This window comes from Erinaceus europaeus, chromosome 2 (genome assembly GCF_950295315.1).
Source record: "Erinaceus europaeus chromosome 2, mEriEur2.1, whole genome shotgun sequence".
Classification (NCBI taxonomy): domain Eukaryota; kingdom Metazoa; phylum Chordata; class Mammalia; order Eulipotyphla; family Erinaceidae; genus Erinaceus; species Erinaceus europaeus.
The window spans coordinates 150,782,843-151,071,200 of NC_080163.1; the positions used below are offsets into that span (position 1 = coordinate 150,782,843).

The window sequence follows — 288,358 nt, forward strand, 5'->3', positions numbered from 1 at the left end:
CGCACCGGCCATGGCCTGTTCGATAGCGATTGAGGAGGGCCCAATCATAACGTGCTAGGTCAAAGCCGGGTTGACGCTTGCAGGGGTCTGTGATGAGGTGTTTGTTCTTTACCTCAGCTGACTGCCAACTCTGTTTCCAAGAGACTGGAACAGAGAAGTTCAGTGTAGGCGTAGGGGACCAGATTGGGTGACGAGACGTCAAGCGTTGGACAGGGTGGGCGAAGATATCCGCGTATATTGGCAGGTCTGGTCGAGCGTAGACGTGGGAAATGAACTTAGATGATGCTGCATCCCGACGAATATCTGGTGGGGCGATGTTGCTAAGAACTGGCAGCCATGGAACCGGGGTGGAACGGATGGTTCCAGAAATTATCCTCATGGAGGAATATAATTTGTAATCGACCAAGTGGACATGGGGGCTACGGAACTATACTGGGGCACAGTATTCTGCAGTGGAATAGCATAATGCCAGAGATGATGATCGTAGTGTGGAAGCGCTCGCGCCCCATGAGGAGCTGGCCAGTCTTGCAATGATGTTATTCCTTGCGCCCACCTTTGCTGCAGTTTTTATGAGATGTTCGTGAAATGATAGAGTGCGATCGAGAGTAACGCCAAGATTGACTGGCTGGGCTTCATGCCGGATTCTCGTATTGCCAAGGTGCACATTAAGCTCTCGCGAGGCTGAGGCATGGTGTAGATGGAAAACAGATGATACCGTTTTTGCAGTGCTAGGGATTAGTCGCCATTTTTTACAGTAATCAGATATCAGAGACATGTCTTTCGTGAGTGTTTCCTCGAGTGTGTCGAACTTTGATGCCTGAGTTGCACGGCAGATGTCATCGGCGTAGATGAACTTCCTTGAAGAAGTTTCTGGGAGGTCATTGATGTAAATATTAAATAGTGTAGGAGCCAGAACAGAGCCCTGGGGGAGGCCACTTGAGACAAGTCTCCATCTGCTAGACTTGTCACCCAGATGCACCCAGAATCTTCTGTTTTGGAGAAGAAACGATATAGTGTTGGCCACCCATGGAGGCAGGCATCTTGAGATCTTGACTAGGAGACCACGGTGCCAGACTGTGTCATAGGCTGCTGTGAGATCAACAAAGACAGCACCCGTCTTTAAATTCTTCTGGAATTACAATTAACTGAGAGTGCACCACTGCCTGGCCTCTCCCTGTACACTTTTTTTCTCCCTCAGCAATTTTAAATGCCATTCAGGAAAATTGAGAACATTCACATGTTAGGTCGAGAGAGAGAGAGAGAGAAAGAGAAAAAGAGGAGCCCCTTTACATCTCATGGGGGGGCCACCTAGGCAAGAGAGTGAGAGAAAGAGAGAAGTCTCTCAGAGCTCTCTCACTGATATGTTGATGGGGTGTTCACCTAAGGCCGAGAGTCCAATGAAGAGAGAGAAAGGGAAAGCCCAAAAAAGGAAGCTTACACACAAATTGACCTAGGCAGAGAGAGCTTCCTGTACATTTTTTTAAGCGCTGCTTTTTCTGCTTAAAAGGTTCTTACGGGGAGTCGGGCAGCAGCCCAGCGGGTTAAGCGTATGTGGCGCAAAGAGCAAGGACCAGCCTAAGGACTCTGGTTCAAACCCCCGGCTACCCACCTGCAAAGGAGTCTTCACAGGCGGTGAAGCAAGTCTGCAGGTGTCTATCTTTCTCCCCCCTCTGTCTTCCTCTCCTCTCTCCATTTCTCTCTGTCCTTTCTAACAACAATGACATCAATAACAACGATAGGGCGGTAGGTAAAAATAAAAAAAAAAAAAATTAAAAAAAAAATAACAACGATAATAACTACAACAACAATGAAAAACAACAAGGGCAACAAAAGAGAAAATAAATTAAAAAATAAATATATAAAAAAGGTTCTTACATAAAATGTTAGCATAAGGGCAGTGGTTGTCAAACTTTAAAGCAAGTCAGAAGGTAAAGGCTCCAATTCTATAGGTCTGGGTTGTGTGTGTATGTGTGTTATTTTGGGGGGTATTAATGATTTATAGTAAACACAGTTGTTGATTCATGTGTAAAATTTTTCAAATTTCTGCAAAACACTCTCACCCCTAACTAGGTCATCCTACACCATCAGGCACCAGGATCTAAAAGCTGCCCCCTCCCCACTTTCTACAGTATTTTATTTATTTAATTTATTTTTGCCATTAGGGCTGGGGCTTGGGGCATGCACTATGAATCCACTGCTCCTGGAGGCTATTTTTTTCCTTTTGTTGCCCTTGTTTATCATTGTTATTTTTGTTGTTGTTATTGCTGTCTTTGTTGTTGGATAGGACAGAGGGAAATCGAGAGAGACGGGAAGACAGAGAGGGAGAGAAAGATATAGACACCTGCAGACCTGCTTCACTGCTGGTGCTCGAACCAGAATTCTTAAGCTGGTTCTTTCGCTTTGTGCTATGTGCGCTTAACCCGATGTGCTTGGGCCCCAATCTAAAGGATTTTACAAGAATGTGCAGGCTGAAGAATGCTTTGCCTCTGTGCTATCTTTTTGTGTATCTCTGTCTTTCTCCCATCCAAGTACTAGCCAGGCCCAACCCTGCTTAGCTTCTGAGATCAAAGGAGATTGGGCGTGTTCAGGGTGGTGTGGCTGTAGACTCTGTGTGTCTTTCTATCTGAAAAAAGTCAGCTTGGAGCAGTGAAAGCCCAGTGATGACAAAAAAAAAAAAAAAGTACAAAAATAGGGGCAGAAAAAGAAGTACAAAAATAGGGGGGAGACAGCAAAATTGCTATACAAATAGACTTCCATGCTTGAGGCTCCAAGGTCCCAGGTTCAATCCCCTGCACCACTATAAACAAGATCCAAGCAATACATTGGTAATAAATAAATAATAAGAAATCATGTATACTGTTTCAAATATCCTGAAAAATATTTTACTTTTATTTTAATTAGTGGATACAGAGAGGAAGATACAGAGACCAGGGCACTACTCAGCTCAACGATTCTAGGGTCCTCTTCCCCCTCCTTTATAACTTAATTTAATTTATGTATTTATTGGATAGAGACAGAGAGAAGGAGGAAGGAGGAGATAATGAGGGAGAGAGAAAGCTTTTACCACTTGTTCTTTTACATTGTTTTTATTTTTATTTTTTATTACCAGAGTGCTGCTAAACTCTGGCTTATGGTGGTGCAGGGGATTGAACCTGGGACTTTGGAGCCTCAGTCATGAGAGTCTGTTTGTATAACCATTATGCTATCTACCCCCGCCCAGCTTTTACCACTTGTAATAATGCTTCCCCTCTGCAGGTGGGGATTGGCGACTTGAAACCGTTCTTTTTTTTTTTCTTGCCTCCAGGGTTATCACTGGGGCTTGGTGCCTGCACTAGAAATCCACTGCTCCTGTGGCTATTTTTAAAAAAAATTTTTTTGATAGGATAGAGAGAAATTGAGAGAAGAGGGGAAGATAGAGAGGGGGAGAGAAAGATAGATACCTACAGACCTGCCTCACTGCTTGTGAAGCGACTCTCCCTGCAGGTGAGGGGGGGGAGGCTCGAACTCAGATCCTTGAGCCAGTCCTTGCACTTAGTACTATGGGTGCTTAAGCCAGTGCGCTGCTGGTGCGCTACTGCTCGCCCCCCGAAACTATTCTTGCACATAGTAAAATGTGTGCCACCACCTAGCCCCTCTGAGTCTTCTCATCTGTCTAGAAACTAGGAAATTTTCCCAACCTGTCCAAATTTATTTGCATCTACAAACATATGTCTAAACTAACCATGAACCAGAGGAGATCCTGGGTTTTTTTTTTTTTCTCCAGGGTTATTAGTGGGGCTCGGTGCCTGCACTATGAATCCACTGCTCCTGGAGGCTATTTTTTCCCCTTTTGTTACCCTTGTTTTTTTAAATCATTGTTGTTGTTATTATTATTGTTGTTATTGCAGTCGTCGTTGTTGTATAGGACAGAGAGAAATGGAGGAGGGGAAGACAGGGGGAGAGAAAAACAGACACCTGCAGACCTGCTTCACTTGTGAAGCGACCCCCCTGTAGGTAGGGATCCAGGGGCTCTAACTGGGATCCTTATGCTGGTCCTTGCGCTTCACCCCATGAGCGATTAACTCCCTGAGCTAATGCCCGACCCCCTGGGTCTTTTCTTCTCCTAACTTCCTTATTATTATTTATTTATTTATTTATTTATTCCCTTTTGTTGCCCTTGTTTTATTATTGTACTTACTATTATTGTCGTCGCTGTTGGATAGGACAGAGAGAAATGGAGAGAGAAGGGGAAGACAGAGAGGAGGACAGAAAGACACCTGCAGACTTGCTTCACCGCTTGTGAAGTGACTCCCCTGCAGGTGGGGAGCCGGGGACTTGAACCTGTATCCTGATGGCGGCCCTTGAGCTTCCGCCATGTGCGCTTACCTCCTGGCCCCCGCTATTCTATTTTTTAATATTCATTAGTGAGAGGATTAGAGAGAGAATCAAAATATCACTCTGGCACATGACATGCCAGGGATTGAACTCAAGACCTCATGCTTGACAGGCCAACACCATCTCCCATGTCACGTTCACTATTTTTTTTCTTGTTTTTTTTCTCTCTTTGCATATTTTCATTAACAAAACAAAACAAAACAAAACAGAGAGTCAAGCAGTAGTTCAACAACAGCAGCAATGGCAAAATAACAACAACAAGGGCAACAAAATGGGAAAAATGGCCTCTAGGAGCAATGGATTCATAGTGCAGGCACTTCTTCTTCTTTTAGCGTTTGCCCTTCTTCCGTAGCCAGTCAACAGCGTCAGATTGAAAGCTGTCAGGAGCTGCTTGTTGCTGGCTTTGAAAGTGACTGGGATCCATGTGGATTCAGTCGGCTAGGAAGGATCGTCAGTTTCCCCAATGAATGGGTACTCACGGGATGCACCACGAGAAGGTCGATCCAATGCATCCCAGTGCAGGCACTGAGCCCCAGCAATAACCCTGGAGGCAAAAAAAAAAAATAGTGATAAGCACAATCTTGGGCTTCTGAGCTACACATGTGTGGGACAAATGTCCTTATCAAGAAGAGATCCTGAGAATTCAAATGTAAAATCACCTGGAAAGTACCAAAAATGCAGTGCTATTTTCAGAATCCATCTCATTAATTTGTAACACTGTCAAATAATGCATAATAATTGTTTGGTTTGGAAACTCTCTGGCCACTAGAAGGATATTGAACTCAAAAATTGGATGCTTAAAGGTCACCTAGTTAAGGGTTTTTTCCAAGCCACAGTTTTATGAGTTCTGACATCAGAGAGCTTGGGTTCTAAATCGCTGCTCTGCCATTACATGGTAGGTGACCTTGGACAAGTGATAAGCATCTCCAAGACTTAGTTTTATTTAATTTAAGAAAGATTTATTCAGGAGAGAAGCTTCATGAGTGGTGAAGCAATTACTGCAGGTATTCTTCTGTATTTCTCCATATCTTCCCTCCTCCCCTCTCGATTTCTGTCTTACCAAATAAAGAAAAAAAAAAAAAAAAAAAGGTTGCCGAATCAATGGATTTATGTGCAGGCACTGAGTCCCAGGTATAACCCTAATGACAATCAAATCAAATCAAATATATATTCTTTTTTTTTTTTTTTTTTTTTTACCAGAGCACCACTCAGCTCTGGCTTATGGTAGTGCAGGGGATTGAACCTGAGACTTTGGAGCCTCAGACATGAGAGCCTTTGCTTAATCATTATGCTATCTCCCCAGCCCCATTTATTCATTTATTCATAGAGAGAACAAACTAGAGCATCACTCTGATATATATGGTGCTAGGGATGGAACCTGGGACCTCACCCATGCAAGTCCAGTAGTGTCTATCTGCTGTGCCACTTCCAGGGTACTAGATTAGTTTTAAAATATGTAAAAATGGGGTAAGTCAGCCTGGGAGGTGGCAGAATGGATAAGCATTAGATTCTTAAGCATGAGGTCCCAGGTTTGATCCCTGGAATCTGTGTTAAACTTGAGGTCCCAAGTCTGATATCTGGACTCTGTGACAGAGTGATGCTCTGGTTCTCACTCTTTCTGATTATTAAATAAATAAATATATATATATTTATTTACTTATTGGACGGAGACAGCCAGAAATTGAGAGGGAAGGGGGTGATAGAGATGGGAGAGAGACAGAGAGACACGTGCAACACTGCTTCACCACTTACAAAGCTCTCCCCCTATAGGTAGGGACTGGGGGCTCAAAGCCCAGTCCTTGTGCATTATGACATGTGCGCTCAACCAGGTTTGCCACCACCCAGCCCCTTAAATAAATAAATATATAGATATATTTACCAGAACACTGCTCAGTTCTGGCTTATGGTGGTGCTGGGGATTGAACCTCAGACCTCAGAGCCTCAAGCTTGAAAGGCTTTTGCATAACCTTTATGCTGTCTACCCAGCTGCTTAAATAAATATTTTTTAAAATGAGGTAGGTGCATTTGTTTAAGTGCACATTACTATGCACAAAGACCTGGATTTAGGCCCCCGTTCCCCATATGTAGGGGGGAAGTTTCATGGGTGGTGATGCAAATACTGTAGGTATGTGTTTTTCCTCTTCCCTACCTCCCCTACCCCCATCAATTTCTCTTTGTCCTATCAAATAAAGGAGAAAAAAGAAAAAAAAATTTTTTTGCAAGGAGTGGTGGATTCCTAGATCAGGCACCAAGCCCCAGCTACAATCCTGGTGGCAAACAAACAAACAACAATAACAAAAAATGGTAAATACGTCGGTTTCTATCTCACAGGGTCCTGAGGTGTGGATATGATAAAGCATGTTCATTTTCTTCTTCTTCTTCTTCTTCTTTTTTTTTGCCTTCAGGGTTATCGCTGGGACTTGGTGCCTGAACTACAGATCCACTGCTCCTGGAGGCTATTTTTCTCTTTTGTTGTCCTTGTTTATTTTTGTTATTATTGCTGTCTTTGTTGTTGGACAGGACAGAGATAGCGAGAGAGGAGGGGAAGACAGAGAGGGGGAGATAGAGACAGACACCTGCAGACCTGCTTTACCACCTGTGAAGCGACCCCCCTGGGCTGGAAACTTTTTCTAGTACTTGTGCTTTGCACCATGTGCACCACCACCCAGAACCCTTTTTTTTTTTCTTTTTGATAAAGATAGTGTTGGTATGCTTCTAAATTCTGCTTCTAAGACCCCTTCTGTTACATTGCTTGAGGCTGTGGTCTATTTACATAATCATTGTTTTCACTGGTTTAATCCCCATTGGTTCCACACTATTTTTCTTCTCCCCACCCCCTATCCTAAGTACTTCCTCTTCCTGACACTCCTGCCTCAGGAGACATAAAAGACAGGGCTTTCTAATGAAGAAAGATTAGATTAGATTAGATTAGATTGTTGAACTGCATCCCCACTCCTCAATAAAGATTGAACTGCGTCTGTCTCCTGCCCACGAAGCTAGACCGGCAAATGGCGCCCTGAACAGGGACTGGCAGATAGAAATTGAGAGGGAAGGGGCAGGGTGGTAGCAGAGCAGGTTAAGTACAGGTGACACAAATCACAAGGACTGGTGGAAGGATCCCGGTTCGAGCCCCTGGCTCCCCACCTGCAGGGGAGTCCCTTCACAGGTGGTGAAGCAGGCCTGCAGGTGTCTATCTTTCTCTCCCCCTCTCTGTCTTCCCTCCTCGCTCCGTTTCTCTCTGTCCTATCTAACAACAACAATAACAACTACAACAATAATAAAAAAGGGCAACAAAAGGGAATAAATAAATATTTAAAAAGAAATTGAGAGGGCAGGCGGGGGTAGATAGCATAATGGTTATGCAAAGAGACTCTCTCTCATGCTTGAGGCTCTGAAGTCCCAGCTTCAATCCCCGCACCACCAAAAGCCAGAGCTGTGCAGTGCTCTGGTATTTCTCTCTGTGTCTTTCTCTCTCTGTATAGCTCTCAAAAATAAAATAAAAAACAAATAAAATACTTAAAATAAATAAATCTTAAAAAAAAGAAATTGAGAGGGAAGGGGGAAATAGGTGATAGAAAAGGAAAGAAAAGGAGTGATACCTGCAGTACTACTGCTTCATGATTCATGAAGCATCCTCCCTGCAGGTGGGGATGGAGGCTTACTTATACTTGAGTCCTAGGACATGGTAATGTGTACACTCTACTGGGTATGCCAATGCTAAGGTGCTACTTTTTGAATGTTGCTTGATTTATAAAATACATAATGGGTGGGTTGGGCAGTAGGGCAGTGGGTTAAGCACACATAGCATGAAGTGCAAGTATGGGGCAAAGATCCCTGTTTGAACCCCTGGCTCCCCACCTGAAGGGGGGTCGCTTCACAAGAGGTGAAGCAGGTCTGCAGGTGTCTTTCTCTTCCCCTCTGTCTTCTCCTTTCTCAAGTCTCTTGGTCCTGTCCAACAGCAACAATAGCAATAACAACAAGAGCAACAAGGGCAACAAAAAAATGGCCTGTGAAGTGACTCCCCTGAAGGTGGGGACCCGGGGGGCTTGAACCAGGATCCTTATGCCAGTCCTTGCGCTTTGCGTGACATGTGCTACTGCCTGACTCCCTATTTATTCTATTTTTTAAAAAAATTATTATTATATTTGTTATTTATTTATTTATTGGATAGAGACAGCCATAAATTGAGAGGGAAGGGGGAGACAGATAGGGAGAAAGACACACAGGAGAAAGACACCTGCTACGCTGCCCACCACTTGGAAAGATTTCCCCTGTAGGTAGGGGCTGGGGGCTGGAACCCAGGTTCTTGCACATTGTACAATGTGTGTTCAACCAAGTGTGCCACCACCCAGCCCCTCTCACTCTCTTTCTGTCTCATTAAAGTAAAAAATAATAATAATTAAAAAATAACTAAAAGGGCAGGGGTAGACAGCATAGTGGTTATGCAAAGACATTCTCATGCCTGAGGCTCCAAAGTCCCAGGTTCAATGCCATCACCACCATAAGCCAGAGCTGAACAGTACTCTGGTTAAAAAAAAAAAAAAAGTAAAAAATTGAATAAAAATGAATTAAATAAAAAAAGAATTAAAAAAAAATTTATTTATTTATTCCCTTTTGTTGCCCTTGTTGGTTTATTATTGTTGTTGTTGTCATAATTGTTGGATAGGACAGAGAGAAATGGAGAGAGGAGGGGAAGACAGAGAGGGAGAGAGAAAGACACCTGCAGATCTGCTTCACCGCTTGTGAAGCGACTCCCCTACAGGTGGGGAGCCGGGGACTTGAACCGGGATCCTTATGCTAGTCCTTGAGCTTGGAGCCATGTGCGCTTAACACGCTGTGCTACCGCCTGACTCCCATAAAAAAAGAGTTTTAGGTGGTCTGGGAGGTGGCACAGTGGATAAAGCACTGGAATCTCAAGCATGAGGTCCTGAGTTCAATCCCTGGCACACATGTACCAGAGTAATGTCTGGTTCTTTCTCTCTTTCTCATTAACAAATAAATAAAACCTTAACAAAAAAGAATTTTAGGATTGTGGCCCAGGAGGTTTATCTAGAAGATAAAACACTGGACTGGGAAACTGAATTCAATCTCATCTCTGGCATTGCATATGTCAGAAAGATACTCTGGTATTCTCACTGACCTCTCTCCAGGGTTAATAAATGAATAATCTTTAAAAAATTGTGGGACCTGCAACTGGGAGGTTGTGCAGTGAATGAAGCATTGGGGTCCTGAGTTTGATCTCCCGATATGGCAGTTGTCTCTCATTCTCTCTTCTTCACTCACATTAATAATAATAATAATAACAACAACAACAACAACAATAATAATACCTCTTAAAAAAAAGCCAGGACCCTATGGTAAGTTCTTGGCTTCAGAGGATTCCATATTCTGCATTTGGTCATATAAGGAAATGAAAAAAATAGGAGCTGGGTGGTGGTGGTGCAGCATGTTAAGCACACCATGGCACGAAGGATTCCAGTTTGAGCCCCCCCAGCTCCCCACCTGCAAAGGGGTCGCTTCACAGGCGGTAAAGTAGGTATGCAGGCATCTATCTTTCTCTCCCCCCTCTGTCTTTCCCTCCTCTCTCTCTCTCTTTTAAAGATTTTATTTATTTATTAATGAGAAAGGAGAAGAGAGAAAGAATCAGACATCACTCTAGCACATGCGCTGCTGGGGATTAAATTCAGGACCTCATGCTTGAGAGTCCAAAGTTTTATCACTGAGCCACCTCCCAGACCACTCTTGCCCTCCTCTCTCCATTTCTCTCTGTCTTATCCAACAACAATGACAGCAATAACCACAACAATAATAACAACAATAACAACAAGGGCAACAAAAGAAAAAAACAACAGTCTCCAGGAGCAGTGGATTTGTAGTGCAGGCACTGAGTCCCAGCAATAGCCCTGGAGGCAAAAAAAAAAAAAAAAAAAAAAGAGAGAGAGGAAAGGAAAGGAAAAAATAGGTCCATTGAGGGGAAGAGACTTGCCCAAAGTTATACAGTAAGTTAGGAGCAGCACAACCTAATTTATACCTTAAGATTTATTTATTTATTTTCCAAGAACACTACTTAACTTTGGTTTATGGTGGTACAAGAGATTGAATTTGCGACCTTTGGTGCCTCAGGCATGAAAATATTTTTGCATAACTATTAAGCTGTTTCCTCAGTCCTAGACTTTGACTTTGTTCTTTCTCCCCTTCCTTGATTTTGACTTTCTACATTCCTCAGTGGATTGTAGAGCAAAGTGGTGCAGCAGTAGAGCAGCAAACTTGTAAACTGTGAGGTCCAAGTTCCATCCCCTATTCTGTATATGCCAGAATGATGCTCTGGTCTCTTTCTCTTATGAGATGAATAATAAAATAATACATACATATTATATTTATTTATTTTACCAGAGCCTCAGGCATGAGATTCATTTTGCATAACTATTATGCTTTCTCCCAGGCCTAAAATATATCTTTAAATGAACTGCCTTTAAAAAATTATTTACTGAAGTTGAAAAACAAGATCAGAAACGAAAACACAAGTAGAACCTGAAATGTAATTGGCATATCACACCAAAGTAAAAGACTCTGGGGTGGGTCGGTGGGTGGGTAGAACACAGGTCCATGAAGGATGATAAATGACATAGTGGGGGTTGTATTGTTAAATGGGAAGATGGGGAATGTTATGCATGTACAAATTTTGTATTTACTGCTGAATGTAAAACATTAATTCCCCAATAAAGAAATAAATTAAAAAAATTATTTATTGGGGGAGTCGGGCTATAGCACAGCGGGTTAAGCACAGGTGGTGCGAAGTGCGAGGACCGGCTTAAGGATCCTGGTTCTAGACCCCGGCTCCCCACCTGCAGGGGAGTCGCTTCACAGGTGGTGAAGCAGGTCCGTAGGTGTCTATCTTTCTCTCTGCCTCTCTGTCTTCCCTTCCTCTCTCCATTTCTCTCTGTCCTGTCCAACAACGACTTCAATAACAACAACAATAAAACAACAAAGGGCAACAAAAGGGAATAAATAAATAAAATAAAAAAATAAATTAAGAGACCGTGCCGTGCTTTCCACCTTGGCCAGGGGGCTTCTTCTCCCTCCACAACAGGACTGTGGAGTGAAGGGCACATGCCAGGGTTTTAATTAAAAAAAAATATATATTGGTTAAGCGCAGGTGGCGCGGAGCCCAAGGACCAGAGTAAGGGTCCCGGTTAGAGCCCCCGGCTCCCTCCCTGCAGGGGAGTCGCTTCACAGGCGGTGAAGCAGGTCTGCAGGTGTCTATCTTTCTCTCCTCCTCTCTGTCTTCCCCTCCTCTCTCCATTTCTGTCTGTCCTATCCAACAACCACGACATCAATAACAACAATAACTACAACAACAAAAAAAACCCAAGGGCAACAAAAGGGAATAAATACATTTTTTTAAAGATTTTATTTATTTATGAGAAAGAGGAGGAGAGAGACAGAGAAATAACCAGACATTACTCTGGTACATGTGCTGCCGGGATCGAACTCAGGACCTCATGTTTGAAAGCCCAATGCTTTATCCATGATGGCGCCACCTCCGGGACCGCTAAATATTTATATATATATTTATCAATTTATTATTATTATTATTATTATTATTTTTACCAGAGCATTACTTAGCTCTGGCTTATGGTGGTGTGGGAGATTGAACCTGGAACCTGGGAGTCTCAGGCATGAAAGTTTGTTTGTTGTCTCCCCCACTAAGAATTGCTTTTCTAAAGTGGGATCCTTGACCTGGCACAGTTATTTTAACATCATGACACTCAGTAAATGTTTACTCAAAAAGTTTGCCTCCCACCAAATAAAGGTAGGATCAGAGATATAGCTCACTTAGTAGGGTGTTTGTCATGCCATGTCCTTGGCCCCAGGTTCAAACCCCAGCACCACATGGATGGTGCTATATCACTGAAGTGACTGTCTCTTTATCTAAATGAAAAAGTGCCTTAGAGCATTGAAATTGCATATGCACAAGGGCTAGTATGCATACACAAAGCATTTTCAGGACATTATGCCAAATAAAGTAAATCAGTCACAAAAAAGGCAAATACTGCAGGATTCTACTTAAGGTATTTAGTCAGATTCAGACTTAAAAGGAATGGTGATAGACAAGGACTGGAAGGAGGAAATGAGCACTTTAGCTTATTGTGTAGACAGTTTCAGTTTTGCAAGATAAACGTTGTAGAGCTCTGTTGCACAATAGTACAGATAAGGAATGCTTAACAATGGTTAAGATAGTAAACTTTGTTATATGTTGTCTTCTCCTTCTCCTTCTCCTTCTTTTGCCTCAGGGGGTTATTGCTGGGGCTCAGTGTCCGCACTACGAATCCACTGCTCCTGGAGGCCATTTTTTCCCATTTTGTTGCCCTTGTTGTTGTTATTGATGTCGTCGTTGTTGAATAGGACAGAGAGAAATGGAGAGGAGGGGAAGGCAGAGGGCGAGAGAAAGATAGACACCTGCAGACCCGCTTTACCACTTGTGCAGCAAGGCCCCCCCCCCCCCCCCCCCCCCCGCAAGGTGGGGACCCGGGGTCTTGAACCGGGATCCTTATGCTGGTCATTGTGCTGTACGTGACCATGTGCGCTTAACCCGCTGCCCTACCGCCTGACTCCCTCTTTTCTTTCTTTTTTTTTTTTTTGACAGAGAAAGAGGGTGGAGAGAGACAGAGATAGAGAGGGAGGGAAAGAAGGGTGGACACACACATACACACAGAGAGAGAGGGAGAGAGAGAAGGAGAGAGAGAGGGAGAGAGAGAGGGAGAGAGAGGGAGAGAGAGAGAGAGAGATTGGCGGAAACAGATCATATCATGTAAGCTTCTAAGAATGAAGCGAGGGCTGGGCAGGAACCTGAGTCGTGCATATGGTGGAGCAGCGCACTATCCAAGTGAGCTATTTTATCAATCCACTTTGTTTTCTCTTCTCCTCTTCCCCACCCCCCCGCTTTTTTTAATTTTTTTAATTTTTTAACCAGAGCACTGCTCAGCTCTAGCTATGGTGGTGCGGGGGATTGAACCTGGGACTTTGGAGCCTCAAGCATGAGAGTTTCTTTGTATATCTACCCACTTTCTTATGTAATTTTACAACAATAAAAAAATTTTTTTAGGCACAAAGGTAGTATGAGAAAGATGGCTAGAAGACATAAGCTTGATATAGCGTAGAGGTGATGATTCCTCCTCCAAAAAAAAAGGCAGTCAACACTTCCTAGTTCACCAACCCTGCTTTGAGAACAGGTGTACACATTCTACAGTCAATGCTTTTACTCCAGAGAGCAAATGGCACGGGTGGCCTTTTTCTGAATTCCTTTACAGAACCTTAACGCCAAATAAATGAACCTTACTTTCTTATTTTTCTGAACGGTGTCCCCTCCTCCATAAGCAGAACTAGGAGAGCAAGTTTTCTTGATGAAAGTTAGGCAAGCTAGGGAACAAGTGAGAGCCTGGAAGACTACATTCTCCAGCATGCACAAGTTCTCTTTACGTGGTGGTGGCGGTGCTGGGGGAATCCGTGACGCATTACTTCTGCGACGGGAGCGGAAGACTACATTTCCCATGATGCAAAGCGACGTTCTCTAGTCACAGCCTGGCTTGCTTTCTGGGAGCTGGTGTTCCCCGCCAAAACGACACGAGGAAGGGAATGTTTGGGAAACCTCGCGGTCTCACCGCACTCAACGTGTACAAAAAGTAGAGCGGAAAAGGGCTGTTGCACTCTACTTCAAATAGTTGCCCTGGAAGGTGGTGTGGGTTTAGGGCCCCCCTCCCGTATTTATTGTTTCTCACAGCATTTGCCAGGCAGCGACTGATCGAAGACCTCGAGGGCAGGAGGGAAGTCAGTGCTGCCCCAACTCGAAGTTACTTGAGTCTTCCCATTGGCTCTCGTCGCGAGCGCAGGCGCGAGGGCGCCGACTCGGTCCCTTAGGACTGGTGAGCGGCAATTGGCCAAAGCCCGGGAAGTAGCATTCCGGATTGGTAGTTGCTAACAGGAGCCTGGTTTTTCCCTTGACTTCTCCAAGTCAGAGTGTGTGATTGGTTTAAATCCGCGGGCAATTCTCGACGATTGGGCGGGAACCACGGGCAGGACACGCTCATTGGCTAGTCCTGGGACCATCCCTCCTGAGGCGGGCAGCGAATGATGAAATGGGAACGGGGAGGGGAAAGGCCGCGACGTGAGCGCGCGACCTCCGGCGCCATTTTGTAGAGAAACAAGCGGAGTTAACCGAAGAGGGGGGTTGAGGAGAGCCGGAGTCGGGGACCCAGGACTTTTCCTGTGTCCAGCGCCGCCGGAGCCGCTTAAGGTGAGGTGGTCTGGGGTCAGGGCCGGGGCCCGGTAGGCGGTGTCAGCCTCGGGACGCGAGTGCCGGCGGCGGCGGTCGCGGAACGGACCCGCGGTGCTCCCGGGGGCCATGGGGAGCGTTTTACCCCGGCGCTGCGCGGAGCGCGGGGCTGTGGAGACGAGGAAGCGGCGCGGCGAGGCGGGAGAGCGCGGCCGGGCTCCCGGGGCCTCCCGGACTTTGCGGGTTCCGAAGGGAAGAGTCCGGAGGGAAGGGGAAGAGAGGAAGGGGGGCGCGGGGAAGACTCCACGAAGCGGGGGACAGAGCCCGTGTGAGCACCGGAGTGGCCCCGGGCCTGGGGCCTGGTTTCTCTGTGAGGCCGATGGTGGCGGCCATGGAGGCGGCCGGGCCTGGCGCGGCGCGGCGCGGGCTGCAGCCTCCTCCGCCCCCACGAGCTCCTCAACTGCCCGCTTCTCGCGGGGGCTCCGGCCCGGGCTGCAGGCGGCTGCGGGCCTCCCGCCGGCGGCCAGGGGCGGCAGTTGCGGGGGTTCTACTCGCTTCCCTGCGCCGTGGGGTGACCGGGCCCCCCTCCCCCCCGTAGCACGTTGTCACCCCGCGGCCGTGTCGGGACGTCCACGGCTGGGAGGGACGGCGGCGGCGGCGGCGGCGGGGAGCGCGCTTTCTCTCGACTTCTCGCCGTAGGTTTTATGCCGCCGGCGCCCAGCCTGACCCGGCCCGGCCCGGCCCGGCCCGGCCCGGGCCGCTCGCACTCTGGTCAGGTGGGGCTGACACCCACTCGGCCCGGTTGGTTCTGCCCACCCGGCCGGCACCCGGGGGAAGTGGCTCTCGGAGTGGCGGGACACTTGTAGGCCTGGGCTGCCGGGAAGACGTGGACTTCCAGGTCCTGGGGGAGGGGGCGGCGGCAGCGGCTGTTGCTGCTGCTGCTGCTGCTGCTTAAGGCCAAGAGGCTTGAGTCGTTGTGTTTCTCCTTTCCTCTCCCTCTCCCCCTTCTATCAGAGCACTGCTCAGCTCTGGCTTGTGGTGGTGCAGGGGCTTGAACCTGGGACTTTGGAAGCCTCGGGCATGAGAGTCTGTCTGCGTAGTTGTTGTTTCTTCAGCACATCTCCCCCCCCCGCTCCCCAGCAGTTAGTTGGTTTCATTCAGCCTAGTTCACGCAGAGAATTGTGCGTCGTCGTCGTGGTCATCGTCTCCCCGCCCCCCTTAGGAAGAGAAGGTTTTGAATGCTCGTCGAACGAAAGGCCGAAAGCAACAACAGAGAAACAGGAAAAAGAAAATAGAAAATGCTTGACATCTGTGGGTTTGGAGATCTGTTAAAAAAAAAGAAAAACTTTTAAGAAGTAAACTTGACTCCTTCTCCCCCTGCTCCCCCTGCTCCCCCTCCCCCCCCAGTTACTCATTCAAATGTTGGTTTGCTTAGAACTGTAAAGAAGTCTTGATGTTCCTCCCCAGAGCTGAGTAACAGTGCTTAACCTACCACTTTCTTCTCTTAAGTGTTGGGTGTCCATGACAGGATTTATTTTTAGCAGTTAGTAGTTGAGTTGGAGTCCACTGATCTTTCAAACGAAGTCTGGACGTTTGCCTTACGACGACCATTTAGGAATTGGGATGAAAACATGGCATGATGGCAGGTGAAACATTTTGGAAGTTTGTCAAAAACATTAAGAAAAAAAAAGTTTTTTTTTTTTTTTGTAGAGATATCTGGGTTTAAAATCTTAGTGACCTGTAGCTCAGGTTGACATTTCTGTACTTCAAAAGATTGGCAGCATAATATTTATTAATAAGACATGTGGTAACAGTTTAAATAACCCATGTTTTAGGGCCCTGCAAATTGTAACTTTGTCTAAGAAAATAAGGTGATGATACATAAAAGTTTTAGGTAACTTATTAAAGTTGTGCTATAATCGGAATTATAGCATGTTAATAAAACTCGTTTGGAGATGTTGGTCTCTTCAGGTGTGGAACTCAAGTCCTTCAGTTAAGTTCAGAACCAAAAGTGAAAAGATTTGCTCATTAATAACTGATAGCATTTTCTTCTTACCCGAGATTGTAACCTTAGAAATTTTTAAGTTAGGGTTTTGTGGAATATGGTAGAATAGAACCGAAATATTCTTGTTCCTAATTCACTGGAGACAGAAGACGAAATGCTTGCTTACTCTTCAAAAAAGACTAATCTCAAACTGTCTTTGCATGTTGCTTCTTCTGTATTTGCTTTTGGTTAAGTTCTAAACTGGCTGTGAAAAACTTATACTATCAGTAACAAATCTTTGTCATGGAAGATTTGTCTATAACTCTTAACTGAATACTCAGATAAATGTTAGTATATCGTAAAAACACTTTTATCTTTTAAAAAATATTTATTCCCTTTTGTTCCTTCGTTATTTTATTGTTGTAGTTATTATTGTTATTGATGTTGTCATTGTTGGATAGGACAGAAAGAAATGGAAAGACACCTGTAGACCTGCTTCACCATTTGTGAAGCGACAGCCTCCCCCCCCCCCCCCCAGGTGGGGGAGCCCGGGGGCTCAAACCAGGATCCTCACGCCCCTTCTTAGGCTTTGCGCCACCTCTGCTTAACCTGCTGCGCTACCGCCCGACTCACACAATGTAATTGTACTGCAATTTTGGAATCCTTTTTTTTTTTTTTTTTTCAAACCAGAGCATTACTCAGCTCTGACTGATGGTGGTACAGGGGATTGAACCTAGGACTTTGGAGCCTCAGGCATAAGAGTCTCTTTGTATAACCATTATGCTATCTATCATTATGTCCTGCAAAAACACTTTTGTAAAATGTTTATACTTTTTTTTTTTTTAACCTGAGTCTTTGGAGCCTCAGGCATGACCATTAAGCTATCTACCATTATGCTATCTATCCTCTTTGCATGACCATTATGCTATCTACCCCCCCAAATGTTTATACTTAATAATCTGTTATTTTGAAATGCTGTATTTTTAAAATATATTCATTCATAAAAGTAACTTTTAGGGAGTCGGGCGGTAGCACGGCGGGTTAAGCGCACGTGGCGCAAAGCGCAGGGAATCCCTGCGCTTAAGAATCCCGGTTCAAGCCCCCCACTCCCGACCTTCAGGGGAGTCACTTCACAAATGGTGAAGCAGGTCTGCAGGTGTCTATCTTTCTCTCCCCCCCTCTCTTTCCCTCCTCTCTCCATTTCTCTCCTATCCAACAACAATAACTACAACAACAAAACAAGGGCAACAAAAATGAATAAATATTTTTTTAAAAAGTAACTTTTAAATCATGAAATTAGCTGAAAGTTAAATGGATCTCAGACCAGTTTGAACTTTCTGCTAGGAAGTTTCAAAATAAGAGCACACTGAGTCTTAAAACTATTTTTGGGCTGGGAGGATAGTGTAATCATTATGCAAAATATTTCTTGCCTAAAACACTTAAGGTTTCAGGTTCAATCCCCAGCTCCACCTTAATCAGAGCTGTGCTGGCTTATATATATATATTTTGCCTCCAGGGTTATTGCTGGGAGCTCTGTGCCACAAATCACTGCTCCAGGAAGCTATTTTCCCCTCCTTTTTGTTGCCCTTGTTTTATTGTTGTGGTTATTGTTGTTATTATAGGATAGGACAGAGAGAAATGGAGAGAAAGACACACCTGCAGACCTGTTTTACCACTTGTGAATCCCCCCCCCCCCCCCGCAGGTGGGGAGGTGGGGAGCGGGGGGCTCAACCACCATCCTTATGCCTCCCTTGTGCTTCATGCCATGTGTGCTTAATCCACTGCACTACCGCCTGGCCCCATGTCTTATGGTTTTTAAAAAAAGTTTTAAGAATAGATTATTTTATTATCTTTATTTATTGGGTAGAGATAGCCAGAAATTGAGAGGGAAAGGGGTGATAGAGACACCTGCCATACTCCTTCACCACTTGCAAAACTTTCCCCCTGCATGTGGGGACCAGGGGCTGGAACCTGGGTCTTTGTGAACTGTAGCATATGCACTCAACCAGAGCTCCACCACCCTGACCTTTTTTTTTTTTTAATGGAAAAATTCTGCAGCTTCTGTTTTGTTTGCTCATAGCTTCCTCTTAGACTTTCTCCTTTTTCTTTTGTTGTTACTGATTGTTAACAATGCTTCAGGCTGATTATTTTCAGATGGAGAGACACTACAGCCCCCAAAGCTTCTTTCTGTGTAGTGGGGGCTGGTCTTGAACCTTAGTTATGCCTGTGACAAAGCAAGCACATTATCCAAGTGAGCTATCTTGGGCCATCAAAATAGCTCACTTGGATAGTGTACTGCTTTGTCTTGTGTGTGACCCAGGCTCAGCTCAGGTCCTTACTAGAGCATTACATTGAAGGGATATTTGGTGCTTTGTTATCTTTCACTCTCTACCTCTCTCTCTCTCTTTTTTTTTTTTTTTTTTTTTTTACCAGAGCACTGCTCAGTTCTGGTTTGTGATGGTGCTGGTGGTGGGGGATTGAACCTGGGACTTCAGAGCCTCAGGCATGACAGTCTGTTTGTTTGCATAACCATTACACTGTTTGCCGCCCCCCCCCCCATCTTTAGAGAGAAAAGTAAGTAAACCAAGTGAACTCTGCTCATAACTTTGAAGAAGCATGTTTATAGAGCCTAAAATTGAAGTCAGAGATTCAATTCTCAATAAAAACAACATAAGCTAGAACTGGGCAGTTTCTGGTAAGTAAATAAAACATGTATAAAGGCTTTCCAGGGTTCAAAAACCCCATAATACAGTAATAAAACATAAAAAATAAAAAATAATGTAGGGACTGAGTGGTGGTGCACCTGGTTACACATATGTTATAGTGCACAAGGACCCAGGTTAAGCCCCTGATCCCCATTTGCAGGGGAAAAGCTTCATGAGTGCTGAAGCAGTGCTTCAGGTGTCTCTGTTTCTTTCCTTTCCCTCTCTATTTTCCCCTTCCCTCTCGATTTCTGACTGTCTCTATCCAATAATAAATAACAATAATAATTTTTTTAAAAATACAGAGCTAGGTTCTTGGGAATATACTATTTCACTGAACCAATTTTTTGTTTAGATCAAAACAAGGGACAGATGACACAGCACATCTCCTTTGTGGTGCCAAGATTTGAACCTGGGTCAACGGTTCAGCAAAGCACATAACATCCTACCCATAGAGTTGTCTCTCTGACCCTATGATGCTGTGTTGTTGGAAAAGTCATGACACATGTTTCAGTGCACAAAAACCTAGGTTGGAGCCCTCAGTCCCTGCATGCAGGGGAAAGCTTTACAAGTGGTGAAGCAGGGCTGCAAGTGTCTCTGTCTCCTTCTCAATCTCCCTTCCTTTCTGAGTTTCTAGCTCTATCTAGCTAATAAAGATAATAAAAATTTAAAAAGATTTTTTAAATTATCTTAATTTATTGGATAGAGACAGTCAGAAATCGAGAGAAAAGGGAAGGGTAGAGAGTGAGAGACACCTGCAGCACTGTTTCACCACTTGTGAAGCTTTCCCCCTGCAGGTGGGGATTGGGGGCTCAAACCTGGGTTCTTTCACATTGTAACGTGTGCTCAACCAGGTGTGCCACCACCCGGCCCCAAAAATAAATTCTTTAAAAACAAAACAAAAATAAATAAAAATGAAAGAAAGAAAAACAGGAAAATATTGCATGACTTTTCTGACAACTCAGTCATTTAATTTTTTTCACTTACACATTCACAAGGATGTAGCATAAAAAACCATTGTACATATAGTAGTGTTGTTTGAGAAGTTAGTAATTAAAGGTGACCATTTAATGTGAAACTGTATGTTGAGCTTTGGAAGGATATACATTCCAGCCTTGGGATTATAGAGTTCCTCTCTCCCTCCCTCCCTCCTTCCCTCCCTCCCTCCCTCTTTCCCTTTCATGCTTGAGGTACCAAAGGACCCAGGTTCACTACCCAGCACCACCATAATCCAGACCTAAGCAGTGCTCTGGTAAAATTAGTAATTACATTTTTTAACAGTGATTTTAAACACCGGGCAGCTCTGGTTTATGTTGGTGCGGGGGATTGAACCCAGGTCTCTGGAGCCTCAGGCATGAGAGTCTCTTTGCATAACCGTTACGTTATCTACCCATGCCCAGTAATTAAATTTTAAAATTTATTTATTAGTGAAAGAAGCAAGATATCACTCTGGGATATGCATTGCTCTAGATTGAACCAAGAACCTCGATATCCATTGTGCGGCCTTCTGTGTCATTTGGAGTGTAGGTTTAGGCAATACATTTTTTTATTTTTATGCTGGAAAGGAAGGAAGTTCCTACAGAATTAAGTGAAATGTAAAACTGAGTTCCTTGTGATTTTTTACACTAAGTAGTAGAGTACATATTTTGAAGAAAAATCTGTTTTTTAAACATTTTTAAATATATTTTTTGATATTTATTTATTCCCCTTTGTTGCCCTTGTTTTTCTTTTAATATTTATTCCCTTTGGTTGCCCTTGTTATTTTATTGTTGTAGTTATTATTGATGTTGTTGTTGGATAGAACAGAGAGAAATGGAGAGAGGAAGGGAAGATGGGGAGAGAAAGACACCTGCAGACCTGCTTCACTCCTGTGAAGAGAAAGACACCTGCAGACCTGCTTCACTCCTGTGAAGCGACTCCCCCAGCAGGTGGAGAGCAGGGGGCTCAAACCAGGGATCCTTAAGCTGGTCCTTGCGCTTGGTGCCACGTGCGGGTAACCCGCTGTGCTACAACCTGACTCCCTGCCCTTGCTGTTTTATTATTGTTGTTGTTGTCGTCATTGTTGGATAGGACAGAGAAATGGAGAGGAGAGGGGGAGAGAAAGATAAACACCTGCAGACCTGCTTCACCGCTTGTGAAGCGACTCCCCTGCTGGTGGGCAGCTGGGGCCTCCAACCAGGAAGGATCCTTATGCCGGTCCTTGCGCTTTGTGCCACCCGTGCTTAACCCGCTGTACTACCGCCCAGATAGCACAGATAATTCTCTTTCAGATAATTTGTTTGAAAGTTTGTCATTTTGGATTTACAGCTTTGAAATGTAATGCTACTTTTAAAGTTCTCTTTCCATTGGTTTGAACATTTATTTATTATTATTTTTTACCAGAGCACTGCTCAGCTCTGGTTTATGGTGGTGTGGGGGATTGAACCTGGGATTTTGGATCCTCAGGCATGAGAGTCTCTGCATAACCATGCTATCTACCCTTGCCCCAGAAAATTTGTTCTTAATGGGAAAGAAAATTAAAGCATTACTCTGGTGCATGTCATGCAAAGGATTGACCATGAGAACTCATTGGAGGGCATCAAGACTTACCCACTGTAACTCTTACCTATATGGTCACCTCCCTGACCACAGCTATCTTTTAAATTTTATTTTTTATTTTATTTTTTTATTTTATTTTTTTATTTTATTTTTTTTCAGAGACCCACTTTATTCATTTCTGTACATATGGGGATATTGGCCCTAGCCCAGCCCACCTTAGCATGTATCACTCTGAAGAGAATAAAGCACCCTATGTACAAAGCCAAAAAGCTGCGCTGCCTGTGCCCCGAGAACCTGGGTCTGGCCCTTCTGTGCCCCTTTACCCCTCCGTGATATCTGAAAGGGACAAATGAGGGTTTGCCCACCATCAGCACAAAGGGTTAACTGCATGTCAGAGGGAGCTGTGCTTGTGGAGCTGACACTCCCACCCCCTGCATCTTTTTCTTTCCTCTTAGCTTTGGGAACCAACAACACAGGAAAGCAGTCAGCTCCAGGGTGGTCCCCTCCATGTCTCTGGTCTGGGGCTGCCGCTCAAAGAGGGGGCACAGGGCAGGGTGTCTGTTCATCCGCTTCTCTTGATCCATCTGGGCCCTATATCCAGCACCTACTGTCCATAACTACTTTTCTCCTTTTGACCTCCCACATTGTTTTAGACAGGGAGAGGGGAGTCTTTTAAATTTTATGTAGAACCAATGAAATAGCTCACCTGGATAGTGTGCTGCTTTGCCATGTGTGCAGCCTGGGTTTGCATTAAAGGAAGCTTTGATGATGTATTTTATATAGCTTGTGAAACAGATGAGGAGTGTGGGCTTAAACCCTGTGGTATTAACCACATTCTCATATTTGCTTTTAACTGGGTGAGCCACCTACCGGCCCTCAACCATTTGGAATTCCTATTGGAATGATTTGGTAGGTTATTTATTTGGGGTGTGTGTCTAGGAATGCTAAAAAATCTTTTCATCTAAATTAACAGTAACTGGCCAATGGGTAAAAAGCTGGACCCATTGAGGTCTTGAATTTGAACTCCAACATTACATGATTCAGAATGATAATCTGGTTCTTTCTCTCCCCCATCTGTAATAACATTTTTAAGGGAGTCGGGTAGCGGGGTTAAGTGCACATGGTGCTAAGCTCAAGGACTGGTAGAAGGATCCCGGTTTGAGCCCCCAGCTCCCCACCTATAGGGGAGTCGCTTCACAAGTGGTGAAGCAGGTCTGCAGGTGTCTATCTTTCTGTCCCCCTCTGTCTTCCCCTCCTCTCTCCGTTTCTTATTGTCCTATCTAACAACGATAACAACAACAACAATAACTACCACAACAATAAAACAAGGCAACAAAATGGAGGAAAAAGCAAAAAAACATTTTTTTTAAAGTCATAAATTTACTGGCGCAAAGCGCAAGGACCGGCATATGGACCTGGTTCGAGCCCCCAGCTCCTCCCCTGCAGGGGAGTCGCTTCACAGGCAGTAAAGCAGGTCTGCTGGTGTAAAAAAAAAAAAAAAAAAAACACCATAAATGGTAAATTTTCCTAGACACCCCCCCCAACAACTTGCTAAATCATACCTAATTGGGGGGGGAAAGGGCTCTGTGTTGGGTTTATTATGTAATATGTGATTACATTCTAACTGTAAAAGATTCTAGGGAGACGGGTAGTAAGTACAAATCTTGTAAATCATTGAATTCTAAATAGTCTTCCTCTGCTGAGTCCTTCAATTATCTTGGTTTGAAACATATAAATGCTGATCAATTTTCCCCACCTGTTGCTATTTATTACTGTTTTGTGCTATACAGTAATTACTGGTTGGGTCTTGGAAACTGCAAGTTTGCATGGAAGAATCTATCACAAAACCAGTTTTGACTACAGACTTAGTTGATATGAGAGTTAGCCTCCCCCCCCCCCTTTGGCCACTCCCCCAGCTATTGGGCATGAATTCAGGACCTTGCAAATGCACAATAATGCCAAAATTGGCTTCCCTGTGAGATATATATATATATATATATATATATATAAATTTTTTTTTCTCCCGCATTTAGAGAGGAGAGGAGAAGCACCATTACAAGCTTCCACCATTCATGAGTTTTCACTGGTGTCCACATTGCTGGTATTGGAACCCAGGGCCTCACTTATAGTAAAGTGCTTGGATTACTGGCTGAGCCATCTCAGCCACTGAAAGTTCAGTTTTTGTGGAATAGTTTTGATTACAGAAGAATCACCAGTCTTCTAAAAAACAGTCTTCACACCATTCTAATAGTAACACTAATTCATTTACTCATTATCATTTTCCAAATCACTTAATCACATTGAGGGTCTCCGGTGACTAGAACCTATCCTAGCAGCTTAAGGGCAGGAACTAACCTCTGACAGAATGCCATGTCATTCTCTTTAAGAAATTGATACTCCATTTGTCTTCAGTAAAAGCAGAAATCCTTTGTTACCTACAGGATCTAACCCTGCTCTATACTTTACCTCCTTACTGTATCCCCTTCACCCCATCTCCCAAACTTTGTAGTCTTCTGTCTTCTTCAGTTACATTTAGCCTTCTTGCTTCGTTTTGCTTTTCTCCCTCCCACCCACCTACATACCTACTTTTATTTTCTTCCCTTCCTTCTTCTTCCTCTTCTCCTCCCCTCCCCCCCATAACTATTATGCTGTTTTCCCCACCCCCCTTTTTAACAAAACACTGCTCAGCTCTGGTTTAAGCTCTGGGGATTGAACCTGGGACCTAGCAGTCTCAGGCAGAAAAGTTATTTGCGTAACTCTTACGCTGTCACCCCAGCTCTTTTCCTTTTCTTTAAGTATTTTATTATGACTAGAGAGAGAGACCGGCAGATAGACGGAGAACACTGCTCAGCTCTGGTTTATGGTAGTGCTAGGGATTGGACCTGGGACCTAAGAGCCTCAGGGTATGGAAGTCTTTTACATAACCATTATGACCCTCTTTTTAAAAATTTTTATTTATTCCTTTTTGTTGCCTTTGTTTTATTATTGATGTAATTATTATTGTTGTTATTGATGTCATTGTTGTTTGATAGGACAGAGAGAAATGGAGGGGAAAGAAAGACACCTGCAGACCTGCTTCACCTCTTGAGAAGCGACTCCCCTGCAGGTGGGGAGCCGGGGCCTCGAACCAGGATCATTATGCCCATCCTTGATCTTTACGCCACCCATGCTTAACCAGCTGCACTACCTTCTGACTCCCATCACCACTTCCATTTTATTTATAAATAAATAAATAAGTAAATAAATAGGGGTCGGGCAGTAGCACAGAGGGTTAAGGCACATGGCGTGAAGCTCAAGAACTGGAGTAAGGATCCTGTGGTAGCGCAGCAGATTACGCAAAGCATAAGGATCCTGGTTCAAGCCCCTGGCTCCCCACCTGCAGGGGAGTCGCTTCACAAGTGGTGAAGCAGTTCTGCAGGTGTCTACCTTTTTCTCCCCCTCTATGTCTTCTCCTCTCTCCATTTCTGTCCTGTCTAACAACGACAATAATAATTACAACAATAACGCAACAAGGGCAACAAAAGTAAATATTTTTTTTTATAAATATTTTTTTTAAAAAAGAAAAAAGTAAAAGAAAATCAAAGGTTAGTAAAATTGAATTTTAGGGATTGGGAAAAATTTTAGTGCCGCAAAACTGGTTGTTTGGGAGTGGAAGTAAGAAAGATGTGGAATAAACAGGTTTATCTCTGGGAATTGATGAAAAGGAATTTGAAAAGTAAATGATTAAATTAATTGGGGAACTGGAGATAGCACAATGTTTAAGTTCAGGATCCTGCATTCAACCCGTCTGATAGTGGTTGAAAAAGTAAATATAGGGAGTCGGGCAGTAGCGCAGCAGGTTAAGTGCAGGTGACGCAAAGCAGGGACCTGCTTAAGGATCCCGGTTTAAGCCCCCAGCCCCCCACCTGCAGTGGAGTCGATTCACAAGTGGTCTGTCTAGCAGGTGTCTGTCTTTCCCCCTCTCTGTCTTTCCCTCCTCTCTCCTATCCAACAACAATAACTACAACAATAAAACAAGGGCAACAAAAGGAAATAAGTATATATTTAAAAAAGTTTAAAAAGTATTTTTAAAAAAGTAGATATAGTGGTCTGGGAGGTGGTACAGTGAACGAAACGTTGAAATTTCTAGCGTGAGGTCCTAAGTTCAATCCCTGACAGCACATGTATTGGAGTAATGTCTCGTTTTCCCTCTTTTCTTCTATTTTTCAAAATAATATCTTTAAAAAATATAACCAAGCTAGTATAATTTAAGGGTGGAAAGATGTCAGAACTATTATGTAAAGACTTTTATGCCTGAGGCTCCAGGTCCAATCCTTGGAATTACTATAGACCAGAGCTGACAGTGCTCTGGTGTGGAGGGGGAAATCAGTGCATTGTGCATACTGAATGGGAGGAAAAGTCCATCAGTAAGCTCTGGAGGAGTCTGACCTCAGGCTTGAGCTAGATCCTGGCTTTTTATTACATGATGTTTCTTTTTTTTGGGTCCTTTATAGAGGAATTCTGCCTATTTCTTGGTGTCGTCTTCTCTTGAAAGCCATCAGTGATCTCTTAGTTATTACTTCCAGTAATACATAATTTATTTTCTATTATTTTCATTCATCTTTATTTTGGGCAGGGAGGAATTAGCTCTAGGACAAGACTGTTGTGTGTTGGACTGACTTTTTCAAGTGGACTGAAAGGGGAAAAAATTCATCACTGAAGCTTCCTTCATTGCATTACATGACAAAGCAGCAGGGAGCTATTTTGTGGACCTTCTTTGCCTTTTTTTTTTTTTTTAGAGTTAGCAGGTTTAAATACAGTGAAATATGTAAGATGGTTAAACAAATTACATTTAAACTATTGTCATATTTGTATGAATTACCCTGGAACTTTGGAGCCTCAGACAGGAGAGTCTCTTTGCATAACCACTATGCTGTCTATCTCCTGCCCAGTTGTTGAACTCTTTTTTGTACTGGTTATGTCACTGCCTGGCCTTTCTTGGCAGACTATTACTTTTTTAAAAAATATATTTTTTTAATGAAAAATACAGCAGGAGAGACCAGAGCACTGCTCAGCTGTGATTTAGGATGGTGCTGGGAATTGAATCTGGGACTTCAGAGTATCAGGTATGAAAAAGGCTTTTATATCACCACTATGCAACCCCTGTTTGATCTCTTAAAGTATCTGCTGATATAACCAGTATAAACTCTAGAGCAAGATATATGGGTGATACTTCCAAGATTGTTGGTTCTTTGTTGTTGGGAAGCCAAATTGCCTTTACATTTGGTCCAGCTAGGAGTTAAGGGGGGAGCAGGAGAAATGTCTTTGTAGAGAGGTTGCACTAAATTGTATAAATTTAAAAATATTTCTTAGAGCTGTTAGTGATGCCAGTGGTTTTTAGACCACAAAATGCATAAGAATTACGTGGTAGAGTTTAAAATGCCATGTCCTGGCTAAGAGGTAGCTCGGGAGAATTCAGGACTTGGATTCATGAAGGCTCAGGTTTATCCCTGTCAGAGCTGAATGGTGCTCTGGTCTCTCTGCTTCAAACAGTCATCTAAAATCAGTGTGGTCCTGAACCCCTTCTCTGAGAGTTTTGATTACTTTTGTGTATGGTGGTGCTTATTTTTTTAAAATTATATTTAATTACTAGAGAAGAGACAGCTAGAAATTGAGAGGGGAGGGGGAGATAGGGAGAGAGACAGATACCTGTAGCCCTGCTTCACTGCTCATGAAGCTTCTTCCCCCCTGCAGGTGGGTACCGGGGGCTCGAACCCAGGTCCTTGTGTACTGTCACATGTGTGCTCAACCAGGTGGGCCACTGCCTGGCCCCAGTGCTTAGTGTTTTTTTTTTTTTAATTATTATTTTTCAAATGTTTATTCCCTTTTTGTTGTCCTTGTTTTTTATTGTTGTAGTAGTATTATTGTCATCAATGTTGGATAGGAAAGAGAAATGGAGGAGGGAAAGACAGAGGGAGAGAGAGACACCTGCAGACCTGCTTCACCGCCTGTGAAGCGACTCCCGTGCAGGTGGGGAGTCGGGGGCTGGAACCGGGATCCTTAAGCCGGTCCTTGAGCTTTGTGCCACCTGTACTTAACCTGTTGTGCTATTGCCCTACTCCCTAGTGCTTAGTTTTTATATATTCTTTTATTCATTAGACCAGCACAGCATTCAACACTGACTTATGGTGATGCCAGGGATTGAGCATTGATGTCTGTTGGACAAACTGCTGTACTGTCTCCCCTATTTTAGTTTTAGATTTTATTGATTTTTAAAAATTATTTATTTTCCCCTTTGTTGCCCTTGTTTTCATTGTTGTTGTAGTTATTATTGCTGTTATTGATGTCATCGTTGTTAGATAGGACAGAGAGAAATGGAGAGAGGAGGGGAAGACAGAGAGGAGGAGAGAAAGACACCTGCAGACCTGCTTCACCGCCTGTGAAGCGACTCCCCTGCAGGTGGGGAGCCGGGGTTCGAACCGGGATCCTTATGCCGGTCCTTGTGATTTGCGCCACCTGCGCTTAACCCGCTGCGCTACAGCCTGACTCCCCGTGATGAGATTTTTAAAGATTACTTTCTTGGGACTCGTGCAGTAGCGCAGTCACAAAGCATAAGGACCGGCATAAGGATCCCCACCAGCAGGGGAGTCACTCCACAAGGGGTGAAGCAGGTCTGCAGGTGTCTATCTTTCTTTCCCCCATCTGTCTTCCCCTCCTCTCTCCATTTCTCTCTGTCCTATCTAACAATAACATCAGTAACAATAATAACTACAACAACAATAAAAAGACAACTAGGGCAACAAAAGGGAAAATAAAATTTAAAAAAAGATTACTCTCAAGTTACTTTATTTATTTATTTATTTAAAAAATATTTATTTTATTTATTCCCTTGTTGTTTTATTGTTGTAGTTATTATTGTTGTTGTCATTTTTGGATAGGACAGAGAGAAATGGAGAGAGGAGGGGAAGACAGAGAGGAGGAGAGAAAGATAGACACCTGCAGACCTGCTTCAGCGCCCATGAAGCGATCCTCCTGCAGGTGGGGAGCCGGGGTTCGAACCGGGATCCTTATGCCGGTCCTTGTGCTTTGCTCCACCTTCGCTTAACTTGCTGCGCTACAGCCCGACTCCCGTCAAGTTACTTTAAATGTACAATACTATATTACAAAGTGTAATCACTTACTATTTATACCTGGAAATGTGAGATTTGTTTTTCTTCTCTCCCTTTCTCTTCCTCACTTCCTTTCTTGCTACTGGGTTATTGCTGAGGCTTGGTACCTTGCACTGCACATTTCTGATGGCCATTTCTTCCCACTAGGGATAGACAGGAGAGATAACCTGCAGCATTATTTCACTGCTTGTGAAGGTGGGGACTGTGGCCCTAACCCCAGACCCTTGTATAGCCTAAAATGTGAGCTCTACCAAGATTGCCACCACACAACCCCTAAATTTAGATTTTTTTTTTTTTTTTAAACCAGAGCACTGTTCAGCTCTGGTTGATGGTAGGGAGGTGGTGGTGGAGGGGATTGAACCTAGGATTTTGGAGCCTCATGCATGGGTCTCTGCATAACCATTATGCCATCTACCCTCCTTTAAATTTGAATCTTTTTATTTCTTTTTTGGGGAATAATGTTTTACATTCGACAGTAAATACAAAAGTTTGTACATGCATACCATTTCTAGGTTTTCCATATAGCAATATAACTCCTACTAGGTCCTCGATCATCCTTTTTGGACCTGTATTCACACACCCCCCCCCCCCCCCCCCCCGTCTTTTACTTTGGTGTAATACACCAATTCCAGTTCAGGTTCTACTTGTGTTTTCTCTTCTGATCTTGTTTTTAAAATTTCTGCCTGAGAGTGAGATCATTCCATATTCATCCTTCTGTTTTTGACTTACTTTACTTAAAATGATTTTTTCAAGCTCCATCCAAGATGGGCTAAAAATGGTGAAGTCATCATTTTTTTATAGCTGAGTCGTATTCCACTTGCTCAGCCACTCATCTGTTGTTGGATACCTGGGTTGCTTTCAGGTTTTGGCTATTACAAATTGTGCTGCCAAGAACATATGTGTACACAGATCTTTTTGAATGGGTGTGTTGAGTTCCTTAGGATATATCCCCAGGAGAGGAATTGCAGGATCATAGGGCAGGTCCATTTCTAGCCTTCTGAGAGTTCTCCTCCAGACTATTCTCCACAGAGGCTGGACCAATTTACATTCACACCAGCAGTGCAAGAGGAAGGTTCCTTTGACCCTACAACCTCTCCAGCATTTGCTATTACCTTTTCTGATGTGTGACATTCTCTCACAGGAGTGGAGAGATACCTCATTGTTGTCTTTATTTGCATTTCTCTGACAGAGACTTGGAGCGTTTTTTCATGTGTTTCTCGGCCTTTTGGATCTCTTCTGTGGTGAATATTCTGTCCATGTCCTCCCCTCCATTTTTGGATGGGGTTATTTGTTGTCTTGTTGAGTTTGGCAAGCTCTTTATTTATTTTGGTTATTAGCCTCTTGTCTGATGTATGGCCTGTAAAAAGATCTTCCATTCTGTGAGGGGTCTCTTTGTTTGGGTGGTAGTTTCTTTTGCTATGCAGAAGCTTTTTATTTATTTATTTATTTTATTTTTATTTATTTTTTTATTTTTATTATTTTTAAAAAATTTTTTTTTTATTAAAGAAAGGATTAATTAACAAAACCATAGGGTAGGAGGGGTACAACTCCACACAATTCCCACCGCCCAATCTCCATATCCCACCCCCTCCCCCGATAGCTTTCCCATTCTCTATCCCTCTGGGAGCATGGACCCAGGGTCATTGAGGGTTGCAGAAGGTAGAAGGTCTGGCTTCTGTAATTGCTTCCTCGCTGAACATGGGCGTTGACTGGTCGGTCCATACTCCCAGTCTGCCTCTCTCTTTCCCTAGTAGGATGGGTCTCTGGGGAAGCTGAGCTCCAGGACACATTGGTGGTGTCTTCAATCCAGGGAAGTCTGGCCGGCATCCTGATGACACCTGGAACCTGGTGGCTGAAAAGAGAGTTAACATACAAAGCCAAACAAATTGTTGAGCAATCATGGACCCAAAGCTTGGAAAAGTGGAGAGGAAGTATTAGGGAGGTACTCACTGCAAACTCTAGTATACTTCTGCTTTCTTACTTTGGTGCCATACTCCAAACTCAGTCAATTTCTGCTTTGCGTTTCTACTTCTTTTTTTTTTTTTACATGCATAACATTCCCCAGATTCCCATTTAGCAATACCACCCCACTATTTCATTCATCATTTTTCATGGACCTGTATTCTCCCCACCCACCCACCCCAGAGTCTTTTACTTTGGTGTAATACTCCAATTCCATTTCAGGTTTGACTTGTGTTTTCTTTTCTAATCTTGTTTTTCAACTTCGGCCTGAGAGTGAGATCATCCCATATTCATCCTTCTGTTTCTGACTTATTTCACTCAACATGATTTTTTCAAGGTCCATCCAAGATTGGCTGAAAACGGTGAAGTCACCATTTTTTACAGCTGAGTAGTATTCCATTGTGTATATATACCACAACTTGCTCAGCCACTCATCTGTTGTTGGACACCTGGGTTGTTTCCAGGTTTTGGCTATTACAAATTGTGCTGCCAAGAACATATGTGTACACAGATCTTTTTGGATGGATGTGTTGGGTTCCTTAGGATATATCCCCAGGAGGGGAATTGCAGGGTCATAGGGTAGGTCCATTTCTAGCCTTCTGAGAGTTCTCCAGACTGTTCTCCACAGAGGTTGGACCAATTGACACTCCCACCAGCAGTGCAGGAGGGTTCCTTTGACCCCACAACCTCTCCAGCATTTGTTGTTGCTGCTACCTTTTCTGACGTATGACATTCTCACAGGAGTGAAGTGATATCTCATTGTTGTCTTTATTTGCATTTCTCTGACAATAAGAGACTTGGAGCATTTTTCATGTGTTTCTTGGCCTTTTGGATCTCTTCTGTGGTGAATATTCTCTCCATGTCCTCCCCCCATTTTTGGATGGGGTTATTTGTTGTCTTGTTGAGTTTGGCAAGCTCTTTATTTTGGTTATTAGCCTCTTGTCTGATGTATGGCCTGTAAAAAGATCTTCCATTCTGTGAGGGGTCTCTTTGTTTGGGTAGTAGTTTCTTTTGCTATGCAGAAGCTTTTTATTTATTTATTTATTTATTTATTTATTTATTTACTTATTTATTTATTTATTTATTTTTATTCCCCAGATTCCCATTTAACAATACAACCCCCACTATTTCATTCATCATTTTTCATGGACCTGTATTCTCCCCACCCACCCACCCCAGAGTCTTTTACTTTGGTGTAATACTCCAATTCCATTTCAGGTTCGACTTGTGTTTTCTTTTCTAATCTTGTTTTTCAACTTCGGCCTGAGAGTGAGATCATCCCATATTGCAGAAGCTTTTTAATTTGATGTAGTCCCATAGATTTATACTTGCCTTAGTTTTCTTTGTAATTGGATTTGTTTCATTGAGGATGTCTTTAAAATTTATGCGGAAAAGAGTTTTGCCAAGAGTTTTTTTCTAAGTATCTGATAGTTTCTAGTCTAACATCCAAGGTAGGGAGCCAGGGGCTCTAACGGATCCTTGCGCCGGTCCATGTGCTTCACATCATGTGCGCTTAATTTGCTGCGGTACTACCAGTGTGCACCCCCTTCCCATAATTACTTTTTTTTTTTAAATTCATTAGCGTTTTTATTTATTTTTTATACTTATTCCCTTTTGTTGCCCTTGTTGTTATTGATGCCGTTGTTGGATAAGTCAGAGAGAAATGGAGAGAGGAGGGGAAGACGGGAAGAGAAAGATAAGACACCTACAGACTGCTCCACTGCTTGTGAAGTAACTCCCCTGAAGGTGGGGATCTGGGGACTTGAACCGTGATCATTTTTTTTTTTTTGCCTCCAGGGTTATTGCTGGGGCTTAGTGCCTGCACCAAGAATCCACTGTTCCTGGAGGCTATTTCCCCCCCTTTTGTTGACCTTGTAGCTTTTTGTGGTTATCGTTGTGAACTGGGATCCTTACACAGGTCCTTGCGCTTTGCGCCACGTGCTCTTAACCCACTGCACTACTGCCCAACTCCCAAGTGTATAATTTAAAAAAAGATTTTATTTATTAATGAGAAGGAAAGAAAGAACCAGATATCATTCTGGTACATGTGCTACTGGGGATTGAACTCTGGATCTCATGTTGAGAGTCCAGTGCTTTATCCACTGCGCCACCTCCTGGACCACTTTTCCATTTTTTAATCCCACCCCCGTTTTGATAAAGAGGAAAAATTGAGAGGGAAGGGTTGATAGAGAGGTGAGGGAGACACCGGTAGCACTATTTCACCATTTGTAAAGCTTTCTCCCCTGCAGGTGGGGACTGGGAGCTTGAATCCAGCTTCTTGTGTACTGTTGTAATGTTTGCACTCAACCAGTGTGCCACCACCTGGCTCCATATTGCACCCCCATTGGATATTTGTTGTTGAGGTCATTGTAAACTTTTGGATGTTAACCCCTTATTGGACATGATTTGCAAATATTTTCTCCCATTTTTATGCTCTCTCTTTTTTTTGCTATGCTGAAATTTTTATGTTTGTATATTGATGTCGTTAGGAGAGAGAGGAGGGGGAGAGAAAGATAAGACACCTGCAGACCTGCTTCACCGCCTGTGAAGTGACTCCCCTGCAGGTGGGGAGCCCAGGGCTGACACTGGGATCCTTACGCTGGCCCTTGCACTTCATACTACATGCGCTTAACCTGCTGCGCTACTGCCTGACTCCTGATTTTATTTATTTATTAATGAGAAAGATAGGAGGACAGAGAGAGAACCAGGCACCACTCTGGTACATGTGCTACTTGGGATCAAACTCAGGACCTCATGCTTGAAAGTTCAACGCTTTATCTACTGCTCTACCTCCCGGACCACTTTTTATATTTTTCAAATGAACTTAAAACTTTTCTTTGTATGGGTAAATGGACATAGGGAGTTTGTATCCCCCCCATTCAGATATTTGAATATATATACCAGCCTTTTTAAAGTTTTCCCTTCCCTTATTTTTCATCACCATATATATGTATGTATGTATGTGTGTGTGTGTATAAAATTTATTTTTACTAGAGCACTACTCACCTTTGCTTTTTGGTAATGTGAGGTATTGAGTCTGGGATATCAGGTGTTGGGTATGAAAGTCTTTTTCCTTTTTTTTTTTTTTTTGGTGGTGGTGCTGGGGATTGAACCTGGGGCCATGGAGTTTGAGCATAAGAATCTTTTTGTAGTGGTCCAGGAGGTGGCGCAGGAATAAAGCATTGGACTCGAGTTGTTGTAGCATACGTAGGCCGCATACACACTAGGTCTGAGTTTGATCCCTAGCACTGTGTATGCCAGAGTGATACTAAGTTTCTCACCTGCAGGTGGGGACCAGGGGCTTGAACCCAGATCCTTGTGCATTTTAATATGTGTGTGATCTTATCAGTTGTGCCACCAGTTGGCACCTTGTTGTGCTATTATATTTTATTTTATTTATTGTGTACAGATAGAAGTTGAGAGGGAATGGGGAAATGAGCGAGAGACTACTGCAACCTGCTTAACCACTCAAGAAGGTTTTCCCCTGTAGGCGGAGACTCAGGGCTTGAACCTGAGTCATTATGTATTGTAACATGTATGCTGTATTAATGAGCTATTATCTGGCCCTAATAGTTTTTCTAATATTACACTCTTTCCGGAGTGTGTGAGTGAGTGAAAGAGAGGGAAGGGGAGGGAGGGGGGGAGAGACACTGACTCACTGCAATAGGGTTAGATCTTGGTATATTTTCAGAGTATCTAAGGAGCACTCCAGAAAGAGGATGAGAGAAAGTAGAGAGACACTGCAGTACTACTCCATTGCTTGTAAAGCTTCCTCTGCATGCTGCTTATCAAATGGTGACTAGGAGGTCTGAACCTGGGTCCTCATTCATGATAATTATTAGTTTTATTTCTGTGAGAGAGATACAGAGGGGAAGACAGACTAGAGCACTGCTCAGCTCTGGCTTATGGTGGTACTGGTGATTGAACCTGGGAACTCAGAACCTCAGGCACGAAAGTCTTTTATATAGCCATTGTGCTGTCTTCTCAGCTCAAAACTTATGTTCTCCTCCACCCCCTCCCACCCCGACTATTTTGCCTTAGCTTGTGGTTGGGATTACACTGGCAATCATCTTGTCCTTTTGTTTTATTTTTTTAAATTTAATTTAATTAATTAATTTATTTTTACCAGAACACTGATCAGCTCTGGTTTATGGTGGTGCAGGGGATTGAACCTGGGACTTCGAAGCCTCAGGCATGACAGTCTGTTTGCATAACCAATTATGCTGTCTACCCCTTCCCGATCTTGTCCTTTTGTATTGTCATGTTCTGGACACATATACTCCCTCCACCCCACCCCACCCCAGCCCCCTTTTAACACCAGGGTTTTCACTGGAACTTTACATCTACATAATTTCACCACTCCTTTTAGACTCTTCTTGCTCCCCCCCCCCTTTTCTTTGAGGGTTGGGGTGGGTAATGAAGCTTCACCTTTACATGTTATTCCTATATGGTGATTGTTGCTTGAACCCAGGTCCTCATTCATGTTAAAGCATGCACTCTACTGGCTTTCCCTTCCTAAGTTAACCTTTACAGCTTTAGAAATGACAAAATGAGTTTTAATTCTGGCATTTAAGCCAGCCATTCAGATACCTAGAGTATAACTTTAAAACGAAACACTCTGACTCAAAAACAACACCTTAAAAATAAGTGAGGGCAACAAAAATAAGATTTTTTTGAGAAAAAAAGATTTAAAAAAGTGGAGGGAGGGTTGGGTGGTGGTGCTCCTGGTTTAGTGTACACATCACCTTGATCCAAGCTCTTGAGCCCCACCTACAGTAGTATCAAATGAAGCAGGTCTGCAGGTGTCTTTCCTCCTTTCTAGTTCCCTCTCCTCTCTGTTTCTCTTTGTCCTATCAAATAACAGAAAAATTAATAATAAGGAAAAATGGCTGCTAGGTCTGATGGATTCCTAGTGCTAGTACCAAACTCCAATAAAAACCCTAGTGGCAATGAAATATACAAATAAATAAAGAGACCAGGTAATGATTTTCCTGGTGCAGACCTCACCATATACAAGGATACCAGTTCTAGCTCGCCATGTATGGGGGAAAAACTTCTGTGCTGTGAAGCAGTGCTGCAAGTGTTCTCTATCTCTTCTTATCTCCTCCTCCCTCCTCAGTTTCTTTCTGTCCTGTCAAGGAAGAGAGGGAGGGAGGGAGGAAAAAATGGTCACTAGGAACAGTGTATTCATTGTATAAGCACAGAGCCTCAGCAACAAGTCTGGTGGGTGGCAAAAAAGAAAAAAAAAATGAATAAACAAGATCTTATAAATACATTGTACGGGAGCCAGGTGGTGGCTCAACCGATTAAACACTATGTGAGTGTTTCTATCCAATAATAAATAAATAATTAAAAAAATAAATACATTGTACACGAAGTTCTTGCTGGTATTTTAAATACTAAGATTCAAAGATGAAGGTTAACAACAACAAGGGCAACAAAGGGGGGGGGGAGTGGCCTCCAGGAGCAGTGGATTCATGGTGCAGGCACTGAGCCCCAGCAATAACCCTGGAAGCAAAACAAAACAGACAAACAAAAAAACAAAGATGAAGGTTAGTTAACTCTTTTATCCATAGAAAATTGGTATTTAATATTCTGAATTTCTTTACACAGGTGCCATGTTTCAGAACAGTGTATTACCCCTGGTAAAGAAGAACTGAAGACATTGTACAGACACAAAATATAGGTTAATTACAAAGAAAGCATTAACCTGCCTCTGAGGTGACTAAAGGGGAATAATGGTGATTTTGCGCCGGGCTCGGCCGCCTGCTTCCGCCCCAACCAGCAATGAATCTTGACTCGCTCTCGCTGGCCTTGTCTCAAATCAGCTACCTGGTGGACAATTTAACCAAGAAAAACTACCGAGCCAGCCAGCAGGAAATACAGCATGTGAGTAAACTAGTAGAAAGCATGTACCATTTAAAGAATGATTGCTGTGGAAAGAAAGCCAGAAATGGCACTGGAGGAAGCTTCTGTGTTCTAGTGTCTTTCCCTCTTTGTTTCTTCTATCTGAAAATGTTAGCTTGAATTGGTGAAGTGCTTATGACATACAACCAGACAGACTGTGAATTGGAAGGTCTTCCATTACCAAACTTAACCACTGTTGACAGCTTCTGCTCTAAAACATCTTGCATTGTACTATAATAGCCATTCTAAATCGTGTGGCTAGTACTTTGTTGTTCTAAATTTTTGTCTGTCATGCAGTTTATGAAATGTTTAAATAATCAGATAGCATTGTCCTAGAAGTAGGAAGGTACTCCAAAAAGTTGTACAAAATGAGAGGGAGTTGGGAATTTATGATAGATAATCCCGTTTTTCTTTGGGAAATGAGTTAGGTTAGGTACAGTGTTCATGGGGTTTCTCACAAATGTCTTTGGGGGACTGTTGAATTTTAGGATCATGGGGTCTTACCTACCTGTCTAGAATATGCAAGCAATTTTTGATAGTGTTGTTGAAGATTAATCTGAGGAATCCATGTAATTAAACAAAAGAATCCTTATGCCATAACTAAGCAAAAGTATGTAACTATGATTTATAATGTTTTCATATTTGTTCATTAGTTAAATATAGCTACATAAACAATGAATACTCAGTGTTCTGCCGGCCTGGCCGGTGGTGCACCTTGCAGGGACCCGGGTTCAAGCCCCATGGCCTTATCTACAGAGTAGAAGCTTCACAAGTGGAGAAGCAGTGCTGTGGCTGTTTCTCTGAGTCTATCAAATAAATAATGAACTATTAACAGGAATAGAATCAGTGTTGTTAAAATATTCTCTGTGCGCCTCCCCCCCCCCCTTTCTACCAGGGTTATTGTTGGGGCTCAGTGACTGTACTACAAACCTACCATTCCTGGTGGCCATTTCTCCCCATTTCCCCCTTCCATTTTATTTGATAGGAAAATTGAGAGGGAGCGGGAAGAGAGTAAAACACCTTCAGCTCTGCTTCACCACTGCAGTTGTTTCCACCCATAGATGGAGACTGGGGGACTTGAACCTGGGTCCTTGCACCCAATTGGGTGTGCTACCACCCAACCCTCTCAGGCTTCATTTTTAGGGTAAAAATAATATGTAGAAAAAGTTCAGTTTGTGGCCAAGGAGGTGATGCAGTGAATAAAGTGTTGGACTCTGTAGCATAAGAGATTGTCCTAAGTACAATCCCCGGCATCATATGTGCCAGAGTGGTTCTGTGTTGCTTGAGTAATACCTTTCTCTCTCTCCCTCACCAGAATATCTGAGAGACAGAGACAGAGACAGAGAGAGAGAGAGAATTGTTGCCTTATAATTAAAAGAAAACTTTGCATTCTTACTGCATGTTATTTATACTGCTTGGTGTGGGTGTTGACCAAAGTATAGTTAAATGGGCTTGTTACCCTTCATGTTCTCCCTGTATGAAACATATAATTATAAAATATTGCTACCTCCATGCCTGTATTTTCAAGAATGCTTGTTCTCAAAATGAGCTAATAAAGTAATCTTAGAGATAGATGCCTCCCATAGGTATTTGTTTTAATCTCTTTAATCTTCTTTACAAACTCATATTTTTGCTCTTCTTAGATTGTGAATCGGCACGGTCCTGAGGCAGACAGGCATTTATTACGCTGCCTATTTTCGCATGTGGATTTCAGTGGCGATGGTAAAAGCAGTGGCAAAGATTTTCACCAGGTATTTGGGGCTTGGAGTTATTTACTTAGTTTAATTGCTCATTAATTTGCATATTGAGTATGATGTGTGTAGCAGCTGACATACAAATAAACACAATTGATGTTAACTGATTGGCTAAACAGTATTGGAATTTCCTTTTTTGTCCTTCAGTCTCTTGTATGACTACAGACCGTCATATCTACCTTTGTATCTGCTTGGTTCAGACTTAGAAAGTTGGTAATCAGACTTGAAGATAGCAGGAATGTGGAAAGTGCTGCTTGACAGAGAGAGAATCTCCTACACTAGATTTTCTTTGACTTAATTCTCAATCTGGTAATAGTTTTTCATACCTCTACATAAAATTTTGATTTTTTTTCTTTATTTTCCCTTTTGTTGTTGCCCTTGTTTTATTGTTGTTGTCATTGTTGGATAGGACAGAGAGAAATGGAGAGAGGAGGGGAAGACAGAGGGAGAGAAAGATAGACACCTGGAGACCTGCTTCACCACTTGTGAAGTGACTCCCCTGCAGGTGGGGAGCAGGGACTTGAACTGGGATCCTTATGCCAGTCTTTGTGCCACATGCGCTTAACCCGCTGCGCTACTGCCCGACTTCCCATTTTGATTTTAAATTATGTTATCTATATTCTGTTGAAATTTTACTTTAATGCTCTATGATAGTCTGTAGATTAAGTATTTAAAAATGGTATTTTTGAAGAATTGATTAAAAAATTATCTTTATTGGATAGAGACAGTCAGAATTTGAGAGGGTAGGGGAGATAGAGAGGGAGAGAGAAAGAGACACCTGCAGCCCTGCTTCACCACTTGCAAAGCTTTCCTTCTGCAGGTGGGGACCGGGGGTCTCAAACCCGGGTCCTTGTGCCCTCAACCAGGTGTGCCACCACCCGGTCCCTGAAGAGTTGATTCTTGATAACCTTAAAACAGTATACAATATTGGACTTCAATGTTTTGAATGTCGTTGTTTCTATTTGTGTGGGTTGATGACTGCTAGTGTTAATACAATTCATTTAAAATTGTTTTTATTTTTAAAGACTCAGTTTCTGATTCAGGAGTGTGCGTCACTGATTACGAAGCCAAATTTTATCTCGACGTTGTCCTATGCCATTGATAATCCATTGCACTATCAGAAGGTTGGTATGACTTTTTTCTTTAATCTTAATTTGTTTTCTTATTAGATTTTGTGTAAAGGCCTTAAAGTTCAGCATCAGAATAAATGTGATATCTTAATTTAAAAAACTCTTTAAGTGGTTTTTAATTTGTGATTCGAAAATAAAATCAAGGCAGTTTTAACTTGATAATATGTAGAACACCATGGTAAGACCAGATTCTTTTAAAAAATTTTTTAAAAATATTTATTTTCCCTTTTGTTCCCTTCTTGTTTTTTATTGTTATTGTTATTGATGCCATTGTTTTTAGATAGGACAGAGAAGTGGAGAGAGGAGAAAGATAGACACCTGCAGACCTGCTTCACTGCCTGTGAAGGGACACCCCTGCAGGTGGCTCAAACCAGGATCCTTACGCCGGTCCTTGGGCTCTGTGCCATGTGCACTTAACCTGCTGCGCTACCACCCGTCTCCCGTAAGACTAGATTCTCTGAAGGCTTGTCAGTCCATAGTTCTAGGATAGACTTCATTGTTTCAGCAACACTGCAGGACTGTGCCATTCTTAAGTGGCACCATAGATGGGTGAACATATGCTTTAAAAAGCTATTTTGGATATATATTTTAATATTTAAATTATCTTTATTGGATAGAGACAGCCAGAAAGAAAGAGGGTATGGGGAGACAGAAGGAGAGAGACAAAGCCCCCCCCCCCCCTGCAGGGGGGACGGGGTGCTTGAACCTGGGACCATGTGCACTATAAACATGTGCATTCAACCAGGTGCATTACCACCCGTCCCCCTTTTATAACTTTTTAAAAAACTTCTTTGTTTAATTTATTTTCCCCTTTGTTTCCCTTGTTTTTCATTGTTGTCGTTATTACTGTTGCTGTTATTGATGTCGTTGTTAGATAGGACAGAGAGCAGGGGAAGACGGAGAGAGAAAGACAAGACACCTGCAGACCTGCTTCACCGCTTGTGAAGCGACTCCCCTACAGGTGGGGAGCCGGGGGCTCGAGCCGGATCCTTATGGTGGTCTTTGCACCACGCATGCTTAACCCATTGCGCTACTGCCCGACTCCCCTTTTATAACTTTTTTATTAACACAAAATTTGGTTTGTTTCAGAGTTTGAAGCCTGCACCCCACTTATTTGCCCAGCTGAGTAAAGTTCTAAAATTAAGCAAAGTACAAGAGGTAAGTGATTATAGAGATAATGGAAGTAAGGAAACTAACAGGCAACTTTAGAGTTAGAATAATTGTTGGCTATTTGGCCAATCTATCTCTTATTTTTTCAGGTAATATTTGGCCTTGCCCTTTTGAACTCTTCCAGCTCAGATCTCAGAGGTTTTGGTAAGTTTCATTTTCTTTAAAGATTCTCATTTAGGAATATAGTGAGATTTTTAAAAAATCTATCCTTGTTTTTTTTTTTTTTATATAAAATCTCAAGATCTATAGTTTGTATTTAGAGAATAATATAACTTATGTACATTGTTTTGGTCTTTTGAATTTATAGGGAAAATGTAAACAGAAAGGGCCAGCAAAATTGCTCAGATGGCTAGTGTGCCATTTCGCCATGTTTTTTGATCAAAGTTCAAGCCCATCCCCCAATGTGCTTGAAGGAAGCTTTGGTGCTGTGATTTCTTTTACCAGTCCAGAGACCTGAATCCCTTGTGATCTCCCCACCCCCCAATTGCCTTCATAATGATATTGTGATGTATATAGTTCAATATTGTTGTGTAACAGGTGTTTGGAGCTGCTTTATCTTGCAAAAAATGAAAAACTATTCCAGCCTGTTTGTTCCCTTATTCTATACCTATGAACATTGAATATGACTGAATATTAGAGTGTAAATGGTGAGTTAATTGGTGACGTAGAATTATGATCATTATGTTTTTTGGTTTTAACCAGAGCGCTACTCATCTCTGTCTCATGGTGGTACTGGTGATTAGACCTGAAACCACACACCCTCAGGCTTGATGGCCTTTTGCATAAGGCTATGCATTCTTCCAGCTCTCCTTGATCACTATGTTTTAGTGGTATGTGACTTTTTGCCCACTTCAGTTTAAAAATAACTGTTGAACTTTATTTTACTTGACTTTTAGCTGCCCAGTTTATCAAACAGAAGCTTCCAGATCTTCTGCGTTCTTACATTGACGCAGACGTCAGTGGAAATCAAGAAGGTGGCTTCCAAGATATAGCAATAGAGGTCCTACACCTCCTCCTCTCCCATCTTCTCTTTGGGCAGAAGGGAGCCTTTGGAGTTGGACAGGAACAAATAGACGCTTTTCTTAAGACGCTGCGCAGAGGTAAAGCATTGTTTGTAGTACACAGAATAGTTTTCTTTTTGATAATCACACATGAAAAATAATAATAAATGTAGACAGTGATTTGCCTTAATGTTAAGTTGGTAATCTTTGAAGGGAGAGTATATTGAGAATATAAAATAGCTACGTGATTGTAAAGATGTAGAACAAACATTAACTGTGCCATTAATCTTCTTTCATGAATAGTCTTAGGCATATATATAAATCTATTTTTTAAATGCGTGAGCAGTTATTTTGACGTAAGCTTTTATATTTTAAAATTGATGTTAGAGCCATAACTTGGACTTACTGGATGGGGAAAGAACAATAACCTTTGAACATGAACTTTAGTAGCTTAATAATATTTAGGGAACTTTAGATAGGACAAAAGGATTTGTTTTTCCTAATCAGTGTAACAGCTGTGATCTTTTCCTTCAGATTTTCCCCAGGAACGCTGTCCCGTGGTGCTTGCACCACTTTTATACCCTGAAAAACGGGACATTCTAATGGACAGGATCCTGCCTGATTCTGGAGGGGTAGCCAAAACCATGATGGAGAGCTCTTTGGCTGATTTCATGCAAGAAGTAGGCTATGGCTTTTGTGCAAGGTTGGTAGTAGTGAGATTCTGAACTTGTGATTACTTTTTAAAGCAAACTTGTTACTATTGGTTGTTATTGCGGCCATTGTTGAATAGGACAGATAGAAATCAAGAGAGGAGGGTAAGACGGGGGTTGGGGGGGGGGGGATAGACACCTGCAGACCTGCCTCACCATCTGTGAAGCGACTCCCCTGCAGGTGGGGAGCCGGGGGCTCAAACCGGGATCCTTAGCCAGTCCTTGTGCTTTGCGCCACGTGCACTTAACCAACTGTGCTACCGCCCGACTCTCTAAAGCAAATTCTTTAATGTGTTATCTTTGCTTCAAGGATTTTGTTTCTAAGTTTATATATATTAGTTTTTGTTGTGAACCTTTAGCCTTATTCATGCCTGATAACTTTGTAGAATGACCTTATCTTAAGCAGGACCTTTGCATTGTAAATCCAGTGTTGCAACCACTGCATAATTCCCAGTCTTTTACTTACTAGTTTTAAATGGCAGCTGTAAACATCTTGGTGGCAAAATTACTCTTTTATTCACTATCAATTTTTCAAATACAGGAACCAGGTTGAATTTCAGTGTGGAGAGAGCAGTGAGGAATTGTTTATGGAATTGTCACTTTACACTTTATAAACCTGATTTTTTTTTTTTAAGTTTTCTTTATTGGGGAATTTATGTTTTACATTCAACGGTAAATACAGTAGTTTGTACATGCATAACATTTCTCAGTTTTCCATGTAACAATACAACCCCCACTAGGTCCTCTGTCATCCTTCTTGGACCTGTATTCCCCCCCTTCCCACCCCAGAGTCTTTCACTTTGGTGCAATTCGCTTCCTTTCTTTTTTAAAAAAATATTTTATTTTACTTTGCAAGGGCAGAGAGGGAAAGATGGAGAGGACATTTTCTGCACTTTTTATAAGATTAAAAAAAATAATTTTTATTATCTTTTTATATATTAGATAGAGACAGCCAGAAATTGAGAATGAAGGTGGTGATATAGAGGGAGAGGGATAGACACCTGCAGCGCTGCTTCACCACTTGTGAAGTTTTCCCCCTGGAAAACTTCACAAGTGGTGAAGTGGTGAAAACTTCCTGGTGGGGACCAGGGCCTTGAACCGGGGTCCTTGTGCACTGTAACATACATTCAACCAGGTGCACCACGACCTGGCACCTTGGATTGGTTTTTATTATTTTGTTGTTGTATACTAGTTTTCCTCTCCCTCTTCCTCTCCTCTCCTCTCCCCCCTCTCCTTCCCCTTCTTTTCCTTTCTTCCTTCTTTCCTTCCTTCCCTCCCTACCAGAGCACTGCTCAGCTCTGGTTTATAATGGTGTCTGGGATTGAAACTGAGACTTGGGGCCTTGGAAGCCTTAGGCATGACAGTGTCTTTGCGTAACCAATATGCTGTCTACTCCTTCCCTGTTCCAGTTCTTTATAGATAATTGATACCAGTTTTTGATGCATGTGTGATATGTAAATATCTTTTCATTTGCTGGGTTGCCTGGTTATCCTTGTGTAGTTTGCTTTTGATGTATAAGCTTTTCATTTTCATGTAATCCTATTTATTTACTCTTGTTTTCATTTCCCATGGCTAGGGAGTTGAGTCTTTAAATAAATCTTTGATGTGAAGATCCTGCACTATTTCACCAATGCTTTCATCTATTAACTTTTGAGTTTCTCTTCTATATTCAGGTCTTTGATCCATTTTGATTTAATTTTGTTGAGTGGTCTTATTTTTCTACATGTGACTGTCCAGTCTTCCCAGTACCATTTGTTGAAGAGACCTTCTTTACTCTATGTGGAATGTCCTTCTGTATGACCAATATGATATCTCCCCAGTCTGGTGACAGTATTATAATGAAGTAACGTTTCTGTTTTAGCATTGAAGAATGTCGCAATATTATCATGCAATTTGGCGTACGGGAGGTCACAGCTGCCCAGGTTGCAAGAGTTTTGGGAATGATGGCTCGAACTCATTCAGGACTAACAGACGGTATTCCATTACAGGTAAGTGTAGAAGTTTTTTTTGTTTTTTTTTTAAGTTAATTAATATCCTGCCCTGTTTTAAGAAATTACAGTATAATTTATTTATCTACCAGAGCTGATGGGTCTAATTCAAGTTTTTAACTTCTACAGAGTATCTCTGCTCCTGGCAGTGGAATTTGGAGTGATGGAAAAGATAAAAGCGATGGCGCACAGGCACACACGTGGAATGTGGAAGTCTTGATTGATGTCCTCAAAGAACTGGTGAATATGTAATCCTATTTTACATTCATAAGGTTAACATAATATTGCCCAAACAAAAATAAAGTTTAATGAATAAACTGCCAGCTAAGCAAGAACAGCATTTAAAAAATAATTTTCAGGAGTAGAGTGGTAGCACTCTTGGTTGAGCGCACATATTACAATGTGCAAGGACCTGGGTTCAAGCCCCCAGTCCCTACCTACAGGGTAGGTACACTTTGTGAATGATGAATCAAGTCTCTTCTACTCTATCTCCCCCTTCCCTCTTGATATATGGCTAACTCTCACAATAAGTAAAGATAATTAAAATATAATTTTCAGCTTAATTGGCTTAAAAAGTACTGAAGCGTGGTTTGAAATGGTTATTTACTGAAAAATACATCACCAAGTTCTAATTTTATTAATTTTTGAGTGATAATGCTGAGGTGACTGGGTTGCTGGTGTAAGTATGGCTTATTTTATTGAAGCAAATTTATTGTTATAAATGTAAGAGAAATTGACAGAAGGCATTTTGAGAAGTTTTCTGGAAGGTAGGCACAACAGTTATTTGTTAACCTTGTTTGTGATGGTTAGAGATAATAAAGTTAATATTTAACTTACTACTACTTCTTGAGTATCTGTCAGCTAAGTAATTGATCCCCAGATAAAGTACCAATCCTAGCATGTTGAAATGTTTAAGACAAGTGAACCAGAATGGAATGATAACATTTTGTTGGTGGGAATTTAGTGGAGTCTTAATGTAATATCTTCATTTTTATTCTTTGAAATTTTAAAAAAATTATCTTTATTAATTAGAGACAAGAAATCGAGAGGGTAGGGGATAATAGAAAAGAGAGAGAGAGAGAGAGAGACCTGCAACAATGCTTCACCACTTGCAAAGCTGTAGGTGGTGTCCATGGATTTGAACCTGGGTTCTTGTGCATTATATCATGTGCACTCAACCAGATGTACCGTCACCTGGCCCCCATTCTTAGTCTTAAAAATACCAAAATAATAGTATTAATAATCACATGTGCGGTGGTCCCGGGAGGTGGTGCAGTAGATAAAGCATTGGACTCTCAAGCTTGAGGTCTTGAGTTCAATCCCTGGCAGCACATTTACCAGAATGATGTCTGGTTCTTTCTCCTCCTATCTTTCTAATTAATAGATAATTAAAAAAATATTTATTCCCTTTTGCCCTTGTTTTACTGTTGTATTATTGATGTCATTGCTGTTGGATAGGACAGAGAAATGGAGAGAGGAGGGGAAGTCAGAGAGGGGGAGAGAAATAGACATGCAGACCTGCTTCATCGCTTGTGAAGATAAATAAAATATTTTTAAACAGCCATGTTTATAAAAAAAAAAATCACATGTTCACGGAGCAGTAGTAACACACAGGATAGGTCCTCAGTTCAATCCCAGGCATGCATATGCCAGAATGATGTTTTTTCCCTCCCCTCCCCCAGAATGATGTTCTGACCATCTTCTCACTCATTAGCTGTGGTTTATGGTTATGCTGGAGATTGAATTTGGGACCTTTGGTGCTGCAGGCATGGAAGTCTTTTTGCATAGCTATTTTGCTATCTATCCAGCCCAGTTAAAACATCTTTAAAAATAAACTTTACCTTTCTTTATTTCTAGGAACCACAGAAAGATTCAAATGCTTTCTTTAATTTATAATTAGATCTTCTTGTACTTTTGGATTTAATTTGCTTTTTGGACAATGAATCAAAATATGTATACATTTAATTTTTAAAATGCTTTTCTGTTTTAGAACCCAAGTTTGAATTTCAAGGAAGTAACTTATGAACTGGATCATCCTGGGTTTCAAATTCGTGACAGTAAAGGACTTCATAATGTGGTTTATGGTATTCAGAGAGGTCTGGGTATGGAAGTGTTCCCAGTAGACCTCATATATAGACCTTGGAAACATGCAGAAGGTCAGGTAAGTATCTGATTTTTTTTTTAACTTCTCTAGGGCTTCATTCCTAAATGACTTTCTTTAGGTAGATCAGGAAGATAGAGTAAGATACCAAAGCACTTAAGCTTCTTCCAATATGGTGGTGGCCTGGCTTGAATCTAGGTCAAGAATATGACAAAGCAGTATACAGGTGAGGTATACTGGCTCAGGACTGGTATTTGTTTTTTTTTTTGTTTATTTTGTTTTTCACATCAGATGGGTAATGTACTGACATCTTAACAAGGTTTGTGGTGGCACATGATTGTGAACCCTATCACCATGCTTATGAACCACAAAAGGATCCCATGATTGATATTTTATCAATAGATGTAGAAGGGGAATAGTGTTATTAATCCTCAGTGTGACATCTAGCCACTGTGCTTTTATTAAAGTAGAATTTGTTTTGCGAAGAAAAGCAGAAACCATCATTAAATTTAAAGGAAAATCGAAATCCAATACTAGCCAGATTCTGTTGCTTTGTGCAGTCAGACTGTTTTCCCATTACTTGAGTGATACTTGACTCTATGGCTATCTCATATATACACCTTTGATCTGTCTGGTTTTGTAAGAGTATGTAGTTAAGATTTTTTTTTATATTTATTTATTCCCTTTTGTTGCCTTTGTCGTTTTATTATTGTAGCTATTGTTGTTGTTGACGTGTTCGTTGTTGGATAGGACAGAGAGAAATGGAGAGAGGAAGGAGACTTGGAGAGAAAGATAGACACCTGCAGACATGCTTTACCACTTGTGAAGCGACTCCCCTGCAGGAGAGAAGCTGGGGGTGGGGCTGGAATCGCCACGTGTGCTTAACCCACTGTGCTGCCACCCGACTCCCACAGTTAAGATTTTTGAAGGAATGTATTATGTAATAACTTCTTTTCTCGTTTCAGCTCTCTTTCATTCAGCATTCCCTTATAAATCCAGAGATCTTTTGTTTTGCTGACTATCCCTGTCATACTGTTGCCACTGATATTCTGAAAGCACCACCAGAGGATGACAATCGAGAAATTGCCACATGGTAAATATTCTCATCTATTTTTTTCTTTAAAGGAATACTTCAGTATTTATTGATGTAAACTTAATAGTGAGCAGCTACATAGTGTGAGTCGGCAACCAACATGTGTTTAAATGACACAGCATTTTAATGAGTCTACTTAATTTTTTTTTCACAAAGATGTCAATGGATAGAAGTCTCTTTTCAGTTCCATTGTTGACACATAATAATAAATGTTTATTATTATTTATTCATTTATTGGAGACAGAAAAACAAATGGAAGGGGGAGATAGAGAGGGAGAAAGACCTGCAGTACTGCTTCACCTCTTGTGAAGCTTTCCTCCTACGGATGGCAGACTAGGGGCTTGAAGCCAGGTCCTTGCACACTGTAATAGGTGTGCTCAACCTAGTATACCCGGCCCTGACACAGCTTTCTTTCAACTTGTAAAGCCTGCCATTAAGCACTTTATGAAACGTAGTGAATGTTGGAGTTTTTTTTTATTTAATTTAATTTAATTTTATTTTTTTACATTTTGGGGGAGGGAATGAGCACCAAGGTGATCTTTGGGGCCCATCCTGCATCTCCACCACTGCAGATAGCTATCCTCCTCTCCTTTTTTTTTTTTTTTGAAGTATAGAGTGTACAAGACAGGAGCAACTCTGATGTACTAATCGACTGCTCATGAAGTTTTCCTTGTTAAAGGTGTTCCCTAGTGGGGTCCTGGAGTTTAAACCCAGGCCACCATACCTAGTATCATGGATACTTTACCTGGGTGAGCCACTACCTAGCTCCCTGTGTCTTTTTTGTTTGATTTTATTTTCTTTATTTTTTTAGTAATGATTTACAAGATCATAAGATTATAGGGCTCTAATTCCACACTACACCTACCCAACACCACAGTTCTTTCTGTGCTCTCCCCCCTGGTTCTCTTATCTACCTCCCACAGATATCCACCATAGTTGCACAAAATCTTAGATATAGTTGGGCATTTTTGAAAAACAAAATCATGTATTTTAATTCTTTATATTGCACATATGAGTGGTAAGATTTGTAAGATACCTTTGGCAAAAATACCAAATCAAACAACCTCAAAATAGTATAGATGGTAAGAAGGATGAGAAATCGCCAGCAGCATCATTAGCCAGAGCTGATCAGTGCTCTGATTTATCTCTCTGTATCTGCCTTATTTTTATTTATTTTATTTTTATTTATTTATTTTTTAAAGATTTTATTTACTTATTAATGAGAAAGGAAGAAAGAACCAGACATCACTTTGGTACATGTATTGCCAGGGATCAAACTCAGGACCTCATGCTTGAGAGTCCAGTGCTTTATCCACTGTGCCATCTCCTAGACTACCTCTCTTGTCTTTTCATTAAAAACAAAAAGGACATAAGGATTAAAAGTAGTAGAGAAAATGACATCCTTTAAAAAGACAGAACTTTGTAAATGTGTCATATGTGCAATACATAAAAGTATCACATAGTATATATAAATATATATATAAATACATAAAGTCCTTTTAAAACCATTTTTGTCTTACTATTCTTGATTGAACATCCTCTATTTCTTCCCTTTTCATACTTTAATGTTATTTCTATGACTTCTGTTTGAGTCTGCCTTACTGTATATCACCTTGTTGAATGTTAAATCTTCCTTTATCCATGGCACTTCACTCTTGCAAGGAAAGCGTGGTAATAGGAAACTCCTTTTGTCTTTATTTTCCCATATTACATAGGAACTTTTCTATTTCTTAAAATTTCCTGTCAGCTTAAACCCTAAATTCTTTTTCTGCTGAGTCTGTATCATTAAGTTCCTGGCCATCTTTATTTCCCAGTATTGAAGTTTTCCTAGTTTGATCCCTCCATTTTGATTTCTGTTGTTGGTCTACAGGTGGCACTAGATTCTGCTTTCGACATGAGTTTGGGCAGAGGGGAGGATATTTCAAGAAATAACTTATGGCACTTGATGTCCCTTTAACAGAGGCCTTGTTTAATGAATGGGTGAGGATCCCATATAAGCTTTTTCTTTTTCCCGACTGTTTCACAAAAGTGGGAAATCAGCTTGAAGTCAAAGCCCCTTTCAGGACTGCAGAGCAGTCTGACCTTGATTACCAGGGTCACCATGGCAGCAGGACCCCTTAGAGTTCGTTGATTTCTCTGCTACCACAGGGTATAATATTTAGCCCTACCAAAAGGTTCCCTGGGTTTTGGTCAGAGACACGTAAATTTCCTTCAGTGTGGCTTCTGTAGCTCTAAGCAGTCCTGAGTTGCATTTTCCCCCCACTCAGTGAGTGATTCTTCAAGAACGCTTTTAATGCAGTGCCTCATTTCTTCTTTAGTCCTCCCCCTCCCTTTTGCTATCACTGTCCATGTAAAATCACCAGCATTCATAGTGATGCTTCTTTACCATATCTCAGCTGTTTTCTCAAATTCTTTTGAGTTACTTTAATGTAATACTGAGCCAGCTATTTCGCCATAGCCCTGCCCTTGAAGTCTACCTCCCTGTGTTAGATCCCTTTTTAACATTATTATCTTTTTTGTTAATTTTATTTTAATGAGGGGAGGAAGTGGGGAGAATGAGGAAAGGAGGGAAGTGTACAGAGACCAGCTTTGGCTTAGGATGGTGCTGGGAATTGAACCTGAGATTTTTTTTTTAAATATTTATTTATTCCCTTTTGTTGCCCTTGTTTTATTGTTGTAGTTATTATTGTTGTTGTCATTGTTGGATAGGACAGAGAGAAATGGAGAAGAGGAGGGGAAGACAGAGAGGAGGAGAGAAAGATAGACACCTGCAGACCTGCTGAACCGCCTGTGAAGTGACTCCCCTGCAGGTGGGGAGCCGGGGTTTGAACCGGTATCCTTATGCCGGTCCTTGTGCTTTGCGCCACCTGCCCTTAACCCGCTGCGCTACAGCCCAACTCCCGAACCTGAGATTTTTTTTTAAAAGTATTTATTCCCTTTTGTTGCCCTAGCTGTTTTATTGTTGTAGTTGTTGTTATTGATGTTGTTGTTGGCTAGGACAGAGAGAAATCGAGATAGGAGGGGAAGATGGGGAGAGAAAGATAGACACCTGCAGACCTGCTTCACCGCTTGTGAAGCGACTCCCCTGCAGGTGGGGAGATGGGGGCTCGAACTGGGGTCCTTATGCCGGTCCTTGCGCTTTGCGCCACATGCTCTTAACCTGCTGCGCTACTGCCCAGCTCCCTAAATCTGAGACTTTAAAGCTTCAGACATTAAAGTCCTTTTGTATAACCACTATGCTGTGGTATGTGTGTGTGTGTGTACATACAATTTTTCTTTCTGCATATTTGCTTGCCCCCCCCTTTGTAAATAGTCCAAGATTGTCAGTTCATTGACTCTAATACCCCCCCATACTCCCTTTCTAGTTACTCCCTCTCTAGTCACCCAATTTATAATACTCATTTTTTCCAGTTGCATGTCAACTTTGAGCTGATAGTTGTCTATTTATTTTGTTCACTTACTATGAATAGCAGTTTTAGAGTAATTTAAGGCCCTTTTTAGTTATTAACACATTTGCTATAGAAGGTGGAGGTTTTTCCTTCAATGGTTTAGTTAACATCTGGTTTTTATAGACCACATAGGCTATCTTATTATAATACAATATAGGTAAAATTGTATTTCAATAAAACATTTTAAAAGACAGGCAGAACATGGATTGGAATTGCTGGCCCTTGTTCTCACAGATAGACACAGTTTTGTTCTGGACTCTTCCTGTGTGCTAGCATGCATTTTATCTCTCGGCTTGGTTACTTTCCACTCCCCACCGTCCCCTTCTGATTTTTATGGTAACATTCTTTAGGATCAATCCACTTTTACATTTAAAAACTGAAGGGCAGTTGTTAAATGCACACATTACAACATATAAGGACCCAAGTTCAAGCTCTAGTTTCTCACCTATTTGGTGACGCATACCCAGTTGAGTGCATATGTTGCCAGGCTCAAGGACCCAAGTTTGAGCCCATGACCCCCAACTATTGTGGGAAGCATCACAAGCTATGAAGCAGTGCTGCAATTCTCTTTGTCCTTTATATTTCCCTCCCCTCAGTTTCTCTGTCCTGTCAAATATGCGTGTGTTTGTGTGCACGCGCACGCGCGTATTTACTGCTTTTAAAAAAGCTGAATCTGAAAACATGCAGCTTATTTTTAAGATGAACCGTTTTAAATATTTTTTTGATAACAGGCATAAATTATTTGGAAGTGAGTTTTATATAATTAGATTTTCTTTGACAGTGCATCTTATTTCAATTCTTGATAGGAAGAGCTTGGATTTGATCGAATCTCTGCTGAGGCTCGCAGAGGTGGGGCAGTATGAGCAAGTCAAACAGCTCTTCAGCTTTCCTATCAAACACTGTCCAGACATGCTGGTATTGGCCTTGCTGCAAATCAACACCTCCTGGCACACCTTGCGCCACGAACTCATCTCCACTCTAATGCCAATTTTCCTTGGAAACCACCCCAACTCTGCTATTATTTTGCACTATGCGTGGCATGGCCAGGTAAGACTTAACTGTTTATTAACACTTGATATTCTTTGGACTCCTGAGGATGTTCAGCTATAACTTTTTTATATAATGACACTACTTTGATAAAACTTGTTTTCATATATATATATATATATATATATATATAAAATGTTTTTTTAAAACTGTATTTGATAGGACAATAAGAAATGGAAGGGGAGAGAGACACAGCACAGCTTTATCATTTTTGAAGCTTTCCCCCTGCAGGTGGGGACTGGGGCTCAAACCCATGTCCTTATGGAAGGTGATATGTACACTTAACCAATTGTGCCACTGTCTAGCCCCTGATAAAGCTTATTTTCTATTTTAGTAATCTATTATGGTAGTATCCTTTTGATAGCAGGAAAGAGTATAATTATAGAACCAAAAGGTGACTTTCCCCCCCCTTCTCTAACATTTCTAAAGACATTGAAATTTATTATAGCTTAAAAAGCAATTAACCTAATTTTTAAGCTTGGAGAAAAAAAGAACACACGTATACTTAAATTATAGCCACAGAGATTACTATTTCATAGGTTTAGTATGTGTTTTTAGTATGTTTTCGTGTATGTTATTAATGTTGAGTTACCAGATTGTAATCAGTGGTTAGTTCCATAGCACACCCACCACTTAGTTTTCACAAAGTCTCAGAAACTCTTGGCTTCTAGTTTGTTTTTCAAGTTTATGTGTATCAGTTCTGTAGATTCCACATAGGTGAGTGAAATTATCTGCTAGTTGTCTTTTTATCTCTTTGCTTATTTCACTAAGCGTAATCTCCAGTTTCATCCACTTTGTCCCAAAAGACAAGTCTTTTTTGATTACAGAGTAGTATTCTATTGAATATATATCCCACAAGTTCTTTAGCCAGCCATCTGCTTATGGGTGTTCAGACAGCAAGTAACTTAACATTAAATGGTAAGAACCCACAGGTTAATTGATTTTATTGTCTGCTTTATCCAAATTAGTATTTAAATTTTAATTTACTCTAAACTTTAAAGCTCTTAAGCTTTTACCGTTCTTTGTAGAATGTATTTGAAAGGCAGATACTTTTTTGTCCTCATAGCCTGTGCTGTTGTAGCACAAGTATTTTAAACCATCCTCACTTTAAAAAATTTAAAAAAAAAAATTTATTTATTCCCTTTTGTTGCCCTTGTTTTATTGTTCTAGTTATTATTGTTGTTGTTACTGGTGTTGTTGGATTTAAGCTTAGGGACAGACTTTATTTGGTAGGTGTGGCTTTTCAGCTAAGATTATCTGCATTCATTGCATGTGACTTGAATTTAAACGCTGCATTAATTTGCCTCCAGTTAAAAATTAACTGAGTAAGATCTTAGGAGAAATTACATAATGGTTATGCAGAGAAATTCTCATGCCTGACTCTCCAAAGTCTTAGATTCATTTCCCCACACAGAGCTGAGTGGTGTTGGGCGGGGGGGTGAAAACTCAGAAAAAAACTATCAATATCCCAATTAAAGAATTAAGGGGGAAAAAAGATAGATAAAAAAAGAAACTTAGTGGTGTATTTTAAAGGACTCTGGAGAAAGTAGGGCGAAGGTGTTCAGGTGATGGTGGAGGCAGGACCTAGGTGCTAGAGAATTGTTTGGAAAACTGAGAAATGTTGCATATAAATTAACCACTGTATTTTACTGTCTACTGTAAACCATTAATTTGCCCTAATACAGGAAAAAAATAAACTGAAAAAAGAAAGTATTTCTGTTTAACTATCTCTGTTTCCTTAGGGACAGTCTCCCTCAATCCGCCAACTTATCATGCATGCAATGGCAGAATGGTACATGCGAGGGGAGCAGTATGACCAGGCCAAATTGTCTCGAATACTTGATGTGGCCCAGGACTTGAAGGTAAGTTTGGAAGGATAGAGTAATATAAAACAGTGGCATTTCATATAACCCTGATGCCTCCTAATTTATATGTAACTAATTTATAGCTAGAATGAGATTTATAAATTTGCCTCAGGGTTTAGACAGAGGGTCCTTTTAGGTATTTTAAATGTTTTCTTGGCATTCAATTACATTTTGTTATTTCTGGTAAGTTTGCAAGTCTTTTTTTTTTTGTTTCAGATTTCTGTTAGAATTTTTGGAGCAGCTAGTTGGAATTTTAACTTTCATAAATCTCGTTATAACAAGATTTTTTATTTTTGTTAGTTTGACTCTGACTATTGTTGATATCGATACATTAGAATAAACCAGAGTTACTATTTAAGTGTATGGGTATAGTTTTTAATGTGTTGTGCTTCACTGTGTTTTACATTTGATTATTTGCAAAAGCTCAGGGCAGTTTTACCCCCCTCAATAAATACTTATGTCCGCCCTTGGAATTTGATCTATGCACTGCTAACACTGAATTTATGCTGTGACAGAAGTATTAATTTGTATGTTTTAGGATTTGTACGTAGTCAGAAACCAACGAGGACAGATAGAAAGTTACTTAATGTTTGACTTTTTCCTTAGGCTTTGTCAATGCTGCTAAATGGTACTCCATTTGCCTTTGTTATCGACCTTGCTGCGCTTGCTTCACGTCGTGAATACCTCAAACTTGACAAGTGGCTCACAGATAAAATTCGAGAGCATGGAGTAAGCAGAATGTGTCTTTTTTTTGCTGCTTTTAATTTTTAATTGCTAAAGTAGCTAATGAAAAATTTTAAAATGGCGATGAAGATTCTATAGTCTGAATTTGTAATTTTTAAAATTTTATTTATTTTCCCTTTTGTTGCCCATTGTTGTTGTTGTTATTGTTATTGATGTCATTGTTAGGACAGAGAGAAATGGAGAGAGGAGGGGAAGACAGAGAGGAGAAAGACAGACACTTGCAGACCTGCTTCACCACCTGTGAAGACTCCCCTGCAGGTGGGGAGCCAGGGACTTGAACCAGGATCCCCACGCTGGTCCTGGCGCCAAGTGCATTTAATCCGCTGTGCTACTGTCTGACTCCATTATTTGTAATTTTTATGAGAGAGAATCAGTTTCATTCCTGCCTGTGCAGTGTTAAAAGATTTAACCCAACACCTCATGATTGCAAGTCTTATGCTCTACTGCTATGCCACCTCCCAAATTTATAGTTTATTTTGGTTTTATAGTCTTTATTCTGGTAGTGGTTTTTCTTTTATATACCTAAAAATGATTTAAGTATAATTTAAAGTAGAGTAAGACATGTTCTTTTTCTTCTTCAGGAGCCTTTTATCCAGGCATGTATGACTTTTTTAAAGAGACGCTGCCCTTCTATTCTGGGTGGACTCGCTCCAGAGAAAGATCAGCCCAAAAGTGCTCAACTTCCTCCAGAAACTCTGGCTACAATGTTGGCCTGTTTGCAAGCTTGCGCAGGGTAAGATCAACATACTTCAAAATGACAAGTGATTGGAATTATATGGATAATGGTTGGTTTATGGAAGAGGGATTGATTTTGAAAGTGATAGTATCTTAATCCAGAGTACCACACTAATTAGATTTTAGATTCATTTGAGTCAGTTATTCATATGTGATCTGACAATTTCAAGCCTATTGTTTTTGTGTAGATATTCAGTGATTTCAGCTCCATTTTGAAACAACTACTAAATATAAAGTTGCCTATACCATATGGGTCTTTCTGGACTTTTCTTTCTGTTCAGCTGATCTATATGTCTTTTTCATTTGCCAGTAGCATAGTGTCTTGATTGCTGTAGCCTTTTTCTAAATGCCCCTTTCCACTAACTTTTGAAATTAGAATGTGAGAGTTCTAATAATTTAAACCCCTTGAATCATTTTTTAAAAACTAGTATTTATCAATGAGAGGGGTAGGGAGAGAGAGGGAGAGAGAACCAGACATCACTCTGGTACATGTGCTGCCGGGGATCAAACTCATGACCTCATGCTTGAGAGTCCAGGGCTTTATCCACTGTGCCAATCCCCGAGCCACAAATCCCTTGAATCTTTACAGAAATTTTAAGACCACTGTGTCAACTTATGCATAGAATTGCAAGTAAATTCACTGGCCTTTTGATAAGGAATTTGTTTAACTTTTAAGTTATTCTAGGGATACTGCCACATTACTGTCAGGCCATCCATATTTATTATTTATTTTGGTCTTTAATTTCTTTCAGTGGTTCTCTGTTCTTTTGTTTCCATTTTGTATGTTTTTTCCTCCTTCAGTCAGAGGACTGCTTAACTCTTTATGGTAGTGCTGGGGTTTGAAACTGGGGGCCCGGAGCTTCATGTAGAAAACAGATGCATAACCACTGTGCTCTCTTTCATTCCCCCAATGTATCGTTTCAGGTATTGGGTCTTCATATTTGTATGTTTCATTGCTCTGGGTGGGTGTGCCTGCCAATGTACCCTCATTTCAGATAAAAGCAGGGAAGATGAGAAAGGATATGTTGTATCACTGTTCCATAATTGATGAATGTTCCTCTAGTGCTATACGTCTCGTGATCAGCAGGGAAAGAGCTTGACTTGGCACAACAAACCTCTATTCTATATTCTATCCCCCTGCCTGTTGAATTTCTTTTATGACCATTACCATTTACATATTGGGTTGTCAGAAAAATCACAATGCATTTTTGTTAACAGATGGTGCTAGCTCATTTTTGGAAGTAGAGTCATTCGTGTCTGTTATTGCTATGTCATTTGACAGGTGGTAATTCTAGCTTCATTCAAAAATTGAACAAAATTGAGCGGTTTGGTTGAGTCATGGAGATTTTAAAAGTATGAGATGCAAGACCATACTCCATTTTTGCCATATTTTACTGTTGTACTTCGAAAAGGGAAGAATGCGTATCAAGCTTATGAAAAGTCATTGTATAGCATTGTTTATTGTTACAATGCTATACAAGAATATCAGTGCCAGTGATAGATAGTTCATGAAATCTCATACTGGTGATTTTGATCTCAACTGTGCTCCTCAGTTAGGGAAGCTCACCGAGGTTGATGGCAATAAAATAAAAGCATATTGAGTCATATGTACACATGATGAGAGATTGGAGAAACATTGAACATCCATCCTGTAAGCTTTTCTGATCATCTGAAGAAGCTGGAATACATAAGCTAGCTCTGTATTTACATTCTTAACAACACATACAAACATAAGGAAGGTGATCCTTTTTTGAAACAACCTGTGATGAGAAGTGGATTGCATGCAACATTGTAGTTTGCAAATGGTCTTGGCTCTGACATGTTAATTTGCCTCAAATGACATCAGAAGCAGTCATCATCAGGGGACGGTTATGCTCTCAGTATGGTAGGATATTAAAGGTGCTGTATTTTTTGAGCTCTTACCAAGGAGCCAAACAATCAATTCAGATGTGTACTGTTGGTAATTGGACAGTTTGAACGCATCTCTCATCCAGAAAGGTCTAAAACTCATTAGTCTTTGAGTTGTGTTCCATCATGATAATGCAAGATGACACGAGTTTGATACCTGTCAAACATTAATGGAGCTTGGATCGGATGTATTGTCACACCTGACCTTGCACTTTCAGACTTACACTTGTCTCACTCTTCAAAACTCCTCGTGTGGTATAATACTCAGTTCATCTGAAGCTATAAATCAGTGCTTTGTTCAATTTTTTGCTGATAAAGTTAGGTCCTTCTATGAAAGGAATTATGAAGCTCACTGCTGAAGACGGCAAAAGGTTGTTGAAGAAATTGGCCAATATTTCATGCATTGATCTTTGTTCTTTATATAAACAAATGACCTTTGAAAAACAAAAGAATAGGCCATGGCATTTTTGACAACTGAAATTTTTATTTTTTATTTATTCCTTTATTGCTCCCAGGGTTATTGCTGGGACTCCATGCTGACACTATGAATCTACTGCTCCTGGCAACCATTCCCCTCTTTCTTTCTTTCTTTCTCTCCTTTCCTTTCCCTTTCCCTTTCCCTTTCCCTTTCCCTTTCCCTTTCCCTTTCCCTTTCCCTTTCCCTTTCCCTTTCCCTTTCCTTTCCTTTTCACCAGAGCATTACTCAGCTCTGGCTTATGGTAGTGTGGGGGATATTGAGCCTAAGACTTTGAATTCTCAGGCAATAGTCTTTCTGCATAACCATTATGTTATCTACCCCCCTTCCCCTCCTTCCCTCCCGGGTTATCTATGGGGCTACTGTGAATCCACTTGTCCTGGAGACCACTCTCAATTTTATTTGACAGGACAGAGGGAAATAGAGAAGGAAAAGGGGAGCCTCCCCCCCTTTTATTTCTGCCTGCCTGCCTGTCTGTCTTATTTGATTGGACAGAGAAATTGAGTGGGGAGTGGTAGATTGAGAAGCTGACAGACACCTGCAGACCTGCTTCACCACTTGTGAAGCTCCCCCCTTGCAGGTAGGTAGCTGACAGCTGGAAACTAACACATGGTAACATGTGCACTCAACTGGGTGTGCCACCCCCCAACCTTAAGTCATATATATAATTCATTATTGTATAGAGACTGAGAAATTGAGATGGGGGAGATAGGGAAAGAGACAGACACCTGCAGACCTGCTTCACTACTTGTGAATCATTCCCCTGTAGGTGGGGACCAGGGCCTTGAACCTGAATCCTCGAGCACTGTAATAAGATAGCATAAAGGTTATGCAGAAGAGACTCCCTTGCCTGAGGCTCCAAAGTCCTAGATTTGGTCCCCTGCACCACTATAAACGAGCTGATCAGTGCTCTGGTATTAAAAGAAAGGACTTGATGATTGTGTGGCCTGGGAGGTGGTACAGTAGTTAAAGTGTTGGCCTAATCAAACATGGGGTCCTGAGTTCCACCATTGCCATTGCATGTTATCAGAGTGATGCTCTAGTTCTCTGATAAATAAAATATAAAAAAAAGAGGGGGGGGGAGGTTGTGTTACTGAGGGTTAGTATTGGGGTATAAGCAGCACTCATCCAAAGAAAGCTGAACATATAAAATGCAGGTGGGGACTAGGGGCTTGAACCTGAGTCCGCAAGCACTGCAATTAGTGAGATTAACCAGGTGAACCACCACCTGGTGTGCCCCCATCCAATATAACAAAAAGTTAAAGAGGGGGTTAATTTTTTCCTTTTATTTATTTTAATTTTTTATATTTATTCCCTTTTGTTGCCCTTATTTTATAGTTGTAGTTGTTATTGTTATTGATGTCATTGTTTGGTAGGGGAGAGAAAGATAGACACCTGCAGACTTACTTCACCTTGTGAAGTGACTCACCTGTAGGTGGTGAGCCAGGGGTGCAAACTGCTTTGTGCCACGTGCACTTAACATGCCTGACTCCCAATTTATTTATTTATTTTTTTAGGATAAAGAGTAGTCGAATGGGGTAGGTTAGAAATGGCCTCCTGTAGCATGCTTTACCACTTGTGAAGACTGCCCTTTGGCTGATGATTGAGGACTTGAAGCAGGGTCCTTGTACATGGTCCTTGTGCGCCCCCTCACTTCCCCTCCCCTCCCCTCCTTTTTCTTTTCTCTCTCTCTCTCTCTTGATTGTGTGCCCTCAACCCCACAACTGTCCTGTCATTTGTGAGTCTGGAGTCTAATGTTGAATAAATGTATGGAAAGCAGACAATCGTGTCTTACCTGTTGTATCCACTGAGGTATAAGAACATACTTTACATAATATCTCCTTCTGGTTTATCTTTTTTTAATCTTTTTTTGAAAAATTGTCTTTATTTATTGAGAAAGATTAGAAGAGAAAGAACCAGACATCACTCTGGTACATGTGCTGCCGGGGATTGAACTTGGGACCTCCTTGAGAGTCCACTGTACCATCTCCTGGACCACCCTTCTGGTTTATTTTTATATAGACAAAATGGAGAGGTAAACTAAGGGGGAAAGAGACACACCTACAACATTTTCAGTTTGTAAAGCTCCTGCAGCTGGGGGTTGGGGGCTTGAACCCAAGTCCTTGTGCACTGTAATTTGTGCACTCTACCAGTGCACCACTACCCATTTTACTTTCTTTAAATGTATCTTGCCTTATAGCCTAAAACAAAATCTCTGGGAGAATTTGCAGTATGTACATGGAAGATGTATATTTAGCTTTTGGATAGAATGTTCTATGTTATGATACTGTTTTATAGTATTATTGAAGTCTTGTATTTATCTTCTCTTTGGTTCTGTTATGTTTGTGAGATAAAATCGTATAATTGATAGCATTTTAAATTCTATGATATTGATGTATATTTACACAATGAATGTAATTATTGCTAACTACCTCCTTAAAAAATTTTTTTTTATTATCTTTATTTATTGGATAGAGACAGTCAGAAATCGAGAGGGTAAGGGGAGATTAGAGGGAGACAGAAAGAGAGACACTTGTAGCCTTATTCCACCACTTGCAAAACTTTCCCCCTGCAGGTGGGGATCAGGGGCTCGAACTTGGGTCTGTGCGCATTGTAATATGTGTGCTCAACCAGGTGTGCCACCACCTGGCCCCGTAACTACCGCCTTTTTTTGTGTCAGACAATTTAATATTTTTTGGTGACAAATTAAAATTTATAATTCAGTGTTGTTAATTTAATCCATTACTGAAGAGGGATTATAGAAGCACCAGATAGTATTTTTGAATTAGAATTTTTTTCTTTCATCTATTTTCCTTTTGGGTTGTTTATAGTTGTCAAGTCTTTCTTTTGGCCTGTTGACCTTTATATAATACCTTTTTTTACAGTGATATTTGTCAGACATTACTGTAGCTGTTAAAAGATTTTTTTTTTTTTTTTTAATGTTGCACTAGGACCCCACACTCTGGGTAGACTTTTAGACTTTTTCATTCTCTTTTAAATTTCAGATAGAGAGGAAGTCATACCACACTACTCCACATTTAGAGTTCTCCCGAGTGCCATTATGCACATTGGGGGGGGTCTCAAACCCAGGGCCTCACACATGGTAAGGTGCCTTATATACTGAGTGAGCTATCTTTGGTCCCCATACAGCTTTGTTTTCTTTTATTCGGTTTTCTTTAAGTTAATGGCTTTGTAATATGTATTTTTAGAATTCTTCATTTTCAAAATATGTATGTCTTGATCTAGAAATGTGTGGAATTTTTTTTTTTGATGACCCTCATCTGCTTTTTAGAGGGTGTATTAGGTATGATTACTAGGAGGTTGGTTTCATCCCTGCCACTTTACTACTTTTCTGTTTTGTTACTTGCTTTCCTCTATCAGCGACAGTTTCTGTTGATAGCATTTCCCCTGTGTGAATCCCTCCACATACCACCACTGCACACACAGACATCTTACAGTTTTGTTTTTTTGAAAACTAGAACATTTAAATAGTACCAAATGCAGTATTTCTTGAAGTCAGATTGGTCCTTATTATAGGGATATGCTTTCTACTGTGTCCTCATGCCACTGCTATGTGCATGCTCCCCCCCCCCCACCACCATTTGTGTGTGTGGAGAGGTGTATATGAACAGGTAATAAATGTTCAACTCTGACCTCTTGCATGCATTTCTTTTAGCCACTGAGATTTTACTGAGACACTGTTTATTAAGCTTCTTCACTTTATGTCTTGTGCCATGGTGCTGCCATGTAGTGCTGGCAGTACCAAAACTCAGGTCCTCACACTTGAGGTGATTAATTGGTTGTTTCTTAGGCTTTTTATGGAAATGGTATTAATGCCTGTGCTTTATGTATTAAATGCATAGACCTAGATTTTTGGGAGTTTTTTTTTTTTTTTTCCTTCTTCAGAGGACTCCCCACCACAAGGATGGCAGACTGACACGTTCAGTTTCCTTTTATTTTTTTCTGTAACTATATCACAAAAATTTGTGTTTGCATTTTAAATTACCTTTAATTTTTTTTTTTTAATTAATGGCTTAACTGCTTTTTTTTTTTTAATTATATAGGATAGAGAAATTGAGAGGAGGGGGAAGACAGAGAGGGAGAGAAACACCTGCAGACCTGCTTCATTGCTTGTGAAGCATCCCTCCTGCAGGTGAAGAGCCAGGGGCTCGAACTGGGAAACCTTGCACTTCCTACTATGTGTTCCACCATCTGGCCCCAGTTTAACTACTTTTGTATAAGGCAGATAAGTATACCACAACTTACGATCTTTTTTTTTGTGGCGCCTTTTATTTCATTTCCTTGATTTAATGCTTGAGAAAAGACAGTTGTGGGGCAGGTGGTGGCGCACCTGGATGAGCGCACATATTACAATGCTCAAGTACCTGGGTTTGCGCCCCTGGTCCCCACCTGCAGGGGGAAAGCATTGTGAGTGGTGAAGCAGGACTGTACGTGTCTCTCTCCCTCTCTATTACCTCCTTCCCTCTTGATTTCTGGCTGTCTATCCAATAAATAAATAAAGCTAAAGACAATGGAAAAAAAAAAAAAGACAGTTGGTCATTTACACTTGTAGTCTGTACTATTGTTCCTTCCCTCATGCTCATTGCATATGCTATCTATCCCCACTCACCCCATGTTTTGATAAGTATAAAACTTGTCTTTTGTTACAATGACTTAATATAAGTTCTTGGACATCACTGGTAGACATTTTCAGATAGGTAGGGACACACACACACACACACACACACTCACTGCTATGGGTCTGGACTCATTGCTTGGTACTTTTACTAACATAATTTGCTTTTTCAAATGTGAAACAATTCTTTTGAGTTTCTACTTTATGTTCATGATGCCTGTAGTAAGATTAATAAGTTTAAGAGGAAAGGGGAGTCGGGCGGTAGCACAGCGGGTTAAGTGCAGGTGGCGCAAAGCACAAGGACCTGCAGAAGGATCCCGGTTTGATCCCCCGGCTCCCCACCTGCAGGGGAGTCGCTTCACAGGCGGTAAAGCAGGTCTGCAGGTGTCTTTCTCTCCCCCCTCTGTCTTCCCCTCCTCTCTCCATTCTCTCTGTTCTATCCAACAACAATGACATCAATAACTACAACAATAAAAAAAATTAAAAAATAAAAAAATTTAGGAGGAAAGATCTAAGACAGTATCAGTTTCTTGTAGTTTGACTTCAAGGTTAGTTGATCAGGCAGTAAAATCAAAAATAGGAGGAGAAATTTATTGGGTTGTTGGGAAAGTTATTAAGTATTTTAATGTTTTCCTTTGCAAAATTTGTCATGACTTTTCTTTTGGGCAACCCAATATTAGTGCATTGTTGTGTCTACTTTGGGGCATAAATTCTGGCAAAGTGGTTGAGAATTTGAAGTTTCTTAGAATATTTTTGAATGCGTTGATTATGCCGTATGCAGAGATAAATAGTATGTTTTGGGTAGAAAACTCATGCTTAGAAAATCCTGATGTTTAAATGACAAATGCAGTCACTTGGGATATGGTGGAAATTTTGCCGTGTTTTAGCAAACAATTTGTTCAGATGGTCTGGGTAATAACAAATGGTATTATTCCACCTATTTTAGGAGTGTTTCTCAGGAGTTATCAGAAACCATTCTCACCATGGTAGCCAACTGTAGTAATGTTATGAACAAAGCGAGACAGCCACCACCTGGTGTCATGCCGAAAGGACGCCCTCCTAGTGCTAGCAGCTTAGATGCCATTTCTCCTGTGCAGGTGAGTGCCGCAATTGCTACATCTGCATTTGATCATAGACCTGAAGTAAAATAATTTGTTACATTTTTAGATAACTGCATGTCTAGAATCCAACTTTACTTTTTTAAGGAGATCCATAAATAGGCTCTGTAGTTGAAAATAAATTTTTCTCAGAAAATAGACTATGACTGAGAGGAAAGATACAAACCAACTTATGTAGGTAAATTTTAAGGATTTCTTTCTAAAATAGAGTGACTTAGTTTTGAGAAATTAGCACTGCCTTTGAACCTGATATGTCTTGTTTGTAGCTTCTCGGGCCAAGCAACAGTGCTAGAGCATAAGGACTTGTTATAACTGGGGCTCTTCAGCTCTCGACTAAACTGCTCTTTTAAAAACAAGGTACATTTTAGTTACTCCCTGACACAAACCATCCTCTATTCTGCAGGAGCAACATATTCTGTTATCAACCACATTGAATAACGATAGGTTGGGGTTTACAAGGAGAAGTATTTAGTGATTCCTCAATGGCCACCTTATGGGTGGGGGGGAACAACAACTTTCTTGGTTTTTTTTCTGTAGTTATGAATGGCTAAAGTAGTGCCATCAACTGAAATGAGTTGGAGATAGTGATTTGATTAAAAGAAAAATCTTTTGGTGAATAGCATAACTTGTTTGTTATAAAAGTCAAGAGTTGATCTCCAAGCCCCAGGATTCTCTTTATTTAATAGATATGTTGTTTGGATTGGAAGATTTCTGATGTCTGTAGTTTGGAAAGTTGGATAATTTACCTTCAGAGAATCTGTGTTTAAAGGCACTTAGGAGAAAGTATAACAATCTGATAACTCAGATGTTACTACTAAATGTTTAGTAGTATGGCTATAAGGCAATTCATTTTAAATGTTATTCTTACAGTTTCTTATCCCTCATTTTATATATTTTGATCTTTGTCAAGAGTTGACTTTTTAAATGTTCTACATGTGTGAAACAGTGAAAACAAAGTTTACAAACCAAAAACTTTTTACTCAAGTATCCTGATATTGGAGTTAAAGTATCACTATTGTATTGGGCTTTTGTAAGTGAATTATTAATACATAGAGATGTTGTTTAAGATTGCTTTGCCAGTTTTTGCCTTTGCTTGAAGTATATTTCATATATTTTTATATTCTCTTTCTTCAGATTGACCCTCTTGCTGGAATGGCATCTCTTAGTATAGGTGGTTCAGCTGCCCCTCACACCCAGAGTATGCAGGGTTTTCCTCCAAATTTGGGCTCTGCTTTCAGTACCCCACAATCACCAGCAAAAGCATTTCCACCTCTTTCAACCCCAAATCAGACAACTGCGTTCAGTGGTATCGGAGGACTTTCATCACAGCTTCCAGGTAAGAAAGGTGGGAACATATATTATTTTCTTAATTTCACTGTGTCTTAGTACATGGTAAGACTTTGGAATCACTGTAATAAGGAAGGCTGCCTAAATAAAATTTTCAGTCATTTCCTAAAGTTGGGAAGAGAGAAAATAATGTAATTATATTAATTTCTTTGCATTAATAAGATTTTGTATTATCTCATCATTATCATAAACAGTAATGTTGATGTCATAATAACTTATTGGAGAAGAACTCAACTGCATTAGGAGTTTTGTTAAGGTTGATAGAATAAATGTGAAAAATAGTCTTGAATCTATTTTACAATACTGTACTTATCTTGAAAAAAAATGATATGCCCTGAAAAGTTTGTCAATTTCATAAAAACACTTTGGCTTTTAATGTAATATTGAAGTGTAAAGGGTTGTATTTTTTTTGCCACCAGAGTTATCGCTGGAGCTCTATGCCTACATGATGAATCCAGCACTCCCACAGCCTTTCTCACTTTAATATTTTATTTATTTATTTATTGGGTACAGACAGAAATTAAGAGGGAGGGTGGGAAAAAGGGCGAAACATACCTGCAGCATTGCTTTACTACTCGAAAAGCTTTCCTCTTGCAGGTGAGGGCCAAGGGTTCTAACTTGGGCCTTTATGCATTGTAACATCTGTGCTCAACCAGCCACTTCCCCACCTGATCTCTTAGAAATAATTAGTGTTATATTGAGAGAGATAGATACAGAAACAAAGATACAGAGACAATTGACCAGAACACTGCTCAGCTCTTGTTTATGCTGGTATTGGGTGGAGGGTTGAATGTGGGACTTTGATGCCTTAGGCATGAAATTCTTTTTACATAGCCATATACTATCTCCCCAGCCTCCCAATAACCTTTCTTAATTTTTAAAAAATAAAGATAAGTGATAGGGAGATAGCAAGTAGGAAAGGCACCTGCAGCAGTGTTTCACTGCTTTTGAAGCCTCTGCTCTGCATCTGGGAGTTGAGGTCTTGTTACTCGGGTTCTTGCATTTGATAATGTGTGCTCTACTGCACCTGCCACTACTTGGCCCCCACAGTTTTTCTTTTGTACCTACATGCTTGTCCCAGGCTAAGCACTCATTTTGTTATGTTAAGTATATAAGTATAGAAAACGAAGAATGTAAATGCTTAATACTATGGGGTTATCAGAAAAGCTATGACATTTTATTTTTATAAATTTTTAAAAAGAATTTAATTAATTCATTTTATTTATTCATTCATGAGAGAGAGGAGGAGAGAAAGAACCAGATATCATTCTGGTACATGTGCTGCCAGGGACCAAATCAGTACCTCTTGGTTGAGAAAGAATCCAATGCTTATCCACTCCTGACCACTGACATTTTTCTATATAAAAATTGCATCATGATTTTCCCAATAACTCAATATATTTATTACTGCTGCTGTATGGTTCTAGCCTTGATTGTTTGCCAGAGTTTACTGAGACCTTCATAGCAATTGTAAGATTCTGTATTCTGGTCAAAAAATTAAGGAGACTTTAAGTAGTGAGAAAATAGTTTTTTTTTTTTTTTAACAATATTCTCACGCAAGAATAATAAGGTTATAATGTTTGCACCTTAATCAGAATGTTAATGAACTAATGATTCTAAAATTTTACGACATTTTGGCACAGTATATTTTCATATTTTCTTATTTAGATTATAGTATTAGATAGATACTGTAAGGAAATGATAAAGATCTTGACTTTCAAAATAAGAACTTTTATCTGAAATATGAATTAATGTCAAGGATATGAATAATGATAAAATTTCTGGCTGCCTGCCTTCTTTCTAGTAGGTGGTCTTGGCACAGGCAGCCTGACTGGTATAGGAACTGGGGCTCTTGGACTCCCTGCAGTGAATAATGATCCCTTTGTACAGAGGAAACTGGGCACCTCTGGACTGAACCAGCCTACATTCCAGCAGAGTAAGATGAAACCTTGTAAGTGGTAGTGTTGTCTGTGATTGTGAAGTGTGACTGATGTATATAAAATTTTATAAATTGTATGTCCCATTTATTGTCTCCAGAGTTGTATATAGAAAATAGTGACATATTAAAATGTTAGTGTTGATGTACCTCTCAATTTTCTGGGAATAAATTCATGAGTTTCCCGCGCCCCCCCCCCCCCACTTATCATCATTAATTTTATTATTAATTTGATAGAGCAGAAAGAAATTGAGGACCAGGGGAGATAAAGAGAGAAAGATAGGTACCTACAGATGTTCTTCATCACTTATGAAGCAGCCCTCCTGCAGGTTGGCCTGGAGGCTCGAACTCCCGTCCTTGAGTATGGTAACTTATGTCCTCAACCAGCTGTGCCACTGCCCTACCCTAAATCATGCGTTTTAATTACTGACATAAGTTGTTGTTTTTAAATTTACCAGAGCACTGCTCAGCTCTGGCTTATAGTGAATGATAATATGGGGGGAATTGAACCTGGGGTCTCAGAGCCTTAGGCCTGAGAGTCTGTTTGCATAACAATGCTATCTCTCCCACCCCTACTGACATGTTTTTAAAAGTGCTGATTTTAATAATAAGTGAAAGAGAGGACAATCCAGGGCATTACTCTGGCATATGTGATGCTCAGGATATTACTTGTAATCTCATGCACTCATGTCAAATGCTTAAACCCATGTACCACATCCCAGTTCACTGAAATAAAAATTTGAGGTATCGCTTCACCTCGATCTGGATTGCCAGTGACATTTAATGATACTTTGTGGGAAAAAACATCTTTATGGTTGTTACTCAAAAATAAGAATCATGATTAAAAAAAACTAAGCAGTTTTTCTTAATACTCATTATTAAAAAAAAATACTTAATTTTGAATGAGAGACAGAAAGACAGACACACACACCACTGCTCTACTCTCACGGTGGTACTGGGTTTGAATTTGGGACCTTGGAGCATCAGGCATTAATGGCTTTTGCATAACCATTATGCTCTCTCCCAGCCATCAATGGTTTAAATAAAGATATATAAATTTAGTGGGGAAAAAAATTTTTTTAAGCAAGTCAAGAATCACCAGGAGAGAAACTTTAGGTTTTGGTTTCTGCTTAGTAGTTTATACAGTAAATATATTTAGTTTTAGAGTTATAGCATTTCTTTGCATAAATAGCCTTACACAGAATACTACCATGTACTATATATAATGTACTTTAAAAACCCATTACTAGTTTCACTCCTTTAATAAATCTTCTCATAGTTCTAGAAATATAATTTATAAATACATTGGTGGTATTGTCTTGTCACTCTTCTTACTCTTGGGACAAAATATTCATTATACAAGATTGCAAGTATACCAACTGACTTGAAAATGTTAGTGTGAAAGATTTGTCTGAATGCTGTTTTTGTAGCATGCTTTCTGTTTATATCAGTGTTAATTCACGTGCATTATTAAGGTTTATATTTTAAATACAATTTTTATTGTAAAATAGTAGAAACTTGCTAATTTCAGTGAGGTTGTGTTAAGGGTAAGTGTGCTATAAATTTGAAACGAGATTTTTCATAATGTGATAAGGTGATGAAAATATTCAACTTGGACTATAAGACATTTTTTTTTTTTTCGTTTTTTTCCTTCGACCATTTGAGTATTAACACTTCACTACAAAGGTCTTCCCCTCCCTCTTGGGTCCCACCCACCCCCCATTTCCTCTTTCTTTAAAATTAAAGCTATTATTTGGTCTTTTTAATTCTTTGTTTAATGAGAATGTGGAAGAAAACCTAAAGTGCCCACTGGTTGCTTTTCTATTTCTGACAGCGGATTTATCTCAGGTGTGGCCAGAGGCAAACCAGCACTTTAGTAAAGAGATAGATGATGAAGCAAACAGCTATTTCCAGAGAATATATAATCACCCACCACATCCAACTATGTCTGTTGATGAGGTAAGTATCTAGAACAATCAGATCTATGATTTAGGAAAATATTATATAAATTCATTTATCAGAGTTTTTAGATAAGCAATTTAGCATGTTTGACATCTAAGCATCTTATATATCTCTGCATTTTCTGAGATCATAGCATTTTTTTCAAGCCCATTTTTTTTTTTTGGTGTGTGTGTGTGTTTCTTTACTGGGGGATTAATGGTTTACAGCCAACAGTAAAATACACTAGTTTGTACATGTGTAACATTTCTCAGTTTTCTATATAACAATTCAACCCTTACTAGGTTCTCTTCCATCATTATGTTCCAGGACCAGAAACGTTCCCACCCTACCCCAGAGACTTTTAGTTTGGCGTAATACACCAATCCAGTCCAAGTTCTGCTTTGTTTCTTGAATATTCTTTTTAATAGTTCTTAATTTAAAACATTGAGGGAGACTTAATAATAAATTACTTATGTCTTCCTGTTTTGTCTTTTTCCAGGTATTAGAAATGCTACAGAGATTTAAAGATTCTACCATAAAGAGGGAACGAGAAGTATTTAACTGTATGTTAAGGAATTTGTTTGAAGAATATCGTTTTTTCCCTCAGTACCCTGATAAAGAGTTACATATAACAGCCTGCCTTTTTGGGGGAATAATTGAAAAAGGGCTAGTCACATACATGGCACTAGGCCTGGCCCTGCGATATGTTCTTGAAGCCTTACGCAAGCCTTTTGGATCCAAAATGTATTACTTTGGGATTGCTGCACTAGATAGATTTAAAAATAGGTGAGTATAAGAATTGCCTTTTTACTCAGGTTCTCCTGTTTAATATATGGAGAAATAATGACAGTCACTTATAAGCTAATTTTTGCTTGTTGCCAATCATTATTAATTAATCTTAGTGACTCTGAAATAGAAGTAGTCACAATAATAAGTAAATTAGTATCAGTGTCTGGGTGGTGGAACGCCTAGAAGAGTGAACATCCCGCAAGATCCCTGGTTCAAATCCTAATCCCTACCTCTAGTAGGTAAACTAATGAGCAATGAAGCACTGCTACAGATTCTATTCTCTCCCCCCCCCCTCCATTTCCTCTCAATTTCTCTGTCAACTAAAGGAATTGGGGATGACCTGTAAGATGTTTCAATTCATAACGAAAGCACAGAGTCCCACTGATACACGGAGTGGCAATTAAAAACAAAACAATAATTAAGACATGGGTTTTGGCACATCTGGTGTGTATTCAAGGACACACATTCAAACCCCACCTCAAGGGTAAAGCTTAACAAGTGATGATACAGCATTGTAGGTTTCTCTTCTTGTCTTCCTCTTGTTTCCTCGTCAGTAAAAGTATTAAATAAAACAGTTAATTTTAGGTTTGTGTGTTATACACAGTGTACAAAATGCCACCATTTTAATGCATTTTTTTTGGGAGGGGGAGGCAAATTTGTCTAATCATGTATCACTGCTTGAAAGAGGGGGGCTGGGACATTAACCCATAAATCATTCAGCAGACTGCTTAATGGTACCAAATAGAGGGCCCAGGATTTGAGCCTAGGTCATCAAAGGGAAGCTTTATGAATGGTAGAAAGTTCTGTGATGCCATGTCTCTTTCCCAGACTTTTTTTTTTTTTTTTTTTTGCGGGGGTGGGGGGGAGGTCACTGGGAGCCATGTAATACTGCTAGCACTGAGGCCCAGCTATCAACCTGGTGATAATAAATATTTAATGAAAGCTTCTATCACTCCCCCCCCCCCCCCCCTTAAAGCAGAAAGAACAGTCCTCAGCTCTGGCTTTTGGTGGTGTTGAGATTTGAACCTGGGACTTCAGTTGCCTCAAGCAAGCATGAAAGTCTTTTATATAAACTGCCCAAGCCCTTCCATCACACCTCTTATTCCCTCTCTGTCTCCCTCCCTCCTCCTCTCCCCCCTCCCCTCCCCCCCACCTCCAAGGTTATTCCTGCACCATGAATCCACTCCTGGAGGCCTTTTCTTTTTCTTTTCCCCTTTTGTTGCCCTTGTGGTTATTATTGTTGTTGATGTCTGCCCAGGGAAGTCCAGTTGGCATCATGGTAGCATCTGGAACCTGGTGGCTGAAAAAAGAGTTAACATACAGAGCCAGACAAGTTGTTGTTTAATCATGAACCTAAAGGCTAGAATATTGCAGATGAAGATTTGGAGTCTCTGTTTTGAAGATACCTAATAGGCCTATTTTAGTTATATTCCAAAGGGCCCATGAATATACTAGTTTTTTCCTCAGCCTGACATCTGATATGTAGGTGGACCGACCTGCTAATAAGTATTTCTCCTCTCTGCTTTGGTCTTGGCTATTTTCTTCAAGTAAGGTATTTTGTAGCCCAGGTGGTCCTAGACACCCAGTGAACTGTTTCTACTTAGAAGCCTGAGTTTCTGAGTTAACATGTTTTGAAGTTGTGATCAGGTTTATTCTATCTCCCTCCCCAACCCTGTCTCTCATTTAAAAAAAAAACAAACCCATTTTTATTCTGTTTCATAGGTAGAATGGGGGAAAATGACCTGGACTAACATTTTGAAATACTGGGTTAATAGTGCTTCTTCTGTTCTTAGATGAAATGATGATATTAAAATGTTTTTGTTGACAGATTGAAGGACTATCCCCAGTATTGTCAGCATTTGGCTTCTATCAGTCACTTTATACAATTTCCACATCATTTACAGGAGGTGAGTATCCACTTTTTTAAAAAAAGGATTTACTTATTTACTTTCTCTTTTGCTGTCCTTGATGTTTTTTATTATTGTAGTTGTTGTTATTGATGTCATCATAGTTAAATAGGACAGAGAAAAATGGAAAGAGGAGGGGGAGAGAAAGACACCTGAAGACCTGCTTCACCGCCTGTGAAGGGACCCCCTGCAATTGGGGAGCAGGGGGCTCGACCAGGATCTTTAAGCCGGTCCTTGTGCTTCTCAACACATGCGCTTAACCCACTGCGCTACTGCCTGACTCCCAGAGTATCTACTTTTGATTTGCTGGTAGTGACATTAATATTTCGTATACAGTAACTCTCTTATTCTTATGTTGAATGATTGTTTTGCATTTTGTGCCTCTAAAGAAAATGCCCTTTTCTAAGCAGAGGCTCTGCTTGATTTTTGAGAACCAAGTTATGGGACACCCAGGGCATAGAATGCCCGTAAACCTGTGTTCAATCCCTTTGTTCCTGCTTTCAGAGGAGAAGCTTTACTACTGATGAAACAGTGCTGTAGGTGTCTCTGATTCTCCCTGTTTTCACCAGAGAAAGCCAAGATTTTGTTGAGATCTTTGCATCAGTGTTCTTCAGGGACACAGGTTTATAGTTAATGGTTTTTTGTAGAGTTCTGCTTTGGAGATCAGAGTGATAGAACATCAAACGTCTGTGTTTCAAACATTAGAACCTCTTCTGAATTCTTATAATTTAATCTACTATCTTCTACATCATTCTCTTAGGCTTGCTTATACAGCAGAGCAGTTTTTCTATGATGACCTGATGTCATGGAATGCTGGGGAGATAGATAGCCTAATGGTTATACAAAAAGGCTCTTAGGTCTAAGGCTGTAAGGTTTCAGTCAGCAGCTTCTGTAAATTATAAGTTGAGTACTGCACTGACTATCTTTAGAAAGAGAGCACTTATGTGAAAAGGCTTAAGAAGTATGCCAAAATTATAGTATTAAAAAAGGACCCAAGAAGTAGGTGTTTGTGGTGGGTTTCTTTTTTTCTTCTTTTTTTTTTTTTTAAGGGGTATATGGTGAGAGAAAAGGATACAGAGATTAAAGAATAGTCAAATAGTATTGCTTCACGACTTGCTGAGTTCCTCCCTTGCTGGGACCAGGTATTGAACCATGGTCCATAGGAATGTGAGCAGTCTACTAGGTGTACCTCTGTCTCACTCAAGAAGTAGTTTTTTCTTTTCCCTAAAGGAAGATTGGGGGCTGGGTTCATAGCATAATAGTTAAGAGACTCATCCCTGAGGCTCCAAAGACCCAGGTTCAATCCCCCATACCACCTACATTAAGCCAGAGCTGAGCAGGGCTCTAGTAAAAAAAATAAATAAAGGGAGTTGGGCGATAGTACAACGGGTTAAGCGCAGGTGGCGCAAAGCACAAAGACCAGCATAAGGATCCCAGTTTGAGCTCCTGGCTCCCCACTTGCAGGGGAGTTGCTTCACAAGCAGTGAAGCAGGTCTGCAGGTGTCTTTATCCTTCTCTTCCCCCTCTCTGTCTTCCCCTCCTCTCTCCATTTTTCTCTGTCCTATTCAACAACGATGACGTCAATAACAACAACTACAACAATTTTTTAAAAAGGGCAACAAAAGGGAATAAATAAAATATTAAAAAATAAATAAAATAAAATAAAACCAGAATGGAAAACCCATAGCTTACTAAAAAAATGTGATTGGAATTTAGAGCTGGGAATTGGGGGTTTTGGGGAGAATATAAGAGATAGGGGTCATGAAATGACTATACCTGGTCCCCAGTAACAAGATAGAAGGTGATTGATGTCATTGCTTATAGTAATTTGTCATGTTAAAAGAGTGTCATTTTTTTGTCATTTTATGTCTGTCTCTCTATCACTGGTCTTTGAAAGGAGAGGAGAGAAAGCAAAACTCCACTTTAATGTTCTTTACTCCCCAGTTAACATGACTATATACATGTGGCTTTTTTGTTTTGTTTTGCATTGTGTTTTTTAAGCTTTAAAATCTCAGTGGCCAATTACATGGACATCCATTTACTATGTAAATGTTAAGGTTTAAATTTTACATCAAATTTTTTTTTAATCTTTATTTATTGGATAGAGACAACCAGAAATCAACAGGGAAGGTTAGGAGATAGGGAGAGAGATTAAGATAGACAGCTGCAGCCCTGATTCATCTCGTGAAGATTTCCCCCTGCAGGTGGGCACCAGCGGCATGTGCATTGTAATATGTGTGCTTAGCCTTGTATACCACCACCTGGTCCCATGGTTTATATTTTTAAAATTTATTTCTAAAGTTGTATTTATTGATGAAAGAGAAATTCTGAAATCCAGAACATTACTCAAGAGATTGAACCTGGGACCTCACGCCTGAGAATCCAATAATGTATTCAATATGCCACATCCAGGCAGTGTAAAGAGATTTATTTTTTGGTGCCTTTTCAGAACTTACTTTGCCAGGTTAGTTCTCAGATACTTTTAAAATATACTGACACTTTGTCTTGTAAGAAGTCCATGTGAGTCACTTAAAATGTTCTATGTGTATATACATTTGCATATGTAGGTACATAAATAGAGTGGAATTGGGCAAAAGAGTTATTAGTAGAGACTGTCTGAAATGATTTCTACCCTCTCAGTAGTGGTGAAATTTATTCAGAATCTTCAGGTTCTGTTAAATACTCTGTTAATGTTTTCCTTTTCTTACCCTTATAGTATATCGAGTATGGACAACAATCTAGAGATCCTCCTGTGAAAATGCAGGGCTCTATCACAACCCCTGGAAGTATTGCACTGGCTCAGGCCCAGGCCCAGGCCCAGATTCCAGCAAAAGCTCCCCTTGCTGGTCAGGTTAGCACTATGGTAACCACTTCTACAACCACCACTGTTGCTAAAACGGTTACAGTCACCAGGCCAACTGGAGTCAGCTTTAAGAAAGATGTGCCAGTAAGTGCATCTGTGCATACATAACATACATATATACATACCTATGCAAGATTTGTTGTAAACTACTACTGAACATGTTTTTTTAATTATAAACACCTGCCTGCTTAAAGATATAAAGGCTACTTATTGTTTTTCTTATTGTATCTCCTGCATATCTCCCAAAGGAAGTCACTGTCAGTTCAGTTTATGTCCTTGGCAGCTCTTTGGTTAAACATGTTGTATTTTTACACTGAAGGCACCTGTATACATTATTTTCTGGGATTTATTAATTATTTCATTATATTTATTTTCTTTATTTCTGTAGCCCTCTATCAATACTACAAATATAGATACATTGCTTGTAGCCACGGATCAAACAGAGAGAATCGTAGAACCCCCAGAAAATATCCAAGAGAAAATTGCTTTTATCTTCAACAATCTCTCACAGTCAAATATGACACAAAAGGTGAGCATTTACTGGAATTGTCCTAGTTTCTCTCTAATGAATTTTTGATATTTTGCATCTTTAAAAAATAACTAATGGTAGAGATAATGGAAACAAAACATAGGAAATATGTCCATACCACTAGTGATTATTGTATTTTATAAATATGTTAAATAATACTTTTTAAAATATAGTAAATGGCACCTCAAAAAAAACATTGTAGCCTTGCATCATTTTTGAAAGTAATTCTTGTTGGTGGATATTTAGGAGAACGTAGTTGTTAGGTTTCACTAATGATCGCCTATCAAATGTCAGTTAACCTCTTTTTGTCAAAATCAAATGAAGAGTTAGTAAGGTGTGGAGGTGAGGGACCTGAAGCATTTTGAAGCTGATAGTGACCATGGATGCTTGAATGAACCAGTTTGAGAGATGAGTGTATAACTAACAAGGAATTAATAAGCACGTTATTCTTAGTTTCTATATGATAAACGAGAAAGAGTTGACTCCTTTCTTTAGTTATTTTTATTTAGATAAGGAGCCACATGAAATAGAATTATTTACAGAAACAAAATATCATTATTTGTATTGTAATTGTGTGCTTCTTGTGCCTGTTGGTTTGTTAGGTTGAAGAACTAAAGGAAACTGTGAAGGAAGAATTTATGCCTTGGGTTTCACAATACTTGGTTATGAAAAGAGTCAGTATTGAGCCAAATTTTCACAGCCTGTATTCAAACTTCCTCGATACACTGAAGAATCCTGAATTTAACAAGATGGTTCTAAATGAAACCTACAGAAACATTAAAGTAAGAGTTTAGCTATTATTAACTAGTTGTGGTTTACTGGATAGAAGCTTTTGAGGGCACTGCTGGTTTTCCACTTTTGGAATGTATTTACTATCTTTCTTGGGAAATTTACTGTAGAGTTTTATTTCTTGAAAAATTAGACATACTGTACTGTTTTCTTTTAATATAACCACTATGCTGTATTTGTTTTCATTATTCCATACAAAATTTTAAATTTTTACCAGCCATAACCATAAGGTATAATGCTTTGCATGGTTCTAGTCTTTGACTTTTTTATACATAATGTGTTGCCTGTCTATGAACTCAGTGCCTTAGTTACTTATACTTGGTGCTACTGAGTAATCTTCCCAGCCCAACTATCTATTCTTGCTGTTCTGAAAGGAGAGAAGGAAGAAGAAAGAGATGGACAGAGAAGCTCTGCACAACCATCCATGACACTTGTTCTGCGCTATTTTTAGTATTCCCATGTGGGGCATGAACTTATGACTTAAGTTCTAGCAGCTGATCTGTCTCCCAGTCCCTCTGGGCATCTTCCTTTCTAGGAATCTTAGTTAAGAGATAGTTTTTGCATAGCCATTATGCTCTCTCTCTCCTCTACACCCAGTTGTTTATAATTGTAAGCAATTTATTTTAAGGGCAAACTCCTAATGAAATTATATTTGTTCCATAAAATTCAAGTATTTCAGTCTTTTTTTTTAATATTCCTTTGTTGCCCCCTTTTTTTATTTTTTGTAGTTATTGTTGCTATTGATGTCATTGTTGTTGGATAGGAAAGAGAAATGGAGAGAGATGGGGAAGACAGAGGGGGAGAGAAAGATAAGACACCTGCAGACCAGCTTCACTGCTTGTGAAGCGACTCCCCTGCAGGTGAGAAGCTGGGGATCGAACCAGGATCCTTCCACTGGTCCTTGTGCTTTGTTCCACGTGCGCTTAACCTGCTGCGCTACCGCCCGATCTTTTAAGCTGTTACTCAGTCTTTGGAGGGAAAACTTCACAAGAAAACAATGTGTGAACCACATTATAACTAACCATTCTTTGTTGAGGAAATAATTTCTGACATTAGCCTAAGAACTCGCACTATATTTAAACTGTGGATGGGAATCTTTACCATTCTTAGTTACGCTGTAGTGCAAAATAATTTCTTGAGGTTTCTTGTGTTGCACAGCTGACTTTGCCAATCTGCTGTTGCTATATGAAGTTAAGGAACATATCCGTATTTAGCATTTATTAATATGTTAGAAATGATAGAATATGTGAAGGCTTCCACATACACTGGACATAATTCAAAGATACTTTTTTTCATTTATTCCCTTTTGTTGCCCTTGTGAAGCAACTCCCCTGCAGGTGAGGAGCCGGTGCTCAAACTGGGATCCATACACTGGTCCTTGCACTTTGTGCCACCTGTGCTTAACCTGACTCCCAATACTTGCTTTTATACAGAAATGCATGTAACCATTAATTAAAGGGTATCCATAATAGGTGAATATATATATGTACCCAAAACATCTTGTGATGTATCCAACACTCTTGAAGCACGAAGTAGACAATTAATAAAAATGAGTTATCTTTCAGAAAGCTTTTTTTAAGGAAGAAATGTATTTTTTTAATCTATTTACTGGATAGACAGCCAGAAGTCAGGAAGATAGGGAGGGAGGGAGGGAGGGAGAGAGAGACCTGCTTCACTCACAAAGCTTTCCTCTTGCATTTGGGGATACAGTCTCATACTCAGGTCCTAGAGTATTGTAACGTGTGTTTAACCAGGTGCACCACCACCTGGCCCCCAGAAAGTTATTTTAGTTATCTCAAATAATAATCTAGTTTATACTAATTAATGTAATATATATTGCTGGCTTAGCAACATATATATGCCTGTTTGTTGTTGATGATGTTAAAGACAGAGCACTGGCTTAAGCTTGTACTGGACCTTTTGCATAACCATTATGCTCTTTCCCCAGCCTACACCTATTGTTTAAAAGCATATACAAGCATAGCTATTATCTTCATTTGATTTGAATTAAGCTCTCAAAAGTAGATTTGAAGTTGGATCTATTAGACTTAAAAATTCTTGAATTTTAAAATAATACTTCTCTGTGGAGCCATACATTATTGTTTTCGATGTATGTGTAATGGTAATCAAACCCAGGGCCTCATACTTAAAGGACATGTTCTCTATTATTGAGAAACATCCTTTTTTTTTTAAAAAAAAAGAATTTATTTATTTATTCATGAGAAAGGAGAAGAGAAAGAACCAGCCATCACTCTGGTACATGTGCTGCCGGGGATCGAACTCAGGACCTCATGCTTGAGAGTTTAGTGCCGTAGCCACTGCGCCACCTCCCGGACCACAGAGAAACACCCTTAATCCACCCATCCATATCCAGGGATTTCTCAACACCTCCGCCCCTACCCCCCATGGGATTGACTCATTGTTTCCTACAGCCTTTTTGTCTCTTCCTATTCCCCACCACCACCACCCCAGTTATCATTGGGCCTGCACTACTAATCCACTGCTCCTGGAGGCCATTTTCCCCATTTTGTTGCCCTTGTTGTTCTAGCTGTTGCTGTTGGATAGAACAGAGAGAAATCAAAAGAGAGCGGAAGAGATGGGGAGAGACAGACACCTTCAGACCTGCTTCACCGCTTGTGAAGCCACTCCCCTCTGCAGATGTGGAGCCAGGGGCTTGAGCTGGGATCCTTAAGCTGGTCTTTGCGCTTTGCACGTGTACTTAACCCAGCCCCTCTTTTTGTCTTTTTATCATAAAGTTTCAGGGAGTCTGGCGGTGGTGTAAAGATCCCGGTTCAAGCCCCCGCTCCACGCCTGCAGGGGGATCACTTTACAAGAGGTGTAGCAAGTCTGCAGGTGTCCATCTTTCCCCGTCTTCTCCATCTCTCTCCATTTCTCTCTTTCCTAGCCAACAACGACAACATCATTAACAATAACTGTAACAATAAAAAAGCAAGGGCAACAAAAGGGAATAAATAACTTTAAAAAAAAATCTTATTTTCCTTTTTGTTGCCCATGTCTTTTTGTTGTTGTAGTGGTTGTTATTATTGTTAGTGATTTTGTTCGTTGTTGGATAGGACACAGAGAAATGGAGAGAGGAGGGGAAGACGGGGAGAGAAAGATAGACACCTGCAGACCTGCTTCACTGCCTGTGAAGCGACTCCCCTGCAGGTGGGGAGCAGGGACTCGAACTGGGATCCTTATGCTGGTTCTTGCACTTTGTGCCACATGCGCTTAACTAGCTGCACTACTGCCCAACTCCAAATAAATGTTTTTTTTTTTTTTTTTTAAAGAAAGTTTCAGAGAGAGGAGAGCCCCCATAGCACTGCTCTGCCACATGTGAAACTCCTTTGTATGCTGCTACTAGTTGTTAACCAACAATTTAAGCCCAGTCCTTTGTAGGTGGTGAGCTATCTCCTGACCCTCCTTAACAGACGTTTATCAGGTGTATTTTGTATTTTATTATTACTGCTGCTACTTATTTTCTGTTCATTGGGGCAAGAGTGGCACGCGCTTGCGTGTGTGTATAGAAAAACCAAAGCACTGTTTCCACAAGTGAAGCTAACCTTATGCATGGTGTCCAGGGAGCAAACCTGGGTTCTTGTGCATGATAAACTGTGAACTTTTACTAGGTGAGCTGTTTTCCAGTCCTATTTGAGGTTTTGTTACCTAATTATTTTATTTTGTTACTTATTTACTTTTAAATACTCATTTATTTATATAAGGGAGAGAATCAGAGTATACCTCTGGCACATAAGATGCTAGGAAACTCAGGTCCTCATATTTTGGATCCAACTGCTTATACACTGTGTCAATACCCATTGTGCTTACCTACTTAGTTTAACATAAATATTATAAGGGTTAAAATGTTCTTGCTAGTTAATGAGCCACTACAAAGTGATAATCATCTACACTAAGCATGTCTACTTTAGTGACATGTTTTTAATGTTTAAACATGTATTTGATTTTTCCCCACAAGAAAATGTTTTATACTATATTATTGCAGGTGCTCCTGACCTCTGATAAAGCAGCAGCCAATTTCTCAGATCGCTCTTTGCTGAAGAACTTGGGACATTGGCTAGGAATGATCACACTAGCTAAAAACAAACCCATCTTACATACTGTGAGTCCCAACTAATGATTTATGTCAAACTTGAGAATACTGATGCATCAATTTTGTTTGTCAGGAAATATCTCTTACATTTAATTAGGGTTATTTTAGTAGTAAGTAGGTATTGTAGTCTAATTGGAATCTAACTCTTAATTATACACTCCTAATCTCATGTCATGTTAAGAGGAACAAAAGTATGTTTAAGATTGCTACTTTTAAAACTACTAATGCCCTTCCTTTTAGTATTTTTATTATTGGATAGAGACAGAGCAAAGTTGGGGGGAGGGGGCGAATAGAGTGGGAGAGAGACTGAGAGATGAAGCTTTTCCCCCTGCAGCAGGTGGGGACCAGGGGCTTGAACTTGAGTTCTTATGCACTGTTAATGTGTGCACTTAATCAGGTGTGCTACTGCCTGGCCCCTCTGCTTTTTAAAATAGTAGTAGCCAAGGGTGGTCTTCCTTTCCTACCCCTTCCCCTTCCCTTTCCTTTTGTTCTTTTGATTAAATATTGATCAGCAAGACTATAGGAATGTGGGGTACAGTTCCACACAATTCCTATCACCGGAGTTCTGGGTGATAACTATTTCTAGGGTGAGTTTGACAGGAGCCCTGTTTCTTGATGCTATATAAAAATTTGAGTCCTATTTCTACCTTTTTATAATACTTCTCTCATTTCAGGACCTGGATGTAAAATCTTTGCTGCTAGAAGCTTATGTGAAAGGACAACAAGAGTTGCTTTATGTAGTGCCCTTTGTTGCCAAAGTCTTAGAGTCTAGCATTCGTAGTGTGGTGAGTAGATTTTAATATTTTGTTAGTGGTGATTTGTATTTCTTTAGTTTTTGCCCTTTTTTTTGAGGGGGGGGGGTGGCGTTTTTAAACACCAGAGCCCTGATTAGTTTTGGCTCATAGTGTTGCTGAGGATTGAACCTAAGATCCTTGGTGCCTCAGGGATTAAAGTCTTTTTGTCTAGCCATCCAGTTGTGTATCTTTAGTTCTTAAGAAATTGTAAGTAGCTCGGTCATTTTGTCTGAGGGGAATTTGAATGTTTAATTAAGAATTTTAAAACTCAAATTGTAGAACTGATTCTAGTAAGTAGATTGGGTTTTTGTGATTTTCTGACATGCTATAGATGGAAAGGTGAGTATTTTTTTTTTAAAGGCCATATAAATGAAAGTGCCTGTTTGTAATAATATAAATTCAGTAGTGGTATTCGGGACCAGCTTAATATAAAAAGTTTTTCTTTAGGTTTTTAGACCGCCTAACCCCTGGACAATGGCAATTATGAATGTATTAGCTGAGCTACACCAGGAACATGATTTAAAGGTAAATTTATTACTTCATATTATTTTACTGAGATTAATTTTTATTTATAAAACTATTTTAGGGGTTTTTTTTTTTTAATTAGTGGTTTCCAGGATTATAAGATTACATGGCTGTAGTTTTATCCTGTGTCAACAAAGTTCTCTATAGGGCTTTAAACCTACCCACCTACCCCCGCACACATTGTTCTTACAACATCCGAGAATTTGGTTCTTTTGGGGGAGCGGTGGGGTTGTGCAAGTTCATGTGTTTTGTCTGTATTCCACATACCATCCAGTTAGTTAGTTTTCTTTTTCCTCTCATTTCATAAAGCACGATCACCTTCAGTTCCGTTGATTTTTGTCGCAAAGGATACAATCTCATCTTTCTAAATTGCAGACTATGAAGTATATATCATATAATTTCTTTATTTTTAATGATTTTTAAAATTACCTTTATTGGATAGAGATAGCAGAAATAGAGTGAAAGGGGAGATAGAGACAGACACCTGCAGCGCTGCTTTAGCACTCGCCATGCTTTCCCTCTGCAGGTAGGGTGGTACCTGGGGCTTGAACCAAGGTCCTTGCACATTGTAACATGTGTGCTCAACCAGGTTGTTCTGTAACAACTTCTACTCTTTCAGTTTTTTTAAATAACACACACACACAAAATTGGATAGAAATTGAGGGTGAAGGTCGGAGATAGGGAGAGAGAGACACCTGCAGCTCTGCTCTCCCACTCACAAAGCTTCCCCCTGCAAGTGGGGACCGGGGGCTTGAACCGGAGTCCTGTGTACTATAATGTGAGCACATAACCAGTGTGTCACTGCCTGGCACCCCCCCCCCCCCCAATTTTTATTTATTTTATTTAAACTCCAGAGCACAGCTTAAGTATGACTTATGATGGTGAAGTGCTTTGATCCTGGGACCTTATAGCCTGTTATCTCCCCCACCTTGTCCCATAAATTCTTTTTTTTTTTTAAAGGACCTAAAAATATGCAACAGTTTACGAATTTGCATGTCATCCTTGCACAGGGGCCATGCTAATCTTCTCTGTATCGTTCCAATTTTAGTATATGCTGCTGAAGTGAGCACTCATTCTTACCTAGCTGCCCATCCATACACATTTTTGTTTTAGTTTCTAGGTTATTGTGAACGATGTTGATATGACTATAGTAGAATACATATTTTCCCTTCAAGTTACTACTTTTATGTCCTTTGGTTATACATCTAAGAATGGTGTTGCTGAATCTATTTTGACTTAAAGACTCTCCATACTATTTTCCATATTGGCTGCACCAGTTTGCATTCCCGCCAAGTGTGCCAGAGCTCTTTTTTCTCATGTCTTTTCCAAGACTGGCCTTTTTTTTTTTTTTTTGCCTTAGAGGTTTATTTGATCTTTATTGTTTATTTATGGAAAAGTATCACTGGCACATTTTGAACTGGTGAACCTCATGCTTTATCTACTGCACCATCTCCCAGCTGCCTCATATGTAATTCTTCCTTAATAGATGAGAAGTTAAAACAATTTTTTTTTGTTTTGTTATAACAATCTTCTTTATACAAATCCTGCATGCTCTACCAGATCTACCTAGTCTGTTCCTTTTCTATATCATTCTCTACCTTCACATCATTGCATTTTATAGGAAGAGGGTATAGTACTTGGGTGGTGGGTGGATGTTGAGTATTCTATAATAGTTGATAACAATACTGTATTACAAGTAAAGCTAAATTGATTTTGAAAATATAATTAAATATTGGATTTGTGCAGTTAAACTTGAAGTTCGAAATTGAAGTTCTCTGCAAGAACCTTGCACTAGACATCAATGAACTAAAACCAGGAAACCTCCTAAAGGATAAAGATCGCCTAAAGAACTTAGATGAACAACTTTCTGCTCCAAAGAAAGATGTCAAACAGCCAGAAGAACTCCCTCCCATCACAACTACATGTAAGTGTGATAATTGGTCTTCTACTTACCAGATTATTATTCTCATCTCTTCCCCCGCCGCCCCCTCCCATTTTATCATTTATGATAAAGAGGAGAGATAAAAATCACTGGCATATGTGAAGCTGGACATCAAGTTTGAGACTTAATTTATTATGGGCCTTGTAAATTCTTAAGAAAAAAAATCTGTGATGTCTAGGCATTGTTTCTCCTTATTCAGCTCCCTTTGGTATGATTACTACAGACTTATTAAATGTTACTAATCAGTTTTTTTTATTTTTGGGAGGGCAACCCTTTAAAATTGTTTGAGGCTTCAGAATTTCATTAGATGATGATCTCTCTTATTCCTTAAGGCTGGGGAGTGCAGATCAGCGACACTTGTCATGGGAGTGGTCTTCCCCCCCCCCCCCCACCAGGAATTTAAGATACTGAGATGGTGAAGGGGGGAGATAGAGCAGGAAACAAAAGAGAGATACCCGAAATACTGTTTACTATTAATGAAATTTTCTCCATATAGGTGGGTACTTGGGGCTTGAACGTGTGTATTCAACCTGGTGAACCACTGCAAAGCCCCTTTAAAATGTCCTCTATAAAATAAGACGTATTTTTCTATTTTATCAGAGCATTGCTCAGATTTGGCTAATGGTGTGGGGAATTGAACCCTGGGGTCTCTGAGCCTTGGCACAAAAGTCTTTCTGTCTACACTTGGCCCACCAGAGTCAGTTTTCACACCTAGATCAAGAGTATTGCCAGTGTAGGGACTTTAAGGGTTTTGAAACACTAGGACTTGTGGTTAGAATGAACCAGTTTTTTGTTCTTAGCTTTCAGTTCCTAAGAGTTCCCAGATGAATCCAGGGAATAGCCTTAGCATTCTTAATACAGAACTTTTCAGTAAGGTTTAGGTCTGCTAATGTGGCATGATCATAAGACCTCTGCTACCAACATAATCTTACATGATTTGTTCATATCTCTGTTAAAAGAAAAAGTTTTCCTCATTAATTTTGAGTGGGGAGGATGAGCTAGGATGTTTTCCTTAAGTGACATGACAGTAATAGTGTAATTAAAGAAGGGCTATTTTTTCCTTTTTTTTTTTTTTTTTGATTTTTTTTTATTGGGGAATTAATGTTTTACATTCAACAGTAAGTACAATAGTTTGTACATGCATAACATTCCCCAGTTTCCCATATAACATACAACCCCCACTAGGCCCTCTGAATCCTTCTTGGACCTGTATTCTCCCCACCCACCCACCCACCTCCACCCCAGAGTCTTTTACTTTGGTGCTATACACCAATTCCATTTCAGGTTCTACTTGTGTTTTCTTTTCTGATCTTGTTTTTCAACTTCGCCCTGAGAGTGAGATCATCCCATATTCATCCTTCTGTTTGTGACTTATTTCACTCAACATGATTTTTTCAAGGTCCATCCAAGATAGGCTGAAAACGATGAAGTCACCTTTTTTTTTTTTTTTTTAAATAGCTGAGTAGCATTCCATCGTGTGTATAGACCACAACTTGCTCAGCCACTCATCTGTTGTTGGACACCTGGGTTGCTTCTAGGTTTTGGCTATTACACATTGTGCTGCCAAGAACATATGTGTACACAGATCTTTTTGGATGGGTGTGTTGGGTTCCTTAGGATATATCCCCAGGAGAGGAATTGCAGGGTCATAGGGTAGGTCCATTTCTAGCCTTGTGAGAGTTCTCCAGACTGTTCTCCACAGAGGTTGGACCAATTGACATTCCCACCAGCAGTGTAGGAGGGTTCCTTTGACCCCACAACCTCTCCAGCATTTGTTGTTGCTGCTACCTTTTCTGACGTATGACATTCTCACAGGAGTGAAGTGATATCTCATTGTTGTCTTTATTTGCATTTCTGTGACAATCAGAGACTTAGAGCATTTTTTCATGCGTTTCTCTGTCTTTTGGATCTCTTCTTTGGTGAATATTCTGTCCAATTCCTCCCCCCATTTTTGGATGGGGTTATTTGTTGTCTTGTTGTTGAGTTTGGCAAGTTCTTTATATATGTTGGTTATTAACCTCTTGTCTGATGTATGGCATGTAAAGATCTCCCATTCTGTGAGGGGTTTCTTGGTTTGGGTAGTGGTTTCTTTTTCTGTACAGAAGCTTTTTAATTTGATGTAGTCCCATAGGTTTATACTTGCCTTAGTCTTCTTTGCAATTGGATTCATTTCATTGAAAATGTCTTTAAAATTTATGTGGAAAAGAGTTCTGCCAATATTTTCTTCTAAGTATCTGATAGTTTGTGGTCTAACATCCAAGTCCTTGATCCACTTGGAATTTACTTTTGTATTTGGTGAAATATAGTGGTTCAGTTTCATTCTTCTGCATGTTTCAACCCATTGTTTCCAACACCATTTGTTGAAGAGACTCTGCTTTCCCCATTTAATAGTCTGAGCCCCTTTGTCAAAGATTAGATGTCCATAGGTATGGGGGCGGGCTGTTCTTTTACTCTTAATTTTATAGTAGGATCAAGAAATGCGCTCTTGTATAAGCTTTTTATTTTATCTCTTTGCATTTAGCAACTTCTACAACACCAGCTACCAGTACCACCTGTACAGCCACAGTTCCACCACAGCCACAGTACAGCTACCATGACATCAATGTCTATTCCCTTGCAGGCCTGGCACCACATATTACTCTAAACCCAACAGTAAGTAAACAGTATCCTATTTCCCAGTTTTCAATAAGGTAATGTAGTTCCTTTCTTTCCCTATCTCCTTCCTGCTGTATCTCTAAATTGTAGTTCTTTGTGGCAGAGAGTCTTCTCCTCCTGCCCACATAAATCAGTGTAGTGGGGTGGTATATGTTCCACACCCTGGTCTTGAAAATCAGTAAATGCTAGCTTTTCAAGATCTTAAAGTAGAACTTAGTCCTTCAAGTGGAGCCTTGTGTTTAAGGGAGAGGCAGTCAGTCAGTAGTCGACCATATAATTTTTCATCAGTCTTCTTTTTTTAATTTATTTATGTATTTATTTATTTATACATATTTAGTTATTTTCCCTTTTTGTTGCCCTTTTCATTGTTCTTGTAGTTATTACTGTTGTTATTGATGTCGTTGTTTTTAGACAGGACAGAAAGAAATGGAGAGAGGAGGGGGAGAGAAAGATAGACACCTGCAGACCTCCTTCACCACCTGTGAAACGACTCCTACAGGTGGGGAGCCGGGGGCTCAAACCAGGTTTGGTCCTTGCTCTTTGCTCCATGTGCTCTTAACCTGCTGCACTACCCTGCGGCTCCCCAATCTTTCTTCTTACACTCTTTGCCTCTTGGTCCCTATGTTCCATATGATAATACACTATATTTAGTCTTTTTTAAAAAATATTTATTCATATTCCCTTTTGTTTCCCTTGTTTTTTATTGTTGTTATTGATGTCATCATTGTTAGATAGGAGAGAAATGAAGAGAGGAGGGGGAGACGGGGAGAGAGAGACCCCTGCAGACCTGCTTCACCGTTTGTGAAGCGAGTCCTCTGCAGGTGGGGAGCCAGGGCCTTGAACCAGGATCCTTATGCTAGTCCTTGCACTTTGTGCCACATGCATTTAACCTGCTGCGCTACCACCCAACTCCCCTATATTTATTTAATCTTTTTAAAAATATTTATTTATTCCCTTTGCCCTTGTTTTATTATTGTTGTCATTGATGTTTTTGTTGTTGGATGGGACAGAGAAATGCAGAGGGGAGAGAAAGACACCTGCAGACCTGCTTCACCACTTGTGAAGCAACCCCTGCAGGTGGGGAGCCGGGAGTTCAAACTGGGATCCTTATGCTGGTCTTTAAGACTGTATGTCAGTCATATGCTTGGTGTTTTTATGTTCCTTTTAAAAAATTGAGAATGTTTAATGTAGGAGTAATGTTAATATATTAAGCTTATACATTTTAAGTATTTGAAAGGGTTTTAAATAATCTGTGCGCCTCTCCCCCCACCCCCCCATACATTTGGCAGTTAGACTTTGGTATGGGAGAATCTTGGCATAGAAATTGATTTCCTGTGGTCCGGGAGGTGGTGCAGTGGATAAAGCATCGGACTCTCAAGCATGAGGTCCTGAGTTCAATCCCTGGCAGCACATGTACCAGAGTGATGTCTGGTTCTTTCTCTCTCTCCTCCTATCTTTCTCATTAATAAATCAATAAAATCTTAAAAAAAAAAAAAAAAAGAAATTGATTTCCTTTTACAGTTTCCCCAACAGCATTGAGTACTTTGATATGAATAATTTTAAGAATGTCCTATTATTAACTTAATTCTTACTTCAGTCATTTAGATGCTGTGGATATATAGTTTATACCACAGATAAGATTGGAAACTTCCAAGTGAAGCAGAAAACACTTCAATGCTTATAAAATGCATACTATTGTGAGGAATTGTTTGTAGCAATGTTGATTTTTTTTTTTCCCCCATCAGTGTTAATAGCTGAAGTTCATTGCTGATGGTTAGGTTCCCAGCAGCCTTATTTATGTTTTGATAGAGACAGAAAAATTATGCGTGGTAAGGGGTGATGGAGAGAGAGAGGAAAAAAAAAAAGTTGTGTACTTGATCTATTGCTGTGAGGCATCCTCCCTATAGGTAGGCATCAAAGACTTGAACCCAGACCCTTATACATGCTGATGTGTGCTCTTTAGTGGGTGAACCACCACTGGGCCATGCAACACTAGCTTTGTGAAGTCTTTTTTCTTTCTCTGAAAGTTTTTTTAAAAAAATTATTACTATTATTAACTAGAACACTACTCATTTCTGGCATGTGGTGGTGCTGGGGATTGAACCTTGGACTTCAGAGACTCAGGCATTAGAGTCTGCATAACCGTTATCCTGTCTACCCTCCGCCCTCTGAAAGTTTTTTTTTGCTGTTCCCAAAGCAACTGAAGAAACTTTTAAAAAGTACTTGAGTCATGATTTTTAACTTTGTGATATATAATTATTATTATTGCCACCAGGGTTATCGCTGGGGATCTGTTCTTGGTGGCTCACCCCTTATGCTTGATAGGACAGAGAAATTGAGAGGGGATGGGTGGGAAAGTGAGACACTGGAACACCTGCTTGACAGGTTGTGAAGCTGTGCCCTTCCCGCAGGTGAGGAGTGGGACTTGAACTCGGTCTTTGTGCATGGGAGTATTTGTGCTTAACCAGGTGTGCTTTATTTAATTAGATAGGACAGAGAAATTGAGAAGGAAAAGGGAGAAACACCTCTAGCACTGCTTCACTACTTATTAAGCTTTTCATCCTACAGGTGGGGGCTGGAGGCTTGAACCTGGGTTTGTGCTTCTGTTTCCTACACTTTTATTGGCTAATTTTAGGTGAAAAATTGGTAGTTAATAAGTTCAATTACTTGAAATAACTCCCAATTTCCTCTGTATGATTATTAATAAAAATTGAATTGTCGGGGTTGGCAGTAGCGTAGGTGGCACAAAGCGCAAGAACCCACGTAAGGATCCGGGTTGCAGTCCCCGGTCTCCACCTGCAGGGGAGTCGTTTCACAAACAATGAAAAAGGTCTGCAGGTGTCTATCTCTCTCTCTCTCTCTCCCCCTTTCTGTCTTCCCTTCCTCTCCATTTCTCTCTGTCCTATCTAACAACAACAACACTAAAAAAAAAAAAAAAAAAACACTAAAAAAACCAACACTATCACTAACAACAATAAAAAACAAGGGCAAAAACAAAAAGGGAAAATAAATATTTAAAAAAAATTGAATTGTCTTATTTGAATAAGCTGTTAACTTTATTTTCTTCCCACTAGATCCCCTTGTTTCAGGCTCATCCACAGTTGAAGCAATGTGTACGCCAAGCAATTGAGCGGGCTGTACAGGAGCTGGTCCATCCTGTGGTGGATAGATCAATTAAGATTGCCATGACTACTTGTGAGCAAATAGTCAGAAAGGATTTTGCCCTAGATTCTGAGGAATCTCGAATGAGAATAGCAGCTCATCATATGATGAGGAACTTGACAGCTGGAATGGCAATGATTACTTGCAGAGAACCTTTGCTCATGAGCATTTCTACCAACCTGAAAAACAGTTTTGCTTCAGCCCTTCGTGTAAGTTGATTATTTCTTTGATGGAATTCCAAACTTAGTATTGTTTATGTGCAGCTTGCTTTCTTCCTTCATTCCTTTTCTTTCTTCATTTCTCTCTTAAGATTTTATTTATTGATTGAAGGGAAACATAGGAGGAATAAGAGAAAAAACAAATTTTACTCTGGTACATGTACTGCTGGGGATTGAAGTCAGGACCTCATGCTTGAGAGTCTAATGCTTTATTCACTGTATCACCACCCAGAGCACTATCTGCAAGTCTCTTTGTTTGCCTTTATGTAGAGATAATTCTTTTTTTATTTAAGTGGATTCATTCCCCACCCCCTTAAAGTGGGCTATCTGGTTTACAGTATGGTTGTTGACACCTAGGTGCAACCCCCCTTTAGCCCTGGTCCTTTTCCACCACCATGTGCCAGAACTTCAGTGTCCCTCCATTCCATTCCCTCCATTCCATTACATGTACTCTGTCAGGAGTTCAGGTTCTAACATCAACCTAACGTGAAAGAGAAGACTCACATAAGACAGAAAGTGCTTTATGTGTCCCCCCACAGAGTATGTGGGACATGACTTTCACCCCATACTATGTCTCTACTGTGTAGACATTATGTGATCAATCAATCCTACATCCATCTAGGCCATCATGACCCTTTGCATAGTAAGGCATAGTTATCAGAACTTAAAGATAAGAGTTTCTATGGGAAGCTTATGACTGCACCTTGTTCCAGACCACAAAAACTAGGGTGGAGTTTACATTTCATACCCAATTCAGCCATGCTTAAATTCAGCATGCTTAAATTCATTCTCTGTAAAGTTTCTCTTTAAATAATAACTTCTAAGGTTCTTTTATTCCTTGTTGCCAATACCTTTTATATGTTAGACTTGAGTCTAACTAGCATCATGGACAGCACTGTTGGAGCTCCATAATAGTGTATCAGTGCTGTAGTATCACTCTTTTCCCTCTAATAGAGATAGTGAATAAATGGGCCAAGGAGTGAACTCATAGGTGGTATGCATGCACTAACATGTCTTAAGTGGCTTTTTATGTACATAAGCATAGACTCTTCAAATTGTACAGTTTTTAGGCTTTTTTTTTTTTTTTTTGGGTCTCAAATGTCATAAGTAATTCACTGCTTTAATATTTTACTGTTTTAATTATCACAATAACAAGGTGGAATGCAGTGACTACTATTTTTGTCTTGTAAATGAAGATAATTATTAGACTATTCTAAAGCCAAATAATGAGTTATAAGTTGAGACATTATTTTTAAAATTCATTTGAGCATTTTCTCTCAACCATAAATCCAGCTTTTCTTTTTAACTTCTGCTTTTTTGGTTTAACAGATCCGCTCTGGTTTATGGTGGTGCATGAACTTTGGCGTGTCAGGCATGGGTGCTTCTTCGAATAATCATTAGGTTAACTATCCCCACCTGCATTTTCTGTTATATTATTAATCTTTTTTCTTTTTGTCTGTATAGACTGCATCTCCTCAACAAAGAGAGATGATGGACCAGGCAGCTGCCCAGTTAGCCCAGGACAATTGTGAACTAGCTTGCTGTTTTATTCAGAAAACTGCAGTAGAAAAAGCAGGTCCTGAAATGGACAAGAGATTAGCAACTGTAAGTGTTTAGCACTTACCTCTTAAATAATTTTTCCCCCCTAAGTGAGAAAGTGCCTTATAACATGAACCTCAGTGACTGTTTTTATTTGCAGGAATTTGAGCTGAGAAAACATGCTAGGCAAGAAGGGCGAAGATACTGTGATCCTGTTGTGTTAACTTACCAAGCTGAACGGATGCCAGAGCAAATCAGGCTGAAAGTGAGAATTGGGGAATTTTGCACTTATTATTTTTCATTGTTTGTTTATTAGATTGTCAAAGTTATGATACATTTTTCCATGAAAAAAACCAAAAAAATATGTCATGGATTTTCAGCAACTCAGTATTGTAGATAGAGACAGAAAAACTTAGAGGGTAGGGAGATAAGGAGAGACACCTGTAGCACTGTTTTACCACTCTCAAAGCTTCACCACTGCAGGTACATTGCAGGGGCTTAAACCTGGGTCCTTTTGCATTCTAATGTGTGCATTCTACCAGGTGTGCTACACTCGGCCCATATATTCTTCTTAAATTCCTAACCAGGACTAGGACAGTGGACTTAAGATATTTCTGAGACAGCATTTTGTTTTGGTAGCATTCATGGAGAAAGCAGAGGCTTTCTTCTCCCCAACACTATTGTAAAGGAGTAAATGTACCTGTTGTAAAGGAGTTGATGTACCTGTTTTTTACTAATTATTATCTTTCTTTGTTGGATAGAGACAGCCAGAAATTGAGAGGGATAGAGATACCTGCAACACTGATTCAACACTCGCAAAGCTTTCCCTAGCAGGTGGGGGTGGGGAGCTTGAACCCAGGTCTTTGAGTTATTCTAACTTGTGCACTCAATCAGTTGTACCATCACCTGGACCCCTATGTGCCTATTTTTATATCTCCTAAATTAATGGGGCTTTTATTGCTGATTACTTTTACTGGTAATAAAAAGGTAGTGAGAAAGCTAATCATTTTTATCAGCTCCAATGTCAGAATTGCTACACTTGTCAGGCTGTGGCTTAGAAAAAGCCTGGAGTGCATTTCTGATTTGAAAAAAGTCAGTGTATAAATGCTGGTAACTGGCAGGAATCAGGGCAGTGATCATCCTTTGAAATGGATGTATTTGTGTACACACTTGCATTCTTAATCATGTTGCTATCATTCCTGTGAATTAACATCATTTTTGTGTTCCTTCTTTGGAAAAGGAACATTTTGCTTAATATCATGCAAACTTTCCAGTTTTTTATTTTTTTGTTTTGTTTAATTCCACTGTGATGAGGATCTTTTCAAAATAGATTTTCTTCTTTCAAGGTTGGTGGTGTGGACCCAAAGCAGCTGGCTGTTTATGAAGAGTTTGCACGCAATGTACCTGGCTTCTTGCCCACAAATGATTTAAGTCAACCCACAGGATTCTTAGCTCAACCTATGAAGGTGAAGACTTGCTTCAATCAAAATTATGTGTTTTATAGTTTAATTTGAATGCCTTTGTTGGCTCATGTGTCATTTATATATTTATATTTATTATTTATATATATATACATACACACACATATATACAGTTATTGTTTGTGTCTTTCCATCATGATATACAGGGGACTTTTTTAAAAAAGATTTTATTTAGTAGAAAGAACCAGACATCAATCGTACATGTGTTGCCAGGGATTAAACTCAAAACTTAATGCTTTAGAATCTAGTGCCTTAGCTACTGCACCACCTCCTGGACCACAACACAGGGGACTTTTAAAGTTAACTTGATTTGCCGGGCTAGCCTGGGGGTACCTCTTCTCAGGCGCAGGCATATACTCTCTGGGTTGGACAGAATGCGACCAGAGCCAGCCTGGGCTGCTATTCACTTAGCAATGGGAGAGAGATGACCCAGGAACAAAGCTGGTAGTGGCAAGGCGATTCAATTCTTTATTGGTCAGAGAGCCAAGGCTTTAAGAGTCGGACCCGGAAGTGACAAGTCAGAGACGGAAATGGCTTGATATGGTTTGGAAAGGGGCGATAAGTAAGAGTAGCAAGGGCCAGTGTGAGGCTGAGGGGAGGCCTGATATTCAGAGGAACGGGATTTGGCGTTGCAGGGATCCAAATCAGCTGCAAAGTCCATGTACTGCTGCAGTTGGTCCTCAAGAAGTCCAGCAGTGTAAAGGGAGTGTCCAAGAGTTCCACCAGCAAGTCTGATAGAAGTATCAGTCCAAGGGAGTCGGGAAGTAGCTCAGCGGGTTAAGTGCATGTGGTGCAAAGCACAAGGACCGACGTACGGATCCCGGTTTGAGCCCCCGGCTCCCCACCTGCAGGGGAGTCACTTCACAGGTGGTGAAGCAGGTCTGCAGTTGTCTATCTTTCTCTCCTCCTCCCTGTCTTCCCCATCTCCATTTTTCTCTGTCCTATCCAACAACAACAACAATAAAAAAAAGACAAGGGTAACAAAAGGGAAAATAAATAAAAATTAAAAAGAAGTGTCAGTCCAATGTCAACGACCAGGGGAAGAAACACCGTACATCTTATCTTGGTGGGGGAGGACAGCCTCTGGAATTTTACTTCTCTGTAGAGAGTGAACTGAAACCACCAAAAGGTGACAGGTGAAGCAGAAGCAGGAAGGGCAGACAGTGATGGGCAAGAGAAGAGCAGTAGCAAAGTTTTTTCCTTGGACTTTGTGTATCAGGTTCTTCAGATTGTGCCAGGTTACATCATGGGTTTTGGGGGATGTTGTAGTTGTGCCATCTTGTGGGCTATGTCAGAGGGCTGGGGTCCAAGTGGGTTTCCAGGTTTTCTGTGAAAGAAACTCATGCAAATCCTCTTCCCATGGTTAGCAGGGGGTCTGGTTCTTTTCCAAAGGCCATCTAGGGGGTCCTTCTTTCTAGAGCCTTGAGGGTTGCAAGGGAGGGCAACGTCTGCCAATGGAGAATGATTGGGAGCTTGTTGGGCTCACGATGAGAGAGAGAGAGAGAGAGAGATGACCCAGGAATCAAGCTTGTGGTGGCGAGGCAATTCAAATCTTTATTCATCCGAGTGCCCCAGAGTTGGGTGGTAGCACACCTGGTTAAGCCAGACCACAATGGCTGGTGTCAGCCTCCTGGTCTGCCCGTGCACCTCTCTAGATCATGCAGAACATGGAAGAAAAAAGTTGGAAATGGAAATGGTTTGACAATACCATACATGGTTAGGAAAGTAGCGGAGAAAGGTGGAAAAAGGTAGAGGCTTCCTTAGCAACTGTTGCTAGGGGTTTAAGTGGTAGTCTTAGTAATACCCTGCAGGGAATTAGGAAGGAGACCTTTAGTCATTTGTAAGCCAAAGCAGAAGATATGTAGATAATAAAAGGGCTGGCCAAAGGGTTGGCCTTAGCCAACTGAATACTCGGGGGAGGGGGTGTATCCCCTTTTTTTTCTTCATTTAATTGGGCCTTAAGTGTTTGGTGGGCCCTCTCAACAGTAGTTTGTCCTTGGGGTTTGTAAGGGATGTCTGTGGTATGGGTGATGTTTTAAAGGGAACAAAAGTCTTTAAATTGTTGGCTGATGAAGGCAGGCCTATAGTGGCAAAACAAGATATACCAGTTAAGTGTAGAAAAATATGTGAATGTTGTGTTTAAACAATTTAAGTGCAATATTAGAACTTAGTTTACTGGTGGGGTCTTACTAATTTGTTTAATTACTTGTTTATACCAAACTTCAAACACACACATAAACATGTAGTCTTTAACACACAAGAGTAGAAAAACTTTTGTTATGAAGACATATTTCAAACACAAATTTAGATCTGTACTATGTTAGTTGAGCCATTTTTACTCACATTTTTCAAAACTAAACATTTCACAAAATCAAAAGAGGACTGTTTCTGAACATCTCCAGAAAGCTCTGCCCCGTCCGGTGTTTCCATATAAGGTCAGTTAAGTTTCAGAGTACCATGAACAAAATGGGTCGTACAAAAAATTCAGTCATTCAAATCACTCACAAAACACAACTGGCCTATCATAGCATGGAGCAGGGGTTTACAGCTATAGAAGTTTTACTGGAATAGTAGCAGACTGTTTGCCTAACCTAATACTTTCAAGGGATGATGGGTGACGCAGAGGGGGCAGACAGCAAGCTTAAGATATTCAAAGAGAATGAGGGGGGAGAGAGAAGCTGTAGGGAGGTTTTGTTTTGGGGTTCTTTTCCACGATGAATGTCCCACAAAGCACTAAGCACTCTTGTCTGGGATTCCTTTTGGACACCGGGCTGAGGGCTGCCCCACTTCTGTTGAAGTGGCAGCCAGGTACCATTTCTATGAAATGTAGCGCAACAATCTTTGCTCCAATGAAAGCTTTTCTGGCATCTAGGACAAAGCGTTCAGGGCTTCTGGATTCCAGCCGGGGGCGGAAGTTACACCTAGGATTGGGGCACTCACTCCGCCAGTGGCCAGAATCTCTGCTCTTTAAGCAGTCCCCTTTTCGCTTCTCTAAAGTGGCAGCAAAGCTTGTGCCATGGCTAAAGCTTAGTGGGTTTTAGAACTTATCTCTTGGGTTACCACAATCCATCGGTCAGGGTGCTCCTCTTTAAGACTGAGACACACCTGACGAAAATCAGGAAGCATCCCGTCCCAGATTATAGAGTGCAGGAGAAGGAAATGGGCATCAAGATCAGAAATCTTTCTCTCCAATGCTGATTGGACCCTGGTGATGAATTTAGTTAGGGATTTGTCAGGTTCTTGGCGAAGGGAGAGAATGGGGGCAGAGGCCACTCCTGCTCCCATGCTTGTAATGCACAGAGGCGTTCCTGATCAAAATAGCTGGGGGGGGAACCCCCTCCCCGCTAAGCCTGCTGGAGACCTGTCTCTCTGACCCACTTCAAAAGGGCCTCAAAATCCCAGCTAGCTTGGTTCTGGTTGTACCTGTAGGATTGCTGCAGGCATTCATCTCTGAAAAAGGCTTCCCTTTGAAGGAAGAGTGGGTCTGGGACAGTAGAGCGAGCGACGTCCCTCCAGTCTTTGGGGAGTGTTAAGGTTCTGGAGAAGGTTTTGTAAAATAGATCTGGTCCACGGTGCATGGATTTCATCCTCTTTAACTGCTTGGCAAAGTTCCTTAAGATCTGTGGAGGCATAGGGATACTACACGTGAGGTCTCTATTTGGGGGTAACGTTTATTGGGAATGTGTGGACTTGCTTCACAGGAACTTTTTCTGAAAAAGCTCCATCATGAAGCTGACAAGGGGGAGGAGCCTGAGATGTGTCTGCCAAAACAGGAGCTGTTTGGGGAAGTGCAGAGGGCATAGGTTGGGTCAGGATCTGGGCAGGTCTGGAGACAGGCTCAGGAGGTTTTGCTTTCTCTGGAAGGTGTGTATGATGCTGGGCAAACAGAGTGACTTGCTCTTTAAATCTTCAATCGCAGCCTCAAGGTGGTTAGACTGGGGCCATTTTCCAAGTTAGAGTCGCCACTTTCTGCGGGAGACACAGGTAGGGGAGCAGGGGAAAGTCTTAGAGGGGAACTTCCTTGGTCTTTTTGGGAGGGGTCCCTGCGTATCTCCTGAGAGCTGTAATCATGGTCAAGTGGAACCAAGGTGTGACCCAGAGCAAAATGTTCCAGAGACAGGGAACCTGTCTAGTGAGAAGGAGTAGAGGATTTGGGGATCCTCTTGATAAGAGAAGGTTGCCCATGACAGAGGTGTCTCAGAAAAATTAGAGGGAGAAGAAACCACAGTGCCTTCATAAAGAAGAGGCTGTGGAGAGCCAGTCGGCCGTGAACTTACCTGGGGCTGGGGCATGTTCGTACATCTGCCGCTTGTGGGGAGGGGGGGTGCCTCTTCAGCGAGTATTCTCTAGGTTGGAGAGAATGTTACCAGAGCCAGCCTGGGCTGCTATTCACTCAGCAACAGGAGAGAGATGACCCAGGAACAAAACTGGTGGTGGTGTGGCGATTCAGTTCTTTATTATTTTTTTATTATTTTTTAAAAATTTATTTCTTTATTGGGGAATTAATGTTTTACGTTCAACAGTAAATACAATAGTTTGTACATGCATAACATTCCCCAGATTCCCATTTAACAGTACAACCCCCACTATGTCATTCATCATCTTTCATGGACCTGTATTCTCCCCACCCACCCGAGTCTTTTATTTTGGTGCAATACGCCAATTCCATTTCAGGTTCTACTTGTGTTTTCTTTTCTAATCTTGTTTTTCAACTTCAGCCTTAGAGTGAGATCATCCCATATTCATCCTTCTGTTTTCTGACTTATTTCACTCAACATGATTTTTTCAAGGTCCATCCAAGATCAGCTGAAAACGGTGAAGTCCCATTGTGTATATATACCACAACTTGCTCAGCCACTCACCTGTTGTTGGACACCTGGGTTGCTTCTAGGTTTTGGCTATTACAAATTGTGCTGCCAAGAACATATGTGTACACAGATCTTTTTGGATGGATGTGTTGGGTTCCTTAGGATATATCCCCAGGAGGGGAATTGCAGGGTCATAGGGTAGGTCCATTTCTAGCCTTGTGAGAGTTCTCCAGACTGTTCTCCACAGAGGTTGGACCAATTGACATTCCCACCAGCAGTGCAGGAGGGTTCCTTTGACCCCACACCCTCTCCAGCATTTGCTGCTGTTACCTTTTCTGATGTATGACATTCTCACAGGAGTGAAGTGATATCTCATTGTTGTCTTGATTTGCATTTCTCTGACAATAAGAGACTTGGAGCATTTATTCATGCGTTTCTCTGTCTTTTGGATCTCTTCTGTGGTGAATATTCTGTCCAAGTCCTTCCCCCATTTTTGGATGGGGTTATTTTTTGTCTTGTTGAGTCTGGCAAACTCTTTATATATGTTGGTTATTAAACTCTTATCTGATGTATGGCATGTAAAGATCTTCTCCCATTCTGTGAGGGGTCTCTTGGTTTGGGTAGTAGTTTCTTTTGCTGTGAAGAAGCTTTTTAATTTGATGTAGTCCCATAGATTTATACTTGCCTTGGTCTTCTTTGTAATTGGATTCGTTTCATTGAAAATGTCTTTAAAATGTATGCGGAAAAGAGTTCTGCCAATATTTTCCTCTAAGTACCTGATAGTTTGTGGTCTAACATCCAAGTCCTTGATCCACTTGGAATTTACTTTTGTATTTGGTGAAATATAGTGGTTCAGTTTCATTCTTCTGCATGTTTCAACCCATTGTTTCCAACACCATTTGTTGAAGAGACTTTGCTTTCCCCATGTAATAGTCTGAGCCCCTTTGTCAAAGATTAGATGTCCATAGGTGTGGGGCCTCATTTCTGGGCTCTCAGTTCTATTCCACTGGTCAGTGTGTCTATTCATGTTCCAGTACCAAGCAGTTTTGATGACAATGGCCCTATAATACAGTTTTAGATCTGGGAGTGTGATGCCTTCGGTTCTGTTCTTTTTTCTCAAGATTGTTTTGGCAGTTCTAGGTCTTTTCTGGTTCCAGATAAACATTTGTAGCATTTTTTCTATTCTCCTAAAAAATGTGTTTGGGATCTTGATGGGGATAGCATTAAATTTCTGGATGGCTCTGGGTAATATATTCATTTTGATGATGTTAATTCTTCCAACCCATGAACATGGAATATCTTTCCACTTCTTTCTGTCTTTTTCAATTTCTTTGAGTAGTGACTCATAATTTTCAGTATACAAGTCTTTCACTTCTTTGGCTAGGTTTACTCCTAGATATTTTATTGTTTTTGTTGCTATAGTAAAAGGAACTGATTTCTGGATTTCAATTTCTTCTAACTTAGTGTTTGCATAGAGGAATGCCACTGACTTTTGAATGTTAATTTTATAGCCTGACACATTACTGTATTGCCTGATGATTTCCAAAAGCTTCTTGCTGGATTCCTTAGGTTTTTCCATGTATACTATCATGTCATCTGCAAATAAGGACAGTTTGACTTCTTTTCTTCCAATCTGTATGCCTTTAATTCCATGCTCCTGCCTGATTGCTATGGCAAGAACTTCCAACACTATGTTAAATAGTAATGGTGATAGTGGGCAGCCCTGTCTAGTACCTGATCTGAGGGGAAATGCTTCCAGTTTTTCACCATTGAGTATGATGTTGGCTGTAGGTTTGCTATATATAGACTCCACTATCTTCAGGAATTTTCCATCTATTCCCATTTTTTGTAGTGTTTTGATCATAAAGGGATATTGTATTTTGTCAAAGGCTTTCTCTGCATCTATTGATATGACCATGTGGTTTTTGGTCTTGCTTTTGTTGATGTGGTGGATCACATTGATTGATTCATTTATATTAAACCAACTTTGCATGCCTGGGATGAACCCCACTTGGTCATGATGAACAATCTTTTTGATATACTGCTGTATCCGGTTGGCTAGAATTTTGTTCAATATTTTCGCATCTATGTTCATCAGAGATACTGGTCTGTAGTTTTCTTTTTTGGTTGTGTCCCTGTCTGCTTTTGGTATCAGGGTGATGTTGGCTTCATAGAAGCTGGCAGAGATTGTTCCAGTGTCTTCAATCTTCTGGAAGACTTAAAAATAGAGGTATTAGTTCTTCTTTGAAGGTTTTGTAGAATTCATTTGTAAAACCATCTGGTCCAGGACTTTTATTTTTGGGAAGATTTTTGATAACGGTTTCAATTTCATTAGCTGTGATGGGCCTGTTCATGTTATCCACTTCCTCTTTACTTAGTTTTGGAAGTTGGTAGGTATCTAGGAAATCATCCATTTCTTCCAGGTTCTCTAGCTTGGTGGCATATAGTTGTTCATAGAAGCCTCACATGATATGTTGAATTTCTGCGGTGTCTGTTGTGATATCTCCTCTTTCATTTACTATCTGATTTATTTGGGTCTTCTCTCCTTTTTGTTTTGTGAGTCTGCCTAAAGGTTTGTCGATTCTGTTTACTCTTTCGAAGAACCAACATTTACTTTCATTGATCTTTTGTATGGTTTTCCTATTCTCAATGTTATTTATTTCTGCCCTAACTTTAGTGATTTCTGTCCTTCTGGTTGCTATAGGGTTCCTTTGTTGTTCTTCTTCTAGGTCTTTAAGATGTGCAATCAGGCTGTTTATTTGTGCTTTTTCTTGTTTCCTAATGTGTGCTTGTATAGCTATGAACTTCCCTCTTAGGACTGATTTAGCTGTGTCCCAAATATTTTGATAGCTTGTATCTTCATTTTCATTGAACTCTCAGAACATTTCGATTTCTTCCTTGATTTCCTCTTTGACCCAGAAGTTGTTAAGAAGTGTACTGTTGAGCTTCCACATTTTGGGACTGTTACTAATCTTTTGTTGATTGTTAAGTGTTAATTTAATTCCACTGTGGTCTGAGAAGATGCTTGGGATGATTTCAGTGCTCTTGAATTGGCTGATGCTGTCTTTGTGGCCTAACATATGGTCTATCCTTGAGAATGACCCATGTGGATTTGAGTAGAATGTGTATTCCAGTTTCTTGGGATGAATGACTCTGAAAATGTCCAATAGTTCTAGTTTATCTATCTCTTCATTTAGCTCCCTTATGTCTTTATTGATTTTCTGCCTGGATGATCTGTCAAGTTGAGAGAGTGGGGTGTTGAAGTCCCCTACTATGATTGTGTTACTGTTAATATATTGCTGTAGCTCTTTCAGTAGAAGTTTGATGTATTTAGATGGCTTCTCATTGGTTGCTTAGATGTTAATAATTAGTCCTCTTGATTGACTGATCCTCTGAGCATTAAGTAGTGTCCATTCCTATCTTTTTTAATCTTATCTATTTTAAAGTCTATCATGTCAGATATGAGAATAGCTGTTCCTGCCCTTTTTTTGTGGGCCATTGGCTTGTATGATAGTTTTCCATCCTTTCACTTTAAGTCTGTGTTTGTCTTGTTGAGTTAGGTGAGTTTCCTGTAGACAACATATTGTTGGGCTGTGTTTTCTGATCCATCTTCCTACTCTGTCTTTTAATAGGTGAATTCAGGCCATTGACATTTATTGATATCAAAGATTGAAGATATTTTAATGCCATTCTTGTAGAGTTTTAGAGTGTTTTGATATATGTCCTATTTGTGGTGGTCTGGTTGTTTATAGGAGACCTTTCAGAACTTCTTTCAGGACAGGCTTGGTGATGGTTGCTTCCTTCAACTGTTGCTTGTCTGAGAAGGTTTTGATGCTTCCATCTAGTCTGAATGACAGTCTAGCAGGATATAGTATTCTTGGCTGAAAGCCTTTCTCATTGAGCACTTGATAGATATCTTGCCATTCTCTTCTGGCCTGTAGTGTTTGTATGGAGAATTCTGCTGCTAATCTTATGGGTTTTCCTTTGTAGGTGACTCTTTGTTTTTCTCTTGCAGCCTTGAGGATCCTTTCTTTATCCTTATTTTTTTCCATTCTAAGTATGACATGTGTTGGTGTCTTTAGGTCTGGGTTAATTCTGTTTGGGACCCTCTGGGCTTCTTGAATCTTTATGTCTTTGATGTTGTTTAGACAAGAGAAATTTTCAGCTATTATGGCCTGGAGAACGCTTTCTTCCTCCTCCTCTTTCTTCCTCTGGTATGCCAATAATGCGTATATTGTTTCTTTTGAAGTCATCCCATAGGACTCTGTTGTTGTTTTCAGCATCTCTTAACCTCTTTTTGAGATCTCTTACTTCTTTTTTAGTTGTCTCTAATTCATCCTCAACCTTGCTATTTCTGTCTTCAGCCTCATAGATTCTATTGTCTCTGCCCTCTACTGCTTTCTGGAGGTCATCTATTTTGTTTCCCTGTTCTGATACTGTTTTAGCTTGTTCAGCTAGTTGCATTCTTCGCTCAGCGATTTCAGCTTTCAGCTCTCTAATAACCATGAGATAATTAGAATGTTCTTCTATATTCTCATTTGTTGTTCCTGCATTTCTGGCTACAATTTTTTCAAATTCTTTACTCACTCCTGTTATTATTTCCTTAGTTAATGTTTGGATGTTGAGCTCGTTATTTTGTGCTTCACCCTCTGGAGGACTTTTAGCTGGACTCTTGTCCTGGTTCAATTCTCCAATATATTTTTTTAATATTTTATTTTATTTATTTATTCCCTTTTGTTGCCCTTGTTTTATTGTTGTATTTATTATTGTTGTTGTTGTCATTGTTGGATAGGACAGAGACAAATGGAGAGAGGAGGGGAAGACATAGAGGGGGAGAGAAAGATAAACACCTGCAGACCTGTTTCACCGCCTGTGAAGCGACTCCCCTGCAGGTGGGGAGCCGGGGTTCGAACCGGGATCCTTATGCCGGTTCTTGTGCTTTGCGCCACCTGCGCCTAACCTGCTGCGCTACAACCCGACTCCCGAGTTTCCAATATTTTTTCTTGCTGTTTTAACCATTTTATATATTATGTTATGAGTTCCCTTTATCAGTACTTTTCAAATTATTGATCACTATTGCCTGGATTGACTTGTGTCTAAGTAAGTTAATTAAAGGGTCTACAGTGGTGGAAGTTAACAGTTGTTTCAATCCCTGAATTGGAGCTCAGTGGTTTAAAAGCTTCTTTTTTTTTCTTCCCTGTAGGCTATGGGAGCCTGAGGGCTTTTAAACTATCAATAGGCTTCAGCTTAATCACTGACTCCTGACCAAGAGATAAAGCAGGGTGTGGCAGAGATAATCCAATGGTTATGCAAAGAGACTTTTACAGCCCCTCAGCTATGCCACCGAGGTATAGGTCTTCTCCTGAGTTTCCTGGTTAGATCTCTGTCCCCTGATGTCCCTCCCTGCCACTGCTCCAGATTCTGAGGGTAGTAGCAATGGAGACTCAGAGTTGCACTTGGTGAGTCTCTGGGGAGTCTTCTCCTCCCTTAAGCTTCTTCTCCTCCCTTGTTGGTGGAGCAGACTGGAGGTGGTGTCTCAACTGATAAACTGCTGAACTGTTAGCAGTTACTTAATCTCTCCCTAGGCTCCTCTGTACTCTCTGTCACCAGCCTCGCGTGTCTGTACTTATGGGTGATTTACTGGGTTCCTGTGGTCATTCTAGTCCTGTCTTGTTTTGGTCCCGGGTGGTCTCCTTTGGTATTCCTAGTTGGTCTGGGAGAGGAGAGGAGAGGATAGAAAGTGATCTGCTGCTTGTAGATCTGCCTCTGGAAGTCCCTGATTCAGTTCTTTATTGGTCAGAGAGCCAAGGCTTTTAAGAGTTGGACCAGAAATGGCTTGACATGGTTTGAAAAAGGGCTGGGAAAGGTAGGAACTTCCTTAACAACTGTTGAGAGGGTTTTAACTCATAGTATTAATAATACCTTGCAGGCAGTGAGGATCTTGAGGGTAAAAAGAAGATAGATCAAAGGAATGGAATGGGTGGGGATCTTTCAGGCAAAACATTTTTTATGTAGATAGGCCATAGTATCAGGAATGCAGGGTGCTTTGTGAGGCAGGGAGTCTGATAAGATGGCAGACCCTGGGGGGTGGGGTTGTCCCTCTTCACTCGACCTCTGATTAGAGAGAGAGACTGACAGGATGTATGTCCCCTCAAGTCAAGCCCTGCCAAGCTCAACCACATCCTCACAGTTTCTCCACACTGGTTAACTTTTATCTATCTATTTTTTAGAAGATATATATATATATATATATATATATATATATATATATATATATATATATATATATATATATATTCATAGATAGACACATAGATAGTTGGTTAGAGACATCAAAGAGGAAAGGGAAAGAGATGAGAGACACCTGCAGCCCAGCTTCATTACATGCAAAGCTTTTCCCTGCAGGTGGGGACCAGGGGCTTGAACCTAGTTCCTTGTACACTATAATATGAACACTTGACCAGGGGTACCACAACCTGGACCCCTTTTATTATTTTTTTTTATATTTATTTTCCCTTTTGTTGCCCTTGTTATTTTTTATTGTTGTTATAGATGTTGCCCTTGTTAGATAGGACGAGAGAAATGGAAAGAGGAGGGGAAGACGGGGAGAGAAAGACACCTGCAGACCTGCTTTTCACCACCTGGGAAGCCACCCCTTTGCAGGTGGGGAGCCCGGGGCTGGAACCCGGGTCCTTGCGCTTAATTATCACCTGGGATACCTCCTCAGCTCTACTGCTTGCAGCAGTCTTCCTTCTTCTCTCCTTTCCTTTCCCTTTTTTCCTCCCTTCCTTCCTTTCTTGTTCTCCTCTAGATAGTAGGTGAAAGAGACAGAAGGAAAGATACTGCAGCACTGGCTTCACTGCTGGAGCTTTCCCCCTGCAGAAACTATATAGTGACCTGGCTTGAGCCCCAGTCCTTGTGCATGGCATCATGTGTGCAGTATTAGTTGGTTCACCTGCTAACCCCCTGAAGTACTTTTTATTCTGTGTTTACTGTGTTTTTATTTTATTAGATTTAGAGTGTTTGAGTGTTATATTATCTATGACTTTTGCAGGCTGTAGAGATTTTTCTAGCCTGCTACATGTGGTACTGTTTTTTGCCTATTTTATTATTTGTCACACACTCTGATTACTTGTTTATGCTGGTTTCTGCCATCGATTTCTGGTATCAAGTGATATAATCCTCCCAACCTGATACATGTATCCTACCATTCCAGCAAATGACCTGGATAAGTTCATGGTTGCTAATAGAAGAGCCCTTCCATGTACTGATGGGGTGGGGTGGAGGTGGGGGGACCAACTAAATTAGAACGTGGAGGAGATAGCATAATGGTTATGCAAAGGTCTCATCCCTGAGGCTCCAAAGGTCTAGCTTACATCCTCAGCGCCACTATACACCAAAGCTGAGTATTGTTGTCTCCCTCCCTCCGTAAATATCGATAGACTTTTCAGTTGTTACACTTGGAATCAAAGACCTTAACCAGCCTTCCTCCCTCTTTTTAATCTGTTCAACAGCAAGCTTGGGCAACAGATGATGTTGCTCAGATTTATGATAAGTGTATAACAGAGCTGGAACAGCACTTACATGCCATCCCACCGGCTTTGGCCATGAACCCTCAAGCACAGGCTCTTAGAAGTCTTCTGGAGGTTGTGGTATTATCTCGAAACTCTAGGGATGCCATAGCTGCTCTTGGATTGCTCCAGAAGGTTAGTTTTTAAACTGTTACTTTAATACAAAATGGTCATCTTTTGACCCCTACTGTGGTTTGCATATTTAAGCCATTCTTAAATCTTAATTAATATTAAAGCAAGTTCTGTAATAAGTAGGTTATTTTCTATAGAATAGGTGACAGTCTTAGCAAACTTATGATAAATAGTAGACTATGAAATTTAACAGACAACCCTTTTTGTTTTGAGGGACAGGCTAATCCAAATACTTGTGTTAAGGTTGGTGAGGAATATTGAATTTTGATTAAAGTATAAGTGGCTTTTCATAAACTTACGGAATGAACGTAAACCAGGTAGAACTTGGAATGTATATGTACTTTCATTTATTACCTATTCTGGATAGAGATGGACAGAAGGGAGAGAAACAGACACACTTGCAGCACTGCTTCACTGCTTATATAGCTCCCCCCTGAAGTTGGGGACCAGGAGCTTGAGCCAGCATCCTTGCACATTCTGGCATGTGCATTCAACCAGGTGTGCCAACACCTGGGCTAGAATGTATGTGTGTTAACTGAGTCACTAGAGGGTCTTTATGAATGGAGAGATTGCATTTTTAAATGCAATTTGTAGTTGCCTTAAGGCTTGATTTCTGTCTTTGATTATTGGACTACATACTATATTTTCCATGGTTCTAAGACAATTTTTTCTTTTTTCTTTAAACATAGGCTGTAGAGGGCTTACTAGATGCCACAAGTGGTGCTGATGCTGACCTACTACTACGCTACAGAGAATGCCACCTTTTAGTTTTAAAAGCTCTTCAAGATGGTCGAGCATATGGGTCTCCATGGTGTAATAAACAGATCACAAGGTCAGTGGCCATTTTAGAAAATATTTATTGGGTTGTTTTCTGACATGTTTTTTACTTACAGAGATTTCTTTTTCTTTTTAAAGATTTTATTCATTTATCAATGAGAAAGATAGGAGGAGAGAGAAAGAACCAGACATCACTCTGGCACATGTGCTGCCGGGGATTGAACTCAGATCCTCATGCTTGAGAGAGAGTCCAAAGCTTTATCACTGCACCACCTCCCGGACCATCTCTATAACACTGTTATAGAGATTTCTATAACAGTGTTAAGATGTTTGGAACTTCCAGTTTTCAGTAGTGAGAAGAGTGGTAGAGCTTCTTATTTTCCATTAAGTGCTTATGGACACTGATATCAAATAGCTTGTTTTTGGGACAGAGTGGAGATGTTTTATTTTTTAAGATTTCATTCCAGTGTTCATTATATAAATATTTTAATGTCTTCAGCAGAATGTTTTGCTTCATAAGCTTTTAGAGAAAAAGCCTTAATACTGTACTCTTCTACTTTATTACTAGTATTTTGAAACTTGGGTGTTTGTTTGGAGTTGGTTTTTAAGGTACCCAGGATTTAGAAAAAATGACTATTGAGTGAAGTGAACTCCTTATTTGTCCTGTTATATTCTTAGTGTATGGTTAAATATGTGGATAAAGAACTAACTGACTCCTTCTAGGTGCCTAATTGAATGCCGGGATGAATATAAATATAATGTGGAGGCTGTGGACTTGCTGATTCGAAATCATTTGGTTAATATGCAGCAATATGATCTTCACCTTGCTCAGGTATACTAGACATTTACTTAAATAGGAATGACAAGTCTAGTAGATAGGAAGAAAGTGTAGTGTCTTTCTTACATTGTTAATTTTTTTTTTTCCCCCCTTGGCAGTCAATGGAGAATGGTTTAAATTACATGGCTGTGGCATTTGCTATGCAATTAGTAAAAATTTTGCTGGTGGATGAAAGGACTGTTACCCATGTTACTGAGGCAGATCTGTTCCATACCATTGAAACTCTAATGAGGATTAATGCTCACTCCAGAGGCAATGCTCCAGAAGGGTGAGGATCAAATACTTTGGGAATGCTTTGAACAGTTAAAGAATGAGAGTAAGGCGCACCTGGTTGAGCACATAACCATGTGCAATAACTTGAGTTTAAGCCCCTTGTCACCAATTATGGGAAGGTGGGGTTGGGGTCGGGGGGTAGCTTCACCTTACAGTGAAGCGGTGCTGCTGTTGTTATTTTGATTTTTGTTTTTAATTAAAAAAGGAATACAGACTTCTTAACATACATTACCTGTTGTAGCTACTTAACCCTCCGGCATATGGAACGCTTTAGTGAGACTAACTAAAATTGTTACCTAAAAAATTAAAACTTTAAACTGCTGGGTTCACAGACACTTAAAATTCTTTTTGATTGGAGGCAAGTTGGTTTGTCTCCTCGCACCCCCCAATAAGCCTGTTTCATGTATAAAATGGGAGTAATATCTCAAAAGAATTGAGAGTTAAGACAGTCATCATAAAACACGACATAGCGCAAAGCGCAAGGACCAATGTAAAGATCCCAGTTTGAGCCCCTGGCTCCCCACCTGCAGGGCATTCGCTTGGCAGTGAAGCAGGTCTGCGGGTGTCTTATCTTTCCCCCTCTGTCATCCCCATCTCTCTCTCCTATCAGACAACGTCGACATCGATAACAACAATACTAACTACAATAAAAAAACAAGGGCAACAAAAGGGAATAAATATTAAAAAATGACACAGGTGTGCAGTTGTGCGTTTTTTTTTTTTTTTTAAATATGGACATAAGCTCCATTTCAGTGGCACCAGTTTTTTGTTGAGCAATGAGTTGAGATTAGTCACTTGCATACTTTTTCCTTATAAGTAAGGGAAAAAAAGGTTTACTTTGTATGGAACTATAAATATTTCTATTTAAATAAACTGTCTATGAAAGCATACCCTTGAATAAGAATGATTTTTACTTTGGGTTTATTGTACTAGATTGCCCCAGCTGATGGAAGTAGTGCGATCCAACTATGAAGCAATGATTGATCGTGCTCATGGCGGTCCTAACTTTATGATGCATTCTGGGATCTCTCAAGCCTCAGAGTATGATGATCCCCCAGGCCTGAGGGAGAAGGCAGAGTATCTTCTGAGGGAATGGGTGAATCTCTACCATTCAGCAGCAGCTGGCCGTGACAGTACCAAAGCTTTCTCTGCGTTTGTTGGACAGGTAGAGCTTTTGGAAAGAAAGGTGCTTTTTATTCAACATAAGTAGGGTGTGATGCCTCCAATATTAAACTCAGTATTATGTACCTCTGGTCAGACAGTTACCTCCATACTCATGTAAACCAAAATCATCATGGTTGTTCATTACTCTGCTAAGTTATAGTAAAGTTAACATAGCCTAACCCCTTTTAATATCCTATTTCAATTGTCAAAGCTATGAAGTACAACAGATCAGATAATGAATAATGAAATTGACACATAATTCTGTATATAGTAATTTCATTAGCAGATAATTATCAAAGAAATTATAGGCTAATAAACAGAATATTTTTAGCACATCTTAAAAATAATAAAAGTGATTTTATAGTGGTTATGCAGAAGACTAATTCAGAGCTTAATAATACTGTATATAAAATTTTCAAAAATCTAAATATATACCTGAAACTAACAAATATTCTTTTGGGAAATAGATTCTATTTCTTTAATTTGATCTAAATTGAACTTTGAGTTAAATACAGTGTTAGGAAACAACTGAACTATAGCTAAAAGTTAGATTGGGTGGGAATATTTGTGACCAAGTTGAACAGAAAAATAAATGTGGGAAGAGAGCCATATTATTTAACATTTTACACTGATTATCACTGGTTTCTTCAGCCATTGTGACAGTAATGTCGAAGTAGTTCATGTTTCTTAGTCATATTATTTGTTGAGCCAGAGAGTAGTTTCTCCAGACTGTTAGAGAAATGTTTGTTCAGTGAAAAAAATCTGCATATTTCTGCAAGTTGACCATTATATTTTTTAAGACTTAGACCATAAATTAGGTGTGCTATCAAACTGCTGTTAAGTCAATGACAATTGAATGTGGAAGAGCTAATTTGAATTTTAAGTATACAAAAAAATTTACTTTTCAAGATAAATATTACTTAGTCATGCTAAGTAATTCCTCTCCTATAAAATAAATTATTGAAAAGCTGTTACAGTATGCTTATATAGTTTCTGATTTGGATCAAAGAATTTTAAATTGATTGGTTTTTGTGATTTTTGATATTTCATGCGTATGGATGTGGCACCTGCATTAGCTCTTCCTGTTGGCTTACTTTCTATCCTTTTTTCTTTTTGAAAACGATAATATATTAAACTTTTTTTCTCATCTTGTAGACTCTTACACATTTACATGTTTTGTGTTTGCTTCTTGCACTCCCCCCCGCCCCCAATTTATCAAAGTAAAAAGTCTCTGCTTGCCTCCTCCCCCCCCCCCCCCCCCCCACGGGCAGTTATAATCAGAAGTGGTTTACTGCTTCTTAGGGGGAGTTACGTTATTTTTAAGAACCCCGGTTTTTCATTCTGGACTTGGTTTATTTCTTTATTTATGTATTGATCTCCTCTTTCCTCTTCAGGCTTAAGAGCTTGTTATACTGTCCCCTTCTACACTAACCAAATGACTTTTCTCTTTCACTTCCAGATAATATATCATAAAACTTTATCTGTTCTTATAAACTTAACCATTCCACTTTAATTTAGTTTACAGTAAAATTATGAATAACTGAATATGATTTGTTCTAATTTCATTTATACCTGCTTATTATAGAAATTATAATTAGTGTAAATATTTGAAGTTTCAGAAACTAGTTTGCTAAATTGGTTCAAAGAAATCTTAAATTATATGATAAAGTATGTGTCTAACAACTGTCAAGAAAATGTACACTAGGTAAAATGTCTTAATTTGACATGATAGATTTATTAAGAGTTGCATATTTAATTTTCAAAACCATTTGTCTATAGACTACTGTTCAAATCTGCCAAGTTATTACCTCTCCATCTTTTCTGTTCTACAAAGTAGAAATTAAAATGTTACCATTGGAATAAATGTTTCTAAAACATAAGGACTGAAAGTTTATTCATGTGTTTTATCTTATTGTGGGTTTTCTTCCCTCATGGTAGATGCACCAACAAGGAATCCTGAAAACTGATGACCTCATAACAAGGTTCTTTCGTCTGTGTACTGAAATGTGTGTTGAAATCAGTTACCGTGCTCAGGCAGAACAGCAACACAACCCTGCTGCCAATCCTACCATGATCCGAGCCAAGTGCTATCACAATCTGGATGCCTTTGTCCGACTTATTGCACTGCTAGTGAAGCACTCAGGAGAAGCTACCAACACTGTCACCAAAATTAATCTGCTAAACAAGGTCTGAAACCTTTTTTTTTTTTTTTTTTTTTTGCTTTCGTCAACCTCTTTATAACATTTTCTTTATTGTCCTAAGATTAAATTCATAGGTAATTGGTAAGCATTAACCATTGGATTTTAAATGAGTATGGATTAACTGAAACAATGTCCGCAGTTTCATTTAGTGTGCTAATCTTTGTTAATGGCCAGACTAGAACATATTTGAGTAATAAGAGATTTGCCCCTTAAACAAAATCACTATGGTTGTGATGGCCAGAGTTTTCTGCTGACAGCACATAGATTGGCTGCTTGAAGCCAGTGACTGAGATTTCAATTACCTTTGTTTTTAGAAAAGAGACAAAAGTACAATATTCTTTTTTATTAATACAATAGAATCACTGGGCACTAGTGCAAAAAAAAAAAAAAGTAAAAATGAGGCTGGAGGGTAGGTTTGGGTTATTACAAATGATAATTTCCCTCACTAATTAGTGTGCAAACTAAGTTGAAAGTGCTTTTGTATGACACATTTCTGCAGCCCAACAGCTTCCCTGGTCCCCATCTATGCCATTCTGATTTATACAGATTTAGAAAAACTAGGCATTATCATACATAATATGCAGTCTGCTTTAAGAATATTGAAACTCGGGTTAAGCGCAGGTGGTGCAAAGCACAAGGACCGGCATAAGGATCCCGGTTCGAACCCCAGCTCCCCACCTGCAGGTGAAGCAGGTCTGCAGGTGTCTATCTTTCTCTCTGTCTTCCCCTCCTCTCTCCATTTCTCTGTCCTATCCAACAACGACGACAATAACAATAATAACTACAACAATAAAACAACAAGGGCAACAAAAGGGAATAAATAAAATAAAATATTAAAAAAAAAGAATATTGAAACTCAAAGAACACAGCAAAGTGCCACTCAAATCAAATCAATGTATGACCTCTTTGGTTGCCAGCATATAGCTTTGTGTTCATAGTGTGTGTGTGCGTGTGTGTGTGTGTGTGTGTGTGTGTGTGTGTGTGTGTATGTATTAAACCTCACCTCTCCAGAGCTCTACCCCACTAGGGAAAGATAGAGAGAGGCTGGGGGTATGCATTGACCTGCCAATGCCCATGTCTAGTATAGAAGCAATTACAGAAGCCAGACCTCCTACCGTCTGTACCCCAAAACAATTTTTTAAAAAAATTTTTTTATTTTATTTATTTATTCCCTTTTGTTGCCCTTGTTGTTTTATTGTTGTAGTTATTATTGTTGTTGTCGTTGTTGGATAGGACAGAGAGAAATGGAGAGAGGGAGGGGAAGACAGAGAGGAGGAGAAAGATAGACACCTGCAGACCTGCTTCACCGCCTGTGAAGCGACTCCCCTGCAGGTGGGGAGCCGGGGTTCGAACCGGGATCCTTATTGCCGGTCCTTGTGCTTTGCACCACCTGCGCTTAGCCCGCTGCACTACAGCCTGACTCCTCCCAAAACAATTTTAATTCATACTCCCAGTGAAGAAGTAATAGGAGGAAGAGGCTAAAAGGAGTCTGAACTCCAACTCCATCAGGACTTGGAGAGGGAGAGGAGGAAAAAAGGAATATTTGAATGTAGGAATAAGGCTACATGTGGCTTGTAGGGGAAGAGAGGACTGGACCTGAAAGAAAAAAGGGGGCTAGTTATGTACAAATGTAGATAGTAGAGATAATAGTTAACCCTTGCCTGCAACCTTGGGAGAACTGCTGTGGCTTGCAATGGAAGGATTGTGGGGATTCAGAACTCTGGTAGTGGAAATGGTATGTAATTATAAACCTGTTGACACATAATTTTTTATTATTTTTATTTATTTATTGGGTAGAGACGGTCAAAGATTGAGATGGTAGGAGAGATGGGTCTTTGTATACTGGAACATGTGTGCTCAGCCAGGTGCGCTACTGCATCAGCCCCATGACATGTACTTTTGTAAATCCATATTCAATCACCGATAAAATTTTTTAAAATTATTTATTAATGAGAAAGATAGAAAAAGAACCAGGCATCACTGTGGTACATATTCAGGCAGGTATTGAACTTGAGACTTCATGCTTTCTGCACTACACTATGTCCCACTCCACAATATTCAAGCAGTATTTATTTTTTCTTTTAATGGGGCTCTTTAAAGTGTATAAGTAAGTGAATTCTTACCTTCTTGACTTAGAAGCTCTGGTGCGTGTGTTCTATAGGTCCTTGGCATAGTAGTAGGAGTCCTTCTGCAGGATCATGATGTTCGGCAAAGTGAATTTCAGCAACTTCCATATCATCGAATATTTATAATGTTGCTTTTGGAACTCAATGCACCTGAGCATGTATTGGAAACTATTAATTTCCAGACACTTACAGCTTTCTGGTAAGTATTATTTAATTTAATAGATTTTCTGTCAAGGATTACTGTTTCAGCGTAAAATTTGAGAAGTAGATGTGAGATCCACTGATTTGCAACTTAGCTTCCATGGCACCTACTTAAATTTCTGGATTGTTTTCTGAGTTGATCTGTGCTTTTGACTAAGTTTTCTTTTTTTAGCAATACATTCCACATCTTGAGGCCTACCAAAGCACCTGGCTTTGTATATGCTTGGCTGGAACTGATCTCCCACCGGATATTTATTGCAAGAATGCTGGCACATACGCCACAACAGAAGGTGTGGCTGCAGTTTATCTCCTACAGATGAAGACTGTAACTACCTGGGGCTTATTTACATTGCATATAGATTTCTTTTAGAAGAATTTCTGCGCTTAAATGGGATTTCTATTTAATGTTGAATTCATTCATGGAGAGATGCATAACCAAGTATTCAAATATTTCTGCTTGAAAAACCACTACTTAGTGACTAGGACATTGCTTCTCCAAATCTGTTTGGAACTATTTAAAAAGTTGTAACCCTGGAATATCCTGTGCATGAAATCAACCAGTTTTATAGGACCTTCCTTGAAATTAAATGCTGTTGCACTTATGGCTGAGGACAAGTGGCATTTACTGTGTTTGAGAGCAGTTAGAAAGTACAGTTTTGGGAGTCGGGTGGTAGCGCAGCCGGTTAAGCGCACTTGGCGCAAACCGCAAGGACCCGAGTAAGGATCCCAGTTTGAGCACCCCAGCTTCCCACTTGCAGGAAAATTGCTTCACGGGCAGTAAAGCAGGTCTGCAGGTGTCTTATCTTTCTGTCCCCGTCTGTCTTCCCCTCTCCATTTCTCTCTGTCCTGTCTAACAATAATGACAACAACAATAATAACTATAACAAGGGCAACAAAAGGGAATGAATAAATATTTTTTAAAATTTAAAAAGGTTTTTAGGTTAATTTGGAATAAACACAGTTAACTATGTTTAGAAAGGAAATAGATAATCCTTAAGTGGAATAGGTGGTTTTTTTGTTTGTTTGTTTTTTGTTTTGATGGAGACAGAAATTGAGAGGAGAGGGCGAACAGGAAAGAGACTGTCAGCACGTTTTGACCATTTGTGAAGCTTTCTCCTTGTGTATGGCACATGGACTTGGTTTTATTTGGTGAAGATGTGTATTCCAGGATGAGAAAATGCTCTATATTGTATAAAATTACCCAAGAATGAAGTTAATATTTTTAGGGGATGATGAGTAGGCAAAATTAGACTGAAAAGAATTTATTTTATCTTAATATTTTATTGGAATGAGAGAAATACAGAAAGGAAAGCCACAGCATTGCTCAGTTCTGATTTATAGTGGTGCTGGGGACTGAACTTGGGACCTTTGGGGCCTCAGACATGAAAGTCAGTTTGCATAACCATTATGCTGTCCCCCTACCCAAGGATTTATTTTATATATCAAATGAGATCGTATTACAGGAGTTGGGTGTGAGGAGATGGCTGCGATCCTGGAATTAATTAAAAGATGGAAGTAAACATCTTTAATTGTCAGTTTTTTAGTTGTCAAAGATATTTTTCTTTCTTTTTGTACTCTCTGACATTTCCTGAAGTTTTCTCTTTAAATTTTGCTACAGGCAAATTCCCAAGTCCTAAAATTTCTGGAGCCTATTCAAAATATAATTTCCCACTCATCATCACTGTACTTTCTCCATTTTTAGTGCTTATCAGTCTTAAGGAGAAGTACTTCTGTCAGTACTCTTTAGTATATTTAATATGAAGAAAAGAGTATAATTTCTCCATATTGCGGCTCCTTGAGCCGTTTTTTTGGTGGCAAGACAGCAGCTGACTGACTATATGTGTAACTCATGTATTTTTTCCCCCCCCAGGGATGGCCAATGTATGCACAGCTACTGATTGATTTATTCAAATATTTAGCACCTTTCCTTAGAAATGTGGAACTCACTAAACCTATGCAAATTCTCTATAAGGTAATAATTCATTTGGATATATAAATTAAAATGCTGTTAAAATGAGATTAAAAAGCACATTTCACTGGAACTACAAAGTTGTACCCCCCCCCCCCCGCCCCCTGCATACCAAGCTGTTAAAAATCTAACAAGGTACTTGTATATTGACAAGGTACTTGCATAGGGATGAAAGTCCAGTGCTTACCTATTAAGCTACCTCCCCACTTGCATAAAAGATTTAAATTTTGTTAAATTGTCTTTCATATCCAGGAGCTGTTAGAGCTGATATAGTCCTTTTTCATTCTTAATATTGCTAATTGTGTTTTCTCTATTGGTTTTGGTAGTGTCTGTCAAGTTTATTACTCTTTCAAAGAGTTCATTTCTAGTTTTGATTTCCCTTTCCCTTTGTCATTTTTTAATCCTATTGATTTTTGCTCTTTTTCTTAGATTTTTTTTTTTTTTACCCCCTTAGGTTTTCATCTGCTATTTTTCTCACCTCTTGACTGCTTAATTTATGTCATTGACTTGTGTTGTTTTTGCCTAGCTTCCTTCTCCTAGCATAAGCATTTAAGGCAATATATACATTTTTTTTTTTAAACACCAGAACACCGTTCAGCTCTGGCTTATGGTGGGGGGGGTTGAACCTGTGACTTAAAAGCCTCAGGCGTGAGAGTCAGTTTGCATAACCATTATGCTATCTACCCTCTGCCCAAGGCTATAAACTCTTGACACAGATTTTCATGATTTCCAGATTAAAATACATTTAGAAATTATGAAGTTAGTTTGTAAGTTTGTTAATGGATACTTTTTTTCTATTAAGTTTATATTAAAAATGTTTCATTACAATTTCTTAGTGTGAAAATAGCCCATGATTTTCTTCTTTTTTAAATAACTAGGGCACTTTAAGAGTGTTGCTGGTTCTTTTGCATGATTTCCCTGAGTTCCTTTGTGATTACCATTATGGATTCTGTGATGTGATCCCACCTAATTGTATCCAGCTAAGAAATCTGATCTTGAGTGCCTTTCCAAGAAACATGAGGCTGCCAGATCCTTTCACTCCTAATCTGAAGGTAAAGTACCAAATAGTCCAAGGAAAGGCCCAATCTTAATATTGTTAGCCCTTTCGTTGGTTAAATGGGCTGTCTAGACTTATTTCCTGCCCCATACACACAGACTATTCAAATTGTTAGCTAGGGACACATTACTATGCAATTAAACCTTGTAGAGTATATGCTGCTGCTGCTGCTGCTGCTGCTGCTGCTGCTGCTGCTACTGAATATTGGGCCACAGAATTTATATGATTGGTATTTTCAGTTGATTTTGATAAGTACGGGTGTATAGAATCTTATCCTAAATGTTGAACCATATGACAGAATCACAACATTCAAAGACCTTTGTATAATGCTCATATTTCAGTTTGGTTATGTTTGTTCTTGTGCTTAAATTGTCTTAAGGAATACCTTAAGTACGTATCATTGTGGTATGACTTTCATTTATTAGATGACTCTGGGGTTCCTATACTCCTGCACTACATTTTCATTCAGATTGAGAGGCAGAGACAGGATGACACACCACAGCACCATATAAAGCTGCTGCCTGTGATTCCCATGGTGTAGCACTCCCAGATAATGCCAGGACACTAACCTGAGCTGTTAGCACGGCAAGGCAGACAGCTCACCCAGTGTGCCTTTTTTTAAAATTTCTGTTTATTACTGTTTTTTAAAATTTTAATTTTTTAAAATATTTCTTTATTCCCTTTTGTTGCCCTTGTTGTCTTATTGTTGTAGTTATTATTGAAGTCATTGTTGTTGGATAGGACAGAGAGAAATGGAAAGAGATGGGGAAGACGGGGAGAAAAAGACACCTGCAGATCTGCTTCACTGCCTGTGAAGCAACTCCCTGCAGGTGGGGAGCAAGGGGCTCAAACCAGGATCCTTATGCCAGTCCTTGTGCTTTGTGCCACCTGCACTTAACCTGCTGTGCTGTCGCCCGACTCCCTGTTTATTATTTTTATTACTGTGATAGAGAAAGGAAAATAGAGAGGGACCTGCAGGTGAGGACCAGGGACTAGAATCTGGACCCTTGTTCATAGTGACTTGTGCACTTTACTGGTTGCACCACCATACAGCCCAGTGAGCTATTCTATCCCTCTAGTCCCTAGACTTATTGTTACTTTAGTATATTATATTTTTTCAAACTTTATGTATTAATAATAGATATTAATTAATGTAATATTTTGTAATTCTGCTAAGGGCTTTGCATTTTATTTCTCTTAGAAGAGTGCTCCTGGAGAGATCTCATTCTGAACTTACTTTGAAATCCAAATGCTTGGGCAGATCCTGGTACATAACTAGACTGCTCAACAAAGGATACACTTACCTGCCTTGTTTTAGAAAGATAGTACATTTATAGAGTGAGCTTTCAGTTTCTATATGGGACTCCTTTAATAGTAACAAAATGTGAGGTTTTTTTTTTTTTAATGAAAACAATAGTACTAGCTTCTAGCACAGATAAAGCTATCTGGCAACTCGTAAATGCTTCTGGTTGAAACACATTTATCCATTACAGGTGGATATGCTGAGTGAAATCAACATTGCACCCCGGATTCTCACCAACTTTACTGGAGTGATGCCACCTCAGTTCAAAAAGGATTTGGACTCATATCTTAAAACTCGATCACCAGTCACTTTTCTTTCTGATCTACGCAGCAACCTACAGGTTAATTAAGTAACTTAAACACCCATTTCTTTCTTACTTTCTGCAGTCCTGTGTGTGGCCTATTTGGGAATTAGTCTTGTTAATCTGATGTAAACTTTTAGTATTTTGCTTTTTAGTGGTTAGAGACTAGGTTCATTGTATATTTTACTTTCTTTCAATGACACAGAGCTTGGGGCTGGGTGGTAATGTACCTGTGAATGCATATTACCCTGAGGACCTGGGTTTGATTCCCTTACTCCCCACCTGCAGGGGAAAGCTTTACAAGTAGTGCAAGCAGGTCTGCAGGTATCTCTTTCTTCTTCTATCTCCCCCAGTTTCTTTCTTTTTTAAAAAAATTTTTTTTTCTTTTTAAAATTTATTTTCCCTTTGTTACCCTTGTTTTTTATTGCTGTTGTAGTAATTGTTGTTGATATTGATGTCATCGTTGTTAGCTAGGACAGAGAGAAATGGAGAGAAGAGGGGGAGAGAAAGACACTTGTAGACCTGCTTCACCGCCTGTTAAGCGACTCCCCTGCAGTTGGGGAGCCAGTGGGCTCAAACCTGAATCTTTATGCCAGTCCTTGTGCTTCACACCACGTGCACTTAACCTGCTGCGCTACCACCCGACTCCTTCCCCCTCAGTTTCTATCTATTCTATCAAATAAATTAAAAATTAATGGGAAACAATGGCTGCTGGGAGCAGTGGATTCCATGTGCTCTGAGCTCTACCTTAGACCATGCTATGAGGGGAAAATTTTTTTTTTTTTTTAAATTTCTTTATTGGGGGATTAATGTTTTACATTCGACAGTACATACAATAGTTTGTACATGCATAACATCCGTTTTCCATATAACAATACCACCCCCACTAGGTCCTCTGTCATCCTTCTTGGGCCTGTATCTCCCCCCCCACCCCCACCCCGAGTCTTTTACTTTGGTGCAGTATGTCGCTGAGAGGAAAAAATTTTCTTTCTCTTTAGACTCAAATATCATTGCCTATTAGTATTGTAAGGAAATACCGCTGCCCCCATCATAGTTTGGATTTCATAGCCTCTATTTTAATATTCTATTTATTTGATACAGACAGAAATTGAGATGGGATGGGGGAGGTGAAGAGGGAAAGAGAGACCTATAGCACTGCCTCACCATTCTCAGAGCTTTCCCTCTGTACGTGGGGTCCGGAGGTTTGAGCCCAGGTCTTTGTGCTTTATAATGTTCTCAGCTTGGTGTTAACAACTTTGCAAATTTTTGTTGAGCAGTTTGAACTTTTTGATGAAAGCATTCAAGGATTTAAAAACACTTAACGCTATCAGTTCTCTGAGTAAATCAGGAGCTTTCTGTTTTGCTCATTTAGGTATCCAATGAACCTGGCAATCGCTATAACCTCCAGCTCATCAATGCACTGGTGCTCTATGTTGGGACTCAGGCCATTGCACATATTCACAACAAGGGCAGCACACCTTCAATGAGCACGATCACTCACTCAGCACACATGGACATCTTCCAAAACCTGGCTGTGGACTTGGACACTGAAGGTGAGTGAGTAAAAGGCCAATTGTCAGTGTCAAGTTGTTATACCTTTTGCCACAATCTAGTCAAATGATTTATTTTATTGAGGGGGGATAATTTATGACAGTTCTTGTCATGTAAATGCAGTTTATTTCCTTGTACAAAATGATGCTACAATAACATTGACATAATCATGGGTCTGGCTTGTTTTATTTTGAATAGGATAGCATTCCAAAAAGCAAAGAACAGTGCTTTTCCCCACCAGCTTTGCAAAAATCTCATGTTGTGTTTTGTTTACTTCTGTGTGGGCTTTTATCTTCCTGGGTGAAGTTGGTGTTCTTGACTCATTTAATAGATGATTTACACTGAGTAGTCCTGTTCATTCTGACACACATATACTTTTAAAAGCATATCTACGGGAGTCGGGCAGTGACGCAGAGGGTTAAGTGCACATGGCGCAAAGCGCAAGGACCAGCATAAGAATCCCAGTTCGAGCCCTGGCTCCCCACCTGCAGGGGATTCGCTTCACAAGCGGTGAAGCAGGTCTGCAGGTGTCTGTCTTTCTCTCCCCATCTTCCCCTCTTCTCTCCATTTCTCTCTGTTCTACCCAACAATGACGACATCAGTAACCAGAACATGTTAAAACACCAAAAGCAACAAAAAGGGACCATAAATATTAAAAAAAAAAAAATTCTGGGAGTCAGGCTGTAGCGCAGCGGGTTAAGCGCAGGTGGCGCAAAGCACAAGGACCGGCATAAGGATCCCGGTTCGAACCCCGGCTCCCCACCTGCAGGGGAGTCGCTTCACAGGCGGTGAAACAGGTCTGCAGGTGTCTATCTTTCTCTTCCCCTCTCTGTCTTCCCCTCCTCTCTCCATTTCTGTCCTATCCAACAACGACAACAACAATAATAACTACAACAATAAAACAACAAGGGCAGCAAAAGGGAATAAATAAAATAAATATTAAAATAAAATAAATTAAAAAAATTCTTTTAAAAAAGATACCTACTTCTAAGTTTGTTGTGGACTCTTTTTTTATAAGTATAATGTGATTTATTTATAAATGATAACAAATGGTATTTCCAGAAATTGAAAAGCATGACTCTAATAGTACTAAATGCATAGCCTTTTTCTTTTCTTCCAATTTGTTTTGATCTTATAAAGATGAGAAGTCAGTTTTACAACCAAAAATATCTACTTATTAAAACTATACCAAGACTTTCATACAGACAGAAATGAGACAAACGTGCATTTATAGAACTGCATATCAGTCATGCCAGATCCCCATGGAGGGAATTCCCAGCATGACCTCATTCACCTGTGAGAACACAGAGCAATCCTTGTTTTGGTGTACACACTCATCTACTTGTTTGGCATGGTCAGCTCTGTACTTCTTGACGGTTTCCTTCTGCTCTGAGTATGCACGCCCAGTTGTCTGCTTCTTAGAGCAGACATTTACCTTCCTTATCCACCAGCCATTGGAGAAGGACTAGGGCCACGCAGATGATTGATTTGACCCATTCTTCTTGGGGGGGGGGGGGGTTCCTGGTGGCCCTCTTCCATCATCATATCTGGAATCAGATGAATTTCTGTAGCCTCTTTTATACATCTTGTTGAAGCAGAGTTTTGAAAAACAAAACCACGAACTCAGCTAGTCCCCAAAAGAAATCTGTTATGAACAATAATTTCCATGGGGATTGATTCCGGCTGTCCAACACTTATCCATTTGAGATGTAAACCATCCTACTCCTCAGTCCCAGAGTGACTTCCAGAGTCACTATACCTCCTGACCCTTCCCAGCTTCCGTATCTCCCTCCCTCTGCCTGTTATGGACTCTTGAGATGCCACACTTGCAGCTGGCACCTCTGACCCCAATATGTGATTTCACTATTCCCATGCCTTTTTCATGCAGATATATGCCATCACACTGGAGATACATCGTGTCATCATACCTTTTCTTTTTTTAATACTCCCTTTTGTTGCCCTTGTTTTATTGTTGTAGTTAGTATTGATAATCATCGTTGTTGGCTAGGACAGAGAGAAATGGAGAGAGGAGGGGAAGACGGGGGCAGGGGGAAGACTGATACCTGCAGACCTGCTTTACCGCCCATGAGGCGACTCCCCTGCAGGTGGGGAGCCAGAGGCTCCAACCGGGTTCCTCAAACCGGTCCTTGGGCTTGGTGCCACATGCGCTTAACCCGCTGTGCTACCACCTGACTCCCATCATAACTTTTCTATGGCACTAGGGCTAGAATCTGAGTTGTGTGCATGGCAAGGCACACAAAGACACTGATATAGAGAATAAATAGCATCTGTAGTTACTTGTAGAAGGGGATTTGAGGCTGCTTAAAATAAATATTTTAAACTATCCCTCCCCCTTCTCCCCAGTGCACTGATAAGCTCTGGCTTGTGGTGCAGGGGACTGAACCTGGGACTCTGGAGCCTCAGGCATGTGACTCTCTGTATAACCATTATGCTATATCTACCCCTGCCCATAAATATTTTAATTATATTTTGAGTGCAGCAAAGGAGGAAGGAGATATACTTTAGAGAGAGGGAGGCATTAGATATACTGTGATTGCCTCAGAAATCAAAGTGGTCGAAAAATGATCTGCTAAAAGGTTCCTATGTTTTCAAACCAGTAGTCTTCAAAATATGTTTTGTGTTATCTGGACCCTTTTTATTTATTTCATGAGATAAAAGGAGAGAAATTAGACTATTGCTCTATCAAGTGCAGTCCCAAGGGTTGCACTCTTGACCATATTCTTTTTTTTTTTTGCCTCCATGGTTATTGCTGGGTCTCTGCCTGCACCAGGAATCCACTGTTCCTGGAGGCCATTCCCCCCCCCCCCCTTTGTTGCTGTTGTTGTTGTAGCCTTGTTGTAGTTATTGTTGTTGTTGATGTCGTTTGTTGTTGGAGACCATATACTTTTTCTAAGTCCAAAGTTTTTCTGCTTTGCCATCTTCTGAAGGCTCTTGATGAAAGGCTATGAGGTCAAAACTAATAACACAAACTTAAACATATTCAAATTAACCTAAGGACATGTTAGCGTGCCCATGCCCCCCCCCATGTTAGAACAGATTGAACTGAACTCAGAAGTAAGACTTATATTTACCAACACTGTAAAATAGTGGTAATTTTTACGTTTTTGTGGTTGTATTGAAATACAACCCAGAGAAATGCAAACTATTTGGAGCCCTAAGAACCACTGGTTTAAAAATGGAGTACTTTGAAAGTCCTTGTCAGAAATCCGAACCCTAGCCAGTCAGAATTATTATCTTTCATTTCATGTTGGCCTTTTGAAATTTTTATTTGTTGGGTTTTAATTTCTAGGTCGGTATCTCTTCTTGAATGCAATTGCAAATCAGCTGCGGTACCCAAATAGTCACACTCATTATTTTAGCTGCACAATGCTGTACCTTTTTGCAGAGGCCAACACTGAAGCTATTCAAGAACAGATCACAAGGTAAACTAGTTGATTTTTGTTTTTTTAATGTTTCTTACGGGTGCCCGTACTAACCAGATTTTGAGTGATTTTTCTAGGCATTCAGTGTATGTTGAGCATTTTTGTGTTAAATATGGATAATTATAAATAATTATCCATATTGCTATAAATTATCCATATTGCTATAAATAATTATCCATATTGCTATTTCTTGCCCATATAATTAGTCGGATAGACATTAAAAAATCAGAGGATTAGAAACCATAATCTGTACTGAATAAAATAGTTTTAAATATCAAGAGGGGCAGATGTTTTGAATTAAAAGCATTTTGGGTGGGGGTAGATTAACATAATGGTTATGCAAAGAGACTTTCATGCCTGAGGCTCCAAAGTCCCAGGTTCAATCCCCCACACTACAATAAACCAGAGCTGTGCAGTGCTCTGGTGTAAAAAAGGGGAAAATAAGTAAAATCAAACATTTCTGGTGGCATTTTAACTAGAGTTCTGACCACAGAAATCTGTTAAAAGGTATGTTAGAAACTTTAGACTTACCTTTAGTATTCCTGGGGTGACAAGTAGGGGAGATGAAATAGGGTCATATTTGGTGTTTATGACCCAGTGCTACCACTCCACCCCGATAGTTAAGAATCTGTTGTAGCTTGCTTGAACTTTTATGTATAATGTATAGCCGTGGGTAGGTTCCAGTGAGAGATGCACATATTTTAAAAACTGGATCAGCATTTATAACCCCACGTGTTGTGGATATAAAAGTACTGCCGCTCAAATTTTACCAGTTTAATACATTAACTTTTCCTCCCCCTCTCTAGGGTTCTCTTGGAACGGTTGATTGTAAATAGGCCACATCCTTGGGGTCTTCTTATTACTTTCATTGAGCTGATTAAAAATCCAGCGTTTAAGTTCTGGAACCATGAATTTGTACACTGTGCCCCAGAAATTGAAAAGTGAGTTAAAAGCAATTTTTGATAGGTCTTATTCTATGAGATAGAGCAGTTGCGGCTTGGGTGGGTAATTAAGGTTCTCCAGGTAGGACACCTGCCTTGATGGTAAATGCTGTTCATGGAGCCTGGGTTTAAGTCCCTGTACCACATAGGTATTAAGGTACTGGAGTAGTCTTTGGTTGTCTGATGTCTTCCTATCTGAAAGAAAAAAGCAGGGTGGTGGAATTGTGTATCTGCAGGGCCCCTAGTCTGCAAGAAAAAAGGGTGAGTGGTGGAGGTTGGAGGGGACACAGTAGGAGACACAGTAAGATGGATGTATGGTATTGTCGAGCCTGACTTTTTTCACATACTTAAAACTGTTTCCATCCTTTAGGTTGTTCCAATCAGTTGCACAATGCTGCATGGGACAGAAGCAGGCTCAGCAAGTAATGGAAGGAACAGGTGCCAGTTAGATGGTACTGCATCTCTATAAATGGGTCAGCCTGGAGTTCCCGTTGTACCAAGTTCATAAACTTGCTGAAGAATCAGCGCTTCCTGACTTGCCCAGCCCTTTGGTTCTTGGGTATCTGCCCCAACTACTACGTGGACATGTTCCACAGTTTAAATGCATTTTTTTTGACTCTTGGCCAAAATTTAGAAGATGCTGTGAATATCATTTTGAACTTGTGTAAATATATGAAAGAGAAAACCTTTGTCTGGAACTTCTTGGGTTTGTGTAAAAAGTGTCCAAAGCAAGTCGAAAATTTAACAAGGCCTTTAGTGCCTGTACACTTTAAAGGTTTGGTATAGTTTTTTTTTAATTACTATATTTATTTATTTATTGGATAGTCAGCCAGAAACTGAGGAGAGATACAGACTTGGCAGTCCTGTTTTACCACTTGTGAAGCTTGCCCCCTTCAGGTGGGGACTGGGATCTTGAACCCAGGTTCTTGCAGTTGTAGCGTGTGCTCAACTAGGTGTGCTACCACCCTGGCCTCTGGCATAGTTTTCTAGCATCTTGTCCAAAAATAGCAGGAAAGCCAATTTAAGTTTAATGTAAGTTATTTTATAATATGAATATGGACCATTTGTTTAAAATGTTGACTTGCTAGAAGTTGTTATTCCAAGGAATAGTTCAGATCCTGTCAAATTTTTCTTTCCCAAAGCCGAAAGCTGATGTTGAGAGCATCATTTTCTTAAGATTGAGTGCCCATCCCCCACTCCCAAGTTACTTGTAAACTGGGAAAGGAAACTAAGAGTATTGCTATTCTCCAGTGACTAGCCAAACAGACTTGGGATCAACGAGTAGAACCCCTCTCTTTGTGTGGATTTTGGATGTTTTCTAAATTGGCCCACATTCTGTATTTTGTATCCTTTGTAGGTTCTGAGCTTTTGATCCCCTCCTCCTTGAGTGTGTATAGTAAGTCATATTTGTCCACTGTGCCTTTCTCAGTATTAGCCAGTGATGAGGAATGTGAATAGCACAGCTTCCTGATTATCAGGCATGTTTAAATAAGGAAACTATTTTTATATTCTTCCCATTCTTTTTTTAGTAGGAAATTGGTGGAGAAAGGTTTCTGTGGTTAACTTCAGTCACAAAATGCTCATTTTACCCTTATATAAGTATGCCATGATCTTTACTAGTGAAAGAAAATTTGTATTTTACTTTTAATTCAGTAAGTTTCACATGAGTGGTGCTTGAATTACATTGGTATCTTGGTTTTATCCCTGATGGGTAAGTTGTACCATTAAGAGTAAACTTGGGAATTAAAAAAAAAATGTTCTGAGTATTAGTTACATAGTTTATCAAATCCTCTAAAGGGAAAAATGTATTACTTGCTCAGAACATATCTGAACCCTGTCTACTTTCAAAGCCCACAGTAGATGCTAGATTACAAGACCTATTTAGTATTAATCCCATTTTTGTAGCTTTGGTTGAAACAAATAGACCTATAAACTGTATTATTAGGGGGCTGGGTGGTGGCTTAGCTGGTAGCGTGCACATATTATCATGAGCAAGAAGCCACCTGCAGTGGGGGAAGCTAACAAGAGGTGGAGTAGTGCTGCAGGTATCTTCCCCTCTATTTAGGTGTTGGGGGAGGCTGCTGTGAATGTTCGATTTGTATAGGCATTGGCCACTGATAATCCAGGTGTCCACTTTTGCACCACCCCCCGAACCCCTATGTTACTGGTGTCGGATCAATAGTCTGCTCCTGCCAATCATTAAATGTCAGTTCATCTCTTTTATTTATTTATTCATTCCCTTTTGCCCTTGTTTTGCTGTAGTTGTTATTGATGTCATTGTTGTTGGATAGGACAGAGAGAAATGGAGAGAGGAGGGGAAGACAGAGAGGGGAAGAGAAAGATAAACACTGGCAGACCTTCTTCACTGCTTGTGAAGTGACTCCCCTGCAGGTGGGGAGCCGGGGGCTCAAGCCAGGATCCTTATGCTTCACACCACGTGTGATTAACCTGCTGCGCTACCGCCCAGACTCCCCTCAGTTAATCTCTTAACATCACCATTGCTACTTTTCCTTTTACTGTTTAATAGGAAAGGAGAAGACCCAGAATTGTCTTGCTAATTATCAGTAAACATTAAAGTTCTTCTCAAGTTCCTTTAGGCAACAAGGAACCTGCTAATTAGTCAGTTCCAATAATTGGTGTAAGATCATCTTCTGACCATAACGAACCTGTAAGGCTTGCTGTTCCCTCCAGCTGAGTTTAACATAGACCTCACTGCTGAGTAAATCTTGTTCAGTTTTTAAGTCTGTGGCATAGGTCTGCAGGGTCAACAAAACACTATCCCGAAGAAGCTGTTTCCATGATGCCTTGAGCCTGGGAATATTTGTGATCATCAGGCTGTCCTCTTCCCACTTATCTTCCCATCCACTGTGATCTTTAAATTCTGTGAACTCTTCAGCAGACATGCACAGTACCTAGTGATAGGTCCTTGAATTAGCAAGGTTCTCCTTGAGTCTGATTAGAGAGACATATCCTCTCATTCCATTTTCATCTACCTTTATCTTACTCTAAATATTGAGTTGTCTGAAAAGCCATGACATTTTTGCATAGAAAAAATATGCCATAACTTTTCCAACAATCCAATACTGGCTTTTTTTTTTTTAAAGATTGAAGTGGGGGGAGATAGGGAGAGAGAGATTACCTTCACAGCTTTTAAAGTATCCTCCTGCAGATGGAGAGCAGGGGCTTGAACTCAGGTCCTTGCACATGGTAATGTCTGCACATAACTGGGTGAACCACCACCCAACTCCCAATACTTAACCAAAAGCATTAGCCATTATCAGGGCCAGCAGATGGCTCCTTTGCATACAGCAAACATGTTAGAGAATCTAGATTCAAACTCTGGTCCACTATGGGAATGCCTGTGGGCGTGTCTCCTTCAATCTCCTCTCTCACCCTTTATCATAAAGGAAAGAGCAGGCTGGTCAGTGGTGCCAAGGATCTCATTGTGGGGGAGGGGTAAAGCAGTAATGCAGATGTGTACACTCCCCCCCACCCCCCAATTTCTCTCTGCCCAAGGGGGGGGAATGGATGCTGGTAGCAGTGGATTCATAGTGTAGGCACCCAGCAATAACCCTGATGGCAATAAAATTTAAAAAGGGGAGGTGGATGGTGGTGCACCTGGTGTCCACCTATAGGAAGAAAGCTTTGAAAGTGGTGAAGCTGTGCTGCAGGTGTGTCTACGCATCTGTCTGTCTCCCTCCCCTCAATTTCTGGCTGTCTCCATGCAATAAAGATTAAAAAAATGTTTAAAGTAAAAAAGACAAGGTCAACCAGGAGTAGTGGATTCAGGCACTGATCCTGGTGGGAATAAAAGTAAATAAATCCTTTACCTTGAGTGTGGTGATCAGTTCCTCATCAGTCAGCACTTCTTTTCGCCCAATCACAAATGCCCCCTCTTCCCCTACCATCTCCAGTTTGCATAAGAAATCCCAGCGTTCGTGTAATAAGAGCCTTTCAGCTTCAACTTTTATCCCTGCATAAATGAAATAGTGTGACAGTCTCAATATAACTAGAAACTCATTTCTCATATATTGCTTAGTTTATGAAGGAAACAGTATGTGGGGTATGGAGAAAGACATCCCTCAGTCAAAGATTGAGTTAAGACACCCACCCTGTAATGCTGCTTCACGAACTGTCACCATCTGAATGTCAGCCGTGTCATCAGTATTGTCTGGATATGGTTCAACAAAACCGTACATATGAATCAGTTGCCAGTTAGCCATTTGACCATAAGTATTGAAAATCTCATGGCCTTTAGGAATGGGCTGAGTAGCTACCATCCGAAGACAATCCTGGGGTGGAAGGAAAATAAGTATGCCAGGTTATTCCCAGTCTTAAGAAGGCTGTTTCCCTCTTAGGAAGAGCCTCCAAATAACTGTAAGGAATTGTAGACAATGTATTATAAAGTGAAAGGATAAGGCTTACTCTTAGGGCCTGGAGATATATATATATATATATATATATATATATATATATATATATATATATATATATATATATTCATTTGGTCCTGATTCTGATTCCCAGCATCCCACATGCCAGAGTGTTCTGATTCTCTATCTCTATACTGTACTAATACATTTTTTAAAAAAAATAAAGGGAAGGACTCAAAGGTAAAAATCAGTTTCAGTGTTAGGTAAATCGCTGCTCAATCATATCCACCACTTAAAAGTTGCTAGCTCGGGCTGGGGAGACAGCATAATGATTATACAAAAGACTAGGGCTGCAATCTCTCAGCTTCAGTCCCCAGCACCACCATAAGCCATAGCGGAGCAAGGCTCTGGTATGTTACTCCCTCTGTATGTATCTTTCTCCTTAAAATGAATTTTTTTTTAAGTTGCTAGCTTAGGGACTAAGATAGCTCAGTCCTTCCATGTGTAAGGCCCTAGGTTTAAGTCCCAGTGCTACATAATTTGTGTCCAACCCCCTGCACCATTAGAGTTGAGCAGTACTCTTACTTGAAAAAATTGCTAGTTTGAAAAGTTGCTGCAGGACAGTGACTCAGAAGTAAAGGGCATGCCTTTTATATGATGCCATATAAAAATAACTAAAATATAGAATAACATAGAGGCACAATACTTTGATCCTTGTCAAAAAAGAAATTGGTATGGGCAGCAAAGGGTAAAATCTCAGTGTCCTGCACTGCATGTTTGGGTGTAGCACACTGCTCCATACTTTGGTCTGTTATAAAACATTCAAAAGCATTTCTTGGGACCAGATAGGTGGCAGACTGGTATAGCACACACACTACCCTTGTATAAGAACCCAAGTTCAAGCACCTGATCCTCACCTACAAGAGGAAAGGGCTCACAAGTGGTGAAGCAGTACAACAGATGTCCCTTCCTCTCTATTGAAGGGGGAGGGGGGACCCGTTGCTAGCTTTCAAAAAGGAATGTTTAAACCCACATCAGAATAGGAGGGCAAGTAGATCAAAAAAATAAAAGCTAGGGGTTGGCAGGTGGCTCATGTAGTAGAGGGCACACATTACGAGTTCAAGTCCACGGCTGCCACATGAGTGTACACGCTATATACAGGAGGGGGGGAAAAAGACTTCTGTGAGTGGAGGTTGGGCACAGCGGGTTAAGCACAGATGGTGCAAAAGACTAATGGGAGCAGTAGAGTCATGTAGGCATTGAACCCCCAAAGTACACATGGAAACTACTTTTACTTCATATGAGATATAAAAGGGAGTCTTATATTTTTATTTTTTACCAGTGTGCACTGGTAGCCTCAGGCATGAGAGTCTGCTTGCATAACCATTATGCTCTCTCCCATCCTTTAATTTTTAATTCTATAAACTTGGACCTTTTCCCACAAAGCAAACAGAACTTTGATATCCTTCTCATCCCCATGCACTATAATGCAGTTCAGAGCTCTAGTATAATCTTGACTCATGGCAGAAAGCAGCCAACTTCTAGTACCAAATAGTTGACCAGAAGATTGAAACCATAACTTTTTTTGTCACTAGGATTTTAGTGCCCCAGGCCATTTTCAGGTAGAAAGGTAGCACAGCACCGAAGTGTCCTTCAGCTTGGTGGCATGCCCATGACAGTGAAGTGCATTATCTAAGCTATCTTACCAATCCAGACCACAGCTCGCTCTCTCCCCCCCCACCCAGGAGCTAACTTCCTTTTTATCATGAGGCTTGGTTGACTTAGTATGAATCAAATGGCACATAACAAGAACTCAAAAGGATCCACTCACTGGAGAGTATTCTAGATTGGCATTGTGATTGGCTACATGATTTAGTATGTCTGCAGCAGGCACCATCAAAGGGGAATTTGGCTCCTTTTCATCCTCATCTTCCTCCAGTGGTTCCTGAAAGCTGCCAGAGAGAGATGGCTAAATGCTAGGACAGACCAGGGGTGGGGTCTACCGGTTCTTTCCCCTGCCGTCCCTAGAGTTCTACAGGAAGTCCTTTCAAGGGTCTGCCTACTGACCTGTAAGCCATCACAAGAGCCACAAGCTGGCGGTAGAGCTCCAGGGAGCGGACCCTGTGGCTAAAAAGATCCGGGTGAGCCTCCATGAAGGGCAGCACGATGGAGCAGTACTCGCTTTGAATGTTGGACAGATCCTTCTCCACGGCCTCAGGCACCCCTGTGCCCTGCAGCAGTCTCTTGCGTTCTTCTTCGGGCCTGCAGTGACATCCCCCAGGCAGGTCCCCCTCACATTCCCTGATGGGACTATGGCCTGGGACCAAGATGCACAAAGCAGGGTGCTTTCCAGCCCCCTCCCCATTCTCACCAGAACATAGGGTGTTCCAATTGGCCCAGTTTGGGCCAGAGAGCTAAGTAGGGGCTCCACAGCGAGGCAGGGGCTTGCAGCTCATGGAGCAGCGCCAGCAGCAGCGGCACCCAGCCAGACTGGCTCTGTAGTGCGCCTTGCTCTGCGGGAGACACAGGTGAGCGGAAGGGGGGCCGCAGACCCGGGTTCCCCGCCACCCAGCTAGTGAATATGATGCACTCCACTTCTGTTCTCCACACATCTCATCAGACTACCAGGTACGGGCCTTGAGAAAACTGACACTTGTGTGGACAAAGCACACCCAGAGCTGCCGCTTGGGAAAATAGGCCACTTCGTCAAACAAGCTTTATCTGAAGAATCTGTGACGGTTTCCAGAAGAGAGCCAGGGACTGCCCCCGCAGCCTCTCACTGGCCCCGACCTCTCTGTTCCTCATCTTGCAACCCGCAGCCTTTCCCCAGCCCAAGACCTCCCGGCTCTTTGTCCTTAAAAACCCTCTACTTGGTGTCCAAGATGTCATGATGATGATGATTTTTTTTTTTTTTTGATACATGAGTCGGCCACCTTCTCCGGTGATGTTAACGACCACCGGCCTGAAGACTTTGATGGCAGCAGCCCTTTGCCTCTTGCAGCCGCGAGCACCGAGCCCGGCGCCCTGCACTGCCCCTCCCCGCGCGCCCGGCCCACCTCGCTCCAGGAGGCCGCGGATGGAGCAGGTGCGCGGCGACAGGAGCGCGGCGCGCGGCACCGCGAACAGCAGCTCCCCGGGCTGCAGGCTCTCCCGGGCCACCATGCCGTAGCCGGCCACCGTGCCCTGCCGGCTCACCGCCACCTGCGCGGGGGCAGCGGCGGGTCAGCGCTGGCCGGACCTTTCCCCAGGGCCCCCGGATCCCCCAGGCCGTTCCCCGCCTCACCTTGGGACTCAGCTCCAGTCCCACCTGCCCGCACCAGCGCAGGAAGCCGGCCACCGGGTCCGGGTCCGGGTCCGGGTCCGGGTCCGGATCCGGGTCTGGGTCCGAGGCTGGGTCGTGCTCTCCGCTGCCCGCAGGCGCCACAACCTGAGATAAGCGAGCACAGCGGCTAGGTGAGGCCAGCGAGCGCAAGAAGCACGCGGGAGGGATGCCGGCGACTCGGGGGGAGCGCGGGGGGCGGAGGGGCGCGCGGCTGATACCCCGGGACTTACCCGCGAGCGTTTAGCCGGGGCCGCCATGCTCGGCGCGCGCGGCCCGCTGGGTCTGCGCGGGCGCTTCCGGCGCTGTGGCCACGCCCCCCCGCCTCGGGGCGGGGCCAAGCGCGCCCGGGTCACGTGGTACTGGCTGCGGTGTGGGCGCTGGAGTTGAGCGCGGAGTTGCAGGGACCCAGGCAGTGGTCGTCCATCCTGGAAACCTCTGAGGTGAAATGTTCCCGGTAGGTTGCGGGAAGAGGTGTCACGTTGCTGCCTCCAGCTGGTCACACCCTCCCCTTGTGGCTCGTTGGGGTTAGACAGGTGAGATCGCTCAGGGTATAGACGTCCAGGTGCAGAAAAGCTGAGGGCCTTGAAGCTGGTGGGTTGTGGTGACCCTCCTGACGGTCACTGAACTAACTGTCCAATACTCTTTATCTTAATTTGTTTATTCGATTGAGCCAGCCAGAAGTCGAGAGGGAAGAGGGTGGTAGAGAGGAAGAGAGACAGAGAAACACCTGCAGTATTGTTTCACCATTTGAAAAGCGTTCCTGCAGGTGGGGGCCGGGGGCTCGAACCTGGGTCCTTGCGCACTATAACATGTGTGCTCAGGGCCAGGTGGTGACGCCCCTGGTTGAGCGCACATGTTGTAATGCTCAAGGACCTAGGTTCGAGCCCCCAGTCCCCACCTGCAGGGGGAAAGCTTTGTGAGTGGTGAAACAGGATTGCAGGTGTCTCTCTGTCTCTTTCCCTCTCTGTCTCCCCCTGCCTCTTGATTTCTGACTATCCCTATCCAATAAATAAATAAAGGTAATTTAAAAAATTTAAGAAACATGTGTGCTCAACCAGGTTCACCACCACCTGGCCCCATTGAACTGTCTAATTTGCTCAAGTGGAGAGGTGTGTTCGCAGAGATGTGAGGAGTCCTCCCAGAATTAGTATTGACACTGTGTGTGCCCTCCATACTCTCTAGAATATGTCCCTTTTTTTTCAACTATTTATTTTTATTCGCTTCTTTGTTATCTGACACTGCAGGAGTTATTCTTTGGGTAAATAAGTCAGAAGTAGCAGTTAAACACGGGGATGTGCTGTGCTGTTCAATTTAAGAAAGGAAGCAACACAGGTTACGGGCAGCAGTTTTTAGTCAGTGCTAACTCCCCCTCCCAGTCTGGCCCCTCTTATCAGAGCAAATCCCTTCTCCCGATGCTATTTTCTCAGCTGTGAAACTGTAATAGCTACTCTGAAGATTGAATGTAAGCATTGATAAAGTAATGTATGTCTGTGTTAAGAACTGGAAAAAGGTTGTGCAGTGGGTAGGCCATTGGACTTTCAAGCATGAGGTCCTGAGTTCAAGCCCTGGCATAGTAAGTGCCAGAGTGATGTTCTGGATCAGTATTTCCTCTTTTATTAATACTTTAAGACAAACAAACAAATAAAAACTGGAAATACAGAGCTGAGTGAAACACTTATCACCCCATAGGCTTAATTCCAGACAGCCAAGAAGCAACACATCACCATCCTTGAATTTTTCATTTTATTAGTTTTTCAGTACAGTTAACTCTTTCTACATCAACAGGGGGGCTATTTGCTTTACATTTTGTCATCTCAGTCTCATGGCATCAACCACCAGAATACACAATATTAGGCTCAGCACTTTGTACAGAGAGGAAAATAATAAACTCCATTAAAAGTTCACTTTGATCAAAGACAACCTCCGATGGGAAAAAACACACAGGAGGACCCAATATACATTTATATGTGTGTGTATATATATATATATATATATATATATATATATATAGATATGTAGATATACACACACACATATATATATATACATGTATATATATATATATACACACACATATATATGATGTATAGGTATTTATAGATATCTCATCTATAAGGAACACAGCGAAGAAAAAAAAAATCCAACATTTGCAGCACTATCTACAGTAAGGGATTATTTCTACCGGCTTTTCAGTCACATTCAATATTCAAAGGGAGCACGTGAGTGAATATAACTGGGGACAGACCTGACACCACCAGTCTCTAGAGCAGTCTAATAATGGCTTAAGATTATAGAAAGGCTGGGGTGGGGGATAATGTATGCAGAGGAAATGTGAATGTAGGTGTCCTTCAGCCTTAGAACACCCCTCCCCACACACACAGACACCTGCCCTCTCTACAGCCTGAAGTTGTCATCAGCAATTGTCTTACGCTCCAAGACAAATGGCTTCTGGGCCTGATAAGTGGACAAAAGTATATGGCACAGTTCTGGGCTACAGGTAGCAGGAGACCATGGGGTATGGAGGTCACCTTTCTCCTCTGCCTGCCTCTGTTCATGACCAGAACCTGTATCTCCCACCCCCAGCCATTCCCACAGGCCAAGATGGCCATGTGTGCCTGCACAAGTCTCAATACTTTGGACCAACTCGCTCCAAATAAATTCTCCTTACTTGGTGACACCTGTGTGAAACACTGACCTAGGTTGGCCGGAACTCTCCCTAGAAACACCGTGTTTTTATGGCCTTGGCTACACTGCTGATTGAATTGTCCACCATGGAACCTGGGGGCTCAAAAGGAGTCTGCGGGAACTCTCGGCCATCTATCTACTGGCTCCCAAAGACAGTTCACATAGCTCCCGAGTGTTCTCATGGGCTCTCCCAACCTTTAACCTCAGACTCCTTTCTGTCACATCCCCATGAAGATTGAGAACCAGGCCACTTTGTGTTTCAGGGCCTTGGCTCAGAAAATGGGACAGTTGTAGGAGGTGACATTGCATGGGGTTCCTGCCCTCAAGGTCCTCTGTGTCTTGTCTTCCTAGAGCAGAGAAGCCCTTTTCAGTCTGACTGCCTGATCCTGCAGCAGCATCGCTCCTATCCAGAGAGCCCCAGGAAATCAGCTGCCTGGCAAGAGTGTCCTCTTGTGTCAAACACTCCAAGTCAGGATCAGTGTGCTTGGCAGAAGGGGCCTGCAGGGCTCCCTCCTAGTTGCTGTCTCCTGGCTCTCGTACCAGTGTCTGAGCAGGACCCCATACTCCTACTGTCTCAGTACCCACCACCTCAAACCCACACCCCCATCTTCAAACCTGCCCGCACAATGAGGTCATTCATGCTCTTTAATGTAGAGTATTATCCTGGAACCTGGCCAGAGAAGGACTCAAATTCATTCCTTACCTACACTTCCCCACAGTGGGCCCTGCCCTGATGGTGTCAGTCAGGGCTGTGTGTGGGGAGTTAGCTGAGTGGGGTCTGAGTCAGCTAAGTGAGTCAGTGAGTAAGGTGACAGGGGTGGGGAGACGAACCCCTGTAACCTAGAGACTGTTTTGCTACAGCATCTAAGATGGACCCCTTCGTCTTTTAAAACAGAAGAGAAGTAACACCATTTCTCTCCCCCCCCCCCCCCCCCCGCACCCTAGCAAAAATAAACTAAAGGGAAAACGAGCCAGCAGGAGTATGGTAATGGGACGGTGATGCGGGTGGGGCAGGTGGGGGGTTGGGGCGCCGGGGGCTTCAGCAGGACACCTCCATGGTGTGGTTGACCTGACCCAGCCCCTCACTGCTTTCCGAGTGGGTGCAGGCCTGCGGGCGGCTGCCATCCACTGAGCCGGCGCTGGTGAGGGATGCAGTACGGGAGTGGGTGAGGCGGGTCATGCTGGCTGAGGGCACTGTGGGTAGAGAAAGGGCGGCATGAGGGCTGGCCTGCAGGGCTGAGTTTAGCAGGCGGTAGGAGGATTCATACAAGTAAAGCGGCCAGCAGGATTCACACAGAGGCCCATCAGGCCAGGCTTCTGGCGCCTGCTCTGTCAAGTCCACGGCATGCAGCGCCAGCAAAGAGGCCAAGGGCAGGGCCTCCTCACAGCCGTCAGCCAGAATTATGGGGGGTAGGGAGGGGGGCCTGACCAGGTATCCCCCAGCTAGTGAAGCGATGGGACAGATTTTCAGATTTTCCTGATGATGGCGACTGAGGACATAGCACTACTTCTATAAGAAGAAGGTGTGGTCACCTCCCTCACGCTGCCCTCAGTCAGTCTCTGGCCTTCCTCAAGAGTTTCACCGTGAGGTCTTTCTAAACTTGACTGCTCATATGGCTCAGACTCGGCTGGCCTGGGCTCTGCCCACCTCTCAGAGTTACGTACCAGGTGCCAACTGCTAGAGGACCACAAGCAAGACTCCTCTAAGACCCAGTGTGCAGAGAGGTGGTTTAGTGGGAGAGCACAGGACTGCAAGTGTGAAGTCCTGAGTTTGAACCCCAGCACTGCCTATGCTACTTGCTTTCATTCATAAAATAAGTAAATGAGGGAGTCGGGCGGTAGCACAGCGGGTTAAGCGCAGGTGGCACAAAGCATAAGGACCAGTGTAAGGATCCTGGTTCAAGCCCCCAGCTCCCCACCTGCAGGGGGAAAGCTTCATAAGCGGTGAAGCAGGTCCGCAGGTGTCTTTCTCTCCCCCGTCTTCCCCTCCTCTCTCCATTTCTCTCTGTCCTATCCAACTACAATGACATCAACAACAATAATAACTACAACAGTAAAAAAAAACAAAGGCAACAAAAGGGAATAAATAAATAAATATTTAAAAATTAATAATAAGCAAATGAAATAGAGCCAATCTTAAGCCCTCAGACTCCAGGATCTGTGGGGAGCAGGAGGCTTTGAGCAGGTCACATGGTTCCAAACCACAGCAAGATGCAGCCTGGCTGCAGCACAGCAAAAAAAAAAAAAAAAGGAGCTGGGAGACTGATGGGAGGGGGGCATGCAGCAGGGCGAGGCACCAGGCTACCTGCTCCTCCACTCAGCCTTCGGTCCTTCAAGTGAGCAACTAAGAGAGAAGACGGAGCCAGAGAGGGGCGGGGGGAGGGGGGAGACAAAAGGCAGTGAAAACGGTGGTCCTGAGAGGCAGAGGCTGAGATGGGCCACATAGCAGATGAAAGGGCAGCACAGAGGGGCCAAGGGCTGGGGCTGTCTTGCCTGCCGCCCCAGAGCAGCAGCCCGGAAGGATCCACAGGAGCCCCAAAAGCAGAATAGAGGCACTTGTGTCACCCTCACTTCTCCAGCCTGGGCCCCTACTTAACAAGGCCTTTGGGTCCAGCATCCTGGTCCCAGTGACTTCTGCCTAAGTGCTTCAGTCTCCCATTGTTCAGAGAGCAGGTCTCCTCAGCCTCCTGAGCCCCCCCTACCAACCAACCCCCCCCCCACACACACACCTCTTGGGCTGCCTGGTAATGTTTCTTTGGGAGCCCAGGGCTAGTGTAGTTTATACACTGGGCACCTGTGTGCAGGGCCCCGCGTTGGCTATGTCTCGCTGGCTGTGGCCTTTCTGTGCCCTCCATCCTTACAGAGAGGCTAGCAGGCCCCTGGGGGGTGAGGGCGTGGGGGAGCTCTAATCTTCCTGTGCACCTTGCCCTCTCCACAAGGCAGCTCCATGGGCTGAAGTCTGGTGGGGGGAGGTGAGAGGTTCAAGGGAGGAAAACCTTGGTTTTGAAGCCAGGTAACGGAGGGAGAGAGGGAAGGGCTTCTGGTGCTGCCAGAAAGAGAGGTAGGTGTGTGCGTGTGTGTTGAGCACAGTCTGAAAGGCTCCATATACATCTCCGTATCTAGAGGGGCAGGGCAGGGCAGGGCAGGGGGTCAGTTCTGCTCCTGGGCCTCTATAATCTCAGAGCCTTCAGAGGTGCCTTTAGGTCACCCGGATGCCAGCACACTAGAGTGGTGCCCCCAGGCCATCTACCTCTGGGGACAAAGCCCTCCTGGGTTGCCTTAGGCCCAGCAGCATGTGGGTGGTATGTGACTCACCTACAGACGGGCTTCCCCCCGCAGGACTCAGGCCAGGTCTGACCCTCCAGGGCTGGGAAGAGCCCCAACCCCATCAGTCCAACACTGCCCCAGCACCCCCTAAGGGTACCTGAGAGCAGATGTACCAGGGAGGACAGGCGTATAGTTCAGGTGGAGGTGCCCTGGCAGGTCTCTGGGTCCCGAGCCATGGGGGAAAAGGGGTTCAGCATCCTGGTCCCCATACTGTCAGTCCTACCCAGTTGCCTGCACAGTGGCCTCCGGGGTACAAGGAGGGATACTTACTATAGCCCATGCCTTGCAGGAAGTACTTGAAGGCTTCAGTCAGCTTCCCGGGCTGCAGGAAAGGACAGGCACTCACTTTGATGGGTGCCTGGGGAAGGGTAGATGATGACAGGGAGCGTCCCCCCACCCCAGGTGAGATGAGGAGGGACAGTCTGTGACTCACCTGTGTAACTTGGGGGAGTCCCCCAGAATCTGCCATCTGCAGGTAGAGAAGGAGAGCTGAGCTGGGGCTCTGGCACACTTGGTTAGGACCCCAGGCCAGCCCTCCCCAGGTGGCTCCTCTGTAGTGGGGAGCCCAGGGCCAAGGGATAAGGCTCACCTTCAGGAAGGTCGTGGTGGTGGGGTCTAGCTTGGAATTGCAGTCAACCTGAGGGAGAGGAAGCAGCTTCAGTGTGTGTGTGTGTGTGTGGGGGGGGACTTATGTGATTGGGATAGACAGGAAAAGAGGCAGCCCCAGGACCCTGACCCCAGGTCCCTCCCTCACTGAAAGGCAGGATGCCTAGCAAGATGGTGGCAGTGGGATGAGAAGGCCGCCATCCAGTGCATATCCCTGAGGCTCCCTGGGAGCTGACGCTGACAAGGCCCCCAAGCTGCAGTCCTTCTTCCCACTGTCAGGGCGCAGCCCTCACTCACCACCCCATCCTCGGCAGGTGCGTTATCCCCAACCACCAGCATCACGGGACAGCTGTAGGCACAAAGGAAAGGGACAGTCTGGTAAGGGCTTGGGGATATGGAGGACTAGCTGGGGAGGGGGTGGTAGTTAGGGAGGGGACACTCACCGCAGCGTCTTGGCATTGGGCACTGTTCCAGGCCGGTTAATGTCCAGGTCTCTGCGGCTGCATGGAGGGAAGGAAGCTGAGATGGGCTTTCCTGGTACTGGGTCCTAGGGTACATGTGACCCCAAGACACAACTGTGTCTTAGCCATGCTCCAGCCCCTCCCCCCAATAGCAGCAATGGCCCAACATCCTCAGAAGCCTCTGGACTGGCGCAGGGTTGGGACTCACACTCAGTCATCTCAGTAGTGAGATGGGTGAGGCCTTGTCACCCCACTGGACAACAAAGAGGTGGGGCCTGTTCTGCAAAATCTGGGGACCTCTGAGGTTCAGATGACTTCTTCCTGTATCCCTAACTCCTGAGATCTCTAATTTCCTTCTCACACACTCATCCATACACCGCCACCTGTACCCTGGGATTTGAAGTACAGGGCCTGCATTTCTCCCCAGTTTCAAATCCAGCACATTGGCAGGGGCCAAATCAAGAGGGAGAGGAGGGGAGGGCTGGGGAGACAGCATAATGGTCATGCAATAGCTTTCATGCCTGAGGCTCCAAGGTCCCAGCTTCAGTACCTAGCACTACCATAAGCCAGAGCTGAGTTTCACTCTGTTTTCAGTCCTGTTTCACTCTCTCTCTTCTCTCTCTCTCTCTCTTTCTCTCTCATTAAAACAAAATACGTAAAATATTTTTTAAAAGGTAGAGAGAGCACCGGCTCCCCACCTTCAAGGGAGTCGCTTCACAGGCGGTGAAGCAGGTCTGCAGGTGTCTCTTTCTCTCCCCCTGTCTGTCTTCCCCTCCTTTCTCCATTTCTCTCTGTCCTATCCAATAACAATGACATCAATAACTACAACAATAAAACAACAAGGGCAACAAAAGGGAATAAATAAACAAACAAATAAATTTTTAAAAGGTAGGGAAAGCAGATGAGGGGGCCTGACTCCTCTCCTGGGGCATTCCTGAGGGGACTCCCAGGAACACAGTGGGAAGTTGTTGAAGAAACTTTCTGATCTCAGACTTCCTGATACTTGTTATTAGAAATCCTTTGCCTCCAAGCTTGCTAAATATGTGCTTGCTTTGTGTTGTTTGCCTGCCAGGTACATTCCTTTGTCACAAGGCCTGCTTTTCAGGCTGTGCCCCTTACTATAAGAATCCTGTTCTAGGGCAAAGTCTAGATATGTTAGAGATTTTTCTGGCCCACAGGCTAGTGGTGTACTGCCCACATGCAACTGATGTTACCCACAACTCTGATGTCTGGTGTTGTACTGAGGGTCTGGAGATTGTGCATGGTAGAACTTGAATAAATTCAGTATCTTATAATGACATTTGGACAATAACAGTTTTAAACACCTTTGCCCTGATGTTTTCCCCCTTAGACACCTATTCTGATCTTTAACTATGTGATGCATGTGTAACTACCTCTTATTTGTGCCTTGACATTTATCCCTGATGTATGTGTCACTTTGAAAACATCTTTAGGGAGTCGGGCGGTAGTGCAGCGGGTTAAGCGCTGGTGGCACCAAGCACAAGGACCAGCATAAGGATCCCAGTTTAAGCCCCTCGCTCCCCACCTGCAGGGGAGTCGCTTCACAGGCGGTCTATCTTTCTCTCCCTCCTCTGTCTTCCCCTCCTCTCTCCATTTCTCTCTGTCCTATACAACAACGACATCAGTAATAACTACGACAATAAAACAAGGGCAACAAAAGGGAATAAATATTTTTAAAAAAATCTTTAATCTTCCTTGTTCCTTTTTGATGTCATGCATAATTTCACCAATAACTACTCCTGGAAGCTTGAGATAGAGGGGTTCACACTCAACACTGTCCCAGCTTGGAATGTTTTGTGTCTGTTCTACCTGACCTCTTCTGATTGACTGTATGGCAACTGAGGTTATTCTCTCTCTACCCTGAGATGCTTCTAACCTCTGGGCCCTGGCATCTGGCTGAGGTTATTAAATATATATGTGTATATAGTTAATATGTATTTATTTTCCCTTTTATTGCCCTTGTTTTTTATTATTGTTGTTACTGATGTCGCTGTTTTTGGATAGGACAGAGAGAAATGGAGAGAGGAGGGAAGACAGGGAGGGGGAGAGAAAGATAGACACCTGCAGACCTGCTTTGCCACTTGTGAAGCGACTCCCCTGCAGGTGGGGAGCCGAGGGCTTGAACTGGGATCCTTATGCCAGCCCTTGTGCTTTGCGCCACCTGCGCTTAACCTGCTGCGCTACCGCCCAACTCCCTATTTATTTATTTTTCCCTTTTGTTGCCCTTGTTGTTTTTTTATTGTTGTTGTAGTTATTACTGTTGTTGTTGTTAGGTAAGATAGAGAGAAATGGAGAGAGGAGGGGAAGACAGAAGGGGGGATAGAAAGATAGACACCTACAGACCTGCTTCAATGCCTGTGGATTGACTCCCCTGCAGGTGGGGAGCCGGGGGCTTGAACCAGGATCCCTACACCAGTCTTTGCGCTTTGCGCCACATGCGCTTAACCCATTGCTCTACCGCCCGACTCCCTCGCTGAGGTTATTAATCCTTGAAGTCACCATTGAAAGGAGTGGGCTTCATCCACTCCTTCCTCATTCTGCAGCTGTGAGAGGAGGCTAGGCTCAGGTGTCATCCAGTGCCTCACTGCTCCAGCAGGGAGGAGGCATGGAGGAGCCCAGGGCAGGAGGAGCCCCCTCTCAAAGTCCAAGGACTTTGCTCATCTGCAAATTGGGGAGTATGTTGCCTGCTTGTCTCCTCCCACAGGGGACAGGGCCATAAAGAGGGGCCCCCGGGAGAGCAGTGCCCCATATCGGGGTGTCCGCACCCCACCCATCTGCACCTGTTGTACATGTTCCAGAAGAGCTGCAGGTTGGCCTGGTTCACTACATTCCCGATCTGCTGTCGGTAGCTCTGCACCAGCTCTGTGTTGCTCACCAGCTCCTCCTGGGCCCAGGCGTAGCAGGGCGCACGGCAAATGCCGGAGGGGTGGGGACAGACAGGTGCCCAGATCAGAGGGGCTCTCGGGGCTGGAGGAGACCCCCCACCCTGTCTCAGAACCCTGACCACAGAGTCAAGTACTCGTGAGACCAGTCAGGTGCCTTAGACCACCGCTCGTCCCCTCCCAGTTTTCTCGCCCGTTGGGAGGCACAGAGATGAGGTACCAAGGGCGGGCAGAATTGGGCTCTTTGGCAACTGCCCAAGAGCCCTGAGGGACCCCCGCCCCAGTCCTGAGGGACCCCCGCCCCAGCCCAACCACTTCTGTTGGTGGGTGAGGATGGTCCTACACCCTTACCTGGCTGAATAGGTGAGATAGCACTGTGTCGGGTAAAGTGCTGGTCAGGCCAGAGAGCTGTGACAGCAGGTGGGGGCCAGTGTGAGCGCACCCCACCCACCCCACCCCACCTGAACCCAGCCCAACCCATCCCATCCAGGCCGGCCCTCACCTTGGTGGCTGCCCAGTCGATCCAGCCCTTGCCATTGGGGTCGATGTTCATTAACACCAGCCCCTCCACCAGGTCAGGGAAGATGAGCTGTGTGAGGAAGTCAGGGCAGGCGGGGTGACAGGGTGTAGGGACCCCTGGCCTTCCCTCCTAGAAAAGGCTGTAAAGCAGCCTGGGAGGTGGTGCAGTGGCTAGCATGTTAAGATTTAAAAGCATGAGGCCCAGGGCCGGGCAGTAGTGCAGTGGGTTAAGCACACATGGCATAAAGCACAAGGACCAGCATAAGGATCCCAGTTCGAGCCCCCAGCTCCCCACCTACAGGGGTCACTTCACAAGCAGTGAAGCAGGTCTGCAGGTCTCTCTTTCTCTCCCCATCTCTGTCTCCCCCTCCTCTCTCCACTTCCATCTGTCCTATCCAACAGCAATAACAACGATAAACAACAAGGGCAACAAAAGGGAAAAAATAGCCTCCGGAAGCAGTGGATTCATAGTGCAGGCACCCAGCCTCAATGATAACCCTGGAGGCTAATATATATATATATATATATATATATATATATATATATATATATATATATATATATATATAGTGGTAGCACAACAAGTTAAGCACAGGTGGCGCAAAGTGCAAGGACTTGCGTAAGGATCCCGGTTCAAGCCCCTGGCTACCCACCTGCAGGGGAGTTGCTTCACAGGCAGTGAAGCAGGTCTGCAGGTATCAGTCTTTCTCTCCCCCTCTCTGTATCCCCTCCTCTCTCCATTTCTCTCTGTCCTACCCAACAACAAAGACATCAATAACAACAACAATAATAACTACAACAATAAAACAACCAGGACAACAAAAGGAAATAAATAAATATTAAAAAAATAGTAACAAAATTTTTTTTGTATTGCACCAAAATAAAAGACTCTGGGGTGGATGTGGGGTGGGGAGAGAGTACAGGTCTTGGAAAAGGATGACAGAAGATCTAGTGGGGGTTGTGGAAAACTGAGAAATGTTATGCATGTACAAACTATTGTATTTACTGTCAAATGTAAAATAGTAACCCCCCAATAAAAGAAAAAATATTTTTAAAAAATTAAAAAGCATGAAGCCCAAAGTTCAATCCCTGGCACCACATGTACCAGAGTGATGCTCTGGTTCTCTCTTAAAAAAATATTTTTATGGTGTATTGCACCAAAGTAAAAGACTCTGAGGTGGGTGGGTGGGTGGGGGGGTTCAGGTCCTGAAACAGGATGGCAGAGGACCTAGTGGGGGTTGTACTGTTATGTGGAAAACTGGGAAATGTTATGCATGTATAAACTATTGTATTTACTGCCAACTCTAAAAAAATTAATCCCCCAATAAAGAAAAATAAATAAATATTTTTTAAAAGAGAAAACACTGAAATTCTGGTCTTGCTTATCTCACAGGTAGTCTGAAGGGTCCAAGAGACCCAGGGCCACAGCTGACTCCACTCCACTGCCCCACCCGTATTCTTTCAAAACTCATCATTTCAAATCTGTGCCTCTGTCAACCTTTCCTGCTCCTTTGAGCGTATCTTTGAAGATTAAATATCTTCAAAAACATTTTGTTCTTTGTGTAAATAGAAACTGAAGCCCTGATGATGTTAAGGGATTGATTTTTGCAAAACCTATTTGTTAGGAAATATTGTGGGGACAAAAAGAAAAGCCGCATTTCCTGTTTAAACATTTGCTCTTGCTTAGGGAGAAATGTTCACACACACACACACACACACACACACACACACACACACACACACACTATCAGATCAAGTTGATCTGGAGTGGCAGGGAATGGTTCACAGTTAAAATGGTTAAATGACACAAACTGGTATTGAAATATCTTGGCCAGTTTTGTTTTTAGAGAGATAAATATGTATGGGGGGGGTCCCTATCTGATTTGATGTTTTTGAAAAAAAATGACTTTCTTAATTTTTTTATCTTTATTTATTGGATAGAGACAGCCAGAAATCGAGGGTAGGGGAGATAGAGAGGGAGAGAGACAGAGAGATACCTGCAGCACTGCTTCACCACCTGCAAAGCTTTCCCTCTGCAGGTGGGGACCAGGAGCTCAAACCTGGGTCCTTGAGCACTGTTAACATGTGCGCTCAATCAGGTGTGCCATCACCCGGTCCCGAAAAAAATGACTTTCTTCATATCCCTCACACACTTAATAATGCAATTTTTGGTTAAAAATAATTCATGTTTAAATACTATCCTACTTAGCAAATGAATGGTTAGAACAATTCCTATTTCTAAGCAAGAATATTTACTGAATACATTTTTGTCAGTAGAAATTTTGGCTTTGGATAATGGCTAATTAATTTGTAACTTATAGACTCTGGAGGAAATATATGGAAAAAGTAACTTCTTTTAATGTAAACATTAAAGTTCATTTCCTTGGAGGAGGGCTTTGCTAGCTAGGGCTTTGTGTACACCGCTTATGAAACTTCCCCTTTACATGGTGCTCCTATGTGATGGATAGGAGCTCGAACCCAGGTCCTCATACATGGTAAAGTGTGCAGTCTACCAAGTGAACTATCTCCCAGGAGAAAAGAAAAATAAATTGCAGAGGGGGGAGAAGGCAAAATAAAAGCAGGCAAAGTTCTGAGTGGAAGATGGCCTCCGGGTAGAGACCAGCCCTGGGTGGGGCGGGGACACTCACTGCAAACTTGGCCAGCACGTAGGCTCCTGCTCCCACTCCAATGCCGATCACGTACTTGAACCTGGTAGAGATCGAGGCAGGTCACCCTAGGGTCAGGGGTGCCATTTCCCATGAATGGCAGGTCTTCTGGGGCAAGACCCACCCATAGCCCTCAGCTATGGAACCTGGGGGCTCGGCAGCACTGGGTCCTTCCAGACTCTGGGACAGGACAGGGGAGTGGGTAGATAGTGGGGACTGACACTTACCCAAAATGTTGCACCACACTGGGGAGCATGGCAGCCAGCTGTTCCATGGAGGGGAACTGGTACCTGCAGGCAGAGTGGAGATCAGCCCTGGGTGATCAGCCTTGGGTGCAGATCAGGGGGAGGAGGGCCAGGGAGAGCTTTGGGGTACCTACCCCTGAGGGAACTGTGACGCTCCCACCTGCTGACCAGGGGCGTCTACGTGACACACCACAAAGTGCTTGGTAATCTCCTGCATGTCTTCAAAGTTGAAGAAGGTGTTGAAGCACAGTTTATCTGCAAAGATGAGCAGAGGAGGGGGGTTGGGGTGGGGCCCCTGGGGCCTGGGCAGAAGGGCAAGGCAGAGGGCAGCTGCCTCATGGTCCAGGGGGTGGAAACTGAGGCCCACATGGCTAAGGGCACAGAGCTGAGTGTGAGTGGGGAATTTCTGGGGCCTGGAGGGATGGGGAGAAGCATCACTGCTTCTGGCAGATTTGCGATGTAGGAAGACACTTACGGTTAAGGCCCACATCGTGGTAGGTGAGGATGGCTGGTCGGTTTCCCTTGGGTGAGCCCCGGATCACCACATGCAAAAGGCCGTAGGGTGTATCAATGTCATGTTCCTGCAGGGGAGAGACGGCGCTGGATACTCTGGGCATCCACCATTCCTGCCTCTTCTTGGGATACAAGGGTAAAGCAGCCCATTCTCATCACCCCAAGTGCTAGCACCTCAGAGCGGACAGAATGGGTCAAGCACCCCTTCCCAGGGTGGCACACACAGGAACACGAATTGGTGGGTACAAGACAGGCCTAGTTCCCTCTGCAAACCAGTCACTGGGTAGCCAGCCTCAGCCCAGGCACAGGCCCTGTGGTACTTGGTCCCCAAGTCCAGCAAGGTCAGTGTCCTCAAGGACAACTGGGCCACACAGGCCAAGTCCTCCCTCTCACTTCACCAAACCTACCAAGGCTCCTGCTCTGTAGGGGAAGCCCTACTTAGAATTCCAGGTAAGTGGGGAGGAAGATAGCATAATAGTTAGATAAAAGACTTCCATGCCCCAACGCCCTCATAAATCAGAGCTATGTACTGCTCTGGTTACACATACAGACACACACACACACACACACACAATTCTAGATGAACACCCCACACCAGTGAGGTCTAGCCCCCAAATCCTACCTCAGCCTCCAGGCTCTTGCTCTTGGGGTTCGATTCCTTTCACCTTGAACACCCTTCCCTGTGACTCCCTCACAGCCTCTCCCTCCCCAAAGGCCTTCTTCTGTGTGGTCGTTCTGTGTTCAGGCCCCTTTTAGCTGCTCAGGGTTCTCAATCCTTCAGGAAGCAGGAGCTGAACACGGAGGGTTCAAGACCCCCAACTGGCTGACTCTGAGCAGGCAGTTAATTCTCTGCACCTTAGCCACCTCTGCCCCAGCCATGCCCAAGCAACTCTAAGAAACCGAGATCTGTGACACTGTGAGCCTGGTGGGGAGGGGAGGGGGATAGAAAGTGGGCTGTTGTGTCTCAGCCGTGGGGATGTAGCCTGCTGGTGGGGCTCTCTACAAACTGGCCATTCTTGGCTACTCTGTGGAAAGACTCCCAGAGGGTCTTCGAGCCAGCCTGCCTCTCTGTGTACCCTGGAAACAATAGGGAGTGGCTCAACGGTCTGCAGGTGGGACAAGAGTCCCTGATGGAGGAACCGGCACCTGGCTGAGCACAGACTGTGCACGTTATGCAGGAAAGCAGGAGTGTTTTCTCCACACTGCAGGTGGAAAACATTAAGGTTCAGAGAGAGCCCAAGGTCTTGCTTCCAATGGGAGTGACTTGGGCATCCTCGGGTCTGGGCCCAAAGGACCACTGTCTAGGTCTGTGTCCCCAGCAGGAAGTGACAAGTGGTGTGAACCTCAAGACCACAGACACACCCTCCAGGGGGGCACACCACAGCCTCCCCCCCACCTAGGGTGTCAAAGATCAGCTCCTTGAACATTGGTGCCATGCTTCTCATTTGTCTTGTCATAGCAGGAGGAAGCTGAGGCTGGGAGACAAGACTGACTTGCTCAAGGTCAAGAGCAGCCCAAGAAGGCACAGAGGACGCACATCTTCTGAGGAGCTGGAGCTCCCAGATTATAGAACCAGTCTCTCTGCAGCAGGAGGTCCGCCTGCTGCATTCCCCACCCTCAAGGGGTGGAGTGAAGTGTCTGGGCCCAAGGGGCAGCTATTGTGTTAGAGCTGCAGTGCAGTGCAGTGGGCTTCCTGCAGCGGCTCTTCATGAGGGGTCAGCTCCAGCTCTGCCTGTGCAAGTCAAGGCCCAAAGGGAGGTCTCCCACTGACATCCCCAAGGGTGGTAAGTGGGTTGGGGTGGGGAGTATGATCCATCCCAGATCTAGTGTAGCTGCCTCATTCCCCTTGTAGCTGCCTCATTCCCCTTCTGGGGCAATAGAGCTGGGAGGCTTGCCCCACTAAGGCTCTGCTCCCCAGGGGCTGGAAGGGCTGGGCCAGCAAGTCTGCAGCCCAGTGACCTTGGCCGAACCTTTCTGCTGACCTCTGCATGCCTCTTCTGACCCAGAAGCTCAGATCCAGCTCAGCCTGACAGAGGAGGGGGAGGTATCAATCCTTTGGAGTGCTACACAAGGGACTGCCCCCAGTGCTTTGAGCCCCCGGAGCTCCCATTGGCTCAAGGTGACGTCAGGGCCCAGCCCTCATGTCTGGGTGGGCTACAGAGGGAGAGGACTGCAATAGCAAGGGAGGGCTCCCGACATCCCCTCTCCATCTGCCTGGCTCCCTTCACCCATGACCTTGAGGGCCTGGAGCTCAAGGGGCCAGGCTGTGGCTCGTGCTTGGGGAGCGGGTGGGTGAGGTCTAACATGCTTTCCTCATTCGCATCAATAATTCACCCAGTCTGCAGCAGCGGGTAGGCGCTGACGTTGCCTGATATGGGCGACTCTGCCGCTGTGCTGGAACTAGGCAGGACAGGTGGGGGTGGGGTGGCAGAGGGGCAGATCTGTCTCTGCAGGAAGAAGTGCTGGGGGTGGGCACCTGCTGCCTGGGATGGAAAGCAGTGGGCACATAGCCCCCCACCCCCCAGCCTCAGGGTTCCGGTGCTCTCTGCCCTCACCCACAAAATTAAGGCAGGGTGACCCCCCTCTCACACTCCTGCACTGCAGGAACGCCTCCCCCCCCCAACCTGAAGGCTGAATTAGCAATGGCAACCCAGACTTCCCAGACTGTTTTTAGGGTCCAGGGGGCCAAGGGGAGGTACAAAACACCAAAGGGAGGAAGAGGCTGTCTTGTTTGCACTGCCTTGTGCTCACCCCAACAACCCTGCACAGACACCCAGGCACGCAGGAGCCCAGCCCCAACAGGACGCAGCTGGTCCCAGAGCGAGGGCACTACGGCCAGGCCAGGATGCCCAAAGGCTGGTACTCCGTCTACACTGGCTCGGAGTCTGCAGATCTCAGCTCCATACCTCCCCCCAAGCCTGCCCTTTGAGGGCCTGAGTCACAGGGAGACTGCAACCTGCAGGCCTGAGCTCAGAGACACAAGGACCCAGCATGAGGCGACTGGCAGAGCCTCCACCAAGCACATTCAGAAGGTTTGTCCCTTCCTCCCTGCGGGTCCCCAGGGTGCTCACTCACCCCATCCCAGCACTCTGGCATCTTGCCGAAGGAGGCGACCCGCCTAGATCCCGAAGGGCAGATGAAGAAAAGGCCTGAGTCACCGGGTACAGAGGGAGGAGAGGCACAGACAGGAGCCTGGAGGACGTGTGATGTGGCAACGCTCCGGCCTTTTATACTGAGCAGGGGCGCCCCGCCTCCCTGCGGGGCCTCGGCGCAGCCACTCGCTCACTCGTTGATTGGCAGGCGGGAGGCAGGGCTGGCTCCCATTGGCTGCCGGAGCGCCACTCAGCCCTGCCCCTGCCCGCCCCCTCAGCAGGACCTCACCCTTGTGGTCCCCAGCCTCTGGGGACCCAGCACACAGCACAGCAAGCACTTCAAGCTATGGCCGCACATGGGGTCCCGGGAAGACAAGGCGAAGCCACACATACAGGTGTTCCCTGTGTCAGGCATAAAAGAAAAGGCTCACAGATACCAGACGTGCCCTAAACCCTGGTGAGCCAGCAAGCTGTGAGGGTCCCCAGTACCTCTCCTACATCAGGAAGGCCTGGGGCCCTTCACACAGAGGGCACTGCGATGGGGACTGGGGTAACCTGGTGACCCTGCCCCAGGGGACTGCTCCTTCTCCACTTGCCAGTGTAGCCTCCATGACAGTTCCCATTCTGCCCCTTCACATGCTGAAATGGGAGGTTCAGGTCAGGACCAGTAGTGTGGTGTCTTTCTTCCAATTCCACCCCGCTCCACAGAGCTGGAGGACACCAGGGAGAAAGAGAGGGAGGGAGGACAGGAGCAAGCCTGGCATGTAGGCAGAACTACCTGCCACATGCCCTCCTAGTGGCCTTCTTCAGGGGCCACCGGTTAGGGGGGGACTAGTGGGGATGGGTTTCCCATTTCTGCATGAAAACCTCAGGCTCCAGGCCCTGAAGGTGAGCTGTGAGGATTTGGGTAGGAAGCTGATCACAGACATGCAGGTGAGCCTAGAAGGGCAAGCAGAGAGAGAGCAAAGGAGAGAGGAAATAGGTCAGGGAGGTGAGTGGGGGAGGGAACCCCAGGGCTGCAGAGAAGCAAAAGCCACACAGAGAAGGGAGGGGCCTGGGTGTCTGTGCCCCCATTCTGTCTCTTTGGTAAAGGAGTGAGCTGCTGGCCCCAACGTGTGCTAACAGGCCTTGCCTGCTGAGCCTGGGGGATGGCTATCCTCTCCCCTTCTCCAGGGGCCTAGTGACTTGGCCAGTACCTGCCCTGGAGGCCGTTCTGTTCTCTGTCGGTGGGCACCGACTTGCCCTGCCCATCTCTGACCTTGTGATCCCAAGGCCTGGAGCAGTGTGCGGGACCCTGTGATCTCCCAGGGCAGCCAGGCTGTGGAATGGGGTGTCCCCTGGTCCCTTGTGTCCTGGACATGCTGCTGCCTGTCCCCAGCAGAGGCTATGACAACAGAGACAGCCCGTGGTCTGGAAGGTGGTGCAGTGAATAAAGCATTGGACTCTCAAGCATGAGGTCCTGAGTTCAATCCCTGGCAGCACATGTAGCAGAGTGATGTCTGATTCTTTCTCTCTCTCCTCCTACCTTATAAATAAATAAATAAATCTTTTAAAAATTATTTGGAAGAAAAAAAGCAGAGACAGTCTGCAAAAGCACAAATATCTATAAATCCTCCCATATGCTTCTGGGGGTGGGGAGCTCTTACCCTTTTCTCCCATAGGACCTGTGTTTCCACCACTGTATGCCCATCTCAATCTCACCTCTGAGTGCTCTCTCCTACCCTTGAATTCAGGTGAGAAACTGACCTCAGACACTGCCTACTCTGAGCTATGGCCCCACTCCTGCTTAGGCCACCAACCTCAAGTCACAAGATGTCCCCACTCTACCAGTTGCGTTTCTTTGCACAAGATAGCGTAACTTCTCTGTGCCTCAGGCCCCGCTACTGTAACTCAGGGACTTTATCTTCCTCACAGAGTTGCTGTGAGGGTAAGAAAAAGCTGCATAAATTGCTCTGTATCTTAGTGTAGGGCCATGTCCATGCCAGTTAAGAAGAGGAAGGGAAGGGGTCGCAGCGGGTTAAGCACACGTGGCGCCAAGCACAAGGACCGGTGTAAGGATCCCGGTTCGAGCCCCCAGCTCCCCATCTGCAGGGGAGTCGCTTCACGGGCAGTGAAGCAGGTCTGCAGGTGTCTGTCTTTCTCTCCCCCTCTCTATCTTCCCCATCTCTCTCCATTTCTCTCTGTCCTATCCAACAATGAACTCCATCAACAATAACAATAATAACCACAACAAGACTACAACAACAAGGGCAACAAAAAGGGGGAAAATGGCCTCCAGGAGTAGTGGATTCATGGTATAGGTATTGAGCCCCAGCAATAACCCCAGAGGCAAAAAAAAAAAAAAAAAAAAAGGAAGGGAGTGGTCCTGGAGGTGGTGCAGTGGATAAAGCATCAGACTCTCAAGCATGAGGTCCTGAGTTCAATCCCCAGCAGCACATGTCAACTCCTTTCCTGGGGGGTGTGGACTCCCCTAGAGTTAATAATTATTTTGACTGAACAAGGAGACTCATGTCTTGATAGCCAAAGTCAGCCACCAGTCTCCACTTCTCTGTTGTGTGACCTAGAGCAAATTAGTCAACCTCTCTGAGATTTCACATCTGTCAACAGAAAAACAGCAGAACCTAACTATACTAGTAGATGCAAGGATGTCATCACCTAGCCCTCCAAACTTATGAGGAAGGTCAAGGAAGTTAAAGCACAGGGAAGTCAATTTTCCCCATTCAGCCAGTAAGCAGTGGGGCTTACTGGCACTCTTGGTGTGAGGTCACATTAAGAGTGGCAAAGGCTCATTAGCATATCTGCCAAGTGCTGGAATCTACTCAATAAACACTTTAGTAATTGTACCTCATTTTGACCTCTTAAATTCCCTGTTACAGAGGAAGAAAATGAAGCACAGAGAAAGAAGCTCACTAACTTGCTCAACATCACACAGCCTGTGAGCCAGGCAAAATGGCTCCTGTTCCATGCTCAGTGGCTCTAAGTCACAGGCAGCCGAGGGCCTGAGTGCCTGGCCTTTGGGGAGCACACTCAACCCTAGAAGCTCTGAGGAGTTCTGCGCTGTCTGTCCCACTGTGCAAAGGAGGATGTGACCAGTGCTGGAGGACAAGTGGCCCAGAAGTAGCAGGGGCCAGACCTGGACTCCAGTCTGGCTTTTATTTACCCTTCCAGATAACTCCCCCTGGCTAGGCCATCAAGATAGGGACAAACTCCTGCCATTGTGAAATGAGCTAAATTCCTTGCCAGGATTTGACCTAGAAAAGGACCCTCCTGGGGGCGCTGGACTGTGGCACATCCTGTAGAGTGCACTCATCACCATGCATGACGACTGAGGTTCAAGCCCCGGTCCCCATTTGTGTGTGTGTGTGTGTGTGTGTGTGTGATGCTTCATATTCAGTGGAGCAGTGCTTCAGGTATCTATTTTTCTCCCTCTCTTATGTCTCTCTGTCTCTTTAAGAAAGAGAAAGGGAAAAAAATAGGCCACAGGGAGTGGTGGAGTGATAATGTAGGTACTAAGCCCCAGCAACAACCTTGGTGGCAAAAGTAAAAAACAAAAACAAAAACAAGAAGATGAATTAAAAATGAAATAGCCCTCCTCAAAGCTGCTTTAAAAATTTTCTGTTGGGGGAGTCGGGCTGTAGTGCAGTGGGTTAAGTGCACGTGGTGCAAAGTGCAAGGACCAGCAGCCTCCAGCTCCCCACATGCAGGGGAGTCGCTTCACAAGCAGTGAAGCAGGTCTGCAGGTGTCTGTCTTTCTCTCCCCCTCTCTGTCTTCCCCCTCCTCTCTCCATTTCTCTTTGTCTTATCCAACAATGACGATGATAATAACTACAACAATAAAACAACAAAGGCAGCAAAAGGGAATAAATAAAATAAAATTTTCTGTTGGGACCGGGTGGTGGCACACCTGGTTGAGCACATATGTTACAGTGCTCAAGGACCTGGGTTCGAGACCCTGGTCCCCACCTACAGGGGGAAAGCTTTGCAAGTGCTGCAGGTGTCTCTCTTTCTCTCTCCCTCTCAAGCTCCCCAACCATCTCAATTTCTAGCTGTGTCTATCCAATAAATAAAGATAAATTTTTTTTTTAAATTTCTGTTATCTTTATTTTATTTACTGGATAGAGACAGCCAGAAATCAAAAGGGAAGAGGGTGATAGGGAAAGAGACAGAGACATCTGCAGCACTGCTTCACCACTTGAAAAGCTTTCCCCCTGCAGGTGGGGACTGGGAGTTTGAGCCCAAGTCTTTTGAGTATTGTAACATGTGTGCTCAACCAGGTGTACCACCACCTGGCCCCTTCAAAGCTGCTTTCCTAAAAGCTAAAGATAAATAAATACATGCAGTCTCTCCAAGGAAAGGAAAGGATCTCAAATGCCTCTGGTAGGTAGTCCCCTCGACCAAGCCACACACATAGATGCAAAACACCCCAAGATCCATTCTCCGTATTTGTACTCAAGTCAGTGTGTGTGGGGGGAGGGGGCAGGCAGTACCACTGGTCTGGGTTGTCTCACTCCAGTGAGGCGGGGAGGGGGTGCTCTGGATTTTTTTACCTGCCTCTTCTTGGGGAGAGAGGGCCCTCTGTCCACACATGCACCCTCACTGAGAGCAGGGAAGAGGGATAAACTCCTTGGGTGTCTGTGCTGACACCCTCCTGCCTCATCTTCTGGGCTTCCATCTTTCTCCCTCACCCCACTGAGCCCACCCTGCCTCCCCAGTTCCAGAGCCCTTTGACTAGGGCTGATGCTCCCAGGTGACCAAAGCCCAAGCACACTGGCTGTGTGACACCACTCTTTGGCTCTGTCCTTGAAGGGGCACTAGGCATGGGGACCTGATCAGCCAGGGAGGCTGCAGCCATACAGGGGCGGGCCCGTGGCCACCCCACCTACCACGTCACTCCTGCGTCCAGAACATGACAGACCGACTGGGTCATGTGGCTCCAAGATTGACCCACATAGAAGGCAGGCCCAGAGCAGATTAGTGGGCTGGGATCTAGTGTCACCCAGTTAGGGAAAAATTCCCCGAAGGATCCGGTTTGGTTCAGAAGGTGGGGTTGGCTAGCAAACCCTGAACCCAGCAACCATTCTCCCTGTCCCACTTCCCACAGCCGTCAGCCAGCTCCCCAGACCCGGAAAGGAAGGACCACCATGGGCAGAGTGAGGAAAAGGCTGGTCAAGTGAGCCAAAGCAGCAGCAGTGTGGAAGACTACAAAGGCTGATGTCAGTATCCACAGGGAGTCTGGCATCATACTAAAGAGGCCACGGTTGTCCTGGCAACAGTTGCCATGGAAACAGGAGCTATTTCCAAGTATCAATTTGGTTTTCATTGGAGGAAATCGCTGATTCAGATGACAACGTCCCTCACTCCCCCATCCTGTGCAGGGAGGGGCGGCTCCCCTGGTCAGGGGGCACACAGCCTGCTGGAAGCAGGCCCAGGGGAGGCTGGGAAGCAGGCAAAGAGAAGAGCTGTGACCTCCCTCTCAGGCAGGCTGCACCCAGGGAGGGACCAGCCAAGTGTCAGTCCCCATCTCCAGAGACTGAGGGAGACTTACCTTCCAGTCTGTGTCCTCAGCCAGGAGGAAGTTGTCAGAATTCTCCTGAGGGAAGGAAAGCAGAAGGGATGGCTAGTTAGGCCTGCCTGTGGGGAGTGTGGAAGGGGCAGGACATGGCGGTAGTGGTGGGGTTCTCTGGTCCACTTTAACATGGACAAACATGACTCAGGATTTTGCAAGCCCCGGGAATCGGACTGTAAAGTGCTTGTCAACATACTGAAGAGCAGCCACACACTGAGATTTCATCTGTCGATTTAAAATGGGAAGATTCCATGTTTGCAGGCGAGAACGGGGAGGCATATAGAGGCTGAAAGACTGACACCAGATCCTTGTTACTTGTCTCTCGCTCTGTTTTTCTGCCCTCACAGATGATTCTCAAGATCATCAGGGTACAAAGACAGAGGAGGGCCGTGACTGTCACACCCAGTGTAGGGATAAGGGGCTTCCACACAAAGGTGCTGTCTCTTTTTATTTACTTTAATTTTTTAATTAATTTATTTACTTTCCCTTTTTGTTGCCCTTGTTTTATTATTGTTGTTGTAGTTATTATCGTTGTTGTTATTGATGTCATTGTTGGCTAGGACAGAGGGAAATGGAGACAGGAGGGGAAGACAGAGAGGGGGAGAGAAAGATAGACACCTGCAGACCTGCTTTACCACTTGTGAAGCGACTCCCCTGCAGGTGGGGAGCTGGGGGCTCCAACTGGGATCTTTACGCCGGTCCTTGTGCTTTGCACCACATGCACTTAACCCGGTGCGCTACCACCTGACTCAGCTCCCAAAGGTGCTGTCTCTTAAGTCATGAAGCCCCCTTGCTAGGGCTACTGTGCGCTGGGTGGTGAGATCCCCTGGCTGGGGACTGCCTCAGCCAAGAGGAAGGTGTGAAGATTCTCTGGGACAGCAGGCCTGAGGGTCGGCCCATGTCTAGCTCTGTCCCAACCTATAGCCTGGCAGGCAACAAGCTGCCCAAATCTGAGCAGAGGTTGACTTTGTGAATGGGGGAACTCAGATACATCCTCACAAGGTGGGGATGCAGGGCAGAGAGTTGGGCTCATTGCCTTTGTCTGAGTGGCCTCTCTTGACAACACCTATACCCCCAGACTCTGTGCCCTTTCTTTCTGGGGAAGGCAACCTCCGGGGGGCAGCACAGAATCAGGAAAAGCAGAGATCCTTGCAGAAACCTTTCTGCCCCCTCTGCCTGCCACTTGGTCACCAGCCTCTAGATCTGCTGGGGTCAGTGAGAAGCACGTGTTGGCTGTTGTTCTGCCCTTGGTGCTCCTGTGCTGGGCTAGCGTGGGGGTGCCTCTTCCCGGGCATGTACTCTCTGGGTCGGGGAGAACATGACCGGGGCCAGCCTGGGCTGCTACTCACTCAGTGATGTGAGAGAGATGACTCAGGAACAGACTTGTGGTGGTGAGGCAATTTGATTCTTTACTGATCAGAGCCAAGGCTTTTAAAGGGCAGGCCCAGAAGTGGCAAGTTGGAAACGGAAATGGCTAGGAAAGGGGTGGAGAAAGGCAAAAGGGGCTGGAAAGGTAGGAACTTCCTTAGCAACTGTTGTGAGGGTTTTAACTAGTAGGATTAATAATATCCTGCAGGTAGGGAGGGTCTTGAGGGTAGAAAGAAGATAGATCAAAGGAATGGAATGGGTGGGGATCTTTCAGGCAAAACAATGATTATGTAGATAATAAGTCTGATAAGATGAGAGGATGGATGTCCCCTCAAGTCAAGCCCTGCCAAGCTCAACCACATCCTCACAATTTCCTGACATCTCCCCTTTTCTTTTTTATCTAATGGCCATAGTATCAGGAATGCAGGGTGCTTTGTGAGGCAGGGAGTCTGATAAGACAGGGCAAACCTTTGGGGTTATTCCTGTCCCTCCTTGCTCAACCTCTCAGTAGAGAGAGAGAGAGAGACTGACAGGATAGACACACTCCTCAGGTCAAGCCCTGCCAGGCTCTACCACATCCTCACAATTTCCTGACAGTCCTGTACCAAACTTCCACGCTGCAGAAGCTCCCCAGGCCTCTGCTGAATCACTATGTGGAGAAGGGAGGACCTGGACCAGAAGCAGGATGTTATAGGCAAAGCAGCTGCTGGGCAGCAGAAAGGAAAGTGGCAGAGTTACAGAGGCAGGAGGGAAAGCCTGAGAATCAGCAATCCTGGCCTTTACAGTTTGATCCTCTATTATGGTACTTGGGTTGTGAGGTGAAGGCCACCAGACCCAAAGAGGAAAGCAGGCTTGGGGGCAATTGTATCATCAAAAGTGGTTGTTCTCAGGCCTTTCTTCTGGGGGCTAAGGGCTTGCTTTAGTGGGGTCGGGGGAAAGATTCAGAACCTCAGAGGAAGAGGACAGACTTGAGGGAGGGGACAAGGCAGGGCACTGATGATTCTGCTTAAGGAAGAAGCTTTTGCATGGGGCAGGGATTTGGAAGTAGAAACCTGGGAGATTTTTTACACTTAGGATCCTAAGGGAGCAGTTATCTCAGAGGAGGGAGGAAGTAGTGCCGTTAAAATGAAGAGACTAGACACAAAGAGTCAGACAGTAGTGGGTGGGGGTACCAGGGTATTGGGGACAGGACATGGGGAGGCTGTAGGGGCAGAATCAATCCCCAAGAAACAGCAGGAATAAATAAGTGTGAGCCCCTCCAGAGACTTCTGAGGCCCAGGAGGAACTAGGAACATTCTGAGTAAGACAAAGTGGAGAGAAGGGGCACATGAGAGGAGGTGGAAAGGACTGGAGTGGCCTGTGGGAGGTGGAGGACACAGGACAGGGAGCAAAGGGCAGCAGTTCTCCCCAGTATAGTTTTCAAGGGCGAGCAGGTCTGCAGTGGGAGTGGGGCTGGTGGATCCCTGGGGGCTCCTGGCCGCTGCTAAGTCTTTGCACCTGGCGGGTTGCAGGAGCAACAGACGGTGAAGGTCAGGCTCTGTCGTGCAGCTGCTTGGAAAGAGCTCTCTTTCTGCAAGGATAACAGAGTAGGGAGGAGCCAGAATCACTCCAGAAGGGACTGGGCTGGAGAGCAACAAGACAAAAACTGCACCAACGTCCCCTGAAATCTAGGGAAGCCACACTGGGGGGCACTGAGGGAGATCTCTTGGGTTTGGGGACAAGGATGTTTTGGAAGAAACAGAGATGACCAAGTCTACAGCACGAGGAGAGAGGAAAGTTGAGCTGGGGATAGAGGTCCTTGTGGAGGACAGGAAAGCAGACTTAGTGGAGTGAAAACCTCACTGCAAACTCTGGTCCAGGATTAGACAGAGTGAGGTGAGAAATACCATAAGGCAGCAGAAGTAATGTGGAGTCATTATGAAGAGGATAGGAAGGGACTGGGCCTAGCTGGGCAGGGAAGGGTCCTGGAGTGTCCTGCTGGGGTGGGTGGTGTGGTAGTGGTGGTGGTGGATGAGACAGGCACAACCCAAGCCAGCAGGCAGCACCTCCGAGCAGACTGCTCCCACATCTCCACACCCCTGTCCTGGCAATGGGGTGCAGGGGTCCCTGATGGTGGAGGGCTTTGTCACCTGTCCCACAAAATCTTCAGGAAAAGGCTGGCCTCTGCATGCACACTGGCTGTGAGGGGGAGAGCCTTTTCAGAAAGCTCTGATGGGCTTCTTTTGTCTGTACTGCATCATAGTTTGGCTTCCACTAACCCAGGTTTGTTTGTTTCTTTCTTTTTATTTAAGAAAGGAGACATTAACAAAACCGTAGGATAGGAGGGGTACAACTCCACACAGTTCCCACCACCTGATCTCTATATCCCATCCCCTCCCCTGATAGCTTTCCCATTCTCTATCCCTCTGAGAGTATGGACCCAGGGCCATTGTGGGTTGCAGAAGGTGGAAGGTCTGACTTCTGTAGTTGCTTCCGCACTAACCCAGGTTTCTATTGAGAACCTGCTATGTGCAAGGCACTGTGTGAGGCACTGACAGATAGAGAAGGGAAGGGACAGAGCTCTGCTCCGGGAGCCTGCAGCACTGCTTGAGTAGAAGCACTAGGACACTGGGTACTCAAAGTCAAGCCTGAGTGAATGCTGCACAAGCCCTGGTAAACTCCAGGGGCCAGGGAACCCAGGCAGAGGGAACATCAGGAAGGTGCTCAGCTTGTTCAAGGAAGGGTGTTGCAGCTCCCATTCTGGGCTCTAGAGGGCCAGTGGCTGCAGCTCTGAGGAAGACTTAGTCACTGAGGAGACCCAGCACAGGTGTCCTGATAAATATTAAAAAAAAAAAAGAAAAGAAAAGAAACCACTGGGCAAAAGCCAGTCCAACACTCCCAGTTGAGCTAGTGCCTGCCCCCCAAACAAGCCCTGTTTCTAGCTCTGTCCAGACCCCCCTCATCCAGTCCAGATATTTGCAAGTGCCTTCCCACTGGCAGGACACCTGTGCTGGGTCTCCGCAGTGACCGAGTCTTCCTCAGAGCTGCAGCCACTGGCCCTCTAGAGCCCAGGATGAGAGCTGCAACACCTTTCCTCCCTTGCCCTTCCCACTCACCGTTCCCACCTGTCCTACTGCATAGTCAACGTGTGCTGAGTAAGGGGCCAGTGGGAAGGCACTTGCAAATATCTGAACTGGATGAGGGGGATCTGGACAGAGCTAGAAACAGGGCTTGTGGGGGGGGGCAGGCACTAGCTCAAGTGGGAGAGTGTTGGACTGGCTTTTGCCCAGTGGTTTATTTTCTTTTAAAAAATATTTATTTATTTATTCCCTTTTGTTGCCCTTGTTGTTTTACTGTTGTCATTATTGTTGTCACTGTTGTTAGGACAGAGAGAAATGGAGGGAGGAAGGGAAGACAGAGAGGGGGAGAGAAAGATAGACACCTGCAGACCTGCTTCACCGCCTGGGAAGCGACTCCCCTGCAGGTGGGGAGCCAGGGGCTCGAACCGGGATCCCTACGCTGGTCCTTGCACTTTGCGCCACATGCGCTTAACCCACTGCACCAACGCCCGACCCCCCCGCCCTCTTTTTTCTTCCATCCTTTCTTTTCTTTTTAAAATTTTTTAATATTTATTTTCCCTTTTGTTGTTCTTTTTGTTGTTGAAGTTATTATTATTGTTATTGATGTCGTCATTGTTAGGACAGAGAGAAATGGAGAGAGGAGGGGAAGACAGGAGGAGAGAAAGACAGACACCTGCAGACCTGCTTCACCACCTGTGAAGCAACTCCCCTGCAGGTGGGGGGGGGCTCGAACTGGGATCCTTATGCCGGTCCTTGCGCTTTGTGTCACCTGAGCTTAACCCGCTGCACCACCTCCCGACTCCCCCCTTTTTTTAAAAATTTTTTTATATTTATTTAATTTATTTATTCCCTTTTGTTGCCCTTGTTGTTTTATTGTTGTAGTTATTATTGTTGTTGTCGTTGTTGGATAGGACAGAGAGAAATGGAGAGAGGAGGGGAAGACAGAGAGGAGGAGAGAAAGATAGACACCTGCAGACCTGCTTCACCGCCTGTGAAGCGACTCCCCTGCAGGTGGGGAGCCGGGGTTCGAACCGGGATCCTTATGCCAGTCCTTGTGCTTTGCGCCACCTGCGCTTAGCCCGCTGCACTACAGCCCGACTCCCTCCCCCCTTTTTTTTTAAAAAAAAAAAACTGGGGCATTGTGCCTGTCCAATTCCACTGCTCCTCAATAAACTCCTTGGGTTTTCTTTCTTCCTTTCTTTCTTCTTTCTTTCTTTCTTTCTTTCTTTCTTTCTTTCTTTCTTTCTTTCCTCCTTGTTGGATAGAGACAAAGAAAAATTAGGAAGAGAGGGAAGATAGGAAGGGAAAGAGAGAGACACCTGCAGCCCTGCTTCACCATTTGTGTAGCTTTCTCCTGCCGGGCTATTGGGCTAGCGTGAGGGTGTTTCTTCCCGGGCACGTGCTCTCTGGGTTGGAGAGAAATTGACTGGAGCCATTCTGGGCTGCTGCTTACTCAGCCACGTGGGAGACCAGGAACTCGTGGCAGAGCGGGAACGCCATACGTCTTTATTGATCAGAGACAACACTTTTATATATTTTGAACCGGAAGTGGCAAGTCGGAAAAGGAAATGGCTAGGAAAGGGGGTAAAGAAAAGGAAAGAGCAAAGAGCTTGAAGGTAGAGAGCTTCCATAGCAATGGTCGCGAAGGTTTTAACTGGCGGGATTAATGTACCCTGCAGGCAGGGTGATCTTGAGGTAGAAAGATAGATCAGGCAAAACAATGATTATCTAAATAGTCCATAGTGTCAGCAATGGAGGATTGAGCAGGGGGACTGCCTGACATTCTCCCTGCAGATGGAGACCAGGGGCTTGAACCTCAGGTCCTTGTGCATCATAATATGTGCCCTTAACCATCATAATGTGTGCCACAGCCTGGTCCTGACCACCAGCGGTTTCTGATTTGGGGCTGTATGTTTCAGTGTGGTGCTGTGACTTCTCTATTTTTCTCTTTGTGAAAATCTCTCTCAAAGAGGCCAGGTGGTGGTGCACCTGATTGAGCGCACATGTTACAGTGTGTGAGGACCCAGGTTCAAGCCCCTGGCCCTCCACCTGTAGGGAGGAAGCTTCATGAGTGGTGAAGCAGGGCTGCAGGTGTCTTTCTGTCTCTGTCTCTCTCTCTCTGTCTCCCTGTTCTCTCCCAATTTCTCTCTGTCTTTATCCAATAGTAAGTAAATAAAAAATATGAAGAAAGTGTTTTTTTAAAAAAAGAAAGAGGGAGTCCGGTGATATCACAGTGGGTTAAGCGCACGTGGCACTAAGCGCAGGGACCCATGTAAGGATCCCGGTTCGAGCCCCCGGCTCCCCACCTGCAGGGGAGTCACTTCACAGGCAGTGAAGCAGGTCTGCAGGTGTCTATCTTTCTCTCCCCCTCTGTCTTCTCCTCCTCTCTCCATTTCTCTCATTTCCTATCTAACAATGACAGATAGGAAAAACAGATGTTGTCTTTCCTACCTAACAATGACAACATCAATAACAACTACAGCGATAACTACAATGATAATTAAAAAAAACAAGGGCAACAAAAGGGAAAATAGATAAATAAATAAATATTAAAAAAGAAAAGAAAGAAAATTTCTCATGTGTCATAAATAAAATACATCTTTGGGAAAAAATTAGCAGGTTCTATGGAGTGTGGAGCTCACCAGCCTCCTGTGGCTGGGTTCCTGCAGCCAGGCCAGCTACTCTCCCCCAAATCATATCATTCAGGGACTGTCCTCAGAGGTTCCTTTTAGGAGGGACTGGGCAGGGATTGGGCTCCTGGCTCCTCGATCCCCTACGTATAAAATGATGGAGCTGGCCAGCATAACCAACAAAGACCCAGCCCTGATGCCCTAGAAATCTACTAGCTGTAGATCCATAGGAAGAGTGTGCCACAGCTGAAAGTTTGGGGATATAACCAGAGTTAAAAATGCCCTGAGTGCCTTCTGGAGTAAGATAACCTCCACAGGTGTCTCAGCCTCACTTACTTGGTAACACCTGTCTTCAGAACTGCAAGGCAGAGAAACTGCAAACCAGGAAAGGCTTGGCAGATAGGGAAGTCTAAAGCCCCCATGGAGACACTAAGGTCCATTGGGTACTTTCTGAGGGCTTAAGGGCTCCGTGGACCAGAGGTTGCTGTGGCTTGCTTTCCTTAATAACTGTGTGAGTTAACCTTCCTCAGTTTTCTTATCACTGAAATGGAGTCACTTGTGGCCTGGCAGGTAGCACAGGGATCAAACATTGGATTCTCAAGTATGGAGTCCTGAGTTTGAGCCCAGGCCTGGCAGGTGCCAGAGTGACGCTCTGGTTCTCTCTCTCACTAGTCAAATAAGTAAGCTGTTTTCTTTCTACTTTTTTTAAAAATTTATTTCTTTATTGGGGAATTAATGTTTTACATTCAACAGTAAATACAATAGTTTGTACATTCATAACATTCCCCAGTTTCCCATTTAACAATACAACCCCCACTATGTCATTTATCATCCTTCATGGACCTGTATTCTCCCCACCCACCCACCCCAGAGTCTTTTACTTTGGTGCAATACGCCAATTCCATTTCAGGTTCTACTTGTGTTTTCTTTTCTGATCTTGTTTTTCAACTTATGCCTGAGAGTGAGATCATCCCATATTCATCCTTCTGTTTCTTCTTTTTTTTTTTTTTTTCCTCCAGGGTTATTGCTGGGCTCGTTTCCTGCACCATGAATCCACCGCTCCTGGAGGCCATTTTCCCCCCCTTTTGTTGCCCTTGTTGTAGCTTCATTGTGGTTATTATTATTGCCCTTGTTGACGCAATTCGTTGTTGGATAGGACAGAGAGAAATGGAGAGAGGAGGGGAAGACAGAGAAAGGAAGAGAAAGACACCTGCAGACCTGCTTCACCGCCTGTGAAGCGACTCCCCTGCAGGTGGGGAGCCCGGGGCTCCAACCAGGATCCTTACGCCGGTTCCTGCGCTTTGCGCCACATGCGCTTAACCCACTGCGCCACCGCCCGACCCCCCATCCTTCTGTTTCTGACTTATTTCACAAAACATGATTTTTTCAAGGTCCATCCAAGATCGGCTGAAAACGGTAAAGTCACCATTTTTTACAGCTGAGTAGTATTCCATTGTGTATATATACCACAACTTGCTCAAGTATGGAGTCCTGAGTTTGAGCCCAGGCCTGGCAGGTGCCAGAGTGATGCTCTGGTTCTCTCTCTCTCACTAGTCAAATAAGTAAGCTGTTTTCTTTCTACTTTTTTATTTTATTTTTTTAATTTTTTTTAGTGAGCGCTGCTCAGCTCTGCCTTCTGGTGGTTTGGGGGATTGAACCTGGGACCTTGGAGCCTTAGGCTTCAGGCATGAAAGTCTCTTTGCATAACCATTATGCTACCTTCCCTCCCTTCCTCCCTTCCTCCCTTCCTCCCTTCCTCCAGCACGGTCTTAGTCTTGATGATATTCGGACTGGCGGGTAACTCAATGGCAGGAACCAGACTCCTGGGGTCCCTCCCCCCCCATTGCTGAGGAGCTGCTCTTCCTCAACTTAGCAAAAAGACTACAAGAGGCGCAGTTTCCATAGACGACCACAAGATGGCGCCTTGCGACCAAAGACCGCGAAGGGACGACTCACCAGCTCCGTGACGTCCAGGCCCCGGAGCAGTGGCTTCTCCTCGGGGAATCGCAGCTCCTGCAGCCCGGCCATGGTCACGTCGTGGAGCAGGAGCCCTGGGGAGAGAGGGAGAGGATGATGATGGGATCTGCTGCGGTTTGGTCTCCGGGTCCTGCTCTGTGGCGGCCAGGCTAGGGCAGGACACACCCCCTCCATCCCGCTTGTCCCCAAGCACAGGCCCATTTCAGCTTTTGAGCAGGGCAGCGATGCCTGGCTCAGGGATGCCAGTTCATTATTTATTCTTAAAATCGAAACTATTAAAAATCGTTACAGAAAAAGCAACACAGGATAATTCCTATATCAGTTACAAATAAAAAAAAATTTCTGCTTTTGTAGGCCAGTGGCATAGCTCACCTGGATAGTGTGCTGTCCTGCCATGTGTATGACCCCATCCCCAACACTCTGAAGGAAGCTTGGGTGCTGTGGTCTCTTTCAGTCTCTCTCTCTGAAAGTGTGTTCGTGCCTTAAAAAAATTACTAAGTCTGCATTTATTGAAAAGAAGTCAGGTGTGAGGAGACCCCTGTGGTAGGAAGTGGACAGTGGTGTCCTATGGACACAGAGGAGTCAAGTGGAGGAGTTTCACAAGGGTCTTGAAGGACAAGCTTGTGTGAGGATGGCCTGAGAAGGGGAGGAGGCAGGGTGGCAGGCAAAGTGATGTTGACGTTAGGGGGCAGTTGGGGATGTCACAAAGTGACCACAAATCCCACAGCTGTGGACAGATGGGAGGTACCAGGACATTGATGAGAGTGTTCTTGGCATAACCCTGAGTGTCAGGTGACAAAGTGCCCTGTGGGCACATGTGTGCATGCATGCACATGTGTGTGTGTGTGGAGGGGCCAGTGGGGGCGGAGTAGGAGGAAGACAGAGAAGGCCCTAGGACCCCCACAGTCTGTCTCACTGGACACCAAACTCACTTGAATTTCAGGATGGCAGAGATCAGAATGTACCATGGGGAAAGAAGCCAAGGACATGAACTGGAAATCCATGGAAGAATGTAACTTGGCCAGTAAATAAATGAGAAACCATTAAAGTTCAGTAAAAGTCTAAGAAACTCAGATCAAAACAAGCTCCTCTCTCTCATGGCCAACAGCACCTGCAAAGTTTGCAGTGCTGGCAAAGAGGCATTGAAACTGGTGCCCTTCTCCCCTGGCCCGTGGATGTATAAGCGATTGCAGCTTTCCGGACAGCACTTTTGCAGAATGAACTGAAATCATTTAAGAAGGTTCATATTTGGAGTCAGCAATCCTCTCCCTGGGTGAAAATTCCTAAGGGAACTAGACAGGACACTTACTGAGGCTGTGAGAAGGTTCACCACAATGCCATTGGTAACTGGAAAGCCAGATGTCCATAGGAAGGGTACAAGAGCGACAACTGGCCAATAGCAGGTAAGATGTTAATTACATGGGGAAATCCAATAGAAACAGTAGTTATTGAATATTCAGTATTATCCAAATCATGAGAAATATGAGTCCCACAAGGAAAAAAAAAAGCCTGGAAGACTGCATATCATCAGGTTAACAGGAATGATTATTGAGTGGGGTACGATAAGCTAGGCTCTACAATCTGCATTTAGAAAAAAAAAAAAGACATTAAAAAAGCTATTTGGAGCTGGGGAGATAGCAGCTGCATACCAGAACTGCATGCCTGAGTCTTAGGTCCACAGGTTCAATCCCCAGCATCACAATAAACCAGAGCTCTGGTGTTTCTCTCATGAAAATAAATATTTAAAATGAAATGCTTTTTAAAAACAAAAATCTTGTTGAAGATCAGTAACAATTTCTTTTTCTTACTATTATCACGAGAGAGAGAGAGAGAGAGAGAGAGAGAGAGGAATTCTCATGAGACAGAGAGAAGGAGCGACAAGCCAGAGTACCACTCTGACACCTGCAGAACTCAGTTGTCATACCAGGAACCTCATACATGCAAACTCATTACTCTATCAGTTGACCTATTTTCTCAGCTACTAATTTCTTTTTCTTATAAAGCACTAGGGGGGTCGGGCGGTAGCGCAGCGGGTGAAGCGCACATGGCATGAAGAGCAAGGACCAGTGTAAGGATCCCAGTTCGAACCCCCGGCTCCCCACCTGCAGGGGAGTCGCTTCACAGGCTGTGAAGCAGGTCTGCAGGTGTCTGTCTTTCTCTCTCCTCCTCTGTCTCCCCCTCCTCTCTCCATGTCTCTCTGTCCTATCCAACAACGACAACAGCAATGGCAACAACAACAAGGGCAACAAAATGGGCAAAATAGCCTCCAGGAGCAGCGGATTCGTAGCGCAGGCAGCGAGCCCCAGTGATAACCCTGGAGGAAAAAAAAAAGACATTTCAGGACTCATGAAGTACTTAAATTAAAAAAAAAAATTATGTATGGGAGAAAGAGAACAAGAGCCAGAGCATCACTGGCACATGTGAAACTGAATCAAACTCAGGACTTCACGTTCTTAAGTCTAGCCACTGCACCACCTCCTGAGCTGCCACAAAATACTTTACCGGGTTGATTTCATCCTAATGGGAAGTGCTGTGAAGAAACCAAAACTGAGAGAAGACCCATGGCCACACAGAAAGAGCCATGCTCTAATTAGGTCTTAGACTCCAACCCAGTGAGTACCCTCAGCCTCCATATTCCCCAAACCTGGGAGGATGGAAAAATGATCACTTCTCTTTGTTCTTTCTCCCCTCCCTCCACTAACCTCTTTCTTCCTCCCATCCAACTATATATTTTAGCCTTTTTTTTTTTAAAAAAATTTTTTTTCTTTTGCTGTCCTTGTTTTATTGTTGTATTTATTATTGTTGTTGTTATTGATGTCGTCGTTGTTGGATGGGACAGAGAGAAATGGAGAGAGGAGGGGAAGACAGAGAGGAGGAGAGAAAGACAGACACCTGCAAACCTGCTTCACTGCCTGTGAAGCGACTCCCCTGCAGATGGGGAGCCAGGGGCTGGAACCGGGATCCTTATGCTGGTCCTTGTGCTTTGCACCACCTGCACTTATCCCGCTGTGCTACAGACCGACTCCCTCTGCCCCGTTTTTTTTTTTTTTAAAGAATTTATTTATTCGTGGTCTGGGAGGTGGCACAGTGGCTAACGCACTGGACTCTCAGGCATGAGGTCCTGAGTTCAGTCCCCGGCAGCACATGTACCAGAGTGATGTCTGGTTCTTTCTCTCTCTCCTCCTATATTTCTCATGAATAAATAAATAAATAAAATATTAAAAAAAGAATTTATGTATTCATGAGAGAGATAAGAGAAGAGAAAGCATCAGACATCACTCTGGTACATGTGCTGTCAGGGATCAAACTCAGGACCTCATGGTTGAGAATCCAATTCTTTATCCACTGCGCCACCTCCCAGACCACATTTTTAGCTTTTCTTTTCTTTCTTCTTTTTTTTTAGCCTTTTTTAAAGAGAATGAAACTTTCAGACTTTCCCTTCTACCCTAAAAGGTTACGGTTAGCAATTCCACTAGTAGGTTGTTCAGAGGAGACACACACACACACACACACACACACACACACACACCCTCAGACTTCTTCCCAGTGACTGAGGAGTTGATACAGAAGGTTCCTGGGGCCCAGAGGCCCAGGGCCCTGCTTGGATGAAACCCTGCCATCCCTCCCTCAACCCCTCCTGACCTCTTAAAGCACTGCTCAGCTCTGGCTTATGGTGTTGCCAGGGATCGAACCCAGGATCTCAGTGCCTCTAGCATGAAAGAGTTTTGCATACTAACATACTATGCCCCTGCTCAAAAAGTTCATTAATGGGGTGGGGGGAGAACCAGAGCCATCACTCAGGAATATGAGATGCCAGGTAGTGAGTTCATCTCATATTTGCAAATCCAGCTCTTTCCCATGCTACCTCCTGGCTCCCTTTTTTCTTTCTTTCTTTCTTTCTTTCTTTCTTTCTTTCTTTCTTTCTTTCTTTCTTTCTTTCTTTCTTTCTTTTTCTTCCTTCCTTCCTTCCTTCCTTCCTTTCTTTCTTTCTTTTCTTCCTTCCTTCCTTTCTTTTTTTTTTTGTCTCCATATTATTGCTGGGTCTTGGTGCCTGCACTATGAATCCACTGCTCCTGGAGGACATTTTTCCCCCATTTTGTTGCCCTTGTTTATCATTGTTGTTATTATTATTGTTGTTATTGTTGTCATTGGATAAGACAGAGAGAAATGGAGAGAGGACATGAAGACAGAGGTGGGAGAGAAAGATAGACACCTGCAGACCTGCTTCATCACCTGTGAAGCAACCCCCCTACAGGTGGGGAGCCAAGGGCTCGAATCGGGATCCTTACTCCGGTCCTTGCGCTTTGCGCCATGTGCGCTTAAACTGCTGCGCTACTGCCTGACTCCCACCCTTCCCGGTCCTGGCTCTTTCTACCAACTTTTACATGTTTGTTTTACCAGAGCACAGGTCACCTCTGATTTATGGGGATGCTAGTGATCAAACCTGGGATCTGAATGGGATCAGGCACAACCTCTGTGCTATCTCCCCGCCATGAGGGACCCCTTTTCTGTGGCTGGGCTATTGTGAGGCCTGGCTGCAGCGTCACCCCTTCCCTGAGCTTCCTTCCCTCTGAGCAGAAAGCAGCAGCCTCCAGAGTGTCATGAGGATGGTGACTCCTAAATACATGAAGGTCTCCACTGGAGTTCAGTTTGGGGTTTGGCTGTGGAGCTCGGGCTGGAAGTGCCTGGCCATCAGGCCTGTCAGAGGCCACGCAAGTGCTCTGGAGCCTCTCCCACAGATGAGGCTGGACAGGGAGGCCCCAGCCCCCAGCCCCCCAGGTCCCACACCTCCGCGCCACACAGAGCTCTCTGTTCCCAGTGGTTTCCTGGGAAACCAGCTAACACAATGCAGATGGGCTATATTTTTAGAAAGGCGTCCTCTCCCCTCTCTTCTATCCTTTCTGATGTGTGCACATTTCTCCATCCATCCGGGGCAGGGAACTGAAAATCCACCCTGGAAAGCCCTCCCTGCCATGAGAGTGGCTTTTTTAGCCACCCACCTCCCTGAAAACCCAACTGGATTAAATGCTTTGGAGGCACAGAGTGTCCCATCCTCACTCAGGCCTGTTATGAAAACTACCTTGGACTCTATCTTCCCAAGAATGATGCTATTAAAAGGGCTGAGAGTGGGCAGTGCAGGGACAGATGGCCCGGGATGGAGGGGGTGGTGGAGAGAAGCCTTATCAGCCAGAGAGCTGGGAATGTCCCAGCCTGTGGAAAACAGACACATGGGGCCAGCAGGTAGTGATGTGGGGCTCCAGAACCAACAGGCCACAGTCAAAGCCCCAAAGAGGGTAGTGCAGAGGAATTTCTTCCTCACAAAATTATAGCTTTTTAAATAATAAAAAAGACATATTTATGAACAGGAAAGAGAACCAGAGCATTATTCTGGCATATGCAAAGCTGGGGATCGGACTTCATGCTTGAGACTCCAAAGACTTGTCCACTGTACCACCTTCTAGGAAGCAAGTTACTTTTTTTTTTTTTTTTTTCTTTTTTTGCCTCCAGGATTATTGCTGGAGCTCAGTGCCTACACTACAAATCCACTGCTCCTGGAGGCTATTTTTTCCCTTTTGTTGTCCTGGTTGTTTATCATTTCTGTTATTGTTGTTGTTGTTGGATTGGAAAGAGAGAAATCAAGAGAAGAGGGTAAGATGGAGAGGGGGAGAGAAAGACAGACACCTGTAGACCTGCTTCACCACTTGTGAAGCAACCCCCCTGCAGGTGGGGAGCTGGGGGCTTGAGCTGGGATCCTTATGCCGGTCCTTGTGCTTTGTGCCATGTGCATTTAATCTGCTGCGCTACTGTCCAACACTTTGTTTTGTTTTTTTAACCAGAGCAGTGCTCAGATGTGGCTTATGGTGGTGCTGGGGAATGAACCTGGGACCCTCAGGCATGAAAGTATTGTGCACAACCCTTATGCTACCTCCCCCCCCAAGTTACAGTTTTTTCTCTCTTTTCTTTTTAAAATTTTTGTATTATCTTTATTTATTTATTGGATAGAGACAGAAATCAAGAGGGAAGAAGGAGATAGAGAGGAAGAGAGACAGAGAGACGCTTGTAGCCCTACTTCACCACTTGCAAAGCTTTCCCTCTGCAGGTGGAGACTGGGGGCTCGAACCTAGGTACTGTAATGTGTGCACTCAACCAGGTGCACCACCACCCAACTCCACAAATTACAGCTTTTAAAAAACAACTGTACTTTCTTATGATGAGCATTAGAAAAAAAAAAAAAAGCAACTGTACCACAGGTGACAGACTGGCACAGCTGGAATGGTGGTTCACTGACAGAGCACAGGACTTGCACACATGAGGCTCTGAGTTCAATCCCTAGCATTACACACTTCAGTTCTCAAGCTCATAAAAATGAATAAACAAATGCTTAAAACAAACAAACAGAAAGCAGGTGATGAAGTTTAAGAAAATGAGATTCTCAGGGTCAGGTGGTAGTGCACCCAATTCAGCATATATACCTCCATGGCAAGGACCCAGGTTCAAGCCCCTAGTCCCCACCTACAGGGGAGAAGCTTCACAAGTGGTGAAGCAGTGTTTTCAGGTGTCTCTTCCTCTCTATCTCCCCCCTCCTCTCTCAATTTCTCTTTATGCATATCCACAAAGGAAGAAAGACAAAGAAAGAAAGAAGTGGGGGAGGGAAGGAAGGAAAGAAGGAAGGAAGGAAGGGAGGAAGGGAGGGAGAAAGGAAGGAAGGAAGGAAGGAAGGAAGGAAGGAAGGAAGGAAGGGGCGATCAATCATCCGGTAGAGAGCACACACTGCCATACACAAGAAGCCCAGTCTGAACCCTCACACCACACCTGGGGAATACCTACACGGGGGCAGGGGCAGGGCTTTTTGAGCGACAGAGCAGTGTTGTGGTGTTTCTCCTTCTCTTTGTCTCTTCTACCCTCCCCATCCCCAACTAGGAAAAAAAAAAAAAAAAAGGAATCTCTCAGAGTAGGGAATGGTGAAGGCAAGGACGCTTAATGATAAACTTGATGGCACCAAAAAAAAAAAAAAAAAAAACTTAAAAAAGAGAGAGGAAGAAGAGAAGGAGGAGGATAGGAAGAAGAAGAAGAAGGAAAAGAGGAAAAGAAACGTGAGATTGTGTAGGAGGGAGGTGGTAAACTTGGCTGAGCACACACATTATTACCAGGTGCAAGGACCCAGGTTTGGGCTCCCACTTCCCACTTGCAGAGGGGAAGCTTCACTAGTGGTGAAGTGGGTCTACAGGCAGTTATCTTTCTCCCTCACTACCTCCCTCCCCCCTCAATTTCTCTCCTACCAAATAAAACAAAAAGGAAAAAAGAAAAAGAAAAGAAGAAAAAAGTGGCCATCAGGAGTGGTGGATTCATTGTGCAGGCACTGAGCCCCACTGATGGCAATTAATTAATTTATTTAGAAAAAAAAAAGCAGGAGATTCTTGCTAACCTTGCCAAGGTTGGCAGGATGTCAGGGAGCATAGAGTAGGGTGGCAGGTGACACCACAGATCTCTGTCAAGGTTCTTCTTATTCTGCCCATGCTCCCTTTTGATTCCTGAAGGCAGAAGGCTCTTTGAGCCAAGCATGTCTGTGGTGAAATCCAACCTTATCAGTGGTCAGGCCTGGTGTTGCTGAAGCCAAAACCAGTATTTTTTTCTATATATCTCATGACTTTATTCTGGATAGGTCACTAAAAGGACTGCTCACCAGCCAAATAGGGGGAGAGCTGGTTTTCCTCTGCCTACCTGGAAAGCATTGTTGAGGTACAGCAGGGACAATGGATAGACACATACCTCATAAAGCCTAGGAAGATAGCATAGTGGTTATGCAGAAAAACTGCCACACCTGAGGCACTAAAGGTTACAGATTCAATCCCTGGTATCACCAGAAACCAGTGTTTAGAAGTGCTCTGGCAAGAAGAGTGGAGGGGAGGATAAATGCCTCTTAAGTGGTAGATTTCTGTACCAATCTGGATGGGGCAAAGATAACTTAAGCTGGGTAATCAAGGTCTGCCTTTCATTTTTTTTAAAAAAAGATATTTATTTATTCCCTTTTGTTGCCCTTGTTATTTTGTTGTTGTAGTTATTGTTGTTGTTGTTATTGATGTTGTCCATGTTGGATAGGAGAGAGAGAAATGGAGAGAGGAGGGGAAGACAGGGGGAGAGAAAGATAGACACCTGCAGACTTGCTTCACTGCCTGTGAAGCTACTCCCCTGCAGGTGGGGAGCGGGGGGGCTCGAACTGGGAGCCTTCCGCTGCTCCTTGCCCTTTGTGCCATGTGCACTTAACCCACCACGCTACCACCCGACTCCCTCATTTTTAAAAAATTATTAGTGATTTAATAATGACCAACAAGATTGTGGGATAAGAGGGGTGCAATTCCATACAATTTCCACCACTAGAACTCCACATCCTATCCATTGGAAGCTTTCCTATTCTTTATCCCTCTAGGAGTATGGACCAAATATATTTTCGGGGTACAGAAAGTGGGAGGTCTGGCTTCTGTAATTGTTTTTCCACTGTACATGGATGTTGACAGGTCAATCCATACCCCCAGCATGTTTCTATCTTCCCCTAGTGAGGTAGGGATCTGGGGAGGTGGGGTTCCAGGACACATTGGGGAGGATTTTTTTTTGCCCAAGGAAGTCAGGTTGATGTTATGGTGGCTTCGGCAACTTGGTGGCTGAAAAGCATTAAAATATAAACCAGAAAAATTCTTTTTTAAAGGTGAGAACATAACAGATAAATTTTGGAATCTTCATGTTGGAAGAAGGTAGGAAGTCTATTTTAGGTATATTCCAAGGGGCCCATGACTTTATTAATTTTTTTGCCTGATCCCGACATGACAGCTAACATGCAGGTGGGCTAAAAATAGTGTCTGGGAGGATTGTGTCAGAGTTGGGAATAAGACCAGAAAGCTGGATCAGGGCAGTGAGTAGCTCTCAAATATGGGACAAGTGTATAAATACAGTTAACTGTAAACCCCACTGATCTGACCTAAGTAAGGCCCATGTTCATAATCACTACAGGCAAGGTCTGCCTTTCTGTCCTCTGTCTACTTACGATAACTTGGGTGTTTCTTTTCCTTCTGGTTTCTGTTTCAGGAAGGGTCATATTTCCAAGAGGGAGGTGAAACTGATGTTCCCAATAAAAAGGCCATATAAGCAGGAGAGTACACACAGCCTGTGACAGGCAGCAGGGACACTGAGAGGCCCCAGGGCAGAGAGAGCTGACTGAGGTGGAGGGGCTCCTCTGTGTGGGAGGAAGTGCATTTCCTGTGAACTACTCTTGGCCGCTGACATGAGCTCATGGGAAATGTGTCCCCATGCTGAGGCCTAGGTCACGTAGGTCCTTAGATTTATTAGGGTTAGACACAGAAGTGATTTACTACAGCAATTTCTGAAATTGTACAGTAAGTGCTTTGCACTAAGTTGACCAGTGGCGCTACATACACCAAAGGATAAATCAATAATTAAAGGAAGGGATTGCTCAGAAAGTGGTAGGGGATAGCTGGAAATAAGCCAAGAGTATTTGGGGCTGTCTCAACAATTGGGGGTGTGTGTCATAGCAACGGTTAGCTACTAGTGGTTAGAGGCAAGAATGGTTAGGCAATGCCAGGGGAAGAACTCCTCTCCATCCCCAAACATCCACAGTGGTCTGGTCTTCCCAAGACATGCAAGAATTGAAGGAAAAGGTAACAGGGACATCAACCAGCAAAGCTAGTGTACACAGGAGATGATAGCACACCGCCAAACTCCTAGGAGAGACTGGTAACATTCAGTGCTGGTGAAGCTGTGGGGAAACAGCACATAGTTTCGTGTACTATTGACTGGATTGCAGTGGGCTTGACTCTATTTGCAGGCAGCTAGGTCCTTTGTAAAAAATGCAAATATGTGCCAATCCTGCCACTGTCTCCAGGGAATTATCATCAAGGAAACACCCCCATGTAGACTAAGAAGCAGCATGCTAGGACCCTCACTGAGTGCTAGTTGGAAAAGAAAAAAAAGTAGAAGCAACCCCAATGAACATCAGGAGAGTGGAGAAATAAATCACAGTACTTTTACGCCTCAGAGAACCATGGAGTGATTTTTTTTAAAGTCACAGGAGGAGTACATTTACCAGGGTTTAGATAAGAGAGAGAGGGGATGAGCAAGCCAAGGAGAGAGAGAGAGAGAGAGATTCAACAGCCCACACAGTATTGAAATAACACCCACACAGTACTGGAATTGGGGGATTACAAAGGCATAGCCATCAAAGGAGGTGCAGTAGATGCAAAGGGGTAGAGAAGGCATAGAAAGTAAATCTGGGGAGTCAGGCAGTAGCACAGCGTGTTAAGCGCACGTGGTGTAAAGCACAAGGACCGGCCTAAAGATCCTGGTTTGAGCCTCTGGCTCCCCACCTGCTGGGGAGTTGCTTCACAAGTGGTAAAGCAGATCTCTCCCTCTCTGTCTTCCCCTCCTCTCTCCATTTCTCTCTGTCCTATCCAACAACAATAACTACAACAACAATGGAAACAACAAGGGCAACAAAAAGGAAATAAATATATAAAAAAAAAGAAAGTAAATCTTTTGTGGTCTGGGAGGTGGCGCAGTGGATAAAGCATTGGACTCTCCAGCACGAGGTCCTGAGTTCAATCCCTAGCAGCACATGTACCAGGGTGATGTCTGGTTCTTTCTCTCTTTCCTGTCTTTCTCATTAATAAACAAATAAAATCTTTTAAAACAGTGGTAGAGGAATGTTGTAGTCTGTCTCTCTCTCTCTCTCTGTGTGTGTGTGTGTGTGTCTGATATTGAAAGAAAAAAAAAAGAAAGAGAACTGCTGGAATCATGCAGGCAGGAAAAGTTCCAGGAGCAAAAGGACAACACCAAAATCTTTAGGCATCTTGAGGATTACAACAAAAACCAGCCAACCAAGCAAACAGAAGCAGTGTGCTCTTCTTGCATTCTCATGGGGTGTGTCATGTCAACCTGTCCCATAGCTGAGCTAACTTTGACCACTGGTTACGGTGGTGTCCACCAAGTTTCTCTAATGTAAGGTAAGTTTTACCTTCTGTAATAAACATTTTTTATTAAATTTTTAAAAACATTTATTTATTCCCTTTTGTTGCCCCTGTTGTTTTATTGTTATAGTTATTGATGTCGTCGTTGTTGGATAGGACAGAGAGAAATAGAGAGAGGAGGGGAAGACAGAGAGGGGGAGAGACAGACACCTGCAGACCTGCTTCACCACTTGGAAAGCGACTCCCCTGTAGGTGGGGAGCTGGGGGATCCAACCGGGATCCTTATGCCGGCCCTTGCACTTTGAGCCATGTGCGCTTAACCTGCTGCGCTACCGCCTGACTCCCTGTAATAAACATTTTATAGGAAGGTAATTTGAGACTATACAAACATCCCTGTTTCTCATCCACTAACTTGGCAATCATTAATAGCTCTTGCCAATAACTATTAACTGTGGTGTTTCCTTAATAGTTGTTTTCTATATCTGGGCTGGCAAAGTAGCTCATCTGGGTCAGTGTGCTGCTTTGCCATGCATGTGATCCAGGTTTGAACCTGGACCCCCACTGCACTGCAGGAAGTGTTGTCTCTGTCTCTATCTCTATCTGAAAAAAAATTACCTTGGAGAGCTGAAGTCCTTACAATGACAAAAACAAAAACAACAAAGAAAAACATTTTTTTTTAAATATTTCCATCACTCCTTCTACATTTATTTGTTGGAATTTTCCCATTAGAAGAATCTACCCTTTCTCTCCCATTTAAATATTTACACAATTCCTTATTTATCTCAGTACTGACTCAGTTATTTATGTTATTTTTGGAGTTCTACTCCGCTACTGTCATTGCTTATTACCTTGTTCAAGGAGCACCAACTCTGGCTGTTGGGAATTTTTCTAAGTTAGTTGGTTCTTGTGTTCTTCCACTGTGCATCCACCAGGTTAAAAAAAAAATAGCAGCTTCTAACTTTCTAGCCTGAATCTTCTTCTAGCGTTTGCCCTTCTTCCGTAGCCAGTCAACAGGTCAGGTTGAAAGCTGTCAGGAGCTGCTTGTTGCTGGCTTTGAAAGTGACTGGGATCCATGTGGATTCAGTCGGCTAGGAAGGATCCTCAGTTTCCCCAATGAATGGGTACTCACGGGATGCACCACGAGAAGATCGATCCAATGCATCTAGCCTGAATGATGTTCCAGACTCATCTTATATTCAGTCTCAATCTTGAACTCAACCAATACTCTAAGGAAGCTGGGTCTCATTCATTCATTCATTCATTCATTCAGCTATAACCAAAGCACTGCTCAACTCTGGCTTATGGTGATTCTGGGGACTGAACCTGGGGTCTTGGTGTCTTAGCCATGAAAGACTTTTTGCATTACTGTTACGGTATCTCCTCAGCCCCCAGTTTCTTTTTAGAAGATATTCTATAAAGTGAAAACCTGGCACTAGGTGTGCTTATTGCTACTGGGTGTCATTGTTCTAGGTTGTCTTAGCAGGGAGAGCTTGGGAATGTGTTTAAGTACAGCATGTCCTCAGATAACATTGTCTATCCTTTCATTACCTTGGTAATGAAGGGGGAAAAAAATCCATTTCCTGCTAGGCCAGCAGTAGGTGAGGAGTTTGTTTCCCTAAGTCTGTGTGGGTTTGCTCCAGGTACTTGGGTTTCCTCCCACATCCCCAAGATGCACACTTAGGTCAAAAGTGTGTTTAATTGTTTCTGTGGGAGTGAGTGAGTGTGGTGTGTGTGATGAGTCCTACAATGGAAGGGTGGCCCACCTTCCTTGATGAGCTGTTGGGGTGGGCCCTGAGCCACTGAATTGGAACAAAGGGAGGAATGGTGGGGGAAAAATGAAGAATAAAAGGAATGTAGATCATTGTTCAATGGCAGAAGTGCTCTGGGGAGCACTTTTGAGAAGGTTGGGGATGTTTCTGAAATAGGACATAATGACTTAATTCTTGTTTGCATCAATTAAGTCTATGGCCAAATCTGTTTCATTTTATGTCTTTTCACTTAAAATCAGTTTCTAAGAACCTATCAATGATTTTAAGTGAGAACTTACTGCAAACTAAACACACACAGAACATCTGTATCTATCTGTGTGTATTTATGTAAATATACCAAAATTTTTGGGATTTATACTCAAACCTCTAATTCCCATTCAAGACCTCTCTATTTATTCTAATTCCCCCCTCTATTTTTAATGTTTTATCCTCTAATGAGAAATGTTTTTCATTTTCTACAATATTTTACCTCATTTGTTCAGTCCTAATTCACACAAAAAGTGATTTCAGAATTGCTAACCAAATTACCTATTATTCAGAAAAGTTTTGGGAATTACTTTGCTTTTTAAGGGTTTATCTATTACATATGAGAGAGTATTTTACATGAGGGAGGGAGAGAGGGGGAGAGAGAGAGAGAGAGAGAGATGGAGAGAGAGGGAGAGAGAAGAGGAGCCAGAGAATCACTATGGTAGACACAGCACCAGGAACCTTGAAGCATAAAAGTCTGGTGTTCTAGGGGACATTTAGTTGAGTGCATACATTATAATGCACAAGAACCCAGGTTCAACACCCCCCCCCCCACGTCTCCACTTTTAGGGGAAAGCTTCATGAGTAGTGAAACAATGCTGCAGGTCTCTCTCCCTCCCCATTTCTCTAGTGCTTTCTCTGTTTTTTTAAATGTTTTTGTTTATTTTTTATTATATTTATTTATTTATTTTCCCTTTTGTTGCCCTTGTTGTTTTTATTGTTGCTGTTGTTATTGATGTTATCATTGTTGGGTAGGACAGAGAGAAATGGAGAGAGGAGAGGAAGACAGAGAGGGGTAGAGAAAGACAGACACCTGCAGACCTGCTTCACCACCTGTGAAGCGACTCCCCTGCAGGTGGGGATCCTTAGGCCGGTCCTTGAGCTTTGCTCCACGTGCGCTTAACCACTGCACTACCTCCCAACTCACTTTTTAAAAAAGTTTTTTTATATTTATTTATTTTCCCGTTTGTTGCCCTTGTTTTTTTAAAATTGTTGTTGTACTTATTATTGTTGTTGTTATTGATGTCGTCATTAGATAGAACAGAGAAAAATGGAGAGAGGAGGGGAAGACAGAGAGAGGAGAGAAAGATAAGACACCTGCAGATCTGCTTCACTCCTGGTGAAGTGACTCCCCTGCAGGTGGGGAGCCGGGGGCTTGAACCAGGATCCTTATGCCAGTCCTTGCGCTTTGTGCCACCTGCGCTTAACCCACTGTGCTACCGCCTGACTCCCTATCTTTTTTTTTTTTTTTAATATTTGCTGTTATTGATGTCATTGTTTCTGGATAGGACAGAGAGAAATGGAGAGAGGAGGGGAAGACAGAGAGGGGGAGTGAAAGACAGACACCTGCAGACCTGCTTCACCGCCTGTGAAGTGACTCCTCTGTAGGTGGGGAGCCAGCCGGGGCTCGAACTGGGATCCTTACACCGGTCCTTGCGCTTCAAGCCACACGCACTTAACCCTCTGCTCTACCGCCAGACTCCTGCTTCCTCTGTTTCTATCCAAAACAAATAAGTACATAAATAGAAAGGAAAAAGAAATAAAGTCTGATGTTCTACCAGTTGATTTCCTCAGATGCAAAATAAGTATCTTGTCTTAGAAATGTGTTTACTATGAGAGAGCCCCCAGAGCTCTTGGCATAAGGTAGTGGAAAGTGTCCTCTCGGGAACCTTGGTCATGCAAGTTGTGTACTCTAATGGGCTGGCCTCCCTGGCCTACTTACTTTACCTATTTAGGGTCCTTTACTTTCTTAGAACTAGTTACACATTTTTAAAACCATCCATCCTTTTTGTGAATTCTGAAAAAAGAAAATGGATCCTGTTTTTTTTCCCTCACAGCCTCATCTGTTGTTTCCTCGTTTTTTTTTTTTTATTATTTATTTTCCCTTTTGTTGCCCTTGTTGTTTTGTTATAGTTATTATTATTTTTGTTGTTGATGTTGTTGTTGCTGGATAGGACAGAGAGAAATGGAGAGAGGAGGGGAAGACAGAGAGGAGGAGAGAAAGATAGACACCTGCAGACCTGCTTCACCGCCTGTGAAGCGACTCCCTTGCAGGTGGGGTGTTTCCTCATTTCTAATGGAATCCTGCTCAGCCGTTAAGAATGATGAAGTCACCTTCTTCACCTCATCTTGGGTAGAGCTTGAAGGAATCATATTAAGCGAGATAAGCCAAAAAGATAAGTATACATACAGAATAATCTCATAGGCAGAATTTAAAGCGTGCTAACAGGAAGAGGAAACACAAAGTAAAACTGGGACTGGGTTTCAGGTATTGCACCAAAGTTAAGAACTCAGGGGGAAGAGAACATTGGGGTCCTTATGTACGGTGGTAGAAAAGGATCTAAGCTGGGGGCAAGAGTGTTTTTGCAGACACCTGTCGTGGGGAGATGAGAAATTTTACCCTGTATCAATAACTGTACTGTAAAATGTTAATCCCCACTAAAATGACAGAGAAAAAAGAGGGCTTGGGGCTGATGCATCCAGCTAAGTGCACATAGTACCATGTGCAAGGTCCTGGGTTTGAGACCTCACTCCCCATCTGCAGAGGGGACACTTCACAGTGGTGAAGCAGTGATGCAGGTGTCTCTCTCTTCCTATCCATCTCCACCTTTTCTCTCAATTTCTGTTCCTATAAAAAAATGTGAGGAGTCAGATGGTAGTGCAGCGGGTTAAGTGCATGTGGGACAAAGTACAAGGACCAATGTTAAGAATCCCAATTGGAGCCCCTGGCTCCCCAACTGCAGGGGAGTCTCTTCACAAGCAGTGAAGCAGGTCTGCAGTTGTCTTTCTCTCCCCCTTCTCTGTTTCCCCCCTCTCAATTTCTCTCTGTCCTACCCAACAACGACGACATCAATAACAACAACAACAACAACAAAACGAGGGCAACAAAAGGGAATAAATAAATATTTTTAAAAATGGGGAAGGGAGGGAATGGCCACTGGGAGCAATGGATTCATGTGTAGGCACCGAGCCCCAGTGATTATAATGTTGGTGGCAGTTAAAACGGCTGCCGGGTGGTGGATTTATGGATTTGTAGTACAGGCATTGGCAAACGCTAGAAGAAGAAAAAGTACAGGTATTGAACCCCAGAGATAACCCTGGTGGCAAAAAAGGAAAAAAAAAAAAGAAAAAAATGGAAGCGAAATCTGTCATCTATGGCTTTCCTAAAGCTTTTTCACTTCTTTGGGATGCAATGTGTACAAATCAGCCTTTGCTGCCATGCTTTCCACACTGCCTGGCTCCCTGACATCTAGGACACTGGTGGGCAAGCCATTCCCAGGAGGGCCTCACAACCCACCCCAGCACTGCCCTTGCAGGTGCTGACATCAGTCTGCAAATCCTGGTGTATGTGACATACAAGTTCAGTGACAGCAGTCCTGGGGCCACCTCACCAACAGAGATCACACTTTAGAGATGTTCATCGGCATCAAGACAATGTGCGTCTCAGCTCTTTCCTAAAGCACCTTCCTATTGAAGCACCAGTGTGGGAGCCCTGTTTCCACACACAACATGACTCCATGCCTCAAACACAGACCTGAAAGACTTCCAGACCCCCCACCCCCATCATGGGTAGGAGCAGACCAAAACTGGAATTCCAATAACAGATTCCATTTGGGCAGCTTCCGGCAAAACTGTGTGAGGTAGCTAGTCACTCCCCTTCTTCCTTTGCTGTTCTGGCCTTCTTCCTTATTAACAAGATTCCTGCATTTTAGCTGGGCAGGTGGACGATGGAAATAAAGCCTATCTATGATTGAACATCAGAAAGCATTCTACCAGTGAGACGAAAGCAGAAATACATGACTCTGGGGTGCTGCTCTTCAAGGAAGGTGACCTGCTGTTGTTCTTCAACCCTTTCTTTCTCTTTTCTTCTGACTGGAATACAGATGTGATGGTGGGAGCTTGAACAGCCATTTTTGGACTCTGAGGTGAGACACTGAATGCAGTAGAGTGGTAATTTTAGAAAGAGGGTAGGTACCTGAAACTGATTCTGGGTGGTCTATCTCTATACTCTGTGAAAGAAAGAGATATTCCTTTTTAAAAATCTTGCTCAATTATTAACATTCTGGGTTTTCTGTAATGTCCAGGAAAATGTTTCATGTTTCTGGGAGACCCACTTTAACATGCTAGAGGAATAAAAGCAGAGAACAGCAGCTTGGCTCCAGGAAAAGGAGTCACACAACCTATGAAGCAAGTCTCTCCTCTCTCTCTTCCATCGGGAGGCCGCCAAGTTCCTGCTAACCAGCCCCACAAGCTCACAGCAACTTCATCAACACTGTAACCATCACCTACATCAAGCAGTTAAAAAGCTCAGCCTGGCACTTGGGGCTACAAATTCTCAAGTTTGTTTAAACCAGGTATCTCAATTCAGCTGTGCCTCTTTGCCTCATTTGGCAAGTTTCCCAGAAACAAAGATACACTTGCTCTGGATCTTGGTGCAAGATCCACAGAGGTAAAGGGGAGGCAACCCACCTCCCCCAGGAGGCTTTTTTTCTCCCCTTTTGTTGCCTTTGTTGTTTTATCATTGTTGTGGTTATTATTATTGTTGTTGTTGATGTCATTGTTGTTGGATAGGTCAGAGAGAAATCAAGAGAGGAGGGGAAGACAGAGAGGGGGAGAGAAAGATCTCCTTCACTGCCTTTGAAGCGACTCCCCTGCAGGTGGGGAGCTGGGGGTTCGAACTGGGACCCTTACATCGATCCTTGGGCTTTGCGCCCTGTGTACTTAACCTGCTGCGCTACTACCCAACCCCCCAAGCAGCTTTCCTACTGTGCATTTTTACTTACAGAGAACCTTCTACTCTCAGCCCTGTCAAGAGAGGTAGGTGAAGGGGTATGGCTGTTGCATATAACATGGTCTCCCAGATAGTTCAGAATAGAAAGCAGCCAGACTCTGTTGGAACCCTGGGCAAGAGAAAAATCTTTTTTTTTATTATTAAATTTTTTAAAACTTATTTTTTATTTTATTTATTTATTCCCTTTTGTTGCCCTTGTTTTATTGTTGTTGTTGTTATTGGTGTTGTTGTTGGATAGGACAGAGAGAAATGGAGAGAGGAAGGGAAGACAGAGAGGGGGAGAGTAAGATCTGCAGATCTGCTTCACCGCCTGTGAAGCTACTCCCCTGCAGGTGGGGAGCTGGGATCTAGAACCGGGATCCTTAAGCCGGTCCTTGCACTTCGCACCACCTGTGCGTAACCCGCTGTGCTACAGCCCGACTCCCAAGAGAAATTCTTATCTGGGGTTCTATGGCTCATCTGTGAGCTAGCAGCCATTTTAGCGTTATGAGGAAGGGCCTGCCTCAACCAAACCAGCACAGAAGGGACCTAATAGGTATGGCAGAGACAGAGCCTGCTTTCCCTGAGTGATCCCATGCACATCAGTAGTTCCCATTCATTGTGTAAGTTTGGTTTCTTTCACTTATTTTTATATTTATTTATTTATTTATTTATTTATTTATTTCCTCCAATCACTGGGGCTTGGTGCCAGATCTACAAATCCACCACTCCTGGCGGTCATTTTATTCCCCCCCCCCATCATTTTATTCAATAGAACAGAGAGAAATTGAGAGAGATGGGGAGATAGAGAGAGATGGGGGGCTGGGTGTGGTGCACCTGGATAAGTGCAGTGCACATGTTACAATGCACAAGGACCCAGGTTTAACCCCCTGGTCCCCACCTGCAGGGGGAAAGCTTCATGAGTGGTGAAGCAGTGCTGCAGGTGTCCCTCTGTCTCTCTCCCTCTCCCCCCTATATATATATATCTGCCTTCCTGGCTGTCTTTATTTTATTGAAAATTAAGACAATTAAAAATACTTTAAAAGAAGAGAGGGAAAGATGGGTGGACAGTAGATAGCATAATGGTTATGCGAAAAGACTCTCATGCCTGAGGTTTCAAAGTCCCAGGTTCAATCCCCTACACCACCATAAGCCAGAGCTGAGCAGCACTCTGGTACAAAAAAAAGAAAGGAAAAAAGAAGAAAGAGAGAAAGAGAGACACCTGCAGACCTGTTTCACCACTTGTGAAGCATATCCACTGCAAGTGGGGAGCAGGGCTGGAACCCAGTTCCTTGTGCGGGTCCTGACTATGTGTGCTTAGCTGAATGTACCACCATCTAGCCCCCTGGTTTCTGTCATTTATACCCAAGATTTATCTTAATGCTTAAGGTCTTTCTATGTTGTACAGTCTGGTGGGGCTGAGGGAGGCCCAGCTCTCCACTTGCTCCTGTGGTGATCAGAGCATTCTTAGGCTTGGAGGCAGGACTCCCCACCACACCCAAATGGCAACACCAAGGTCCACTCAAGTAGTTCTTTCTTGCCAAAATTAATCCAAAACTGGGAAGGTAAAAAGCACTCTCTCAGGACATCTTGGAACACAGTCCTTTGGGATGACCACCTGACTTCAAGGCCCTTCAGTACCAACCCCTGCCCATGACCCCCCTTTCATGTGGCTGAATTCTCAGCAAAGCTGTGGAATTGGTGAGGTCTTTGAGAGTAGCAGGCTCAGAGCCCGAACTCCACAAAGGAAGAAAAGGCTTGTGCCAGGGTTCCTGGTGGGACAGGACAGAGTCTTCCAGGCAAACTTGAAGGAAGCCAATCAAATTCACTGCACTCTCCCAGGTCCCAAGGAAATGGCTCTTCTCCAGAGCACTCATGTGGACACTGGTGTGAAGGCACTGTCAAGTCCCATCAGTCCAGCAGGAAGCAGGTTCTGGATCACAGATAATGATCCCCAGGGCCTCAATCCTTAGACTTGGCCACAGAGCCCCTAATCTGGAGAAATGACATCCAGAAACACATCCTCTGTCCCCCTCAAGAAAACTGGGGCTCCTTCCTTTCTCACTGCCTAGGTTATACCCTCAGACACACAGCAGCAGCCCTGTCAGGCTCCCCTTTCCACACCAGAGAAAATGAAAATTCATGTGGGCTTTGCAAAACAAACAAGCCAGAAGTAAACAAACTCTAAGACTTTGTGAGAACTATGGTGGTTATCATTGGGAGGGTGGGGGGTCACAGAATTTTAGTGGTTGCAGTGGAAATATAAACTTACAAGGTTGTAAACCACTATTAATCACACATTTAAAAATTACTTAAAAATTCACACGGGTTCTCAGTGGAATTTTTTACAGAACTTAGGGTGCAAGTTCATTCTGGCTGGTACAGACATGAGTTCCAAGGCCCTGAAGAGGAAGAAAAGGGGAGTCGGGCAATGAGGGTTTTCCTGTCCTAACAGTGTTGGGCAGGACCTCCAGTCTATGTGTCTTGCTCAGTGATGGTCTCTATTTTCCACAAGTGTCACACAAGTAATCTCTCTCTCTCTCTCTCTCTCTCTCCTCCCTTTCTCTCTCTCTCTATCCTCCCTCTCTCTTTACTGCCACTAGGGTTATGGCTAGGGATCAGTGTCAGCACTACTGAATTACTGGTGGCCATTTCTTCCTTTTTTACCATCTATGTTATTTGATATGTATATAATGTTATTTGATAACTCTGGAGGAAAAATAAAATAAATAAATAACCCCCTAGTTCCAGAGTCAGAAGTTAGTTGCACGGGGCCAAAATCATGGTCTGCAAGACTTCTTTGTCTGAGGTTTCTGGGGAAAGAGTCCACTGCTTTGACAGCCCGATTCTTTGACTTCAGTCCCCTTTCCCCACCTTCAAGGCCAGCAGTGTGAAGCAACGAAAGCCTCCTACCACAAGTGTCACATCACTTTCTTCTGTGGCCTGTGGTCACATCTGTCTCTCTCTCAAAGGATACATGTGGTTGCATTTAAGGTCCACATGGACACTCCAGGATAACTTCTCATGTCAAGAGTCCTAACTTAATCCCATCTGCAAAGTCCCCATTGCCACTTAAGATAATACTCACAGGTTCTAGGGATTCAGATTTGAGTATCTCTGGAAGTCCATTTTCCACCGCACCTTCTCCCCCTGTTATTTATTCCCTTTGCCCACAGGGCTCTCCTTCCCTAGACTTAAGGAAAGCCCACCTCACTTCTGCTCATCATCAATGAATTCCCTCCCATACTGGACTCATTGCCTCTTCAGGACCCACACAGGATTGGATCCATCAGAACCCCAGTATTTAGCATGCTCCCCTGTGCCTTTGTTAATTTCTCATGGTCAAAACAGAACTCGAAGTTCATGAAATACTCATTCAAGGAGACAAACTAGAAGAGTTGAAGAGTAAAATGGAGAAAGCAAAAAATAACACAATCTTATCAAGACCAGAGGAAATCACTGGGAACATTTTCACAGATACCCTTACCGTCTTTATTTCAGTGCTAATCTACATCCAGAAAATGAATTCTATTTTGTAAACAGAAAACACTGGAGGCTGGGCAGTGGGGGTACCTGGTCATATGTTACCCTGAGCACTGCAGTTCAGGCCCTCAGCTTCCACCTGCAAGGGGGGACAAGTAGTGAGGCAGCACTGCAGCTCCCCACTCCCCCCACCCCACCTGTCTCGGTGGAGCATAGCTGTCAGGAGCAGTGGCTTCATTAAGCAGAGATCCAGGCCCAGCAATAAACCTGGTGGTGGTAGTGGTGGTGGGGGGACGTTACAAAACCAGAAAACACTGTTTTGAACCATCTTTTGAACGCTGAAACTAGGTATCCAGGTTCAAATTCCCCAGCCAGCTATTCCCATCTGTGTGATCTTTGGCAAGTTATTCAATCCTCCGAGGCCTCAGTTTCTTTGTGTATAAGCTGGGGGCAGTAACAGCACCTACCTCATAGGGCAGTTCTGGGATGAACCAATGTATAGAAAGTGCTTGGACTGTGCCTGGCACATGGCAAATGCCATGCAAGTGTGAGCTGTCATCACCGCCATTATTACACTTCTATGGGAGACATCTGTTCGGGTAGAGAAATACCCTTTGGTGGCAAAATTTGCAGCTGTCTGGGGTTCCCTGGTATGTACGCACTTCCACTTATTAACCCTCTCTGCTATGGAGCACTTAGGTTGTTTCAGCGTTTCTCTTTTCCTTCTATAAATAAAGACAAGACAAACATCCCTGAACAGTCACCTCTGTACATGTTTTTTTAAAAATAGATCTTATTTATTTTATTTTTGAGAGAGATGTAAAGAGACAGACAGAGAGAGAGAGAGAGAAACACCAGAGCACTGCTCAGTTCTGGCTTATGTTGGTGCGGGGGATTGAACCTGGAAGCTTCAGGCATGAGAGTATGTTTATATAACCATTATGCCATCTCCCCACCCCTCTGTACACGTTTTTATTTGCTCCTAAAAATGCAGCTGGTGGGGGGCTGGACGTTAGCGCAGTGGGTTAAGCACACATGGCACAAATTGCTTCACAGGCGGTGAAGCAGTTCTGCAGGTGTCTATCTTTCTCCCTCTCTGTCTTGCCCTTCTCTCTCGATTTCTCTCTATCCTGTCCAGCAACAACAATAGCAATGAGAACAATAACAATAAATACAACAACAAGGGTAACAAAATTGGGGGAGTGGGAATGGCCACCAGGAGCAATGGATTCATAGTGCAGGCACTGAGCCCCAGCAATAACCCTGGAGGCAAAAAAAAAATTCTTTAGGGAATTTGTATGAGGTTAGCCTCCTGTGATCAGTGGGACATTGTGGCCATCTCCTGAGTCCCACCCTCAAGAGCAGCCCTGGACACTCATCCCTCTTCTCCTCCTAGCAATCTCTTGCCACATCTCAGCACCCCAGTGAAGCAGTGAAGCTTGCTGAGATAGGTGCACTGGGCATGAGACCTTAGGGTTCTACCTTCAGCCTCCTGGGGTAAATCTATGCTACAGCCCCCCACACACACCTAATCACACACATGCATGATGTGAGTCCACATACCAGACAGTTGTTAAACACCATTCACATGCTGTATGTGACACTGAATGTGTTACGTAGTTCACACACTAAAACAACACCAAAATTCCAAACAGAACTGGTCAGAGTTTCACTTAATTTTTTTATTATCTATTTATGGATAGAAATAGCCAAAAATTGAGAGGGAAGGGGTGATAGGGAGAGAGACGGAGAGACACCTGCAGCACTGCTTCATCACTCGTGAAGCTTTCCCCCTACAGGTGGGGACTCAAACCTGGGTCCTTATGTACTATAATGTGTGCACTTAACCAGGTGCACTACCACCCAGACCCGCAAAGTCTCACTTTTTAATCACACATCAAAGTACCTTAAAAAAGAAATCTCCTGGTCTGGGAGGTGGCGCAGTGGATAAAGCACTGGATTCTCAACCATGAGGTCCTGAGTTCAATCCCCGGCAGCACACGTACCAGAGTGATGTCTGGTTCTTTCTCTCCTCCTATCTTTCTCATGAATAAATAAATAAATTCTTTAAAAAAAAAAGACTCTAGGGAGTTGGGCTGTAGCGCAGCGGGTTAAGCGCAGGTGGCGCAAAGCACAAGGACCGGCGGCATAAGGATCCCGGTTCGAACCCCGGCTCCCCACCTGCAGGGGAGTCGCTTCACAGGCGGTGAAGCAGGTCTGCAGGTGTCTTTCTCTCCTCCTCTCTGTCTTCCCCTCCTCTCTCCATTTCTCTCTGTCCTATCCAACAACGACAACAACAATAATAACTACAACAATAAAACAACAAGGGCAACAAAAGGGAATAAATAAATAAAATAAATATTTAAAAAAAAGACTCTAACATCCAGTTCAATACCACAGTTGCCCAAGGGATGATTTCAGAGCCCTACACCTGCAATTTTAGACTTCTGATTCCAGAATGTCCTGGAAACTCACTGCTTGAGTACAAATGCACAAGAACCATCACCTTCCACTTGCAAACAGATTAACAACCCAATTTCACATATCACACTAAGACAGTTAAAATCGACCCAGCTGTGGGAACACCAAGAGTCTGCCTTTTGAGGACTGTAGCCAGCCTACATGTGGCATGACCATGTGCTGGGCTCCTTTTCAAAGTGATGACAAAATAATTGCTATTCCCATTTCATTGGCAAGGACTGCTCAGAGAAGTTAAGAATCTGCTGAGGGTTAGGAAGGGAGTGGATCTTGAAAGTCACATCCTCTGGTCCCCGAACTCCTCTCCCCTCCCCCTAAACTGTGCAAGACTGCGACGGAGTCTGGAAAATGCTAACTACCACAAGCACCGGCTACTGTGAGCTCTTTTGAAAGTCCCTTCCAGCCCCTTCTCTCAGGAACAGGAAGCCTTGTTCAGACTGGGTCTGACAACTCAGACCACCTTTCAGTCCTGTCTGTGAGGGGTGCCTGGCTTCTCCACCCAGTGTCAGAGCTGTGGTAGTCACACAGGCAGGACGCAGTTGTCATGCCCCACCTTGTCCCATGTGACAGAACCTGAGGCCAAAGCAGGAGTCCCCAGAGATGCAGGTCAGAGGGAACTGGACTGAAGAGCCTAGAGACAAAAATGGAGGAAGGGCATGGGGCAGTGGGAGACCCCAGGACACTGAGGAGGCAGCTCAGGGACAATAGCTCTTTGCTAGTCACCTGCCAAATGCTGTGCTCTGCTTTAGTTTACTTTTTTGCCACAAGGTTATCACTGAGGGTTGGTGCCTGCAGTGACTCTATCACTCCCAGTAGCCATTCTCCACCCCCTTCTTTTTACGACAAAGAGAAAGACAACTAGAGTGGGAGAGAGAGAGAGAGAGAGAGAGAGAGACCTACAGCATTGCTACACCACTTGTGATGCTTCCTTCCTGCATGTGGAGGCCAGGGGCTTGAACCTGGGACTTGGCAATCATGGAAATGTGTGTGCTCTAGTGGGTGTGTCGAGGCCCCCAAGCTCAACGTTTGGCACACTCTCACACCGAACTGCCAGAGAACTAGACAGGTACCAGGATGATTCCACTTTGAGGGCGAGGAAAGCAAAGAGTAGGGCAGCTAGGAGATCAGCTAAAAACTAAACAGTAAAAGGACAGGGAGGCCAGGAGGTCATTGGGCTCAGCACACAGGGTTAAAGCCCATTTCTCGGGCTGGTAAGATAGCTCACCTGGATAGTGCACCTGCTTTGTCATTCACATGGCCTAGAGTTTGGCCCAGCTTGCACTTCACTGGAGAAAGTTTGAGTGCTTTGGTATCTCTTCTGTTGCCACCCCACCCCCTGATAAAGTCAGCCTGTGGCTGTGGAAATAACGCAGCTAGTAGAGCACAGGACTTGCCTGCCTGCGCTTCCTCATTTAATCCCTGGCACCACCTGTACCAAAATGGTGCTCTGGCTTCTCTCTATCTCTTTCCCTTTCTTCCTCTCTCCATGTCTCATGTGAAATTCTCATATGTGGGAGTTGGGCAGTAGCACAACTGGTTAAGCGCACATGGCGCGAAGCACAAGGACCAGTGTAAGGATCCTGGTTTGAGCCCCTGGCTCCCCACCTGCAGGGGAGTCGCTTCACAAGTGGTGAAGCAAGTCTGCAGGTATCTATCTTTCTCTCCCCCTCCCTGTCTTCCCCTCCTCTCTCCATTTCTCTCTGTCCTATCCAACAACAATGACATCAATAATAACAATAATAAAAAATAACCACAACAACGATAAAAAAATAACAACAAGGGCAACAAAAAAAGAGGGGAAATTGCCTCCAGGAGCAGTGGATTCGTGGTGCAGACACCGAGCCCCAGCAATAACCCTGGAGGCCAAAAACAAACAAACAAAAACGTAAAAAACAAAACAAACAAAAAAAGCAAACACATGGTCACAGAGAGTGGTAGATTTATCAGAGTTCCAACAGTAAACCCAGTGTCAATAATACATAATAAATAATTAATTAATTGACTTAAAATAAGTTAAATAAAAACTCCAGCTCCACCTCTGCTCAGCTGTATGATGTGAGGAAGCAACTGAGCTCACTGGTGAAATGGGGATGATAACTAGATAGAGGAATGTGAAAACTGTGAAGAACTAAGAAAGTGTGTTTCAAAAAAAGGGTCAGTGAAATGGAGGTTGTTGAAAATGCCTGACCCTGAGCTTCAGTGGGAGGGTTGTGTGAGCCTGACCGGATATGAGTGCTGGCTCGATGCCATCATGAGCCACCTGCTCGTTACCCACAGGAGAGATGGTTCAAATTCTCAGATGTGGTGAGCAGGGATCCATCGAGGTGGGGCGGGGGCAGAGCTAACTCCCTATAGAGGCCAAGCCAGGGCAGGTGGGGTTCTCTACTACAGGAGCATCCAGCCACGACCAAGGCACCAGAGGGGGATGAAGATGGCAGGGTGCCACCAGGCTGGGCCAGGTGTGTTACTGTGTCAAGCTCCACCTCTAAGGCAAGATAGCTGAAATTAAAGAGGTTAAGCAACATGTCTGAAATCATATAGCTGGGTCAGCAGAGGGGCAAGGATTTGAACCCAGATCTGTTCTAGATGAGGGTGGGAGGAAGCTGGAGAGGTAAGAGGCAGCTGAAAGGAAGCAATGCCACCCAGGGCAATGGGGGAACCTATAAATGTTACAGTGATAGAAAGAGGTCCTGCTCCAGCCTGGCTAGGGAATATTCCAGAGAGAGGCAAGACTTTAGAATGAGGTCCTCTAAGCCAGAAGATGGGGCCATGTGCATCAGGAGTCCAAACCCTGGACCTCCGCTGCAGTGTGTGTGTGTGTGTACTTGCACACACACACACACACACACACACACACACACACACACATCCCTGCTCCAGGCCTTTTTGGGGATTGAAGAGGGGGGAGGATCCAAGCATTCAATCCTCTATGTAGGGGGTTCTATAAAACTTCCCATGCAACAAAGGAGAGGATTAAGAGTTCAGCAGCCTATGCAGGGCCTTTGAAATCAAGTGGGAGGGCCTGCCTCAAGTGAATAGTACTTGGGAAAGTGAGCTTTCCTAGGGCTCAGAGCTCAGACAGAGCTCCTGACCAGAATTCCCAGTGCTCCAGTATTGCCCTACTCTTCCTTCTCCACAAGTCAGGAGGCAGTAGCTGCTGTTGACCTGACCATAGTAGACTGGCCCACCCCCATTTCCAGGTCCTAAGCCCCCACAATCCTGCCCATCCCTCCCAGTTCAAGACACTCTGACATCTCAGGGCCTGTGTACCTGTCAGTCCCTCCATCCTTTGCCTGGAAGGCCATCACTCCCCCCACCCCCCACATTAATAGCATTTCCCTCTTTCAGGGTTTAATTCAAACGCTGCCACATGCTCCAACCTTTCTGCTCCCCCACATCCCCATTCCCACTCCGACTTCAACCTGTTTCCTTAGTGCACTCCACACACAGCCACCCTTCCCCGTCTTGTAAAGGGGGCTCCTGGCCACTGTTCTCTTGCACCAGAAGCTGAAGCCCTCCAAGACCAAGACGGGGTCCAAACCCTCCCTGGTGACAGTGGGCTTGTGCTGGAATCCGAGTACCCATCCAGAATATTAGGGTTGAGCACCTCCTTGTGCCAGGCTTGGGGGGTGGGGGTGGGGGGTGGGGAGATGTGCTGCATTTTCCTTCCTCCAGCTGGGTCTCTCCTCGACCTCTGCCCAGGGACAAGGCCACAAACCACTGTGCTGGTGCCCTTCCTCCCTCCTCCTCCTCCTGCCCGTTGGCTGTTTCCTGCCGCCTGCTCTGGACGGCAGTATCCTTCTCCAATCACTTGACAACAGCAGGCCCCTGCCAGTGAGACTCCTGTGTGTGTGGGGGGGGGGGGGTGAGGGGGGAGGAGTTGCCCTTCTTCCAGACAGGCCACGCGACCGAGGGCCCCCAGTCCTCTGGGTCCGGTCTGGCTTTCCACCACCTGTCCTTACTCCCAGCAAGAAACTTCTGGTCTGGAGAGGGAGACGTGCCCAGGGGTTACCCCAGGATCAGGGGATGAAGAAGCAGCGGGGCAGGCGAGCTATCGGAACCCCCCCCCCCCCCGCCCCCTTGGGTCTCCTTTGGGGAGGGCGGGGGACGAGCGACAGCAGGAAAGGGAGGACTCTGAGCTGCTCCTGTGGACCAGACTTGAGGTCGGCTAGTCAGGGACTGGGTTGGGGGTGGAGGACCCCTCGAGGGACCCCGCAGTCCTCACGCACCGCAGCCCAGTCGCCTGCACTGGGCGAAGAGCCCCGCGGGGCGCGACCCCAAGTCTGCCCCGGGGCTGGCGGCGCACCCGGGCTCCTCCTTCCCGCTGGAAGCCGAGACACTCGTACCCCGGCCGGCGCCTCCGAGGGCGCGCGGTACCTGTCAGCAGCTCAAGCTTGTGTCCCAGCAGCTTCATCGCGGCGGCGGGAGCGGGAGCGGGAGCTGGAGCCGGTTGCGGGGAGCCGGAGCCGGTTGCGGGGAGCCGGAGCCGGTTGCGGGGAGCCGGGCGAAGGCGCCGCAGAGCCGGGAACAGGAGCAGAAGGAGCAGCCCAGCTCGGAGCTCTCTCGCCGCCCCCCACGCCGCGCTCCCCCCTCCAAAACGGTTTTAAAAAAATCCACCAATTGCACAGCCGCGCACCCCTAAAAGGCGACCGGCGCCACCTGATCGGGGCGCACTCGGGGAGGCGGAGGGGGCGCGGGGCGGCTTGCAGACGCTCGGGCGGGAGGGGCCCCGCACGCCGCCCCGATAAAGAAGCGGGGCTGGCCTGTGCTGTCGGGGGTCCCAGCTAAGGCGAGGAGGGAGAGCGCCGGACAGGCTGGGAGGGAGGGAGTGCCGCCCCCGCAGAGGCAGACGGTGGCCAGGGTGGGAAGGTGCGCGGGGTGGTGCTGGGGCGGGGGGCGCCGGGGCTGGGCGACTGCCGCAGGGAACGGATAAGGGGGGGACTGGCCCGGGGGCGCGGCCGACTCACCCAGGGCACCCGGAGCGAGGCTGAGCGCAGGCGGGGAACCCCGCGCCGCGGCAGACTCAGGTGTTAGATGCAGCCCTCGCCTGGGAGCGGCTGGGAGGCAGCACAGGGGTGGTGTGGGGGGGGGGGGGAGAAGGGGGTAGGGCCTCGGGGCCGCACAGGCCAGAGGCCTCGGGGCGCTCAGCTGCGGCCTGCAGCCTGAGCGGGTGCGGGGTGGGGGTGCAGCGCGAAGACAGACCCGGGCGGCCCGCGCTCACCTCCTGCAGGAGCCGCAGGAAGCGTCCTCGCAGCACCAGGCTCTCCGGAGAAGAGGGGGCAACACTCGGCCTTCGTTCCGACTTCCCCAGAGAGCCGCAGCTCGGCGGGAACGGCACGCCCTAGCCCCACCCCCAGTGCCCGGCTGCCTCCCGGGGGCCTCTTGGGCAGTCAGGAGCACCGCACCCCACTCCCCCTTCCTGACTCCGAGGGCCTCCTTGGAGAACCCATGCAGGGGGACTATCTCCAGGCAAAGACGCCCCCCCCCCCAGAAGGGTTCTCAGCCCTCCTCCCCCCAGTATGTCCAGGGTCCTTACTTCCCAGCAGTCACCCCCATCCGTGGAAGGAGAAGTGGCGGTGGGTGTCTTCCTCAGGCTCCTCCTGGCCGGACTCAGAGTCATTACACCACTTGCCCCAAAGGAGGGAGCAACAAAGTCTGGATTGAGCCCCACTGTAGGTACAAGGGGAATCTGATAGCCTGAGAAATGTACTCAGATTAGCACACGGCTCTGCCAGTGACTTTTGGGTGATGCCAGCCTTTTCCATATGGAGCGAATGTGTGGGCGCAGGTCCCAGGTCAGCTGGCAGGTCCAGGTCTCAGGAATGACGGACAGGGAGGTCTGTAGGCCTCCTTCCACCTCACTGGATTTTTAACTGGGTTGCTTTGTGGGGAGACCCTGAGTTTGCTCTCAGCTCTAGGCTGCCTGGAAACTGTTAGCTGCTATGGAGTTGACGACCCATCTTCATTTACTGGCTGTAGTGCACACTCCTGCTTGGGGGCACATCTGTCAACCACATAGGAGTTCTCCTTAGTGCTTCTGGGGCTCACCGTGGGAAAACCCCTGCCTCTCAGTTTTCTCCTTTGTAAAGGAGATGGAGAGAGGTCAAATAATGCTACAGTGAACCTTCACATGTAAAATGTCGAGGACACTGGTTCTATATATATGTACATACATACTTTGTTAAAAGGAGATTGATAGCTTTTATAATCCCAGGAGTCAGGCCTCACAGTGGAGGGTGGAACTGAGGGTTGGGACAGGGACCTTTAAGAACTAAAGTCCCTGGGCCAGTGGGGGGTGGGAGTGGGTGGGAGGGATGGGTCACAGTCTTTTGGTGGTGGGAATGGTGTTTATGTACACCATAAATCAGTAGTTAATTAATATGAGAGGGGGAAAATCAATTGTATGTCTCAAAGTTTTTCAAAACACAAACTAAATCTTTTTAATATATAGGCTGTGTATTTGATATGCGGACTCTCTCAAAAGCCTAGACCAAGTAGATTAGAAGCATCCAATAGCACAGCTATATACAAGATACTGGATACTGTACAGCAAACCATAACAAAAGGACTTTTCAAAGTTAACCCAATTACCAAGTATTGTGATGATAACATTAACTATCGATTGTCTTTTTGAACCCTAAGACAGCAGGAACCTCACATCTCCACTATAGAGCCCCTACTTCCCCCAGTCCTGGAACCCTTGGATAGGGCCCACTTTCCCGTATGCCTCTCCCAACCCATACCAAATAATATTGCATCCGCCCATCACAACCTAACCAACGCAACGATTGCCACCTCAACATGCTTCACCTCAGACTGTATCCAGAGACTTCACGTGTGGAATGACAACCCTTCAGCTTCATTACTCGGGTGAGACCTTCCCTTTTATAGTACACTCTAATTTCATCTCAGGTAGTTGACTTTCTAACAAAGTCCCATAACCTAGATATACACCAGTTTCTGTGAGAGAGAGCTTATGTTCACACATACCCATAAACTACTGCAAAATATATACCTGAAAGCAGAAGTACACTAGAGTTTGCAGTGAGTACCTCCCTAACACTTCCTCTCCACTATTCCAAGCTTGGGATCCATGATTGCTCAACAAATTGTTTGGCTTCGTATGTTAACTCTCTTTTCAATCACCAGGTTCCAGATGCCATCACTGGAACCTGGATCCTTTTGGAGGAGCCATTCATGCCAGGCACAGAGGGGTCCCTGTTGAGGCAATGAGGTTCTCTTTGTCTCTAGCCCCCTGCAGAGGAGGAATGCTATTTGGGGTGAGGGAGGCTGGATAGCAGGTTTTTTTTTTTTTTGTTTTTTGTTTTTTTTTACAACAGAGGAAAGCAGAGCACAACCAAAGGCCAAGCTGAGGGTTGGGCCAGGAGCCTTTAAGACACATCCCCTAACCTTGATCAAATGACCTAAAAGATACTGCCTATATCACTACCTTCTCTGGACTGCCCCTCCTCCTTTCCAAATGGACAAGAGTGATCTGCACCCAGGCTGGTACAGGGGACACAGCCTTCCCCAAATTCTCTCTGAACCTTCATGTTCCCATCTGGAAACTTAGACTAATGTACAAGTCTGGCTTATCTGCAGAAGCAGAGAACCACCTCTGCTTAGCTTTAGCAGGAAAGGACTTTGCTAACAGGCTCGCCTATGTGGTCTCAGAAGCTAGGCCTTATGTTATAGGCTTCATCTGCGGCCATCACCAGGCATAGGGCTGGCATCACTGGGTAATGACTGGACCCTCCCATGGGGACTGTAGCTGCCTCTGAATCTAGATGTGGTACCACTACTATATCCTCACCAGCATGAATTCCATGTGGTCTGAGCTTCTTTGTGTATTAGATTCTAGGATTGAGGGAGTGCCCAAAACAGGTGCTCTGTCAAAGCTGCCAAAAAAGCTGGGAAGTATTCTCAGTTCTTTCAAGAAGCAGGTTCTGCCTGGAAGGAAACACATGCTACATGTGGGTGGCCCTGAAATCACCAGTGGCCACTTCAGACAGCAGCGGATTTGTTATAACACTATGAGATGACACAGGTGGGTCATGGTGTGAACGCAACACATATGCTGTTCCAGGGTCCTGAGATTTGCAGCACACTGCAAGCCTGCAGTGTCAACCAGTGGTGCTCCTGAGGACGTCAATCTCTGATTTTCAGCAGGTGAAAGACAAAAAGACCTTGAGAACCATCTGGCTTGCTGCCCTTCCAGATGCAGAGGCACTTCCAGTCTCATTGCCAGGAGGACAGGTGACTGGGTTTTTCCATTGGGGTGATGAATTGGGCTGAGTCACCATCCCTCTCCAGTCCCCTTGTGACTATGACTGGGATCAAGTACAAACAGCTAGCAGGTGGGGTCAGGTGCAAAGGAGCCTGGGGCCATGGAAACTTCTTTCTTAACAGGGAGAGGGAGGCAGGAACTATTTCCCCTTCCTATTAACATCCCTCCCCCTACTAATCATTTATCAAATGGCCTCATGGAGAGAAGAGAGACTCCTTCCTCTAAGTATTGATTGAGTGTCTCATCACTGGTGCCCAGCCCTGTGCTGTCGGTGCTTAGGAGAAGCAGCCTAAGCAGGAGTTTGACCTTGCATTAAGGTTCATGGGTTGCTGGAGAAAACCAGCTCAACAGACTGTATTGAACAGTCTGTTGTATTGAACAGACTGTGCTAAGATGTGAAATTGAGGTATCCATCTGAGACAGGACCTGGAGAGGTCAACAAGCACTTCCTAGAGTTCTCGAGGAAGAAAATTAGAGCCTGCAGAAGGTTGGTTAGAGGTAGAAGTGGAAAATGTGTATGTGTGAGTGTCAGGGGCACTATCTCTCCCGCCTCTCCCTCCGTGGTACATTGGTCCATCTAGGCCCCTGCTAAGCTCAGGGAGGCACCGAGCTGAGAAGACTGTGGCCTGACCCTCAGCAAGGGCGTGTGGATTGCAGTGGGAGGTACTAAGTGTGCAGGTGCACCGTGTGAGGAAGCTGTCAGGAGGGAGTGCCTGAACTCAGCCTGGCTCTGGATCATAGGCAACCAGCAGATTATCTGCTCCCTGCTCCTGACAGGCTGTGGGACACTCTCCTACTCCTGTAAGATGTCAAGTCCCTTCTTCCAGGCCAGCCCTTTCTCCTTAGGTAACTTCAGACACCCCACCTCCTCTGCCCCTAGCTCTGCCACCTCCTCTGCCCCTAGCTCTGCCTTTAGCTACCTTTGAAAATGCCCCTGGAAGTTTTTCTGAACACGTGGCACTCCAGTTTGTGCTGAGTCCAAGCAGAGGATGGATCAGATTGATCAGAGTAAAAAAAAAATAGTAAAAAATTCCAGGGGGTCAGGCACTAGGACCAGCTCAAGGATCCAGGTTTGAGCTGCTGGCTCCTCACCTTCAGTGAAGCAAGTCAGTCTTTCTCTTCCCCTCTCTGTCTTCCCCTCCTCTCTCAATTTCTCTCTGTGCTGTCCAACAACAGCAATAACAACAACAATGGAGAGGGAGGGGACAGTGACCTCCAGGAACAGTGGATTCGTAGTGAGCCCCAGCAATAAGCATAGAGGCCAAAAAAAAAAAATTCCAGTAGTTTTATGTAGTAGAGCAGAAAACTTTTAGGGTGCAGAGGGGATAAAATAAAAATCACTCATAATTCCATTGCCTAAGGCTAATCAATGTTACTGTGTTAATATTCGGAGAGTGGAGAGGACACACCCTTCAGGTTTTTTGTGTCCCGAAGAATCATAATGAACATATTTTTGTGTTCCATGATTTTTTAATTTACCTATTTATTAGATATTTTTACCCTGATAAACATTATTGCCTATAACATAGTTATAATAGCTGCACTATCTTTATTGTGTGGGCACGTCATTTCCTTAGCGGACCCGAGCTTCTTAGGCATTTAGGATGCCTCTAGCTTTTCTTTACTAGAAGTAATGTTGCAAGCAATCTACTTTTGACTCAGCCTTTCTACCCTCAACACCCCCACCAATCTAGATGACTCCCTAAGGCCCCTCCCCACTTCCCTCACCCCAAACTTTGCCTGCTTACTTGATCTCTGACCTCTGCCAGTGCTGGCTCCATTGTTCTTAGGAGACTCAGGCTGGTGCTGACACACATCTGTTCTTCACACTCATGCAGGTACTTGGAGGAGTCCTGGGGGAGGAGTGGAGTTGGCATCAGCCCCTCAACTCCCCAGTTCTACTAGTCTCATTTTACGCCCTGTGGCTCTGCTCTTGTGCTTGTCAGGATGTTACCATCAACACTTGAGAAAAACTGAAGGAAGGATCTCTCTGTACCCTTTTTTTTTTTTTTGCAGCTTCCTGTTAACTAAAATAATTTAAAATAAAAAGTCAAAAATCAAAGCAAATGAACAAACAAACAAAAAAACCAAAACCAACCAACCAACAAAACAAAAACACTTACTCAAGTGTTAAAAACTCCATGTCAGGCCTGGGCAAAGGCAATCACAGAAATAATTTTCTAACTCTACATTTTGTCAGGAGGGCTAGAACTAAGAGTGCCTTACCTCAATTTCTCCTGAAATGGGGATGGGTCTAAGGAAAGGCAGTTGCCTTGAGGGTGGTGGGTGACCCCCACCCCAAGCCTTTCTCTAATCCCACACTCCAGCTGGAGGAGTGTGAGCTGTGGAGTCTGTCTCGGCTGGTTTTATGCTCTGTGGAGGAGGAAGATGCAGGCACACGGCTCAAGGGACCCAGGGAGCTCCTAGATCTAACTAAGAATTCAAAGTCATTCTGGAAAAGAACAGAGCCAGACTTTTTTCCTTCCTTTCTTCCCCCCTTCCTTTTTTTTCTTTTTCTTTTTTAGGGGAATCTATTTTTATTTGTTTGTTTTATTGCCACTGGGATTATCATTGGGGCTCGGCGCCAGCACTACGAATCCACTGCTCCTGGCAGCCATTTTTTTGCCTTTCTCATTTTTGTATTTATTTGACAGAACAGAGAGAAATTAAGAGGGGAAGGGAGATAAAGAGGGAGAGAGAAAATTAGACACCTACAGACCTCCCTCACCACTTGTGAACCATCCCCCTGCAGGTGGGGAGTAGAGGCTTGAACCGGATCCTTGCACGGGTCCTTGCACTTAGTACTATGTGTGCTTAACTGGGTGCTACACCACCCGGCTTCCTCAGAGGCTTTCTTCTCAAAGAGGACAGACATGCCTGTGCAGTCTCTGCTTGGAAGTTCTGGGGGAACTGTGTCCTCTTTTCTGCAGGATCAGCCTCCTTGGGGGTCTCAGTCCCACCTGCACCTGAGGCTGGAGCTGCCCACAGAGCAGGCACATGCCATCTCCAGCCCTGTGCTTGGCCACCAGGCCAGAGGTGGAGGTGGACACACTGTCCTCTCAGGGCCACAGTGTCCTCAGCAGCAAGCCAACAGCTGGGTTGAATGCAAACCTCCAAACAAATTCCAGGCAATAGAAACTGAGGAGGGGTCAGGAGATAGCTCACTTGGTAAACCACACCTTACCAGACACTAGGCCCTGGTTCAAGTTCTGACACCTAATAAAAAAAATAGAATGGGGGGGGGGGGGCTGGGCATAGCTCAGCGGGTTAAGTGCACATGGTGTGAAGCGCACACACTAGAGTAAGGGTCTCAGTCAGGGTGGAGGGATTGGGGGGTGGTGATACACCTGGTTAAGGACACATGTTACAGTGTGCAAGGACCCAGGTTCAAGCCCCTGGTTCCCACCTGCAGGGGAAAGTTTCATGCATGGCGAAGCAATGTTATAGGTGTCTCTCTGTCTCTATCTACCCTTTGCCTCTTGAGTTCTGTCACTAACTAATAAATAATAATAATACAATAAATTTAAAAAAACAGAAGAGGGGAAGTTGGGGAGACAGAAGAATGATTTGTTTCCCCCCCAAAATCCCTATGCCTGAGGCTCTGAGGTCCCAGGTTCAGTCTCCAGTACCACCATAAGCCAGAATTGAGTAATGCTGTGTATTTTCTCTCTGTATCTTTCTCTCACAATCTCTCTAATTAAAACAAGCAAACAAATAAATAAAATCTACAATAAAAAAGCAATGGAAGAGGGAATCGGGAGAGAACCAGAGATGTGGCATGGTGGTTTAAAGATGGAGGGGAGGATGAGGCATGCAGTCTGCGGAGACTGGAGAAAAGAAGAAAATCCACTTTTCCTGCAGAGCTTCTAAGAGGAGGGCAGCCCTGCTGGCACCTGAACTTTTACCCTCAGAGACCCATTTCAGACTACAGCCCTTCAGGCTGGTAAGAAAAGAAACCTGCGGGAGTCAGGCTATAGCACAGCGGGCTAAGCGCAGGTGGCGCAAAACTCAAGGACCGGCATGGGATCCCGGTTCAAGCCCCCAGCTCCCCACCTGCAGGGGAGTCACTTCACAGGCGGTGAAACAGGTCTGCAGGTGTCTATCTTTCTCTCCCTCTCTCTGTCTTCCACTCCTCTCTCTATTTCTCTCTGTCCTATCCATCAACGACGACAATAATAGCTACAACAATAAAACAACACGGGCAACAAAAGGGACTAAATAAATAAAATAAATATTAAAAAAAAAAGAAAAGAAACCTGCGTGTGGTTTTTCACAGCGGCCAAGATGAATTCAGTGCCAAGGAGCACACTTAATGGTCATGGATTAATGTTGACTGAGCTGGAATATTTCTGTCAGCACTCCTCTTTCTATCAGGAAAGACTTGTACAAAAAAGTGCTTTTAGTGTCTTGGTCTTAGTGCCTCAGAGGCCTAGTTAGGAGGTCTCAAGCATCAAGGTGGATTCAAGTTTGATGATGACTCTAAGTCATTGGCTCAGCAGGCTGTGCTGCGGGGACAGGTTAGGCGTCTCCCTTGGAGAAGGCAGCAGGGGGAGATGAGTTAGCACCTGGTGGGTGAGTCAGCATCCTAGGCATCCTTTCTTGCATTTTCAAACAAGCAGTGCTGCCATGTCTTTCTCATTCTGTTATCTCTCTGATTCTCTCTCCTCTCCATCAGCCTACCTCCTCCCTCCCTCCTTCCCTCCCTTTCTCTCTCCTTCCTTCCTTCCTTCCTTCCTTCCTTCCTTCCTTCCTTCCTTCCTTCCTTCCTTCCTTTCTATTACCAGAGCAGTGCTCAGCTCTGGTTTATGATGGTGCTGGAGACCTTTGGAGCCTCAGGCATAACAGTATCTTTGCACAAACACTATGCTATCTCCCACCTTCCCCTCTTCCATTTTTTTTTTAAATTTTCCCCTTTTTAAATTGTTGTTGTTACTGTAGTTATGTCATCGTTGTCGGATAGGACAGAGAGAAATGGAGAGAGGTGACGACAGAGAGGGGGAGAGAAAGAGAGACACCTGCAGACCTGTTTCACCGCTTGTGAAGTTGACTCCCCTGCAAGTGGGGAGCCGGGGCTCGAACTGGGATCCTTACGCAGGTTCTTGCGCTTTGCGCCACCTGCGCTTAACCCACTGTACTACCGACTGACCCCCTCCCCTCTTCCATTTCTTTTTTTTTTTTAAATTATACATTTTATTCATTTATTTATTCCCTGTTGTTGCCCTTGTTGTTTTATTGTTGTGGTTATTGATGCCAGCATTGTTAGATAGGACAGAGAGAAATGGAGAGAGGAGGGGAAGACAGAGAGGGGGAGAGAAAGATCGACACCTGCAGACCTGCTTCACCGCCTATGAAGCGACTCCCCTGCAGGTGGGGAGCCGTGGGCTCGAACCAGGATCTTTACGCCGGTCCTTGTGCTTTGTGCCACGTGCACTTAACCCGCTGCGCTACCACCCGACTCGCTACCCCTCTTCCGTTTCTAAAGGTGCTTGGGATTAAACCCCACCATCTCTCATAAACCAGAATAATCTCCTTATCCTATTTTTATTTTATTTCACTTTTTTGCCACCAGGGTTATTTCTGGGGCTCAGTGGCTCCACGACTTCATCACTCCTGGTGGCCTTTTTTTTTTTTTTTTCCTCTAGACTGAAGATGAGACCTAGAGAGGGAGAGGGACAGAGAGAAGGAGAGACACTGAAGCACTGCTCTACCTCTGCCTCCAGGATCATCAGGGACACCATGCACACAGTCTACTGTGCTGGGTAGGCTCCCAGCCTGCCTGCAAAACCAGCCCAGCAGCTCTGGCTGCTGTAACAAAATACTATACAAGGGCAGTGTGTGTCTCTCTGTGTGTGTGTGTGTGTGTGTGTGTGTGTGTGTGTGTGTGTTATATCAACAGTCCTGGAGGTTCAGGGGAATGGCTGAGGCCAGGTAAGGGCTTCTACCAGGCCTGCATTTGTGTCCTCACTAGGTAGAGAGCTCTCTGGGCCCCTTCTATCAGGATACTACTCCCCTTGCTCCATTTGTAAGAGCACCATTCTCATGACTTAGTCACCTCCTAAAGACCCCACCACATTGAAGGTTGAGATTTTAAGGTGTGAGTTTCAGCCGTGAACTCAATCCATAACTACCAAGACCATGCACATCCCAAGATGCTGACCATCTGCCAGAAGAAGGATGTGGCCAACTCTTACATGTGCCCCTGTGCCAGGCACAGGCCACATACTCTGTACGCTTGACCCAGCTGTCCTCGGTACTATCATTACTCTCCACCTTATCATGAAACAGAGGCCCAGAAAAGCACTTGCTCACTCACATAGCCAGTCATTGAACTAGAACAAAGGTAGTGTGTGTGGGGGTGAGGTGGGGGTGGGGTTGTGGAGTGGGGAGGCTCCAGGGCCTCTGTTCTGACCCAGCTTGCTGCTATCTAAATGGCGAAGTGATCATACAACAATAATGCCGCTTCACAAGTGTTAGCGAGCAAAAATCAAACCACCATCCACTGCAAGGAAGCAAAAGATGTTTATTCACGAATTCGAATCCGGGTCGAGAGGTGACTGACAGCAGTCCACCAGGCTCGACCCCGAACAAGGCTCAAACCACACAATTTATAGGATTTCAGAATACACTCAGGGAGGGGGAATGTATAACCTTATCACTCTACGACCAATAACATGCCATGAAAAGCACGGAATCCAATCATTTTAAACATAGTGAAGCGTGGGGTCCACTCAAAGCAAAGCACGGGCTTATTCTAAACATCGCACCACCACACAGCCAATAGGACTTAGCCAGAGTATCTGTCCCCACATCCTTCTGCCATCAATTGCAACCATCTGGTAAACAGCTTTCCTTAAACCCTGTGCAAAGGTCCTGATAAGCCTTGCCCTTATGCAGGGTCTGGTTAAACATCTAGTGGCTTACTGGTCGGGTCCTGTTTTTCTTTAAGGGGAAAGTTTAAGGAATTTTCCACTCCACATTCCCCACTAGTTTTAACCGAGAATCAAATCCTTGATTCATCTGTCCTCATCTTCTTTTTCTTTTGGGTCAGTGGGATCAGCAACTGTCCTCTTCAAACAAGTGTGATGAATCTAGTGGCGCTTTTCGGCAACCTTTGCAGCAGTCAGTGTACTCAGGATCATGATATAAAGTCCTTCCCACTGGGTATGTCTTGTGGAGCAGGCAGCAAGTGACAGGGTCCTCTCTGTTGTCCATTGGGCATAAATCCAGATCCTAGTGATCTGAAGTCCCCCACACATTTAACTGCAATATGGTCATTCTTAACTGGTGGTGTCCATGACTCCTGGTCATCCACAGTCTTTACCAGATTGCAGCGGTCGAAGTTTAAGTCTGGATACCAGGTTCCAACTGGGTGGAGATGCATCTTGAGATGCAATCACGTCTCTGGTGTCCCAATGGCCATGTCAGGTTGAAGGGTTGATGTGTCCGCTTCCTGATAGATTGAGGTTGCCAACTCCCGATGCCTACCACCGGTGGCTTCTGTTGAGCTAGTGACTGGTCCTTCTCAAAGGCTCATAGCACAGCATTCTAATTTGTCCTGCAATATAGGCTGGAGATCTGTAAGAACTTGGTAACAGTGGTGGGGTGGATCAGAGACAAGAGCATCACAGATCATGACAGCAGCAGTCTGCCAAAAGCCATTTTAAAGGGAGACAGTTTGTTTACAATGGGAAGCAGTACACTCTCAGAAGGGCCTGAGCCAGGAGCGATACCCATCCCCTGCCAGTTTCAAGGGTTAATTTAGTTAAAGTCTCCTTTAGGGTCTAATTTACCTCTCTACCTGCCCAGAGATATGGGGCTCATTAGCACAATGAAATTTCCAATTTGTTCCCATTTCTCGGGCCACTAACTGAGACACAAAAACAGTGAATGTCTGCTTACCAGAACCAATGGTGAGAGGGAACTCTCCACCTGGGCACTATTTTATCTAAAATTTTCTTGCTCACCATCTATGCCCCCTCAGACTTATTGGGTAAACCTCTACCCAACCTGAAAACGTGTCTATAAATATCAGCAAGTACTTATACCCCAAAGTCTCTGACTTTACTTCTGTAAAATCTATTTAGTCTCCAGTCCTAATCTCTCACCCATCTTATCTTTCTCCTTACTGTATCCAGGGTCCTTTGGAAGCAGGGAGTCTAGTAGAATCAGTGCCAAGTCTGGCTCTGCTTGCTGTGTAGCTGCACAAGCGGCTTCATCTGCCCTCTAGTTTTTTTTTTTTTTTTCTGATGTCTGGAACAATGGGTCACAGCTGCTTCTTGCAGGGTTTATGTGTTCTCCAGTAGGTTCCTTGTGCTGGATCATCTTCCTGGTGGGAGTCAGGAATCTTCCCTCCCCACGTGCTCCATGCACACGCCATGTAGCAAAGGCATACCTCTTTGCAGCCTTTTTTTTTTTTTGGGGGGGGGTCCTCAGGATCCATCTCCAACATCAGGTTGGCAGGGTTCAGGCTGGTGGCAGCACTGAATTTCACTCATGGCTGGTCTAGGAACAGAGCTTGGTAGCAGGTTAGATGGGCCTTGGACTTGCCCCAGTGATGGCTTGTCTGCTTTCCTTACCAGCTGTGCCACAGGTGCTATTGTCCTCAGGCATTTTTGTCCATCCATCAGCCACTGGGTCCCATATTTGACAAATAGGCAACGGGTCTGTGCCATGGCCCAAGTTTTTGGGTCAGCACTCCCCGGCTTATGCCTTTAAGTTTATCCACCAGCAGTCTAAATGGCTTGTTGATAAAACAGCCTTTCTTCCAGTGTCCTTTCTCTTTTCAGTAACATCACTGATCTTTCTCTACCCTTAGCCCCATCTTTCTGACTTTTCTTTTCCCTCTGGGCACTGCCCCAACTTTCTCTTTCTTTCTTTTCAAAGTCTAATGTCAAAACATTTGCCAACTTCTTAAAAACCCTCTGAGCAATCTCTCAGCTTTCTTTTAATCTCTCTGTCTTCTGTAACTTTCTTCTAATACCTGGGGTGGATTTGAGCAACAAAAGGCCAAATTTGGTGCCATTCTATTTACCTTAGAGATATCTGTGGGCCATTTTACTGCCCCTTGGAGACCCCCTAAGAGAACCTGGCAGTATAATTGAAGGGGTATCACTGCTGTACTCATACATTTGTAACCAGTAAGACATACACAAAACCAAATTAGGAGTTTACCAAAATTGACAATCTAATGACCAGAATTGGCCTATACATCTCTGTATAATTTTAGAAGGCCTCTTTAACAAACAGACGTACCAGTATAGTATATAAAGTCAATAACCAATGTGTCTTCTTTTAATTTACTCTTATTTTTATTTATTTATTTTTTCTTCTAGGGTGAATAGGGTATTCAGCAGCTGCTGACAATCATCCCACGTGGGTTGATGAGTATAAAAAACTGACTCTAGTAGGGTTGCCACCCCCTCTGGGTCGACAGAAAAAGGAGGGTTCTGGTTTTTCCAGTTATACAAGTCAGAAGTGCTAAAGGGGATGTAAGTCCTCAGGGGCCGTCCTCCTGCATCTAACTCCCCTACCTCCCGCAAAAAAAATCCCGACCGACCGACGCAGGCTCTGGTCCAAAAGCCATTCCTGCTCTAGTATGAGGTGGGCTCAGGACTCCTGATGGGGACCCAGAGGTGGAATCAGGCACTTGGAGGGTGGAATCAGGGGCAGTGGCCCTTGGGGCGTCGGCATAAGGAGGAGGGTTCTCGTTCCTCCACTTCCTTACTCGCAGAGGGGATTCGGGGGCTTCGGGGAGGACAGGAGCGGTACGTCTCCTGGGAAGCCTGTCTCTTTGCTTTCTCTCGGCCACAGACACTCCCGATCTGCTCTTAGCCTTCTCCTTCCCTCTGGGACCACCTTTGCACTCTCGCAAGTACTTTGGCTGGTCCTGAACAATGACCATACAGACCTCAATGTATGGTATTTGGTCTGGGTGCCCGGGGTTCCCAAAGATCACATCGTGCACTGCCGCACACTTTCCCAGGTCGAGACTCCCTGCCTCAGGCCAGCCGACCTCAAAGGTTGGCCACTCCCTTTCACAGAACTTCCTCAGTGTGAAGACGTCCATCTGGGCTCCGAACCCAGAGGCTCCCTTCGAGAAATCTGAAAAATTCTTAGTTAAACATTCAAGGGGGCTGAGCGGCAGTCCTTGGACTGGCTCTGTCCCATCTTGTCAAAATGAAACAGAAGAAAGACAAACAGTACAACAATGACTCCAGCAATCAACCTCAGGGTCCCTTTCACCCTTGTCCTTACACGCCGTCGTCCGGTGCACCATACACTTTCACAATCCCTCTCACTCTCCCGCACTTCCCCAACTAATCCAAAGGGTGTCCACTTAGGACCCTCTCCTTTACTGGGGTTGCACAGAGCCTCAGTCGATGAGGACTCCAGCTTGCTTGACGCTTAACCACACGGACACACAAACACAGATTCAAAAAAATTTATTAGAGATTGGAAGAAGAACTGCCCCCCCTATGGGGGACAGACAGTCAGCTGTGCTTGCCTGGCCGGGACCCTCGCGGAGCCTTAAGGAGTCTTAGCTTAGGAGTAGCGGTATGATCCCAGGCCTCAGTCTCAATAAATTGAGAATCTCCACTGAGCTGAAACGACTCCACGGACACGCAGGTTAGAGCCCAATCAAGCCCCATAGTCTATTGACCATGAGGCACACAACACTCACACAAACGTTCACAACAGACCATTCATTCAGTCAAGAGGTGACGATTACCTGACCGGCCGCTGCTACTAAGGTGTTGCAAGTCAGGCCTTTGGGAGTCACTGGAGAGTAGCTCCGGCCAGACCCCATTAGTTGCACTAACAAGGTCAACCTTTTGGTGAATTGCCAAAGTAGAGAGAAGAACAGAAGCCAAAAACAAACACTAGAGAGACATAGACACAGAGAGGAAGAGCTGGTCCTGCCACGACAGGCTCCCCCTCCCCTGGGGTTGCTGCCGGCAGCGGAGCCAGACACTAGGAGCTAATCCTGCCACAAAAAGCCCCTAGACCCCCTGGGTGGTGCGGTTCCCCGTTGCAGCCCTTGTTGGCGGCTGCAATACCGTCGAACCAGCGCCTGACCTGGTTATGTGCTGGTGCCTGACTTGTCAGTCTGCGGCCCTACAGTCTGTCAAACTTCAGTCCTGGGCCTCACCCAGCTATAGTGTGGCATGGCACACCCCACACTAGTTCAGGAGCTAGACCCTGGCCAGCTGGTCCCTTTCTGCTCCCCCAGGACCTCAACCTACTTCCTCCTGAAGCAGTTGGCAACCTGGCTGCAACCGAGAGGCCGTTGCCTCTGGTGCTGAGGCTGGGATTACCACGGTGTCCCGCAATCCACAGGCTTCTATCAAACCTGCGGGGACAAAACGTCACAAAACATCACAAAAAAATGGTATATAAGTCAGGCCTGACTTACCGGCGCCGGGCAGAGCCTCCAAGGCCTCCTAGGGTCCAGACCTGGGATGGGGTTTCCTCAAGAATCCCCGTCCAAGGAGATCTCGCTGGGGCCTCCAAATGTTAGCGAGCAAAATCAAACCACCATCCACTGCAAGGAAGCAAAAGATGTTTATTCACGAATTCGAATCCGGGTCGAGAGGTGACTGACAGTAGTCCACCAGGCTCGACCCCAAACAAGGCTCAAACCACACAATTTATAGGATTTCAGAATACACTCAGGGAGGGGGAATGTATAACCTTATCACTCTACGACCAATAACATGCCATGAAAAGTGCGGAATCCAATCATTTTAAACATAGTGAAGCATGGGTTCCACTCAAAGCAAAGCACGGGCTTATTCTAAACATCGCACCACCACACAGCCAATAGGACTTAGCCAGAGTAGCTGTCCCCACATCCTTCTGCCATCAATTGCAACCATCTGGTAAACAGCTTTCCTTAAACCCTGTGCAAAGGTCCTGATAAGGCTTGCCCTTATGCAGGGTCTGGTTAAACATCTAGTGGTGGGAGTCGGGCTGTAGCGCAGCGGGTTAAGTGCAGGTGGTGTAAAGCACAAGGACTGGCATAAGGATCCCGGTTCGAACCCCGGCTTCCCATCTGCAGGGGAGTCGCTTCACAGGCGGTGAAGCAGGTCTGCAGGTGTCTATCTTTCTCTCCTCCTCTCTGTCTTCCCTTCCTCTCTCCATTTCTCTCTGTCCTATCCAACAACGACAACAACAATAATAACTACAACAATAAAAAACAACAAGGGCAACAAAAGGGAATAAATAAATAAAATAAATATTAAAAAAAGAGATAGATCACATTAAAAAAAAAAACATCTAGTGGCTTACTGGCCGGGTCCTGTTTTTCTTTAAGGGGAAAGTTCGAGGAATTTTCCACTCCACAACAAGGGCCAGGCAGTAGTGCAGTGAGTAAAGCGCACATGGCGCGAAGCACAAGGACCCGCCTAAGGATCCCGATTGTGTCCCTGGCTCCACACCTGCACGGGACTCATTTCACAAGTGGTGAAGCGGGTCTGCAGGTGTCTATCTTTCGCTCCCCCTCTCTGTCTTCCCCTCCTCTTTTGATTTCTCTCTGTTCTATCCAACAACAATGACAGCAATAATAACAACAACAATAAACAACAAGGGCAACAAAAGGGAAAAAGTAGCCTCCAGGAGCAGTGGATTCGTAGTACAGGCCCCGAGCTTCAGCGATAACTCTGGAGACAAATAAATAAATAAATAAATAAATAAATAACAATGCCGCTTCACATCCCCATAAGACCTCTCTGCTCACACACTTTCTCATTTTTTCTCCTATCACTGTCACAGCGGCTGCTCATTATGGTGGCTGTCCCTGGCGAACATGTTGGGAAGCTAGAGCTCATAAGAGGGAGATCTCCAGCCATGGGAGGCGGGGCTGGGATTCCTTCTGGGTCTCCAGCTCCACGTGCAGAGGCTTTCCCTCCTACCAGCTGCCCCCTGCCTTTCCTTGATGCATTATTTATGGCCCATTACTCACCACTTACAGGGCCCGGATGTGGCCTGTCAGAGCTGTGGCCTTACTGTGTTTCCTGGAGGGGACCAGGGCAGCTCCTTTTGCTTTCTCCTCAGTTGTTCTCCTCCGCCTTGTAACCCCTCTTGGGTGTCAGTAGACTTCTCTGTGTGTCACATCCTGTCCCCTTTTCCCACCCATGAGAAACACCTTATGAGCAGTTTCCTCTTTGCCAAAACAGTCGGCCCACTCGTCCCACTCCCAGCTTCCTGAGCAAAGCAGTGACTGCAGAGTAGCCAGTGTGTGTGCATGGGTCAGGTTTACATGTGTGCGTGTGCACGTGTGCGTGCGCATGTGTGTGTGTGTGTGATGAGAAGAGAGCATGTGTACGTTATCCACAGCAAGGAGGCATTTAAGCACCTTAACACAGTGGAGTTATCTCTTCTAGGCTTTCTAGTCCAAAGTGCAACTATGCATATATATTTTAAACATTTATTTATGGGGGCTGGGCAGTGGTGCATCCAGTTAAGTGCACCCAGTAGGACACCTAAGGACCTGAGTTTGAGTCCCCACTCCCAGCCTTCAGCTGGGATGCTTCATGAGCAATGAAACAGGTCTGCAGGTGCCTATCTTTTCTCTCCCTCTATCTCCTCTGCACCTCTCAATTTTTCTCTCTTATTGAATAAAAAGGAAAAAAAGTATTCATTTATGAGAGACAGAGAGAAAAGAAGAAGGAGGAGAAGGAGAAGAGAGAACCAGAATATCATGCTGGCACATGCAAATTTGGGAACTGAATTCAGGACCTTTTGAGAGTCCAGTGCTTTATCCACTGCACCAGGTCCCAGCCTGCAGACATCGGTATTAAAATGACCCTGAGTGGGAAATGAGCGTAATTGAAGTCATGTGACTTAAGCTATCAATTAAGGCAGCCACTTGTTTATGAGAACATTGGTCACCTAGCTGTGCCAAGGGAACAAACCAAACAAGAGCTGACAGTGGCCTTGATAACACAGATATAGGAACTGAATTAAGCCTCAGATGCGTTTGGACTCCAGGCCTGTGGGTCTCTAAAACTTTCTCCAGACCTCTGCTGCTAGAGAGACCCTGGAGAAACAGCTCACACTCCCTGAAGAGCAGGTGCCACATCTGAAAGCCACACACCACCTGCTTCAGCTTGTAATACTGGCCTGGTCCTGACCTTAGTGGCTCTCCCCTGTGACTGCCAAACCGGACTGCTCTAGTTCTTAGAATGTGAATGTCCCAGTAAATCAAGTTGTACTTTTGTGCCGCTGGCTTGAGGCATGAGTGAAACTTTGCCACTCAGGTGAGAGTCAGCATATTGAGATCAGAAATTCATATATTTAGGGATCATTTTCTCTGTCTTCCTCTTCCTGAGCAACAAGAGTAATTTAGGTCTAGAGTTAAGATCAAGAGCAAGACCACTAGAGCCTACAGCTTTGGAGCTGTGTGTCATTAACCAAGTGGCTTCATGTTTCTGCTCATTACTTCTCTTCAGCTACCTCACAGAATCCCTCCAGGATCAATGAGACAGCTCATGTAAAGAAAGCCATTAGCACAAAACATGAGTGGCAGGGAAGACTGAGAAGTGATCTTCTGACAGTGCATTTTAAACTGCCTCCCTCTCACCAAGAAAGGGAGAGTCTGGGTCACAGACTCTTGGGAGAAAGGACATCACAGGCCAAGTTGGTTGGCATCTAGGCATCTCATGGGTGAGTCACTTTCATCTCAGTGTCTGTGCTTATAAAATGGGGCAGTAGCCTAGTTTAGTAGCTGCCTATCCATGACAGTCTAGAACATGAAAACTCTAGGTCATTACAGAGGACACCTTCTAGACTGAACTTTCTCCCTTTGCCTCAAAATTTAAGGCAATCTGGCACATGTTAGCATGTACAATCAGAAGCCCATGCTTTCAAACTTAAAACCCCCAGCTTTGTGTATTGCACTAAAACAAAGGACTCTGGGGAGGGAGGAAAGAAATAAAACTTTGGAGGGGCTGGTACATAACCAAATTGTATGGGGCCAGGCAGTGGCGCACCTGGTTAAGTGCACACATTATAGTGTGCAAGGACACAGATTCAAGCACCTGCTCCCCACCTGCAGGGGGGGAAGCTTCACAAGTGGTGAAGCAGGGCTGCAGGTGTCTCGCTGTCTCTTTCCCTCTCTATCTCCTCCCCCCTTCTCATTTTCTCTCTGCCTCTATCCAATAGTAAAAAAAAAAATAAAAATAAAAAAATACAGTTAAAAAAAGAAATTTAATGCATATGTCAATGACTCCACTGTAAAGCATTAAACCCCTCAAAACAAATAATCAAACAAAATAAAAATAAACAAACAAGTAAAACAGGTTCTGAGTGATTGATTGAGGGTTCTCAGAATCATCTGAGTCCAACACAGTCACACAGTCCCTAAGCTCTGTGTCAGGGGACCTAGCTAGGAGGGGGCTGGGGCATCCAAGAATCCATGTCTTTAATAAGTTTCTCCAGTGGTTCCAAAGCAGGACCAACTGTGAGAAATTAAAGACAGGGCACTCTCTTGAAGATTGTTGCAGATTCCTTCGAATGAGTCTGAAACTTCTATAGCCTATCTCAAGGCCTCTTTTTTCCATTCTGAGACCCCACCCACCATCAGGCAATGGAAGGAACGAAGGAGTGGTCTTACCCAAACCTGACCATCTCTTACTCCCTTCAGTGCAGCATTGTTGGCTTCTGTATCAGCCTCAGGCAACTGGCATTTGTTCTAAAGATGCCCCATTTCCTGGAAGCATAAAGAGTAAATGTTGCCAGGTCTGTAGCAGTCTTTTCCAATTCGGTGAGCACAAATTGAAAAGCCCCATTGCCGATGGTATAATAATGGAGGTGAGTGTGATCAGTGCTAGGTGAGCCCCCGATCTAGTGTTTTATTTATTATTACTAGAACACTGCTCAACTCTGGCTTATGGTGGTGTGGAGGATGGAGCCTCAGGCATGAGAGTCCCTTTGCATAACTATTATGCCATCTACCCCCACAGCCTTGGTTTTCTTATCTCTACAATGGGGGTAATCTAAAGGCCTGCTTCATGGTGACAGACATATAGAATATATATCAGTGCCAGGTGAGCCCCCAAGTGAGTGAGCGAGTGAGCAGTCAGCATCCTCATCATGACAAAGGCTACCTGCAGCTAGCAAGTGCTGGATGAATGGTCAGGGTATAAAGGGTCAAGGAATGATGCTCCTACTAACCAACCTCTTGTCTTGCAGCTCTGCTTATTGCAGGTGCAAGAGACTGCAGTATATTGTTCAATAAGTCTCCATGGCCCTCTTCTCGCCTCCAGATCCTTCCACCCTGCTTTGCCATGTGACTCACTCTGGCCAGTGCCAAGTCAGCAGAGGCCTCACTTGGGCTTCTGAAGTTGGGGCCAGCATGTGATGTTCATTCTAGCAGCAAACTGCTGTCAATCTCACTGTGAGACTTTTTTCTTTCTTTTCTCCTCCTCCTCCTTCCTCTTCTTTCCCTTCTCCTCCTTCCTTCTTCTTTTCTTTCTTCCTTCTTCTTCTTCTTCTTTTTTTTTTTGGCTTGTTATGAATGTATAAGAATCTGGCTCTTTAGTTCTGTCATTTTGATAACTTTGGCAGACAGTCTCAGTCTCCCTCTATTTTGGGGGCTGGCTATGACCTTCTTGTACTCACCCCCACCCTGCTTCCATTTCATTCATCATAGAAGCACCAACATAGTTAATCACCTGCAAGCCTTGAGTGCTTGCCATGTAGGAGATATTCTATATATCTGTCACCACAATCCTATGAAACAGGCTTTTAGATTACCCCCATTGTAGAGATAAGAAAACCAAGGCCATGGGGGTAGACAGCATAAAGGTTATGCAAAGAGACTCTCATGCCTGAGGCTCCATTGTCCTAGGTTCAATGCCCCACACCACCGTAAACCAGAGTTGAGCAGTGCTCTGGTAAACAATAAATAAAATAAAATAAAATAAAAATAAGTAAAACAATAATAAAATTTAAAAAAAGAAAGCAAGAAAACCAAGGCCAAGAGAAGTTAGGGAAGTTAGGAAACTTGGTAGTGATATTATCATTGGTAATTAGTAGAGCACAGACTAGCCCAGATTTCCAAGCTGTGGTCTTAGCCACTGTCTTCCTAGATAAAGCTCCTTCCTGTCCCAACAATCACTTCCACACACCCCTGTCTCCAGGTCCCCTTCCAGTTACCAGTCCCACAGCCATTTCCAACTTGCAAAGAATGTAGTCAGTCCCTGCAGCCTGGAGTTGATGATTTCAGAAAGACACTTGGAAAATGAGAAGAGCAGAATAGCTTTGCTGGGCCTAGTGTGTTTCCTTTTGCTAATTTAATAACACCACTTTTCAAAAACGAGTGTGATTTTTCCCCTTTTTTAAAAATTTATTTATTCTCCCTTTTGTTGCCCTTGTTTTTTTTTTATTGTTGTTCTAGTTATTATTGTTGTAGTTATTGATGTCATCAGTTAGATAGGACAGAGAGAAATGGAAAGAGGAGGGGAAGATAGAGAGGGGGAGAGAAAGAGAGACACCTGCAGACCTGCTTCACCTCCTGTGAAGCGACTCCCTTGCAGGTGGGGAGCTCGGGGCTCCAACCGGGATCCTTAAGCTGGTCCTTGCGTTTGCGCCATGTGCGCTTAACCTGCTGCGCTGCCGCCCGGCTCCCGAGTGTGATTTTTAAATGGGCTCACTGGACTCTCCGTCATTCTGTCCTCTGAAATATCCTCTGGATATTTCCCCATTGTTGACTTCTTTGAACCCACGCGCACGCCAACCCTGTACAGCACAGCTAAGACCTGTGTTAGGTGACTGGGGTATCGGCACCCCAAGGGTAAAGCCTTGGCTATATCTCCGTGTGCTGGTCCAGCAGCCAGACAGGACAATCTGAAACCATGAAAAATCCAAAGTACTCACTCATTTCTCCAAGAGGCAGTTTGAGTTCTTACTGATGCATCTGGTTCACCAACTGCTAAGAATGGTTATTTCTAGGTGGTGGTGAATCCTAAGGGATTTTAACATTCCTTCTTTACATGCCTATCTGTTTTACTCTCCACTGTTTTTAATTTACAAAAGCATGCTTAATTTTAATAATAAAGTAAGGATAGAGTTATTGTCATTAACGATAATGTGCACCAGATCTGGATGGAATCTGAGCCTGATCCTCAGGCAAAGCATCAAAACTAGGCAGGCTTTTATGAATTTGTATAAACTCACTATGCTAAATGAACTTTTATGAACTTATTAGAGCCACTTAGGGAAGTAGAGCTTTTTGAAAATGAGGCAAGCTAAAATTATACACAAAAGAGGCAAGCTAAAATTATACTCATAAAGTAAATCTCATATTTTAAAAAAAAGGGAATGAAATTTGAGTTTTTTAATTTTTCAGTGAAGGGGTCAGGTGGTGGTGCACCTGGTTGAGCGCACATGTCGCAATATGCAAGGACCTGTGTTTGAGCCCCCAGTCCCCACTTGCAGGGGGAAAGCTTTGCAAGTGGTAAAGGAAGCAGTGTGGCCAGGTGTCTCTCTGTCTCTTTCCCTTCTCTACCACCCTCTTTCCTCTCGATCTCTAGCTGTCTCTATCCAATAAATAAAGATAATAAAAAAAATTGAAAAAGACTTTCATTGGGACGCTGTTACCACATACATGACCCAGGTTAAAACTGGGTAGCATGTGGGAGATGCCCTGGAACTGGGAGAGCTCTGGTGCTGTGCTGTCTCTCCCTCCCTCTGTCTCTCTGAATGAAAATATGGTACAGAGCAGTGAGACTGTGCATACATGAGGCCCCAGATCTTCAGAAAGAAAGAAAAAAAATACTTTTTTCACATTAACTTTATCATTTGCGCAATCTTAGATATGACTTTTCTATTTCCCTTGGTCATGACTTCTTAAATCTGTTTCTATGGTTTTCATTAAATAATTGTGGACTGAGTTTATCCCAGTGCCAGGCAATGCTCTATGGTCACAGGACTCGGGAAGGAGCAGGAGCTTCCTTGAACAGTTTCTAGTTTGAGGCGGTGGGGTGTGATAGCTATGCCAACTGGCACAGGATTGGCTAAGTGCTTTAGGACAACATTGGTGAAGGTTGGAAGAGGCAGTCCATCTTTTTCTCTGAAAACGTCAATGAAAGTTTCACAGAGAAGGTGAGTTCACAGAGTAGGAGTTCCCCAGGAGGAGAGGGTGGAGAAGATATTCTGGGCAAAGGGAAGAGACTGTGCAAAGTCACTGGAGGTGGTGGGAGAAGGGAAAGCTTGTAATGTGCTTGTGAAATAGCAACTTGCTGGCTCTGACTACAATGCAGGGGGAATAGTGTGGCTTTGTGTATATGGGCTTGATGATGAAAAGCCTTAAGATGGTTTTCTGAGGGGCCAGGTGGTGGTTCACTCAGCAGAGTACGTTACCATGTTCAAGGACCTGGGCTCAAGCTTCTGGTTCCTACCTGCAGAGGGGAAGCTTCATGAGTGGTGGAATAGTGCTACAGGTCTCTCTAGTGCTACAGTCTCTCTCCCTGCCTCCTTCTCTATTTCTCTCTGTCTCTCATGCTCTTTACCGAAAAAATTAAGTATATCTGGTTTGAAATGATGATCTACTAAAAGTTTTGAAGCAGGGAAGTGACAATGATCATGTTTGCCTTTTAGACTGGTTGATCAGTGGGTGTATTTGTGAAGCTCCATATGGAAGACAGAATTTGAACAAAGAGGGGGCCAGGTGGTAGTGCAGTGGGATAAGTGAACATGGCACGAAGTGCAAGGACTGGCGAAAGGATCCCAGTTTTTGCCCTTTCTTTTGTTTGCCCTCAGAGCCCTCTAAGACTAATCAAACTGACCAAGCCTAAACTTGCCAGTACCTCTCCCAACCAAAAGGGCAAAACCGGAGAACCACAACCCAGACCACAAGACCCATAGGAGAGAAGGCGCCCAGCAAAAAGACCTATAGGATCTGCGGCCTCCAGTAAAAGAGCCAGCCACTGGCAGCAGAGACCACTTTTACCTGATCTCCTGCCTTCCTCTGGTCTCCTGTCAGTCTTCCTGCTGACTGAAATCCACCCTAGCTACAAGGCAAGGTGGGCTGTCTTTGGCCCTGAGCAAGCTTCACCCCTTCCTTCCCACACAAACCACAATAAAGACTAGTGCCAATTTCCCTCCCTATCCCTGAGGCTCCTGGTGGACCCTGAAGCTTCCCCTTGATGCACGCTATGGCCTGGCCTGGGGTGACCCATCCTCTTGGGATCTATGAGTCCCAAATTCTTTTTGGTGGCAGTCATCTCTTGATTTGTCTATGCCGGCAAAGTCAGGATTTGAACTCAGGCTCACCCAACTCCACAGCCTACATATTGACTCTTTTTTTAAATTTTAGCTAGAAACAGAGAGAGAGAGAGAGAGAGAGAGAGAGAGAGAGAGATTGATTTTCTTTTCTTCAATGCAGTGGGAGCCGGTTTTGAACTTGGGCTGTGCACATGGCAAAGTGGTGTACTATCTGCTAACACACACTGAATCACTACAGCCTTCCAAGGGCCAGGAATCCAAACAGATGGCCCCTTTCTGACAGCTGGCCCCACAGCAGGGAAGTAGGCTAGAGAAAGCTACTACCAACCTGATATACCAAGTGAGTTTAGCTCAGGAAAACATGCATAGTGATTTCAAAGCAAATAATAACTGAATAAACAAACAAACAAACAAGTCAAACAGGGAGAAGTGAAGTGCTTATTCTGCTTTGCCAGTGGCAGGCAGAAGGTTCTGTTATTGCATTTCTAGTGTCTTTTACTGCCTGTGGCACATGTCCAGAGTTTGGGGGATTAAGGGAGGGAGGAAGAGAGGACTTGGACCAAATTTGGGTCTGAATATTTTAGTGCTTCTTGGCCAGGGTCAGCTTTTTAAAAACTCTAATTTAAGAGTGATATTCAAAGAGCTTGACTTCACATTTTTCCTTGTTTCCCATGCTCTAGAAAAGTAAAAATACAACCAGGGTGGTTAAATTACAGTTACTTTCCCTTCCAGCTTTTCTTTAATGATTAGATTATTATCTTTCAAAACTTCTTTTTTGGGATGTCTTTCTTTTTTAAGTTAAAAACAATTATTATCTTTATTTATTGGGTAGAGACAGCCAGAAATCAAGAGGGAAGGGGGTTGATAGAGAAGGAGAGAGACAGAGAGAAACCTGCAGCATTACTTCACCACTCACAAAGTTTTCCCCCCCTGCAGGTGGTGACCAGGCATTCAAACCCTGGTCCTTGTGCATTGTAACATGTGCACTCAGACAGAACCACCACCCAGCTCCTCTTTTCTTTCTTTCTTTTTCTTTATTGGGGGCGTTAATGGTTTACAGTGATAGCAAAATACAGTAGTTGGTACATGTGTAACATTTCTCTGCCATCATGTTCCAGGACCTGAACAATCCCTCCCACCCAGAATCCTTTACTTTGGTGCAATACACCACATCTTTAATAACTTTAACAACAGAAGAATCAGTTATATATGCTCCATGTTTGGAGAGAGGACACTTTTAATTAGGTGTATACCTTGTACATTGTCATCCTCACATTCTGAAAGAATGCTGATCTGCTTATCTCTGAGGTTCAGCCCACCCCCCTACCCCCCACCAAGTTCCTCCTAGTTCCAGAGAGTAGTGCCCCATGTTGAGACTGGAGGGGTCAACTGGAATTCTAGGATGTAGGCACAAGAGGGAAACTTGTCTCCTTTAGATATAAATCCTGCTTTCACAGATGAGGAAACTGAGGTTCAGAGGAAGAAATAGTATTCTTGGTCAGCTCCTGGTGGTCTCTCTGTCTGACTTCTATTTCCAATGCCCATGGCCCCTCCAGGTCTGTTGTCCTCTCTTTTCCAGCATGCTCAGGGCCACAGACAGCCCACCTTGTCTTGTGGTTAGGGTGGATTTCAGTCAAAGGGAAAGCTGACAGGAGACTGAAGGGAGGAGAGAGAGCAGGAAAGAGTGGTCTGGGGGTGGGGTGGGAGGCAGTGGGAAATTAGAGTAGCTGGTGAATTGCAAGGACTAGAGTAAGGATCCGGGTTAGAGCCCCCAGCTCCCCACCTGCAGGGGAGTCACTTCACAAGCGGTGAATCAGGTCTGCAGGTGTCTATCTTTCTCTCCCCATCTCTGTCTTCCCCTCCTCTCTTGATTTCTCTCTGTCCTATCCAACGACAATGATAGCAATAACGATAACAATAATAATAACAGCAACAATTATAAACAACAAGAGCAACAAAAGGAAAAAAACTGCCTCCCTCCAGGAGCAGTGGCTTGTACTGCAGGCATGGAAACCCCACAATAACCCTGGAGGCAAAAAAAAAAAAGAGTGGTCTGTGATGCCAGTGACTGGCTCCTCTCCTGAAGGCCACAGCTCTTCTATGACCTTCTCCTTGAGAGCTTGTTTGGAGGTTCTACCAGGGGAGCGCAGCTACTCATATACCCTCAACCGAAGACCGGTCGGTCCGTGTCTATTCTGGGAAGGCCGTCCTCTTCGACGGAACATGCAGCTTCGGGAGGGACGCACATGGAGCGGGTGAGGGAGGAAGGGGACACCCACCTAGCCAGCCAGATCAGCCGAATCAACCCTGGCGATCAATGGGGTGACAGATGTCGCAGCCAGATGGCCCTCATATCCCTATGACCGTCTCCTGTAGGTCTTCAGATTCAGGTCCATGGTTCTCTCTCTTGGTCCTTTTGGTTGAGAGAGGTACTGGCTTCCCACAGGGGCTAGTCTTGGATGCATCACTGAACACAGATGGTTTTTCTTAACTGTGCCTAAGCCTCTATATGCATTCTCTTTATAAATTCTCTTCACTCACCCATTTGGATGTGCTGTCTCTGATATGCCAAGCTAAGTACAGCCTCTTCTGGTCATTGCTATCTAATTCTCTGCCTTGCACTGATCATGTCTGAAATTAATGTAGGTGTCTGTGTTGAGTGTCTGTCATCTTCTCCTGGGCTGTGAGCTCCAGAAGGCCAGGACTCGTGTCTGCTGTGTTCACCACTGTATCTCCAGCACCTGACACAACTCTCACAGTGGGAACACAACCCATTGTCATTAGATGATTGCCACTTGTTTACTCAAAGTCAGAATTTAAACTCATCTCAGGTTCTTCTACCTTTTTACATTCTAGAAAAGAGATGAAGTGGTCTGGGAGATGGTGTAGGTGACTAAATCACTGGACTTTCAAGCATGAGGTCCTGAGTTCAATCCTTGGCAGCACACGTACCAGAGTGATGTCTGGTTCTTTCTCTCTTCCTATCTTTCTCATTAATAAATAAATAAGATCAGGAGTTGGGCAGTAGGTGGTGCAAAGCGCAAGGGCTGGCATAAGGATCCTGGTTCGAGCCCCCAGCTCCCCACCTGCAGGGGAGTCGCTTCACAGGCGGTGAAGCAGGTCTGCAGGTGTCTATCTTTCTCTTTCCCTCTCTGTCTTCCCCTCCTCTCTCCATTTCTCTCTGTCATATCCAACAACGATCGCATCAATAACAACAACAATAAAAAATGTATAAATAAATAAATAAATAAAATCTTAAAAAAAAAGAAAGGAGATGAATCATTCCACAACAATTATTTGGACACTTGTCTAGTTCTAGGTGATGTGCTATCTGTACTTCTCATCTTTTTTTTTTATACTTTAAAAAAATTTTATTTATTGGATAGAGACAGAAATCAAGAGGGAGGGAGTCAGGCGGTAGCGCAGCGGGTTAAGCGCAGGTGGCGCAAAGCACAAGGACCGGAGGAAGGATCCCGGTTTGAACCCCGGCTCCCCACCTGCAGGGGAGTCGCTTCACAGGCGGTGAAGCAGGTCTGCAGGTGTCTGTCTTTCATTCCCCCTCTCTGTCTTCCCCTCCTCTCTCCATTTCTCTCTGTCCTATCCAACAACAACATCAATAGCAACTACAACAATAAAACAACAAGGACAACAAAAGGGAATAAATAAATAAAATAAAATATTAAAAAAAAAAGAAATCAAGAGGGAGATAGAGAGGGAGAGAGACAGAGACACCTGCAGCCCTGCTTCACTTGTAAAGCTTCCCCCCTGCAGATGGGGACTGGGGGCTCAAACCAGGGCCCTTCAGCTTTGTAATACATGCTTTCAACCAGGTGCACCACCACCCGGCCCCTGTACTTCTCATCTCTTATGACAGCTTTTGTTTCTTTCTCCCCATCCCCCTGCCCCCCAGTCACTGGTTTTTGTTGAGGTTCTTGTTGAGGCCTGCATAATTCCACTTCTCCTGGCAGACTTTTCTTTTCTTTTTTTTTTTCTAACCCAGAGTTAAAGACAGACAGAAAGGGATGAGAGAGACAGAGTGAGAGTGAGTGAGTGAGTGTGTGTGTGTGTGTGTGAGAGAGAGAGAGAGAGAGAGAGAGAGAGAGAGAGAGAGAGAGATTATAGCACTGCTTATGAAGCTTCCTTTGTGCAATGATCCCATGTAGTAGCCAGGGACTTGAACCCAAGTCCTTGTGCATGGCAAAGCATGTACCCTACCAGGCCTGAGGTATCTTCTAGTCCTAATATATTTTTTCAATTTAAATATTTATTTTTGAGGTAATCTTGGTCTATAGAATTGATTCATTCGTTCTTTTTTAAAAATTTTAAAAAGTTATTTATTTCTTTACTAGATGGAGACAAAGAAATTGAGAGGGAAGGGGAAGATAAGGGAGGAGACAGAGAGGCACTTGTAGTAGCACTTCATCACTCATGAAGCTTCAGTCCAGGTCCTTGCGAATTGTAGCATGCACTCAACAAATGTGCCACCACCTGGCTGGCCTTCCTTCTCTCCTTTCTTTCTTTCTTTCTTTCTTTCTTTCTTTCTTTCTTTCTTTCTTCCTTCCTTCCTTCCTTCCTTCCTTCCTTCCTTCCTTCCTTCTTTCCTGCCTTCCTTCCTTCCTCCCTCTCCCCTCTGTGTGTGTCTCTCTCTCTCTCTCTCTCTCTCTTCCCTCCCCTCTCTCCTTTGTTTGCCCCTTCCTTCCTTCCTTCCTTCCTTCCTTCCTTCCTTCCTTCCTTCCTACCAGAGCACTGATCACTTCTGGCTTATGATGGTGCTAAAGATTGAACCTGAGACCTCTAAGCCTCAGACATGAAAGTCTGTTGTGCTACCCATGGCACTGTCTCTCCAGCCTAGGACTATAAATATTTTAGAAGTACCATTTCTCGGTGGATGGGAGGGAGAATACAGGTCCAAAAGGATGACAGAGGACCGAGTGGGGGTTGTATTGTTATATGGAAAACTGAGAAATGTTATGCATGTAAAAACGATTGTATTTACTGTTGAATGTAAAACATTAATTCCCCAATAAAGAAATTAAAGAAAAGAAGTACAATTTCTCACCTTTTAAAAATATGTTACCATGTCACACACTCCCACCAAAACAGCAATATTTCACTGCTGAAGTCTATTTGATCCCCTCCCTTATAATCCTGCTAGGAGATAGGAGTCACAGCAGTCTTTGCTGAGAGATGAGACATTGCCTGAGGATAAGGAACCTACTTTCTTGTCCTGGTCAGGTCAGATGCAGGGTCAAGGACATGCACAGCAGTAAGAGAAGAAGCCCCAGGAAAGAGTGCCTGTCATACCCACTGTTGTCCACTTGCTGTGACTCAGGTCAGAGCCTGGTACTTGGCTGCTAGCTCCCATTAACATGTGACAAATGACTATTCATTGGTTGTGGAAGTGTGTACCTTGGCACAGCAAGACATTGCTGGAAGGTGAAGAGGGGGCCTTGTGGGTTGATGACATCCCTCTCCAGCCATTTTAGAGTGCAGGGAGTCTGTGTTCTGAGATACCTCAGTCTGGGAGGTTTCACCTTCTTTTAATTAATTAATTTAGTTATTTATTTTTATTATTTATTTATTTATTCCCTTTTGTTGCCCCTTGTAGTTACTGTTGTTGTCGTTGTTGTTAGATAGGACAGAGAGAAATGGAGAGAGGAAGGGAAGACAGGGAGGGGGAGAGAAAGATAGACACCTGCAGACCTGCTTCACCGCCTGTGAAGTGCCTCCCCTGCAGGTGGGGAGCTGGGATCCTTATGCCAGCCCTTGTGCTTTGCACCACCTGCGCTTAACCCGCTGCACTACCGCCCGACTCCCAGTTTCACCTTCTTTGTGGGCTGCTTGAGTCCCAAACTGGGCTAAATGGAGATGCCACGGAATCTAGTTCACACACCATCTTCTAGGTACTACGTCGTATTGGCAGGCAGGAGAGAGGCAGGGTGGGTGCTGGATAGGAATGCTGCTCTGGAATGAATGGGGGGAAGGGGTGTTTCAATTCCAAGATGAGAGCCCTGCCATCCTGGCTTATTGCCTGATGGCATGAGGTCACTACCACAAAAGAATCAGAACTTAAACCTAGGACTGATTCTAGAGCCCCAAGCCTCATCTTTATTTATTTGCTAATTTATTTTTATTCTATGTACACATGGGCAGGAATCTTAGGAAACACAGTGGCTATAGGAACTGCCAGCTAACTGAAATTTCATACTGATGCTCAGACTTACCTTCTGGCCACCGTGGCACGTGGCCTTCAAAGTCCCGAGGGCAGGGAGAGCGAGGCTGCCCTCTGCTATTAGTTTACATGGGGAACGGCACCATGCCAGGAATGTGTGAGGCTGGTTTCCTTCCCAGGCAGGATCTGCAGCCTCATAGTGTTCTCCCATGGGGCAGTCCTTGCAGACTCTCTCTGGGGGGCTTTGCTGATGCTTTTCCTGAGCTGCTGAGAGACAGGGTCTCTACACACCAAGGAGGAAGGAGGCTATTTTCAGTGTGACTGTTCTGACCAGTTACAGCCCCTGGAGCATTTGATTCCCAAGTCTGAACAGAACCATTCTGATTCCCGGACCAACAGAGCACCGAGGAGGCAGGAAGCAGGGAGGCATCAAGCCAATATTCTTAGCCCCAGCTCTGTATACACCGGCCACAGGGGATGTTCAGCTCTCCACTTGTCCTGCCTCATCCTTGGTTTTCTCACCTGTAAAATGGAGAAAACATCAACATTTCAGGGTTGTTATGAAGATAGAGGGCAAAGTACATGGCACCCTGTGCTCTGAGACTGACACAGTCAAGTCTTAGATCTGGATCTCAAATACCACCTGCTGAAATCCTAACAAGTGCTCACAAGAGCACAGATGGGGTTTAGGTCTGTATGCCACAGTGAGTTTTGGTTCAGTCTCTTCCTCTAACATCATGAGATTCTCACTCTCTTTTACACAAGACCTTCCTCTCATCTAGGAGTCTCTGGCCCAGCCTTACCAGGCCACTGCAATGCATCCTGGCCCCAACTCCTGGGCAAGTCAACAGGCAGCCCTGGTTGTCACCTGCCATGGATATATTGCCATTGACCTTGGTTACCCCTACTCTCCCCCAGATTTTCTGGAAATACAGCATCCTGGGGTGGAGGGGGGCACAGGAAGGTGCAGAATGGGCAACCTTGGAGACCTCATTAGCAGGCTTGGGGCAGCTGAGCACACTTCCACTTTAATACTTGTGCCACTGTCACACATGGCTCTCTCAGGTGGCATTTTTTTTTTTAGAGCAGCATAATGGAAAGGCTGTAATTTTCCAGGTCAACAATGAGCTGGGAGAATGCTTTTGGTCAAGGATGAGAGAACCTGGACGGAGAGGTCTGGGCTTCACTGGACCCTCTGAGCCTGAGTGACCGACCCTACACAACAGGACAGGATGGGTCTTGGTATGATATATATATCATATATATATGATATGGTCTTGGTTTCATACATATAATATATATTTCCTATCAGAGTAATGCTCAGCTTTGGCTTATGGTGTTACAGGGGATTGAACTTGAAACTTGGGGTTCCTCAGGATTGAGATGAGAGTCTCTTAGCATAACCATTATGCTATCTCTCCCTTGGGTCTTGGACTCTTCCAGGTGAAGAGTTTGTACATATCTGAAAACCTTTGCTGAATTGAGAAGTATTATCAAGGATCAGCACAAGCAGAGCAGTGGCAACATCCTGAAACCAGAAAGAAGCCCAGAGGGAGTCGGGCGGTAGCGCAGCAGGTTAAGTGCACGTGTTACAAAACACAAGGACCAGTGGAAGGATCCCGGTTCGAGCCCCCGGCTCCCCACCTGCAGGGGAGTTGCTCCACAGGCGGTGAAGCAGGTCTGCAGGTGTCTATCTTTCGTTCACATTCTCTGTCTTCCCCTCTTCTCTCTATTTCTCTTTGTCCTATCTAACAACGATGACATCAATAACAATAACTACAACAACAATAAAGAGACAACAAGGGCAACAAAAGGGAAAATAAATAAATAAATAATAAATAAAAGAAGCCCAGGAAGCCCCAGGTTCCCTTGTTGGGGAGCAAGGCCATGGAAATGGTGCAGCTTCATTCTCCAAGGCTTGCTAGGAGATGCAAGAAGAGGAGAGAAGGGCTGGGCTGGGGGCTGCCTGGGGCGCCAGTTTGTACCAAGCACTATGACACATTAGAGATCCTTTCTCAGTGGCCATGTGTGGGGTAGGAAGGAGAACTGGGCAGCCTTGTGGGGTGAGGGTAGAGAAATGTTGTGAGTGGCAATGGGTAAGTAGAGACAGTTGCCAGCTGGATCCTGAGGCAGGTGACTGAGGAACTCCAGGGCTTCTGTTTTCTTGAGCAGGGAAGGCAAATTTTGACCAGAGAAGGGTTTCAGGTAGTAGAGGAGAGAAAGGGTCATGGACTCAATCTTCCTCTGCATTCTCCTGCTCAGATCTGCTAGGCTCACCAGCTCTGAGGGCTGCCTGCCCAGGAGCCCTCACATCTCAACCAGTTCTGGCTAAAGGGACACCTTCTTGGGCTTTTGTCACTGACTTCATTTGTTTTCCTGGTGGAAGTGTTGGTTATGGGTTGAATAGTGTCCGTAAAATGAATGTTAAAGTCCCAATTTTTGGCACCTACGGATGTGACTCTGTTTGGAGGCAGGGTCTTTGTAGAGGTGATGGAGCTATGAACTCATCAGAGTAGGCCCTAATGCAACATGACAGGTGTCATCATAAGAGCTGAAATCTGAACTGAGACAAAGCTCAGAGGGAAAACGTGTATCATGGGGAGAAACCCCATGTGACAATGGAGCCAAAAATGGGGGACACATCTATAAGCTTAAGTGGCTGGGGGCCACCAGATCCAGATGTTGGGGAGGTCAGGCAGGATCTCCCCTTGAATCTCTGGAGAGAACATGGCCCTGCCAGCACTCTGACTTCAGACTTCTTGCCCCCAGAGTTGTGGGATGATAAATTTCTACTATATATATATATATATATTTTTTTTTTTGCCTCCAGGGTTATTGCTGGGGCTCAGTCCCTCCACTATAAATCCACTGCTCCTGGAGGGTTTTTTCCCCCTTTTTTAATTGCTCTTGTTGTTTATTGTTATTGTTGTTCTTATTGTTGTTGCTATTGCTGTCAGTGTTGTTGGATAGGACAGAGAGGAATTGAGAGAGGAGGGGAAGACAGAGAGGGAAAGAGAAATATAGACACTTGCAGACCTGCTTCACTGCCTCTGAAGTAACCCACCTGCAGGTGGGGAGCCGGGGGCTCAAACTGGGATCCTTGCACTAATCCTTGTGCTTAGTGCTATGTGTGCTTAACCCACTGCGCTACCACCCGGCCCCAAGTTTCTACTATTTTAAGCCACTCAGTTTGTGTGTTTCTGTTACAGTAGCTTTAAGAAATGGATCTTGCACTTCTAATGCCGGTGTGTATGAACCTTGTCAAGAAGCATTTCTCCGGTCAGGCCAGCATGTCTGCCACTGATCAGAGTGAAAATTGCTCAGAGTTCTTTCTGTGGGGAAGTCCCACTGCATCACACAGAGAGAACTCTTCAATCCACCAATCTATCCTTGGTTCTCTATAAAAAGAGGGGCTAGAATGAAATTAGCGTTCCTCAAACTGATTTTCTTTTTCTTTTTTTTAAATTTTATTTAAGAAAGTATTAATTAACAAAACCATAGGGTAGGAGGGGTACAATTCCACACAATTCCCACCACCCACCCTAACACTTCCTCAAACTGATTTTCTATGGGTTATAAACCTCTCATTCCCAATCCCATGTAAAGAGTCAAGAGAGGCAGTCCCTGTGAGCTTGCTCAGCCCTGCACTGTGGGCAGGGTGACAGAGCACTGACAGGAGGTGCCCATCCCGTGGGTGTGCAGCCTGTGCGGCACCTCCTGTCAACTCCCAGGAGCACTGCCTTCCTGCTGGCATAGCGAGAGCTGTGCAGCATGCAGGTGACATTTGGCCACCCTGGCACTAAATGACAAAGTAAAATTTCCAACCTAAATCCAATCCCTACTCTGAGTTGGGTCTCCTGTGAAGCTTTCCCATATAAATCACATCTTAGGCATTAAAAGCCCTGAAGTTGAGCCACTGTTGATATGGGAGCTTTTACCTGATCTATTATTTATGATGTTACCCCTAATAGCATCCTACTCACGGAGATTTAAGGGTCCAAATCTGCTCTTTCACTTTCCAGAAGCACATAGAATTGGTGACAACAAAGAACAAGTTGGTAGCTTCATGCTGGAGATTTTATTACTTCTCTATTTAGATAATATGAAATTTAGAAGGGATAAAAGTTAAAAAAAAGAATGGCATAAGGAGAAATGTGACTGAAGAACTAGATTTTCAGTTAATTGGTACCTTAATGAATATATTACAATGTGAAATTCTGAAACATGTTGATCAAAACAAAGTACATAATGGTCAGCAGGTCATTCTGAGATTGACATTTGAGAGGCATATTAAAAATTATCTGATGGTGAGGGCCAGACAGTGGCACAGCTAGTTAAGTGCATACATTACAGTACACAAGAATGTGGTTGAAATCCCTGGTCCTCAGGAGTCGGGCAGTAGCACAGCGGGCTAAGTGCACATGGCAGAAAGAGCAAGGGCTGGAGTAAAGATCCCGGTTCAAGCCCCCGGCTCCACACCTGCAGGGAGTCGCTTTACAGCAGGTGAAGCAGGTCTGCAGGTGTCTATCTTTCTCTCCCCTCTCTGTCTTCCCCTTTTCTCTCCATTTCTCTCTGTCCTATCCAACAATGACAGAAATAATAATTACAACAACAACAACAAGGGCAACAAAAGGGAATACATTAAAAAAAAAAAATCCCTGGTCCTCAGGAAGGCTTCATGAATGGTGAAGTAGGGCTGTAGATGTCTTTCTGTCTCTTCCTCTCTACCTCTCCTTCCCCTCTCATTTTCTCTTTCTCTATCCAATAATAAATAAATAAAGATATTAAAAATTATCTAAAGGGGCAGGGGAGATAGCATAATGGTTATGCAAAAAGACTTTCATGCCTGAGGCTCTGAAGTCCCAGATTCAATCTCCTATACCACCATAAGCCAGAGCCCTGCAGTTCTCTGAAAAAATAAAATAATACTAAGGACAGAGACCAAGATGGTGACCACGTATACATGAAAGATGATAAATGAGTGAGAAAAAGAGTTTACCCTTTCAACCAGCAATTTAATTTCTAGGTCTCTCATTAGTGTTCTGTTGCTCTATAATGAATTCATACAAACCAGGTGACTGAACACAGACTGAGAAAATTCTGGAAGATGCTGAAGTAGAAAGAGCCAGGAATCTGCCTCCTTAAATGGAGGCAGATTAGTTGGACCTTAAATGCACTGACAGAACCTGTCTGATGTAGTTACTTTGGAATACTAGAGTCTGCTGAAGGTTTTCAACTTCCAGGGGAAGGCTTAGACAGGTAAATTGTAGTTTTGATCAGTTTTAACTCTGAGCCTAGGAGACACCCCTCTCTCTTCCTCATGGTGGGCAGCTGTTCATGGATTCCCAGAACAACTTTCACATAGCTGCGGGAAGCAGGCTGGGCAGAGAAGGACACCGCCCTCCAGACAGGAGAGATCTGTGCTCTGACGTCTGTGTTTTGTTCACCAAGTGGAGACAGAGACCGGCAGCCTTGGTTGTGGCATCTCTCCCCTTCTAGATAAAGTGATTTCCAGAGAATTTTAAAGGCCAGAGACCTTTTTATCCCACTTCCTTCCTACTCTCCCACCTTTGGGAATCAGACAATACAGCTGTCCCCTTTTCTGCAGTTTCAGGTAGTCAGAAACTAAAAAGATATTTTGAGAGGGAAAGTAGAGCATGAATGAGCACGTTCACATAACTTCTGTTATGATACATTACAAGTGTTCTATTTTATTGTTAGTTATTATTGTTAATTTCCTACTATATCCTTTTATAAAAACACCCAAACTAGGAGCAGAAACAGAAAAACTGCATCCACAGAATAAAAGCCTTATCTGAAAAATCCACAGTAAATCTATTGCCAATTCAGTAGTGAAAGATTTTCCTCTAAAGTCAGGGACAAGACAAGGATGTTTACTTTTATCACCTAAATTCAATAGAGTAGGAGTCAGGTGGTAGCGCAGCGGGTTAAGTGCACATGGTGCAAAGCACAAGGACCAGCATAAGGATCCTGGTTTGAGGCCCTGGCTCCCCACCTGCAGGGGAGTCACTTCACAGGCCGTGAAGCAGGTCTGCAGGTGTCTATCTCTCCCCCTCTCTGTCTTCTCCCTCCTCTCTCCATTTTTCTCTGTCCTATCTAACAACAACATCAATAACAACAACAATAACTACAACAAAAATAAAACAAGGGCAACAAAAGGGAATAAATAAATGAATATTTAAAAAACATAAAAAAATTCAATAGAGTACTAAAATTCTAGCCAGAGGTATTAAGCCTGTCTTGGTGAGATATGAAAAGGTACCCTATGATAGTAAGTCTTGTAAGCTAGCATTTCTTCCACAAAGCATTATAAAGGTGATGGTGATAATGATGATGTAAAAGGCACATCCAGGGTCAGTCAGGGAGATAGCATAGCACAAAGCACAGGGCTGACATATGAGAGGTCCCAGGTTCAGTGCCCAGCACTACCTATCAATAGTTGAGCAGTACTCTGGTTAAAATAAAACAAAGCTATCTAAATTGAAAAGGAAGAAGTCACATTACCTGTTTTTAGATGAAATGAACTTACAAGTAGAAAAAATACAAAAATCTCACATAAATCTATTAGAGTTATTAAATGAAATGCAGCAAAGTAGCAGGATAATGTCAATATATAAAAACCAACTGCCTTTAAAAAATTTTTTTTGCATTTTTTCTTAAATATAGAGACAAAGAGGCAGAGAGAGACTACAGCACCAAAGCTTCCTCCAATGCAGTAGAGGTTGGGCTCCAGCCTGGGTCCTGCACATGAAAGAGTGATGTACTTATCCAAGTGAGCTATCTGCCAGCTCTCAATTACATTTCTATATATTAGAATGTTCAATCTGAAACGGAAGTGACAAAGGCAATTTTACCTACAATACTGAAAAGAATACAATACTTAGGATTAACTTTTTTAAAGTGTTCTTTTTTTAATATTTATTTATTTCCTTTTGTTGCCCTTTTTTATTGTTGTAGTTGTTATTGTTGTTGTCGTCGTTGTTGGATAGGACAGAGAGAAATGGAGAGAGGAGGGGAAGACAGAGAAGGGGAGTGAAAGATAGACACCTGCAGACCTGCTTCACCGCCTGTGAAGCGATTCCCCTGCAGGTGGGGAGCCGGGGCTAGAACCGGGATCCTTACGCCGGTCCTTGCACTTTGCGCGACATGCGCTTAACTCGCTGTGCTACCGTCCGACTACCAGGATTGACTTTTAAGAATAGTTTTGAATGTTATTTATTTTGGAGAGAGACAGAGAAAAATTGAGAGGTAAGGGGATATAGAGAGGGAAAGAGAAAGATACCTGCAGCACTACTATACCACTTGTGAACTCCTCCCCACCCCTGACACAGCATGCAGGTGGGGACTGGGACCTTGAACCTGGGTCTGTGCACACTGTAATGTGTGCACTTAACCAGGTGTGCCACAGCCCACTTAGGATTACTTTAACCAACAACGTGGTTGACTAGTATAATAAGTACTATGAAACACTAACAAAAGAGGTTGAAGAAAACATAAACTGGTGCTGAGGGGTAACCTACCAGGTGGAGTACATGCTCTACAATGTGCAAGGACCAGGGTTTGAGCTCCCAGCCAAAGGAAAGCTTCACAAACAGTGGAGCAATGGAGCAATGCTATGGTATTTCTTCTTCTCTCTCTGCCTCTCCCTCTCTTGCTCTCACCCTCTATCCCAAAGAAGGAGTCCAAAAGGAACGGTTTATATATATGAATTTATATATATATATGAGGGAATATATATATACATATATATATTTATTCCCTCAAAAATCACAATATCATAATGCATGAAGGGCTTGATTAAATCTTCAGAAAGGATTTATACATGGTCACTAGGCAGATGAAAAGTTGTTTAACCAGTAGGAAAATATTAATCAAGACTACAATAAGATACCAGCACCTCATACACATTTCTATAAAAGGACAGAAAACAAGTGTAGTCAGGGATATGGAGATATTGATATATTGTGGGAATTTAAAGATGTATAACTTTTATTCAAAACAGTATGATGTATCCTAAGATTTTGTTTTTTAAGTGCCAGAAAGATAGCTCAGCCTATACGAGCACAGAACTTGTATACCTCAAGTCCCACAGGTCGCAGGTTCAATACCTAGCACCATCTATGCCAGAGCTGAGCAGTACTTTGCTCTCTCTCTCTCTCTCCCTCTCATATAATAAATATATCTTTAAAATATTTCTTAAAATAAAATTGCCACATAATCCAGCAATTCTACTACTATGTATAATTCCAAAGAACTGGAGGTAGGACCACAAAAGAGATATTTTCACACCCATGTTCACAGCAACTTTCCTCATAATAGCTAAAAACAGAAGCAACTGCTAGATGAATAGATAAGCAAAGTGTGCTATATACACACAGTGGAATATTACTTAATTTTTTTATTATTTATTTTCCCTTTTGTTGCCCTTGTTTTATTGTTGTAGTTATTGTTGTTGTTATTGATGTCGTCATTGTTGGATAGAACAGAGAGAAATGGAGAGAGGAGGGGAAGACAGAGAGGGGGAGAGAAAGATAGATACCTGCAGACCTGCTTTACCACCTGTGAACCTACTCCCCTGCAAGTGGGGAGCCAGGGGCTCGAACCGGGATCCTTACGCTGGTCCTTGTGCCATCTGTGCTTAACCTGCTGCAGTACCACCCAACTCCCAGAATATTACTTAATAAGGTTAAAAGGAAATTGACATATGCTACAATATGGTCGAAACTTAGACATCATACTAAAGAATATAAACCAGCCACAAAAAGACAAAGACCATGTGATTTCACCATGGGAAGCATAGTGAAATTCAAAGTCATAGAGACAAGGCAGTACGGTGGTTGCCGGGTGGCAGTGGGAGGGGTGACTGTCTAATGGATAGAGAGTTTCAGTTTTGTCCAATGAAGAGATCTGGAGACAGATGGTGTTGTTGGCTGCACAACACTATAATGTATTTAATGCCACGGATGAATGTACTTAAAAATAATTAAGAACATAAGTTTTACATGATGTGTATTTTATTGCAATTAACAAAATGGATTGTCTTATATAATCCTTTAGATTGAAAATTAAAAGACAGGCCAGAAAGTCTACATTCCTTCTGGAGGCTGTAGGGGAGAATGTGCTTCCTTGACTTTTCCAGCTTCTAGAAGTTGTTTGTATTCTTTGGCTCAGGGGACCCCTTTCAGCAATGACACCTCTTTAACTCCTCCTTGTCAGCACAGTGCCTTCCTCCCTCCTGCTTTCTTTCCAATTGCCTGCTCTAATTATGAGCCTCCAGCTTCCTTCTTACAAAGTCTTGTGATTATATTAGGCTCATTTGAGGACTAGAGAGATCCCCCTCCCTGATTTCAGGAGCCTCAACTTAATCACACCAGCAATTCTTTTCCTGTACAAGGAAAAAACTGCATAGGTGCTGAGGATTTGACTGTGGGCATCTTTGGGAGGCCATTATTCTGACTACCACAGTTGCCTAGGAAATATTCCAACAGTGCACACCAATGGAGAGGCAATGGCATCAAATAGTAAAAATGCAGGGGCAGTCTAATGTCAGGGTTCTGGTCAATGATGCAGACCAGACATTCTGTAGAAAGCTACACAGTTACAAAAAGAATGAAGGAGATGAAATGGAACAAAGTTCACCATGCCCACCGTGGTTGTTTTGTTTTTTCCCAGAGTACAGCTAGGCTCTGACTTAGGGTTGCAGGGGTGGTGAGCCTGGTACCTTTGGTGTCCCAGGCAAGAAAGTTATTTGCATAACCATTATGCTATCTCCCCAGTCCTCATTGTGTGTTTTTGATATTTTGATACTGGGATTCAAACCCTAGGCCTCATGCATGGTGAGGCATGTGCTGTACCAGATGTGTTATCTCTCAGACCTACTCTCTAGTGTGAACTACACAGGGGCATGGATTTTCACCCATGATCTTACCATTGTAAGCCCAGTCTTGGAATAGCTACTGAATCTATACAGAGGATTATATGATATATATTATGTATTCAAAGTATTATAAAATGCTAATTGATTCTCTCTGTCTATTCTGCATCTAAGAATTTATCCCTGGGAAATAACCACAGATGTGCACTAGCTATAGCTAGAAATGTTGTAATAGCAAAACACTGGAAATAATAAGAGTTGACATTTAATTTGCATTTAACTATGTGTCAGGCCTTGTTCTAAACATTTTGTGCATATAAACTCTTGGAAAGCTTACAACAACCCTATAATCCACCTTTTATTGTCTGGATGTTGTAATTAGAAAAGCAAGAATATAATAAAAACATACTGAAGAGTATAATAAAATAAGGATTTGGCATGGTGTGTCTGACTCATGAGTCCATATTCTTAACTACTCTGTGGGTTTAATAAGCCATTCGCCAACCATTGAATGCAGTTGTTTCAAATGATAGTGTATAGGGAAAGACAGAAACAGCTTGGAGGTATGGATCCACCTGTCAATACTCATGTCTAAAGGAAAAGCAATTACAGAAGCCAGACCTTTTACCTTCTGCAGCCCATAAAGATCTGTGGTCCATACTCCCAGAGGGACAAAAAATAGGGAAGCTTCCAATGGAAGGGATGGGATATGGAACTCTGGTGGTGGGAATTGTACCCCTCTTATCCCACAACCTTGTCAATCATTATTAAATCACTAATAAAAAAATTATAGTGTAGATGAGGGCTTTTGGGTAGGAGATAGTGGCCATAAACTCCTGAATTATATATAAATTACACATTCACAGACATTGATGGAATAAGACAGCTTTATCAGGTTCTCAGAGGCATCTAGAAACCAGGAATATGGAATAATTCAGCATAAATAAATCCACCTGAACATCTCCTACACATGGGTTGTGGGGTTAATTGTGAAAGCATAGTAAGAGCATAGGGGAACTCCCATCATACAGATGGAGGTCTGAAAAGATACCCCACCTGTCAGTCTCTCTCTTTCAAGGGTCAAGCATGAAGGGAAAAGCTTTCATGACTCAGTTTCCCCTTGTCAGTCTCTGAAGCATCACAAGAACCCATACCCCCTAGCACTTAACTCACTCCCTTGTTATAAACCAAATGGTTTGCCTGCTTAAAGTTCACTATAGTTCACCTACTATGATCACACATATTCCATAGATCAACATTCTGCCTTAATCAAAAGGCCCTTCTTTCTATTTCCTTAACCCCCTCCTCCACTTTGGTCTAACTCCTCTATCTTATCTCTCTGACTTCAAGGCTCCTTTTTGTCTGCTTCTCTCTTGCCACTAAGTACTCCGGAACTCCCCTTTACCACTATCAATTCTCTTCATTCCTTAACTTTCACCATGAAGGTTCTGACTTTCAAAACCCATCTTTATCACCACATGTGAAAAATGTCCTTTGTTCCCTTCTGCTACTTAAACCCTGCCTTCTGTACAATAAACAGAGTGTTTGTAACTAAATGGTCTCCTGGTCTTTTCCTGTTGTTAGCCACTAGAGTTAACACGAGAGGCCAGTATGGCTTACCCCTGCTGAGAGGCCACCAATGCAAGTATCAGCAATGGGTTGTTAATGTTTTTAGCAGTCTTCACAAACTTTTTTGTTAGATTTCCTTCTGTTATACAAGCTTCATTCTGGCCACAAAACTATGTTTTTGTTTTTTTTGTTTTTTGTTTTACCAGAGCATTTCTTCATTCTGGTTTATAGTGGTGCTGTGGATTGAACCTGTGAGCTCAGAGCCTCAGGCTTGAAATTCATTTGCATAATGACATGCTGTCACCTCAGCAGCAACACAGAAATATGTCAGCAACATAGAATGTCACCAGAGAATAATTTTAATGATTTAGAAAGAACTTCACAATGCATAGTTAATTGCTAAAGAGTCTGCAATAGATCACATTTTATATGAATCAGTACGTATATACATATATGGTAAAAGGACTCAAATAGATCATACTTCAAAAGCTATTGTGTCTGAACATTGAAATTATGATTATTTAAATTTTTCCTTTTTGATCTTGTTTATATTCTTTACTTGTTTTTCACAAGAACATGAGTTACTTCTGTAAAGATGTTTTTGTTTGTTTAGAAAAAAGTAGCTTTGGGGGAGATAGTCTGGTAGTACCTATCAAAACATTGAGGGGGCCCTGCTGTAGCACAGCAGGTTAAGTGCACATGGTGTGAGGTTTAAGGACCAGCACAAGGATCCTGATTGGAGCCCCTGACTCTCCACCTGCAGGGGGGTCACTTTAGGAGAGGTGAAACAGATCTGCAGGTGTCTATCCTTCTCCCCCCGCCCCGTCTTCCCCTCCTCTCTCGATTTCTCTCTGTCTTATCCAACAACAATAACAATAATGGTGATAATAACAATAACAACAACAAGGGCAACAAAATGGGAAAAAATGACCTCCAGGAGGAGTGGATTTGTGGTGCAGGAATCGAGCCCTGGTGATAAACCTGGAGACAAAATTAAATTAAAATTAAAAAGTTAATTGTACATACTTTTTGATCTAGAAATTGTATTTTAGAAATTGGTTCTACAGAAGTCCTTGCATGTGTGCCTGAAAGTCCAGTGATATTCACTGTGCTGATGAAAGCAGCCCAAACGCTTCAAAGAAAGTGAATTGTTAAATAAAATATGTATCTTACTGATGACTGTAAAACATTAATCCCCCAATAAAGAAATTAAAAAAATAAAATATGTATCTCCCTACTATAAAACCATATACATCAACTAAATAGAGAGAAACAGAAACCATGTAGATAGTTCTCTGGTGAGATCATGTATTATATATAAGTTAAATGGGCAGCAAAATAGTTCACTTGGACACTGCACTGCTTTGCCATGTGTGTGATCCAGGTTTGAATCTGCACCCCATCTCATTGAAAAAAATGTTAGTACTGTGTTATCTCCCTCCTGCATCTTGAAGAAGGAGGAGGAGGATGAGGAGGAGGGAAAGAAGAAGTTGTTACAGAACAGAGTGTACAATAAGGTCCAACACACAGCAGGAACTGGTGTGTGGATGTAAAGGCATTGAAAGAGAACTGGTAGGGAGCAGCCTACTTCTTCAAAGTCTTACCTCTAGGGAAGTCCTGGGCGCCTGGGAGGCAATGGTAGACTTTTATGTTTTGCTCTAGAGCATCTGAATTTTTTTTTAAGATTTATTTTATTATTACATGTGAGGAAGAGTTTCACAGGAGGTAAAATAATGGGGTAGTAAATAAATAATGTGGTAATAAAATAAAGGGGTGGCATAATGGTTATATAAACAGACTCTCATGTCTGAGGTTCTGAGGTTGCAGGTTTAATCCCCAGCACCGACATAAACCAGAACTGAGCACTGCTCTGGTGAAAAACAAAAAAGAAAAGAAAGAAAGAAGGAAGGAAAGAAAAAACAAAACAAACAAATAAAACAAAACAAAAAACAAATAAACAAAAAAGAGTTTCATAAGAGAGAGAAGCCAGAGTACCACGCCAGTACAGGCTATCAAACCAGAAACCTCAGGCACTAACCTCTATTAGTAAAGTATACTAGCAGTATCTGAATATTTCACAAGTCTGTGTGTTCATGAATTATTGTACAATAACTTAGTTTTACAATATAATTACTTTGTATTATGTATGTGTTGTATTACAATCCATTATTTCTGTAATCTGTTATTTATATATTATTTATGAGTCATATTTAAATTTGTATAATTTATTATTCTTCATGTACTATGCATAATTTATGTAATTAGTATGTATTATTTATGTGAGTCATTAAAAGTACACAGTTGAAATATGAGTTTTAAAGCGAAAAAGTCCCCAAACTCCAAAAGGCTTACTCCCCACACCCCTCCACTTCCCACTCAAGGGCTGCATTTCCAAGCTGACAGGAAGTGCTGTGGGTCCTGGTTATCCATCATCAGAATTAGAAACAGGCTCCGTCACTGTTGGGGAGAAAATAGTTACTGCTGAGGCAACCAGAGCACACACTTTAGGCCCCACTAGTGTGATCCTGGGGCAGTGCAACAAATAAGTGTGAAGTGTGGGAAGGTGCATAGCTAGAAGAGGCACATGCCAGGAGAAAAGTGGAAGGACCACAGCTGGCATCGGCCTGGAGGAATTATGTCATGGTGGCCTAAACCTGTTTCTCCCTGGGATTTTCTCCTTCTTTACTGGCCCGGAGCCCCAAACTTACATGTGGCTTGGATACCCAGTGTCAGCCACCATGTCCTCTAACTCCCCTTGCTGTTTCTCTGCCCCTCTGCTCCTGCCTTGATCCCAGCCTTTTTTTTTTTTTTTTTTTTTGACTCACTTTCATTCAGCCTGAAGTCTGCTAACAGGTCTCCTTGTCCACAAAGGCCTCCCCTCCATGATCTGTCTGCTCCAGCATCGCAGTGAGAATAGTAGGGCTGGTGTGTCACTCCCCTGCTTCCCCACTGCTTGTGAACTATCAATAGTGTCTTTACTCCTACACTGATGTGGCCCTAGCCCATCTCTATAGTCTCTCTCTCGTTTTATCAAAGTGTGGGAAACAGTGCAAAATACACTCTATCTATGCCTTAAAACAAGGACTGAGACACCGAGAGTCATGAGCAAAGCAAAAGTTTTACATATATATTTATATATGTAATGGTGCAAGAGTGTAAGCCAGAAAGCACACCAAAGGCAATCTTCAGAGCCTTTTTATACATTACTGAACATGGGAACAACCTGTCCTCCTACCCTTTGGCGAGAGGGAACTGGCTTACAATCTAACCACGTTCAGGAAAAGGGGACGGGAGTGAGTATTAGGAGGGAGCCCGGGGTCTACTATAATGGGAAAGGAAGTGCAAGGAAGGGGATTTTGGCCAGGACAATGTGGCTATACTGGGAAAGGAAAATTGAGGAAGGGGCTTTTGGTCAGGAAGTCTGAGTTTATAGTGTGGCTATAATGGGAAGGAAAGATTGAAGAAGGGCCTGGGAAGTCTAAGTTAATTTTGAAGAAAAACAAGGCATGGCTGTGGTCACATAGACATGTAAATGTCAAGGGTCTAGTCAGACTGGATTGATAGACATCAATGAAAAGGCTACTACCGGGACTTGGGCGGTAGCACAGTGGGTTAAGCACACATGGCGCAAAGCGCAAGGACCGGCGTAAGGATCCCAGTTCAAGCCCCTGGCTCCCCACTTGCAGGGGAGTCATTTCACAGGCGGTGAAGCAGGTCTGCAGGTGTCTGTCTTTCTCTCCCCCTCTTTGTCTTCTCCTCCTCTCTCCATTTCTCTGTCTTATCCAACAATGACATCAATAATAACTACAACAATAAAACAACAAGGACAACAAGGAGTAAATAATAAATAAATAAATATTTAAAAAAGAAAAGGCTATAACCAACTGGGCTGTTTCTTACAAAAGAAACAATGATTTAGGATAGTTGTTGTTATCTGAATACAATTTCTCATCTTTCTGAAATAGTCCTCTACACACTACTCCCACCACCAACTTAAGTAAGGCATTGGGTCTCCAGCACCCTGTCCGCCCCTTCTCCCTCACCCACTCCCTCGGCTGCTGTCGCTGGCTTTGTTGCAACAGATAATGCTTAGTCCAAGGTTCATTTTGTCTTTCTAGCCTTGTTGCTTTACACTTTCTTACTTTTCCATCACTGTGTTCTAACTACACTAGTCATTTTTTTAAAAAATGTTTATTTATTTATTTATTTATCTATTTTTGCCTCCGGGGTTATTGCTGGGCTCGGAGCCTGCACTACAAATCCACTGCTCCTGGAGGCTATTTTCCCCATTTTGTTGCCATTGCTGTTGTGTGATAGGGCAGAGAGAAATCAAAAGAGGAGGGAAAGACAGAGGGGAAAAGAAAGACACCTAAAGACCTACTTCACTGCCTGTGAAGTGACTCCCTTGCAGGTGGGGAGCCAGGGACTCGAACCCGGATCCTTATGCCACCCCCCCACACACTTTCTGTACCTCACCAAACCGGGATCCTTACGCCACTCCCCACACACTTTCTGGACCTCAATCTCTCTACACACAACTGTCTCTCTTCATTACAGCCCTATGCTTATCTGAAAGTTTATTTCTTCTTGTTTATTACCAATCTCCCACACCAGCCAGAATTATTAAAGGGTCTACCACATGCTGGGGGCTACACAGTGATTTCACAGATGGCCCATTTAGTGTTCCTCAAAAACCCCACAAGAGAAGGGAGGTGACTACCCCAACTCACCCGTTTACAGGTGAGAAAAGTGAGGCAGAGAGGTGTATTACTTGCCCTCAAGTCAGGTAGTTCTAAAGAGCCCATGCTAGGAGGTGGCTCAGTAGTGGAACACAGGACTTGCTTGCCCCCAAATTTGATCTCTGGTACCATATATGCCACAGTGAAGATGCACATTGGCTCTTTCTCTCTTGTTAATAAATAAGTGATTTTTAAATTTATTTTGTTTTTTAGATGTAGAAAGAGAGAGAGTGAAAGAGACCACAGCACAGAAGCTTCCTTCAGTCTGGTAGGAGCCCAGTTTGAATATGAGTTGCTCACATTTTTTAATATTTATTTATTTTTGTAATTACTGAGACTTCACCACTCCAGGTTGACTTGTTTTTTCATGTAGAAACACAGAGAGAGAGGTGGGAAGTACCACACCAAAGCCTCTTCCAATGCAATGGGGCCTGGACTCAAACCTCAGTGATGTGTAATAAATAAATTGGAAAACATGGGGAGTCAGGCAGTAGTGCAGCAGGTTAAGCGCACATGGCGCAAAGTGCAAGGGCTGGCGTAAGGATCCCGTTTCGAGCCCCGTCTCCCCACCTGCAGGAGGTTGCTTTACAAGCGGTGAAGCAGGTCTGCAGGTGTCTGTCTTTCTCTCCTCCCTCCATGTCTCTCTGTCCTATCCAACAATGACAGCTATGACAAAAATAACAACTACAACAAGCACAACAACAAGGGCAACAAAATGGGAAAGATTGCCCCCAGGAGCAGTGGATTTGTAGTGTAGGCACTGAGCCCCAGGAATAAGCCTGAAGGCAAAAAGAAAAAAAAAATTTAAAAAACATGTTTATTTAATATGTGTTTGGTGTTGCCAGGACCTCAAGCATGTATTTCAACACTCTAGACTGTCTTGCCCCCCCCCCCATATCCATATATATTAAGACAGACACAGGAAGAAGAGACATCACAGCACTAGAGCTGCCTCCTGGGACCCAAACCTGGGACATGCACATGATAAGGCAGACACCCTGCCAGGTGAGCTATCTCTCTGACTGAATTTCTTTTCTCTCCCCCTCTCTGTCTTTCTCTTTTTAAAGAAGTATAGCTAGAAGTTTTTTTTCTCTTTTTTTATTTTTTTTTGCCTCCAGGGTTATTGCTGGGGCTCGGTGCCTGCACCATGAATCCACCGCTCCTGGAAGCCATTTTCCCCCCTTTTGTTGCCCTTGTTGTTGTAGCCTTGTTGTGGTTATCATTGTTGTTGTTGATGTCGTTCACTGTTGGATAGGACACAGAGAAATAGAGAGAGGAGGGGAAGACAGAGAAGGGGAGAGAAAGATAGACACCTGCAGACCTGCTTCACCACCTTTGAAGCGACTCCCCTGCAGGTGGGGATCCGGGGGCTTAAAAAGTGATCCTTACGCTGCGCCTTGCGCCACGTATGCTTAACCACTGTGCTACTGTGCGACCCCCCTTTTTTTTTTAACTTGATATCTGATTAACTCTCGGAAGACCTGAACTAGCTGTGCAGGCTGTCAAGGAACTTCAGTGACGTTCATGTAGTCACTGGGCAGCAGCCCTCAGCCTCTCCCACTCCATATTACCATCTGGGGCACATTCTTTCACATGCTTTACTCTCAATTTGCAGCGATAATTCTACTTAGCTCACTTGCAGTGTGCTACTTCACCATGTGCACAGCCCAGGTTCAAGAGCAGATTGAAGAGAGGAAGGAAGGAAGCAAGCAAGCTTGGGTACTGTGGTCTCTTTCATACTCTCTGCCTCCTCCATCTCTACTGGAGAAAGGGTGGGGGGTTGACTCTTAAAACTCTTAAAAACTGTAATTGTTACAGAAATGATCCCCAAAGCACAAGACTTGAGCCGGTTCTTGGTGAAAGAGAGGAGTTTTATTACTCTGGTATATAGGAGACTTCAGACCACTCCAGGAAGTTCTCCCGCACCTTGGAAAAACCCAGTTTTATTGCCATCCCCCTCCCCAAAGGGGCGGAAGGAGCAGGTTTAAAAACCTGTAGGCAGAAATAGACAAAGTAGGCAGAAATAGACAAAGGCAATCTTTCACGTAATGGCTATACATGCTTTTTATCTGTGGCCTTGGTATGGGCAGAAAAGAGGAGGCCTAGTGCCTGGTATGTATCAGTCCAGAGACAGCTGGATTTCTCCCTAGTCATCTTTACCTTGGCCTATTAGCTTTGGAATTTGGAAGGGAGGAAGGGTAGCAACTACAGTCACTGTTTTAATTGCCAGAAGAGCAAACATAAAGGAAATGCAGTTTTAGGCTTTATGTCTCCATATCAGAGAGGAAAGGCACTTCTCCACCAGGCATATAGATTAAAATCTCCACACAGGGTCAATCAGGAGAGTATGTACTCTGTGTTCATCTGTCTCCCATAACATAATTCCATGGGCTCATTCCCTTATGTAATTCTCAACAGGGCCCAGCTGACACCTGTGGAATTGAAACTCTGGCAGCGCCTATAGTTGTAAAAATAGGGGGTTAAATGCCTATTTGGGTTCTATTTTTATTAAAACCCCATTAACTTGTTTCTACCAGAACAATTACAGTGTCAAGCCCTGCAGCTCTGCCACCCTCTGGAGAAGGGGTTTTTTAAAGTGCGTGACTGGTAGCTGGCAGAGAACCTTCTTCTCAAAAGGCCCCCCCAGGGCTTGAAGTTTCAGACTTATTCTCAGCCCTAAGGTGGGCTTTCTTGGATGATCATGTGGTGACATCCTGGGTAGCTGCTCTGGAATTAGCTGAGTTGGAAGATAATATAATTTCCCTGTGCCTGATTTCTCTAACTGAAACCATTTTTGAAGGTTTTCTACCAGCTGCAGCAAATGCTAAATTTCTTTCACACCTTATAAAAGTTTAAATATTGCCCCAGGGCACACAGGTGTGTGTGTGTCTGTGTGTCTGTGTGTGTGTGTGTGTGTGTGTATGGGGGGTAAGTGTTAAGTTTTTACTAGGTACAGATGTAGACAGGCATTTCTGTCTCTACCTTTGCACCTTGAAGTCAGTCTAGTGTAAGTGAACTGGGCCCTGTCGGTGGTCCACACCCGGGTGGGTGAGCTGCGCTGGCTGCTGTGTGCCCCCTCACACTCCACTGCCTCTTTACACTGGGATGTTCTGCCACTGGACAGCTTGCTACTTAACCACCCAATAACGGGCCTTTACTGAGTCCCAGGCTCAGAGTTTTGTGTTCTAGGGGATCTAGTAGGTCTGGGGAAGGGCCTGAGGATTTGTATGCTTTAAAATACTTATTTACAGTGAGAGAAAGAGAGCATGAAAGGGGGATATATATTATTCATTCAGAGCACTCACTGCTCAGCAAGTTTTGTGCGCTAATGGACTGAGCTGTCTCCTCGGGCCAAGAATTTGCCTTTTCAACAAATTCATAAATGGTGCTGATGGGTGATATTGCTGCCCCTGGGGCCACGTTTTTGTAAATTTTTATCTCCTAAGATTAATTTTACTTATTTCACATGAGATAGAATTTCAGGTGAGAGATCACGTTGCAGTCAGACTCAGTCCACCCTCAGAATGTAAACACAAAGGCGGAGAGGTGCGACCATAGCCTCCCCCTAGAGACCCTGCCCTAGCAACACAGTAGATAGACCCTCATTGGAAGAGCAAATGGAGTTGCTTTCTGCCCAGCCAGTCTTGCCTTGCTGGATTTTTTTATTCTATAAAACTTCTTTCTCTGAGCTATTCTTTCTGTAATCTTCCCTTTCCTCAGGCCCTCAGCCATCCAGCACTTTGTTTTGGGCAAGAGAGTTGGGGGTGGTGATGAGACAGAGGAATTCTTGGAACTACCCAAGTTGCAGAGTAGAGACATAACTCCAGAGGTCTGCACTGTGTTCTGCCAATTGAGATATGGGCCCTTGGGACAAGATGCCATGCAAAATAATTCTACAAAAATAGCAACTTGAAATCTCACGAATGAGCATGCATTGACAGTGATACGAACTATGTTTTGAAACAGAGAAGCCTTAAATATGTTTCAGATAAAGGTTATATGCCATGGGCAGAACTTAAGCCAGTTTTCCTAGTTCACTTATGACTGATGGTGTGAAGAATTGGGGAGTTGCAGGTAGTGGCACACATGGTTAAGTGTACATATCACCATGCACTAGGACCTAGGTTCAAGCCCCTGCTCCCCACCTGCAGGGAGGACACTTCATGAACCTTTGTGAAGTAGTTTTGTTTCTCTACAGATAGACAGTGGTTGTTTATCTTTCCCTCTCCCTCCCCTCTCAAATTCTCTGTCCTATCAAATAAAATAGAAAAAAAAAGTTATGGGGACAAAGGAACTCTCCTGCACTGCTGGTGAGAATGTAAATTGGTCCAACCTCTGTAGAGAGCAGTCTGGAGAACTCTCAGAAGGCTAGAAATGGACCTAGCCTATGACCCTGCAATTCCTCTCCTGGGGATATATCCTAAGGAACCCAACACACCCACCCAAAAAGATCTGTGTACACATATGTTCTTGGCAGCACAATTTGTAATAGCCAAGGCCTGGAAGCAACCAGGTGTCCAACAACAGATGAGTGGCTGAGCAAGTTGTGGCATAAATAAATATATATATATATATATATATATATATATATATATATATATATATATATATATATACACACACACACACACACACACACACACACAATGGATACGACTCAGCTATTAAAAATGGTGATTTCACTGTTTTCACCCCATCTTGGATGGTGCTTGAAGAAATCATGTTAAGTGGGACTGGGTGGTGGTGCACCTAGTTGAGCACACATATTACAGTGCACAAGGACCCGGGTTCGAGCCCCCGGTGCCCACCTACAGGGGGAAAGCTTTATGAGTGGTGAAGCAGTGTTGCAGGTGTCTCTCTGTCCCTCTCCCTTCTCTATCACACCCTTCCCTCTCAATTTCTGGCTGTCTCTATCCAATAAAGATATTTAAAAAAAAAAGAAAGAAATCATGTTAAGTGAGATAAAAGCAAAAAGATGAAGACAGAAGTTGAAAAACAAGATCAGAAGGGAAAACACTAAGCAGAACTTGGACTGGAGTTGGTGTACTGAGGTGATCTAGATATTCAGTCAGTAAACTCCTCTGAAGTTGGCCAAGGTCTGAGTTGGCTCAAAACACTTCCTGGACTGCTCAATTATTTAAAAAGAGCACATAATTAATATTTATCTGGACTCTTAGATAAAGAAATGAGTGGACAGGAGGCTCAGCGGTGGTGTACCAGGTTAGGTGCCCATGGTACAAAGGGCGAGGACCTTGTGCAAGGATCCCAGTCTGAGTTCCTGGTTCCGCACCTGCAAGGGGGGGGGTCACTTCACAAGTGGTGAAGCAGGTCTGCAAGTGTCTCTCTCTCTCTCTCTCTCTCTCCCTCTATATCCCCCTCCTACTCTCAATTTCTCTCTGTTCTATCCAATAAAAAAGAAAAAAACAAATGGCCTCCAGGAGCAGTGGATTTATAGTGCCAGCACCCAGCACCAAGCCCCAGCAATAAACCTGGAAACAAACAAACAAAAAAAGTGAACATGTTAAATTAGGAAATGCCTTGTCTATTGAAGACTTTTAAAAATGTTTTGTTCCTAAACCTAACAGTAGCTTGCCAAGCTCTCCTGTTCCCATTAAGATAAGGCCATTCTCTGGGAACAATTGTTGTCACCTCTCCTATGAGAGGATTTTGACACCACCTTTCTTTTTTTCCAGGAGGGTTATGGCTTGGGTATAGTGCCTAAATGACAGCTACACTGCTCCTGGTGGCCATTCCCAGCACCCCTTTTTTCCTTTCTTTTCTGAGAGGAAATGAGGGAGGGAAGAAGGGAGGGAAGGAAGGAGGGTGGAAAGAGAGAGAGAGAGAGGGTATGTGTGTGAGAGCACTGCTTTTGAAGCTTCTTCTCTATAGGTGGGAGGGGGGAGGGATTGAACCTGTGTACTACTGCATCGTAGTAGGGGACACCACTTTTTAAAAAAATTATTTATTCCCTTTTGTTGCCCTTGTTTGTTGTTATTGATATTGTCATTGTTGGATATGACAGAGAGAAATGGAGAGAGGAGGGGAAGACAGAGAGGGGGAGAGAAAGATAGACACCTGCAGACCTGCTTCACCACTTGTGAAGCGATTCCCCTGCATGTGGGGAGCCGGGAGCTGGAGCCCGGGTCTTGAGCCGGGATCCTTATGTTGGTCTTTGCGCTTTGCGCCACGTGCACCTAACCTGCTGCGCTACACCGCCGACTCCCCTGGGATACCACTTTTAATAATAGTTTCTGTCTCCAGGCTTTCTTCAAGCATCAAAATGTATTTTCACCATATTTCCTTCAGTAAGTTACACCATCCTTCCCTCATCCCTCTCATTTGCTGTGCTTGAATCAACAGTCCTTAGCTTTTCTGCATCCAAAGAAACTGTCCTCAGGAAACAATTAGTTGCACAAAGGGAGACAGCCAAATTGCATGGGAATCAAATAAGCTTCTCTCTCAAGGGTAATATAGGATTGTCATCAAGATTAGAAGTTCTGAGCCTTTTTTTTTTCTTTTTTAGTTGGTCATAGGTGGGAGATATTTGCAAGAAATAGCTAGTTCTGTATGTTTCCTTTATGGATTCTGAAACACTAGCAGTTCCCAGGCACTATTTTCAGATCTGTGCTGACACTTGTTAATAATGTTGGTGCACAAAGCCATGCTCATTTTAAACTCATGTAGATACAAAGAACATTAACTAGTATGTGCCAGAGGGGGAGGGATGAAATCAAATTGTTGCTATCAGAGAAAGAGAAAATGCTGAAGGTCTCAGGAAAATGGAAGAGGTCCTTTTTTTTAAAATCAGATGCAAGTACTGAGGGAAACATTAATATTTCAGGTGACAATGAACCACCTTATCCCTTCCTGCTGAGCTCAAGAGTGGTCATGCCTGTGCAAATCCTATCAGGCCTCTCTTTGATTCTAGTCGCTGACCCCAACCTTTCCTAATAGTTTAGCTTCTGAAATTACTGTAGCAGGGAATCAAATGCCTTTTTTTTTTTTCTCCAAAAACAACTGCCCTCAAAATGAAAGATAGAATTTTGAGTTGGATTCTAGGGCAGGGAAACGTGGTAAAGTTGGGATAAAGCCTATGGCTTAGTTCATAATGTTTGACAATTGAACCATAATTATGTACATTGTTAGGGAAAGCTGCATGAGGGGTATATGGGGACTGTCTGTACTCTTTATAAATGTTCTAGAAATCTAAAATTATCTTCCAATGTAAGGTTTAGGAAAATGATGCACTTTGGAGTTGACCTCCCTCTGAAAAGTAGACACAGAAAGGAGATCTCATACTTCTATGGGGAGTTTAATTCTACCTCCTCCTAAACTGTAACACAGGCAATAGGAGAACGCATCCAAGAACATCTGTGCCCTAGAGTAAGGTTGTTTGGCAAGCAAGTTGTGTCTTGTGGCACTGTGTCTCCTTTGATTAGGCCAAAATGCAGAAGTCTGGAAAAATCAACAAAATGAGCTCAAACAAAAGCAGGTTAGGTCTGTTACCTGGTTAATCATTTGCTTTCAGTGAGAGGGTGGCTATACATTTTTCTTAGACTTGCTTGATTCACTGTGCACTTTATTCACTATTTGTTGTGGATGAAATATGTATTGCTTATTCAAAATGTCAATATCAAATCTTAGTTTCTTTCCTCTAGGTCCAAGTTTTTTTTTAAATTTAATGTCTTTACAACTGTTTTTATTCATCATCATCATCATTATCAGAGCACTGCTCAGCTCTGGCTTATGGTGGTGCTGGAGATTGAACCTGGGACCTTTGGTGCCTCAGGCATGAAAGGCATTTTACATAAGCACTACACTGTCTCCCCAGTCCAAGGTCTTTTAAAAACCATTTCTTTTTTTTTTTTTATTTAAGAAAGGATTAATTAACAAAACCATAAGGTAGGAGGGGTATAACTCCACACAATTCCCACCACCCAATCTCCATAACCCACCCCCTCCCCTGATAGCTTTCCCATTCTCTATCCTTCTGGGAGCATGGACCCAGGGTCATTGAGGGTTGCAGAAGGTAGAAGGTCTGGCTTCTGTAATTGCTTCCCCGCTGAATATGGGCGTTGACTGGTCGGTCCATACTCCCAGTCTGCCTCTCTCTTTCCCTAGTAGAGTGTGTCTCTGGGGAAGCTGAGCTCCAGGACACATTGGTGGGATCTTCAATCCAGGGAAGCCTGGCCAGCATCCTGGTGGCATCTGGAACCTGGTGATTGAAAAGAGAGTTAACATACGAGGCCAAATTGTCGAGCAATCATGGGCCCAAAGCTTGGAATAGTGGAGAGGAAGTGTTAGGGAGGTACTCACTGCAAACTCTAGTGTACTTCTGCTTTCAGGTATATATTTTGCAGTAGTTTATGGATACGTGTGGACATAAGCTCTCTCTCACAGAAACTGGTGTATATCTAGGTTTTGGGACTTTGTTAGAAAGTGAACCACCTGAGATGAAATTAGAGTGTACTATAAAAGGGAAGGTCTCACCCGAGTAATGAAGCTGAAGGGTTGTCATTCCACACGTGAAGTCTCTGGACACAGTCTGAGGTGAAGCATGTTGAGGTGGCAATCGTTGCATTGGTTAGGTTGTGATCGGCGGATGCAATATTATTTGGTATGGGTTGGGAGAGGCATATGGGAAAGTGGGCCCTATCCAAGGGTTCCAGGACTGGGGGAAGTAGGGGCTCTATAGTGGAGATGTGAGGTTCCTGCTGTCTTAGGGTTCAAAAAGACAATCGATAGTTAATGTTATCATCACAATACTTGGTAATTGGGTTAACTTTGAAAAGTCCTTTTGTTATGGTTTGCTGTACAGTATCCAGTATCTTGTATCTAGCTGTGCTTAAAAACCATTTCTATATATACTCAATATTAAAATTTTAGGTTTACTTAAACTAAATAAGAAAGTAGGATTCTTAAGAGTAATTAATCTAGCTAAGTATATATCTCACATTTTGTTCAAGCTAATTTACAGTATATTTTTCTCTTGAAGACAAAGATAATGTACTTCCAGAAAACACAGCTTCTGCACACTCATATTATTTTTGCCAGTAAAAGAATATGATTTCATCTAAGCATAACTATTTCAAGCACAAAGACAAAAAGCTCTCCTAGCATTTCCTGAAGGATGGTGAAAGACAACGGATAGATTAGAGTAGGGTGAACTTGTCTGAAGTCATTGACTCACTCAATACTTCTGCATTCTAGCCACACTGTTTCAGACATGAGAAACCTCTCCGGTTTAGTGGTGCTGAGAGATTAATGAGAAGTTCTATAATAATCTCAGAAATCTTGCAAGCAGAGGTGACATTTTCATTTAAAACAAAAACAAATTACTCTGCTATGAAAGCAGTAAGAAAATTCAGTGCTAGATCACTGGGGTAAAAATGGACTTTTAAAAATGTGGTGCTGGGGTATAAACCCAGGGCCAAATGCATCCCTGATAGCATTAAGTTATTTCCCTGACCCATGGATTTTTATTCTCAATTTTAAGAGGTGGGTGAGGTTGGGAAGAAGAGGGGGCACAGAGATCAAAGCACCACTCAACCAGTGATGGAGTTCCACCAGTTTTTACCATTGGTGCTGTTCACAGTGCTTCCATGTAGCTCCAGGGATTGAAGCCAGGATTTCACACGTTACTGAGTCACGTCCCTGGGTCTAAAGACGGCTATTCTCGTTTGTTTGTTTTATGTTACTTTTCTTATATTTGATAGGAAAGAAAGCAATAAAGGGTTGTGGGGAGGGAGATATTTGTAGCAGTTTCACCAAAGGTGCAGGGAACCTGCAGGTGAGTGCGGGGAGCTTGAGCTTGAACCCCAGTCCTTGTGCATGATGATGTGTGCACTACTGCCTGCCCCCCTCTAAAGATTGCTTTTTAAACAAATGGTGCTAGGGAGGAGGAGTGGCCTTCTCTGTGTTGAAGGGTTTTCAGTAGAGAAGTAGCAAGATATGGTTTTTTTGTGTTTTTTTTTTTTTAAAGACTGCAGTTGCTACTATGGTGAGAAGAGCATGAAGGCAAGTGGAGGGTGAATGCAGGGAGGCAATTACAATAATCCAGGCCAAGCCTGAAGGTGGGGGAAGAAGTGGCTAGACTCTGCAAATGATTTGAAAGAAGACACAAAAAAAATATGAAGAGTGGCCCAGGAGGTGGAGCACTGGATAGTGTTGGACCTGCAAGAATGTGGTCCCAAGTTTGATCCCCAATATCATGTGTGCCAGGGTGATGCTCTGGTTCTCTCTCACTCCCTCATTAATAATAAATAAATAAAAATCTTAAAGAAAAAAAGATACAAAGAGTAAGGGGAAAAAAAGGCAAAAGGGGGGAGTTGGGTGGTAGTGCAGCGGGTTAAGCACACATGGCATGAAGCACAAGGACCAGTTTAAGAAGCGGTGAAGCAGATCTGCAGGTATCTTATCTTTCCCTCCCCTTCTTTGTCTTCCCCATCTCTCTGCATTTCTCTTTCGGACCTATCCAACAACAATAGTAATAATCACAACAATGATAAAACAACAAGAGCAACAAAAGGGGAAAAATAAGCCTCCAGGAGCATTGGATTTGTGGTGCAGGCACCGAGTCCCAGCAATAACCCCTCAAGACAATAAAATAAAATAAAATGAAAAGAAAGGCAAAGGAGGACACCTAGTTTTTGTCCTAAGTAATAGGAATTGATGGGGTTGTTAAAAACAGAGGTAAGGATGATTATAAGCAGAGGGCCAGGAGTGATAGCACACCTGATTAAGCATACATAGTACAAAGTGCAAGGACCTGCACAAGGATCCTGGTTTGAGCCCCCAGCTCCCCACCTACGGGGGGGGGGGGTTTGCTTCACAGGCGGTGAAGCAGGTCTGCAGGTGTCTTTCTCTCCCCCTTGCTGTCTCCCCTCCTCTCTCCATTTCTCTCTGTCCTATCCAATCAAATGGACAAAATGGCTGCCAGGAGCCATAAATTCGTAGTGCAGACACCTTGCCCTAGAAATAACACTAGAGGCAAAACAAATAAATAGAAAAGCAGACTGTGGGTTAAGCCCAAATTTAACCATTCAGGTCAGATGACCAAGTGGAAATGTCAAAGCAGATGGTCTGGATACATGTCTGGAATTGCAGAGAGAAACCTGAGCTGGAAAAAAGCATTTGAGAGTCATCAGCATAGAAACAGTATTAAATGCTTGAAAGGGAATGAGACTTTTCTGAGAATGACTAGAAGAGACCCAAGAAGTGGGCCTGTAGTCATCCAAAGTCCAGCAGGCAGGGTGGCAGATGTCAGGAGACCAAGTCTTGCTTCATTTTTCTAGCAGCCTAGATTGTTGCTGGGAGGGTGCCTCCCTCTCATTCTCCCCTTCATTTCCTTTGTTTTTCTTTCTTTTTTTTTTTTTTCCTTTTGCCACCAGCATTGTCTCAGGGGCTTCACATCTTCATGACTTCACTGTTTCTGGCACGCTTTTTTTTTTTTTGGAGAGAGGCAGGCAGAGAGGCATCACAGCACTGATCCACTACTCATGAAGTTTCTCCTTTCGATTGTGCTCCCCACACGGTGGCCCAGGATTTGGACCCTAGTTCTTGAACTTGGCAAAGTATACAGTCCTTCTTTCCTTCTCGATAGTAAGTTAACCTAATTTTCCCATTTGATTCTAAAAAGTTTAGTATATGAGTCAAATTGTGGATTCACTCTGGAAAATAAATAAATAAAAGTAGAAACACCCTTCTGAAGGGACCAGATAAGTGAAGCCATTTGGTGGGATGGCTGCAGGAAAGAGAGACTATTGTTGACAAGTTTAGAGGTAAAACTGTAATTTGAAATTAGTTTCTGGTTACTGAGATTTGAAAACCTCAAATTTTCAAACATGGAGCAAATTCTGCATGTACAGAACTGTCTGTTCACTTTTTAATTTTTTATTGTCACCAGGGTTATCAATGGGATTCAGTGGCTGCATGTCAAATTCACCACTCTTAGCAGCTATCCCTCCCCATTTTTTTGATAAGACAGAGACAAACTGAGAAATGCAGGGAAGATAAAGACATCTGGAGGGTGGGGGTAGATAACATAGTGGTTATGCATAGGGACTCTCATTCCTGAGGCTTCAAAGACCCAGCTTTAATCCCCCATACCACCATAAGCCAGAGCTGAGCAGTGCTCTGGTTATATAAAAAAAAAAATTAAAAAACTGGGCTGGGGAGACAGCATAAAGGTTATGCAAAAAAGCCTTTCAAGCCTGAGGCTCTGAGGTCCCAGGTTCAATCCCCAGTACCACCATAAGCCAGAACAGAGCAGTGTTCCGGTAACAAAAAGAAAAAAAAAAAAAACCCACCTGCAGTACTTGCTTCATTACTTGTGAAGCTTCCCCTCTGCAGGTAGAGAGCAGGGGCTTAAACCCAGGTCCTGTGTATGGTAACATGTGCACTTAACTAGGTGCACCACCATCATTGGGCCCCCTACCTATACATTCCTGACAGGTGACCCCTGGGTACATTTTTTTTTTCCATTAGAGGAAAAATTCGCAGTAGCTTTAAGAATGACTTTAAGTACAAAGCAATCTGAAAGGAACGAATGTAAAAAATTAAATAATATGCTTTTCTCTATGGATTACTTCCAGGAGCACCTGGCTCTATGTAAATTCTCTGGTAGTGATGGAAGTCTCACCTTCCTAGGACATGGAGTGGTCTCACAGAGAATGTACCTCCTCTTTTTTTTTTTTTTCCCCCCTCCAGGGCTTAGTGCATGCACTACAAATCCACTGTTCCTGGAGGCTATTCTTTTCCCCTTTTGTTGCCCTTATTGTTTATCACTGTTGTTATTATTATTACTATTATTGCTGTCGTTGTTGGATAGGACAGAGAGAAATGGAGAGAGGAGGGGAGACAGAGGGGGAGAGAAAGATAAAAGACACCTGCAGACCTGCTTCACTGCCTATGAAGCGACCCCTCTGCAGGTGGGGAGCCGGGGGCTCGAACCAGGATCCTTACACTTTGTACCATGTGCGCTTAACCCGCTGTGCCTGACCCCCTGTACCTCCTCTTTATGAGTAATGTGCAAACAAAAGAAGAGTTGTTAAAACATGGGTTTATTTAGGCATTACTGTGAAATAATATCAAAGACAAAAATTCCCTGTAGCTTTGCCTGATCATCTGTAGTACCAGCATCACAGGAAAGGGACACGTACAGAATGTATTCGTGTGCAAAACACATCATTTATTTAGCACCAAAATCGAATTATAAAAAACATCAATTCCATCTTAAAACAAGCACTTTCCAAGCACTTCTGACAAAGTCTGCATCAAGACATCTGCACAATCTGGATAGCCAACTCTCTCTATAATTGGGCAATGAGAATTTTTACTAATTGTGGAAAACTGGAAGGGAGCAATGATATAGAGAAAACTGCTTTTCAAAGGTCTCAGGAATTGTTACTTCCTCCTCAGTCTGAGGTTCTTCCTTGATCTTCAGGGAGGAGATCTGTGCTAACTCAAACAGATTCTCAGTAAATGGCCAGGAACCCTCTGTATAATACTGTTGCAAAATTAACTGGAGGAAAACAAACAAACAAACAAAAAAACACCCCAGCATTACTTGCTTACTTGCATGTTAGGTTTCTCCCAATGAGAAGGTACCACTCTCAAGACTAATAGGAAACCCGAACTGCCCCTGCGGCTCCAGACAGACTATGACCCACACAGTCAACGACTGCCACCTCTCCAGATTCAAAGGAGGTCTCGAAACTTTACATCAGGCTCAACCTGACGCTGTTGACTGGCTACGGAAGAAGGGCAAACGCTAGAAGAAGAAGCCACGAGATGGGACATGACTCTGCTGGGTCATTGTAAGTCCAGCCTGGTTCCTGTGGCATGCGAGAATTCTACCACTGAACCACCATTGCTTCTAGCCTGGTTCCTGTCAAGGACACATAGGGAGATGAGTTCTGGTCTTCAGTTTTCCATATCAGTGAATTTTCTCTTCTTGTAGTTCTGAACAAGGCTGGAAGCTGTGATCTGAGAAGCTTGTCCCCTCTCCCAGCACTGAAAATCATTCAGTCCTTTCTGCCCTGTTTGAAATAAGCCCCTCTCCATCTCATCTAGCCTGGCTACCAGTGCTGATGTGTCTTCATTGTAAGCATTCTGGGAAGAGTCCATGATGCGGCGAAAACGTCCAATAAATGTCTGGAGAAGAGTAGAATAAAAAAAAAAAAATCAGATCCATAGCTTTCTTTTTTTCCTTTTAATCATTCATTGTTGGGGCTTCACTGCTCTGGGCTTTTTCAGGTAAGAGGTAGAGAAAGAGGAAGAGACAACACAACAGCATCAACGTTTTCCGCAGTACTCTAAGAGCCAAACTTAAGCCTGGGTAATATGCATGACAAAGCAGGCACACTATCCAGGTGAGCCATTTTGCTGGGCTTAGATCCATTTTTTAAAAATATTATTTATTTATTCCTTTTGTTGCCCTTGTTGTTTTATTGTTGTAGTTATTATTGATGTCGTCGTTGTTGGATAGGACAGACAGAAATGGAGAGAGAAGGTGACGACAGAGAGGGGGAGAGAAAGATAGACACCTGCAGACCTGCTTCACCGCCTGTGAAGCGGCTCCCGCGGGGGAGTGGGGGGCTCTAACCGGGATCCTTCTGCCGGTACTTGCACTGTGCCACGTGCGCTTAACCAGCTGCGCACCGCTCGACTCCCGCTTAGATCCACTGTTAAATCCCTGAACATTCATATGGCATGAAAGGAAGGAATTGGGTCCCAGGCCTCTATCAGAAAGAGGTATGAGTCTCTTCTACCACTCGAGTAAGTTATTTCACATTGCCAAGCCTCCGTGCCCACATCTGTGGGACGAATTGCTGTGAAAGTCCAGTGGAGTATGACATGTAGAGTACCTTAGCAAATGGCTAACAAAAGCTCCTCCAAACACATCACTATGGTCATGATCAACAATAAATGTCACCATAATGTATTATGGTCAGATGCAAACAGATTTCAGCCAAAGAAGACTTCCAAATTAAGTAAAATCAGTTCCATTTCTCTTGTCTTTTTGTCTGAGAGCTGGATGATCTTAGGGTACCATGGTTCAGGAGGTGGAATATATATATATATATATATATATATATATATATATAAAACTTTTTAAAAATTCAAACTATAGGTTGTCCTGGGGTAGTAATAAAATCACTGTATAACTCATGCACTTTTCAAGGTAAGAGTGACATCATATCGCAGCTGACACGTTGTACAGTGTTATAGGTTATAACATCAGTTACTTGCCTGCAAGAGAGATTGGGAAATGTCCGTATTCTCTGGACTGTCAAAATGTAGAAGCTGAGAGCCAAACCCATAGAAATGTGGCCCCATTTTGTGGAGGTCCACCACATTGGCATCTGCACTGAAAACAGTTCTCCAGCCTTCTTGGTAGATCTTGGGAAGCTCCACAGAAAGCATTCGCCGCTTGTTGTCAAAAAGTCCTTTTGCTAGCCACAAGGGAAGTTCAAGTTTTGAGCCCTGCATCAGACAAGAATGTAGACTTCTATTAGTTTGTTTTCCCTCCACGGTTATTGCTGGGACTTGGTGCCTGCACTACTGCACTACAAATCCATAGCTGCCTGCGGCCATTTTTCACCCGCCCCCAACAACCCCCGATTTTTAAGAGAGGATAGAGAGAAGTTGAAAGGGGAAGGAAAGGTCGGAGAAGGACACTTGCAGATCTACTTCACTGCTTGTGAAGCGACCCCCTATACAGGTGGGGAGCCTGGGGCTCAAACCAGGATACTTACTCGGGCCTTGATGCTTTGTACTATGTGCACTTACTTAATCCGCTGCACAATGGCATGGCCCTCAAATGTAGACTTTTAAAAACAAACAGCTTAATAAAATGTGTGTGACAAAAAGGAAATGCATACCACCTCCTCAGTATTGTCTGTTCTCTTTAGGGGAGTGACTGTCAAATGCAGAAGATCTGGTTATGGCTTAAAGAAAAGAATTGTGGGGGGCTGGGCGGTAGTGCAGCGGGTTAAGCGCAGGTGGTGCAATGCAAGGACCAGCAAAAAGATCCCGGTTCCAGCCCCTGGCTCCCCACCTGCAGGGGGGTTGCTTCACAAGCAGTGAAGCAAGTCTGCAGGTGTCTTTCTTTCTCTCCCCGTCTTCCCGTCCTCTCTTGATTTCTCTGTCCTATCCAACAACAACAACAGCTATTACAACAATAACAACCACAACAAGGGCAACGAAATGGGAAAAATAACCTCCAGGAGCAGTGGATTTCTAGTGCAGGTATCTAGCCCAGCAATAACCCTGGAGGCAAAAAAAAAAAAAAAAGAAAAGAAAAGAAAGAAAGAAATGAATTGTGTGGGCTAAAGTTTGATGTTAAACATGCCCAATGGCTTTATATGACAACAACAAAGTAGAGAACAAATATATGGTATAAAGGGTAAGTTTCCTAATGTACATAAAATAAAACATAAAATTGTAGATGACTCGCTGATAAAGCAAACATTCAAACACCTCTATTTTCTTTGATCTTTTTTTACCTATATACTGAGTGCCTACTATGTGCTAAGAATATTTTTAAAGATAGATATATTTTATTATTTATTTTCCCTTTTGTTGCCCTTGTTTTTTTAAATTGTTGTAGTTATTATTGTTGTTGTTGTTGATGTCATCATTGTTGGATAGGACAGAGAGAAGTGGAGAGAGGAGGGGAAGACAGAGAGGAGGAGAGAAAGATAGACACCTGCAGACCTGCTTCACCGCCTGTGAAGTGACTCCCCTGCAGGTGGGAAGTCGGGGCTCGAACTGGGATCCTTACTCTGATCCTTGTGCTTTGCGCCATGTGCGCTTAACCTACTGCGCTACCACCAGACCCTGCTAAGAATATTTTAAGGAGACATTTATTACTTTAACTTTTTTAAGAAGTACTATTTTTTATTATTGGATAGAGACAGAGAGAAACTGAGGAGAGGGGATAGAGAGGGAAAGAGGCAGAGAGACACCTGTAGCTCTGCTTCACCCCTTATAAAGCTTTTCTTATAAAGCAGGTAGGGGCCAGGGGCTTGAACCTGGGTTCTTGCGCACTGTAATGTGTGCATTTAACCAGGTGTGCCACCACCTGGCCCCCTAAAAAGGTGATTTTATTTTATTATTTATTTTTGCCTCCACGGTTATTGCTGGGGCTTGGCACTGATGCTATGCTGGTGCTCCTGGTGGCCATTTTTTCCTCCTCCTCCTCCTCCTCCTTCTTCTTCTTCCTCCTCCTCTTTTCCTCCTTCTCCTTCTTTCCATTTTATTTGATAGGACAGATAGAAATTGAGAGGGGAGAGGAACTGAGAGAGGGAGAAAGACAGACAACTGCAGACCTGCTTCACTGCTTGTGAAGCATCCTTACTGTAGGTGGGGAAGGTGAGGGGCTCAAATGTGGGTCCTTGCATATATTTTTATGTGTGCTTAACTGGGTGTAATATTGCCTCCCCCCCCCAGACATTTATTATTTTAAAAAGACTGACTAGCAAAGGTGAGGGAGATACCATAATGGTTATGCAAGCAGACCCTCATGCCTGAGGCTCTGAGGTCCCAGGTTCAATTCCCTGTACCACCATAAGCCAGAGGTAAGCAGTGCTTTGTAAAATAAATAAAAATAAGTAAAGGACTTGTTATCAAGTGAAAGAGTCATAGCATCACTTTGGCATAAGCAACGTTAGGAGTCGAACTGAGGACCTCATGCACACAAGTCCACTGCCATCCCCAGTGTGCTACCTCCCATGCCATATATTTTTAAAGGCTTAGCAGAGCTGGAAAACAACATGAAATGACCATGATGGGAGAGCAGTTAAGAGAAAGGTAAATATAACTGGGTTAAAGGAAGCAACAAAAGCATATAACTCCCACAGATGAGAACCAACACAACATATGGGGGTAGTTTTGGGTCTGCGGGCAAGTCTTAGAGGACAGGGGAGACATATTCCAGTTGAAGGCTGCCAATGCAGCCAGGACATGAGGGTCGAGACGTGAGAAAGAAGAGTGAGAAGTAAGTCCAATATTTGGCACCAGACATATGCAGAGTCCAGTTATAAAATACATTTAGGGAATCGGGTGGTAGCGCCGCAGGTTAAGCACATGTGGTGCAAAGCGCAAAGACCAGCGTAAAAGAGCCCCCGGCTCCCCACCTGCAGAGAAGTCACTTCACAGGCGGTGAAGCAGGTCTGCAGGTGTCTGTCTTTCTCTCCCCCTCTCTGTCTACCCCTCCTCTCTCCATTTCTCTCTGTCCTATCCAACAACGACAACATCAATAACAACAATAATAACTACAACAATAAAAAAGGGCAACAAAAGGGAATAAATATTTTTTAAAATACATTTAAGTTTTATTTATTTATTTATTGAAAGAGTTCAGAACATCACTGGTTTCATGTGTGCAAAGCAGTCTACCCACTGAGACACCTCCCTATCTGCTGAAGTAACTTTAAAACGTAAAGCTCAGGGAGTCGGGCTGTAGCGCAGCGGGTTAAGCGCAGGTGGCGCTAAGCTCAAGGACCGGCATAAGGATCCCGGTTCGAACCCCGGCTCCCCACCTGCAGGGGAGTCGCTTCACAGGCGGTGAAGCAGGTCTGCAGGTGTCTATCTTTCTCTCCCCCTCTCTGTCTTCCCCTCCTCTCTCCATTTCTCTCTGTCCTATCCAACAACAACAATAATAACTACAACAATAAAAAACAACAAGGGCAACAAAAGGGAATAAATAAAATAAATAAAAATAAAATAATAATAATAAAAAAAAAACTAAAAAAAAAAAAAACGTAAAGCTCAGAACTGAGAAATGAAATAATTGTATTCAAGAACCCAACAACCTTAGTCAAATTTAATAGCTGACTAGATTTGATAATCATGAGTTGGAAAAAAAAGATAAGCAGAAAACATCCAAACTGCAACATGGTGAGAAGGTAAAAAAAAAAAAAAAAAAAGAAATGAAAAGAAAAAAAAAGAAAAGCATTAAGAAACATATGAAATATAAATCCCAGAAAAGGAAGAATTGAAGCAAAAAAAAATATCTGTATAGACAATGGTCATGCATAGCATGAATCTGCCAAAATTAAAAATATATCAAGTGACAGATTCTAAGAACGGCAATTGTGATGAATAGTAAAACTACAACTAGACTCATTTTAGTAAAAATTTCTGAAAAAGAGGCAAAAAGAAAACCTTTCCCTGTCTTTGCTGTATGTGTGCTGGGAATCAAACACAGCTTTATACTTGAAAATGTGCAATGCCACTGAGGTATACTCCTGACCCTGGCAGAGAAAACTGTAAAAGTAGCTATCAGTGGGATGAGGAATATACTGCCTTTGTAAGAAGAAACTGTAAAAGTTAAAGCCAACTCTGCAGCAGAAACAATAGAAGTCACAAAACAATGAAAACTGAACACCCTTTAACAAGCACTAAGCGGTGGAGACGGGTGGTAGGCTCCTCAGGTTAAGCGCAGGGCGCAAAGCCCAAGGACCAGCGTTAAGAATCCTGGTTCGAGCCCCCGGCTCCCCACCTGCAGGGGAATCGCTTCACAGGCGGTGAAGCAGGTCTGCAGGTGTCTATCTTTCTCTCCCCCTCTCTGTCTTCCCCTCCTCTCTCCATGTCTCACTGTCCTATCCAACAACAACGACAGCAATAACAACAAGAAAAATAACAACAAAAATGGAAAAAAGATAGCCTCTAAGAAAAGTACTGCTAGTTCAACAATATGTACCTGATGAAATTCCTTTAACAGCAAAGGTCATCTTTCTAGACAGGAAGTGTGGAGAAAAGTTAACATAACCGACCTCCTTAGAAAAGTCTTCTTGGCCCTGGATTAGAATCTGGATGTCAGGAGGGTTCCCACCGCTCTCAAACCGGAGAACAGTAACTCACTGTGCTTAAACTGTTTAAACACTGTGGTTCATGTTAAAAACTTGCTTTCCTTTTCCAGGTCTGGATTCATTTGAAAGTATACTGGGTAGAGAGTCTATGAAACCACTTCTCAATTAAATCTTGGGTACTAGGTCTCCTGGTAGACAACACCTCACACACGTTGTTAGGATTTATTATTGAAAAAAGTACATAAGCACACTTTGTGACTCCACTGGGACAGGACTTTTAGAAGCTTCCAGACACCCTTTTCCTTTGTTCTGCACAGTGACTGCACTGTTTACAACTACTTTTTTCACTATATTAAATTTGACTTTAAATTTTAACCACATGTATAGCTAGCTATATGCTGTGTCTGTGTGCAGCAATGCTCTAATAGCTAAGAGCATATGTAAGTGCTCTTATCATTAAGCCTGAATTGGTGACAGGAACCCTTGTCCAGATAGAAATGGCTAGTTCATGACCAGAAGACAAAAAGTAAATGCTGAAGGGAGAATGAAAATGATCCTCGAAAGATATGGAAATGCATATCTAATACATTTTTTAAAGTGATTGAAAGCATAACTAATACAAGTAACAGTAGAATAATTTAAACCATCGCTATTATGTTTTATAGTTTTAAAATGACGCAAAGGGCTGCCCGTGAGGTGGCACAGTGACTAGAGCTTTGTCCTTGAAAGCATGATGTCCTAGGTGCTGGGTGGTCGCAAATGCACTAGAGTGCACATGCTATCATGTCAGAATTTTTCTCTGTCATATCAAATAAAATAAATAATTAAGAAAGAAGTCTTTTGCATGACTACTAAGCTACTTCCAGGACCCCCAAATTAAGGAGCCAATCCTTAAGCATCAGCATGGGGCGGGGAAAGAGGAGCACTGCTCAAGTAACTGGACCGTATCAAAAAGTGGAATGATTGTTGAAGTTGTCTGAAGACCCAAGGTAAATCTGGTTTCCGTACAGACTGCAGAGGTTAGGCGAGGAGTCCGCCGACCCTGCCTACCGCCAGAAACTACAAATCCCAGAGGGCAGCGCGCCCGAATCGCGGCCAGGCCGGCCCGCAGCGTCTGTCCCGGCAGAAGCTCGCTTCAAAGGCCTACCTGCGGGATGGCGTGGTCGGTCTCAGCGCCTCCGCTCCGCTCCTGGAAGAAGGCGCCCAGGCGGGGTATCGGAATCTCTGTGCGCACCGGGAGCTTCTCGTGCGACATGAGGATGTCGTCCAAGGAAAGAAAGTTCTCCTCAGGCCCCAGCGCCCCCGACTCCACCCGGAAATAAGCCTCGGACATGGCGGCAGCGTGAGTTCCCGCGCGCCCACTTGCGTGACCTTGACTCGCGGGGCTTTAGGGTTAGGGGTGAGAGAAGAGGGGAAGGGAGTTCGGCGGAGACCGCGGCGCTGGAGGCGGCTTTGAAACTTCTCTTTTTCCCGCGTAAACTGAGACTGACTAGACCCGAGCAGTCGATCTTCGTGACTCGACCCAGGCAGAAGCAATCGACGAACCTGGGGACTTGGTCCATTGAGACCCTGGTCGAGGGAGTTGTAAATAAATTTGCTGGAAGTTTTTTTTTCTTTTCTTTCTTTCTTTTTTAAAACAATTAATTTTAAAAGTTATTTGGCAATTAATGTTTACAGTCAACAGTAAATACAGTAGTTGGTACATGTGTAACATTTCTCAGTTTTCTGCATAACACTAACCCCCCACCTTGCTGGAAGTTTTTTTTTTTTTTTTTTAATTTTTATTTATAAAAAGGAAACACTGACAAAAAACCCATAGGATAAGAGGGGTACAATTCCCACCACCAGACCTCCGTATTCCACCCCCTTCCCTGATAGCTTTCCTATTCTTTAACCCTCTGGGAGTATGGACCCAAGGTCATTGTGGGATGCAGAAGGTGGAAGGTCTGGCTTCTATAATTGCTTCCCTGCTGAACATGGGCATTGACAGGTTGATGCATATTCCCAGCCTGTCTCTCCCTAGTGGGGTGGGGACCTGGGGAAGCGGAGTTCCAGGACACATTGGTGGGGCTGTCTGCCCAGGGAAGTCCGGTTGGCGTCATGGTAGCATCTGGAACCTGGTAGCTGAAAAAAAGAGTTAATATATAGAGCCAAAAAAGTTGTTGACTAGTTGGAAGTTTTCTAACCACCCAGTCTGACCCTTAAAGAAACAACTAGAATGGAGTGGAGATAGATAGCATAGTGGTTATGCAAAGAGACTCATGCATGAGGCTCTGAAGTCCTGAGTTCTATCCCTCCCACTACCATAAGCCAGAGCTGATTAGTGCTCTGGTTAAAAAAAAAAAATTATATATATATATATATATATATATATATATATATTCCATTGAAGTTGCAGGCTGTTTGTGCTCTAGACTGTGTGGTCTTCTATAGGTTTATATTAAAATCAGAACACTTTACAGCACCTTTATACCCTTTCTCCCAGTGGTTAAGCATGGCCTATTATTATGGTTCTGTTATTATGAATTTGTTATCCTTGGTACTTGAGAGAAGCATTAACACACACACACACTCATCTTTGTGCTACTCCCAGATAGTTACTATGTATTACTATTTGTAGTATTTTGGAGATCTGTGGTGGTTGGGAACAGCAGTGGGGCTGTGCTAAATGTGGATATATATCCTGTTTCAGATCGGTGGGATAAAGTGTTAATTGTATTTATATACTTCAAGTTTGGGAGCTACTGTCTGTTCTAATCTAGTAGCCCTATTTTCAACTCTGACTACATCTTCCCAGACAATATCTTTAGTCCACCTGTATATTAGCTGTCAAGCTGAAGTAAAATTTACTAAAGTCATGGACCCCTAGGAACATACCTAAAATTGACATCTTTGCTTCTTTTCACTCTTAAGATCCCTATTCTCATCTGTTCTATTCCTACTTTTTGGTTCCTGTTTAATAAACATTTTGTCCTGCTTTATATCTTACTGCCTTTCAGCCACCAAGTTGCAGATACTACTATGATTCCATCCTGCTTAACTAGGTAGATGACCTCACCAGTATGTCACATAACCTCACTTTTTCAGAGCCCTAGTCCACTAGGGAAAGATGGAAACAGGCTGGGGGTGTGGATTGACCTGTCCAGCTGAGAAACAGTTACAGAAGCCAGAACTCCTACGTTCTGCACCCTCAAAAGAATGCTACCATGTTTTCAGTAGCTTTTATTCCTCTATCATGTCTTAAATATTCTGCTTGCTACACTAGCAACGTAAAAGCAACTGTCAAAGAGAGTGTTTTGCTTATTTTTAGAGAGACCAGAGTATTCACTCTAAATTCATATATCACATTTTAGTACTAAAGTAGCAGGTCAGTGTTTAAGATAAAATCAAATAGCCTTGTATTTTTATTTAATTTTCATCTCAGCATGAAACTAATATTCATTCTTAGTTTTTGCTCTATTTAAACAGTTCTTTCCTCAAACTAAATGAATAAATCGGGCAAAGATGAGTGACAGTTTGACCTTATGATACCAAGCAATTGCAGTAATACAAGTTTCTTTTTTTTTTAATTTTTTTAATTTATTTATTTTCCCTTTTGTTGCTCTTGTTGTCTTTTTTTTGTTTTATTGTTGTTGTAGTTATTATTGTTGTTGCTATTGATGTGGTTGTTATTGGATAGGACAGAGAGAAATGGAGAGAGGAGGGGAAGACAGAGAGGGGGAGAGAAAGATAGACACCTGCAGACCTGCTTCACCGCCTGTGAAGCGACTCCCCTGCAGGTGGGGAGCCGGGGGCTGGAACCCGGATCCTTCCACCGGTCCTTGCGCTTTGCGCCACCTGCGCTTAACCCACTGCGCTACCGCCCGACTCCCACAAGTTTCTAAATGTACTTGAAAGTGATAAATTCTTCTTCTTCAACTTTTTGCATCAGAAATTCAGATCAAATTTATCTCCTGCTGAGTTCAAATTATTAAAGGATTTTTTTTTTGTATTTTGAAATTGCATTACTATGTTTGAAATTGTATTATGTAAAGTTAATGGATGCAAATCACCAGAGTTCATCTTAATATAACTGAAATGTTCTTTTGGTTGAGTTATTTCTTGTGCACTGCTCCAGAACGCCTTCAATGAGATCAAAATAAATTGATGGGCATGATGCGACCTTATGTGTGGGTAGTGATGATTTTAGATTCTTCCCACAGTATTCAGCAGTACTAACAGAAATTGTAAATTCATTTTATATATTCAGAGAGATATATTGTGTGTGTGTGTGTGTGTGTGTGTGTGTGTGTGTGTGTGTGTGTGTGATCCTTCGTAACTTAACAAAGGAGCAACTTGGGTATCATAATAGAAATACTTGTTCCATCCAAATTTTTTCTTTATTATGTTTACTTATTAGCTAGAGGCAAACAGAAATTGAGAGGGAAGGGGGAGGTAGGGAGAGAGGTAACCTGAAACACTGTTTCACCACTCACAAAGCTTTTTCTTCTGCATGTGGGGACTGGGGACTTGAACCCACACCCTTGCTCATTGGAACATGTGCACTCAACCAGGTGTGCCAACACCCGGCCCGGCCCCCAGCTTTCTTTTCTGTGTTCTCAGCTCTTAATTTTTTTTTTCTCCCATTCCTATATCTTTTTTTTTTTTTTTTAATCCATGATCTAGGGAGTCGGGTGGTAGTGCAGTGGGTTAAGCGCAGGTGGTGCAAAACGCAAGGACCTGATTAAGGATCCTGGTTTGAGCCCCTGGCTCCCCACCTGCAGGGGAGTCGCTTCACAAGCGGTGAAGCAGGTCTGCAGGTGTCAATCTGTCTCTCCCCCTCTCTGTCTTCCCCTCTTCTCTCCATTTCTCTCTGTTCTATCCAACAACAATGACATCAACAACAACAATAATAACTACAACAATAAAAACAAGGGCAACAAAAAGGAATAAATAAATATTACAATCCATGATCTGATAACCATGATCTGATAATTTAATCCATGATCTGATAACCAGAGTTTCAGTTCAAAGGTTGGTGGAGTGGCAAGAAATCCAATATTTTAGGAAGAATATAGGAAAAAGAACAGCTGTCATCTACTCAATAAGATGTCTAGATGCCTACCAGATACCCAGGGCTATAAAGAGGAATATGAAGAATAGTATTTCTTTGGGACGATTAAAGAAGCTGATGACCAGTGGCGGAAAGAGTAGCATGAGATGGTAAAAGTTACATTGTAGCCATATCCCAAATATTATGGAAGCTCAGGAGTGGTAAATTCTGACCTGGGCAGAAGATGGGTTTTGTAGGGGAAGGGGTATCTGAAAAGAACCTTCAAGAACAAGTAGGACTTTTCCAGAACAGATGTGTGGATGGATCATTTGTGAGCCAAGGATTAACTTTTAAAAAGAGATGCAGGATTGTGGTAGCCCAGGAGGCAACTTCATTCCTTTCACATTAATCCATTCTTTTGCCTGTGTATGAGTGCACCATCCATTTGGTCACCTGTGTGTAATAAATAAATAAATAAATAAATAAAATAACAAGTAACAACAACAACAACAACAAAAATCTAGTTCAAGTCAGCTAAAGTGACAAGGAAGCTTCTAGCTCTATCACTGACAAGTCTAGGGCTTCAAAGTCAGTTGCTCCAGCAACTCAAGGATGTCCCTGAGAACATCTTTGTTTTATTCTGCACATAGTCAGCTCCCATCTATGACTTATTGCCTTGGGGATACAAGATGTTTGCCAATTAAGTTAGATCTACCAGATCTTTCCTGGGTCTCATCCAATGGTTGAAAGCATTCAGTCCCATCATTCCAATGAAGAGTCCTGAACCCTTGACTTCCCTTGCTGCTTGATATAGAGCATATTCTCACCTCTCGACCAGAAACTATAGCCAAAGCTATGGAGTGTGCTAATTAGCTTGTCCATTACCCAGTTTTATTGGTATATACTTGATAAGTATCACTATGTTTAAGGTATGTATTATACAAGCATTATACATATTTTATAATGTCACAATAAGTAGAGTTAACATCTGTCATCTAAGTGGAAGAAAAAGAAAAAAGAAACATTCTTTTAATAAATATTTATTTGATAGAGATAGCCAGAGAGAGAGACAGAAACATCTGCAGTACTGCTTCACCGCTGGCAAAGCTTTCCTCCTACCTGTGGGATCCAGGAGTTCCAACCAGGTGCTTGCGCATTGAAATGTGTGCTTAACCAGGTGCACCACCTCCTGGCCCCTAAGAAAAAAACATTTTTGTGATAAGTACTTTTTTTAAACAACTTTTAAACACACACGCACACACACACACACACAAACACACTACCACCAGAGTGACCACTGGGGCTCAGTACCTCCCCCCCCCCTTTTACTTGATAGGACAGAGATAATTTGAGAGAAGAGAGAGAAAGAAAGACACCTGCATCCCTGCTTCACCCCCCACAGATGGGGTCCAGAGGCTTATCCAGGGTCCTTGAGCATGGTAATATGTGCACTCAACCAGGTGCACCACCATCTGGCCCCTTTCAGATATCTTTTACAGAAGCTTCATCTTTGTTCATGTTACCCAGGTCAGGGTTTGCTTCCATAGCACAAAGTAAAATTGGAAAGAGGTCCAAAAGATTAGCCTGTTCTGTACCAGAATGATGTGAATTTGCGAAGTACTCTATAGTTGCTATATTTATTATTCCATAGATTACATGCTAATCACCAAGAGGAACTTGTACTTTTACAATAGAAATTGAACCTATGGCCTCTTAAGGCTTTAGGCATGCAAGTCCCTTGCTCTATAGCTCTTTCCAACTCTTTAAAGATCATAAAGTCATGTATCAGAAGTGCTCTAAGATGGACAGTAGTGCTTCTCTTATAATTTTTTTAAATATTTATTTTCCCTTTTTGTTGCCCTTGTTGTTTTTATTATTGTTGTTGTTAATTGATGTCATCATTGTTGGATAGGACAGAGAAACAGAGAGAGGAGGGGAAGACAGACGGAGGGAGAAAGATAGACACCTGTGGACCTGCTTCACCACTTGTGAAGGAACCCCCCCCCCCCCGCAGGTGGGGAACTGGGGGCTCAAACTAGCATCCTTACACCAATCCTAGTGCTCTGAGCCACCTGCGCCTAAGCTGCTGTGCTACTGCTGCCCAGCTCCCGGACAGTAGTGCTTCTAAGACCACTAGGTAGGTGGCCCAACAGCAGCCTCATGGGAAACTCAAGATAAAGGCATTTCTTTTCTTTTTCTTTTTCTTTTTTTTCCCTCCAGGGTTATTGCTGGGCTTGGTGCCTGCACCGTGAATCCACCGCTCCTGGAGGCCATTTTCCCCCCTTTTTGTTGCCCTTGTTGTTGTAGCCTCGTTGTGGTTATTATTATTGCCATTGTTGATGTTGTTCGTTGTTGGATAGGACAGAGAGAAATGGAGAGAGGAGGGGAAGACTGAGAGGGGGAGAGAAAGATAGACACCTGCAGACCTGCTTCACCGCTTGTGAAGCGACTCCTCTGCAGGTGGGGAGCCAGGGGCTCGAACCGGGATCCTTATGCTAGTCCTTGTGCTTTGCCCCATGTGCGCTTAACCCACTGTGCTACTGCCTGACTCCCCCCATAGCTGTTTTAAAAAGAGTTTCAAATTCTGTTTTTGGGTGGACTTTGTGACTCCTTTAATAGCAGATATGATAAAAGTTATGCTGTGTGACATTTGAAGCTAGGTCATAAAAAAAAAGTAATGTACCATCAGTCCCATTCACACAAATACTCATTGCCAGAATGATGAGTCCATGTATAAGAAAACCGATTACACTGAAGTTTCTGTGCCAGAGAGACATGGACGTGCCCTGGTGAACCATTTCAGCTAAGCCCAACCTTCTAGCTATCCAACCAAGATGTCAGACAAAATAAAACCACCTTGAACCCTCTACACCATTTGCCTGCCAACTGGAATACCACCAAATATCTTTTGCCAAAGTCACGTGAAACAGAAAAATTGCTTGGTATCATGTTCCATAAAAAATAGGAGATACAAAACAACTTTTTTTTTTTTTTTTGCCTCTAGGGTGATTGCTGGGGCTCTGGGCCTACCCTATGAATCCACTGCTCCTGGTGGCCATTTTTTGCATTTTTTTGCTCTCAAAATAGTTGTTTTAAGTCACTCAAGTTTTAGAGTATTAAAATACTTCTTTTTTTATTTTAAGGAATTTATTTATTCAGGAGCAAGACAGGAGGAGAGAAAGAACCAGACGTCACTCTGGAACATGTGCTGCTGGGGATTGAACTCAGGACCTCATGCTTGAGAATCCAGTGCTTTATCCACTGCACCAACTGGACCACTTAAAAAGCTTCTTTATATAGTCAGATAAAACAAAATGTGGCTCCTTAAAACATATATTTTTGTTGTAGTTGTGTGTGTAGAGGGGAGGAGATGATGGGTCTTACATGTATCAAATCAACTTTGTTGACACAGTTAAAAAGGTTAGATTGAATATACTTTGAATAAAATGGAATATTTGAACACACACTAGATGATGATATTTTAGGAAAGTACTGTTAGTTTTATTAGACATGATCATGATGTTGTGGTTATACAGAAATGTCTTAATTTTTAGGAGATAATTCCAGAAGTAACTATGGATGAAGCTTCATAATTTACTTTAAAATTGATCGAACAATTACACAGAACAAATACAACAAAAGGTTAACAATGGTTGAAGTCTAGGTACTAGGTATATTTCATTATACCGTTTTCCTTTTTCTTTCTTGTCTCTCTGTCACTATCTCTCTCTGCCTCTCTTACCACAGCATTGCTCAGCTCTGGCTTATGGTGGTGCAGGGGATTGAACTAGGGACTTTAGGCATGAGAGTCTGCACATAACCATTATGCTACCTCCTCCTGCTATGCAGTTCTTTTCAACGTTTCTATATGTGAAAATTGTTATAATAAAAAGCAGAGAGAAATAGATGGGGGAATTTTTAACTTATGAAAACACTTCTAACTTTATTAGAAAACATTCCCAACTTCATTAGTCATCAAGGAAATGCAAATTAGAACTAAAAGGCAATACCACCCACCAGAATGGCTAAAATGAAAAGGAACAAGAAGTGTTGGCAAGGCTGTGAAGGAAGTGGCACTCCTTTGTAGACCACTGGTGGAAGTGTGAAATGTACTGTAAAACTGGAAATGCTCTAGAAAACACTTGGCAGAATCTACGAAAGTTGGTGCACAAGACTTAGAAATTCCACTACCATGGATCAACCTGCCAATGTCCATGTCCAGGAGAGAAGCAATTACAGAAGTCGGACCTTCTACCTTCTACACCCCAGAATGATTAAAGATAACCATAATCTAATTTGAATATGTAAGGTTTAGTCTTTTTTTTTAAAAAAAAACTTCATCCAATAAAGAAATTATAAAAAACTTTATAATTTTATTAAGAAGAATTTGAAAATGTAAGCCAAAAAGCATACTTTGAAAGTATCAATTTAAATTCTCATTTTCAGTACTAATTTTAAATTACATATAAGCTAAAATTAGTAACATAGGCTAAATAATCCGAAGTCAAAACCCAGTGTGCATAATGCTCTTGACACTTCAGAAGAATTGACAAATTCTTTCAACAAAACCACTGATTATGTTAATCAAACTTTGTCACTGATGCTAAGCAAATTGCTGAATCTCTTGATTTTTGGCACCAGATTTTCTATAAAAACCAGAAAAGGAGGAAGATCTTCAAATGAAAAACTCATAATTAAAAAGTTACATTCTTGTGAGAATGTCATACATCAGAAAAGGCAGCAGCAGCAAATGCTGGAGAGGGTGTGGGGGCAAAGGAGCCCTCCTGCACTGCTGGTGGGAATGTAAATTGGTCCAACCTCTGTGGAGAACAGTCTAGGTAACTCTCAGAAGGCTAGAAATGGACCTACCCTATGATCCTGCAATTCCTCTCCTGGAGATATATGCTAAGGAACCCAACACACCCATCCAAAAAGATCTGTATACACATATGTTCTTGGCAGCACAATTTGTAATAGCCAAAACCTGGAAGCAACCCAGGTGTCCAACAACAGATGAGTGGCTGAGCAAGTTGTGGTCTATATATACAATGGAATACTACTCAGCTATAAAAAATGGTGACTTCACCATTTTCAGCCAAACTTGGATGGAGCTTGAAAAATTCATGTTAAGTGAAATAAGTCAGAAACAGAAGGATGAATATAGGATGATCTCATTCTCAGGCAGAAGTTGAAAAACAAGATCAGAAGAGAAAACACAAGTAGAACCTGAACTGGAATTGGTATATTGCATCAAAGTAAAAGACTCTGGGGTGGGTGGGTGGGGAGAATACAGATCCAAGAAGGATGACAGAGGACCTAGTGGAGGTTGTATTGTTATATGGAAAACTGGGAAATGTTAGGCATGTACAAACTATTGTATGTACTGTTGAATGTAAAACATTAATTCCCCAATAAAGAAATTAAGAAAAGGAAAAAAAAAGAAAAATGGAAAAAAAAGTTACATCCTGAAGTTGGGTGGCGCTGCAGAATGTACACATTACCATGCACGTCACACATTACTGAGTGTAAGCCCCAGGTCCCCACCTTAAGGCAGGAAGTTTTGCGAGCAGTGGTACAGTGCAGGTTTCTCTCTTCCTCTTTATCTTCCTTCCCCCCCCTCTCAATTTTGCCCTGTCCTGTCAAATAGACAAACAAATAAATAAATGAATATGAAAGATATAAAGCTCTATGCTAGGGAAACTAACAAAAAAGGGGGGGGGCACATCTGATTAAGTGTAACAGTCCACACAAGTACCCAGGCTATTTTCCCTCCCTCCACCTGTGAGGAGGGTAGGAGGGAGTTACTTCACAAGCAGCAAAGCAGGTCTGCAGTTGTGTATCTTTCTTTCTCCCTATCTGCTCCTCCTCTCTCAACTTCTCTCTGTCCTATCCGATATAAAGGAAAAAATGGCGCCAGGAGCATTGGATTCATAGTGCGCGCACAGAGCCCCAGTGATAATCCTGGAGGCAAAAAAAAAAAAAAAAAAAAAAGGCAAGGAAAAAAGATTTCTGCCAGGGATGGCAGAGTTATTATGTAAGCAGCAACCCCTAATGATGTCTGGGTGATAAAAAGAAGAAAGAAAAAAAAAAAGAGGAAGAAAGTCACATCGTTGGTCTGGGGATAAATATCTCAGCCTGTTAGAACAGCAGAATTGCAGGCCTATATCCCCACAGAAATTCCAGGTTCGCTTCCTAGTGTTACTAAAAGCCAGAGCTGAGCAGTATTCTGATCACTCTTTCATTAAAATAATTTTTTAATTTTAAAGAAGAAAGATATTAAGTTAAAAAAAATAAGGTGAAAAGAAAAAGACAAGTTAGGAAGAAATGAACTTGTCATTATTTATAGAAAAAAAAGTGACTATACCTAGTACAAAGTAAGAATATTAAGAAGCTGGATTACTGATTTAAAAAAAAAAAAGGTAAGGGGCTTCGGGCAGTAGTGCAGCGGGTTAAGCACACCTGGCGCACACAAAGCACACAGACCAGTGTGAGGATACCGGTTCAAGCTCCTGTCTCCCCACCTGCAGGGGGGTCACTTCACAAGCGGTGAAGCAGGTCTGCAGGTGTCTGTCTTTCTGTCCCCTCTGTCTTCCCTTCCTCTCTCGATTTCTCTCTGTCCTATCCAACAACAATAACAGCAATGACAACAATAATAATGACAATAAGGGTAACAAGAGCAACAAAAATGGGAAAAAATGCCCTCCAGGAGCCCCAGCAATAGCCCTGGAGACATAAAAAAATTGAAAATTAAAAAAAAAAAAGCACTAGGCATACAGACAGCAACTTGGACAAATCTCTGAGAAATTTTGCTTAGAGAAAAATGCCAGTCCAAAAGGTTACATAATGTATATGGCCATGTATACATATTTTTAAAAAAATACAAAATTTTGGAGAATTAAATTAGTAATTATTGGTGAGTGTAACCTTTTGCATAATTTAACATTTTAAACCTGTGTGTTTTTGCACTGAAAATTCTAAAAGGGCTGGGGAATAACTCATGGGATGGGGTACCTGATTTGCCTCACTTGTGATCCAGGTTTTAGTCTATACCACATGGGAGTACCATGCCATTAAGGGTAGTTCTGATTCATATATCCTCCCCCCCAAAAAAAAAAAACTGCCCAGAATTAGTGAAATCATGCATATACTATGCTCCAACTTTGCAAATAGAAGAAGAAGAAAAAAAAAGACAAATGTTAAAAAAGGGAATGTAAATAAAGGCATACTGGTGGTGAAAGCCAAGATGAATCCTTGCAGATCACCAATTTATGTCCTATGAGGTCCCTATAACTCTTTAATTATGGAAATATTTCACTAGGTGGATCTTGAGCTAGTGCCTGCAGTGTGCACCCCTCCCCGGAGACCACCTTCATTTCCTAAGTTAGCAGTTGGAGTTGGGAAAAAGTGTTACTGCACCCCACAAACTGACAAAGGCACCTTGTACCAACATTATGCCGCTGGCTGTGTAGATAGTCCTGTGCCTCCACTCCCAGCAACCACCACTCAACCCCAGGGGAGGCTTTTATCTTCTGAAATATCATTACACATAATTTAAAGTTTTAAAATCAATCATCAGCCTCAGCCACGTAGGTGTTCTGATGTATTGACATGTTCAGTTGGAGGGTGTGCAGAAGGGAAAGAAGGCCCACGCTTCCAGCCCTTTCAAAGACTCTGATCTGTGAAACTACTTAGCGCTGTTTGATCTTTCAATACAAACCCAGTTTTTGCCTCTTCTTAATTTCCTTCCTTTCTTCTTTCCTTCTTCCCTCCTTCTCTTCGTTCCTTTCTTCTTTTGGGACAACTTTTTCAGCTGGTGGGGGGGGGAGAGGTAGAAACACCACAACATGGAAGCTTCCTCCAGTGCTGTAGGAGCTGGGCTTGAACCTAAGTCTTGGGTATTGGAAAGCAAATGCACTATCTAGGTGAGCTATCTTGCCACCTGTTTACCCAGTTTACAGTTGTTGGGCAGTACGCCAGCTTCCACCTGCTTAACTCTGCAGTCTGTTTACATAACCACTAGAACCTCCCTGTCTGCAGAGCATTGGTTTAATCCCCACTGGTTTATACTCCCTTTTTGCTCCGCCCCCTCTCGTAGTCACCCTGATTTCCACCAGTCTCTTTTCGCTCCACCCTCTCTACATCACATCCTGTTTCGACCCTACTTGGAGAGTATATATACAGCTGCTCTTCTGTTTGACCACACTTGGGATTGTCTTCTGACTCCGAGAGTCCTAGAGTCTCTCTCCTGCAAAGCTAGCCTGGCAATAAAGACTGAACTGCATCCCGCTCAGCCATGAGACCCTGGTCATCTCTCCCCCGCCTGTGAAGCTAGACCATCAACAGTGATCAGTATCACATCATCCTGAGCTCTTTAACTACCTCACAGTTGATGAGGCTCAGCTCATCTTTGGGAGTGGGATATTTTAGGAGATAAAGATTTTTATTTGACAAAAGTAGAAAAATGGAGTCTATAAAAACACACTGCTGCATCCCACACTATATCAGTAGACAAAAGACAGTATCACATGGTTGAAATGTTAAATGTGAGGTTCAAAGTACAGAAAGTATAGCTTGATTTTGTGATCAACAGATTAAGTACTTCTGAGGGAAAGAGAGAGAGAGATTGACTAGAGTCCTGCTCAGCTGAAGTGTAAAGTGACGCTAGGGATTGAACATGCCATCTTGTGGCCTTAGACATGCAAGTTGGTGCTCTAACAGGCTGAGCTACCTCCCTAGCCCCAAGTCCTTATATTTTAAAATTAGCTTTTACTCCCCTATCTCCAAAGACCTGAGAGATGTTCCAATCTGTCAGCATTTAGCAGCTGGGAAACCAATGAAAGTAGAACATTACATCTCCCCAAAACCTACTGTACTTGTTCTTGCTGCACAAGATACATTAGAGCATGAAAACCTAAGCTTCATTGATTATCTTGACAGGAATGCCAGAAAAGGGGTCCAATGCTCCAAAGTGAGCATTCAGCTTCTCTTACAAGCAATGCAGTGTGAAAAGACTATATAGAAAAGTAGTACCTTTGGCAGCTAGTATATTTAAGAAATAATGCACAGGGTGCTAGGCGGTAGCGCAGCGAGTTAAGCACACCTGACGCGAAGAGCAAGGACCGGCATAAGCATCCCAGTTCGAGCCCCTAGCTCCCCATCTGTGGGTTGTGTGTGTGACTTTATGGGCAGTGAAGCAGGTCTGCATTTCTCTCCCCCTCTGTATCCCCTCCTTTCTCGATTTCTCTCTGCCCTATCGAACAATGACAACAACAACAACAATAAACAACAAGGGCAACAAAAGGGAAAAAATGACCTCCAGGAGCAGTGGATTCATAATGCAGGCACTGAACCCCAGCGATAACCCTGGAGGCAAAATAAATAAATAAATAAATAAATAAATAAAAATAATGCACAAAAATACAAAGAAATGGGTCTCAGCCTCACAGAATGGGAGAAGTTCTTTACATGGCATACACTAGACAAGAGGCTAATAACCAGAATATATAAAGAACTTGCAAATCTCAACAACAAGAAAACAAATAATCCCATCCAAAAATGGGGGGAGGACATGGACAGAATATTCACCACAGAAGAGATCCAAACGGCCAAGAAACACATGAAAAAATGCTCCAAGTCTCTGATTGTCAGAGAAATGCAAATAAAGACAACAATGAGATACCACTTCACTCCTGTGAGAATGTCATACATCAGAAAAGGTAACAGCAGCAAATGCTGGAGAGGTTGTGGGGGCAAAGGAGCCCTCCTACACTGCTGGTGGGAATGTCAATTGGTCCAACCTCTGTGGAGAACAGTCTGGAGAACTCTCAGAAGGCTAGAAATGGACCTACCCTATGACCCTGCAATTCCTCTCCTGGGGATATATCCTAAGGAACCCAACACACCCACCCAAAAAGATCTGTGTACACATATGTTCTTGGAAGCACAATTTGTAATAGCCAAAACCTGAAAGCAACCCAGGTGTCCAACAACAGATGAGTGGTTGAGCAAGTTGTGGTCTATATATACAATGGAATACTACTCAGCTATAAAAAATGGTGACTTCACCATTTTCAGCCGAACTTGGATGGAGCTTGAAAAATTCATGTTAAGTGAACTAAATCAGAAACAAAAGGATGAATATGGGATGATCTCACTCTCAGGCAGAAGTTGAAAACAAGATCAGAAGAGAAAGCACAAGTAGAGCCTGAACTGGAATTGGCATATTGCACCAAAGTAAAAGACTCTGGGGTGGGTGGGTGGGGAGAATACAGATCCAAGAAGGATGACAGAGGACCTAGTGGGGGTTGTATTGTTATATGGAAAACTGAGAAATATTATGCATGTACAAACTGTTGTATTTACTGTCGAATGTAAAACATTAATTCCTCAATAAAGATATGTAAAAAAAAAAGAAAGAAATGGGTCTCAGATTTACTAAAAATGCATAGTTTCTTGTTAACAACAAAAACATCCTCTAGACTTTGCAGAAGTTAGACCTTGCATGCACTTCGGTGTTCACAAGTAGTTACGGCTAGGCAAAACCAAGTCCTGAGCATTCTACTGAACATCTCTGAGAGCCACCTCTTTTCAGCTAACATGTCAGTCTTTAGAGACTGTGTGGGAAGGGACACCTTTCCTGGAAGACCCAAAACATACCTTCACCTGCTTATGCTTGTGTCCTGTGGCTGAGCAGTTCTAGGACTGAAAGCTCCCATGGGGCATAAGACTTGTAAAATGTAAATGAAAAAATAGTTTTAAAACAGTCAGTTCCAGGTCAAAGCCTTCAATGTAAGAACCTAACACTAGGGAGTCGGGCTGTAGCGCAGCGGGTTAAGCGCAGGTGGTGCAAAGCACAAGGACCGGCACAAGGATCCCGGTTCAAACCCCGGCTCCCCACCTGCAGGGGAGTCGCTTCACAGGCGGTGAAGCAGGTCTGCAGGTGTCTTATCTTTCTCTCTTCCTCTCTGTCTTCCCCTCCTCTCTCCATTTCTCTCTGTCCTATCCAACAACGACAACAACAATAATAACTACAACAATAAAACAACAAGGGCAACAAAAGGGAATAAATAAATAAGATAAATATTTAAAAAAAAAGAACCTAAGACTATAAAACTCTTAGATGAAAAGATAAAAACATCATGACATGACCCAGGAGGTGGCGTGATGATAGAATTTCAGGCTTGGAAGCATGTGGTCCCAAGTTTGATCCCCAGCACTGCAGTGTCAGAGTGATGTTCTGGTTTTCTCTTTATTTTTGTGCCAGCCAATAGAATCTTTTAAGAAATATTTATTCATTTATTCCCTTTTGTTGCCCTCGTTATTTTATTGTTGTAGTTATTGATGTCGTCATTGTTGCATAGGACGGAGGGAAATGGAGAGAGAGGAGGAGGAGACACAATGGGGGAGAGAAAGATAGAAACCTGCAGACCTCCTTCACCGCCTGTGAAGCGACTCCCCTGCAGGTGGGGAGCCGGGGTTCAAACCGGGATCCTTATGCCGGTCCTTATGCTTTGCGCCACCTGCGCTTAACCTGTTGAGCTACAGCCTGACTCCCAGCCAATAAAATCTTAAACAAAAAAAACAATAAAGCAACTTTGTAACATTGATCTTGGTAATGACGCAAAACTTCAGCAACAAAAGTGAAAACAGGCACACAGAATTTCATTAAACTAAAAAGCTTCTGCAGAGCAAACAATAGAATGAAATGACAACATTTGAAATGAAATGGTAGAAAATAATTGCAAACGGGAGCCGGACGGTGGCGCAGCGGGCTAAGTGCACATGGCTAAGCGCACATGGCGGGAAGTGCAAGGATCAGCGTTAATGATCCCAGTTCGAGCCCCTTGCTCCCCACCTGCAGTGTGTGTGTGTGTGTGTGGGGTCGTTTCACAGGCAGTGAAGCAGGTCTGTGTCTTCCCCTCCTCTCTCGACTTCTCTCTGTCCTATCTACAACAATGACAGCAATAACAACAGCAACACTAAGATAAACAAAAAGGGCAGCAAAAGGGGAAAAATTAAAAAATTAAAAAAATCATTAAAAAACATTTAAAAGAGAAAATTTCCGATAAAAAAGAAAGAAAATAATTGCAAACTATAAAGCTAATAAGGTATTAATTTCCAAAAAATACAAGGAGGTCACACAATTCAATCACAAAGAAACAACACCAAAAAAACCTGATAGATAAAAGACTTAAATAGATGTTCACTCAATGAAGACAAATAGACAGTGGCTACAGGAAAAGGCATTTCACATCACTAAATAGTCAGGGAAATGTAAATGAAAACCACAAAGTCAATACCTTGAAGCTGTTAGGATAGCTCTTATAAAAAAAAAAAAAGAGAAAGAAAGACAACAAATACTGGCAAGGACATTAAGAAAACTGGAATGTATATATTGTGCTGATGGAAATTCAAAACAGAGCCACTATGGAAAGCAGTATGGAAAGTCCTCAAAATAAATAAATAAATAAATAAATAAATAAATAAATAAATAAATAAGGGAGTTGGGCGGTAGCGCAGCGGGTTAAGCGCACGTGGCGCAAAGTGCAAGGACCGGGAGTAAGGATCCCCACCTGCAGGGGAGTCGCTTCACAGGCGGTGAAGCAGGTCTGCAGGTGTCTATCTTTTTCTCCCCCTCTCTGTCTTCCCCTCCTCTCTCCATTTCTCTCTGTCCTATCCAACGACAACGGCATCAATAACAACAATAATAAAAGAATAAATAAAATATATTTAAAAATTAAAAATAGATGTGAGTACTGTGGAAGAAGTGTGAAAAAAGCACTCCTGAAACATATACAATGATGTGACCCAGTGTTATTGCAAGTAAAATAAATAAAAATAGAACTACCATATGATCCAGCAATCCCACTCCTGGGGCTGTATCCAGAACTGAAACCAGAATATTGGAGGAAGCATCTGCATGCCCATACTTATTGCAGCATTATTCTCAACAGTCAAGATATAGAAACAAGCCAAATTCCATGGATAGGTGAATGGACAAAGAAAATATGATATATTCATCAAATGGACCACGATGTTGTCTTTAAAACCATGGAAACCCTATCATTCACAATAATATGGATGATTCTGGGCAACATGCTCAGTGAAGTAAGTCGTCACAGAAGAGCAGAGACTGCATGACTCCTCTGACATGTGGTACCTAAAATAAACTTACTAAAGCAGAAAATAGGATGGTTTCCAGGAGATGGGAGAAAGAGATAGATAACGGGGAATTTCTGTTCACTGGGTCTAAATTTACAATGAATATGTTCATGCATACATTCATCTACTATGTGATGTAGATAAGCTACATGGTGTCTTGATTTTAAAAGAGGCTAGATAGCATCTTAAATGCTCTTTCATGCACATGAAAGCAAAGGGGCACAAGCAAACTTGAAGGTGATAGATCTATTATTTCTTGACTGTTTTAGCAATGCTATATTGGATGTATGCATATGCCCACACTCATAAAAATGTAAACATTGGGAGTCGGGTGGTAGTGCAGTGTTTTAAGCGTACGTGGTGCAAAGAGCAAGAACCGGTATAAGGATCCCAGTTCAAGCCCCCGGCTCCACACCTGCAGGGGAGTCGCTTCACAGGCGTTGAAGCAGGTCTGCAGGTGTCTATCTTTCTCTCCCCATCTCTGTTTTCCCCTCCTCTCTCCATTTCTCTCTGTCCTATATAACAACGGCAACATCAATAACAACAACAATAATTACAACAATGAAAAACAACAAGGCAACAAAAGGGAAAATAAATAAAATATATATATTTTAAAATGTAAACATTAATGTGTACAATTTTGCATATGTCATTTTACCTTAATAAAAGTGTAAAAATGAGGTGACATATATACTATATGTACTTATTTTATTGTTATTCTTATTTTTTTAGCAGAGCTCTGGTTCTAGCATAGGTGGTGCTAGGATTGAACCTAGAACCTTTTTTGGTGTCTCAGGCATGAAAGCCTTTTTTTCCTTTGTCTCCAGAGTTATTTCTGGGGTTTGGTACCTGCACTATGAATCTACTGCTCCTGGAGGCCATTTTTTTGTTGCCCTTGTTGTTGTTATTGTTGTTGCTGTTAGATAGGACAGAGAGAAATTGATGGGAAGGCAGAGAGGGGGAGAGAAAGATAGACATCTGAAGACCTGCTTCACCGCCTGTGAATCGACACCCCTGCAGGTGGGGAGCACGGGGCTTGAGCTGGGATCCTTATGTGTGTCCTTAGCACTTTGTGCCGTGTGCGCTTAACTTGCTGCACTACCGCCTGGCACCTCACATGAAAGCCTTTTTGTATAACCATTATGCTATCTCCCCAGCCCTCTACTGTAATTTTTAATATACTCTGGTCAGTGCCCTGCAGCAGATCTAAAATATCTTGGTACTACTGGCATGGAAATCTTAGTTTAATGCTAAAATATAAGACCAAATTTAAAGTTTCAATCTTTCTTTAAAATTTTTTCTTGTATTATCTTTATTTATTGGGTAGAGACAGCCAGAAGTTGAGAAAGGAGGGTGATGGGGGGGGGGGAGACAGAGAGACACCTGTAACAGTGTTTCACAACTTGCAAAGCTTTTCCACTGCAGGTAGGGACTGGGGGGCTCGGATCCAGGTCCTTGTGCATTGGTGCACTCAACTAGGTGTGCCACCACCCACCTCCTACCATGTGCAATTAACTGGGTATGCCACCATCCAGCCCCCCTTAAGCTTTTAAAAAATAATTTTATGGGAGTCGGGTGGTAGTGCAGCGGGTTAAGCGCAAGTGGCGCAAAGTGCAAGGACCAGAGTATGGATTCCGGTTCAAGCCACCGGCTTCCTACCTGCAGGTGAGTCACTTCATAGGCAGTGAAAGCCAGGGATGTTTTTAACAGTCCTACAATAGTGGTCCGGGAAGTGGCATAGTGGATAAAGCACTAGACTCTCAAGCATGAGGTCCTGAGTTCAATCCCCAGCAGCACATGTACCAGAGTGATGTCTGGTTCTTTCTCCTCCTATCCCTCTCATTGATAAATAAATAAATAAATAAATAAATAAATAAATAAATATGTATATTTAAAACAGTCCTACAATACAAGGACAGTCACACCCAGCAGGGAGTTAACCATTTCAAAATGTCAACCAGGACAAGATTGAAAACCTTTGCTGAGGGGCCAGGTAGTGGTGTTCCTAGTTGAGCGCACATGTTACAATGCGCAAGGACCCAGGTTCAAGCCCCTTGTCCCCACCTGCAGGGGGGAAGCTTTGCAAGTGGTGAAGCAAGACTGCAGGTGTCTCTCTGTCTCCCTCCCTCTCTATCACCCTCTTCCCTCTCAATTTCTGGCTGTCTCTATCTGATAAATACATAAAGATGATAATAATAATAATAATAATAATAATAATAATAATAATAATGAAAACCTCTGTTGAGAGGATTATAGCCTTTCCCAAATATTCTCAAGAATTTATTAACATCTTTTCAAAAAGATTATTATGAGAGGGTACGAGAGCAAAACACAGCCTAACTCAGACATATGGTGGTGCTGGGGATTGAACTGGGAGTCTTGGCACCCCTCATGCATGTAAGCTCTTATGCTGACAAATTTTCCTGGCCATATTCACTCCTTAAAGTGAAAACATGAAAAGTATTCCCAACATTCAAAGAGGTGATTGGGGACATGAGTTGCTTTATTATTTTTTTTAATTTCTTTATTGGGAAATTAATGTTTTACGTTCAACAGTAAATACAATAGTTTGTACATGCCTAACTTCCCAGTTTTCCATATAACAATACAACCCCCACTAGGTCCTCTGTCATCCTTCTTGGATCTATATTCTCCCCACCCACCCACCCCAGAGTCTTTTACTTTGGTGCAATATGCCTATTCTAGCTCAGGTTCTACTTGTGTTTTCTTTTCTGATCTTGTTTTTTCAACTTCTGCCTGAGAGTGAGATCATCCCATATTCATTCTTCTGTTTCTGATTTAGTTCACTTAACATGAATTTTTCAAGCTCCATCCAAGTTCGGCTGACAATGGTGAAGTCACCATTTTTTATAGCTGAGTAGTATTCCATTTGTGTATATAGACCACAACTTGCTCAGCCACTCATCTGTTGTTGGACACCTGGGTTGCTTTCAGGTTTTGGCTATTACAAATTGTGCTGCCAAGAACATATGTGTACACAGATCCTTTTGGATGTGTGTGTTGGGATGAATTGCTTTTGATGGCTCAGAATCTCTCCACTGTTGATTGTCTGTAAGGAGCCCCCTTCTCTCTCTCAGTCGATGTACTGTCTGTCAGGTTGTCCTGGGTTGTCATGGAACTCTACTGGCCATCAGAACACACTCCACTTCCTCCTCAGGGAAGGGGTGAAGAGATGGCTATGGCATTAAACCAGACTATTTTGGAGCCAGGGGTCTGCTCTTGCAGTGGGAGAACTGTGAAGGTATTTGAGCGGCTGTCTAATGGGAGCCTGCAGGCTCAAGTAAGCTGAGATGTGGTTAGGGGTTAGGGCCTCCTTAAGATGTAGAACCACGCTAACCCAGAGCCATCCCCTTCAATTTTTGGTGGTATGGAGCTGGTGCCACTGCATTCTTTCTATAAGCCACTTAGAGTTGGGTTTCTGTCACTTAATACTGAGAGAGAGTGTGTGGTTCCGATAATGCTTCTGCCATAGGTTATAGGTTTGGCAAAGCATGGGAAAAACTGGTGGTAACGTAGTATTTGCATATGTACACACATATGTATGTACACATATAGGAAGCACTCAGGCACTTGTAGATGCATATGCAAATGTCATACATGTGCATATAAAATATGCATATATAAATTATGCATCTATATATCAACTGGGTTTATAATACCCATTCTATTGAATATTTGGAGTCTGCTTTACTATTTTTTCCAACAGATGATTCATATGCCTTATTGTGACCCTACACATCTCCTTTCTTATTGCTTTCCTCCCAGTGTCCTTTGTTAACTAGTTGCTGTCATTATTGCCTTGAGACATTTGTGCCTGCAGTTCCCTTTGTACCAGTGTCTACCTGTTAATCCCAACAAACTGAGACACTGCCTCCTGTCTACCAAGCACCCACTAGGTGTCACGCACTGTTCCAAACACTGTGTAGATGTGGCCTCATTTGATTTGTAGAACAGCTCTTCTGTTGTAGGGACTATTATTATTATTATTTTATCTTACAGATAACATATGCTTATGGAGTCAGACTCATAGCAGTTGACTTGGGATTCAAACTCAAGTTGGTTGGGTCCTATTGCTTGTGCTTCTAACCACTGTACCATCCGGCCATCTGTTTATTTTCAGAAAGATAAAATACTTAGCCAGAAAAAAAAAAATTCCTGAATCGAATCAACACATTTCTGAGTCTTTTTTTTTTTCCCCCTTATAGAGGCTTAGAGATGAAGAAAGCTGCAACTTGTCTGTGTCTACAGACTGACTTTCATCTTCTCAGGACATTTGCTAATCAAGCAAAGTCCCCACCTCCATTGCTCTGGTCTTGCCCATCAACTGTCTAACAGCCTGAAAGCTCTGAAATCACTGTTTGACAATGCATAGGCAATGCTTAGTAATACATGGAGCCACGTGGCTCTGTGTCAGCATTTCTGAGTCATGGCCGGGTACCTCTTAACAACCAAGTGACATACGCTCTAACAGGGTCTGTGACTCACTTACATAAGTTCCATTAGCCTGACAGAGTTTGATTTTATAAAATTGAAGAGGAGGATCTGAACTTTATATATATATATATATATATATATATATATATATATATATATATATATAACGAGCATATGAGTTCAAAATTATCCCTATAGGCTTGGGTGACAGTGTCTTAGTCATTGCTTAGCTGCTCTCCTTTCATCTCGGGTGAAACTTCTCAAGTGTCCTTTACCCTTACTCTACCCACCTGCTGCTCCACACTGACATCTCTGTCCGCTGCAGCCTGCCTCTCTGCCCCTCCACTCACAACACTGAACTAAACCATGACCACTAGATCTAACAGACTCTTTCAGTTCTTACCAGACTTGACTTCTCTACAGCAGACTATTTACCACCCCATTCTCCTCAATAGTTTCTTTCCTTTTGTGTTTCAGGATGTCATTCTCCCTTGGTACATGTCTTGCTTTTCAGTACTCATTTTAAAAAATATTTTTATATTTGGGGGTCTGGCGGTGGCGCAGTGGGTTAAACGCACGTGGCGCAAAAGTGCAAGGACCTGCGTGAAGATCCTGGTTTGAGCCCCCGGCTCCCTACCTGTGGGGGAGTCGCTTCACAGACGGTGAAGCAGGTCTGCAGGTGTCTCTCTTTCTCTCCCCCTCTCTGTCTTCCCCTCCTCTCTCTATTTCTCTCTGTCCTATCCAACAACGAACAACATCAACAATGGTAATAATGATAACCACAACGAGGCTACAACAACAAGGGCAACAAAAGGGGGGGTAAATGGTCTCCAGGAGCGGTGGATTCATGGTGCAGGCACCGAGCCCAGCAATAACCCTGGAGGAAAAAAAATAATTTTTAATATTTGTTTATTTACTTATTCCCTTTTGTTGCCCTTGTTGCTTTTTTATTGTTGTAGTTATTGTTGTTGTTGGTGGTGTCGTTGTTGTTGGATAGGATAGAGAGAAATGGAGAGAGGAGGGGAAGACAGAGAGGGGGAGAGAAAAAGAGACACCTGCAGATCTGCTTCACTGCTCAAGTGGCTCCCCTGCAGGTTGGGGAGCCAGGGGCTTGAACCAGGATCCTTAAGCCGTTCCTTGCGCTTCACGCCACCTGCGCTTAACCCACTGCACTACCGCCTGACTCTTCAGTAGTCACTTTTATTCTCTTGAGTTGACTACATTTTCCTCCCTCTCTTCCATGGACTACCCTTGTCCTTTCTGTCTGGCAGCATATTGAAAGGTAAGCATACTGAAAGATGCTTAACATCTTATGTGATAAGGGAAATGCAAATTAGACCAAGAGTGAGGGACCAGAAGATAGCTCACCTGGTCAGAGAGACCTTGGCTTGAGTCCCTGGCACTGCATGGAAGCACCATGCATTAATGGTGCTATGCTGACTCTCTTTTCTCTAACTCCCAGGTGATGCAATGCTCTTATTCACCCTAAGCTTAGTTTTCAAAAGCAAATGTTTCCCTTTGCAGAAGCCTACAACTCTTCATTAATCCTCATAAATAATAATACAAGAGTGAGTTAGAGAAAAGAGAGGCAGCACAGCTGGGTTTATTCATCACTCTATTAATGAAAGCACTAGATGTCAGAATGTCAAAATAAATACAGTTTGTTATTATTATTATTTTGCCTCCAGGGTTATTGCTGGGCCTTGGTGCCTGCACCACTGCTCCTGCAGACTATTTTTCCCATTTTGTTGCCCTTGTTGTTTCCCTTGTAGTTGTTATAGTTGTTGTTGTTGTTGGCTAGAACAGAGAGAAATGGAGAGAGGAGCAGAAGACAGACAGGGAGAGAAAAAGATAGGCACCTGCAGACCTGCTTTATCGCTTGCGAAGCGATCCCTCTGCAGTTGGGGAGCTGGGGGCTGGAACCTGTATCCTTACGCTGGTCTTTGCACTTTGCGCCATATGTGCTTAACCCGCTGCACTACCACCCAGCCCCTATTATTATTATTATTATTTTTTTACATATTTATTTACTTATTGCCACCAGCATTATTGCTTGGTGCCTGCGTGATGGTGCCACCATTCTTGGTAGCCAGTTTTTTCTTTTATTTTTTTAAAGTCCTTTTTTATATTTTATTTATTTATTTACCTTTTTGTTGCCCTTGTTTTTATCATTGTTGTGGTTATTATTGTTGTTTTTATTGATGTCATTGTTGCTGGATAGGACAGAGAGAAATGGAGAGAGGAGGGGAAGACAGGGAGGGGGAGAGAAAGACACCTGCAGACCTGCTTCACTGCTTGTGAAGTGACCCCCCCCTACAGGTGGGGAGCCGGGGGCTCAAACCGGGATCCTTAAGCTGCGCCATGTGTACGCGCCATGTGCACTTAACCCGCTGTGCTACAGCCTGACCCCCTCTTTTATCTTTTTGTTGTTGTTGTTGTTATTGGATAGAGATAGAGAGAAATTGAAAGAGAAGGGGGAGATAGAGAGGAGAAGAGACAGAGAGACTTCTGCAGACCTGCTTCACCGCCTGTGAAGTGACTTCTCTGCAGATGGGGAGCCAGGGACTCGAACTGGGATCTTGACTGGTCTTGCGCTTTGCGCCACATGTACTTAAACCCACTGCACTACCGCCCAACTCCCCAGTCTTTTATCTTTTATTAAGGAGGCAAAAATAGGAGGAGAGAGGGGAGAGAGGAAGCATAGGAGATACCTATAGCACTGCTTAACCACTAGTGAAGTTTCTCCCCTAAACGTGGGGCTCAGGGCTTGAACCTGGGTCCTCATACATGGTAATGCATGTGCTTTACCAGGTGTGCCATAGCCCAACCCCTTAAATATTTATTTATTTATTTATTTGCTTGTTTTTACCACAGCACTGCTCAGCTCTGATTTATGGTGGTGCAGGTGATTGAACCTGGGACTTTGGAGTCTCAGGAATTAGAGTCTTTCTCCATAACCATTATGCTATCTACCTCCACCTTTCCCTTAAATTTGTTACAAATAGTCCGCTGGGACCATCCCTAATAAAAAGAAGCAGGAAGGCAGAGTGGAAGGCAGGCTTGATTGCGAGCTGTGGGAATGACCCAAGCAAGAATGCAGAGAGGAAGGAGGATGATACTGAAGATGAAGAAAGACCCATGATAGAAGTACAGCAAAATGAGCTGGGCTGTAGCCTGCCTTCCACAAATGCAGGTATCCCTCAAGTTAGACTGGTGGCTCTTTTTGTGAAGTGCTGCAGGGAGTGGGGGTGGGGAGTGTCTGGGTAAAGGAGCCCAACTTCACTGTTGACAATGATTTCCCAAGGCCTCCAGGTATTTGCCTGCTTCCGTGTTTTTCCAAAGTCTGCCAAATACAGATGCGCTACATTGTTGTCTGGATTAATTTCACAAGGACACAGACTCCCAAAGGGGAAGCAATGCTCACAAAGTGGTGGAGCTGGGTTTGTGAACTCAGGTGCATCTGCTCCAAAGACTTTGGTGGTATGATTCTGTCCATGGCATTCTGATACTTAGTGCTTTCTTTGGTAGAATGATGAATAAAACCAGCTCTTCCCAGGCTCAGTTTATTTTCCCTTTCTTTCTTTCTTTCTTTCTTTCTTTCTTTCTTTCTTTCTTTCTTTCTTTCCTTCTTCCTTCCTTCCTTCCTTCCTTCCTTCTTTTCTTCTTTCTTTCTTTCTTTCTTTCTTCTTTTTTTTTATTTAAGAAAGGAGACATTAACAAAACCATAGGATAAGAGGGTTACAGTTCCACACAATTCCCACCACCCGATCTCCATATCCCCTCCCCTCCCCAATAGCTTTCCCATTCTCTATCCCTCTGGGAGCATGGACCCAGGGTCATTGTGGGTTGCAGAAGGTGGAAGGTCTGGCTTCTGTAATTGCTTCCCCGCTGAACATGGGTGTTGACTGGTCGATCCATACTCCCAGTCTGCCTCTCTCTTTCCCTAGTAGGGTAGGGCTCTGGACACGTGCCCATAAGCTAGGGGAAAATATATACCTGAAAGCTGAAGTACACAGGCTCAGTTTTAAAAAGCAAATGCTTCCCTTTGCAGAAGCCTGCAACTCTTCATTAATCTTCATAATGACTATACCAGATGGTACTCCCAGCCCTTGTGTAAGTAACTAGCTCAGTTTCAGCTTAGTGATGGCCACTAGCAAAGAAAACACTAGGTAGCAGTTAGGGTGGCTGAATATCAGACTATTCAGTTATTGTTTTGTTTCTCTCTCACATTCTTTTGGAATTGGCTACTCTTCGCTCCAGCTGTGTGATTTGGATAAAATCTGACCATGACGGACTGTTACATGCCTTGGAGATAACTGAATCAGAAATGGATGTCTGATCTTCCCTTTTCTCTTGCAGCTTGGACAGCCATGGTGCCCAGGCTGTTTACACTCCAGCATAGCTGGAGCCAGGTCAAACCAAGTCCTTTTCTGTATTTTTCAGCTTAGGAGATGCTAAGAGGGAGTCTTAATGTGTGGAGAATTTCAGTCCACTACAAAAACAGGTGAATGCCTTCCAGACACCAATTTGCAAATGCTACCATGATTCCACCCTGACTTCTCTGGGCAGACGACCTCACTAGTGTGTCTTGGAACCATACCTCTCCAGAGCTCTGGCCCACTAGAAAAAGATAGAAACAGGCTGGGGGTATGGATTGACCTGCCAACCCACATCCAGCAGAGAAGCAATTACAGATGGCAGAATTCCTACCTTCTGTGCCCCCAAAACAACCTTGATTAATACTCCCAGCGGGGGAGAAGTGATAGGATAAAGATAAGAGGGCTCTGAACTCCAGCTCCATCAGCACCCAGAGAGAAAGGAGGAAAAAGAGAGAGACATAGGGAGGTAGTAATGTTGTCATGGGTGGCTCGGAGGGGAGGAGAGGATTAGATCTGAAAGAAAATAGATAGTTGTAGAGATGATTGTTGGCCCAGGTCTACAGCTTTAAGGGAACTGCAGTGGTTTGTAGTGGGGAGACTGGAGATTTAGACCTCTTGTCATGGGCATGGAGTGGATTTATATGCCTGTTGACATGTAATTTTGTAAATCAATATTAAATCACTAATAAGGGAGTCGGGCAGTAGTGCAGCGGGTTAAGCACACATGCCGCAAAGCGCAAGGACCGGCATAAGGATCCCGCTTCGAGCCCCGGCTCCCCACCTGCAGGGGAGTCGCTTCACAGGCGGTGAAGCAGGTCTGCAGGTGTCTATCTTTCTCTCCCCCTCTCTGTCTTACCCTCCTCTCTCCATTTCTCTCTGTCATATCCAACAACGATGATATCAATAACAACAATAATAATGACAAGGGCAACAAAAGGAAATGAATAAATAAATATTAAAAAAGATAAATCACTATTAAATTTTTTTTAAAAAAAAAAACAAACAAACAGGTAAATGCGGGGCCAGGTGATGGTATACCACGTTAAGTGCACATATTACCAAGCACAAGGATCCAGGCTTGAGACCCCGCTCCCCACCTACAGGGGGTCCATTCAAGAGCAGTAAAACAGGTCTGCAGGTCTATCTTTCCATCCCTCTCTCTATCTCCTAGTCCTCTTTCAATTTCTCTCTGTCTTATCTAATAAAAAAATAGAAATAAAAAAGGGGGCTGCCAAGAGCAATGGATTCATAGTGTCAGCACAAGCCCCAGCAATAACCCTGGTGGAAAAACAAAAACAACAACAGCAAAAGACAGGCAAATGGTAGTAAAATACACATAACATAGAACTGACCATCGTAACCATTCTCAGTGTGCAGTTCATTTTGTAAATGCGTTTACACTGCTGTGTAACCAATCTCCAGAACTCTTTTCACCTTGTAAAATGGAAGCTCTGTGTCCATTCAACAGTAGACCCTCATTTCCCTCTTCCTCAGCCCCTGGCAACTGCCATTCTACTTCCTGTTTCTACTTAATGACTTAGCTCCCTCATTTAAATGATAGTTATGCACACCTTATAGTTTTACTGTTGTCACTTGCACTAAAATAATAACAATGACAAAAATACTTAGGGCTAAGGAGATAGCTTCAGTGTTAGAGCACGGGACTTGCATTGCCCGAGACCCCAGAAGCCCAAGCTCAGTCCCTGCTACCACAGTTGAGAGATACTCAGGTCTCTTGCCATTCTCTCTGCCCCTCATAAAAGCAAATAGATCTTTTAAAAAGAAAATGTGAGGAGTGGAGGAGGGAGCTTCATGAGAGGTAAAGAAGGGCTCTAGGTGTCTATTTCCCTCTCGAGCTCCTCCTTCCCTCTCAAGTTGTCTCTCTCTGTCTTATCAAATTAAAAGAAAATAGCCACCAGGAGCAGTGGATTTGCCATGTAGGTTCTGAACCCCAGAGATTGCCCTGATGGCCAAAATAAAAAAGGGGGGGGGACTTTACTAAACTTAAAGTGTTCAGGGTCTATAAACACTGTAGATAAAGTATAATCTGATTATTTAACCACTTGTAGCATTACAGCCCATATTGGAAAATTTGGACTTTCCTAAATGAGCCAGTATAGACAGCTTCTTCATTAAGCTAAATAATGACTGGACCAGATGGTAGCCCAATTCTGTGTGTACTAACCAGCTCAGGCTCACGTTGGCAGTAATTCTGCTTCAGTGGCAGAACCTGTACACCAGTGGTCCTCCACTGGGGGTCATTTGTCCTCTAAGGGACATTTGGCAGTACGAGGAGACATTTTTGGATGCCAAATCTGGGGACAGGTGCTCCTAATAGCTGGTGGGTAAAGGCCAGAGATGCTACTCGGCTCCTACAATGCACAGGACGGACCCCACTTCTCCATAGTACTGGGTCTGAGAAATTCCATCTACATAGCAGTGAGTGGTATTCCTCTGCTCCACATCAACACATTTTTCTTTTCAATTGGATAATCGTAATTTATATAGCGGAATTGAAAAAAAGTGTTCCTTTTTCCTGAAAGGAGAGCTTGGGCAGTTCTCATAGTCTACCCTACTGACAAATCCATTTCTGAATAGCCAGTTATATTTAACAAAAAGAAAACTTCTTTTTTCTTGTTTAGTAAATCTAAAACTTGACCTTATGTGATGTTTTCATAACTTCTTCCTACATCTTACTTTTTGGCATTCACAGTGGAAACCGTAAATAGCACCAGGATTCCACTTTTTTGAAGTAGAATGATTTAGGACTCTTTCTGCTAGTCATTGTTCAAGATTACTTTCACATTTTTGGATCTTGGCTCATCTGGGAAATGGACTTAGTCCACAAACTTCTTAGTCATAAATGTGCTCTCATTAGTAGCACCAACGTAGCCATTACTTTGAAATACACAGGCCCAGATAATTCCACTTGGCAAGGTAACATTCATTCTTTGATAGAAATAATTAGAATTCCAAGTAAAGATATTTCTCCTGATTTCTTGAAAGCAATGGAGAATGTGAAATGAGCCATTTTAGATATTATTTAATAGAAGACTAGTGCCAGAATTTATTCAACTCAATGAGTCCCTGAGTTTTAGATACTCCATGGTGTAGTCAACTTTCCAGTATGATGCTGAAAGCTTCTTACACCAAGTTGCTAAGTGTCTTGTCTGTTGGGATTCCTGCTATTGTGAATTTCATCTGACCCAATCCCACTGACTTAAACAAAACAGGAATTCACCACCATAACTGAGCAGTCCTGGGGGTTTGGATTGGATTGATTAAAGCCAGGTACTCATGCCTCTGTCTTTTTAATTCTTGGGCTCTGTTCTCTGCATCCCCAGGTTTTGCAATGAGATTAGGTGGCTACAACTACATACTCCCATCCTTCTAAGTTCAAACCCAGCAAGAAAACAGAAAGCACTCATCACTTCCCTAGAACATCAGCCACAACCCCCTGGCCTCTGGCTGGGGTTTATGCCTGATCTCTAGGGGTGGGCTGAGTGAGTAGGGGTCAAGTGTACCCAAGCAGAGGAAGGGATTGGGGAAGGGATTGCCTTCCAAGCAAATTCTCTGTCACTGGTAGAAGAGGATATTAATACTGGCCTACCAGATTAGTAGATGACTACTAATAGAATGACCACGAATATAACACTCACTAATATATATATATATATGTCAATGAAAATAAAAAGTCCTTGGATCACTTGATATTTCAATATATAAACTTTTTTCAAAGTATGTTTGCAATAGTTTCTGTGGTTATTTCTAGAAATATTGTTATGGCTTTCTTAACTACTCTCCATTAACTTTCTTAACTACTCTCTCTTCTTGGACCCCATAAGGCTTGGGTGGTATCCTCCACTACTTTGGAGCAGGGGAATCACTAGAAATTACTAAAATTGCTTTCTATTCATTCTGAGGAGAGAAGTACCCTGTTTATAAATTATAAATGGGATTTTTTTTCATAATGAAAAAATTTAGTAACTGTTTCTCTTTCAAGTGTGTGAAAGATGTACCACCTTGGGGGCTGGGTGGTGGTGCACCTGGTTGAGCGCACATGATACAGTGTGCAAGGACCCAGGTTCAAGTGCCTGGCCCCCATCTGCAGGGGAAAACTTTGCAAGTGGCGAAGCAGGGCTGCAGGTGTCTCTCTATCTCCCCCTCTCAATTTCTTTTCTTTTTTTTTTTTTGCCTCCAGGGTTATTTCTGGAGTTCAGTGCCTGCATCATGAATCCACTGCTCCTGGAGGCCACTTTTTTCTCTCCTTTTGTTGCCCTTGTTGTTGTAGCCTTGTTGCTGTTCTTATTGTTGTTGATGTCGTTCGTTGTTGGATAGAACAGAGAGAAATGGAGAGAGGAGGGTAAGACAGAGAGGGGGAAAGAAAGATAAACACCTGCAGACCTGCTTCACTGCCTGTGAAGCGACTCCCCTGCTGGTGGGGAGCCGGGGGCTCGAACCGGGTTCCTTATGCCTGTCCTTGAGCTTTGCGCCACGTGCGCCTAACCCGCTGCGCTAACGCCCGACCCCCCCTCAATTTCTGTCTCAATCCCATAAATAAAGATAATGAAAACAAAAATTAAAAAAAAAAATAT

The 288,358-nt window shown here is 43.5% G+C and overlaps 4 protein-coding genes, 3 non-coding genes and 2 pseudogenes across 22 annotated transcripts; 3 read left to right on the forward strand and 6 right to left on the reverse strand.

Moving 5' to 3' along the window:
- Positions 1-14,513: 14,513 nt before the first annotated feature.
- On the forward strand, positions 14,514-123,685 carry CNOT1 (CCR4-NOT transcription complex subunit 1). 7 transcript variants are annotated; one of them, XM_016186850.2, is made up of 49 exons: positions 14,514-14,668; positions 36,595-36,870; positions 38,532-38,639; positions 39,668-39,766; positions 40,862-40,930; positions 41,032-41,086; positions 41,839-42,042; positions 42,478-42,646; positions 44,515-44,641; positions 44,771-44,881; positions 46,632-46,802; positions 47,708-47,835; positions 52,091-52,331; positions 54,074-54,193; positions 54,803-54,925; positions 55,522-55,673; positions 63,641-63,791; positions 64,947-65,148; positions 66,964-67,110; positions 68,930-69,054; positions 69,536-69,822; positions 71,654-71,732; positions 74,449-74,679; positions 74,984-75,124; positions 75,727-75,906; positions 79,917-80,033; positions 80,699-80,809; positions 81,266-81,343; positions 83,090-83,267; positions 85,807-85,937; positions 89,015-89,311; positions 90,785-90,925; positions 91,020-91,124; positions 92,206-92,325; positions 104,663-104,854; positions 105,541-105,683; positions 106,352-106,460; positions 106,565-106,734; positions 107,673-107,925; positions 109,842-110,090; positions 112,266-112,429; positions 112,604-112,721; positions 114,302-114,403; positions 115,279-115,452; positions 116,951-117,100; positions 118,434-118,614; positions 121,923-122,055; positions 122,862-122,996; positions 123,367-123,685. In XM_016186850.2, the coding sequence occupies exons 2-49, from the start codon at positions 36,769-36,771 to the stop codon at positions 123,443-123,445; spliced, it is 7,152 nt and encodes a 2,383-aa protein (XP_016042336.1). In that variant the 5' UTR covers positions 14,514-14,668; positions 36,595-36,768; the 3' UTR covers positions 123,446-123,685. The 7 variants fall into 7 exon arrangements, with proteins under 7 accessions (XP_016042336.1, XP_007520138.1, XP_016042338.1 ...); XM_007520076.3 differs by having other exon boundaries at positions 107,673-107,904; XM_016186852.2 differs by having other exon boundaries at positions 66,964-67,095.
- On the reverse strand, positions 47,028-47,119 carry LOC132537420 (small nucleolar RNA U13; annotated as a pseudogene).
- LOC132537383 (small nucleolar RNA SNORA50) lies at positions 64,042-64,177 on the forward strand. Its single transcript, XR_009548821.1, has one exon. It is a non-coding gene; the product is annotated as a small nucleolar RNA SNORA50 (small nucleolar RNA).
- On the forward strand, positions 76,980-77,117 carry LOC132537377 (small nucleolar RNA SNORA46). The gene has a single exon (XR_009548817.1). It is a non-coding gene; the product is annotated as a small nucleolar RNA SNORA46 (small nucleolar RNA).
- LOC132537159 (U6 spliceosomal RNA) lies at positions 82,309-82,411 on the reverse strand. Its single transcript, XR_009548622.1, has one exon. It is a non-coding gene; the product is annotated as a U6 spliceosomal RNA (small nuclear RNA).
- Positions 119,980-121,927, reverse strand: LOC132536763 (selenoprotein K-like; annotated as a pseudogene).
- SETD6 (SET domain containing 6, protein lysine methyltransferase) lies at positions 122,853-131,003 on the reverse strand. Of its 4 annotated transcripts, none has more exons than XM_060185435.1 (10): positions 130,922-131,003; positions 130,653-130,796; positions 130,426-130,570; positions 129,741-129,882; positions 129,437-129,631; positions 129,201-129,321; positions 127,108-127,288; positions 126,827-126,969; positions 125,663-125,908; positions 122,853-123,187 (listed from the first exon to the last, which is right to left on the reverse strand). In XM_060185435.1, the coding sequence occupies exons 1-10, from the start codon at positions 130,946-130,948 to the stop codon at positions 123,149-123,151; spliced, it is 1,383 nt and encodes a 460-aa protein (XP_060041418.1). In that variant the 5' UTR covers positions 130,949-131,003; the 3' UTR covers positions 122,853-123,148. The 4 variants fall into 4 exon arrangements, with proteins under 4 accessions (XP_060041418.1, XP_060041416.1, XP_060041419.1 ...); XM_060185433.1 differs by having other exon boundaries at positions 122,853-123,191; XM_060185436.1 differs by lacking the exon at positions 125,663-125,908 and having other exon boundaries at positions 122,853-123,191.
- Positions 131,004-132,417: 1,414 nt separating this feature from the next.
- NDRG4 (NDRG family member 4) lies at positions 132,418-190,489 on the reverse strand. Of its 7 annotated transcripts, XM_060185437.1 has the most exons (17): positions 190,409-190,489; positions 162,288-162,382; positions 153,254-153,298; positions 144,579-144,684; positions 144,238-144,358; positions 144,086-144,148; positions 143,841-143,901; positions 141,176-141,262; positions 141,025-141,081; positions 140,572-140,675; positions 137,753-137,809; positions 137,607-137,658; positions 137,293-137,340; positions 137,137-137,172; positions 136,974-137,061; positions 135,682-135,720; positions 132,418-134,570 (listed from the first exon to the last, which is right to left on the reverse strand). In XM_060185437.1, exons 1-17 carry the CDS (start codon positions 190,443-190,445, stop codon positions 134,416-134,418), a joined length of 1,251 nt encoding a protein of 416 aa, XP_060041420.1. In that variant the 5' UTR covers positions 190,446-190,489; the 3' UTR covers positions 132,418-134,415. The 7 variants fall into 7 exon arrangements, with proteins under 7 accessions (XP_060041420.1, XP_016042341.1, XP_007520142.3 ...); XM_016186855.2 differs by lacking the exon at positions 190,409-190,489 and having other exon boundaries at positions 136,974-137,025; positions 162,288-162,376; XM_007520080.3 differs by lacking the exons at positions 135,682-135,720; positions 190,409-190,489 and having other exon boundaries at positions 136,974-137,025; positions 162,288-162,376.
- Positions 190,490-249,964: 59,475 nt separating this feature from the next.
- GINS3 (GINS complex subunit 3) lies at positions 249,965-258,167 on the reverse strand. Its single transcript, XM_007520082.2, has 3 exons — positions 257,884-258,167; positions 252,172-252,405; positions 249,965-251,073 (listed from the first exon to the last, which is right to left on the reverse strand). Exons 1-3 carry the CDS (start codon positions 258,067-258,069, stop codon positions 250,843-250,845), a joined length of 651 nt encoding a protein of 216 aa, XP_007520144.1. The 5' UTR covers positions 258,070-258,167; the 3' UTR covers positions 249,965-250,842.
- Between the last annotated feature and the right edge of the window lie 30,191 nt (positions 258,168-288,358).

What these genes read in the sequence shown, in the direction of transcription:
- NDRG4 (XM_060185437.1), bottom strand. Translation starts at nt 190,445, where the DNA reads ATGAAGCTGCTGGGACACAAGCTTGAGCTGCTGACAG. An exon ending in GCCTGGACGTCACGGAGCTG is followed by an intron (nt 153,299 to 162,287) that starts GTGAGTCGTCCC and finishes TCCTTCCCTCAG; the next exon opens with GAGAATTCTGACAACTTCCT. An exon ending in CCACGATGTGGGCCTTAACC is followed by an intron (nt 144,359 to 144,578) that starts GTAAGTGTCTTC and finishes TCATCTTTGCAG; the next exon opens with ATAAACTGTGCTTCAACACC.
- CNOT1 (XM_016186850.2), top strand. Translation starts at nt 36,769, where the DNA reads ATGAATCTTGACTCGCTCTCGCTGGCCTTGTCTCAAATCAGCTACCTG. An exon ending in AGAGGCAATGCTCCAGAAGG is followed by an intron (nt 106,735 to 107,672) that starts GTGAGGATCAAA and finishes TTATTGTACTAG; the next exon opens with ATTGCCCCAGCTGATGGAAG. An exon ending in AAATTAATCTGCTAAACAAG is followed by an intron (nt 110,091 to 112,265) that starts GTCTGAAACCTT and finishes TGTGTTCTATAG; the next exon opens with GTCCTTGGCATAGTAGTAGG.
- GINS3 (XM_007520082.2), bottom strand. Translation starts at nt 258,069, where the DNA reads ATGTCCGAGGCTTATTTCCGGGTGGAGTCGGGGGCGCTGGGGCCTGAG. An exon ending in CCGACCACGCCATCCCGCAG is followed by an intron (nt 252,406 to 257,883) that starts GTAGGCCTTTGA and finishes TGTCTGATGCAG; the next exon opens with GGCTCAAAACTTGAACTTCC. An exon ending in TTTCCCAATCTCTCTTGCAG is followed by an intron (nt 251,074 to 252,171) that starts GCAAGTAACTGA and finishes ACTCTTCTCCAG; the next exon opens with ACATTTATTGGACGTTTTCG.
- SETD6 (XM_060185433.1), bottom strand. Translation starts at nt 130,948, where the DNA reads ATGGCGGCCCCGGCTAAACGCTCGCGG. An exon ending in GACTGGAGCTGAGTCCCAAG is followed by an intron (nt 130,571 to 130,652) that starts GTGAGGCGGGGA and finishes GCCCCCGCGCAG; the next exon opens with GTGGCGGTGAGCCGGCAGGG. An exon ending in GCTCTTGTGATGGCTTACAG is followed by an intron (nt 129,322 to 129,436) that starts GTCAGTAGGCAG and finishes TCTCTCTGGCAG; the next exon opens with CTTTCAGGAACCACTGGAGG.